Consider the following 270,925-nt stretch of genomic DNA (forward strand, 5'->3'; position numbering starts at 1 on the left):
ATAGCAGAGGTGCTGCAGCCCCCCCAGTCATCTTTGTGGCCCTCTGGACCTGCTCCATCAGGAGCACCATGGCAGCCTGGAGTAATTACCAGGGATGGACACTTTCCTTTTGCACTCCAAAAGATGGCAGGTGAGATGCATCCACCTACTTAGCAACGGGAAGGAAAGAGTCTAAAACTTCACAGGGGAGTAAACCTGGCACATAGAGATGAAAGACAGCCAAGGTATGGCTGAATGGAAACCTTAGACAACCAGTTTAATAGCAGTAGGGGTGTGCCCTCCTACTGACTTCTCCAGCTGTGAAATACCTGTCTTAATTTCTCATACAGAAACAAATGCAGAAGGTTCTCTGTTAGCATCCTTTCTTCAGGCCTGCTTTTACAGAAAGTGAACCCTGAGGTTCACCATGGCCAACCCAATCACTGTCACCCTGCAGAGCAGGTCCATCAGTTGGTTGCACAGGGATACATGACTCTTCTCCCAGCAGAACACATCCATCCTACTGTCTCACCCTGCTCCTTCTCCAAGGCCTCCTCTTGGTGCTACACATGCTCCTGTTGCCCCTTCCCATGCATAACTTGCACGACAAGATGGCCTTGTCTCCCTCTTGTTTGTAGGAAAATGCCTTATGACCTTCTGTGCTTTTTGGCACAGCATGCAGCAGAGCTAGTGGGTGTCTAAGATTCAGACCTGTGGTGCACAGACCATAGCAAACTGCAGCAGGGTGCAGCACTTTATCTCAGCACCCACAAGCAGATCTCTTGACTGGTTTTAACCTTCATCATTTCCAGTTGGCCTCTGATTGCATTCAGTCGTCCCTGTCACTCAGGGATTAATTCTGAGTAATTTCAGGGATGGAGAAGCAATGCCCCAAGAAAATGGTCCACCAAACCTACAGTTCACTGGCAAAAATATGCCTTGCAATAGAGAGCTGTCAGTGGTGGCTAAGGAGGCTTTTCCTATGAATAGAGGAGGAATATGGAGAGAGAGGCACGGATGGGGCACTTGGCAGATGATGCTCTTGTGGTTGTGAGGCAAACTCAAAGTAGTGTAGATCTCGGAGCAGAGAACTGGAGCTGTCTGTCCCTGCCTCCAGCCCTGAGCTTGGTGCACAGGACTTTGCTCTGTGCTCTAACCTGCCTGCTTGTCTTTTCCACGCTGGAGGATGAGGACAGTACCTTCACAAAGTCACATTCACAGTCCTGTGACAGTTCCAGATCCATGTGTGTGAAATAAAGGTGAATGCCATATCCCAAAGGGACCTGGATTTCCCAAGATTTCTGCACATCATTGGGATACACCTGAGGATAACTGGGTGACAAGATCTCACCATACATGGATGCTGCTTCAGCCCAGACAGGCAGACAGAAGAGAGGGTACCTGAGAAAAGAGGGAAGCAGGTGACACTGTAGTAGCCACATACACACAGAGTGCCTGGAGAACAAGCTCAGGTTTGGCTGCACACAACATGAAGCACAGCTCCTGGCTCTGGAGTCCTACTGACCAGAGCTCTGGCTGTGTGGGGCTTGTCTTTCTCCTGTAACCTTTCACATGGAAGGGAGTGTGACCTCAGTCATGCTCTCTGCTCCTCTTCATCTCTGTAAGGGCTGGCAGTGCTACAGGAGTGGAACACAAGGGGCTGTTCCCTACTTTACTGTCTTCTTCTGGAGGCCATTTGGGCTAGAGATGCATTCAGGTTTGAGAATCAGCACAGTACTAGAGAAAAAGCACTTGATTCAGAGAATTAAATGATTGATAAATCTGAGATCCCCTTGGGGAGCCAATAACTCACCACATCTGGGAAAAGCAGATCTTCCTTTCTGCAAACTTCCAGGAATTGGACTTTGGACTTATGGTCTGGGACAACAAACAGTGTGGTTGATTAGTGCTGCACTTCTGCGTGCCAGCTGGACAGGTCAAAGACCCTAAACCCCAGCTCCTGAGAACACATCAACGCTGTGCCTCAACACCAAGATTATATCTCTGTTCCTTCCTGCATACAGCAACTCCAAGTAACCAGAAGAGATTCTAGGCTCCACGCTGACAAAATGGAGCAATGATGTCTAGCTTGGTGCTCTCATTCTCCCCTTCTGAACGCCAGGGTCTCCGAGCACCATGCTGGTGCACAGCAAATTAAGAGAGAGAGCACCTCTGGCCCAGGGTACCAAATCCATCCTTCCCAGCACCTCCAGAATGAAGCTAAGACCCTGGGGCTGGGGAGCAGCTCATCCTGACTCTGCTAGTTGTCGGCAGCACTCAGGAGCATTTTCCTTCCTCATTCCTAAGGCACTATTTACCTTCTCTCCCTAGTACGCGCCTGGTAGCCTTCTCTCTTCTGCCTTCCCTTCTCTTTGGTACCTTCTCTGCCCTCCTCTAGGCTGCGGTCGCAGGCCGGGCTCCGGGGAGCGCTTCGGCGCGCAGTGCGCAGCGCCCTCTGCGGGCCGCACGCCGCCGCTGCCAGCTGCGGGGCACGGCAGCCTCGGGGCACGGCAGCCTCGGGACGCGGCAGCCTCCGGGACGCGTTGCGCAATGCCTTTGGCTCGGGCTGCGGGCGAGCAGCAAACCTGCTCGGTCTGAGGCGTTGCTGCAAAACCAGATGACTTTTGGGAAGAGGCAGGGAACAGAGGTTCAGCTGCCTTCCCCCTCCTCCTCTCCCTTAACAGAGAGGTGCAAAATCCAAGGGGGGCAGAAAAGGGAGGGTTGATGGGCGACAGGCTCAGAGCTTTGGCACGGGAAAACTGTTTGCTACCCTCTCCAGGGAGGCATAGAATTCGTGGATCCATAGAATGGTTTAGGTTGGAAGGGATCTTAAAGATCATCCAGTTCCAAGCCTTTGCCATGAGCAGGGACACCTTCCACTGGAACAGGTTGCTCAAGGCTTCATCCAACCTGGCTTTGGGGGCATCCACAACCTCCCTGGGCAACCTGTGCCAGTGTCTCACCACCCTCACTGCAAAGAATTCCTTCCTCATCTCCAATCTGCCCTCCTGAAGCCTCAATCCATTCCCTCTCATCCTGTCACTCCAAGCCCTTGTCAAAAGTCCCTTCCCAGCTTTCTTGTGGGCCCTTCAGGTACTGGAAGGCTGCTCTAAGGTCTCCCTGGTGCCTTCTCCTCTCTACAGTGAACAGCCCCAACTCATCCTGTCCCCACAGGGTGGTGTCTCCAGCCCTCTGATCATCTTGGTGCCCTATTCTGGGCTTGCTCCAACAGTTCCATTTCCCTCTTGTGCTGCGGGCACCAGAACTGGACACAGTGCTCCAGGCAATCCAGACTTTTTGCTAGAGATCACTTTGTGGCTACAACCTGTTGGCCACAAGACTGCTGCCACTGCTTCTCATCTGATGCTTCAGAGACCATCTTTATATAGAGAAAAAAAAAAAAAAAACGGGAGCTGGGGCTCTTGAGCTGGGAGCAGAGCAGCCTGAGGGGTGACCTCAGTCATGTTTGTCAAGATGTGCAGGGCAGTGTCAGGAGGACAGAGCCAGACTTTGCTCAGGGATGTGCAATGACAGGACAAGGAGCAGTGGGTGCCAGCTGGAGCAGAGGAGGTTCCACAGGAACAGAAGGAGAAACTTTTTTCACTGTGAGGGTGGCAGAGGCCTGGAGCAGGCTGCCCAGAGAGTTCATGGAGTCTCCTTCTCTGGAGACATTCCAAACATGCTTGGGTTCATTTCTGTGTGACCTGCTCTAGGTGATGCTGCTGTTGTGGGGAGTTGGACTGGATGATCTTTGGAGATCCCTCCTGACTCCTACCATTCTGTGATTCTGTGATGTGAGAGATGTCCATCATGCTCTGCCTTGGAGTTAGATCTAAGACCTATATGGAATGGACTTTCAACACTTCCTCCAGGTCAAACGCTTAATCCAGCCAGTGCTCTCAAGGTAAAGCCACAACACCACTGTGCAAGCTCCAAGACCTGTCACTGACGCTCTAAAAAACTCCTCCTCCTTACAAGTGAGCTACCTCGGGCCCAGACTATAAATGAAGATGTAAAACTCCATTACACCTCTACTTTACAATCAGCACAGCAGCTCCAGAGCTTGTTTTAGCCCTGAAAAAATGATTCAAGTTCCAGCAGGCCACAGGGAAAGCATGTCAGCAAAGCCCAGCTGAAAGTCTCCTTTAAGTTGACAAAGGAGAGAAACACCTACAGATGAATCACAAGTGACTTCATTGTAGTCAGGATAAAGGTTTGCTTGAAGAACATGCCTCGGCTGTTTCCTTTGTCAGCCTGAGAATGGATGGAGAAAGCAAGCAGCACGTCATCTTGTTTCTGCTCTCTCCTGGGAGCACAGCTTGATGTTGCTAACTGGAATTTGGAGAATCAGAAAAACAGTGATGAAAGATACACAACAAATCCTGGGGAGATGTTTTCTCCTCCAAACTGAGCACAGTGAAGAGCCTGCCAAGTGACTCTTCAAGTCACAATCGTATTTTTAAGTAGGCATGGCAGAAGTAAAATGAGTGTGGGCTGATGTATTGTGCATGTCAGTGCATCATAGGAGAAGTGTGTATGTGCTTGTAAACCTGACTCAAGTCATCTGCATCACTCTGTGAGAATCAATAACTTTTTAAGCAAACATATACCTGTTCATTAAGAAGAAGATTGCTGAAATTAGTCAAGTAAAAAGGTAGCTGCATTTTATCTGGGCACATATCTGCATAATGCTAATTGTGTCAAATTCTGGGCTGCTCAGTTCAAAAAGGACCTCAGGGATTTCAAGGAGTCCAGCACAGAGCCACAAAGATGCTGAAGGCAGTGGAACATCTCCCTGCTGAGGACAGGCTGAAGGCAGCTGGGAGCAGAGCAGCCTGAGGGGTGACCTCAGTCATGTTTATCAAGATGTGCAGGGCAGTGTCACGAGAACAGAGCCAGGCTCTGCTCAGGGATGTTCCATGACAAGGGGCAATGGGTGCCAGCTGGAGCAGAGCAGCTTCCATGTGAACATAAGGAGAAAGTTGTTCACTGTGAGGGTGGCAGAGACCTGGAGCAGGCTGCCCAGAGAGGTTGTGGAGTCTCCTTCTCCATTCCAAACCCACCTGGATGTGTTCCTGTGTGACCTGCCCTAGGTGATGCTGCTGTGGCAGGGGAGTGGACTGGATAATCTTTGGAGGTTTCTTCCAGCCCCTGACATTCTGTGATTCTGTAAACTATTTGAGCAGAAGACTGCTGACTTTGATGTACATATTTACACTGAATGCACATAAATATTTGACTGCATTTGCCTGGATCTGTTTCTACAGTTCAGAGGATGAAACAGCTAGGTAATAAATCTTACAAGTCACTGAAACTGTGTCAGAAGTTACATTGAAAGAATTTGTGCTAGTTTGAAGCCAGCTGGAATATTTTAATGAGAAAAATTAGATTCTAGGCTGTGAAAAGGAAACAATGGTGATGTCCACTTCACTGTCTCAGTTCTAATTTAAATTCCCAGAGACTCAGATAAAGTTGATAGAACCAACAACAATTTTATGAAGTGCCCTTCCCTCTTCCCCTTCTTTCCCAAAAGAAAGGGATTAGATGGGGAGAGAGAGAGAAGTAAGCACACCCAAATACATGAAATCTCACCCTTGATTTGGAAGTTAAAAAGTTTAACAATAACTTTAAAAAATAGGTATCTGAGGTAGGGAAGTTACAAAAGGTTAGGGAAGGGAAAAATAGCAAGTACAAAATGTATAAATACAACCCAATTGTGATGGTGATGGCCACGTGGTAGAACAAAGAGAACCCAGGAACTGATGGTAATGCTGGTATGCAGGGAGAAGAGAGAGGGGAGCAGAGAGAGGGGAGCAGAGAGAGAGAAACAGGCAGTCCCCCTGCTTTTATGGGACAGGAAGGGGGAGTGGGCTAACCATCACCTGGTGGTGTTCAGACCCACCCCTGGGGAGTGGTTAAGACCACCTAGGGTCAGGTTCAGGGTTACTCCCCCTGGAGTGTTAACCCTATGCATTCACTCATAGGCTTGCTGAGATGTATAAGAACAAGAACACAAACATAGATAAGACAGTCAGTATGGGTGTCTCTGTTGCAGTCAGTGCCTGTGCTTTTTTTCTCCCTGTGTAACCCAACTAATTCTGCTTCTAACCCTCCCTTGCCAACCCTCCAAACTCGCCTTGCACTCTGGGATAAGGTAGAGGAGCGGAAAGAAGGTGGAAGGGTGAGGGAGCTGGGATTGGTTAGCCTGGAGAAGAGGAGGCTCAGGGGTGACCTTATTGCTGTCTGCAACTACCTGAGGGGAGGTTGTGGCCAGGAGGAGGTTGTTCTCTTCTCTCAGGTGGCCAGCACCAGAACAAGAGGACACAGCCTCAGGCTGTGCCAGGGGAGATTTAGGCTGGAGGTGAGGAGAAAGTTCTTCACTGAGAGAGTCATTGGACACTGGAATGGGCTGCCCGGGGAGGTGGTGGAGTCGCTGTCCCTGGAGCTGTTCAAGGCAGGACTGGACGTGGCACTTGGTGCCATGGTCTGGCCTTGAGCTCTGTGCTAAAGGGTTGGACTTGATGATCTATGAGGTCTCTTCCAACCTTGGTGATACTGTGATACTGTAAATGTCTGCTTGTATGTTGTGCTAAGCTGTAAATACAAAGCTTCATTCCTTAACTTCCATCTGGTTGAGTCTTGTCTGGGTGATTTCCTAAGAGTGTGTGGGGGTGGATAACATCCAAACCATCACAGATCATTTAAAAGAGGCAAAATCATGCCACTGAGGTCAAGAAATGACAACATGGTGTTTGCCAGTGCAATCTATTTGAGCTCAGAGGCACACATACTTCCTTAACCTCTTCAGTGATGTAACCACACACACTACTTTTCCCAAATTGCACAAGACAAACCTTGTCTTAAGATGACTCTGAGCCACACAGCTGGAATCTTTCTGCCAGATGTTACAAAGAGTAGTAGTGTTCCAGTTTTCATCAAATGACCACCTAAATCAGGCTTAGGATAAAAGGAGGCTGCATCCTCCAGCAGTATGAGAGACCCCAGAGGGATGTACCCTATGGACTCTCCCTTAATTTGAACAAAATTCTCCAGAATCCCTCTGTCTCCTTGGTGAGCATCAATCCCTAGCGATCCGAGTTCCTTACAACCCCTGCATTCTTCTGCCAGGGGGATTTCCAGCAGAGTCTGTTCACCTCTTTTGCCCCCTCCAGCACAGAGTTTGAATGCGGAGCTCCCACAGCCTCCCAGTAAAAGCTCCAGGCCATTCTGCTCTGTGCACTGTGCAATACTCGTGTGGCTGCTGCCTTGTGGAGTCCCTTCCCCTACAGTCCTGGGTGTCGCTTCCAGCAGCGGTGAGAGTGAAGCACGGATAACGCCCGCACAGGAGGCGCACCACCCTTTCCACAAAGCAGGAGCCGTGTTCACACCAAAGCCTTTTCCCTCTGAGTGAGAGGATCTGACTCACAGCTGGAGGTGTCTCACCCTATGAAAACTGATGGGGGGCTTCTGCGACGACCTCCCTAAGGATGTCCACCCTCACTGCCCAACAGAACCTCAGAACCACACAACGGTGGAGGCTGGAAGCATCCAGGCGGCTTTTGAACGCCTGCAGCACAACCTCTCCGGGCAGTCTGTGCCATTCCCAGCTCCACCAGCAGTGAACCAGTGTCTCAGCAGGAACTGTTTAGAGTTTCATCTACTGGAATTACAACGTTCCTAAATATTTTAGCTTACTCGAAACCACAGGGCTGTAAACTGCAGCAGGAGAGCTGCGGTGAGAGGAAACAAAGCAGCTCTGAGGCAGGAGGAGTAACTTCCCGGACACAGCTAGCCGGGGCCAGCAGGAGGGAGAGAGTGCTCCAGCCTCATCGCATCGCGGAGTCGGCTTGGGCGGCAAAGACCTTGAAGATCATCGAGTCCACCCGTTACCTTAAGCCCGCCATGTCTGGAGCTCAGCCATGTCCCTCGGCACCACGTCTCTGAGTCTTTGAAACATCTGCAGGAGTGATGCCTCAGAGGCACCAGCTGCTCCCGACAGCCCGAGCGAAGCTGCAACACCGCAAACGGCAACCGCGGCTCGGCGCCGCAGGGACGGGCGGGGGGCTCCGGACAGTTCTCCCTCAGCCTGAAGCGAAGGGCGGAGGCTCGGCTACCGGTAGGCGGCAGCAGAGGTCGAGCGGCCCCGGCGAGCCCTGCCGTGCGGGCGGGTGGGTGCTGGCAGGATGCCCCTGTCCGGGCCGGCGTGGGGCTGGTGCGCTCCCGGGCTGCGGCGGCCAGCTCCTCGTGTCCGAGCCCGCTCACTACCACCGCGACGCGAACTGCAGCTCCCTCACGGCACGGAGGGGCAGCGAAGCCTTGATGCCTGAAACGCAGGCTCTGGCATCGCATGTGTACCACAGTATCACAGTATCACCAAGGTTGGAAGAGACCTCACAGATCATCAAGTCCAACCCTTTAGCACAGAGCTCAAGGCCAGACCATGGCACCAAGTGCCACGTCCAGTCCTGCCTTGAACAGCCCCAGGGACGGCGACTCCACCACCTCCCCGGGCAGCCCATTCCAGTGTCCAATGACTCTCTCAGTGAAGAACTTTCTCCTCACCTCAAGCCTAAATCTCCCCTGGCACAGCCTGAGGCTGTGTCCTCTTGTTCTGGTGCTGGCCACCTGAGAGAAGAGAGCAACCTCCTCCTGGCCACAACCACCCCTCAGGTAGTTGCAGACAGCAATAAGGTCACCCCTGAGCCTCCTCTTCTCCAGGCTAACCAATCCCAGCTCCCTCAGCCTCTCCTCGTAGGGCTGTGCTCAAGGCCTCTCCCCAGCCTCGTTGCCCTTCTCTGGACACGCTCAAGCATCTCAATGTCCCTCCTAAACTGGGGGGCCCAGAACTGAACACAGTACTCAAGGTGAGGTCTAACCAGTGCAGAGCACAGGGGCAGAATGACCTCCCTGCTGCTGCTGGCCACACCATTCCTGATGCAGGCCAGGATGCCACTGGCTCTCTTGGCCACCTGGGCACACTGCTGGCTCATGTTCAGGTGGGTATCAATCAGCACCCCCAGATCCCTCTCTGTCTGGCTGCTCTCCAGCCACTCCGACCCCAGCCTGTATCTCTGCATGGGGTTGTTGTGGCCAAAGTGCAGCACCCTGCACTTGGAGCTATTGAATGCCATCCCCTGGGACTCTGCCCATCTGTCCAGGCGGTCAAGGTCCTGCTGCAGAGCCCTTCTGCCCTCCAACCCAGCCACATCTGCCCCCAGCTTAGTGTCATCTGCAAACTTGATGACTGACTCCATGCCCTCATCCAGATCATCTATGAAGAGCTGTTCCCACCTTGAAGAGGTGGGTGTTTTCCAGCACAGCATTTCCTCCCCACTTAAATCCTCCAACGAGTCCCAGTTTTTCTGGCTTGTCATACACTCATCCCTGACTTTTTCTCCTACTGGATCCAAGGGCTCCTATTTTATCACTTTAATGCAAACTTTGGTGTACCCCTGCCCATTATTCCAAGCAGACACCTTTGCCCCTGTAGCATTTCTCATACTTCTGTTCTCTTAGTTCTTGCCAGTGATTATTTCCCCCCCAGCCCTCCTTGTGTGCACAGTGATTCCCAGGTGCAGGCTTCAGTCAGATTTAGTTTCATTCTGACTCCTGCTTTTCCAGTGTCTTCCTGCTCCCTGACAGTGTTTAATCCTAAACCACGGTTCCACCTGCTCTTTGGATAGTCACCTTGTTTGTCCCTTGTAGCCGCCTCCTCTCCTAAGGCCATTTCAATCAGGACAGGCTCCTGTTCCTGCTTGGGAGAAGAGGCACTGGCATGGCAAGATTCCAATCTCAGTTCCTCAATGCAGAAGAAAGGGAAGTCCCACAAGAGCTCTTCAAGGATCACCCGGGGTCTTGTGTGGCATCGTCTGCACCACTGGAAAACTATCAGTAAAAATGAAGTTGCAGAAGATTGAGCAGCTGCATTCTCATGTGGGCACACTGAGCTCATGTGAACCTCAGGTTTGACAGATGGTACTGATGCAATGTCATGAAACCACAGAACAGTAAATAAAGATTTTTGGTTACACCTTCTCCTCCTTCCAGACGTAGTGCTGATTATTTAAGAAATAATACTTAATAATACCCATAATAATGGGTGTTATCATGACCTGTGCCTCAAAACCTCTGATAGCCACTGCAGTGGCCATCTAGAATTTCATCTGAACAGATCAAATACAGCAACACTTCCAGCAACTGAAAGCAATCTCTCAATGGAAGCTGTTAGGCAGTCTCAGAGAGGTGCTGCTTGTGAAGCCTGACGCCTGTAAACGGCAGAGTGAAGTCTAAAAGTTCACCTGCACTCAGTTTCACTGTCCGTGTAGCTAGCTAACCACAAGCCTATTTAAGTACAGCAGTGTTCCCAACGCTGATTTTACAAAGAGTAGACATTTCCAAGAAGTTACTTGTTGCACAAGAGGAGTGTGTGTCACGGCTTTGTTTCCTGAGCTGTTCCAGAAACACAAAAGACCCAGAGCAGAATTTCATCCAACCCAGCATACAGCCTCTAACTCTTCCTTTTTCTGGAATCCCAGGTCAGTTGTGGATGGGCTGCTGGAGTTCAACAGGAGGATACCACTTGAGAGACTGTGGTCCAAAGCCATTTTTGCTGCTAAATGTGGCCTCCAAAACCAGATGGAGCACCTTGCCTTTTCAAAAGCAGAAGGCACCTGCATCTGCCAGAAGACACATGGATGGCAAGGCTCAGCAGTGTAAGGCCTCTTGGCAAGCCCAACAGAGTACCAGTGGTGAAAGTAACACTGACATGGTTGGTGCCAGGTTAGTCTGGTCTTTAAAGTAATGCCATTGCCCACACAATCCAAGTAATCCTCCAGGCACAGTCTAAATTTGTATAGAAAGAGCATAAGAAGGAAAGGGTGAGGGGAAGATGGTATTTCCCTGGTGTGACGGTTTGGGTATTACCTGCCCCCTCCACCCCCTTATGAAAATCACCCAGACTAGACTCAGCCAAGCTGGAAGTTAAGGAATGAAGCTTTATATTTACAGCTTAGCACAATATACAAGCAGATATTTACAGTATCTACAGCTGTATACAGAAATATACAAATTAAAAAAGTAATACAGAAACACAACAGCCCTCCCAGAAACCACAGTCCCCAGGAGGGGCTCCCAACCACCTTTCCACCTCCTTTCCACCCCTCTACCTTATCCCAGACTTTGCCCTATGTTCAAGGCAAGTTTGGAGAATCGTCCAGAGGGGGTAGGAAGCAGACAGATTAGTTACACAGACAACAAATTAGGGAGAGAAGTGCATGCAGCCAGAGCCAGAGAGCAACTCTGTTATCTCTATTTATATTCTTGTTTTTATACATCACAGCAAGCCTTTGAGTGAAGTAGCCATCACCATTGTATCATTATCACAGCCTATAATCTAATTATTCTCACCAAAATATTCCAGCTAGCTTCAAACTAGCACATTTGGTATGTTCTCCAGTGTTTGGCTCAGAGACTTCCTGAGCCAAAAGCTCTATGCCATCAGACTCTGGGAAACAATAGGCTAAGGAGCAATTCAGCAGAGAAGATCCCGGGGATCCTGGCACATCAGTCTGTGATGCAGGGGAAGCTAACAGCACAGTGAGTGGAACAAGTGACAGCATAGTCATCAGGTGGAGAGCAGTGATAGAGGAAAACAATCTGACACATGGAAGTTGTATTCAGTGTGCTGGGTTCAGTATGGGATCCCCAGCACAAGAGAGGTGTGAATAAACTGGAAAGAACCCAGTGGAAGACTGGAGTGCTGCTGGAGTGGTGACTAGAGCATTGGTACTGAGGAACGTGGATTTGTTTAGCCTGAAAAAGTGCAATGGAAGGCAAGGTTTTGGGGCAGGCCTCACAAGTATGTCCACATGTATGTGGACAAGTTGCCAGGCAGTTCGTCTCCCAGCTAGTTGTGACAAGGAATTGGATCTAATAGGTTCTACTGCCTGAAGAGAATGATGGAGTCAAACCCTCCCCAGGACAAGAGGCAGTAGGCTAACTTGCAAGAGAGGCAACTGAGTATAGGGTGCACAAAAACACCTCCTTCAAAGCATGATCCAGCATGGGCTCAGGTGCCCAGTTTAAGAGCTCTTTACCCTTGAAAACAGAAGCAATTGCCCAGGCAACGCCCTGAGCAATCTGATCCAGCTTTGGAGTTCTGCTTGTGAGGCTTGGATCAGAGATTGCTAGAGGTCCCTTTTCATAGTAACCTAGTATGAGTGTAGCTTTGCTTAACCAGATAAATTTGGGCAGTACTGCCCCCCTGAATGACACAGCACCGAAGGGGAATAGGATCACATCCATTGCACCTGGAGGATCTTTCAACAGGTGAGTTACTGCAGAATGGTGCGGGTTGGAAGGCACCTGCGGAAATCATGTAGCCGACCCACCCTGCTAAAGCAGGTATGAGGAGGCTGTGTAGGCAGAGCCGTGTAGTGACTGTACACAAAGAGCTGGATGCCACATGCACAGGGAGCAGGTGCCGCTGCAACACTTGCCATGGGAAGCAGGTCTTTCTGGGCCATAAGAGCCAAATACCTGTCAGCCAGCAGGCTGGCGGGACCAGCGGCACGCATTATCCCCAATCAACAAGACTGAGGCTCAGACCTAGACTCAGAGTCAAGGCCAAAGCTCGGGCCCGGCTAGCACGACCGTCAGCGGCGCGCCCCGCACCGCGGTCTGCTCTGCCCGCGAATAACCCCTGCCGCGCCCCGCCCCTACCCCTCCCTACTCGGCTCTCTCCTGTCCCGCCGCAGCCAATTAGGAGTCAGGCTCCGCCTCGCCCTGCCTCGGCCTGCGCCCGCCTCCCCGCTCAGCCCCGCCTTCGGAAGTGCTTTGTCCAATCAGCGGCTGGCGGGGCCGGCCCCCGCGGCACCGCCCCCTCGCGGGGTAACCTTTGCCTTAGTGAGCGCAGGGCCCTGCCCCGCTGCCACCGTCTGCCCAATCGGAGGCGGCGGGGGGCGTGGCCGGCCCGGCGCAGCCAATGGGCGCGGAGGGGGCCGCGAGCGGTGCGGGGGCTGCGGTGGCTGGTGCTGCTGCCGGGTTCGAGGAGCTACCGGCCGGCGGGGCGGCCGGGGGAGAAGATGGCGGTGACGGGGTCCGGCTGGGGCCTGGCCCAGTTGGCCGAGGCCCTGGGCTCGTCAGAACAGGCACTGCGCCTCATCGTGTCCATCCTGATGGGTAAGGGCGCGGCGGTCCGAGGTGACTGGTCTGACACCCCGGGCAAGACACAGTGCTCGCCGTGGGTTCGGGCGACCCCCCGCCGCCGTGCTGCGTTGCGTGAAGCCGGGGCCAGGCAGCGCCTTAACGGCGCGGAACCGCACCTGTATCAGCGCCGCCGTGCAAGGCCACGTGTGTGCGCGGAACCGGCGGGCGAACGCCCCACCACAACCGGCCTCGCCTCGGCCTGGGCCAGCCCGACCGACGGAGGGTGGGTCGGAGTGGGAGACTCCCGCTCTCCCGGTGGAGAGGGGGAGTCTGCTGTGAGGCGAGCCGCTGGGTTCCGCGGCCGCAGGAAGCCGGGGTGTGGTGCTGGCGGGCTGCCGGTGAGAGGGGTGCAGGCTCGCCTCGTCCCTCGGCTGAGGCGAGGGGCGGAGAGCGAGCCTGGCTCCGAGACCTGTGGAGCCGGTCCCCGTGGTGCTGGCGCTCGGCGTGTTTTGAAACAAGTGCGCTTTTGGGCTGTGCCGTGGAGCGGTGTTTTGGGCGCAAGAACTTTGTTTGGAGTTGTTTCGCTGTCTTTGCGTGAGCGGCAGGTGCTGCGTGTGCGCCCAGTTACCCGGGAGCGTGTGTCTGGAGGGGTGCAGCCTTAGGAAGCTCCGCAACCCCTACGAGATGTCGCCCTGCCCGAGTGCCAGGGAGGTCTGTGCCGGGAGACATCGTTGGTGTCTGCAGGAATCGCGGCAGTGTGCGGGAGTGGCCTGTCATCACAAGGGCTAGCAGGTGGCGTGAGCAAAGCCTGCGAGCTCAGTAGCCAGAACTGGGCTGTTGCGCTGTGCTCCCGCTGCAGTGTGAAGCGCGTTGCGAAACGCGCTGGTCCTGCTTATCTGAACGCGAGATAGTTAAATCACATGGCCAGTGGTTAAGGCAGGGCTAGAGTTGTGATGTGGGCTAACAGCTGAGGGGGAGGTTATAGCTCCCAAAACATTAATTCAGTTGTATCTATACGTGCTATCTAAATAAATCTCTGCAGATCACCAATGAAGCATTGGGTTCGGAAAGCTTTGGGTAGTGTAATGACCTAGCAGAAAGGCAGTACAAGCTTTTGTCTGGAGTTAAACCACTCTTCTGTAAACAAGAGAAAATGAAGTAATAGGAGACATAAACAGGACACACACACACGTAAGGCAGTGCTAACGAGTCTAGCAGCTCCTCACAGCTGAACAGGAAAAGTCCCACTTGCCTTGCTCTCACCTCTCCTTCTCTGGTACTTTGACTGCAGTCTGATTGAATTGGCTTGTCTGGCGGAGACCTAAACTGGAAAAAGCAGATAGTTTACTTCCAGGCTAGTCAGCTGAACCAGCCAAGGGACTAGTCTAACAAGGGTGGGTGCCGTCGAGGTGTTACAAAGCCTGTGGGGAAGCAAACACCTACAGCAGACAGATGCCTTTGCAGGATGTACTTTGACCATGCAGTCAGAGTTCCTTCTTGCTTCTAACCAGCACTAAGCTGGGACACAGCCTTGGCAAGCTGTTTTCTGCTCGATGTCTTGTGGGTGAGCCAGACCACTTCTTTGAAATGAACCACAGGTAGTGATGGTCTTAATGACAGGAAGATAATGCCCACTGCAGCCAATGGAGTCATCAAGTGTGAGAGTCGTGAGTGTTGTCACAAGTGTTCCACATGCAGTGGTGGCACTGAGCTGGTGCAGTGTCCCTTCCTGAGGAAGGCCACAGTCTAACTTATGTAAAGTCTTCAGGGGTCTTTTTAATGTGTGTTAAAAGCCCAGGGGTCAGGGACTAGGAACCTACTGGCACCTCTTCCCCTTGCATACCTAAAATGTCCACCACACCAGGGGACAGAGCTGCACGTTGCCCTGTGCTTTCTCAGCAGCTTGGGGTCTTTTCATTACATGCAACTGAAGGCATAACTTCAGGTGGAAGGGTGGAAGGTGTCAAGGCATGCAAAACAGCCTTACCTGTAGCTTGGCTTTCTTGCAGGTCATTTAGGTTGAGCCGCTCAGACAGAGGGGGTTAACTCCTGCTTTCCTGGCGACTCACCCAGTGTAGCTCTACATTAAAAGGAAGGACCAAGCAGTACTCCAAAGCTACCTGAGGGGAGAGAGAGAACCTTGCCCCAGCGCTAGCAGAGAAGTGTTCATTTAATTGCAGCTTAGCTCACAATCCTTTTAATGTGACCGAAAGCCTTAAGCCTGTTACTAATGCAGTTAGCACTGATGCCTGCTGCACAGGGTGGCATGGGGTGTAATGAAAGGCATTTCTAAAACCTGGCAGTGGCATTAGGATGGCCAACACAGGGCTTTTCCTTCACGTCCTCCCTTTCAGAGGTTTGCTGAGATTCAGGAGCAGAGTTATTTTGGTTGTCTGCAGCTAATATTGCTGCATTACTCCAGGACAGGACCCTGAGGGTGAAGGGCAGTCCACTACTCCAAAGATGAATTCAAAAATCATTGCCTCTTTCTCCCTCTGTGGTGCACTTTACCATCCACGCTGTGCAGTTCTGCTGCAACAGCTGTTTCCAGGGTTTCAGTGTTCAGGAGTTCACCAGAAACTGGTAAAAATAGCCCTCTGAAAAAAGAGAAAGATGCAAAGGACTTTGCAACTTCTTATACTGACTTCTGGAGAAAGCTGAATTATTGCTGAAGAACCAACCTGAATGGATTCTCTTGATTCAGAATAAGTGCACACATAGCCATGGTCTGAAATAACCCCAAGGAGTAATTTAAAACTGCTGAGAGTCTGCCACTACTGAAAAGAAAACAATGGAATGCAGGGGAGAATGAGGAGGAAGGAAGAGCAACCAAGAACAAAAATTGGACACTGAATTTCCTCAATGAACAAGTGAAGCCTGTGACAGCACGTTGCTGAGCAAATTCTGGGGGTTTTAGTCATGGCTTTGTGCTTAGATCAGAGGCACTTTCCATGGAGCCTGCAGCTTTGAAGCAAAAAGCAGAGCTGGAGTTGGGTCCATTACGCAGCCTGTACAAGATTAAAAACTTGCCTCCTGCTTCCCCTGGGTGAAAATCTGCATAAACAACCTTTGAGGAAACGAGGCTGTCATTTGGCAACACCAGCAGCAGGACTTGAAGCACAGTTCCTGGAGCCTGCCATTGGAGGATGTAGTCTGCCGATGTCTCCCAGCCGTAGGGAAATGTCTCTGGAGAGATGTGCTCTGCTTTGCATTCTTGACTAGGTGCAGGGCCCAGTGCTCCCCCAGGAGAAACCCTGTCTTTAGGTCAGCAGTGATCTCAGCTGTGTACTGCCAGGCTTCCTTCCTGGGTGCCAGGGTAAGTGATCTGAACCAGTGTGGTCCTGGCCTCTTGGTGGAGGAAAGGAAGGAGCCCCTCCAGCAATGTGAAGGCAAGAGGAGGATTGCTGTGCTGCTGCTCTTGTCCTCCCTTGCAAGGAGGCAGATTTCTCTCTTGTTCTTACCACTCCAAGTGTAAGCCAGGACACAGGAGGCCTCGTGGCACTGTGTATTTAGGACTTCATGTTGATCATGTTTTTTTGCATGACTCTGTGGTGCTGAAGAACTGAAGATCCTTATCTGGGCATACCACTACACAGTGGCCTGCAACCTACCTGGCACAGTCTGCTGCGTAATATGGAGGGTGGCCAACATTCTGTGTACAACCCTGAACCAGACCTGCCAGGAAGTGCACCGTGGAAGTGTTCCCTCATCTACAGACAGAGCAGTGACCTGCAGAAAGTGCCATGTTCCTGCTGAGTAGGTGCCAGAAACCATCTGCTTTGTTTGCAAGCAGTCCCACGTCCTCACCTACCTCACCATTTGTTTTAGATCCTGTGCACATTCTTGCTCTCTGCATCCTGCAGGCTTTTAAGCTCAGTGAAATTCTCCCTGTGGTCACCCATAGATGATGACTTATCCCAGTCAGGTTCCTGGCTGGTCAGCCAGGCAAGAACCTTACTGAAGGGGAGGAAATGACTTTTTAAATGGATAAGATGTGGGAGAAGCTGTAAGAGGCAGCACTGTCCCATCACAGGTGCTAAACCCAGCCCTGTGACAGAGCATTCATGTGCTGCTTTGTTTAAACTCTCAACTTCAAGCACATCTTGCTCCTGAAACAATAGAAGAGAGCACTGCCTGGTGCTGGACACTTACTTTGTCTGCAGGTAAAATGGTGCAGTAGGAGCAGATCTGCAGGGCAGAGCTGTTTGTGTGCAGTACTGATGGGGCTTGGGTGTTTGCTTTGGATCTGTTTCAGCCTGGTCCTAGGAGCTGAGCACTCATTGGAGAGTATTTCCATTTCAGCTTCTGCTGAGAAGAGCCCTGTTCACATGCTTTGGGACAGTCCTTCCTGGGCAGCCTGTTCCAGAGTCTCACCACCGTGTACTGGAGAACTTGTTCTTAAGACCCAGTGTGAACCCATTGTCCCTCAGCTTCAAACCATTCCCCCTTGTCCTGACTCTAGACAGCCTCATAAAAAGTCTCTCTGCAGCCTTCCTGTAGGATCCCTTCAGACACTAGAAGGCAGTTCTAAGGTTCCCCCAGAGTCTTCTCTTCTCCAGGCTGCACAACCCCAGCTCCCTCAGCCTGTCCTCATAGCAGAGATGCTCCAGCCCTTGGACCATGTCTGTGCCCTCCCCTGGACTCACTCCAGTAGCTCTGTGTCCTTATGCTGGAGACCCCAGAACTGGATGCAGTATTGAAGTTGGGGTCTCAGCAGAGCAGGGCAAAGGGGCAGAATCTGCTCTCTTGCCCTGCTGACCACACTCCTCTTGATGCAGCCCAGCACAAGAATGCCTTCTAGGCTGCAAGAGTTCACGGTGAGCTTCCTCTCAATCAGTCCACGTGGGTCTTGTCTTCAGAGCTGTCTATGCTGGACTTCATGATCTTAGTGGTGGGACTTAATGATCTTAAAGGTTTTTCCAACCTCAACAATTCTGTGATGGTGTGTCTGTGCATCCCATCCAGACTTACACAAGGTGTGGGACATTAGCAGCATTACAGACAGGTAGAGAGAATGCCTTTGACATCAAAACACCAGGTAAGGCTTCTCTCTGAACACCTCTTTTTCCTCTTCCCTTCCTTTTAGTTTTAGCATCTCATCAGAAAAAGGGGAGCACTGATCTGCTGGATGCTAACAGAGGTGCAGTTAACTGATAAGCAACAGGGAGAAATAGTCTGATCTGCTCTCTTGATGATGAAACAGAGCTGATGCAGATAAAGAGGAATAAAGAGAGCAGAGATGAAAAGAATGTTTCTGGTGTTCTTATTTGCAGCTTCATCTCTGGAAAAGGCAGGCACCTTCATCACCTGTTCCAGAAGATGGCAAACTTGACAGTGCTATTTTTGTGTGGAGTTCAGGGAGCTTCCCTCCTGCCTGATCCAGCCTCTTCCTCATTTACTACTACTGCTCAGGTTCTTGTACCTAAGCTCAGGTGTTGTGTCCATTGGTCTCCATAATGGCTATGGCCAAGAAGCTGATCTTGTCCTTTGCTTCCAGTGCTGGGGTTCCCTTAACCAATGATCATCCTCTTGTTCCTGTGAAGTTCTGAAAACACAAACCACAAAAGCAGGAGGAATTTGGCAGCAGCAGCAGATCTCTGCTGTTTTGTCCCTTTTATGTCAATTGCTAATACCCTTCTATAGAGGGAGGCAAAAGTTATCTCCATGGTGCACCGAGAAGGAGAATGCCTTTGGAGCAGAGGGTCACCTTCTGTTTTCACCTTCTGTTTTCACCAAGGCAGTCTCCAGCCTTGGTCTGCTCTGCCTGAGTGGGCTCTGAAAGAGGACTTTGGCAGACTGGGGGCTGCTCTGCAGTGTCCCTCAGCAGCAAGGAGCAGGGTCTTCAGTCCTGCTGCTTCCGAATGGCAAAAGCAAAGCAGCACAGCATCCTGCTGCTGACGTATCCAAGTGTGACAGCAAGCTTGCCAGGAGGCAGTGATAACTTTGCAACCTGCTTCTCTGCTTCTGCTGTGCTAATTCAGGCTGCTTCAAGAGCACTAGTGGGGTGAGAGTCCTCCTTTGCAGTCAGTAGCAATAGCTTGTTATTAATAGTTTATCAGTGTTCCAAAGCACACAGGCCACGGTGTGGCTGCTGATACTCGGTGCCCAACGCTGCTGGGAGTTAAAGTTCACACCTGCAATGTGCAACTGGCCCAGTTGTAAAGCTGAGAAGGTTACCTGGTGTGCAGCTAAAGTGTAACTAAATTGCAGCCTAGAGTCGCTGTGGCAATCAGAAGAATTTAGGCTGACATTGTGACTTTTGAACCGGAACAGCAGCCCTGTAAGTGCAGGACCAGGGGGGTTGGATCTGTGGCTTTCTGAAAACACCTCTGCTGTGTACATTAGCAGCTCTCTGTTTGCAAGGGCTTCTCATTCTCTTTCCTTCAGAGAAGTGCCCAATCCACCGTACGACTTCAGCGTGGTTGGGAGGGACCGCCAGAGATCATCCAGTGCAACCCACCTGCCAGAGCAGGGTCATAGAATCATCCAGGTTGGAAGACTTCTCCAAGTTCATCCAGTCCAACCTAGCACCCAGCCCTAGCCAGTCAACCAGACCATGGCACTGAGTGCCTCATCCAGTCTGTTCTTGAACACCTCCAGGGATGGTGACTCCACCACCTCCCTGGGCAGCCCATTCCAATGCCAATCACTCTCTCTGCCAACAACTTCCTCCTCCTCCTACCATCCAGCCTAGACCTCCCCCAGCACAACTTGAGACTGTGTCCCCTTGTTCTATTGCTGGTTGCCTGGCAGAAGAGACCAACCCCCACCTGGCTACAGCCTCCCTTCAGGTAGTTGTAGACAGCAATGAGGACCCCCCCGAGCCTTCTCCAGGCTGCACACCCCCAGCTCCCTCAGCCTCTCCTCATAGGGTTTGTGTTCCAGGCCCCTCACCAGCTTTGTTGCCCTTCTCTGGACACATTCCAGCACCTCAACATCTCTCCTGAATTGAGGAGCCCAGAACTGGACACAGCACTCAAGGTGTGGCCTGACCAGTGCTGAGTACAGGGGCAGAGTAACCTCCCTCATCCTACTGGCCACACTCCTCCTGATCCAGGCCAGGATGCCATTGGCTCTCTTGCCCACCTGGGCACACTGCTGCCTCATCTTCAGCTACTCTCTACCAGCACCCCCAGGTCCCTTTCTTTCTGGCTGCTCTCAGCCACTCTATTCCCAGTCTGTAGCACTGCTTGGGGTTGTTGTGGCCAAAGTGCAGAACCCTGCACTTGTCCTTGTTAAATCTCATCCCATTGGCCTCTGCCCACCCATCCAGCCTGTCCAGGTCCCTGTGCAGGGCTCTCCTACCCTGCAATGCAGGATCTCCTTTGTAGAGCTTAAAAGAAGCATGCCAGACAAGTGAGAGAGGAGGAGCATTTGGGGATGGGGGAAAAGAAATACATTTTCTGGGTTTCAGAGGTTTGAAATAGACTATTTAATTCTGTCTACACAAATGGCCAGAGGCAAAAAACAGGTTGGGGTTGTTTGTTTCTTTTCCCCCCCCCACCAATGACAATGGAATGTTTTGCAGAACTGTGCTAATTTTGGTGAGAGTGGGAAACCCTTGAAAATGCACTTTTAAAACTGTACAGATTGACAAACAGCAAGAAACTGAGCTTTTGGTATTGCTGATCTGATTTTTCTCTCTCTTGCTGAAAAGGGGGAGAAATACTATTTCACAGTAAAGCACAGGACTGTAACTTTTTGGATCTAAAATGATGGTTACTCTCCAGACTGTTTTTTGTAAAGCACTTAGAATCATGGAATCAGTCAGGATTGGAAGGGACCACAAAGATCATCCAGTTCCAACCCCTCTGCCATGGGCAGGGACATCCTACCCTAGATCAGGCTGGCCAGAGCCCCATCCAGCCTGGCCTTAAACACCTCCAGCCATGGGGCCTCAACCACCTCCCTGGGGAACCCATTCCAGCCTCTCACCACTCTCATGCTGAACAACTTCCTCCTCACCTCCACTCTGAACCTACCCATCTCCAGCTTCGCTCCACTCCCCCTAGTCCTGTCACTCCCTCTCATAGAATCATAGAATCATAGAATCAACCAGGTTGGAAGAGACCTCCAAGATCATCCAGGCCAACCTAGCACCCAGCCCTAACCAGTCAACCAGACCATGGCACTAAGTGCCTCAGCCAGGCTCTTCTTGAAGACCCCCAGGGACGGTGCCTCCTCCACCACCTCCCTGGGCAGCCCATTCCAATGCCAATCACTCTCTCTGGGAAGAACTTCTTCCTAACATCCAGCCTATACCTACCCTGGCACAACTTGAGACTGTGTCCCCTTGTTCTATTGCTGGTTACCTGGGAGAAGAGGCCACCCCCACCTGGCTACAATGTCCCTTCAGGTAGTTGTAGACAGTAATAAGATCACCCCTGAGCCTCCTCTTCTCCAGGCTAAACAGGCCCAGCTCCCTCAGCCTCTCCTTATAAGGTTTGTGTTCCAGGTCCCTCACCAGCTTTGTTGCCCTTCTCTGGACATGTTCCAGCACCTCAACATCTTTCTTGAATTGAGGGGCCCAGATTTCACCAAGCCAACTGTTAACGTTCCTTGGGTGTTTTTCCCCACGTGCCAATTTTCCTGGTGAAGTTTTTCATAAGCATTAAAACTCAGCAGGAAAACTGGCATGTGAGTAAGCAGCCCTCACCTGCATGTATTCCTGAGCAGAAGGCTGGGAGACAAAACTGCTGCTTTTGTTGTGGTGGTCTCATTCTGGGAGTTCCTCCTGCATCCCCGCAGAGCCTGTGCAAGGAACTGCCTTTGCCAGTTCCCTCTTTCCCTCCCAGCTGCTGCCCAGGGAAGCAGTGGAGGACTGGGGCAGAAGTGCACATCAGGCAACAAGAAGAACGCCGCGTAAAAAGCGTGGAGGTGCAGGAAGGGAAAGGGATGCTTTGGGGAAGGCATCTCCTGATGGAATTTGGAGCTGCTGCTGTGGCAGGGAAGAGCAGGCTGGATGAGCAGGAGTGAGGTTGCCAGGCTCTGTGGGTGAAGGGCTGTGGTATGCAGGACTGGCTGGCCACTTGGACCAGGGAAGCAGCCTGTGGCATGGAAACCAGCGAGGAACACCAGAGAAATGAAGGGGAACAAGGAGGTAGGGCGGACCAAAGGAGGGGTGACAAGGGGCCAAGGCAGTGGGGAGCAGCAGCTTGGTTTCAAGAAGCAGCAGGTACACCTCTGGGCTCAGCAGAATCTGCAGTTTGGGAAGTAGAAGGGAGCCCCAGAGTCCCAAATTCTGGGACTTCTTCCCAAGGGATTTGGTACCCTCAAAACGTCTCCAGTCACACCTCAGCCTGCTAGCACTGACAGACTGCAAACCATGTACTTGTTTAAGGAACCTGGGATTAAAGCTGGGCCACGCCATGGACACACCTCCTCTGCAGCAGGAGTGGGGAATGACTTTTTTAGGCCAATGTATTGGTGTTGGCCAGAAAATTTCCCCCCTCTCCTTTCTTTCTTTCTTTGTTTTGACTCCAGCACCTCGTCCTATTTCCTGTATGGTCTCAGGATTTGGGAATGAATCAGAGACTAAAGTGAGATTCCTGGAGTTCAGCATTATCCCTCTCGTGGACTGAATGAGGCCAGAAACTGTCACCTCCATGCCAACTTGGCTAGAATTATGTTCCTGTTACTTTCTTCAGTGTAATCTAAGAGTAATTCACCTGGCAGCTGTCTGCCAGGATGGAAATGCAGCGTCAGGAGTGCTCGCTGTGGTGCTGCTGCTGCTGCTGTGTCTCTGTCAAGGACATGTTCCTAGTAGCACATTCTAGAAAGCTCTAATCTGGCACTCCAAGGAGGACATGGAGAGGCTGGAGCAAGTGCAGAGAAGGGCAAGAGAGCTGGTGAAGGGTGTGGAGAACAGGTCTGGTGAGGAGCAGCTTAGGGAACTGGGGTTGTTTAGCCTTCGTAAGAGGAGGCTGAGGGCAGACCTCATCACCCTCTGTAAGTCCTTGAAAGGAGGTTGGAGATAGGTTGGGGGTTGGTCTCTTCCCACATGCAACAGTGTGTCAGGACAAGAGGAAACAGCCTCAGGTGGTGCCAAGGGAGGCTTAGGTTGGATATTAGGAAAAATACTGGAAGAGGCTGCCCAGGTGGAGTCACCATCCCTGGAGGTGTTTTAAAGATGCATGGATGTGGTGCTGAGTGATGTGGCTTAGCAGCCGTGGTGGGATTGTGAGCTCCAGGTGAGTGGTTGGACTTGATGACCTCAAAAGTCTCTTCCTACCTCCACAGTTCTGTGGTTCTGTGGGCTATTGGGAGTGCCTGTCCACCAATCTACAACTCCTTCATCTTTTTCCTCTATCTTTTTTCTCCTCAGGATATCCTTTTGCCTTGTTCCAGCGCTACTTCCTCTTCCAGAAGGAGACCTACCTCATCCACCTCTACAACATCTTCACAGGACTCTCAATTGCTTACTTCAATTTTGGTAAGAGGCATTTGGGAAGAGAAGAGCTGCCCAGCCTAGGATGTGCTGTGGTTTGGGAGGACCTGTTGTGGGGAAGGATACTGCTTCTGTTTAATCCCTCTCTCTCTTTCCTGTCCCACAGGGATGCAATTTTTTCATTCCCTGCTCTGTGTCCTAATCCAGTTCCTCATCCTGAGACTCATGGGTCGCACAGTCACTGCCATCTTCACCACCTTCTGCTTTCAGATGGTAAAGCTCTTTCTTGCTGCGTTGGTTTGTAGAAAGGAGCCCCCTGTTCAGTTTTGCATATCCCAGTGGCAACTATGGGTGGAAGAGCTGGAGACAGATGAAAAGCAGCTGGAGGAATGAGTTTGGATAACCCACACAATGATTTTTTTCAGACATACCTTATGGCTGGGTATTACTGCACAGCCACCGAGCGCTACGACATCAAGTGGACAATGCCACACTGTGTCTTAACACTCAAGTTGATTGGTGAGTGACACCTCCCTCCTATGGCAAGGCATGCCTCAGGGAAGGGAGGAGTGCTTGCTCAGCCCAAACAGCCCAGCACAGGGCCTCCAATAACTGTTTCTCACCTCTAGGTCTGGCCATTGATTACTACGATGGAGGAAAAGATCCGGTGAGTAGGACACCATTTCTCATTCCTTCCTCCTCCCCTCTTTCCTGCCATTCCAGTGAGCTGGAGGTCAGAAAAGCTCAAAGCGTGTCAGTTAGCCAGCAAAGCTCAAAGCACATGAGTTAGCCAGCTGCCTTCATTTCTTGGTAAAAGCCATAGCTGAGAAGGGAGCCTCCATGAGTGTCTGAGGGCACTAAATCCTGGGGTGGAAAGAAGTCATTTGGAACAGAGACAGCAGCGTTTACAGATGGACAAAAATGTATCCATTACACAGGAATATTTTTCTGCCCCCTTCCGAATCCTCACCATCTCCTTCCCCCAGACTTGTTGCTTTAGGTTCCCAGTGCTGTGTCTTGTCAGTGGTGTGCCTTTAAGCTGCAGACCATCAGCACTAGATCTCACTTTCCATGGATCTCCATTCCCACCTCTTTCCTTTGTTTAGCCTCACCACATCTCTGAGCATGGTTGCCCCTTAGCATTTGTTAGGGCCCTGTTGGTAGAGCAGATGAAACAGGGAGAGAAGTTGCACAACACAACACGTGGGAGAGGGCAGGACATTTGCTACAGTCTCTTAATCCTATTCCAAGCATGTGCATTCTTCACCTCCTGTTTGGAGGCTGAGTCTTTAAGCATCCACAGGGTCACTGGTGACTGCAAGAAATCTAGGAGGAGCTGAAAGTTCCTAGGCTGAAGTTTCTAGCATTTAAAAGAGAATGACTTCTTGCATCAAGAAGTAGGAACTGTAGGACAAAGGTCTTGTAGATGCAGTGCAGTCAAGGCTGGGATGGGTCAGAGTGCTTTGCAATGCCTGTTGTGGCAGGGCTGCGTGTCAGTAGATCACTTCCACCTCTGGAGCTCTGCAGGAGGCTTCAACCACTGGGTCTTGTTCAGAGAGGTTGGGGAGGGCTGGGGAGAGGAGTGGATGTGAAGGATGAAGTGGGAAATTCCATGTCCACGGAGAGCAAGAACTGAGAGCATTAAGGAGGGGGCCTGAGGAGGTCAGATCCAGAGCCAGGGTGAGATTCCCTGGGGTGATGTTAATGCCTCTGCCTTTGGTACAGGAGCTCCTGACCCCTGAGCAGCGGCGATTTGCTGTCCGGAGAGTTCCTACCTTGCTGGAGGTCTCAGGATTCTCCTATTTCTATGGTGCCTTCATGGTGGGGCCTCAGTTCTCCATGACAGACTACCAGAAGCTGGCAAGGGGTGAGATGACTGACGTCCAAGGCCAGAGACCCAACAGGTAATGAAAAGCCACTTAGCTCCTCACCTCCCTAAGCTCCCGCCACCCGTTCCCTGCAGCAGAAGGCCTTCCCTGCACACTAAAGTAGTGTGACCAGAAATGATTTCTGAGGTGAGGCTGTCCTTCAAAAGCTGCTCAGAGCTCTCTGAACAATGGCCTAGCATCGCTCCAGGGCATGAATAGCAACCATCTGACCGGGTCCCAACCTCGTGTTAGCACCGTGGCTTCCAAATGGAGCCGTCTGCTGCAGTGGAACGTGGTAGCTCCCTGTTGCTGTCTCCCCTGCCTCTTCTTCTCTACTTCTGTCTTTAAAATGATGAGTTTGATGTTGTCTTCTGAAGGCTTTTCTCTGACCTGCATGTTTTTCTTTGTCAGTTTTGTGCCTGCTCTCAAGCGCCTGAGTTTGGGCCTGGTGTTTCTAGTGACCTACACCTTGGCAAGCCTGTATGTCTCTGATGACTACCTCATCTCAGATGATTACATGGTATGGATTCATTTGCAGCTGTGGGGTGGGGAAGGATTCCATTGTCTAGTGGGCACTGGATCAGGAGAATTAATTCTGAAGAACTCGTCTAGTTGCTACCTTTTGTTCTTGGAACACCTCACACCTGTATTTCTGACCTTCCAGTGACCTTCCATGTCAGCCTCACACGCAGAGAACTTCACTTGAGTAACTTGCAATGTGCCCTGATGGCCAAGATAGCCAAGGGCATCCTGGGGTGCATTAGAAGAGCTGTGGTGAGTAGGTTGAGAGAGGTTCTCCTCCCTCTCTACTCCGCCCTAGTGAGGCCACATCTGGAACACTGAGTCCAGCACTGGGCCCCTTAGTTCAAGACTGACCTCAGGGAACTGCTTGAGATTGTCCAGCACAGAGCCGCAAAAGTGCTGAAGGCAGAGGAACATCTCCCTGCTGAGGACAGGCTGAGGGAGCTGGGGCTCTTGAGCTGGGAGCAGAGCAGCCTGAGGGGTGACCTCAGTCATGTTTATCAAGATGTGCAGGGCAGTGTGAGGAGGACAGAGCCAGGCTCTGCTCAGGGATGTGCAGTGATAGGAGAAGGGGCAGTGGGTGCAAGCTGGAGCAGAGGAGGCTCTGTGTGAACAAAAGGAGAAACTTTTTCACTGTGAGGGTGGCAGAGCCCTGGAGCAGGCTGCCCAGAGAGGTTGTGGAGTCTCCTCCTTTGGAGACATTCGAAACCCGCCTGGATGTGTTCCTGTGTGACCTGCTCTGGGTGATGCTGCTGTGGCAGGGGAGCTAGACTGGATGATCTTTGGAAGTTCCTTCCAACCCCTGACATTCTGTGGCCCTGTGAAATGAGGGTGTAAGTTCCACAGCGTGGCCCAGTGTCACTGAAGGCAGAAGGATGTGTTTGCAATGCAAAAGACTCAGCAGCAGTCCCAACACAGACATCAGGTTCAAGCAAAAAGTGATGAGATCTCATTCACCTCCTCTCATCATTGCCACTTGACTGCAGTTGTAGTTTTCATCCTGTTTCCCCCTTCTCTCTGCAGGAGAAGCCTCTCTGGTTCCGCTGTGGCTACATCATGATCTGGGGCAAAATTATCCTCTACAAATATGTCACTTGCTGGCTCGTTACGGTGAGTCCAGAGGTCACTCCTGGGAGGAGAAATGAGCAGAGGTTGCACCTTGGCAGCCACTTGGCATGCTCTTGGGCTTAGCACCCAGGGGAAGTAATTCGAACACCTGGAGAGCAGGGCAGGCCAGGGCAGTGTGCGCTGTGCTGGCCAAGGCCAACTCAAAAGCCAGCAGCCATTTGTTCCACCTGCAGTGCTGCTTTCACTCGGAGCTGCCCCAGCCCTGCTTCCTTCATCTTGCTTGTGACTCTTCTCCCGTAGGAAGGCGTTTGCATCCTGGTTGGTCTGGGGTACAATGGGAAGGATCAGAGTGGGAAGCCCTTGTGGGATGCCTGTGCCAACATGAAGGTCTGGCTGTATGAGACAACCCCTCTGTTCACAGGGACCATTGCTTCCTTCAACATCAACACCAACGCCTGGGTGGCCCGGTGAGCAGGACACGATTCCCCTTCTGCAACCTCTGACTAACATCTGGGTCAGCAGAGCCAAGCTTTTAGGTGCCAGGGAGCAGTAGAGGAAGCAGCAGGTTTCAGTTCCTACACTTTTTCTTCCACGTTGTGCTGCAGTGACATAGGAAAGGTTTCTGGGCTGGCTAGACCTTGTCCCTCAGTCTGAGAAGGCAGGTTGTTAAGAAAGGCAAGCAGCTGATGGCAGCAGAAGAGGCTACAACAGGACAGCCTTGTCAGCCAGCCACAGAACTGCCTCAACTGCTTCTGCTTCTTGCATCACATCTCTTGCTGCTCCATGCAGTGACTCAGCTGAGTTCTGGTTCAGTGCTTGCTGGGACATACAAAGGAACTGTAATATGTAACTCCTGTTGTGGCCAAGGGCATTTGGGGGTGGATTAGAAGGGCTGTCGTGAGTAGGTCCAGAGAAGTTCTCTTCCCCCCCCTCTACTCTGCCCTGGTGAGGCCACATCTGGAATATTGTGTCCAGCTCTGGGCCACTCAGTTCAAGAAGGACCTCAGGGAACTGCTTGAGATTGTCCAGCACAGAGCCACAAAAGTGCTGAAGGCAGAGGAACATCTCCCTGCTGAGGACAGGCTGAGGGAGCTGGGAGCAGAGCAGCCTGAGGGGTGACCTCAGTCATGTCTATCAAGATGTGCAGGGCAGTGTGAGGAGGACAGAGCCAGGCTCTGCTCAGGGATGTGCAGTGATAGGACAAGGGGCAGTGGCTGCAAGCTGGAGCAGAGGAGGCTCTGTGTGAACAAAAGGAGCGTTTTGGTTTTCTCTGTGAGGGTGGCAGAGCCCTGGAGCAGGCTGCCCAGAGAGGTTGTGGAGTCTCCTCCTTTGGAGACATTCCAAACCTGCCTGGATGTGTTCCTGTGTGACCTGCCCTAGGTGATGCTGCTCTGGCAGGGCGTTTAGACTGGATGATCTTTGGAAGTTCCTTCCAACCCCTGGCATTCTGTGGTGATTTGGGTGTGCATTGTTGGACAGAGCTCCTCTCCCCATTAGCATTTAAGACAAAGGCCAAGGTGATTTTTTGCTCTAGTGAGGGGAGCTCTCTGTAGCTGTCACCACAGGGTGCATCCCTTGGGCCCTGCACAACTGCCACGGAGAAGGAAGACACAAACTGTTAAGTGCTTTGTTTCTTCTCCGCTCTAGCTACATCTTCAAGCGTCTGAAGTTCCTGGGTAACAAACTGCTGTCACAGGCACTGGCCCTGTTCTTCCTGGCCATTTGGCACGGGCTGCACTCTGGCTACCTGGTGTGCTTTCAGATGGAGCTGCTCATAGTCATCGTTGAGAGACAGGTGAGCTTCTAGGGACTGACAGAGTGGAGAAGCCCTGTGTCAGCCTTTCCTCAGCTGCCACCCTCGAGGCTTTAGTGAGATGAAGCCTGATAAACAGCCACTCACTTTGGAAGGGATTTTCAAACACAACATGGTTTTGATCTCAGCAGTTTGGTGGGCTGCTGGCTTCTGCATAGGCAAGCCACACATGTACTGCAGAATTGGAGAACTTTGCAGAGGAGTAGTGGGCAACTGAGGTGCCTGGCAGCTGGAAAGACTGAAGGATAAGCACGAGCTGAATTCCCAGTCCTGAAGGCACAACATTTTCTCTTTAAACTGGGATTCTGTAAACTAAACTTTAAGCAGGAAGGGGTGCTTGTCTCAAAACCTGGCTAAACAGCTTCCTGAAATGATTGTGACACAGCTGGGTAGGTAACTTTGGTGCCAGAGCCTGCAGCTGTAGGAGGGGAATTTGTGTTTTTTAACTCAGGTGATCAATCTGGTTCGGGACAGCCCTCCTCTGAACGCCCTGGCCTCCATCACTGCCTTGCAGCCCCTCTTCTATGTGCTGCAGCAGGCTATCCACTGGATGTTCATGGGTTACTCTCTGGTGCCATTTTGCCTTTTCACTTGGGACAAATGGATGAAGGTATTCAGTAACTGCAACCACTCCCTTTCCCTCCATCCCCTCTCACTTGTGCTCACTGCTCCTTACCCCTGCCTTGCCCTTCACAGGTGTACAGGTCTGTTTATTTCTGTGGCCATGTGCTGTTCCTCACCTTGCTGCTGGTGCTGCCTTACATTCGCAAATCGATTGTGCCACGAAAAGAAAAGCTAAAGAGGGCAGAATAACAGCCCAGAGGTAAGGCTGCACTCAGAAAAACCCCTGCTTGGACTGGGGAAGTAAAGCAAGGCAGCAGTGTTCCACCCTCCCATGGCGAGAGGCAGCCATAAACCAAACCAGGCACCTTTTTTTCCAGATTGTATCACCTGTGCATTTGTAGGAGTCGATTCCAAACTCCGGAGCAGAGTCCCCTGCCAGCTCTGCCGTGCTGTGCGACTTTGATCCAACGCGAGGAGGGGGAAGGAGGAAGCCCAGGGTCGGAGACCCTGCAGGAGGCGCGGAGCGAGGCTCCCCGCTCGCCACCCTCCGCCTGTTGCCTTATCTCTCTGCCGCCCTCCCGTGGACACTCGTGGCTCTCCCGCTACCAGATGATTGCGAAGCCCTCCGAGGCGGATCGGGCTGCACTGGGCTTGGAGCCACCACCTGACTTTTCTACGTTTGTCATCCGAGATAAAAGTTGCTCCTGGTATTTTTCATATCGGCTTCAGCTCCTTTCCTCTTGAGCGCCTCGGTGTGAACTGTGGCACACCACCCAGCAAAGGGATTCTGCAGGAGTGAGCAACGTCAGCTGCAGGGTGAGAGTTTCAGTTCCGTGACAAACTTGGGCCGAGTCCCTGCTCTGAAGGGATGGAGGCTGCTCATGTATGAGACATGAAAGTAAAATACACAAGCACTCTTCACCAAAGTGACCTTTAATGGAAGAACAAGGTCGATGGGGCAGTCCTTTTGAAGTCTCACTGTGCCAGGAGCTCTGCAAGGTTGAAATTAAAGCCTTTTTCCCTTCAAGAGCCCAAGTTGCACCAGGTCAACACCCAAGTAAAAAGAGTCTTTCCAGAACATGGAGTCACTGTACAAAAGTCCACCCTGCCAGCAGTAGCAGCTCACACTACTCCCCAAGCTTCCTCAAAGGCAGTAGTAATTTTAGCACAGGTCAAGGCAGCAGAGAGGGGATAATTGCTGATAGAGACCATTTTTTCTGTGTAGTCAACACTGACCTAGGGGAAGACAGGGGAAAAAAAACAACAAAACACAACATTATTAAGCTCCAAGTTTTCCCTTAGCCCCATCTGTCTTAGGTGGAAAGACACAGTATTCTTCCAGCAGGAAAGCTGCCAGCCCTTCTCTAGTGCTCTCTCTTGGGAGGGAGAAAAGTCCCAAGTGTTGAAGGATTCAGTGGGCCATATTTTGACAAACCCATCTAGGGGGAGAAGAGAGGTGGGACAGAGAGGACCATGCTTACAAAATAAAGAAAAATGCCCCATGCTCCTAACAAGACCAAAATCAATGCTGACAACATTGTTACAACCCCAAATAAGGCATGGGTGCACTTACTGAACCATGGGCAAAAGCTCCCACAACAATGGCAACTGGGTCTGCTGCAGGAGCCAGCTGACGCAGATCTGACACCTTGGGAGCTGCAAAAGAGGTCCCTATCTTCATACAGCCCACAGGGAGGTGATCACTCACTGGGTTTTTAATGACCTGCAGAAAGTCAGTAGAGGTGCAGAGGTTAAAAACTTTGCCACCCAGGTAATGCCACTGCTTGTTCAGAAAGACCCAAACAAACCCCCCAAGATGAAAACAACCAGATTAATCACCCCATCGCCCCTAGCCGCAGCTCAGCAGCGCTGCAGCACACCTGTGAACAGTCAGTGTTTACCTTCAGCAGTTTCTGAGGCCCATCAGCTGCTCGGACACTGAGCTTGTGCAGCAACTGAACTGACAAGAGAAGAAATGAACCTGAGTTGGCTGTTCTTTTGCTGCTGGAATACTATTCCCTACCTGGTGGTCTGAGCTGAAGTAGATAAAAAGCCAATCTTCAGTGTCCCTAGCACCATCTACTTCAGCCCTAAGAACTATTCAGGCCACTCTGCTGCTAGCACAGCCTCATGCAGGTACTCCCTACTGTGTTAAGGACTGATTCTGGAACTTGGAGAAAGCCACTTCTGCTTCTCTTTCCTTTACTCACCCGCTCTGGGAAGTTGATGCAACTTCCTAACTCTTCCCTGAGCTCCCCTCCTAAGCACTGCAGTGTGCCACGTTGTGGCTGGTAGAAGTTTTGAATCACTTACCCATGAGACCACAGAACCGATCAAAAGTTCTTGGGATTCTTGTCTGGGGATTGACTTCGATTAGAACATTCTTCTGGGTGTGGATGTAAACCTGCAGGAGGCCAGCCCGGTTCAGCGGGCTGTCCATGAGCATCAGGAGGCTCTGGAATAGGGAAGCACAGCAGTAGCAACAGAAAAAGGCACAAGAGAGGAGAGACTCTCGGAAAAATTGAGCCTTAGCGCTCATGAACATAGAGGGGGCCGATGCTGAGGCAGGAAGGCGTTCACCGGGCTCCGGCAGCTGCACTGCAGTGCCAAGCGGCAGTAATCCCACACCTAGCCAGCGACTGACTGCAAGCCGGGACCACAGCGGGGAGGCCAAGCGCGAACACCTTCCAAGGGCGCAGGCAGACGCCCCGGCCCGAGGGAGCGCCGCTGCAGCCGCCGGGCGCCGCCCGCGTCCCGCCGTACCTGGTGGGCGATGTCGGGCCGCACCTCCGCGGGGTCCCGGCCGCTCCGCAGCAGCAGCGCCTTGTGCTTGTCGCAGTTGAGCAGCTCGAACGTCTTCCCCACCTGCGGCCAGAGCACACACGGGTGGGCAGAGGCTCCCGCGCCGCCGCTAGCGCAGCCGCAGCCCCTACCGCCCGCACCTTCACCGTCTCCAGGCTCGCCCCCTCCAGCACCACCAGCAGCCGCCGCTGCCCGCGGGGCCGCTTGAGCGCAGGCGAAGCCTCCTCCCGGGGCGACGCCATTTTGTCCCCGCCGCGAGGCGCCGGAGCAGCAGCGGCGCCGCCCCCGCGCCGCCCCCCGCCCAAAATGGCGCTGCAGCGCACCGCTCTCTGCTCCGGGCGGGCTCACTTCCGGAGCGCGGGGCGGGACGGGGCGGGGCGCGCCGCCCCCCCGCGGCTTCCCGACGGAGCACTTTGGCCGCGGCAGCTTCCGGTGTCCTTCCCGGCGGGGAGCGCGGCGCGGCCATGGCGCAGAACCTGAAGGACCTGGCGGGGCGGCTGCCCGCCGGGCCCCGCGGCGTGGGCACTGCCCTCAAGCTGCTGCTGGGCGCCGGCGCCCTGGCCTACGGCGTCCGCGAGTCTGTCTTCATCGGTGAGTCCCGCCCCGGCCGCCCTCCCGCCCCGCGCCCGCCGCCCTGGCTGCCCTGGCTGCCGCGCTGACCGCGCTGCTTCTCTCCGCAGTGGAGGGTGGCCAGAGAGCCATCTTCTTCAACCGCATCGGCGGCGTGCAGCAGGACACCATCCTCGCCGAGGGGCTCCACTTCAGGTAGGGCCGCGCCCCGTGCCCCGCGCCGCTGCGGGGCCAGCCCCGGGGCGCTGCGGGTCCCCGCGCGGTAACGCGCCCCTGCCCTCCCTAGGATCCCCTGGTTCCAGTACCCTATCATCTACGACATCCGGGCCAGGCCGCGCAAGATCTCCTCCCCCACGGGCTCCAAAGGTGAGAGGGGCCCCGCAGCCGAGCACGAGGCGCGGGCGGCTGCGCGGGGCAGGAGGGCAGCGGCGGTGCGGGCCCTGCCCATTCCTGTTCCCCTCTTCAGACCTGCAGATGGTGAACATTTCGCTGCGCGTCCTCACACGCCCCAACGCTGCAGAGCTGCCCAGCATGTACCAGCGCCTGGGCCTGGACTACGAGGAGCGTGTGCTGCCTTCCATCGTTAATGAGGTGCTCAAGAGCGTGGTGGCCAAGTTTAACGCGTCACAGCTCATCACCCAGAGAGCCCAGGTAGGCTGCTCCGGAGACTTGCGCTTACGTGGTGAAGAACAAGCGGAGTGTGGCGGTGGGGAATGTTGTAACAGGTGAAGAGTGAATATGTTAGGCTGCTGGATAATATGGCCAAATGGAAAGGATGAGAAACTCGATCTCTCTTGCTGTTTGAACGTAATGCAGGTCTGGCTGCTAAGATTATGTTGGTAGGTTCTGAGAGGAAAACTGGATTAGTTGCTCTGCTCAGTGATGTCCAGTGACAGGACAAGGGGCAATGGGCACGAGCTGGAGCAGAGGAGGTTCCGTGGGAACATAAGGAGAAACTTTGTGAGGTTCCCAGAGCCCCGGAGCAGGCTGCTCAGAGTGGTTGTGCAGTCTCCTCTGGAGACTTCCCAAACCCACCTGGATGCATTCCTGTATGACCTGCCCTAGGTGATGCTGCTGTGGCAGGGAGGTTGGACTGGATGATCTTTAGAGGTCTCTTCCAACCCCTGACATTCTGTGATGCTGTGTGTAGAGGGTGCAGAACTCCACCATGGAGTAGTGATGAGGGTATTGTAATTTGCACATACTGAAAGTGTTAGTAACGAGAAGAAAATGAAGTCCCCCCTTTCACAAAGCTACATGCTGCAGTTCACACAGGAAAGGTTCCTGGCATTGTGTGAGACTTATGCTTGGAAGCAGCTGCAGTCAAGTAAAGACAGGTGCTGGCTGGTCAGGTACGTGACAGACACGGTAGCTGGCATTGCTGTGTAAGTCAGCATTTACTGCAGGGCTTCTCAGCCTGGCTGCAAAAAGGTGCTGGTAGTGTAAAGGTGGAATAAAGCACATAGCACCAACAGCTGTCCAAAGAGAAGTGAAGGAGCCAGGCTCCACCAATAGCTGCAGTGATGAAGCGAGGTGAGATGTGAATTAAAAAGTTGAGGGCACCCAAAAGCGAATATGGTGCGACTGACAAAGTGCAAACAGTGATGACTGCAAGGTGCATAGAGCAACGCTGTCAAAATGTGTGGGGACTGCAGAAGTGGATGTGGTGGGATGGCAGAGAGAGGCTTCCAGAAGGACTTTTAGTTTCCTAACTTGAACTGTGTAGCAGCAACTCTTACGTGTGTTGTAGTATGGCTTTGAAAGCGTGAGGTGTAGGAGTGCAGCAGTTTGAGAGGCAGCAGGTTCACAGGAGCTGTTCACGTCTGTGCCTAGGGTTTGGTTTAGGTAATAATGCCTCTCTTAGGCTAGGGTGGAGAGTTGGGCAGGAAGAAGTTGAATGGCATTCAACAAGTCCAAGGGTACAGTCTGCATCTGGGAAAGGACAACCCCATGGACCAGTAGAGGTTAGGGACGGACCTGTTGGAGAGCAGCTCTGGGGAAAGGGACGTGGGACATCGTGGTCCAGAAGGATGCCCATGAGCCGGCATTGTGCCCTGGTGGACAAGAAGGCCAAGAGCATCTTGAGGTGCATTAAAAGGGCTGTGCTGAGCAGGTCAGGAGAGGTTCTCCTGCTCCTCTACTCTGGTGAGGCCACATCTGGAATATTGTGTCTGCCCCTCAGTTCAAGAAGGACCTCAGGGAACTACTTGAAAGTGTCCCATGCAAAGCCATAAAGATGGTGAAGACAGTGGAACACTTCCCTGCTAAGGACAGGCTGAGGGAGCTGGGGCTCTTGAGCTGGGAGCAGAGCAGCCTGAGTGGTGTCCTTAGTCATGTTTGTCAAGATGTGCAGGGCAGTGTGAGGAGGACAGAGCCAGGCTCTGCTCAGAGATGTCCAATGACAGGACAAGGGGCACTGGGTGCAAGCTGGAGCAGAGGAGCTTCCATGGGAACAGAAGGAAAAAAAATTTACTGTGAGGGTGACAGAGGCCTGGAGCAGGCTGCCCAGAGAGGTTGTGGAGTCTCCTCTGGAGACATTCCCAACCCACCTGGATGCATTCCTGTGTGACCTGCCCTAGGTGGTGCTAGTGGGGCTGGACGGGATGATCTCTAGAGGTCCCTTCTAGCCACTGGCGTTCTGTGATGCTGTGTGAATGAGCAGTGAGGAGCACTCCAGATTCACTTGTGCAGTGCACAACCAGTGAGAAGCAGCCTGTGGCTATCAGTCCCTTTGCTGTTTGTTTCAGGTGTCTCTGCTCATCAGGCGAGAGCTGACGGAGCGAGCCAAGGACTTCAGCCTCATCCTGGACGATGTGGCCATCACAGAGCTGAGCTTCAGTCGTGAATACACAGCAGCTGTGGAGGCCAAGCAAGTGGGTGAGTGCAACTGCTGCCTTTTCCCTGAGTTACTAAACAAGGGAGTGAAGTTGGGTTAGTGTGGCACTGCTGTCACACTGGTACAGAATAGAGTTCTGAGTCTCAGCCTCCTCAGCAGCAGAACAGAACGCCTTGTTTTACACTAGTATCTGACACTTGGGTTTGAGCTGATGGGGTAGACCTGCAGAGGAACTGAGTTTCCAAGGTTGGGGCTCCTCTTCAAGCTGGGGCACTGTCTGGGTCTGCATACTGTTGGTTTTAAGAGCAGGTAAAGTACCTTTAGGGATGTCTCACACCTGTCAATACAGCCCCAGAATACTGTCAGCTCTTCCAGAAGCAGAGTGCTCCCTCTCAGCTGGAGGGATCTGGTGGAAGGCTCTGAAGATCTGCTTCTAATGCTTTTGGTGTTCTGTCTGCAGCCCAGCAGGAAGCACAGCGTGCACAGTTTCTGGTGGAGAAGGCCAAGCAGGAACAGAAGCAGAAGATTGTTCAGGCTGAAGGGGAAGCCACAGCTGCCAAGATGATATCCTGCTTTGGGACCTTTTGTGGGACATAGTTAGACAGTCCTTGGATCTGATACATTGGGCTCATACTTAGGAGACTTAGCAGGTGACAACTGGAATTAGGTCACTGTCATCTGTCTTGGCTGGAGCGAGGTCTGCCTGAGGGTACAGGCCAGGAGCCTCCACTCCCTGTGCCAGGTTTGACTTGTGTTGGCTGCGTGTGTCTATAACCCAGGATGCCACTCTTGATGCGGGGAGGCTCAAGGGACAGAGATTGCTTTTCCCCTAAGATACTTGATGCCATGCACTGGGGAGATTACTTCTGACAGCAGGTTCTTCCTTAACTGCTGCCCCTCTGCACCTCGGTGAAGCTCTCAGCAGGAATCCAGGCTACATCAAGCTGCGCAAGATCCGAGCCGCTCAAAACATCTCCAAAACGGTGAGCCCTGGGCACGGGATGGCCTCTGTCCTGCTGCAGTCCCCTGCTGTCCTCCCAGCCCCACAGCCACATGATGAGGTTAAGGCGAATGTGACCCGCCCTGTCCTAGGACTTGCTCTTGCCCAGCCTTTCTCTGCTCAGATTGAGCTTCAGCTTTAGCGTGCGGTGATCAGCAGTTTGAGGTGAAGCTAGGAGTCTGTGCCCTCACTATGACACAGCTAGATCTACATCAGATTCCATCACCCACTCTCAGCTGCAGCCACCAAAAGCTCCTGGTTTCCTGCAGGCTGAGGAAGGGGAACAGGCAGGGGTGGAATGCAAGGTCTTTGACAGGGACAGAATGAGCACTTCTGTAAGGAAGTCTGATGGCTCTGGGCTGGGAGCTCAGGGAGGGGCAGGTTTGGTTTGGGGAACTGCATTGACTGAACCAAGACCTTAACTGAAAGATGTGCTGTGTCTGCCAGTGGAGAGGGGTTCTCAGTAGTGCTGTTCCTCCATGTGCACTGACTCCTCTGTGCTATTTTTGATGTCTCTTGCAGATTGCAGGCTCACAGAACCGTGTGTACCTCACAGCAGACAACTTGGTACTGAACCTGCAGGACGAGGGCTTCACCAGGTAAAGGGGCCAGGGAGCTGCATTCATCTGCACCCTATCTGTCAAGCTAGTCCACTTCCTGGAGCTGTCTCGGGATCTTTCCTCTTGAGAGGAGCCTGATTCCAGAGGACACAGCCTCGGGAGGGAGCAGTCTGACTGAAACAGACATTTTGGTTAACTCTGATCAATTTCTCTTGTTTTTCTCTTCCCCCTCAATGCATCTCCTGCCACACAGAGGAAGGTAAGGCATTGTTTGTTGTGATCCTTTTGGTAGCACTTGGAAGCAGGGTGGTGATGGCCGCCTAGTGCCTGGTGTGGTTCTGGCTTGGGCCTTTCTGGACATAGGAACTTTATTTCCTCTTTGTCTCAGTGCCTGGGGAAACTTAGGGCCTTCCTCACAAGGAGCACACAAATTTCAGCGTCCAGCAGGAGACAGGTGGTAGTTGGAGCACTGTGTCTGGCCATAAGAACCTTACATGAGAAAGGCAGGTGTAGTTAAGGAGCATGTTCTGGTCTGTTCTGCACAAGCAGGGCATCCTGTACCTAGGAATGTGCGTTGGCTTGGAGGAGCTTTGGGAAAAGTAGCTTTTGGTACTGCCCAAAAGCTTCTCCAGCCCATGCTAGCAAACCTCATTTCCTGCCTTCAGAGCTGGCAGGAGTGTGGTGGCTTTGCCTAATCTGTGCAGTGTTTACTGGACAAGGCAATGCCAGCTGAGCTCACAGTTGGCAGATAAGAGATGGGATTGTTTAGAAGCCAGAAGGAACCAGAGATGGTTTCTCTTCTGTGGAGTCTGACTATAAAATAAGGATTTCTGACCTCTGACCAGGTTCTGATTTATTCATCCCAGAAGGCTTTAAGGGGCTTTGGAAAAAAAAGTAAAGAGGAAGGATGTGGAAGTCCAGGTCCTCTGACTACCACCTCACAGCCACAAGTCTGTAGTGAGGATCTGGTCCAGCTTTGCTCCTGCCGTCTGGACTAATGGCTGTCTTTTGTCTCCTTGCAGTGACAGTCTCCTACTCAAACAAGGGAAGAAATGAACCAAGCTAAAGCTTCCTGGAACTGGCAGCGCTGCCCAGCAGAGGATCGGAGTGAGGAGCATTGACCTCCTTCCTTTACCATTGTTTGCCCTGATTCCAAGTTGCAGTAGCCTCTGCTCTGTGGTGACCCAGTTCTGGGGCTGGGCTCTTCCTCCTCCTTCACTCCCCCAGTTAAGTTTGTGGAGGTAGAGAGGGGGCTTACTGATACTACCCCCCTGGCTAGAGTAATGAATTCATTAATTTTAGGTTTCTCTAGGGTCAAATGAGAATTCTTTTTGGCCAACTGAGGGAGTTCTGCTGCCATCAGCACCAGCCTCTTTTTTTTTTCTAGTAAATTTTGTTTCTCTTTCAATCTTGCTCCCAAGAGAAGCTGGGACTGACTTCAGGGCAATGTCATTCAACAGGTGCCTGCTGCTGCTGGAACATCTTTGTGTCACTGTCTGTTCAGTGATTCTTTCAAACATTTGTAAAATTAAACCCCACCAACTTTACAGAGTGTCTGGGTCTGCCTGGTGCCTGAGGAGTCTGTACAGGGGGAGGTGTAGGGTGGGTGGGTGACAGCCCAGTGCCTGCCTCGCTCAGACCCCAGCACTTGAACTGCAGCTGCTTAGCAAAATGTATGGGGAGTAGGTTAAGACCAGGCTGGATCAGGCCTTGAGCAGCCAGGTCTAGTTGAGAGGTGTCCCTGCCCATGGTGCAGAGGTTGGAGTAGATGGTCTCAGGTCTAGGATTCTATGAATCGTTAAGATCGGAAAAGACCTCTTGAGATCATGAAGTCCAAGCACCAGCCCCACACCACCCTACCCAGTAACCCATGCATATATACTTTATGAACACCTCCAGGGATGATGGCTGCACCCCCTCCCTGGGGAGCCTGTTTCAACCCCTAGCCCCTCTTGCAGTGATGACATTTTTCCCAATGTCCAACCTAACCTCCCCTGGTGCAGCTTGAGGCCATTTACTCTAATCCTGTCTCTAGTACTAAAAGGATACCTACCCTCAGCCTCACGCCAGCCTCCTTGCAGGGAGCAATAAGGTCTCCCCTTCTCCAGGCTAACTAGCCCCAGTTCCTTCAGCCACATCTCACCAGACCTGCTCTACAGTACAGCTACACTCCAGAGAAATTGGAGGACAAAAACCTTGTGGGGCTGAGTCCTCAACCAGACCACAGTTTACAAAGGAGATGCCACAGCCATGACACCAACCTCTGGGGTATTTACAGCACCCATCTGCAGGCTGAGGTAGAGAAGGGGATGTAGTGCAGAGGGTTAGGATTAAGAGGATATTTCATGTTGACTTGCAGAGGAGCTGAATAAAGGAGCCAGAATGTCCCTATATGAAAAGCCAAAGTCTTGGGGAATGCTACCAGGCAGTGGGCAGAGCTCCTGTGGCTCTTCCTCAGCCCCTGAAGCTGACAGCAGAGTTGAGTTTAGGCGCCAGCTCTCAGTAAGGTAAAAGAAGGGGCATTGTTTGTTCTGTGATGAGTGAAGGGGCAGCAGGAGGCTTTGCTGGCCTGCACAAGCAAGGGACAAAGGGACAAAGTCAGTCACCAGAGCTGGACTGCAGCCTGGATCAGGGCACTGGAAGAAGGACTGGTTCATAGTCCTGCAAGGAATGAGTCCAACCAGCCAGCACATGAGCTCCAGCCTTGCCCCTCAGGTTCAAACCTCCACTGTGCTACCTGCAGCAAAGGTTTATTTCTTCTTCAGTGACCCTTTCAGCTTCTTCTCTGAGGAGCGCTGCTTCTGCACCTTCTCCTTCTTCTCCACATTCTCATAAATTGTTGCCTCTTTCTGCCTGGAAAAAAACAAGGCAGAGAAAATCAAGGGGAAATCAGCAAGGAGAAGCAGCTGGCAGGGAGCTTGCCAGAGGCAGGCCTCTGCTTCAGGGCAGTGCTTACTTGGAGGGCTTGCGTGAGGCCTTGGCGTGCCCACTGCGCGCAGCAGGGGGGTAGGTGATGTTCCCGTACTCTGACTCCCCTGGCTTGCCCTTCTGAGCCTGCAGGAGACAGAGGCAAGGCTGAGGAGAGCGTGGTCTGGGAGAAGCATGCGAGGGGTCATGCTTCATGCTAGGGTCTTCAGGCTCATGAGCCAGCAGTGCCTTCATGCAGCCCAGAGGCAGCCGTGTGCTGGGCTGAATCAAGAGGAGTGGCCAGTAGGGCAAGAGAGGGGATTCTGCCCCTTTGCTCTGCTGAGACCCCCACCTCCAATACTGCATCCAGTTCTGGGGTCCCCAGCATAAGGACACAGAGCTGTTGGAGCGAGTCCAGGGCAGGGCACAGACACGGTCCAAGGGCTGGAGCATCTCTGCTATGAGGACAGACTGAGAGAGCTAAGGTTGTTCAGCCTGGGGAAGATTCCAGAGGGACCTTAAAGGTGCCTTCCAGTACCTGAAAGGATCCTACAGGCATGCTGGAGAGGGACTTTGCATGAGGGCAGCTAGAGATGGGACAAGGGAGAATGGCTTGATGCTAAGGGAGAGGAAGGTTAGAGTGGATCTTAGGAAGAAGTTCTTCAGTACAAAGGTGGTGAGACTGGAACAAGTTGCCCAGGGAGGCTGTGGCTTCCTCCTACTGGGGGTGTTCAAGGCCAGGTCAGATGAGGCCTTGATTCTAGTTGAGAGGCATCTCTGCTCATGGCAGGAGGGTGCAGCAGATGATCTCTGCTGTCCCTTCCAATCTGGACCATTCTGTGATCAGCACACTCTGCCCACTGCTGTCGCAGAGGTGATCAGCAAGGATGCTGCTTGTAGGTGCAGTAAATCTCTGAAGGCACAGCAGTGCCTGGAAGTGCCACATGTTGGCTAAAGAACCTTAGGCAGAAAGCAGCAGCTACTGGCTACTGCCAGAGGCTACAGAAGGCAACAGAAAAGATGCCACTTAGCAGGAGAAAATCCTGCAACTGCAGAACCAGAAGGAGAAAGACAATGAAGAAACAATGGAGAAAGGAGATGGGAAAGTCTTTGCCTGTCCTAGATTCAGCTTGTAACAAAAGAGTTCCTGGTAGAGATGTTCTGCAGAACATGGCTAAAATAATTGCATCACTCACTGCTGGTTGGCAGCTCAGAAGGGGTTGGTTGGTAGTGGAACTGCTAAATTCCCCTGAATTTTAAGGAGTGGAAGAGAGACTCAGGTCCTGATGCTAGCTTAAAGCTTGAGAAACAGCACTGGGGCTCAGAGCACCACGCAGGGCCTAGACTCCCAGAACAGAAAAGTGAAGCTCCCCTTCTCACCTGGATAACTTCCAGCTTTCTCTTGGTGGTTTCTATGAACTGGCAGATGGCCATGTAGATGAACTTGTACTGGGCCTCCGTCTGCACCATCCCTGAGCGCTGGGCCCTCACCATCTGGATAGTCTTCTGGATGTCAATGTCACAGTCCAGCCCTAGCAAGGGGCACCAGAAAAGCTTATGGACATGCTCACTGCCTCCCTCTGCCAGTTCTGCACCAAAAGCAGTCACAGTGGAGGTCAGACAAGACATTTCCACCTCACTCTACACTCTTTACTCCTGTATGGACTTCTAGACTTCTTTCCTGCTCAGCCTCTTTCAATTCTGTCCCTGGATGAAGAGCCCAAGCTCAGGGAAGGCTGAAGCCATAGTGACTGGATGTGGTGCACAAAGATCCAGCAGGTGTCACACAGGAGAGCACAACCTCAGGGCTGTGGTGAGATTTCTACCTCCTATTTTTCATTTCTTTGCAGCTGAACTTAAGGGCACAGCCCTAGTGAGTAGGTCAGCTCACACTGAGATGCTTTGGGGTCCTCTTACCCTTGGTGGAGATGGTTTCCACTATCATATCAATGACAATGATCGTCCCAGTGCGGCCAATCCCAGCGCTGCAAGGAGAGGAGGACAATCAGAGCAACACAGATCCTGAACTGAAATGACTGCAGCTGCTTCTGAGAGGGATGTGCCACCTGCAGCAGCTCTTCAGCAATGCCATAAGGGAGTCACAGATTTGACAGAGTTTGGCTGGGGGGCATCCAAGAGGAAAAAAGCAAATACTGGGGATGGGCTCTGCATCACTCAAGTCCTGCTATAAGGCATAACTTCTATACCCCACCCTAGATAAGGAATGGAGGCAGCTTTCCAATGCCAGCCTCTGTACCAACCTGCAGTGCACGAGGATGGGCCCTGCGTCTGGAATGCTCTCTTGCTTTTGATTGATCTGGTCAAGGAAGCTGAGCACACCTCCTGGCTCACTGGGTACACCGTGGTCAGGCCAGCTCAGGTACTGGTAGTGCCAGATGTCACGCAGAGCCTTACCCTGATAAGCACAAAACAGCCCTGGTAAAGCTGCAGGCCTGGCCTGGCCCTGCGCCCTGTCCCAGGGAGAGCTGCGCCCGAAGCCAACGGGCATCTCTGTCTCCTACACACTCCTTGGTCATCCCACCAGTGTGATTTCTACCCAAACCAGGTGGGAAGAGCAAATCCAAGAATGCTACAGCAGCAGCAGCAGAGCCCCCAGCAGCAGCCAGCCCTGGGCACAGTGGCTGCTGGAGCCCCAGGCTGGCACACTCACGTTGTCCCTGGGGCACACGCAGAGGTGCCGCAGTTTGTACTCCAGCGCGTTGTGCTCCCCAGCATTCTCCACCAGGTAGGGGCCGTACTCTTTGGTGCTGCCCACCTCGGGCCAGTAAGGCACACACTTGTTCTGTGTGAGCAGAGAGGGTGGGGTGAGGACCAGGAGGCTGCAGGGAAGGGAGGAAAAGCAGAGCAGTAGTTGAAAGGGAGGAGGAGGCAGCTCCCAGATACCTACAACCGCTACTTACTCGACCCTTCTCCACCTCCCGCGTCGTCATCACGACAACCCGCGTGTTCTCCTGCCACACCATCTGCCAGAAGTCATTGACTGTGGCATCCAGGCAGCCCTGGCTAGCGATGTAGGTCTTGGTGCGCTCATCTGGACTGATCAGGTTGTTCTGAGTATCAACAGGGGCAAGTCAGGAGGCCTGCAGGAGCAGGAAGGCCTTCACCCTTTTTGGGCATGTGGCCACCTTTCAAGAGCCTTACCTTGACATAGTTGGCATTGATGTAGTCAGATCCAGGTATGTTTGGGTCCCTTCCTTGGAGGATGACCCTGGAGTGATCAACTGGAAATGCAATGAAAGAATAAACAGAGCAATGAGACTCTGTGCCCAGCCACGTGAAGCTCCTCCCCTGCCCCGTGCCACCTTACTCATGCTAGCCAGTGCAGGCATCAAGCTTCACATTGTCACCTCTCCTTCTCTGGGGTCAGATCAGTCTCACCTCATCCTCCCATCTCTGTACCACTACCATGGACCATCAGAAGTTAATGAGTCTAATGCAACCCTCCCTCCTTCCTTCAAGGACAGAGAAAGGCTACAGCTTCACTGGTCAGCTCTTACAAGCTCTGCAGCACTGAGGATTTAACCCGCCCTGGAGGACAGGGCAGGCTGAGGCAGGGTCAGGGGTGACTTGGACAGGGTCTTCACTGCCTGTTTGTGTCTACTTTTTTGTAATGGAGAAGTAAGACTCACAGGGCAAGATGTTCTTGTATCGGTTCTTGCTCTTGTTTTCAGGTCTCTGACCCTCATGACGATCAAAGAGCTGCTTGGCTTCCTGTTTCTGCAGACTCTGAGAGAAGAAGAAAGAACAGTCCTGGCAAGGTCACAGCATGTGACAGGGCAGGTGGGCACTCAGAGGAGCAGTGCTGACCCTGGGGACATGTGGGAGTGTTTGGGGGAGGGGAGAGCAGGAAAGCAAACTTAGACTTGAAAAGTCAAAGGTCCATGCCCTTACTGTGTTGGTGTCTCATTCCCCCCACCATGAGAAAGCACAGTTCCACCTCACTGAGCTCACTTCTCAGAGGAGCAGGTTCCAAACAGAGACTTCTTTCAGAGATAAAGTGACAAGAATTTACAAGGCACCTGGGAAGTCTGTGTCCAAGCAGAAATCAAGGATGGAGAACGAGGTGGTGTACAGGGACTTCCCAAGTGGGCAGAATAATGCCCCCCAGCAGTTTCTTACATCAAATTCCTCCCAGAATCCAGCCTTGGATGTCTCCTCAGATAAACTCTTCTTGTTCAGTTCCTGCACTCTATTCTCAATGTCAGCTGCATTCACCCTGGTGGCATAGTAGGGCTGGGGACAAGACAACACAACAGGTTGGTAGGAAAGAGACACACTGCTGGAGAGCAAAGACTCCTCTTTGTGCCATGCCGCAAAGGAGGAGCAGGACACAAGGCAGAAACAGTGAGTATCCCTACAAAGAATTCCCAAGAAACAGAGGCAGTGGGATTTACCTGCTTCAGGTACACAAAGGAGCCTGACAGCTCCTCGATGCCAGTCTTCTTGAAGTGCTCCACCAGGTCTGCCAAGCTGTCAAACACCTCAGCGCCTCCCACGGTGTAGCGTTCGTTCTGAGTGGGGAGGAAGGTGTCACATCTCACCTGTGACACGGCTAGAGACAGGGCTGACAGTGCTCAGGGACAAGGGCCTGCTGGCTGCAAAGGCAGAGGTATTGCTCTGTGCCACCCAGAAATGCACATCTGGCAGAGAGCTCCAGCATTCGTCTGCCCTGGCACCGATCTCATGACGTGGGGCACTGGCTCCTCAGAAGATGGAAGCCCACAGAAGGTATTTTGCCCTCAGCTCTCACGTAAGGCCAGTTGCTTTCTATGCTTGAGATATCCTTCTGCTCTCTGCATCATCCCAAGTGGAAGAAATGGGATAACTTGGAGTCACAGAATCACTTCAGTTGGGAAAGGTCATCAAGTCCACCATCCCCTAACTCTGCCAAGCCTGGTGCTAAACCATGTCCCTCAGCACCACATCTCTGCTGCTTTTAAACACCTCTGGGCTTGGGGATTCAACCAGTGCCCTGGGCAGCCTGTGCCACTGTTTGAGAGCCTTTTTGGTCCTGGAGTTTCTCCTAATATCCATCCCAAACCTCCCCTGGTGCAATTTGAGGCCATTTCCTCTCCTTCTATCACTTGTTCCTAGGGAGAAGAGGCCAAACCCCACCTCACTCCAACCTCCTTTCAGGGAGTTGTAGAGACTGATGTGGTCTCCCCTCAGCCTCCTCTTCTCCAGATTAAACAACCTCCAGTTCCTGATGGAAACATCTGTCAGACTCAGTGTGGAGGCCTTGCAGATGTCCCTCCTCTTCCTCCAAGAGCTCACAGTTAGATTGCAAGTCCTCCTCTCTCTGTCACTACAAACTCCCTTTACTGGAGTCCTTGGTCACACTGAGCCCCTGCTTCTGCCTGTGACGGCACCCAGCAGTGCCCATCATCACCCAGGTTGGAATCTGCAGGGTGGCAGCACTTTGACCCAAATTCAGAAAGCCTGTTGATAGTACTCCAGCTGACAGGGCCCCTGCTTTTTAGGACATGATCAGCAGACACCACTCCACCCCCTCTGCTCTCCCAGCTGCTCACCTCACACATGATCTTGATGTGTGTGACTTTGAGCGGGGCCCCAGCAGCATTGCTTGCCCCAGCTGGTGGAGCATCAGACCCAGGTTTCAGCTGGTCAGTGAGGATGGACAAGACAAAATCCCCAGGTTTGCTGAGGCTCTCCCGCACCAAGAAAGTCCAAGGGGTGGCTTTGGCCTGGAGAAGTGACTCAGCTGCAGGGCCTGAGAGATGCCCATGGTACCACCTACAGAAAAACAACAGAGTCAGAAGAGAGATGCAGGTGCAGGTAAGTGGATGGCCTTGAGCTGATGAGTGAAAGACAGCAACAGTAGGGAAGTGTGAGGGAGGAGAGGAAACCAAGGAAAGAGCAGGATCTTGGAAAAAGCATGAGATTGGGAAGAGGAGATTTGGCAAGAAAAGGAAAGAGCAAGGCATGGTGTGGTGAGCAGAATGCTGGTACCAGAGGACATGGTAGGAAAGCACCGAGCTTGATCCAGTTGTGTGATCCTCCATGTCTCCTCTCAGCACCCAGTGAGGAGCATCCCCATTTGACCCAAGTGTTCTCAGCCTTGCTGCAGGACTGGACCCAGGGTGCAGAGGGACACAAGCAAAGTGCAAATGGCACAGCTGCTGCCAAGCCCTTTCCAACCTACAAAGGCCCCTGTGTGTGTGTACTGATGCAAGTGATGGTCATCAGAAGCAGGATGAAGATGGGACAACCCTGGCCTCTTTTGGCCCTGCAGAAACTCCAGATGTGACCCAGGCTGTCTCTGTACAGACCTTCTAGTTCCTCATGCCTGTCCCAAGCTTTGCAGTCTCTTTGGACCACACCAGAAGGTTCTAGGAGGCACTGCTGAGCTGCCAAGTAGAGAAAGAGCTCAGCTGCATTCGCTGCAGCTCCATGTGGAACCAAGAGCTAGAGCTCCCACCTGCAGAACACTGAGAGCTGTGGGGTGCCCTGGGCATGGGGAAATGCTCATCCAAGGCTCATCTTCCAGCAGAGGCTTTACTGGGTCTGAACTCAGCTCAGGGGCCACTACAACACTGGTGTTCCTGCTCTGGGCTCTTTGCTCCTTCCTAGCTTGGTGTCAGGAAAGGACTTTGGGCCTCCCTAGCAATAACAGACCTGTTTCAAACAGGCACCTCTGGTCCTGGAGCATTCCCATCTCCAGATGGAGTTGTCTGCTGGTCTCTGTGTCTAGGAGCCTTTGCAGCACAGTTGCTGTGCCAGCTGAAGGCAGCATCCACTGCAGCTCCCACAAAGCTGCCTCAGCAGCTGGAGACAGTTGTTTGGAGCATCTCCCCTGGATAACAGAACTTCAGAAGCAGGGAGGTGTTGCATCAGACCTGCTTGCAATGCCCTTCCCTGTTCCCTTGCTCTGCACAGCACTCCAGACGCTGCCATCAAGGTCAGGGTGGTGCTCAGTAGCCAAGCCACCACAGTTAGAGCTGTGGGAGGTCTGCTGCCCACAGCTGCTGCCCAGCCAACAGAGGCCTGGGGTGGTGCTGGTATTTATGGTGAACTTGCCATTGCTAGGGCCATCTGCTCCCAACAACTGAAAGGGAGTCCAGGCCATGGCCCAGTCACAGGAGCAGCTGAGGTGTGCATTTGCCCCTGCATCTGGCCAGAGCAGTGCCTGGATACCCATCCCTAGAGGAGTTCAAAGGAGGCAGAGGTATGATGCTGAGTGACATAGTTTAGAACCAGCCTCGGTAGAGATGACCTTAAAGATCTTCTCCAACCAAAATAACACTTTCCAACACCTAGGAACCATCATGCCAGCAAAACATGGCAGACAGTCATCACACCTTGGTGATCAACCTCTGCTGATCCTCACCTTACACTCTGCAAGCAGCAGCTGGTGACTCTCGGTGCATTGCAGTTATCTGAACCTCCTCCCACAAAAGAGTTCAGACACCACTTCTCAGCTGCCCCCTGGGAATGGTTGGCCCCTCCTGCTCGTAAAAGGACTCTGGGCCTCTTCACTGGTAGGAAGGGGTTAATGGGTCTCATTTCCCCCTTCCCTTCCCCCTGTAGAGCCCAGCTCTACAAAGCCACGTGATGGAAAATCATTTGGGGAGGGAGTGAGAGGAGCTTTTGCAAGAGCCTGGGCTGGGGGGAAGAAGTTTCCAACCGCAGGGAGGAAGGGAGGAAACTGCAGGGCCACAACCCAACGGCCTCAAGTGGAAAGCACAGTGGGTGGGCAGACACTGGCCCCTCTGCAGCCCAACCCCAGAGTGAGCAGAGGGGTACCCAGACACTTTGCCCAGGACATCTTTGCTCCCTATGTCCAGATGCCCAAGGAGGCACTGTTCACCTCAAAGCAATGCACAGCTGCTCCCTGAGCTGCATCAAAGAGCCTGAGAGCACAACACAAAGGCAAACCCACCTGGTTTGATTTAGGAACTTGGTGGCAAGAGACTTATGCAAAGCAAGGACAGGAAGGAGACTAAGCAGGCTAGGAATAGCAGGGGAACCTGGTCCTGCTCTCAGCTCTGAGTCACACAGGCCCAGAATAACCAAGGAAGACTGGGGCAAGACTGAAGGTTTCACCATGTCACCCTATGGACCTCTGCATACACACATAACACCACATTTGCTTTTAGCAGCAGTTTATAAGCAGCAACAGGAAATCAGAAGTGAAAATTGAGCCCTAGTTGTAGGTCTGCTGGGATAGGTCAGGATAGGTCCAGTTACTCCTGGGGATGGAGGCATAGGAGGCTGCAGGAGGCAGGAGACACTTTTTGCAGGGTTTGCCCTGGGAATGCAAGTAGGGTGGAATGGAGGCCACAAAAGACAGGGGAGCTCTCCACACAGACACATCAGCTGCTTTGCTGCCTCTGTACCTCTCAGTAGTGGGGTCGGAACAGTTGAGTGGGTATCTCAAGTCAATGATGGTCCCATCTTTGTCCTGCAGTGAGCCCTGCTGCTGTGTGTAGTACTCCACCAGTTCTGACAGGGTGGCAAACTTCTCCCCTCCATACAGGTCATAGAAGTCCCCAGTGTTCTGGATGCGGATGTGGGTCACCTGGTCACCAACCCTGTGGGAGGATGCACAGAGCAGCCCGGTGAGGTGGTTGGGAAAAGGGCAGAACATGCTCTATGTTACCTATGTTACCTCCTGCCACTGCAGTGCAAGGAGGTGACCACAGAGACAAGCTCCTGGAGCAGCTTCAGGGAGGGTCTAGAAGATGCTGGAAAGCTCAAGTCCTTTTACAGCATGGGAGGGATTCAAAGGCATAACGCAGGATGAAGAGACACCACAGGGCATGTGAGGATCTAAGGTAACCTTGGGAAGACAGAAGGTGGGGCCCAGGTTACTGACCGGACTGAAAGGGAGAAGTCCCCCTGGTTCCTCTGGCTGGGTCTGGCCAGAAAGCTCCCGTGGACACCTCGCCCCTTCAGTAAAGCTTCAGCTTCCAGCCCACTCAGGCCACGGTGAAACCACCTAGCAGAGGAGATAAAAAGAAGACCAAGTGAATGAGAAAGGCCAGGCACAGTGGAGAATGGGCCCCAGTCAGCAGCCCAAGGAATACCACAGCACCACTATCCCTTGATGGAAAGCTATGGAAGGTTTGCAACCAGCTAAGCCTTCCAGGGTGACCCTCTCTCTTCTTTGTCCTACTTTCCTGGTCCCTCCTCTCTCTCTCTCTCTCACACACACACATATACACACACTTCTCAGTCTCTCTTACCTCACCATGGTGGAGGCTGAAAGAAGAGGGTACCAAGTGGCTACCACCAATGCACCTCAGCAAATGCAGAGGGCAGAGCAGTTTGCGCCGGCAGGAAAAGGGAAGTCTGAGATCTGTGCTGCAGCACCCAACGCCAAGCTGCTTCTGCACCTCTTGGGAGCTGGCCATGTATCTCCCCAGGCATTAACTGTCAGCCCATCCAGACCCTCTCCATCCCCCTGCTTCTGGACATGAGCCCCGAAGTCTGCACAGTGCAGTTGGGCACAGGCGAGCGCAAGGCACCACGGCTCCAGGAACAGGAAGTGCTCTGAGCCATCAACCCCACTGCCCCCAGCTGCTTTGCACACACTTCTGCTTCTCCTTTTGTGTCTGCCCTCCCCACCCCCCTTAGGTCTTGGTCTTTTTTTTCACATCAGGGCTGACCCCTCCTTAGGTCTTGGTCTTTTTGTCACACCGGGGATGACTTCACAAGCCATGGGTCCCAGCCACGCTCACAACATGCAGTCCTCTGTGTCCTCTGCTCCCCTTCTTCCCCAAAAGGCCGGTGAGAAACATGCTGCCCCCCTGGCACCATGGCAAGGGCTCAAGAGTGAGGAGCACTCAAGTGCCCAGGGTAACCCTCACACCTGCAAGGCTGCAGTAGGCAGCGCAAGTGAGCGTACACTGAGAACTGATGCAACCTACTGTGGTTTATGTCTTCCCAGCCACACAGCTTGACTCTGCCAGGCTGCCCCCAGCCACTCAGCTGAAACCTCCACACACAACTCCCTGGCTGGACCCTCTGGGAAGGGAAATGTCCCCTGTGCTCTGTACAGCCACAGGGGAAATCTCTGCAAATCCAGAGCTGCAGACTGGCACTCTGATGTGGTTGATACAGGCCATAGTAGCTCGAAAGGGATGAGTATGGAGGAGAGAGGTGGTGTTGGAGCTGCCTGACAAGGCAGGCAGAGAGCATGACAGACAACTGCTACCTACAGCAGGCACACACAGCACCAAGAGAGCTTATCTTAGGACCTTCAAGATTCCAGCAGAGCAAACTGAGGCCAAAGCTGTCAACCTGGACAACTAGATACCAAGGAGAAATAACCATGTCCAGTTACCCAGCCATCTCCAGCTGCAGCCCAGGACTGCCCTGTTCCACAACACTGGTTTCAGAGTCTGCAGGTCTCAGGAAAGAACACAAGCTAAGCCCTGGCCAAGGAGGTCAATCCAGCTGGCAAAGCAGCCTGACTTCCATGGGGCCATCTCAGCTACCATGTGTGATGGGGTGGGCAGCAGGAACAGCAAGAGACTTGCTCAAGTATCAGCAGCTGCAGACTTCTCTGCACACCCTGGACTGGAGCATCATGCCAAAAGCTGAACAGGCTGCTAGCAATGGCTATGACTTTTGGCCAGGACAGAAACCAACAGTAAAGGGAAGTAGAGCAGAGACATAGGAAGCTAAACTTCATTGCTAGAAAGGCAACGCACCTCACTCTGAAACACTTCTAGTTTCACAGGGGTGATGAGCTGGGATGTGGGAAGCTACAGGGGTTCAGCTGTACTGCCTGAAAACTGATGTTAATAAATGAGACATTAAAGGCACAAAGATATGGGGCTGTGGGAATATCTTAGACACAAAATTGTACAAGTTGGACCTCAAAGACTACACCTAAAAATTTCCCCAATCTAGCACTGGCGCAGAAAAGCAGCAGGGAAGAAGGACAGGCAGAGGTCCCAGAAGAGAATCCCTCATTTCAAAGTAAGATTGGCTTTGAGGAGGACGTCACCAGGTGGATGGATGATGGCAGTGCAACGGCTGTGGTTCACCTTGATCTCAGGAAAGCATCTGACACCATCTCCCACAGCATCCTCACGGCTAAACTGAGGGAGTGTGGTCTGGATGATCTGGTGGTGAGGTGGAACCTCCTGTGTACCTGCTTGTAACCATTGTTCCTTTTCCTATCACTAGACATCACTGAGAAGAGCTTGGCCCCTTCATCTTGACACCCACACCTCCTGTTTATAGACATTGATAAGGTACCCTCTCAGCCTTCTCTTCTCCAGACTAAACAGCCCCAGGGCGCTTAGATGTTCCAGTCACCCAATCATCCTCATAGCCTTTGTTGGACTCTCTCCAGCAGGTCCCTGTCTCTCTTGAACTAGTCAGCCCAAAACTGGACACACTATTCCAGGTATGGTCTCACTAGGGCAGAGTAGATGCTGGGGAAGAACCTCCCTAAACCTGCTGGACACACTTTTCCTGATGCACCCCAGGATGCCACTGGTGCTCTGCTACAAGGGCACACTGCTGTCCCATGGAGAACTTGCCATCCACCAGGTCTCCAAGATCTTTCTCCATGTAATGCTAGTGTGGATCCCATTGCCTTACACCATGCCACTGCAGTCTGCAGACCAGAGCACCTGCCCTGAATGATGGTAAAGGTTTTACAGTTCTACAAAGGGCTTGAAAGACTTTGGTGAGTGAACAAACAAACAGGATTTAAGAGCTCAGCCTCTGTACAAAGCCATTGAGAGCTGCTGCAGCTGCAGAGCAGCAGAGTCACTGCTGTGGACAGGGCACTGCAAACTCTGCTTTGCTCTTCATAGAATGCACTAGGTTGGAAGGGACCTCTAGAGCTCATCTAATCCAACACCCCTGCAGTCACAGCAGGGACATCCCCAACTAGATCAGCCTGCTCAGGGCCTCATCAAGCCTGACCATGAAGGTCTCCAGGGATGGGGCCTCTCACCGACAACCTGGGCAACCTCTTTCCACCAACCCCACACTAAGGAACTTCCTGAGGAGGAGCACTGGACACAATCCGAATGCCCTGAACTCCACTCCTCCAGCTGTCCTGTAACTCCTGTTACCAGGGGAGGTTTTCCCTTCTGTGCCCTGTTTCTACTGCCACTGTTTTTATTTTTCTCACCAACCCCTGTTTTCTTCCTCTGGCATTCAGAGCACTCACCCACAGGATGGCATCAGGATCTTCACTCTCAGATCCCCTGTGATGGGGGACTGACAGCAGCTGGTGGAGGAGGTACCACAGCCCTTTAAGCAGGGTGTCCTACTAAAGAAAGCAAAGCAGTATTGGGATTATCCAGACAGCATTGTCAGACATGCTTGGGATAGAGATCAAAGACCTTGTCAGAGGAGAGGTGGACTTGCACCTCTGGACGATTGTGGCAGCGAGTGCCAGGGCTCTGGAGCAGCAGTTGGCAGCACCTCCCTTAACTCACCTGCGTCTGATCCAAGCAAGCACAGTTCCAAACTCCACCTGTCCCCGAACAGACTAAGGAGAAGGTGGATCCAAATCAGGCAAACTCCAAGCCTCAGGTGGAAGGCTTCATTTTCACTACTTGCAAAGTATTTCCTGGGTTGTGGTTAATGAGTAATTAGAGGGGTGGGGGAATGCCAAGGCCAGGCTGGGAGAGGTAGAGCCGGAAGGGACTGATTGTTCTTCCTGCCTCCTATCCACTGAACTCAGGCTTTCACTGGCTGCATTCCTGCCTGTTTTGTAACCAAAAGGCATCGCCGGCAGACCCGGATGCACCTCTCTCACAGCTCTCTACTTTTGCAGGCCTGCCTTCTTCACCCCCAGCCCTGCCACCCTGGTCCCCACTGTCCTCCCCAAAGACCTCAACACACCCAAAGGCAGCAGGCACACAAAGCAAGAGGCTCCAAGCAGGCACACCTCACATACCTTGGTTTGAATGAAGACAGCACAAAACATCACCCTGCTCCACTAGATTTGTCCCTCCAGTTTCAAAAGACAGAGTTTTACGTTGTTCTAATTGGGGCTGCAGGCAAATGGGGCAAGCCCAACCCCCACAGGATCTCTCCACTGCCTTGCTCATTAGAGCTGATTGCACATTCAGCCAAAAACCAGCCACAGGTGGCAAGAGTAAGCTGCACTCAGCCTGCTGGGGACAGGCGTCTCAGTAGCCTCTAGGGCTCTAGCTGAGCAGCACCAGACTGTCTTCAGGGACACCTCACCCAGTATGTTTCAGATAGCACATCTGTAAATACTTGGTTTTAAGACAGGGCTTAACACCTCTGAAATGCTAAAAAGGGTTGCTCCAACACTCAGTCCTATGGCTTTACTGAACTCGGTGCATACTGAGCCACCCAAAACACCAGCACAGATCTACCAGGTGAGGCAGGCACTGCGCCACCTCTACACCAGGGACAAGCACCCACACCTGAGGAGCACAGCTGAGCTCACGATCATCAGCGGAACGAGGCCACTTTCAAGATGTTCTTTATTCACAAGCAGACACACAGGCAGGCGGAAAGCATCGCGTTCGAGTCCCTTGCTGAAGGGCTCCAGTTCCCGGGGCTGACGAGGCCCACACCTTGGCAGAACAGCAGCAGCCAGAACTGCATGATCTGGTGGGGCAGGCGAGCACCACGGGCTCAGGAGGTGGCTACTCCACCTGTGCCGGGCCCGTGCGAGGGCAGTGTCATGGGCGGCAGGAACAGGGCCTTCAGCTTGCCCGACATGCTGGCAATCTCCGGGTCCTGCGACTCATAGGATTTGATCAGCCGGGCGAACTTCAGCACCCCTGCGAACGAAACACGAAAGGTGGGAAGGCAGCACTGTCAGCACCGCCGCGCTCTCCGCGGGCTCGCAGCTGCCGTACCCTCGCCGTCGTTGCTGAAGCCATAGGCTTTGATCACATCCTGCTGGATCTGGGTGGCCACGGGCAGCAAGAACTGCAGCATCTTGCCCATATCGTTGCAGGCGTTATCCCGAGCCTCATCCATGCGCTGCGCATTCTCGGGCGACCCAAAGGCCTTGATCACTTCCGCCAACACGGCTGCAGGACGCCAGAGCCGAGACATTAGCCCGACTGCTCTGCCGGCCGCTGCCACCTCCCGCTGCCCGCCCGCACTCACCCTTAGCCTGCTCAGTACTCAGGGCTGCGGTCGCCGCTTGAGCGCACGCCGCCATGGTAGCCGCCGCGGCGTGCTAGAGGCCGCCCAGCACCGGTCCCATACCCAGGCCCACGGGCGCATGCGCCACAGCGCCGACTTCCCCCTGTCATTGCACCGCTCCGTGAGGCTTCCCGCAGCGCGGGAAACCTGCTGGACAAATACTAAAAGAGCTGAAATCACTACCGCAACCGCCCTCCCGCGCCGGGCTCCGCCCGAGCCTTCCTGCTCCGCGGTAAGGGCGAGACCTGCGCCACCAAAAGCCCTTTCCGCCTGCACCCCCAGCCCTCCGCCCCGACCGTCCCGCCCGGTTCCACCGCGCTGCGTGGCTAGCAACGGCGGAAGGCTCCGCCACGACAGCTGCGACGCCGCGGGGCCAGCGCTATGCAGATGAGCTGCTTCCCATTGGCGGCACCGTGCGCCCGCCCCGCCCCTCCCCCGGAGCTGCCGGCGGCGGACGGAGCCGGTCCGAGGCGTCGGTAGCTGCCGTGACCCTCGCAAGCTCCTTGTCTCGGCCGTGCGCTGCGCTCTCCTCGTGGCCTGTTCCGCAGCGTTTCCTGCGGGCGGTGCCCGTTGCCGGTGGCCCCGCGGTCGGGCCGGCTACCTGAGCCTTCTTGGCGGCGCCGCTTCGCAGCCATCCTGACCTGGAGGGTGCGCGTTTTCTGCCCGCTCCCAAAGCAAGCCCTCGCGGGTCCCCTTCTGGCCCCGCGTTAAAAAAAACCACAACGGAGTCTGGACTCTGGAAGGGTTGTTTTTAGTTTGTTTGGGTGTTGGGTTTGGTTTATGTTGGGCTTTTTTTTTCCTTTTTTCTTTTTTTTAAGAGCTTCATATATATATTTCTATATATAAATTATTAGAATGTGTGTTGGGGCTTGGGAGTGCAGGGGAAACTTGGTTTGAGGGAGGTTTTTTTCCATTGCTGGGTTGTTGTTGTTTGGATCGTGGTTTTCCTTTTTAATGATTAAGTAAATATATATATATGGGGACCAATCGAGAGATACAACTGAGAGGTCAGACACGCACGCAGGGCAAGGGTTAAAAGGGGGGGTCACAAGTTGCTACATAAAACTGCCACGTCTAATAGGATGTGCATGAGTTAAAAGTACATCAACTAGAATGGGTGAGGGGGGAAAGGGGCAGCCGCCAGCTGGAAAAGACAGTACCAGGACACAGAATCGCTCAGCCACATCAGCTCTCCCTCCGGGGCTCAAAGGGCTGCTGGTGGTGGTTTGCAGTCTTGAGAAGAGTCTCGTGGTGCTTTGCACCTCCTGCCCACTCCTGCCAGCCCCGGGAAAAGCACAGCCACCATCTCGCATCGCAGACAGTATCCAGGTGCTTTGCACCTCGGTGGCTGGGAGCAGTCCTGCTGCTTTTGAAGGGGTCCTGTGATGCCTTGTTCACATCTGAAGGGATGTTTTGGAGAATGAGAAGCCACTCAGGTTAATCACAAAAACTTCCATCTTGCTTTTCCGTATCTTACACCTACAGGGGGTGGGCTGTGAGGAGGCATCTTGAGAAAAGGCTTTCTTGGATTGAGTCACCTCTTGGCTGCATCTCCTCCTCCCAGAAGCAGAAGGGCAGCAGCAGGATGTGAAGTCCTGCAATGCTCTGCACTTTCCATTTAATACAGCTGTTCCCCCCCACCCCAAACAAAGGATGGAGCTACTGCCACCCCAAATTCACACCAGCCTTTGTCCTTCTGAGCTCAGTGCAATGCTGGTTCTGTTGGCTTCAGAGCTCTGCTGAGATCATGTACTGATCATTTGGTGTCCACTAGTTTTCAGTCCCTCCCCATTTTCTCTCCTCCGTTTTCTGCTCCCAGGATGCCAGCCTGTACTTTTTGACCCATCTTCACTCATGCTCTGCTGCATGGTTGGGTTGGGATATATCACTCTGCCGCTTCCCCTCCCCCAGGATTTGGTTGATTGATTGCTCCTCTTGAGAGAAAGCCATGATGATGTCATGTTGACAGCAGAAGCCCATTTAAAGGGGTTTGTCACTTTCTTTCTTCAGGTGACTAGGATCAATCAGAGGAACAAGGTGATTGTGAGAGAGTAAATGGTAATTTAGTATGTCCCAATGCCTTTCACTAATCAAGATCTGCACAACTCTGCTGGCTTAGCAAGTTCTGCCAGATCCTTGATGCAGGAGATGCTATCAAAAAGGTACAACATTGCCCCTCTCTATTTTCCAGTGTGCTTTCCCCATGCACATGGAGAAGCTTCATCCCGGCAAAAGCATCCAGCCCTTGCCACTGTTTGGTATTCTGGCTGGGGTCAGTCACAACAGTTAAGTTGCCACTGTACCAGCACATGAAAAAGGTGTTAAGTTTACCCCCTGCCCCAAAGAAGAAGACCCCACGTGACATCAGCTACTGAACAGCAACTTGCCAAGAACGACCTTCCCGGTAGCCACAGCCGTGCCCCAGGTACAGGCATCCCTGCTCCTGGGTGTGGGATCAGGCCAAGCCCCCCACCTCAGGGATGCTTCCCTGTCCCCAGTGCCTCTGCCATCGCAAAGCCGAGGCTGGTCTGGTGACGCACTGCTCAGGACAGCAGGGCCTGCTGCCCCCTCACCTGTAGTAGTCCTCCTGCGTGGGGAGCGGCACGCCGTGCAGCGGGTGGTGGGCGTGCAGCCACTGCTGCTGCTCCAGAGCCAGGCGCTGCAGCTCAGCCGACTGCGCGTGCATGGCCTGCAGCTGGTGTGCCGCTGACATGGGCGCCGAGAGGGAGCCTGGCAAGTCCCTGTAGGGTGCAGCTGCAGCCAAAGATGAAATGGAGAACAAACGAGTCACCGTAACAGCCCAATCCTCACCCATGGCCCCACAGCTCAGTCAAAACTGCACTGCCCTTCCTTTCCCAGCCCTGTCCATGTGCAGGAGTTGCTCGGTCCCTTATGCACCCTTTCAGGTGCTGCCAGTGCAAGAGGGACACGGAACTGCTGGAGAGGGTGCAGAAGAGGCCACCAAGATGATCAGAGGGCTGGAGAACCTCCCCTATGGGGATAGGCTGAGAGAGCTGGGGCTGTTCAGCCTGGAGAAGAGAAGGCTCCAGGGAGACCTTACAGCAGCCTTCCAGTACCTGAAGGAGGCTACAAGAAAGCTGGGAAGGGACTTTTGACAAGGGCTTGGAGTGACAGGATGAGAGGGAATGGATTGAAGCTTGAGGAGGGCAGATTGAGACTGGAGATTAGGAAGAAATTCTTTGCAGTGAGGGTGGTGAGACACTGGCACAGGTTGCCCAGGGAGGTCGTGGATGCCACCTGCCTGGAGGTGTTCAAGGTCAGCTTGGATGAGGCCTTGTGCGATCTGTTCTAGTGGGAGATATCCCTGCTCGTGGCAGGGTGTTGGAACTGGATGGTCTTTAAGGTCTCTTCCAACCTAAACCATTCTCTGGATCTCTGATAGCACAGGCCTCTCCTGCCCCATGCCAGAACTTCTCAGTTTGCTTCTGTGATCCTTCATGACTACTCTGCCTCTTGGAGCCCTGCTTGTGTTTTTTTGGAGACCTCGTGAGCATCCTTACCAAAAAGCTGGTGGCGCAGCACTTCGTTCTCATGTAGAGGGTGAGGCAAGAGAGGGTTGGGGATGGTTCCAGCTGGGTATGGTATCCGGGTGAGATGTGATCCCGAGGCAAGAGGGTCAATAAGAGGGTGAACAGAGGCCGAGGCTGGGAAGATAACACAAAAGAATTAAGTTGTGCTGTGGAAGAGGTAACAGGGAGAAAGGCACAAGGCACAGTGAATCCAGCATGGAGAGGGTGGCTGCTTGTGAGGGATGGGAGGGTTTCAAGGCCAGACAACGCAGTCCCATGTCCCTGTTACTGTTTTTGCCTGCAACAAATTTCATATTAAACAGGATGGCATGGTTCTATCTCTACACCCTTCAGGGAGAAGTACTGCTCCTTGAAGTCAATTCTGCAAGGACCTGCTCTGCATCCAATACCATGCCCATTTCCCACCCTGGCTGCCCTTCATCTGCTTCCCTTCTCCAGCAAACAAGAGATCAAACATTTCATCAATCCCAGGACCCTGTGAAAACTGTTCTTAGCAGGGCACCCACTCCCTTGCAGGCCACGGCATGTGGGATGCAGTGCCCAGTAGCACCACCCTAGCAGCCCTGACACTCATTTGGCCTCCCTGGAGATCCAGAACCACAGGTCATGGTGCCATCAGCTCTGCTCACCATTAAGCAGCAAATGCACAGACACCACAATACTTGAAACAGATGTCAGTGCCTTTGGTAGGATGGGAGTGAGGACAAGGCTAAATGATGATGATGATGATGTTGACCTCTTCTGCCTGAAAAGGTGGATCTGGGGCCTCAAAGTCTAGTCTAGGCAGCTTTTGGGTTTTCCCAGGGCCAGAGGGAGTGAGTGAAGAAGGGTGGAACAGGAGGGAAGGCAGCAGATTTGTGCAGGAAACCATCGCCATGGGGTCCTTACCTGCATGTATGGCATCCTGCTGGTGGAGATGGAGGTGGGAGTGGATGTGGGAATGCTGATGATGATGAGGTGTCACATTGAGCATTTGCAGCCGGGCCAGAGGGTCATTGCTGAGAGCAGCCACCCGCTCAGCGTGCTGGCGCTCAGCCGCCAAGCGCTCGGCGTAGGACATGTCAGGGCGCAGGGTCGGGCCGGCTGCCAGCGCCAGCCTCTCCCGCTCTAAGTGGCCCAGCCCTGGATGGAAGGGAAAAGCAGGATGCAGGCCAGGGGCTGTCTGCAGGCTCAGCCCGCCATGGCGTGGAAACGGATCCATGGCGGCGGCTGGCATGGCGTGGAGCTGCTCCAGCTCGGCCGGCTTGACTTCGAAGCCAGGCTTGAGACGTTCACGCAGGTCACGGTCCCTCAGGTCTCGCTCGCGGGCCTCCCGCTCCCTCAGCTCCCGCTCCCGCGTGGCCGGGTCACTGCTGTAGATGGCTGGCACGTTGTACCCCAGCAGCCCTGGGTCCACCGCGCCCAGCGGCATGTAGAAAGGGTGGTTGCGGTTGCTGGGGGACATGACATGGGGCCGCGCGTATTCGCTGAGGGTGCGCAGGGCCGGGGTGTCGGGGCCCAGGTACGGGGGCACGGTGGCGACAGCGCTGCCCTGCTCAAAGGAGGGGCGGTGGGGAACTGGCCCGAGGGATGAGCACTCAACTGGCCGGCCCTCCTGGGCCATCTTCTGCAAGAGAAGGAAAACGAGCGTCAGGGTCCCAGGACACAGCACCCGGGGGGGCCTCAACATAGCCTTGCAGCTGCACAGCAGCAGCAGCAACCCCAGACCTACCACGCTCCGCTCCAGCTCCCGCTCCTTCTCCCGCTCCCGCTCCTTCTCCCGCTCCCGCTCCCGTTCCCGCTCCTTCTCCTCCTGTGCCTTCTGCTCGGCCTCTCGACGCACTTTTTCCACCAAGTCTGCCCTTTTTTTGGCCAGCTTGGAGCCATCGAGAGGCACAAAGTACAGGTCTGTGCGGGAGCAGGAGTTGAAGCCACGATCCAGGTGTTTGTTGAATCTAGGGGTGAGGTAAAAGCCTGTCACTGCAGAAGTGGCTGGAAAGGCAGGGATGGAGACAGGGGTGGGGACAGGGGCAAGCAAAGCCAAGTCCAGCACTGCAGGACATGAAAAAGCATCACAGAAAAGGCCAAAGGGCACAGCTTCACCTCACACCCAGGATGACCTCCCACTCCCTGCCCCATGCATCCCTCCCAAGCCTGGGGACAGCCCCTAGATCCCTGCCCCCTCTAAAGCCATCCCTTACCTAGCTGACTGGCTGGCATGGCTTGGCACATCCACCACCTTGGGGGGTGGTGAGGGGCTGCGAGCAGGTGGCACAGGGCTCTCAGGAGGTTCATACTCCTCTGATGGCTCCTGCTTGATTTGTGTCGCGCTGAGGGGGAGTGGGGCAGGTGGTGGGGGAGCTGGAGCTGCCATGCTCCCCGGCAGGGGTGGCGGTGCAGAGGGAGCAGGTGAGGGGGCTTTGTAGCCCCCTGCCACAGGGGATGAGGCTACGCGATAGCCAGGAGGGGTGGCTGCCCGGAATGGGGCGGCCGAGGACGCAGGGGGTGAGCTGGGCTTGTAGGGGGCTGGGGGCTGGAAGGTGGGGATGGGGGAGGCTGCCCGCTTCCCGTAGGGAGCCACAACCGAGGCGGGCACCGGGGGTGAGACTGTCTTGTATGGGGCAGCAGACAGGGAGGCCATGGTGGCAATGACGGTGGAGAGAGTGGTAGCAGCGGAGGTGACTGGAGGGCCAGCCCCAGGGGCAGGGGAGGGAGGTAGTGGCGGGGGGAAGGTGTAGGTGGCAGGACTCTGACCCGGGGCGTGAGTGCACATGCCAGGGTAGCTTCCCTGGGAAGAGGTGGTGGTGGAGGAGGAGGAGGAAGAGGAAGAAGAGGGGGCGGCAGCAGTGGCAGCTGAGGGAGCCTGGCTGTAGGTGGCCTGGCTGTGGGGAGGGTAGAGACGCAGCCCATAGGTGCCATGGGAAGGGTGATGGCTGTTTGACTCCAGGCCGTGGGGGTAACCCCCAGGTGGTTGGGGGGGAACTGTAGCTGCTGGGGAGACCCCCCCGCTGCTTCCATGGCCATGGTGGTGCTGCTGGGGTGGTTGCTGGTGATGGAGGGGCTGGCCAGGGAAGGAAGTGGTGGGGTGGGAGCCAGCATTGCCCAGGGGGCGGCTGTAGGGGGGTGGTCCCTGGCTCCAAACTGGCTGGGAGGGCAGGGAGGGTTGAGTATACTTGGGGGGCTGGCTGGACACAGAGAGGCCACTGGGTGGGGGGAAGGAGTGCCCATAAGAGGCACTGTAACTGGGCAGAGGCTGTGCTGTGGAGGGCTGGGGGTACTGAGCTGAGGAGCTGGAGGGTGGCAATGGTGGTGGGGCATAGGGGTAACGCGAGGGGGCCAGGGCCGGTGCCTTGTCCTGCCCCATCCCATGTGGTGAGGGAAGGTGGCTGCTCAGGGCCTGCCCCACCATTCCAGGGGAGCTGGAGGCAGCTACCACATTGTTGAGTGGGCGCAGGGCTGGGGGGGGAGGTAGATTGGCAGAGACGTGGGGGAAGGAAGGGGCTGAAGCTGGAGGGGCCACTGGAGGGTTGGCTGGGGATGTCTTTTGAGGGGGAAGTCCCCCAACCACTGATGCCAGGGAGATGGGGGTGGTGGGTGGTGGATTGTGCTTGGCACTGAGGGTTTGCTCACGACCCCCTGGTGTTGGGAGCCCTCCGACTCCACTGGCAATTTTGGCCCCAACCTGGACCACATTGGCTGTAGGGTAAAGGGGAGTGTGGGTGGAGGAAGAGGAGGAAGAGGAAGAGGAGGAGGAGCAGGAAGAAGAGGAGGAGGATGAGGAGGAAGAAGAGGAAGAGGATGAGGAGGATGAGGAGGAAGGAGGAGCAGGAGGGGCAGCAACAGTAGAGGAGGAGGTGGGTGTCTGTGGGGCTTGAGCCTGGAAAATGCGTGCGGCCTGGCCCTCCAGCTGGGAATGGTAGCTCCCTGTGGGGGGCCCCTGGGAGTGCACCTCAGGAGGGAGCCCAAAGCTGGGCTCAGGTGGACGGGGCAGGTTGTCAGGAGGGGCAGCTACCGGTGGGCTCTGGGGGAAGAGAGGGGGGTGATGGTAGGAGTGAGAGGGCCCCTGGGACAGCACAGAAGAGGAGTCGGAGTCGTTCTCCACACTGCCAGGGCTGTAGACGCTGGGGGAGGTGCTCCTGTTATCCTGGTCAATGTCCCGTGGGTCACTGCTCATCTCATCGTTGAAGCTGTGGCCATCAAGGCTGTCAACATCAGATGGGGATGGAGGGCAGGGCAACTCCTGAAGTGGGAAGAGGAGAGAGATGTTGTGGCTTCCCAGCCCACCCACAGCACTTCTCCAGTTGCCAGAGAAGTGCTTTCTGACCACTGCCTGCCAGCCTTACAAAACCACACAGAGGGAAGCAAACGTTGCTTGCAGAAGTACAGACACCACCACTCCTCTGGTCTTCCCTTCAGTGTTCTTAGGTCATCCACGAGCACCACAGGCTCAAGGAGGAGGTAACTATGGGCACCTCCTGTGCAGAGGCGGTGAGGAAGGGCAGAGAACTGTTACAGGAGGCTGAGAGTGAACAAATCCAAAAGGTCCTGGCATCACCACCACTGGTGATGAGCCACAGGCCAGGGTATGGCACCATCAGGTGGCATGGGGCAGCCTGCACCATGCATAGCCCTGGGACCCAAAATTGCTCTTCTTGTCCCTACAGGGCTCTCCTGAACAGAAGAGACCTGCTCCTCTCTGGCTCCCCCTCAGTGCCCCTCTGCAGTTCCCAACCCCTGCTCCTCCCCACTTCAGGCAGTGAAGTGCTGCTGACCCAGACAGCAGCAGAACAGTTAACAACAGCCACTCTTGAGCCTCAGAGTTTACAAGAGACGCTAACCTGAAACATGATCACTGCTGAGCTGAAGGAGTGTCCAGGTGGAGGAATTACAGTGGTTTAATTACCACACCCTCATTAACACGAGCAAATATCCCTGTGCTTGAAGGGCTCTCTGAACAGGCCAGTGGGGAGCTGAGAAGCATCCAGTCTCTAACCATCTAACCTCCCATCCAGCTCAGTGCTGTTGGCACAAGCCCTGGCACAGCTCTGCAAGACAGGCACCTAGAACCCACCACAGCTGAAGCACTTTAATCACAGTGCTCTGGAAGGGAGCAAAAGAGGCTAAGTCCAACAGGACTGGCAGCTGCACATGGAGATAGGCTTCTGCTGCTGAGCTGGGAAGGGCACATGCACAGCTTGGAGTGTGTGGCAGTCCCCTGCAGATGAAGTAAAAAGGACAGAGAGCCTATGCTCAGCTGTCACACTCCCAGTGGCATTTTTGTAGCCAGGCAAACGCCACTTAAGTCAGAAGAGCTGCAGTGCAAAGCTTAAGGTGCCAGGGCTCCTGAGCATCAGAGTCAGCATAAGCAGCACAGGTAGAGAACAGGAGACTCCTCTGCCTGGAACCTGGGACACACCAGCAATGAGAAAAGGGAGAACAAACCTCGGTTTTGGTTTTTTTGGGAGCACTGGTGTCTTCCCCTTCACTCTCTGAGATCTCTTCTGTTCGGCCCTGCTTGCTGCTCTTGGGGGTGCAGGACTCCTCCATGCGGCCTTTCTGCAAGGGAGAGGAGCAGAGGGAGCTGGAAGCTCACAGAGGCATTTCCCACTCTGCCAGGTCTCCACAGACTGCAGTAGTGAGACAAAGCCACCACAGTGTGCGTGTGAAGACCCTAACAGAGCAGCTGTGAGCTGCAGCACATTTAGTGCTAAGAAGGGCTTGTGAGGCTGCAGCTCTTGGGAGACAGCAGGAAATGTAAGATGCTGAAGACAAGAGGCAAAAGGGATCTTGGCTGTTCCTGAGAGCCAAACGGCACGGGCTCCTCAGTGAACCCATCCTGGTCTGCATCCCTGGATGGCCAGATGAATGCTAACCAGCCTGGGCAGTCCCCAGGCACCCTCCACTCTGTGCTAGCTTACCCTACCTTTGTGGCTTGGCGAGACTTCTCGGCTTTGCCATCACTGCTGGAGGTGCTGACGCCACCAGGGGAAGCTCGACCTCGCGACCTGAGCTCCTCTCGGGGCCCTGGAGTCTCTTTCTTCCGTCCACTCCGCATTGACATCTAAGAGAGGGATGGCCAGATCAGTCCTGCTTTGCATTTCCCCCCACTCCTGCCCTGCTCCCAGACTCCCAAAGGCCCTGAACCCCTGGCACTCCGATGTGGCAAACTCAAGTCTGTGAGCTATGCTCTGAGTCTCAGTACCAACTCGGATGCCCAGCCTGGCTCCGGTACCCCACCCTGATCTCCCTCTCACGTACGGAGTCCTTGTTCTGTCGCGTCTTCATTCTTTTGAGTGTGGGACCCCCATTCTCCTTGGCCCGGTTTGATGAAAACATAAATTTTTGTCACTCTGCAGCCCCAACTCGGCTCTTCCTGGGGAGACAGAGGCAGGCAGGAGCAGCTCTGGGAGGGAGCTCACAGCAGCAATGCAACAGCAGCCAAATGAATCCTGAAGAAAGACAAGGAGAGATGAGAAGGGAGAGTGAGGGAACTGTGGGGCATCCTTTTGTGGTTTGCCACAGAAAGGTGACAAAATCATTAAGCTTCCTCAATTATTATTTGCAGACACGAGGATCTAAAGAATGCAATGAACTCCCCTGTCAGCAGGTGAAAAGATGTGGCCACTGTGACCTTCAGTATCCAACGTCTAGCAGGGACACCCACACGATGCTGGCAGCCAGGACTCAACAAGAATGTTACCAGCATGTCAGTTGTCCTCTGCAACCGTTTTGGTATTTCCATCTCCTTGTTCATTTAATCTCCAGAGAGGGGAATAAAATAAAGGCAAAGTGCTTTAAAATCTTCCTAAAGACAACCTCCCTGATTCCCTAAGCTCCTCTTTGCATTTAGTGCAGGAAGTCACACTTCATTCCTGCTGTGTCACTCAGCTGTGTCAGTGTACCGAGTCCTAGTGGCCTTGGCTGGAGGGGTGCTCCACACTGTGTCCTCTCTGGGGCACACACATGCATGCATACACCGGCATGCTATAGACAAGGTGTGTCAAGTCTTCTTAGGCTGCTCAATGCCCAAGGTGCATGGAAATGCATTTAGTATTGATTTTGCATGATGCACACAGAATCATCACTGTTTCATAGTCATGGAGTCACAGACCTGCCCTGGTTGGAAAAGAAATCATCCAGCCCAACCACTCTCTAACTCTGCCAAGCCTGGCACTAAATCATGTCCCTCAGCACCACATCTCTGCCTCTCTACAACAGCTCCAGGCATGGGGATTCAAGCACCTCCCTGGGCAGCCTGTGCCAGTCTTTGAGAACCCTTTCAGTCAAGTTTTTTCTAAATATCCAACCTCAACCTCCCCTGGTGCAACTTGAGGCCATTTCCTCTCCTCCTGTCAGCTGTTAACTGGAGAAGAGACCAACCGGTGCCTGGCTCCAGCCTCCTTTCAGGGAGTTGTAGAGTCAGAAGGTCTCCCTTCAGGCTCCTTTTCTCCAGGCAGAACAACCCCATTTCTCTCACAGACACTCCTCACCAGACCTGTTCTCCAGACCCTTCAGCAGCTTCCTTGCCCTTCTCTGGACCCACTCCAGCACCTCAATGTCATTCTTGTAGCAAGAGACCCAAAACCAAATCCAGTCCTCAAGGTGTGACCTCACCTTTGCTGAGTCCAGGGGGACAATCACTGCCCTGGCCCTGCTGCTCACACTATTGCTGATCCAGGCCAGAACACTTGGCCACCTGGGCACACCCTGGCTTCAGCTAGCTGCTGACCAGCACCCCCAGTTTTTCCTCTGCTGGGGAGCTTACTGAGTGTGCCTTGATCCTCTTATACAGATCACTGATAATGACATTAAAGAGAACTGGCCCCAGCACCTGACTTGGAAGTCCAGAGAAGTTTTGTGATTAAGAAGATTTGAGATCTAGGACTCCTGAAGGCCATTCCAGACCTGGAAAGAGCAGCTTCCAGATGGCTTGTGCAGGAGCAATCTGGATGCACTTTCTCTGAGGGAGGAGCTGAAACCAGGTATTAGAGCAAAGGCACCAGAGAGGAGAACTCAGACCTCCCTTGCAGTCAGCCCTGCTGCTGAACTGTGTGATCCTGGGATCCCTGCTGCTCATCTCCTCCATCTCCCTACCTGTGAAATGTCATTGACCTGTCTCTTCTGGGGCTCCACATGACCAATGCTTAGAGCAGCCCATCCAGAAGGGACTTGGTAAGAGCAGGGAACTGTCTGGTTTACTTCCATTAGTATTTTATTGGCCCCGACCACAAATGCCGCAGGGGACTCACCCAGCATGAATTCCCACACCCAACAATTACCAAGCCAGACCTCTTCTTTTAACAGAACAGCAGCTCATGATGCTTTGTAGTGACCTCGTGGAGCACAGCACTCTCCTCAGCCCTTCCAGCCTCACATTTCTGTCATGCTTTGGCCTTTGGTTGCTAACTCAGACAACTCCACTGATGCTCTTCCAGACAAGCATCTAATATCATCCTTCCTTATGTGGAACAAATGTCTGAAGTAAGACAAGCCTTAGTTTAATCCAACTTCCACAGATGTTGGCAGCCTTCAAGTATTAGCTCAGCCCTGCGCATGCAGAAGCAGCAACAGCACATCACTAACATCTCTCTTCTCTTTCTGTTCTACTGGCATGTCACCCACACCTCCCACACCAAACAGGTGACCATGACACAGGGCACAGGTCTTCAGCTTCCTGGGCATCCTGTAGGGACAACTGAGCTCTTCTGTACTCAGCACTGGGGAGACCACACCTTGAGGATTGGGTTCGGTAAGAAAGACACTGAGGTGTGGGAGCAGATCCAGAGAATGGCAAGGAAGCTGGTGAAGGGTCTGCAGAAGAGGTCTGGCGAGGAGCAGCTGGAGGTCAGAAGCCAGCTAAGGCCCAGCTAGCCCCCTCTCAACTCAGTAACAGGAGAAAAGAGAGCTGAAGGCCCCCAGTACCCTTGTCACAAAATAGCCAGCACTACCTGCACCTTAACTTCCTTTAGCTAGCCGAGCTCAGCTGCTAGTACTCATCTGTTCAGAGCTACCACGGTGTGCGAGTTTGAAGCAGGCTAGAATGTTTTGGTGAGAAAGAAGTAGATGATAGGCTGTGAAAGGAAAGCAATGGTGATGTCTCCTTCCCTCAGAGTCTTGCTGAAGAAGAATGTAAACGTTAGATAACACTCTGGCCATCTTTGTCACTCTCGGGCTGGGCTTTGACTGAGCTGCATCTCCCTAACCTCACCTGCCACTCACCTTTGCTTCTTAACCTCTTGGCTGAACCTCTGTTCTTCCTTAGGACTGGGGTAAGGTTGAGAGGGGCAGGGGGAAGGTGCAGGGGTGGTTGAGAGCCCCTCCTGGGGACTCAGGTTTCTGGGAGGGCTGTTGTGTTTCTGTATTACCTTTTACCTTGTCTATTTCTGTCTATAACTGCATATACTGTAAATATCTGCTTGTCTGTTGTGCTAGCTGTAAATAAAGAGCTTCATTTATATTCCCAGAGCCGACTGAGTCTAGTTGGGTATTTATAAAGTAGGGGGGGTGGGTAACACTCAAACCATCACACATGGTCTCTTCCCTTTCTTTTGTAGTACTGCTCTCTAGGGAGAAAAAAACACAAATCATCTGCTTGGTTTTATCATCTGCTACTCCTGATCTTCTCCAACTGCAGCATGCCAGGAATTTCAGGCAGATTCTGACCTGATCCAACTAGGAGGACAAATGTAGCAAGCAAAATGTGGCTATGGTACACAACACAAGAGCCCACCTTGAGCTAGGCAGTGATGATATGGTGGTTGAGACGACTGAGGTAGCCTTCTCTCTCCACTGAGACAGTGCTTAGGCACTGCCTAGTAGACCATGCACCAGCTGGAGGCACTGAGTGCAAAGATGTCAGGGTGTGAGACCAGATCATTCAATCTCAAAGCAGAAATGCATGGAAACCTGCCACCCATGAGGCCCACAAATGCTCTCTTGAACCTACTCACCACAGCCCTTCTAATCCACATCAGGATGCCCTTGGACTTCTTGGCCATCAGGGCACATTGCTGGCTCATGGACATCCTTCTGTCCACCAGGACCCCCAGGTCCCTCTCTCCAACGTGTCAGTCCCCAACCTATCGTGGTCCATGGGGCTGCTCTTTCCCAGATACCAGACTCTACACTTGGCCCTGCTGGATTTCACTGAGTTCTCCCCATCCAGCTTTCCAGCCTGTCCAGGTCTCACATGCTAACACACTAAATGGGACCCACCTAGGTTGCTACTGTAGAAGTAGCAACCACCAGATGCTAGTTCAGAGTGAAGTCCTCCTTCAGTCAAAGTAGAGATGTGCTGTGGTTCAGACATCTTTCTCTTTAGCTGCTGCCTGCTGAAAGTACACAGTGACTATTCCTCAAGGAAATTTTTTAATGTAGGCACCTCATCCCAAATCCTGTGTGAAATCCAAGGCTTTTGGCATGCAAAGGCAAGGACTCAGAAGCCAGATGTGAGAGTTAAACTGAGTCTGCTTCTCTGCAATTCATTATCTCTGTGTTCCCACCCTGGTTCGTCTCTTCCCCTTCTGCAGGCTTAGCACTTGAGGGAGGAACCAGGTTGGCAAAATGGACTCTGCTGCCTCCTAACACAATGCAGATGCTGGGAAGTGTCCTGAAAGTCACAGATGGGATGATGACCCATGGATCCCTCTTGACAGGTAAAGATTGCTCAGAAGGGAGTGTCCACTGGAGCACTACAGACAGGGGACAGAGGACACGGGTGGGAAGTCTGAAGCTGGCACATAGATCCAAATGGCCCAGAGAATGATGGCTCCAAGCATTTGTAATTCCCATCTCCACTTCCCTCATGTTATGAAGGGAAAATTACCAGCAATAGAACCAGGGTTAACAGCTGGGCAGGATCTTGAAAGCACGAAGCTTCATCTGAAACACTGCAATGGGACAGCCTGAAGTACATTTCCCACTGGCTAACTATCTGCCTTCGTGCCTGAACCCTGGCAGAGAATCACAGAATGGCTCAGGCTGGAAGGCACCTCAGAGCATATCTGCTCCAACCTCCCCATCATGAGCAGGGACTCCTCTCAACTAGACTCAACTGGCTCAATCATAGAATCAACCAGACTGGAAGAGACCTCCAAGATCATCCAGTCCAACCCATCACTCAGCCCCATCCAGTCCACTAGACCATGGCACTAAGTGCTTCATCCAGTCTTTAATAGTGGTAGAGCAGTGCCTTGAGAAAGGAGACATGGACATCCCAGCTTGCCCTTGAACACTTCCAGGGAGGAGATATCCACACCCTCCCTGGGCAGCCTGTTCCAGAGTCTCGCCACCCTCATACTGAAGAACAACTTCCTAAGACCCAGTCTAACCCTGCTCTCTCTCAGCTTCAAACCATTCCCTTGTCCTGTCTCCACACATCCTTATGGAAAGTCCCCTCCAGCCTTCCTGTAGGATCCCTTCAGGTATTGGAAAGCAGCTCTAAGGTCCCACTGGAGCCTTCTCTTCTCCATGCAGAACAACCCCAGCTACCTGAGCCTGTCCTCATAGCAGAGGTGCTTGAGCCCTTGGATCATCTTTGTGGCCTCCTGTGGATTTGCTCCAACAGCTCTGTAACACTCCTACTACAGGCATCTTGCTACAGAGCTGAGTGGAGAAAGGATCAGAAGGAAGCAGAAGCACAGTGTGCTGTGTCAAGCAGCAGTGGATCAAGGGGTCAGGGCTTGGGTTGCACATCACAGCCCTAGTGTCAGACTTCTGATAGCTTCAGGGGGTGTGACACTAACGTACAAAGGAAAATGATGGTCTGAGCAGAGGAGCTGAGATGCCAGAAATGGTTAAATGTCACAAAAGCAGTAGGCAGACTCTTCTGGCTAATGTTATCTTGGGTGGGAATATTCCCATGCCTGGCAAATTCATTCTGCTCAGTAAATTATGTTGAGAAGAAACATATGACACAAAATGGATGATGGTTGTGGAACATGGGCAGCTCTCTGTCTGCTACAGAATAACTGCAACCAGGAGAGTGTGTGCAGGAGCTGAGGACTGGATTCAAGGAGTAAGAATGAAGACCTGGTCAAATAACCAGGGAGTCACAGAATGGTGGGGGTTAGGTCATCCAGCCCTGCTACAGCAGGATCACTTAGGGCAGGCCACACAAGAACACATCCAGGCGGGGTGGGAATGTCTCCAGAGAATGAGGCTCCACAACCTCTCGGGGCAGTGTGAGGAGGACAGAGCCAGGCTCTGCTCAGGGATGTCCAATGATAAGCCAAGGGGCAATGTGTGAAAGCTGGAGCAGAGGAGGTTCCATGTGAACATAAGGAGAAGCTTTTTCACTGTGAGGGTGCCAGAGCACTGGAGCAGGCTGCCCAGAGGTTGTGGAGTCTCCTCTGCAGACAGTCCAAATCTGCCTGGCTGTGTTCCTGTGTGACCTGCCCTGAGTGATGCTGCTCTGGCAAGGAGACTGGACTTGATCTTTGAAGGTCCCTCCCATCCCCTAACATTCTGTGACCACCAGCAGCTGCCAGATGCGGCTGGGAAGGGTTGAGACGTGCTCTATTACTGAGGCTTGTTGTCCCAGGGTAAAGGTGGACTGAAAGGCCAGCATCACAGCTCAGAACTGCTCCTGCTGCTCAGAAGTCAAAATACAAACCCAGTATGAAAACAGTTTAGCATGAAAGCAGAGAGAGCTGTCAACTACTGTCATCTTCTCTAAAGAAACTGGTTTTGTATTGGCAACACACTGGAATTCCACTGCACCCTTCTGTCTTCATAGTATTGCATGAAATGGGTCACCAGGAAATGCTTCCACTCAATCAGTGTAAAACTGCTTTCATTAACTTCATCCTGCACAGCAGAGCAAATCTCACCTGCTCCAGCAGACAATAGCTGAATGGACTCACTGCAGTGAAGGACTGCAAGAGGGGAAACACCACCCACATTTTCAACAAGGGAAAAAAGCAAGACCCCCGAGACTCCAGGCCAGGCAGTCTGAGCTCTCTGCCTGGCAGGCTCACAGAGCACACCCTCCTAAAGGTGAGCAGAAGATGAAAAGGTGATTGGTGGTAACCAACTGCCTGACCACCTCCCTGACTTTCTATGATGGTACAGCATCAGCAGGTCAGTGGAGAACAACTGGAGCCATCCACCAGGCCTTGTGCAAGCATCTGACACTGGTCCTACATGACAGTCTGGTCACCAAACTGGAAAAGCATGGACTTTAGGAGTGGACAGCTGGCTGGATGAGGAACCGGCTGTTGGTTGCACTCACAGTCACAATCAATGGCTCAGAGTCCTAACAGAGACCAGTGGTGTCCCTCAGAGGTCAGTACTGGGACCAGTGCTGTTTAACGTCTCTGTCAGTGACATGGGCACTGGCACCAAGGCACTCTCAGCAAGTCTGCAGATGGCACCAAGCTGTGTGGTGTGGCTGACAGGCTGGAGGGACGAGATCCATCCAGAGGGACCTGGACAAGCTGGAGAGGTGAGCCCAAGCCAACCCCATCAAGCTCAAGGCCAAGTGCAAGGTCCAGCACCTGAGTCAGGGCAATCCCAAGCACAAAGCCAGGCTGGCCAAGGAGTGGCTCAAGAGCAGCCTTGTGGAGAAGGGCTTGGGGGTGACAGTTGGTGACAAACTCACCATGAGCCAGCAATGGTCACTGGCAGCCCAAAGGGCAGCTGTGTGCTGGGCTGCATCCAAAGCAGGGAGAGCAGCAGCACAGGGAGGGGATTCTGCCTCTCTGCTCTGCTCTGCTGAGACCCCACCTGCAGCACTGCCTCCAGTTCTGGTGCCCCCAGCATAAGAGGGACATGGAGCTGCTGGAGAAGGTCCAGAAGAAGCCACCAAAAATGATCAGAAGGCTGGAGAGCCTCCGCTATGGGGATAGGCTGAGTGAGTTGGGACTGTTCAGCCTGGAGAAGAGAAGGCTCCAGGGAGACCTTAGAGCAGCCTTCCAGTACCTGAAGGGGGCTACGAGAAAGCTGGGAAGGGACTTTTGACAAGGGCTTGGAGTGATAGGAGGAGGGGAAATGGATTGAATCTTGAAGAGGGCAGATTGAGACTGAAGATTAGGAAGAAACTGATTCCAATGAGAGCAGTGAAACACTGGCACAAGCTGCCCAGGGAGGTTGTGGATGCCACCTCCCTGCCAAGGTGTTCAAGGCCAGGCTGGATGAGGCCTTGAGCAACCTGTTCTAGTGGGAGATGTCCCTGCCCATGGCAGGATAGTTGAAACTGGATGATCTTCAAGGTCCTTCCCAGCCTAAACTGTTCTATGGTTCTTGCACAGGGCTCTGCCAGTCTGTGCTTCCAAGCAATCTGCAGGCCCTGCTCTGGGGAGAGTGGAGGATTCTGCAGAGGTTTTGAGTTACATCTGTTACATACTCAGAGTTGGTTTAGTGTTCCCTTGGGAATCATATTATGATGAATCTAACTTCCTCCAGCACAGCTAACCTTCATTTTCAGTTGCTCTGTAAAAGGTGATCTTCTGTGCTGTGAATTGAGCTACTGTTAAATGCCTGGATGTTTTTGCTATTGATTACCTCACTTTAGTTCTGATTGTTTTAATTTCACTCTGCTCATCAGAAAATTCTTTTGTTTCTCAGGGAGATTCTTCACCGAGTGGAGGTTCCAGGATTACAGCTTTCATGCTCAAAATCACATTCTTACTCCTAATGGTGCTGCAGAATTAAGGAAACAAAACATTCATACAGAATTAATAACATGTAAACTGGCTATGTCTCCCCAGCCTGCCAGCACTACGCTGGTTTGTGTTTAGTTCTGCTCTTTGGACCCTTTTCCTCAAACATCGACCATTTGTATGGTTTGTGTTCCCTTCCTGGGGAGAAGGAGCACCTGGGGAGTGTGACAAGTGTGCTTGTCACATGGAAAGATGTAAATCAAGAGACTGCATCAATTCACAGAATGGTTTAGGTTGGAAGGGACCTTAAAGATCATCTGGTTCCAACCACCCTGCCATGGGCTGGGACACCTTCCACTGGACCAGGGTGCTCAAGGCTCATCCAACCTGCTCCTGAATACACTGCAAAGATTTTATTCCTAATCTCCAGTCAAAATCTGTTCTCTTCCAGTTTCAATCTATTCTCCCTTGCCCTGTCACTACAAGCCCTTGTCAAAAGTCCCTTCCCAGCTTTCTCGTAGCCCACTTCATGTACTGGAAGGCTGCTCTAAGTCTTGCTGGAGCCTTCTCCAGGCTGAACAGCTTCAACTCTCTCAGCCTGTTCCCATAGAGGAGGTTCTCCAGCCCTCTGATCATCTTGGTGGCCTCTTTTGGATCCTCTCCAGCAGCTCCATGTCTCTCTTATGCAGGGGACACCAGAACTGGAGGCAGTGCTGCAGGTGGGGTCCCTGCAGAGCAGAGGGGCAGAATCCCCTTCCCTGTGCTGCTGCTCTCACTGCCTTGGATGCAGCCCAGCACTCAGTACATTCTGTGCCTCAATGTCCAGTACTAAGGAGCACAACTTACTCCAAAGCATCACAGGGTAGCTGCCCAGAGACTAAAAGGAAGATGTCAGCTAGCAGGGGCACCTGCAGGTTTCTGCTCCAAACTCCTCCTCACTAATGGGCTGACCCCAAATCCAGATGGGGTTGCTCAGGGCCTTGCCCACTAAGTCCTGACCATCTCAAAGAGCAAAGCTGCCCCAGCTGACCTGGGTCACCCACTCCACTGTGGACATACCCATCAGCAGGCACCGTTCCTTTGCTGCAAGTTGTGACTGGGACTCCAACATCACAGCTCCTTGTTGCTGCTACATGGAAGTCATCCACCTGTCAACCCATCATGGTTCCACACTCTGCTCCCAGGCCTTCCTGGGGAAGATTGCTGGCAACTCTACAGCTACAGGACATACACAACAGAGGAAACCAGAAGCTGACTCAGAAGTCAGTGGCCACACCATCTGTCCCTTCCTTAACAGACCACTGAACAGCAAGCACGGTCATCCCTCTCTGCCAATGCCTCTATCATTCAGAAGCTGGCAGAGGGAGGCCTGGGCAAGGATGAAACTGCTCAGAGCCCTCATCCCAGGCAAACCAGCCAGCATGTAGAGAACAGCTAGAGAAGCTCAGCAGCTAGAGGGATCAAACTGCAAATGGATCTGAAGGACTGAAGTGCTGAAAGCATCAGGCTAGGTGTAGGAAAGCCTGCTGGATGCTCCCAAGGATCAATGTCCTGCCTCCCAACGGCATTACATCTGGAGAGCACAACCTAAGAGATGATTCAGGAGAATAAAACACTAAAGAAGCAAATCCAGGATGGATATAGAGAATGCCAAAGAGAAGCCAATGCAGATGAAAGTCTAGGGAGGTTCTCCTCCCCCTCTGCTCTGCCCTGCAGAGACCACATCTGCAATACTGCCTCTGGTTTTGGGCTCACCAAGAGAGACAGGCACCTGCTGAGAGAGTCCAACAGACTGGGGGACTGGAATATCTCTGCTATGAAGGAGGACTGAGAGCCCTGGGAGTGTTTAGTCTGAAGAAGAGAAGGCTGAGAGGGGACCTTATCAATGTCTATAAATAGGAGGGGTGGGTGTCAAGATGAAGGGGCCAGGATCTATTTGGTGGTGTCCAGTGACAGGAAAAGGAACAATGGGTACAAGCAGGTACACAGGAGGCTCCACCCCAGCACAAGGAGACACTTCTGTGTGGTGAGGGTGACAGAGCCCTGGAGCAGGCTGCTCAAGGAGGTTGTGGAGTCTCCTCTGGAGACTTTCAAAATCCACTTGGATATGTTCCTGTGTGACCTGCCCTAGGTGATGCTCTGGCAGGGGGATTGGACTGGATAATCTCTGGAGGTCCCTTCCAACTCAGAACATTCTGTGATGCTGTAATGAGGCTAATAATGATGAAAAGCCCTGAGAACTGTGGAAGGCCTTTCCAGGAGGAATGCCTGAGTAAAGAAATGGCACGTGAACTTCCACCTAAAATGTAACCAATCTACAGAGGGGGAAAAACCTGTTCCATCTCCACACACAACAGAGCAGTGCCACTCAGAGTGGTACCAGTGGGATCAACAAAAATGTCACCTTGTCACTCAGCAGCCAAGACAGTGAGCCACATTCTAGGAACTTCTGAGAAAGGTACTGACAAGAAAACAGGGAATGCTCTTGTAAAAAGCCAAGACTTCCCCTCATCCTGAAGTAACTGTGCATTTCTGCTCCTTCCACAGGAACTAGAAAGAGCACTGAGGAGGCACAACTTGAGGGTTAGACATCTCCATCCACAGAAAAGGTGACTAAGTGAAGATGTGACTGAGGATTCTAAAACCATTTATGAAAAGCAGAGCTTGGGCAGGAAAGAATTCTCCACTGTTTTTGCACTATACTGAGAACCATCAAATAAAACTACAAAGAACCAAGTTCAAAGCAAACAAAAAAGAGAGAACTCTTCTTAAATGGGTGACTGCAGAATTTTGAAACAATGGACACCAGAGGTGCTAAGAGTTTGCATGGATTTAACAGCAGCCTGGAGAGTTTCCTGCAGGAGAGAAGAGGAGCTTTGGAATAGCCAGAAACCACACCCTGCTCCAGCAGTCACCCACCGAGCACTTGGAAGCTCTAGGAGTACTGTAAGGGATTGATTGGTTGGATGGCTGCACCCAGAGAGCTGCAGTCAATGTCTCAGCGTCCTAATGCAGACAAGCAGTGTCCCTCAGGGGTCAGTACTGGGACCAGTGCTGTTAAACGTCTCTGTCAGTGACATGGGCACTGGCACCAAGGCACCCTCGGCAAGCCTGCAGATGGCACCAAGCTGTGCAGTGTGGCTGTCAGGCTGGAGGGAGGGGACCCAGAGGGACTTGGACAGGTGAGCCAAGCCAACTTCATCAAGATCAAGGCCAAGTGCAAGGTCCTGTGCCTGAGTCAGGGCAATCTCAAGCACAAAGTCAGGCTGGCCAAGGAGTGGCTCAAGAGCAGCCTTGAGGAGAAGGGCTTGGGGGTGTCAGATGGTGACAAACTCACCATGAGCCAGCAATGGTCACTGGCAGCCCAAAGGGCAGCTCTGTGCTGGGCTGCATCCTAAGCAGGGAGAGCAGCAGCACAGGGAGGGGATTCTGCCTCTCTGCTCTGCTGAGCCCCCACCTGCAGCACTGCCTCCAGTTCTGGTGCCCCCAACATAAGAAGGACATGGAGCTGCTGGAGAAGGTCCAGAGGAGGCCACCAAAGATGAACAGAATGCTGAAGAACCTCCCCTATGGGGACAGGCTGAGAGAGCTGGGGCTGTTCAGCCTGGAGAAGAAAAGGCTCCAGGGAGACCTTACAGCAGCCTTCCAATTCCTGAAGGACCTACAAGAAAGCTGGGAAGGGACTTTTGACAAGGGCTTGTAGAGATAGGATGACAGGGAATGGATTGAAGCTTGAGGAGGGCAGATTGAGACTGGAGATTAGGAAGAAATTCTTTGCAGTGAGAGTGGTGAGACACTGGCACAGGTTGCCCAGGGAGGTAGTGGATGCCACTTGCTGAGGTGTTCAAGGCCAGATTAGATGAGATCTTGAGTAACCTGGTCTAGCAGGAGGTGTCCCTGACCACAGCAGGGGGTTGGAACTGATCTTTCAGGTCCCTTCCTACCCAAACCATTCTTGGAGAGCACTCGATCTTGCCTTCACTTCTTTCCTAGGCTGTAGTAGTGACAACCACCGGAGCAATAGACTCTGGCGTAGATGCACCCGGTAAGGTCACTGGCACGTTTTTGACAAGTTCAGTGGTACAATGTGCTAAATGATCCCGTGAAGAGCAGTGGCTAGCACATCTGCCATCTCTTTTAGCAACAGAAAGAGGGCTAAGGAGAATCTGCATCCTTTAGCAGATGCGGGAGGAGATAGTGACAAAGAATGAGGAAAGAGATGAGGATCACAGGATGTTAGGGGTTGGAAGGGACCCAAAGAGATCATCAAGTTCAACCCCCCTGCCAGAGCAGGACAATACTATCTAACAGAGATCACAGAGGAACACATCCAGACAGGCCCTGAAAGGCTCCAGAGAAGGAGACTCCACGACCTCCCTGGGGAGCCTGTGCCAGTGCTCTGTAACCCTTACAGTAAAGAGTTCCCCCTGAGGCTGCCTTTGCCTCAGTCTTTGATGGTAAGACTGGTTGGAAGACAGGGATTGGGAGCAGAAATAAGCCCCCAGAATCCGGGAGGAGATGGTTAGACCTGCTGCAGCACAAAGGCATGCACAAGACTATGGAGCCAGAGAGGACTCACCCAAGAGTCCCAAGAAAGCTGCCAGAAGTGCTCTCCAAGCCACTTTCAATTGTTCCCCAAGCAGTCCTGGCTCAGCACGTGGCTGAACTTGGCAAATGTGCCAAGAAGGAACAGGAGGATCTGGGGAACTACAAACCTGTTGCTCTAACCTTGGTGCTGGAGAAGTCTGGGGAGTAGATTGCCTTGAGTGCCATCACTTGGCACATAGAGTGATCAGGTAGGTGGTCAGGCCCCATCAGCACAGGTTTATGAGAAGCAAGCGCTGCCTGACCAACTTTATCTCCTCTATGACTAGGTGGCCTGTGTGGTGGATAGGCTATGGATGTTGACTACCTGATGTCTAGTAAAGCCTTTGACACTGCTACCAACAGCATCTTCCTGAAGAGACTGGCTGCTCAAGGCTTGGAAAAGTGTAGTGTTTGTTGGGTAAAAAATGGCTGGATGGCTGGTGGGGAATGGAGTTAAACACAGTTAGTGGCCAGTCACAAGTGGTGCTTCCCAGAGCTCAGTACTGGGGCTTGTCCTCTTGAATCTCTTTACCAATGATCTGGATGAGGGCACTTAGGGCAGCCTCAGTACACCTGAAGATGAGACTGAGATGGGCAGGAGTGTCAGTCTGGCTGAGGGTAAGAAAGCTCTGCTGACGCCAATGAGATGAGACTCAACAAGTGCCAGGTCCTGCACTTGGGTCACAACCACCCCATGAATGCTCCAGGCTTGGGGCAGAGTGGCTGGGAATTGCCCAAGAGAAAAAGGCCTGGGGGTGTTGATGGACACACTGAGCTAGTGTGTGCCCAGGTGGCCAAGAAGGCCACCAGCATCCCAGCCTGGATCAGCAGCCAGGCCAGAGAAGCAATTGTATCCCTGTACTCAACATCAGGGAGGTCACACCTTGAGGACGGGGTTCAGTTTTGGGGCCCTCACTAGAAGAAAGCCACTGAGGGGCTGGAGGAGGCCCAGAGAAAGGCTTCCTGTTCCCTTTTAAGGCAGGGGAAGTGCAAGACTATAATTCTGCAGCTAAACTGATCCATGATGAACAATGTTACCAGGGCAAGAGACACAAGGACGACAGAAAGCAACCAGCTCCCCTTCTTCAGGGAAGCCCAGACATGCTATCAGTGGCTGAGCTAGCTTGGAGAAGATTCTGTGGACACCCTTTGGTTTGGAGGTGAAAATCCTGCCAGGATAATCAATCCAACACTGAGGACAAGACAGCATTTGCCATCACAACAAGCACTCACAACAGACTGCCAGAGGTTGCTGCAGGAGCACTGCTGGATGTGGAAGCAAGGCAATGCTGCCTCACAAAGCTGACTTAAGACTTTGCACATGCACCTCCCCACCAAGCACTCAATGCCCAAATGAGCCAACCAGGCTCAAAACATTTCATCTGGAAACATCCTTTTCCATCTCATCATTCTCCACACACATCTCCCTGAGGACATGGGCTGTGGGCCCAATACTGCCCACCACATGGCTGGAAGGTTCTCTGCTGTTCAGCCCAGCATGGCACAAAGAGCAACAGTACCTGGCCAGTGGGGCAACAAGCCTCAGGCATCGCTGAAACTCAGGCAAGGCACTGAGATGGAGCACCTCATGTTCCAGCAGCCACTATGTCCAGACTCGGGCAGTGATCACATGAATGAGCGCTGCGGAGGACACATGGCCTAAGCATAGCTCACTTTAAGAGCATGACTTCTTCAGAGATGCCTCCACTTTTGAACACACACTCAGAGCTTGTGTTGCCTTCCCCTTCGGCCTTCAAGAGATTTATAAAGCATCATTATTCTGTATTTCACCAAGAACAGTCCTCAAGAAGTACAAAAGGAAGAGAAGTGATAACCACAGGAAAAACACTACTTCATGTTTCTGTAGCATCTCCTGCTGGAAGAAAAAAAGAGATCAGAAAGTCCACTGGAAGCAAGAAAGTAGCTTGTTGTCCAAACAAGAGTGGGAAAATGCAAAACCATCTGGGGCAGATACAGGCTGACCAACAATGCAAGCACATTATGCACAGAGAAGGGGCACACCTGTCTTGGGCGAGCACAGCCTGCTCTCACCAGGCTCCTGCCCCACACAGAGGGGAGGGAAAAGAAACACCAAATCCCCTGAGGACTGAGAGGAAAGGCTGCACAGGTACCTCAGCAAGAGCAGCAGAAGCCAGCCACAAAACGGCTCCATCAAGCCTACTGCCAGCGGAACAGCAAGCCTGCCGCTCTGTCCCACTCGGAACTACAAGCCCCACAATGCTCTGCTCCAGTCAGCACTTCCATTGTGAAGCTGGCATGACACTGGCATGGGATTGAATACGCAGCAGCAGCAGATTCAACTCAACCCAGGACAATACCCACACAGGGAAAACTGAGGGCTGGGAAACATTCAGGTAGATACTTAAGGCAAGGCACAGCTGAATCAATGCTTAGACCAATTACAGAGCCTGCACTTGCAAAGGTATTACACTTCAGAAGTGGTAAATAAATCATCCTTCTCCACACTGCTCTGTATGCCACAGCAGCTCCTCGCCCTGACTCCACCTCCACTCCACAGAACAACGCTGATGAACATGAGGCAGCTCCAAGAGGAATCAGGAACATAACACAAGCCGTGATAGAGGCGGCACTCCGGGAAGTGAAAACCTGTGTGATTCACTTCAGCTATAAATGAAAACAGAATGGAATACTTCTGTTGGAAGAAACCTGCAATGACCATCTAGTCCAACTGGACTGGATGCTCCTCTTCTTGAAGGAAAACACAGACCAGGTTGCTTTTAGAGTACTGATCCTGGTCTGGGTTAGCATCATAACTGCTTGCATATACATTGTTTTGGAACACAAACGTGCCCACAAGAAACCTTGTTGCAATTCCTTGTGCATGCAAAGCTAAAGGTGAGAAAGTCAGAACTTTTCAAGAGTTATCCAAAGGGTACAAAACCTTTGTACCCTTTGGGGTACAAAGAAGGGGGGAAGAAGGTGAATACATATAAAGAGAAGTGAAGAGAGGCCACCACAGCAGGCCAAACCTGTTCATCTTCTTCATTAGGATTCACTGCATGTTTAATTTTCACATGTTTGGATGGGGTATAAAAATAATTTCCAGCATAAACTGTGGTACTGTGTGTTCGCCCCTTAATGGTCACACTGGAAAAGCTCTATCATGAATCACAACTGGAAGTCTGATTTGAAAGACAGGATAATTCCCAAGGCATTGAGGAAAGACAGAAACGATTGGTTGTGCAGTCCCCAGTAACCAGTGTTAAAAAACCCAACCTGGGCAAGAAATGGAAAAAAGGCTGAAATTCATCCCAACAACACTCTGACCATTCACTTTTCCACGTGTCCCATCCATGGGCGATGACCTTGGTGTTCCAGCCCCTCAGGGATACACATATGCAGCACAGCAGTGACACACAATACCTTCAGGTCCAGCTTTCAACTCCAGCAAATGTGGGATCTGAGGTAACCGGGCACAGATTTGGCTGATGTGCTGACACTGACACAGTAGTTCTGGGGTAAGCCAAGGCTGAACTCTGAAGCTTTATGCACATGCATACCTGCAGGGTGTGTAAATCGCGCTCAACCATTCAGTTGGTCACAAAACAAACGGCATTTCCAACTGTTACTCTTCTGCTCTCCTGCTACACGCCTTAAGATAATGGCCCACTACTTTCTCCTCACTTTTTCAATGCTTGGAAGCACAGCAGCTCCCATAGATTCCACCCAGTACAACCAGAAATAACAAAACCTGCTTCGAATAGCTGTCTCGGTAAGGACGTACTCGTGAAGAACCACAGCACTGCAAACCAGACCCTGCAGACAAAAGCCATCGAAATTCTTACAGTGGCCATCCTCGGAGGCGCCCCGCACCCCTCAGGGCAGCCACAGCCCCGAGCCAAAGGCTGCCCATCTCGGAAGCAACTTCAAGAACGTACAACAGCCATCAGGGCAGAGCCCAACGGCAAGCAGAGGCAGCGTGGGAAGCAATGCCATGGTGACCAAATGGCTGCCACTTCAACAGCAGCACAGCCGCTCGGCAAAGCACGGCCGGCGATTCGCTGGGCAGCGGCCAAGGCAGGTCCAGGCCACCAGCCTGCAGAAGCCATCAGGGCAGAACTGCTACCAGCTCGACGGCACAGCACGGGAAACAGAGATGCCACTTCTCAAAAAACACCTCAGCCGGCACACGGACACCCAGCCCGAGGCATCGGGGGGTCCCCAGCTGGCTCGCAGCGCACACAGCAACGCCATCCCGAAGCCACCCATGCTGACGGGTCTTGTCTGCTCCCTGGTCACTAAGTAGCAACGTGGAGTTTCGGCGGAGGAGCAGCGGGCTACGTAGGCTGAGGGTGGCATCACAGGGGGCTGGGGGGGAGGGTGAATCCCACCCGTGTCTGCCATAGAAAGAGAGAGGCCCCGATTCCCCCGCTCAGCTCCCGATGGAAACGGTGTTTCTCGGTATTCCTGCTGGCTCCCCGGCCGCAGGGGACAATACGGGGCTCCTCGGGAGGAGGCGGCTGTGGGAGCCGGCAGGGCGGGCAGATGCCCCCTCCGGCATTGTTGTCCATTCCTCCCGGCACAGCACCCGGCTGCGAAGTCCCAACTCCCGCCTCGCACCGACCGCTACCCCACCCCCGGCCGCTCACCCCCCAGCCCCCACCGAACTTTCTGCTGCAGGGAAAGGGGGGCTCCGCGGGCTGTGACATCATGGGGGCAAGCAGCGCGGGCTGTCCTCGCCCCGGGACCCCCGCGGTGGGCGCAGAGCCCCTGACAACACCCCACCACCACCCCCTCACCCCCCAAGTGAAGGCGCTTCGTCACCATCCAAGGCAAACAAGTCCCGGTCGGGCGGCCTGGGGCGAGCAGCGCACCCCACGGTGGCTTAGGAGTGCTCCCCGCCGTGACCAGGACCCGCCGCGGGGAACGGGATGGGGTCCCCGCACCGACGAGCCCAGCCTCTGTGAACCGCGGCATCCCGACCCCTCGCTGCATCCATGCCGAGGCCGGGAACGGCTGCGGTGGTTAATCGCCATCCTGCCCTCGTCCTGTCCCGTGTCCCCCAAGCCCCCCAACTTTGCTCTCCCCCCTCCACCCCGCGCCGCCTCGCCCTCCTCCCGACAGACGGACCGGAGGGAAAAGAATTACACCCGTGGTAAAATGCAGCGAGTGGGCGAAAATGACAAGCGGGGCGGGAGCGGCTGTGAGCGGGCGAGGGACTCACCGACGGCTCCGGAGGGGAGGTCGAATGAAGGGAGGAATGGAGGCGACGAGGAGCAGGGGGAAGGGATTTAAACGCTGCCAACACCCCCCTCCCCTTCCCCCCTCCTTTTCGGCGCTCCCTCGTTTTCTCTCGCGTCTCCGGAATAACCGGTCGGTGGCGGGGACAGCGGCTCCCGGGAGGAAGGGGGGAGTGCAGCGAGCAGCGGGGCTCGCCCCACACAGCGGCTCTATCGTCTCGTCTCCCAGCGCGTACCCCGTGTCCAAGCGCCGTCGCCTCTGCCCCACCGCCCTCCTACCGCTGCCCGCCTTAGCCACCTCCCATTGCCGAAGAGCCCAGAACAAGCCCCCCCCCCCCCTCCTCCTCCACTCCTCCGCTCCAGCACCCCCAAGCCGCACCCCCCAGCCGCACTCTCCACCGCCCCTCCCCGCCACCCTTTCCCCGCAGGGGCCCCGCTAAACATATCATACACCCCCCAACCCACCCGAGCAGCAGGGGTGGGAGGGAGGCCGAAGGGATCGCAGGACGAGGGAGGAGACCTGGCCCCGGGGCGGGCAGCCGGCCCCGGCCGCGCCCCGCTGCCCCCTCCCCCCGGCTCTCGCCTTCCCCGTCCCGGCGCCGGCACAAAGGGCCGCGGAGGGGGGAGAAAGAGCCCGGAGGAGCCTTTTTTGGCAGGACGGACTCGGAGCAACCCGAGTCCCCCGGGCGGGGGAGGGAAAGACCACCGTTCGGGGCTGGGCCTCCCGCGGCTGCGGGAGGGGACTGCGCCGGAGGGGCGGGGAACGGGCCGGGCGGCGGCGCAGGGCCGGGGCCTGCGGCGAGGCCTCCTGGGGGGCGGGGGCCGCCTGCCTGGCGTTCATCAGCATGCAGCGCGCCGCCGCCTCCCATCCCCCGCCCCGTTACCAAGCAACGGCACAAAGGGAGAGCCTCGGGGCAGGCCGCGTCGCCGCGCCCGCACTGCGCCGGGCCACCGGGCAGGCTCGGAGCCTGGCACGGGGTATCCGGATGGCCCTACCCCGCAGCGGGCGCGGTGGCGGCAGCGGCGGGTCTGTGGGTCTGTGTCCATCCCAAACCACCGGCACAAAGGCGGCTGTGCAGGCCCGGGGAGGAGGTTCACCCGGACGTTAAAAAATGGGGAGCATCCCCCTAGGAAACCCTTCTGGCTCACCTTGACTTTGAGGGAAGGCTTCGGAAAGGGGGCAGCCCGCCGGGGCTGTGACTGGGCAAGTTCGTGAAGGGTCTAACCCAACTGCAGCCACCACCCCTGGCTTCTTAGGCGGCATGGCCAGGGGAGCGTCAGGCAGGGGAAGCTACCAGTGACCAAACAGTGCCCGTGCTGACTGTTGCGGATGGAGGAACTAAGGCGGATTGTGCCAGCAACACTCCCCACGTACCACACGGCCACGTCTGTCTGATGGCTGCGTACAGGTCTTGTATGTACACAGCCAAGGGTTTGTGTTGCTCTCTGAGAGTCTTCAAGTGTAATCACAAAACAGTGTGTCAACAGGACCTTTCAGAGAGCACACTGGACCACGGAATCCTTTTGATTGGAAAACTCCAACCTTTATTTAACTTGAGCAAGTGTGGTGCTAAACCATGTCCATCAGCACCACATCTCTGCAGCTTTTAAACACCTCCAGAGAATGAGGATTCAGCTACCTCCCTGGGGGTCCTGTTCCAGCGTCAGAGAACCTTCCCAGTCAAGAATTTTCTTCTGAGAGCTGATGTAAATCTTCCCTTGTGCAACTAGAGGCCATCACAAGGCACAGCCAGGACAAGTAGGTGATGCTCATGGGTTTACGAAAGGCAGGTCCTGCTTGATGAACCCAGTCTCCATTTGTGACAAAGTGACCTGCTTGGTGGGTGCAACTGTGGGTGTCCTGCACCTGGATTTCAGTGAAGCCTTCAACACAGTTTCCCCAGAGCATTCTCTTAGACAAACTGGCTGCTCTTTGTTTGGACAGGCAAACTGCTAGATCACAAACTGGCTTGCTGGCTGGCCCAAATGAGTGGTGGGGAATAGAGTTAAGCCCAGTTAGTGTCACCAGTGGTGTTCCCCAAGGCTTGGTACTAGGGCCAGTTCTATTGAACATCTTTATCAAAGACGGTGAGATGAGAGGTTCAAAGCACCCTCAGTAAGTTTGCAGATGACACTAAGCTGGGAGGGAATGTTGTTTGGCTGGAGGTGAGAAAGGCTCTGCAGAAGAGCCTGGACAGGCTGGATGGGTTAGGGTCAACTGTATGACATTTGACAAGGCCAAGTGCAAGGTCTTGCACTTGGGTCACAAAAACTGCAGCAATACTACAGACTTGGGGAAGAGTGTCTGGAAAGTTGCTTGGCAGAGAGGAACCTGGAAGTTCCTCTGGCAGCTGACTGGCAGCCGGCTGCATATGAGCCATCCGTGTGCTCAGGGTGGCCAAGAAGGCCACCAGCCTCCTTGGTATCACAGTAGTGTGCCCAGCAGGACCAGGGAAGTGGTTGTGCCCCTGTACTCAGACCTTGAGTACTAGGTTCAGTGTTGGGGTCCTCACTACAAGAAAGACATTGGGGTGCTGGAGTGAGTCCGGAGAAGGGCAATGACACTGGTGAAGGATCTTGAACAGAAGTCCGATGAGGAGTAGCTAAGGGAGCTGGGATTGTTCAGTCTGGAGATGAGAAGGCTGAGGGGAAACCTCATTGTCTATAACTCCCTGAAAGGAGGTTACTGAGAGATGGGGACTGGACATTCCTCCCAGGTAACAAGTGAGAGGATGAGAGGAAATGGACTGAAGTGGCAGTAGGGGAGGTTTGGATTGGATATTAGAAACTATTTCTTCACCATAAGAGTCATTGGGCAGTGGAGCAGGGTGCCCAGGGAGGTGGTGGATCACAGTCCACCGAGGTGTTTAGAAAACATCTGGATGAGGTACTTAGGGACATCATTGAACAGCTGTATACAGGAAGGAGTTAGGTTGTGCTTGCACTGGATGATCCTAAGGTCTTTTCCAACCATGCCATTCTGTGAATTTCTCTCCTGTCGCTTGCTACTAGGGAGCACAGTCCAACCTCAAAACCTGCCCTGCTCGCCCAATGCGCTGCTCACAGAAGCCCCAGAAGGCGGCATGCGTCTGAGACGAGCAGCGGGGAGGTGTGTGGCTGGGACAGGCGGCAGGATCCCTGCGCGGCGTCACAGGCGCCCACACTGCGCTTCCCTTGCCCGGAGCCAGCGCTGCCTGCCGTGCGCGGAGATGTGGCTGCTGCAGCGGCTGCGGGAGGCTGCGGGCGGCGCGGCAGGGCCTTCGGGACGGGAAAACGGAGCATTTCCAGAGCAGTGCCCAGACTACAGCTCCCAAAAGGCAGATGCAGGCTGGCCGCCGTGGCGGAGCCCTGGGCTCCTTTGTCTGGCCCTCAGTCCCAGCCCCTGGACTGGGCTGCCAGACCGGGCTGGTTCCCATGTGTGTAGCAGTGCCCTCCTCAGTTGCTGACCCTCGACATGGACAGCAGCAGCCTCCCACGTGCTGTGCAGCATCTCCAGGGTGTGCATGGATCCAGGCCTGGAGCTGGATGCCCTGCTGACTTTTTGGTGCAGCTTTGAGTTTGGGCTGAGACTGACACCGCAGCCACACTGCAGCTGCTGCTGTGAGAGGCTGAGCAGGAGGCTTCGCACAGAGCATGGGCGAGAGATGGACTGCAGCTAGGACACAAGCTCTTCATCACCACCCAGATTTGTTCTGTACTCACTTGTGAGCCCCTGCAAACCTGTCTCTGCCCTTGCATTCTCCCTCCCACTCTCTTCTCTGTTCTGGGCACATGTGCCAAGTCTTTGTCTTACTTTCTTGAGCTTCCCTGCTTTTTGTATGCTGTTTAGTAAAGAGATAGCAGTGAAGTGACCATGTTTTAATGTGCTGTCTTTTGATTTTCAGGTCTGCGCCAGGACACAGTCAAGGGAGTTTGGGAAACGCTGAGCAAATTCAGTCTTCATCCTTGTCCTTGCTTATCATGAAACACAGAAAGACCTGAGGGTGTTGATTGACAGCCACCTGAAGATGAGCCAGTGTATGCCCAGGTGGCCAAGGCCAACGGTATCCTGGCTGGAACCAGCAATGGTGTGACCAGCAGGGCCAGGGCTGTGATTGTCCCCCAGTATTCATCACTGATGAGGCCTCACCTTGATTACTAGGTTCAATTTTGGGGTCCTCACTCCAAGAAAGCAATTGAGGTGCTGGAGCAGGTACAGAGAAGGGCAGAGAAGCTGGTGAAGGGTCTGGAGAACAGGTCTGATTGGGAGCAGCTGAGGGAACTGGGGTTCAGCCTGGAGAAGAGGAGGCTGAGGAGAGACCTCATTGCTCTCTGCAACTCCCTGAAAGGAGGTTGGAGAAAAGTGGGTGTTGGTCTCTTGGTCCTAGTAACAAGTGGTAGGATGAGAGGACATGGCCTCAAGTTGCATCAGGGGAGGTTTAAGTTGGAGATCTGAAGAAAGTTCTTCCCTGAAAGGGTTCATCAAAGATTGGAACAAGCTCCCTAGGAAAGTTGAAACCCCATGCCTGGAGGTGTTTAAACAAGGCAGAGATGTGGTGCTGAGGGACATGGTTTAGCATCAGACTTCAGTGAGTTGGAGAATGGTTGAACTCTATGGTCTTAAAAATAATTTCCAGTTGAGAGTGATTCCATGACAGTGTGGCTCAAGCCAGAGTCTGAAAATCTGCTGTAGTGAATTGGTGCAGATTTGCAGAAATTGAGTGCACCCAAGAGGGGCTGCAGCCATGAACTATTGTTGTGTCCATCATAGCTTGGGTTGAATTACTGACAGTGACACGCCCTGGCCTCCCACATTCATTGGAGCCTATCCAGAATAAGGCTGCTGAAGAGCCTCTGGGGTGTGCTGGCACTCAGCCTGCTGGGACACAGGACACAGGCTGCTGTCCCCAAGTGATGCTCTGTGTTTCTGGGAAGCAAGATGGAGCTGAGAGAGACATCACAGCTACCCCTCTGTTCACTGCAAGCCCCTTTTGGGTGAGAAGGGTTAGATTTTTCTCTTACAAAAACTTGCAGTTCCAATGCAACATCTCTCGAGGCCTATGGCCCACCCTGAGGTCTTTACACCAGTGGAGGGTATGACTGAAAACCACACACAGAGTATTTTTATGTGCCAGGGTTTGGTGGCCAGGCTGGGGCCAGTTCCCACTTGCCTTACCCTTGACATTCCTCATTTGGGTGGCTGACTGAGGAACACAGCTGCAGGACAAGGCCATGAAAGGAGGTGGGGGCACCTGGGCCTTTTCTTTCTCTTGCCAGTCTCCTCTGCTTCTTGCAGTTTCCTTTCTGCTTGAGCTTCTCCTGCTTTGATGGCAAAATGTCTCCATTCCCTAAACACTGGCATGTGGAGAGAAACATCAGGCCAAGGCAGGCAGCTCAGGTGTGAAATACATTTTAATGGAGTTCAGGGATCTGTAGTTTGTCTGTTGGTCAGCTGAGCATGGGCTGTGCAGAAGGTGAAGCAGACATTATAGGTGGAGGAGAAGGTGAAGCAGTGTGAGAGGCAAGAGAACAGAGAGAAAAAGATCACTAGAAGCAAATGAAGAGCGTGGGTTGGTGTATGGATGTGTTTCAATACATTGCCCCACAGTCCTGTATGCTGACCTGGGGCCTGACAACACACAGCCCCCTCCCCAGCAAGGGGCAGTGGTGGGCTTGGACGCTAAGCTGCTGGCAAGCATGGCCCAACACAGTACAGCACTGGGAGTGCAGGAGGGGACAGTCAGGTCGCACCAGGGCTCAGTGCAAACACACGTCTAGGGGCAGAAGGATGCCACAGGCCAGTACACAGACACCTACACACATGCACGAGGAGGGTGAGCCACTGGCCACGCTCAGCTGGCCACGGCTGCAGGGCCAAACGCAGCGGCTGACACACACCCGGGCACTGCACCCAATGAGGGAAGCACCCTGGGCAGCAGGCTCCCCGTGGCTGAGGGGCAGACAGTGGCTCAGGTACGGCCTGGACAGGAACCAAAGAGACAGCAATGCCTAGATCCAGAAATGCTCAGGACTCCAAAGCAAGGGACAGGGTCTGGGCCTCGCTTTCATCCTTCCCCCGGGTACACCTAGCTGGGGATGCTTGTACTTAAGGGAGTTTGAGGTATGAGTGGGACTGGGTGATGGAGGAGGGAGAAAGAGCAAAAAAAGGAGCAGTGGAGGGAAGAGAGCTTCAGAGTCTGTGAGGTGGAAAAGAGCAGCAGGGTGGCTGTGCTTTGGGAACAACGTTCAAAGAACACTTGGGTTGCGGAAGTTGTGTCCCGCAAAGCGTGCTTCATCTCCAAGCTCTTCTTCAATCCTGCAGCATAGAGAGAGAGCACACTCAGGCCCTTTCTGCGAGGGAGCAGCGAAGACACCAGGGCACTGGCGAGGCAGTGTATCGGCAGGAAGTTGTCCTGGGCAGGAGGAACTCCTCCCAGCTGCCGCCCCTGTGCGGCTGCACCCTCACATGAAGGAGAAGGAAAGGAGACTGCTGCAGAGATCTCCCTAGGATTCTACTGTCATCTTTGTGCACTGTCTTCATAACATTTCCCCTGCAAGCACCACCTACTCTCGAGCTTTCAGCTTCTCCCACCCCAATGAGCCAGTCCCTCCTCTCATCCCATGAGCCCCTTACCTCATGAGCTGGTTGTACTTAGCCAGGCGTTCAGACCTGCAGGGAGCACCCGTCTTGATCTGCGAAGCATTTCCAAAACAGACACTGTGAGATGCTGCCCTGACTTGCACCGTGGCAGGACAGAGGACTCTGCCCTCACACTCCTTCATTTCCCTCCAGGCCTGTGCCTGGCCTGGGGCACACCTACCTGCCCAGTGCACAGTCCTACAACCAGATCAGCAATGAAGGTGTCTTCAGTCTCCCCAGACCGGTGGCTTACCATCACACCCCAGCCATTCTCCTGGGCCAACTTACAGCTGCAAGGAGTGAGAAACTCAGTCAGTAGCTCCCACTCCTACAGCCACCACCTGCACAGGCTGAGATCCAGACACCCTCTCCTCCCACCCTCAGCATTCTACACTCTGGTGGAGATGGAAGTCTCTTCATCCAGAGGGTAGCGTGACACCCTGCTGTAGTTCGTCACCAACCCCTTCACAGGTCAGTGAGGGCTGGACTTACGCTTGAATGGCTTCTGTGACAGATCCAATCTGGTTGACTTTGAGCAGGAGGCAGTTGCAGGCCTTCTCTTCAACAGCTCGCTCGATGCGCTTGGGGTTTGTCACCGTCAGGTCATCTCCCACTATCTGGATGCCCACATTGGCTGTGAACTTGGTCCAGGCCTCCCAGTCATCTTGATCAAAGGGATCCTCAATGGAGACCACTGAAAGGACAACAGAAGAGGCATGAGTCGGAGCTGCCTCCCTTCCCACCCCCAACCTCTGGAGGGGATGCCCGTTAAACCTGCCCCGCAGTGCTGGGCGCAGCAGCTCACCTGGGTAGTCACGTACAAAGCTTTGGTAGAGGTCCCCCAGCTCATCTGCAGAAATGTAGCGGCTTGGGTCATCTGGGGACTTGAAGTCCAGGTCGTATTTGCCGTCGCGGTAGAACTCGGAGGCTGCCACATCCATGCCGATGACAATCTTGTCTGTGTAGCCTGCCTTGTCAATGGCCTCCTTGAGGAGCTCCAGAGCTAGGAGGAGGAAAGTTGCAGTCAGGAGAGTCAGCTCAGGCAGAGTTCTGCCTTTTGGTGAGAACCTGCCCAGGGAGGCTCCTGAAGGTCACTGAGAGCCTGACAGTGCAGTAGGAGAGAGCTCAGAACACTGGAACTGTGCAGGCCACCTCCAAAGGGATGAGGAGAAATTAAAACGGAGACAGGTCCCAGGGAGGCCTTGGAAAGGTGTGCAAGCACATGAAGGGTTTACATGGAGATGCTGGGACATTTCCAGGAGCATAGAAACCACTTCCTAACGCAGGAGGTCAGTGACACTGAGGCATCATCTTTTGAACCAGTCCTTGGGGAATGCTGTGAGCTGGGTGTAGGAAGCCACAGCATTGCAGACAGGGACCCTCCTCTGCAGGGCTCTCACCTTCACTGTTTTCCAGTATGTTGGGGGCAAAGCCTCCCTCATCCCCCACATTGGTAGCATCTTTGCCGTACTTCTCCTTGATGACACTCTTGAGGTTGTGGTAGACTTCAGCCCCAATGCGCATGGCATCGCGGAAGCTTTCCGCCCCCACGGGCAGGATCATGAACTCCTGCATGGCCAGCTTGTTGCCCGCGTGGGAACCTCCGTTGATCACGTTGAAAGCCTGAAAGAGCCCAGAAGACAATCCTAGCTGAAGGAACAGGTCCTGGCACCACCTAGGGGAGGTTCTCAGATGAGTCACCACGCCACATCCCATCGGGTAATGGTAACACATCAGCTACAACACATCACACCAAGGGCACGTGAGCCCAGGGTCTGCCTTTCAATAGCAAAAGGTTGGAGAGGACCCTGCCACCCATTTTCCTCTCCGAGATCTCCCTAGCTGTTGGCATTTATCTGTACGTGTTTATCAGCAGTGCTCCGTCAGTCTTTCTTCCAGAACCTTCTTCCCTGATGCAGAAAAACTGATCATCCACAAGTGCCCTTGTGAAGCAGTTTCACAGGGCAGCTCCCTTGGGTATGCAGACCCCTAGGCCCTTGCTTTGTAATCGTGCCCCACAGGGTTCACATGATGACATCTGATCCTTCACCACATCCTCAGGCCCCTCTTTTCCATATTGAAAACTGGCACATCTTGGGCCTTGGTTTGCTTCCTCGATGAGTGCAGTGCCCTCAACTGATGTGTCAGCCCCATGTCTCTCCTTTCTCTACCTCCCAACACATCCTTTACAGTTTCTGAAGGGGGATGTCAAGGACAGGGGGGTCTTACTGGCACAGGAAGAATGAGGTCTGAGTTGCCAGCCAGGTCAGCAATGTGCCGGTACAGGGGGACCTCCTTCTCAGCAGCTCCTGCCTTGCACACAGCCAGCGACACTCCCAGGATGGCATTGGCACCAAACTTGGCTGTGGGGGAGACCAAAGAGGAGTCAAGGCTTCTCAAGCAGCAAGCTCCCACCCACAGGTGCCCTTGCCAGCACAGCCTTGAGCTCATCAGAGCTCTAACTGTCCCCTGCCCTAGCCTTGCGGCCTTCTACAGCCCTTCTGTCTCTCTTTATGCCCCAGGGCAAGGAAAGAGGAATGACTTACATTTGTTCTCTGTGCCATCCATCTCGAGCATCAGGTTGTCTATCTTCTCTTGATCCACGACAGAGAGGCCCTGCAAGAAAGGAAGAGCTCTGAGGAGGGGAGGCTGAGAAGAGCTGCTGGTTCTGATCTGCAGGAAAGGAGGCATTAAGGGAAAAGCTGGGGCTACAGGGACCTCTTTAGCTTGTGGAGGAGCACAGACACACAAAGCTCTGGCAGCTCGTGCCTTGCTGCATCGTCAACGTAGGTGGCAGTGATGATGCTGCTGCAGCCCAGTGCCAATGTGCCCACACTGGAGAGACCAGACAAGACCGCAAGACTGTCCTGGGGATTTACCCAGCCTTTTGGCAGCTTCTGGGGAGCTTTGTGGTGCTGTGGTCACACAGAAGCTAGGCAGAACATCAGGAGAAGCAAGCAAATGTAGACTGAATGGAGCCATCCCCAGGAGCAAGGTGAAGAACAGGACTGGGCCAAACACAGGCAGCCCTCCACTGGGCCAGGTATTTTTCAGAGCTGGAGGCAGCTGGGCCCCAGGCTGCACAGGGTTAATGTGTGGCTTCAGCTCAGTTTTTCTCCCAGCAGGCCCCAGGTCTTCAGGTGTAAACAAGTTGCAGACATGACACCACCGCTCCTCAGGGCTGTGCCGAAGGGCTGCCAGACCTCGCCTGGCATGGTCCTTGCTCATCACACCATGAATGCTGGGGGGGACAAACAAGCGTGAGGCCACAGACATGTGGGTGAGGTTCAGTGCTTGAGGAGGAGAGCATCTGAAAGAGGGAGAGAGCTCTACAGGGAGCTTCAGGAGCACTAATGAGGTGGTGCAGAAGCTGCGGTGCTAAATCCTTTCCACTCAGAGAAAAGATCGCTGTGGACACATCCAGGCATGGGGGGCAGGAGGGATGTGCCCGGATTCCCAGGAAGCATCACTGTGTCTGTTAACCAAATGGGATGAGGAAAGGCAGAAATGGAGATCTGAGGGCAGAGACGGACCAGAGAAAGCATTGGACAAGGGAGATCAAAGAGAAATCCTTACAGAGCCCACGAGAGCTGGGGCGACAGTGCTGTTGATGTGATCCACGGCCTGCAGGACCCCTAGAGAAGGAAAGAGACAAAGAAAAAGACAGAGAGAGAAGGAGGGAAAGAGTGAGGCAAAGAGGAGAGTGGAGAGAGGGAGGGAGAGGACCAACAGAGATTAAGAGAGTGAGAAAGGAAGGGAAGATCAAGGCCTGATCTTTCACTTTGTGCTAGGCCTGTGCCTCTGGTTTTCCTCAGGGCAGTGGGACACATCTCCATCACACCAGAAGATGAGTGGTACCCTCTGGCACAGCCCCACGCACAGGCAGCCCTAGGGATGGGGTACAGAGGAGGCATGTCCCCACCTTTTCCCAGGAAACGTGACTTGTCATTGTCTCGCAGCTCCAGGGCTTCGTAGATGCCAGTGGATGCGCCGCTGGGCACCGCCGCGCGAAACATGCCTGGGGAGCAACAAAACACAGCTGTGGGACATGCAGAAAGGGAAGAGGAGGTGAAGGCCTCCTGCTGCTGCTTCCATCCCACTGCTGAGAGAAATGATGTGACAACCACTTGTGCGAAGGGATGTCCACTCTTGGCTGGTCTCAGGTGGAGCAGCGCCTGGAGGTGGAGCAGCTCCTGGAGGTGGAGCATCAGGGCTGCAGAAATAAAGGCCCCCAGGGCTTTCAGACTGGGAAATCTGAATTTCAGGTACCCAGAGGTCCACAGCATTCCAAGAACTATGGGTGGCAGGTGGAAGTCTGGCTCCTCAGCCTTCCTTCTGGTTCAGAGGCAGCCTGACCCTTAGCCACCAGTGGCTTCCTTCCCTTCAGACTGGAGTTGGATTTCTGCCCCAGTGCGGAAGGAGACTGGCAGGTTGTCTGCTCTGCCCCCTCACTGCTGCTCACCCCTCAGTCCACCTAGCTGTGAGCCCAGTGCAGATGAAGCTCTGCCTACACAAAGATCCTGGTGGCAAACATTTCCCTGCCTCATCAGCATGGCTGTGGATGTGCTTCCAAACTTGTGCTGTGTCCCAGGAGCACACCTGCAGGAGGACACTGAGGGGATAGGACATCAAACTAAATAAATTTATGTTAAGGCAATTTTCCATCTCTGCTCCTGGCAGGCACACAACTCAAGTCAGGTACAGGCCAGCCAGCAGCCTCCTTGTGACCTGCCCATCACATGTGCACATTTGCTAAGTACACTCCCAGGCAGAGCTGTGAGCCAAGTTTTGGCCTCTGCCTCTTTCTCTGTCTCTCTGTCTGCTGAGGGTTTGCTGGAGAAGCCCCTCTGTGCTCTTGGCAGAGCATGCCACCATTTCTGGCAGGGTAGGGGAGACTTCCCTTCCACCTCTTGTCCTCATCTGCATACCTTTGTGTGTGTACAAGTCCACCTCAACAGTGGGGTTCCCACGAGAGTCCAGGATCTCACGGGCATGGATCCTTTCAACAGCCATGGTGAGCCTGTGAAGAGGGCAGGACAGGTTTAGTTCTGAGAAACACCAGGGTGTAGTGCTTGTCTGACCCATGTCTACACTAATGCTGGCAGGGAGAAGGGAGCTCAAGGAAGGGCAGCCTTAGGAGATGGAGATAAAACTGCTGTCCAAGGGCATTTAGAAACTGTCTATTAAACCCAGATTGTGGAGATCGACCCTCATTTTGTCCAGGAACTGTTTAGCTGATTGAGTTTTTCCTGTCCCTTTGCTGCAGATGGGGAACAAACTCGGATCAACAACTGCAGCTGAGCACTGCTGTTTCTCACGGCTCCCAGTATGAGGCCAGGTGGCAGACACGGGGAGGGTACCAACAGCATCCATGGGTAGTGGAATGTCAGAGATCAGCTGGCACAGGCAGGAGGTGCCTCTGTCCCTCCCTAGCATCAAGGACAGGGAAGCCAGCTCCCAGCATCTCACTTCCCCTTGCTGAGGGTGAGGATGATCCCCGGCAGGACTGGCAGTGAGAATTTGTTGTGTCCATACCCATCTGGCAGGGAGCCAGCTGAGTGGCGGCTGCCTGAGGCAGAGCCAAGCAGGGCAGGGGGTGATGAACCCTGAGCCAGTCTGGCTTCCCTGCACCCCCAGCCCATGGCTGAGCACCCAGCTCAGCTTTCCTTTCCCTGCAGTGAACCTTTGGGTCAGGCTGTGCAGTGGTGAGGGAAGCACAGAGACGGCAAGCAGCCAGAGGAGCCATCTTGCTGAAAGCTGCTGTGCCTTAGAGATGGCAGAACAGGCTCTGAGCAGGGTGGGGAGGGGGGCTGAGGGGGGCTGGCCATGGCTGAACACAGGGACTGGGCCCAGCTCCCCACCCTTTGCTCCCCTCCTGAGACAGGGAAGCAGATGAGACCAGGAAGCATCTCTGTTATCCAACAGAGGTAAGAGGAAGGTGAGGAAACCTGGCATTTGGGGGCATCTGATTAAACCTGAAGTGGAAAACAAGCTGGTGGGAGAGGATGGCTGTTTGAAAGAGCTTCTCTTGCTGGCTTGCTCCCTCAGAAGGGTACAAAGCAACTTATTCACACCCTCATCCTGTCTTCTTATTCCCCATTTCTGTGACTGTGAGTCTATGCAGAGAGAGAGCAGCAGGAGGCAGGAGGCACTGCCACCCTCCCCAGGATTCCCTCCTCCTGCTCCCATAGATCACTCACTCAACCCTGAGCAGGGCTGGACCCAGGCAGGGCTCAGTGCAGAGGCCAGGCCTGGGGGGAGCATGGGGAAACAGCCATTTCGGGCCAGGCCCTGGTGCCTGTGAGCGGCTGGCAGGGGTGTGGGCAGCGCAGAGGCTCAGCGCAGGCTGGGGGCGCTGCAGATGGCTGGCACGGCAGTGGGGGCAGCGCGGGGGCAAAGCGGCTTCCCTGGGGTGGGCAGGAGGCAGAGGGCAGGGGCGAGGGGAGCACACCGTGCCCAGCTGCAGCAGGAGCCTTTCCTGCCGGGAGGCCCCTGGCAGTGACACCAGGGCCCTCCGCCCTGTCCCCCCGGCCGGGATCCCCTTCCGCCGCCCTGGCAGCGCTCCTCAGCCCATCTGGCACTCGCCGCGGGAGCTTCCTCCGGAGCTGTGCCCGCGCAGCTGGGAGCTTCCTTTGCAGCACTGCCCTGGCCATGCCCCAGCAGCCTCCACGGGGAGGAGAAGAGCAGGACCCAGGAAAGCGATCTTGGACGCCAAGACCCATGCCAGGTGCATTGCCTATGTGGTCATGTCGTCAGTGGTCACATCCTTCTGTCAGCCTACGCCTGCCCCTGTCCAGGCCGGCTCCGAGGAAACCAAATGACAAGCCGAAATCCAGCCTTGCTTACCCCACCCCGTTGCTTACTTGATTTCCTCTCCCTTCCAGTCCATTGAACCCTTTCCCCCACTTGTGTTGCTACCCTGTGTCCCCCCTGCATTTGCCCTCCTTTGAACATGGCAAAGAACCACCCTGAAATGCCTGGCATCAGCTGCACTGTCCTGAAAGGAGGTCAGAGGCGGATAAGCTGGGATAAGGGATTGGGATGGAGCCATAGCTGGGAGCCTATACACTGTGGAGATGAGGAAAAGAGGAGCCAGGCTGGAGGCTGGGAAGCCTCCCTTGAACAGCAGCTGGGCAGGGCACCCCGGGACACTGGCACTGCTGCAGTGCCTTCCTGTGGGCACTGTTTTGTGGTATTGTGCGTTGCTAGGGCATCTTCGCTCTGGAGTTGGTGCTGCAGGCATTGCCCCTCCCTGCCAGGCAGGCCAGCATAGCAGAGACCTTTCCCCAGAGCCACCAGCACAGCACCATCCCTGTGTGTTGCTGTGTTGCTGCCATGCCCCCCGGGTGGCACTGCTCCCAGGAAGACCGCACTGCTGCAGTGTCGTGGTTGATGCAGCTACTGCTTGCCTGTCACCTCCTCTCCCTGCTGCCCTTCTTCCCTCCCGCTGTGTGATGTGGGGGAGGGAAGAGGGTTGCTCTCCTTGGGACCCGTCTAAGCGCCTGTGTTTATGTCAACACCTCGAGGAACTGGTGGGGACTGGTCTGTGCCGATCCCCAGCAGCCCAAAACTGAGCTTTACCTCCTCCCCACTGGCACCTCCCTCCCCCAGGTAAGGATCCCTCCCGCAGCACCTCCCGGTAATGCCTTTGGCAGCACCATCTATCCTTGCTGGCTGCCTCCCCTCCTGAAATTCCCCGAGTTCATCTGAAATGACGCCGGAGAGAGGGAGGGAGGCAGTGCCTGAAATTAAAATGGGAAGGAAAAGTGAGAAAGGTGGGAATGAGGAGAAAGCGGTGGGAGGAGCAGGGGGAGGAAGTGAGGGGAGTTCCGTTGTTGATGGCGCTCGTCGTGGTCCTTTCTCCGCAAGAGACCCCAAAGTGCGTGGGGGGGTTCTGGAGGGCACAGGGTGGGAAAAAGAAACACGCATGCTGCGAAGGGAGGTGCTGGCCGTGGGGGACACTTACCTTCCTGGGGCGGGGGTGAACGAGAGATTGAGAAAGTGCTGGTAGAGAGAAGAGAGGACGAAGCAGAAGAGGGATGCAGGACCTCAAGGGGAGATGATGTGTCCTCTAAGCCAACGGCGGCGGCAGCAGCAGGATGGAGACGCCCCTGATAGGGCCGGGACAGCAGCATGTGACCCAGAGCTGCGATGAGTCAGGATTCAGCAGCGCTTTGCAAACAGCACGTAGAGGATGGAGAGAGGATGGAGAGAGAAAGAGAGAGAGACAGACCGGGGACAGACACAGCAAAGGAGGGCGAGAGAGCCAAGCAACAGCAGTGGGAGTGCAGAATAAACAATTCCATTCGCTCCATGGTCATTAATAAATTTAATTCAAATCAGAAAATCCTGTCGGATTCTGGGGAGCCATAAATCAAAGCACAGCACCTGTAACTCTCCTCCCTTTCCCCCTCTTGGATCAGATGAGGATAGAGCATATCAGTGCTGTGACAGTAGAAGTACTGCAGTACGTCAGGTCAGTGTCCAGGATTGGGGTGGGTAGCCCTGCTCTTTTCTCCAGGGGTGAAATGAGGTGAAGGTAGCTCTGGTACCTACAGCTCTCACTTTCTCAGCTGCACAAGTGAGGGAAGGCACCTTCAAATCCTGACCAGCTGTGGGAGCAGGTATTAAATATAGAGGTGACTGGAGGTCCATCTCCTCGAGGTTACTTTCCTTCCATCTCCTGAAGAAGAGGGAGAAGTTAAGCGACTCCATGTCTGACTTTTCCTCTTTCACTGCTGACTTCTGCTGGTGGGCTGATGAATGGCAGTAAGGCAGGGGGGCTGGAACTAGATGGGTATCTTCCAACCCAAACCATCCTATGAATCCACAAATCTATAAGGTTGTGATGCTCACCATCACAATCAGGCTGCAAAGCCCAGCCCCGTTGAGATTCCTCTGCCCTCAGGACTGACCTCCTTCAGCCTTCTCCTTGTGCAAGCTAGAGGAGGAGAGGCTTGATCGGCAGGTTTGATACTTGCTTTCCCTCTTCACTTCTGTCTGCTCCCCCAGCCCAGCTGTTCTCACCTTTTCTTTCTCCTGCCTTTCCCAGCGGATCCTGTTTGCTTCCTCCTGTTCCTCTTGCTCAAACAACTCCTTGTCGAGCCGCTGCAGGTGTGGCAGCATGACCAGAACCTCCAGCCGGTAACTGGGTTCCTTACAGCATGGATTGTCCATCAGCACCAGTGCCTGCAGCATGGGCAGGACCCGCAGTTTTGCCACCTCCTGAAGGCTGCTGATCCTGTTATTCCTAACAAGAGGAAGCACAGAGAGCAGGGGAGACATGCAAGGGAGCAAGATCTCTTTGGAACAGTAAGTTCACAAGACAGATAAAGCAAAGCTTAGCAGTACAACATACTGCAGACCTTAGACCACAGACCTCTGGGATCTAAGATCCAGGCTGCACAAGGCCTCATCCAACCTGGCCTTGAACACCTCCAAGGAGGGGCATCCACAACCTCCCTGGGCAACCTATTCCAGTGTCTTACCAACCTCAATGTCAAGAATTTCTTCCCATTCTCCAGTCTCAATCTGCCCTCCATCCATTCCCTCTCATCCTATCACTCCAAGCCCTCATTAAAAGTCCCTTCTCGGCATTCTTGTAGGCCCCTTCAGGTACTGGAATGCTGCTCTGTGGTCTCCCTGGAGCCTTCTCTTCTCCAGGCTGAAGAGCCCAAACTCCCTCAACCTGTCCACATAGGGGAGGTTCTCCATCCCTCTGATCACCTTGGTGGCATCCTCTGGAGCCACTTCTGCAGCTCCATGCCCCTTTTACGCTGGGGACACCAGAGCTGGACACATCTGGATTTATAGGACTTATACTCCTAGATGGCTAAGTGATGAACACCAGCTAAGGATGCTGTTACAGATCAACACATTCCCATCCCACTTTCAAAAGACCCAGGAAATCCTAAAGATCTCAGTGGGAGTACAGCCTGATGAAGAGTCTCTGATCTCAACACAGAGCAGGGAGGACTCACCGTAGATTGAGGTACTGCAGGCACTTCATGCTGCTGCAGAACCCATCCAGGCTTTCCAGACTGTTGTCACGCAGGTGCAGAGTTGCAAGCTGCTCTAGTCCCTCAATGCCTTCAAGGCTCTGAATGACATTCTGGGCCTGAGCACCAGTGAGGCAGGAAGAGAGGAGGGAAGAGGGGGCACACAGGAATGGGAGCAACAGTTATTTCTGGCTTCTAAAGCTCTGTCAGACTTCCTGCTGCTTATAACCAGGCCTTCTCTGAAGCTAGATCAGGTTGCTCAGGTTGATTCTAAACATTCAGATTCAAGGACCAAGAGTCTGATGAGTGAGTGTTTCCTGTAGGATCCCTTGGGGACTGAGATGAACCTCCCCCAGGTAAATACTCCACTGCCAGCGCAGCACCTCCTGCCACAGCAGCACCAACTCAGAGTCCCCAAGGCCTCAGAGAGCAGCAGTACAAGGGTGAAAGCACAGACCTGAGCCTGAAACAAGATTATTTAAAGGATAAATAAGCAGCCCCTCTCAGTCACACAGCCCATGCATTCCAGGGACCTTCCAACGTCTGCTGCTTCTCTTGTGGGGGACATCTACAACCAAGAAGTCTCTTCTGCTCCTCTAGTAGAAGCAGCACACCGTGTGTTCCTGAGAGAGGTTGCAGGGAGGTGGGGGACCGTGGGCTGGTTTGAGCTTTTGCAGGTGTAACTGTTGTTATCCATCCACAGGTGCATCTTCCTGCAACAGTCTGACAATCACACCGCGGCAGAAATGTGTCCTACCAGCTTAGAAGTCCCAAACGCCGAATTTCATTCCCATCACTGCGTTGAGAACTGGGAGGGGCGCTAGGGAATTACGAAGCTCTGAATTCCAGTTTCGTAGCAGGATTCAGGCTGGAGAAGACCACTAGAGGTCTCCTGGCCATGCCCGGGCTCACTGCAGGTCGAGCAACATCTCCAATCAAGCCACTCCCGGTCTTAGGCAGCTAAGTCCTGCAACTTCCCTGGTAACTACCTCACCATCGCGTTCTGCAGCCTGGAGCTGGGCAGGGCTTCACTTGTGGTTGTGGCTTAGAGCTGCAGTCCCTAAGGACACGGATACCTGAACGGGAAACAGGGAGAGAGGTGCCACTGCTCCCTGTCCCTCGTAGGTACCCGGGCAGTAGCCAATGCCTGAAACCAATAAAAGGGGCACAGGATGAACTGGTGGGTGAGGAGGACAGTTTTGTAGCAAAGGAGGACTGTAATGGAAACTGGATAAGGACAAGTCTGGACCAGCTGGGCCAAGGAAAGAGGGTAACTCGAGGACAAAAGGAGGGAAGGCAGAGATTTAGCAAAGGCCACGTGAAGCGATTTAACAGTCAGGAAGGATTAGGACACAGTACCTCAGAGGACATCAGGAGCCGGTGGGGGATAGGGTGAAGGGGAGCTCACTGATCACTGCTTTGTAAAATAAAGTGATCTCCCATTACTCTCACTTTCTCCACGACTTCAGTGTGAGTGGTTTTTAGTGGCTCTGTTCTTGAAAGCATTAACAGGACAATGCAGGGTGGACTTTTTTCAGGGTTGCTTCCTGCCCCTGTCCCCCAATCAAATAATCTCCCATATGACCACCCTTTGTTAAATGGTATTCTTACCTTAGCTGCCAGTCCTTCACACAGATATGATGCCACCATTGCTGATGGAAACCTGCTATTTTCTGTTCTCCATGCTTTCCTCTACCCTTCCTGCACACCTGGCCTTGCCCTGGCTCGCCTTTATCACCACTGCTGCACAACAGCCAGGAACTAAGCCAGCCCCAGTGACATCAGTGGCCCTCAAACCCACACCCATGGCACACAGCTGGCAGCAGTCTTCCTGGTGTAACTTTGTTAATGCTCAGTTTCACCAGCAGCTCTGTCATGCATTAACCAAATTTGCTTCGGTTCCTTTAAACTGGACCCTTTGTCTTGAACCTTGTTCTTGAGGTGTCAGCTGCATCTGCCCACAGCCCAAGTCACACTAAAGTCTTTGTACTGCAAGGAAAGCACTGCTGGGAGAGACTCCCCCCCAGAATGAGCAGATGAACATGGCAGACAAATTCAGGTCCCAAAGACTCCCAAGAAACTAGTCAATTGTGCTAGTTTTAGTGATGAATTATGACAGCCATGAAGATGATCAGAGGGTTGGAGAACCTCCCCTGTGGGGATAGGCTGGGACAGTTGGGGCTGTTCACTCTGGAGAAGTGTGGAGACCTTAGAGCAGCCTTCCAGCACTTGGAGGACCTACAAGAAAGCTGAGAAGGAACTTCTGACAAGAGCTTGCAGAGACAAGACAAGAGGGAATGGATTGAAGCTTGTGGAGGGGAGATTTAGAGTGGAGAATGGCAACGAAATTCTTTACAGTGAGAGTGGAACAGGTTTCCCAGGGAAGTTGTGGAGGTGTTCAAGGCCAGGTTGGATGAGGCCTCAAGCAGCCTGGTCTGGTAGGAGGTGTCCCTGCCCATGGCAAGCAAGTTGGAACTGGATCATCTTCAAGGTCCCTTCCAATCTAAGCCATTTTGTGATTCTATAATGTCTTGCAATATTTGCCTATTTCACATGTGCAGCTCTGAAACCCCTCAGTCGTGCCAGGAACCTTCCTGACATGTAGATGCTCTGTTTGCTTCCCTCCAAATTATTCAAGCAAGGAGCTTTATGTTGAAGTTCTGTATTGTACCTAGTGACTTAAGTTACTTCATCCCTTCTTCCAGCACCTCTCACTCAAAAATCTGTTTATCCACCAGGAAATTGCAAGCAATCTCAGCAAGCAACCTCCTTGGTGTTTTCTGTCAGGGAGTCTTGATGAAAAGAAGCCTTACATCTTTTCAAAGCCTTTTTCTTCTTTAATTGTTTTTCAGAAGGTGGTGACTCAGGCCACCACTCCAGTCTCTGCAAGCTGCAGCATTGTGTGATGCATGGGACCGAGCCAGACATACTTTCTGTGTCTCTGGGAGTAAATGTTCCCTGAAGCAATTGGTTGTGGTACTAGGAAATTGCTTCTCCTATCTTACTTCCACTGAGGTGTTTAATCAGTTCCCCTGTTTTTGGCAGCTGAAGCTGTGAATCATCTAATTGTGCTGGTTTTAAACCTGTGTTTTACCAGGCTCATCAGGGAGGAGAAAGAAGCATTACCTCCTCCTGTCACACAGAGCAAACCTGTTGCTCTCCCCACCGACCTCCTGGGGACACACCAAATGTAAGTGCAATAATACTGATCCTGCAAGAGGCCAGGAGAAAAGAACCTGACCCACTGAACATTGCCAGCTCCTCCTCTGCAGAGTAATTGCTGGTCAATGGCTACTTCCTTCACATTCTCTAGACAGACAGCACAGAAGGAGATACCCCAAAGAAGTGATTTTGTCTCTTTAGGTCTTTGAAATCTGTGCCACTTCATCTGAGAAAATGGAACTGAACAGGCTAGCACAACAATTGTACTGCTTTGAAGGAGACTGCCTCCTCCCTCCTTGCACTGCCTGGAGGTGCCAGGCTCTGCAGCAGCTCAGTCCCACCCTCTAAGCTAGCTAGACCCTTTACCAGATAGAGGTTCTTCAGCTTGGGAAGATTGAGCCCCGCTGTGCTCTCTAGGGTGTTTCCTCGCAGCTCCAGGATTTGCAGATTGAACAACTGGCCATGACTCAAGCCCTGTGCTGACTGGATTCTATTTCCTGAGTGACAGAGGAGGAAGAGACAATAAGAGAGTTAGTCCCACCCAAAGGAAGCATCCTACTTGCACAAGGATGGAGAAAAGTGGTCTGCATCACCTTTCAGGATGAGGTTGGTTAGGCGCGGGTGAGTGATGCCTTCCACATCCTTGATGTGGTTCTGAGCCAAGCTGATGAACTGGAGGTAGGGCAGCTCCTTCAGGCAGGGACTGGTGAGCAGATTCCCATCCACTTTCAGCCAAAGCAGACTGGTTAGGCTGCACAGTGGAGACAAATCTTGCAGCTTGTTCTCTGACAAATCCACATACTGCAGGTGTACAAAGCATTCAAGGAGGCTGATGTCTGTCAAGTTCCTGTGGGAGGGAGAATGCTAACAAAACAACTTGCTTACTTCCCTCTGATACCAGCTTTCAGTTTGCTCCTCACCACTACTGGAGGGAGGCTATCCTCCTCTCCCACTTCCCTGCTGTTCTAGGAAGCATTGCTGGAGAGATGTAGGAAATGAGCAGGTGACAGGGAAAGCCTGAATAGTCTGTAAACAAGGCTGAATGTTAAGATGAGACCTGCTTTCCTGACACAGGCAGCACTTATTCCCATTTAACCCTGCCTGTCAGGAGGGGGAAGAACCAGAGTAGAAGAGAGGGTAAATCTGGAGGGTGGGTCCATTAGACAGTAGTGGCAACACCAAGGAAGGACTCTGGCAGTGGGGAAATGCTGCTGAAAGGCAGAGTCTGACTGAGGCCTCTTCATTAGATTTAGGGTTATGCAGGTTATGGGGCTGAGGCTCCCAACTGCTTCCAGGCCATTGTGGCACATCCCTTAAATGTTAGCACTTCAGAGGAGAGATATTTCATGGCTGTTTCTGCAGGTGACTGTGGGGAGGTCCCCTGCGGACACCACAGTCCATAGAGATGTATGGGCTCCTGTCAATTTAGGGGGACACTGATGTTCCCACCAGTGCATCTGGATGCAGCGGAGGCAGTCCTCTGCTCAGGGCTGAGGGTAGCAAAGCTGTGCTGAGGCACGGACTGAAAGCCAGACGGCAGAGCACACGGCCTGAGGCGTGCACCACGGCCGGCCACCAGTGGTCCTAAGGCACAGCTGTTCCGTGGCTGCCCCTCGGGGAGGAGCTGCCCTGCCGCCGGGGCAGGTTGGGCACACTCACTTCTGTGTGGCTTCAAACTTCACAAAGGCGTGAGCCAGGCCGGTGCGGGTCTTGCAGAGCAGAGAGAGGCCTTCCCTCAGGACCTCCTCTGTCAGGGGAGCTGGGGCCAGCACCTGGGAGAGAAAAGAGGCGGCGAGAGCACACAGCCAGTGCTGGCCTCACCACGGCCAGAGGGTACTGAGGCCCCTTCCCTCACCTGGGCTTCCTCCTCCTGCTCCCTCAGCGCCTCCTCCTCTTCTCCCTCCTCCTGAAGGCTGTTCTCATCCCACTCCAGCTCCTCGTCCTCCATCCTCACGGGCCACACTTTCCAGGGAGGGCAGCTGCAGCAGGGCCGGCGGCAGCCTGCCCAGGCGCGGTGAGCGGCGGCACTCGGCTGCCGTGGGAACCGGGAGAGGCGGGAGCCGGCCCCGCTGCTTCGGCTGCCGTGGGAAACGGGAGAGGCGGGAGCCGGCCCCGCCGCTTCGGCTGCCGTGGGAAACGGGAGAGGCGGGAGCCGGCCCCGCTGCCACGGCAATCGCGCGGCCCTCCCGCCGGCCTCCGCTCCGGGCGGACCCTCTCGGCAGCCTCGTCCTTGCCGCCTCTCGTCCGGCCCCTTTGCTGCCTCAGACAGGGCAAGCAGGAAACCCACAGCCTGCTCAGCCCTGAGGAAATCCCTCCCCGAAAGCCTCCTCATAGGCGTGGGGCCACAGCATTTGTGCCAGTGGAAAAGCCTTGGAGGCCAACCATGGACCCAGCGCCGCCACTCCTGCCAGACCGAGTCCTGCAGTCCCTGCCTGCAAGTCTTTTACACACCTCCCGGCATGGTGACTCCACCAGTTTGCCGGGCAGCCTGTTCCAACCCCTGACCACTCTCTCAGTAATGAATTTTTTCCTAATACCCAACCTAAACCTCCCCTGGTGCAACTTGAGGCCATTTCCTCTCCTGCTCTTGCTAGCTAGCAGGGAGAAGGCACCAACCTCCGCCTCGCTGCAGCCTCCTCTCAGAGCTGCCCTCAGCCTCCTCCAGGCCAAACGACCACAGTCCTCTCAGCTGCTCCTCTCCAGACCCTTCACCACCTTCCCTGCCCTTCTCTGGACACAAGCTCTGCTCTGGTTAGTGCAGCCATGCGGGCACTGCTGCTTTGCCTTTCCCTGGCTACCAAGCTCCCTGTGCTCTCTTTTTATATCATGCTGCTAGGAGCACTCCTCTCCTAGCTGACTACTTGTGCCATTTTGCTGCTTCAGCTGCAATCGCTTGTCGTCTTTGGGTGGGAGGCTCAGAGAATGCCTTGCCTTCATCTGCAGTTATCAGGGATGTATGCAGAGAACTGAAGGAACAATTCAGTAGGAAGGGACCAGCGGAGGTCGTCCTGCCCATCCCCCATCTCAGAACAGGGCTGGCTTTGAAGTCAGGCTGGGCTGCACGGGGTGGTGGCCACTCAAATGGTGTATCTCTGAGAAAAGAAGTTACCTCTGGTAAATGTTTAATTAACATTTTGAGCAGAATTAGGCACAAGGTTTGCATAAAACCTCCCAAGACATGACCTCTTAGAGGCCAGGAGGTGCCTGTGGGATACAGCGTCTGGACCTGCTCCAGATGACACTGCTTCAGCACTCTCCTCCAGACTGGAGAGCTGGCAGGCCTGAGGCTGCCAGTGCCCAGCTGGTGCCATTGGTGCCTGCCCAGTTTCAGCAACCCTAGGCGGGTGGATGGCTGTAACTCCAACAGTGGCTGGATGTTTACTGGCTGGGAATGCTGCATTTTGGGGTTAGAGTCCAAGGCCCTGCTCCCTTCCTTTCCGGTGCACTTTGCCTCTTTGCAGCCTCTGGACAACGTCAGCGTTAGATAAGCCAGTCCAAACTCGCTGGACACACAAATGTCAGCCACAAGTCTCTCGCAGTACCTGAGTCTGCAAAGCACCCCTCTGTGTTCAGGATTGCACAGTGAGCTGCCAACTGTGCCCACTGGGCTCCCCACCCCTGACCTCTTCTCCTGTGCTACACTTGCCTCATCTGAATTCCCTCTCTGCTCTTTCATATGCCCATAATCTGCTTCTCCACTACAATCCCTGCAACCCCTCCAGTCATCTACACATAAAGCACTCCAGCTCTTTTTGCCGTTGCTTTTTGGGGATTTAGGGAGCCCTTCAGCAAATCAGTGCCAGAGAAAAAGCAGTGACATGTTTTTCTTCCCATCCCTTGTCCCTTTATGCTGAAGAATGGACTGGCAGAAGTTGTGTGTGCCTCTCTGCAGCTATTCTATGTGGTCTCACCATAGCTCAAAACATGGCTCAATGACCTTGTTTCTAGATGACCAAAGAACTTAGAAGAAACAAGAGAAATTCTCCAAGGAAACCCAAATCATTAAAAGAGAGGAATTGTATTTAGATTATCAAAAAGATCCCAAACTTAACTTTATCCTGATCATTGAGGAGGTTATATGACAAAAGCTCATCTGCACACCCCTAAAGGACTCCGGGGAGAAGAAGGCAGGAGGATGGCAACCCTGCCAGGCTGCTCCCAGGCCATCCCAGGAGCTGGCAACCCACAAAAGGCCCATCTGGAGGAGTGCAGGAGCATGATGGCTCTTGGGACCTGAAATGATGGACTCAGAGGAAAGGACGCTCTTTGTAGGCCCTCGCAGGGAAGCCTCAACCCTAGAGTCCCTTTCTGGTTGGCAGTGGGGACGTGTCGCTGTGTTCATAGCTGTGAGACACGTGATGGCACACAGGGAAGGGGCTTTATTAGGGGATGCTTAGGGAGGAAATGAAGGCAGGAAAGGGAGAGATCTAAATGATTTGTGGAGGATCAGGTGTGGGAGAACAGAGGGATATGGAATTAGAAAGGGACTATCACAATTTGTGATGGACTGGCCATACCCCGTGCCTGATCCATGCAATCTGTCCCATCTTCTCATTGAACTCCTTTTGCACTTTGCCCTGGGCAAGGGACTCTCATCACTACATGCAGGGCCTGCGTGGGTGAATGGTGGTGTCTGGGTGCTGGACTAGGACTCTAACCCAGGCGCACGTAGGCAGATGTGTGAGCAGCAGAGAGCATACAGCTGGAACAGCAGGCAAGGAGATCTGTGGGGCCAGGAGGAGGCTGCCAGGGGAACTGTGGGGCTCTGGAGGGGCCACAACACCATGGAGGGGCTGGCTATCAGGAGACCAAGAGCACTGGAAGTGATGGGATGGAAGGGCAGCTATTAGGCTGATTGCCTGAGCCCAGCTGCTGAAGAGACTCACATTGTATATATGCAGGTATATATGTGCATACATGTCTTACACACACACACCTGGTCACCAGCACACAGCTCAATACATACTGACACACCCCTGGTCACCAGCACACAGCTGAATACATACTGACACACACACACACACACACCTGGTCACCAGCACACAGCTGAATACATACTGACACACACACACACATGCCTGGGCACCAGCACACAGCTGAATACATACTGACACACACACACACACCTGGTCACCAGCACACAGCTGAATACATACTGACACACACACACACCTGGTCACCAGCACACAGCTGAATACATACTGACACACACACACACATGCCTGGGCACCAGCACACAGCTGAATACATACTGACACACACACACACACACCTGGTCACCAGCACACAGCTCAATACATACTGACACACACACACACATGCCTGGGCACCAGCACACAGCTGAATACATACTGACACACACACACACACCTGGTCACCAGCACACAGCTCAATACATACTGACACACACACACACACCTGGTCACCAGCACACAGCTGAATACATACTGACACACACACACCTGGTCACCAGCACACAGCTGAATACATACTGACACACACACACACACCTGGTCACCAGCACACAGCTCAATACATACTGACACACACACACACACCTGGTCACCAGCACACAGCTGAATACATACTGACACACACACACCTGGTCACCAGCACACAGCTGAATACATACTGACACACCCCTGGTCACCAGCACACAGCTGAATACATACTGACACACACACACACACACACCTGGTCACCAGCACACAGCTGAATACATACTGACACACACATGCCTGGGCACCAGCACACAGCTGAATACATACTGACACACACACACACACCTGGTCACCAGCACACAGCTGAATACATACTGACACACACACACACATGTCTGGGCACCAGCACACAGCTGAATACATACTGACACACACACACACACACCTGGTCACCAGCACACAGCTCAATACATACTCACACACATGCCTGGGCACCAGCACACAGCTGAATACATACTGACACACACACACACACCTGGTCACCAGCACACAGCTGAATACATACTGACACACACACACACACCTGGTCACCAGCACACAGCTGAATACATACTGACACACACACACACACCTGGTCACCAGCACACAGCTCAATACATACTGACACACACACACACGCCTGGTCACCAGCACACAGCTCAATACATACTGACACACACACACACATGCCTGGGCACCAGCACACAGCTGAATACATACTGACACACACACACACGCCTGGTCACCAGCACACAGCTGAATACATACTGACACACACACACCTGGGCACCAGCACACAGCTGAATACATACTGACACACACACACCTGGTCACCAGCACACAGCTGAATACATACTGACACACACACACACACACCTGGGCACCAGCACACAGCTGAATACATACTGACACACACACACACGCCTGGTCACCAGCACACAGCTGAATACATACTGACACACACGCCTGGTCACCAGCACACAGCTGAATACATACTGACACACACACACACGCCTGGTCACCAGCACACAGCTCAATACATACTGACACACACACACCTGGTCACCAGCACACAGCTGAATACATACTGACACACACACACCTGGGCACCAGCACACAGCTGAATACATACTGACACACACACACACGCCTGGTCACCAGCACACAGCTCAATACATACTGACACACACACACCTGGTCACCAGCACACAGCTCAATACATACTGACACACACACACCTGGTCACCAGCACACAGCTGAATACATACTGACACACACACACACACCTGGTCACCAGCACACAGCTCAATACATACTGACACACACACACACACCTGGTCACCAGCACACAGCTGAATACATACTGACACACACACACACACCTGGTCACCAGCACACAGCTGAATACATACTGACACACACACACACCTAGTCACCAGCACACAACTGAATACATACTGACACACACACACACACCTGGTCACCAGCACACAGCTGAATACATACTGACACACACGCCTGGTCACCAGTACTCCGCCCTGCTGCTCAGAGGAGGAGTGGGACAAGGTTGCCTGCACTCTGCTGGTGTGAATGTGCTACATGGCTGCCTGTGTACCTACACACACATAGGGTGCGCATGCATGGTCCCTGCTGGTGGTGCAGACTCAGCCTGGCTGCTGGCTGGGGCTGAGGACATGGAGCAGCAGTCGCCTCTTGCAGGCGTTCGTATCTGGTATAACTAAGTTTCTGCAGAAGCGACTTGTTTAAGATCTAACTGCTACGGTTTGCAACAAGGATCTGGCAGTATTTCCTCTCCACGGGAGGCACAGCCCTGCCAGGAAGCCGGCAAGAAAACGAAGATCTGATGCTCCTGCTGCTGCAGGAATTGTTTTCCATGGGTTTATTCCTCAATAAATGAGTGCTTTCATGCTTCTGCATTCTCCTTAAATCAGCAACATCGAAGCTTGGCTCCCATCTGGTTTGGTCTATGTAGGTCACCCTTTTGGCCCAGCTCCGCTGGGCAGGATTGGGAATCAACAGAGGAGCTGCAGCCGCTGGCTGATGTCTGGGAGCTTCCTGGGAGCCGGAGGCACCGTCTGCATCCTGACCGAGCCACCGTCTGCATCCTGACCGAGCCACTGCTGCTCCGGTCTCGCTGACCCTCACCACCCCGAGGCACCCCACCGCAGTCGCGGCCACCCACCCCTCAGAGGCACACGCTGCGGCTGAAGGAACCGCAGGGGTCTCAGGGCTCGGCTTTTGTCGCCTTTGACGCATCTTCCTCGCAGGGTAACTGCACGCAACGAGAGCTGGTAGCTGTCCTCTCCGCACCGCAGCCCTGCCCTTGCTCCTCAGGCGCCCTCACGTCCTGCCCTGTGTGCCGGGCTTGCCCCATCACCGCAGGCTCGCAGCTGCCGCTCCCCTACGCCCGGGGCCCACCCGCTGTGCTTTCTATCGCCGGCTGTAACTCCCAAGGCCGCTTTTAGCGCCTTTCAGCGCTGCCCGCCCACCCAAGGTCCCGAGCAGACTCCGGCAGCCGAGGCCCTGCGGCCGCCCGGGGGAGCGCCAGCGCCGCCCGCCGCGCCCGGAGCGGCCCCAGGCTCCGCCCCGACAGGCTCCTGCCCAGGACGAGGCAGAGCGCGGGGCGCGATTGGGCTCCCGGCTGCGGGGGGATGCCCCTGAAGGAGCCTCTCTGGCCCTCTGCGTTCCAGCTGCGAGGAATCCCTCCAGCAGCATCTAGCGGAGTAGAGGACCCTTCCGAAGAGCAGCTGAGGGAACTGAAGTTATTTAGCCTGGAGAACAGGAAACTGAAGTGAGACCTTCTTGCCCTGTAATTCCCTTAAAGGAAGCTGGAACAAGATGGGTGTTGATCTCTCTGCCCTAGCAACAAGTGATAGGACAAGAAAAAATGGCCTCAGGCTGCACCAGGGCAGGTCTAGGTTAGATATTAAGCAAAACGCAAAACTTCTCGAGTGGAAGAGTTCCCAAACACTGGAACAGGCTGCCCAGTGAGCTGGTTGAATCCCCATACCTGGAGGTGTTTCAGAGAGGCAGAGATGCAGTGCCCAGGGGACATGGTTTAGCATCAGGCTTGGCAGAGTTTGAAGACAGTTAGATTTTATGATCTTAAAGGTTTTTCCCCAACAACAACATGATGATTCTTTGATCAGCAGCATTCATGTGTTCCCTAATGCTTTTCCCCTTGGTCCATTCCCATCTCTGTTACCCCTCAGGTGATGCTGGCAGGGCAATGCACTGGCAGCTGGAGTACAGTACCAGGGAACATGCTACAGCTGCAAAAACACTGCAGACCAGAAACACACAATAGCAGAGGGTCTGTCAGTTGTGCATTACCAGACTTGAGTGCTGCTCTGCATGCCATCTCCAGACCAGGCAGTGCTCCCAAGGCCATACTGTCTCACAGCTAAGCTTCTGAGTCACTTTCATTACCCTTAGTACTACCTAAAAGCCTCCTACCTGGTGCAGCACCTTGGAAATAACATCTAGAGCTGCTTTTTTACTTAGTACAGAGCTGAAACCAAGTAGCAAGCACAACCTCAGCACAAGGCCTAAAAGCCTTCTCTGGCTAGAAGGCCTCAGCACTCCAAATTTAATGACCAGCAAAGCCGATCACCAGTCCTCACAGACAACGAGTAGGGACAAGCACATTACCAAGGCTGCCTGAAAACACAAGCTCACTAGTGGGATAGCCACGGGGCCCAGTAGCTATGAAGTAGAGACACACAAATCACCATGGGCCCAAAGAGGAGCTCAGGACATCCTAGAAATGAAACCTAGGATGTAGCAAGATGCTTGTTGAACCTGTGCCATGCTCATTGGAGCAACAGTGATCCCTTAAAGAACAGAGTAGCCAAACTCCAAACTACCCTCTGTGAAGAGCTGCCTCCAGCAGTAAATTCCCAGCTGCTTCTGAAGATGATGGAGGACACAGCTTTGCTTTTCCTTTTTTTCATTTATTGTTCAGTATGGGACACAGGTGAGGCAAGACAAGGGTCTAAGCTGACAGGCTCCCTGCTGATAGAGCTGAAGGATGTGACACTGTAGTTCCTTCCTCCTTCTCCAGCACGTGTCCCCCTGTCCCTGCAGCACTGCAGAGAAAGGGGGAGGCATTGGCCAGGCTGACTGTGGACTGTTACAGGTCAACCGGCAGCAAAGGATTTTGATAACTCAGAGAGGAGGCTGTCAAGACTCTGCTGAGACAAGTTCCTACCAACAGGACTCCAACATGGCAGTGGGGGTTAGCAGCACAGCTATAACAATGACTGTGGAAGGGAAAGCCTCAGAGGAGGTCTCTGTACCGAGATGTGTGCAATGAAAGGTCCCTTCTTGCTTCTGTTTCTCGCTCTGAACCACAAGGAACTGCTCCTGACAGGCTTCTTCAGTGTTTGGCATTGATAATATCCACAAACTCTGGCTTGAGAGAAGCTCCACCAACAAGGAAGCCATCCACATCATGTTGAGAGGCCAGCTCCTTACAGTTGCTGCCAGTGACTGAACCTAAGGAGGGAGCAGTGTTTTAAGGTCAGGAGCAGTGTTTCAAGGTCAGATGTGACGAGCTCCAGAAAACAGAGTCAGGTAAAGTAAGACCTGGAGAGCAGTAGGCATTTCTTACTAGGCAGACAGTTAAGCCTGCCTTCCACCAACCCAAGTAAACTAGTGCATGGTTCTTCATGCTCTGAGAACCTCAAGTTTCCTCACTAGCAGAGCATGCTGGACAACTGCAGCAACAAGCACAGAAATGAAGCACTTCCTATGCAGGAAAGGGGCTCCAGGCACATTTACCTCCATAGATGATCCTAGTTGACTGAGCGACAGCATCAGACACGTGGCTTTTCAGCCACCCTCTCAGCTTCTCATGAACTTCCTGAGCCTGCAGTGGAATAGAAAGAAGGCTGAACCACTCCACATGCAGCCTCTTTCCAAAGAGGCGAAAGAATCTCTAGTCTCTAGAGAGCATCTTCAAGATCACCTCAGAATAATCAGCTGGCCATTTAGGCACCTTTCCCCTGCTCCTACCTGTTGAGGAGTTGCTGTTTTACCAGTTCCAATAGCCCAAACTGGCTCATAGGCAAGAACCACTTTACTCCAGTCCTTCACATTATCTGGAGAGAAGAAAAATATAAGCAGAGCACCTCACACTGGGAAGGAGAGAGGGAAAACTTTTTTGAACGTGCAGACCTTCTACTTATGTGATCATGTTTATACTGACTGTAAACATCTGCAGCAGACTATCTGTGAGCCTGACAAGGAAGGCAGAGCGGCCATTGTGGCCTCTCAGAGGTCAGGATGGCATTTTCCAAATGGCCAAAGCAGAACAGCCAGCATGCTCAGCATCCTTCCTTACCAGCAATGGCCTTGGTCTGTTCAAAAACCACCTTCTCTGTTATGCCAGCTTCTCTCTCATCCAGCTTCTCTCCAATGCAGGCAATGACACCAAGGCCCTCAGCTAGAGCATGAGCCACCTTCTGCCCAATCAACTGGGAATGGAAAGTAGTAAGACAATGAACAGATCAGACCTGATTTTGTAGTCATACTTGAATTGCTCCTCTCTCCAGCCTTTAGAAGCACACCTGAGTTGAAGCACCTCTCTGTCCCAGGGGCACTCACCTCATCAGACTCTCCAAACACATGCCTTCGTTCCGAGTGACCCAGGATCACCCATGCGGCTCCAATGTCTTTGATCATTGCAGGGCTGGGGAGAAAGGAAAGGATTTTCCACCAGAGGTGTAAGTCATGTCCCAGAGGCACTCTGGCTTTACTCTCCTCTGGGGGCTCACCTGATCTCTCCTGTGAAAGCACCCTTTGGTACCTTGTAACAGTTCTGGGCTGCAACTGCAATCTTTGCATCAAGCTTCTGACGGGCAAAGTCAAGGTAGATGGAAGGGGCTCCACAAACCACCTCTGGAAGGCAAGGAGAGTGTTTATGCTTGAGACAGGTGAAGGTCAAACTGTACCCAGGCACCGACCTCAAATTCTGGCCCTAAAAGCTCATCCCTCTCTCTCCCCCCCTGCACCTGGGAAGGCTCAGCCTGCCTGCGCTTGTGTTCGAAGGACCCTTGCAGCAGGACTCTGTCTGCTGCCTGATGACTCAACAGCAGGAAGGAAGCCCTTTCCCATGGCCCTGTAGGTCCCAGTAAGCCCAAGGCCAGGCCCCTCGGCCAGCTCACAGGTCCCTTAGAAAGGGCCCCGCTGAAAACCGGGGCGAGAATCCCGCCCTGCTGCCCAGGCCTGGCTGAGTCGGGAGGGGGAGAGGGATGCACCGGGTCACGCCACGGCGTGTAGCCAGGAACGGCGGCGAGGCAGGGTCCCGGTCCCGCAGCCTGCCGGGGCAGCGCAGCGCAGCGCAGCCTAGAGAGAGCTCCGGCAGCCTGCGGTCCCTGCCGACAGCCGGGACCAGGAGCCCGCAGGCGCCGGGTTGGGGAAGGCCTCGGGAGAGGCGCGGGGCCCAAGGTGGCTGGGGCGGGTGGGGTGGGAGCTCGGCAGCGGCGACCCGAGCCACCCGCTCCTGCCGGGGCCTGCCGCGGTGGGCAGGCTTCCTGCCGGGCCCTGCCGCCCGGGGTGCAGCCGGAGCGCCGGGGTGCGGCCGCACGTGTCGGCCGGGCCCGCAGCCCAGCGCCGCAGCTATTTCTGGCCCCGGCAGCAAAGTTTATATTTAGGCTCCCGCCGCCCTCTGACATTTTGCCGCTCCCCGGCCCGGGACCCGGCCCCCGGGCGCCACCGGGCGGGACGTGCGCTACGTGCGGCCGCTCTCCTCACCGGTGTCGGCGGAGAGCTTGGCGCCGTTCAGCGTCTGGATGAGCTCGCCCAGGCTCTTCTTGTCGCCGTTCATCTTCCAGTTACCCCCCACGAAGAACTTCCTGGGCGCCATGGCGGGAGAAGACAGGGACCGATAACCGAGGCAGAGGGCAAGGTCGCGGAGCGGCGGAGGGCGGCGGCAGCAAGGACGCGCAGCCCCCGCGCCTGCCTTTATAGCGCAGCCCGCCCGAAGCGCCGCCTCCTCCTCCGGCCCTGCCCGCCGCTCCCCGCCCGGGCCGCCGCTCCCCGCCCCGGCCGCCGCACCCCCGCTCTGCCCCGCCGAGGGCACCGGCCGCCGCTCCCCCGCTCTGCCCCGCCGAGGGCACCGGCCGCCGCTCCCCCGCTCTGCCCTGCCGAGAGCACCGGCCGCCCGGGCCAGGCAAGAGGCCCCACGTACTCGCGCGTTTCGGCTCGCCTAGGACCCATAGCGATGCAGAGGGCAGGCAGAAACTAGTGGGGCTATTTCGACCTTTATTTTGTTCCTCGTGTATTTTGGCATGTAAAGGGGAGGATGGGTGGGAGATGCTGCTCGTGGCCCACCTTGCTGCCCACGCTCCGTGCCTTCCAGGCTGGATCCCCCCCACCAGGCCATACATACACACACACAACCCCCCCTTCTCCTACTGCAGACAGCAAGGAGGTGGCGGCATCATCCCATCAAGCAGCAAAGCACAAGGGCTGTGTCACACGGGGGTGGAGACAGCGAGGTCACTCTATCGAAATAGATATTCCCATTCCCTCCCACCCCCCAACCCCCTTTGCTCATGTCCGCGGGGGCTCCAGCCTCCAGTTTATTAGTCAGAGAACTCTGGTCTTCTCCTGTGACTCCGTAGAGAGGCCATGAAGGGACAAGTGGAGAAAGAGGAGCTGGGAAGCAATGGCAGCTGCTCTCAGCCTCACTGTCCATACCTCTTTCCCCACCACGCCTTCAGCCTGCTCTCTCCCCCCACCACACACACCAAGAGGCTGTTCTAGCTGGGAATCCGCTGATAGAAGTAGATGTAGCCCAGGTCCTTGGGGGGCTTCTCAGAAGCACAGACTTTCTGGTCGTTGTAGATCACCCATCTGCAACAGGCAGAAGGAGCGTTCAGGGATGCCATTCTATGAGCAAGGCACAATCCTCGTTCCCCCTTGCCTGCTCTCATCCCTGAGGTCCCAAGGCTTTGATTTAAAGCTACACCTCAGAGACTCCCTTAGGCTTCCTACCTGCCATCCTTCTTGATGTGACAAACGTAGTGTCCACACATAGTCGAAGTGCCCATGTGACTGATGAAGGCAAACAGCTGATATTCTTGAGAGGAGGAAGGAAGAGGAGTGATCAGAGAAGGAAGGCATCCTACCCTGAAATACCCTGTGTGAGGCCCTCTAGAAAGGGAACCCTGAAGGAAGGACTGCTGGATGAAAATTTAGAAGTAGATCTCTGTCAGGTGTGACTGTGAGGATTTTGGTCTGAAGGCCAAACGTGTAGGGAAACAGGAGATGGTAACTGCCACCCTGCCACTCAGCCATCTCTCTTCTGGCTCTTTATTTGGCACCTGTGGGTGCCAGGTGGCTAACGGCAGAGATTCCCCCTCCCCAGAGCACCCAGCAACATAGCAGCACTGGCACCAATCCCAGAAACTGGACCCTGTTTTCTCAAGGGGAAACTGAAGAACAGAAGCCTCCCAGAAACACTTGGGAAAAGCAGCACAGCCCTTTCTGTCTTTCACCTGATGGTGCTTCTTACCTTTGCCCTTCTCTTACTGCCTCCCAGGTAATCTCCAGCCTGAAAGGTCTAGACCCTGCTTTGCAATCCTCCCTTTCCTCCCTGCTCCTCATCTCAACAACCAGAACAGCTCTGTGGCAGCTGCTGCTTACTGAAACCTGTGATACTGTGTGGATAAAGCCATGTTAAATTCGCACTCCCAAATCTACATTCCCACTGCTTGGAACTCACTTCCAGGTCCATCGCGCACTTTAGGGCCAACAGGGACAGATTCAGAGATGGACTCTGCTGCTGAGCGCCCTTCTGAGATATCCATGGCAGCTTCTGCATCGAGGTCATCAATGTGACTGAAGATCCAATCCACAGCACGCTCCAGACTGTTGTTCTGGAAGAAGAGAGGACTGTGGGGTTGGAAATGCCTGTTCCTGAGACTCTCCCTTCACTCTGTCATCACCCACGCCTCTCACCGTGGCCCTAAGTGCTTTCATAGCCTGGTCCCGGGAGAAGCCCATGGAGACAATGGTGGCCACACTGTCTTCTGAAGGAGGGTCTGGGCAGGCAATAGTTGACCCTGGTCCACTGGATCCAGGGAGAACTAATGGGTTAGCAAAGTCTGCAGCAGGAAACAGAATACAGCTCAGAGCAACAAAGGGATATTGCCTGAGGTCCCAACTACTTCAGTTTTCCAGTGCAGCAGCAGGACAGGAGGTAGAAAAGCCCAGATGCAACATGCTTCCCCACAGCCATGTGGCTTCATACCTGGATCATCCATGTGTGACATGACCCAGTTCATGGCAGCCTCAACCCCACTGTTCCCTGTGTAGTACACGGCTTTGCGGCAGGCGTCCATGGGAAAACCCATCTCCACCAGCTGGATAATCACTGACTCATCCAACATGGGTGCTGTGGGAAGACACAGATTAGAGCCACCCACTCCCACCCAGCCTTGCCTGCTCCTTTTTGATGCAGTGTCACCTAGTTCCCCTTAAGCCACCATATCCTGGCTTTGTGCTGTGTCCCTGATGCCTTTGCTACTTTCTTTCCTCACAAGCTGGTTTCACAGGCATGCTCCTCAGCAGAACAAAAGGACTCAGCTGGAGCTCAGGAGCACTGGCTCTTCCATACCCTCCAAACCCAGCCTCCTGCTGTGCTTGATGGAGACAAAACCTCAACCAGATAGAACTGGTATAAACCCCAGCTCAGCCCTCTCTCGGTGGACCAGTCGTGCCCCCTCCCTGTCTTCCACACAACAGCAAACCTCAGACTCCCTTGCATAACAGCCTTGCATAAGAGGCATGCAAGGGAGGCAGCCAGCATGCACTGACAGCAGGGACAGGGACAGCCTGTGCAGGTGGGAACGGCCAGCATAAGAGACAAGACAAGGAAAGCAAGGAGAGGAGTCAGGCACCAGGAAAAGAGGAGGAGAATCACTAACATGTCGGAGAGGAGAAGTGAGGGGAGCAGAAGGAGTCGTCGTCCTCGTTGCCATAGAACCCCAGGCTACCTTTGGGCTCGTCTGGTGTCACCAGTGGAGGTGCAATGTCTGGCATCTCTTCTTCCCCATCCTGCAGCCCTGTTCCCTGCAGCGCAGAGATATCCAGCTCCTCTGGCATCTCAATGGAGACATCTGCAAGACACCATCCTGCTCAGCCTGCCCACAGGGGCATAAAGCACTGCGCTGGGGGTGCAGGATGCTGCAGTCCGCAGCTTAGTCACAGACTGCACTGGGTTGGAAGGGACCCTCAAAGGCCATCTTGTCCAATCACTTCCACACTCAGCAGGGACACCTCCAACCAGATTAGGCTGCCCAGGGCCACATTCAATCTGAGCTTGAATGTCTCCAGGGACAGGGCCTCAACCACTATTCCAGTATTACACCACTCTCATTGTGCAGAACTTCCTCCTAATGTCCAACCTAAATCTGCCCTGCTCCAGTTTCAAGCAATTGCCCCTTTTACTATCACCACAGCCCTTCTACACAGTCCCTCCCCAGCCTTCCTGTAGGCCTCCTTCAGATATTGAAATACAGCCCTAAGGTCTCCCTGAAGCCTTCTTTTCTCCAGGCTGAACAGCCCCAACTCTCTCAGCCTTTCCCACAGGGGAGGTTCTCCAGCCCTCTGAGCATCTTGGTGGCCTCCTCTGAACCTGCTCCAGCAGGCCCACGTTTCTCTTGTGCTGGGGGCCCTAGAGCTGGACACAGCAGTTCCTTTTTGGGGTAGTTACTTTCCTCTTTGCAGTAATGACCACAACACCCCTGCAGAACCACCAGCACCTCTACGCTCTGCACTTCTCGTCCTGCTTACCAAGCTTTTTGGGCACCCAGTCCAGGCCGAACGTGAATTTCTTGATTTGGATGACGAGATAATCCGGGAAAGAGGCGAACCGTGTGGTTCTGAAAGACACAGAGGAGGCTTTGAATACTTGACTGAGGGCATCCAGTTGGCTCAAGAAGTCAGCGAGTAGGGTAGAACCACGTCCTTGGGACAGAGTGGGGGGGAATACACAGATGTGTGCAGCTTTCTTGTGCTGAGCTTTAATCTCTGCAAACACAACCATTTCCAAAGCAGATGTTCTGCTGAGATAAGACAGAATGCAACATCCACAAAATCTTGGGGGTAGAGGGAAAATAGAACACACTGGCTGTCTGCCAGGCTTCTATTTTCCAAGCCTTCTCAGATTTTAGTATGTAATTAGATGTCTGAACTTTGAGAATCACAAATTTCACTAGACTGACACATCCAGCTGCAGGAAGTAACAAGCTCTCAAGTGCAAAAGCACTTCTTTGGACCTTGCAGCAGCCTGCCAGTACCTGGAGGGGGCTACAAGAAGGCTGCAGAGGGACTGTTTGCAAAGACCTGCAGTGACAGGACAAGAGACAATGGTTTGAAATGAGAGAAGTGCAGATTTAGACTGGAAGTTAGGAACAAGTTCTGCACCATCAGGGTGCTGGAACATTGCAACAGGATGTCCAGGGAGACAGTTGAGGCCCCACCCTTGGAGATACTCAAGGTCAGACTGGCCAAGGCTGTGAGCAAGCTGCTGTAGTGGAGGATGTCTCTGCTGACTGCAGGGGGATTGGACTGGATGACCTTTGGAGGTGCCTTCCAAACCAAACCATTCTATGATTACAGAGAGCAGAACAGCAGTGCTAGTGAATCCTTCCCGACAGATTCCAATGGCTTTGGGACAAGGCAAATCCAATCATATTCCAGAAAGCTCTCAGCTTTTCACTCTAAACTCCAAACTTAGCTTTAAAGTCAGTGCTGACCTTGGATATCTCCAGGGGTGGGGCCTCAACTGTCCTTCCTGTGGAGGGTCCCAGAGCTGGATGCAGTACTCCAGGTGAGGGACAATTGCTCCAGCACTGATGAACTGGTTCTCCCTCTGCTTCAGTGTCCCCTGGGCCCAGGGTGTGCAGGACTGCAAAGCTTTGGTAACACTTCTTCCCCAAACAACAACCTAAGTCCCCAAAGGTGCAGCTATGGCCAGTTTGCTACAGCCCAGCTGGTAACTCCTACACACTCACTTGAGAGCCACAGACTTGGCCTGCAAGGCTGTGCTCCAGAAATCATCCACCTGCTCTGGAGCTCCATAGGCCTCTAGGCAGGAGCTGAAAGGCACCTTGGCTCGCACCAGCTCAGGCAGTGGCTGCTTCTCCTCCTCTGCCTGCCGCTTCTTCTCCTCATATTCCAGTAGTTCATCTAGAGAGCAAAGCACAATAGTCAAAGACCACATCCAGGTGTCTGCAAAGCAACTGGTGTCAGCTACACCCAGAGGTAAAACTCTGTCAGGAATGGAGCACAAAGCAGACCTATTCTGGAGCACTGCTCTGCTGCTGAGGTCCTGTTTTGCTGCTGTGGTGTCAGAGGGAAAGGGTCTAGAGAAATAGCACCGTGCCACACCATCTCTGAGGCAATCAGCCTGATCCCACAAAAGCAGGTGAAAGATCTGTCTGGCAGCAGGAAGCCCTTTCCTCATAGAGCTCTGTGCTCAAAGGATTCAAACGTTACATTTGCTGCTGTTGTGGCCTTGGCACACCACTGACCTTTGTTGAGGGCAGCATCCATGGGCACAGGCAGCTGCATGATGTAGTCCACACGCTGGGTGTATTTCACCTTTTCTGTGGCCAGGCACTTCAGCTTCTCCTCCACCAGGAAACGGAACACCTCGTTAGGGTTCTCCGAGCTGCGGCAGTTCCTCTGCAGGAGGAGAGATCGGCAGGACAGATGTGACATCAAAGCGGCAGAAAGAACTGCTGGCAGCAGCACATGGTTCTAATGGGTGTTCACTTCTGTACTCAGGCCACTGGAAAAGACAGCAGAGAGTAAACTACAGCCAACCTCTCTAGTCCAGAAACCCACCGCTCCTGACAGAGATCCCTCCAAGGAACCAGCCCCAAAAACATGGCCGAGCAGCTTTCCTTCCCTGCTTCCCCAGGGCTGGGTCGCTCCCTCTCTCTGCTCTCACCTTCTCTGCTCACCACCTGCTGTTGTGGGCAGAGAAACAAAGCTGTGCTTTGCCATCAGTTGACAGGTGAGACTCAACAATTACCTCCACCATGTTGATGAAGTGCAAAAAGAACTCCTGGGCATCCTGCTGTCGGTTAGTGGAAAACTCTGGGTGCCCCTTTCCAATAAGGGACTTAAACATGCGTGGAGCGATGCCATTTTGCACTCCCTGCAAATAATAAGGGAGAAGAAGGTGGTCAGGAGTTGTCATGCATGCAGCACTCTGCTTCTAGCACTGCTTTTCTTCAGGTGACAGGGCCCTGGAACCAGCCCCAGGATGTGTTTTCAAAAAGAGTTCTCCCTCCAGTACTGCAACACCTCATGCAACGCACTGCACAAGGATGCCACAGTCAAGTCTCACCTTCTGATCAGGCAGCTGTTCCCCATCTGCAGAAGCTGGCTTTGAATACTCCCCAGAAAGCAGTCCGTGGCCCAGTTTGGCTCTGGAATGATGAAGAAGCCAATGTTATCATGAAAATGTTTTCCTCAATCCCATATACTCCAGGAGCCACCATCAGCCCACCCAGCTCCAACACTGTCATGGACTGAATCTCAGAGATCAGCTTCTCTGCTGCTCAAGCAAGGATGCTCTTATCTTGGTCTGCTCTCTGGTCCCATGAGACTTGAAAGCTACTACGACTTCTGTGCACCAGTCTCAACCATTGCTTGCACATGAGTAGAACACAAAGGGAGAGCTTCCTTTTCCCCACAGAAGTGCAGCTGCTGCTGAGCCATGCAGCAGCCAAGTGACAGGCAAACGAAGCTGCAGCCTGCCATGGGTATAGCAGTGTCTGTGACTGCAGGAGACAACAGGGCAGAGTGGAGTTGTCTGAGCCAGAAATAGCACTGCTGTGAGCAGTCTGATCATGTTTTCCCAGGGGAAAGATCAAGAATGCCTGCATGAAGCATGTAAAGGACATCCAGTGATTTCCTCCTATGCTCAGACTTTCCTACTTCTCTACTTCAGTCCTTCTCCATTACTGCTGCCATTTGTCTGGAATCAAACCCTACCAATTCCAACCTTTGCCCAGGAAAAAAATCTTCCTGGCTTTTCAACTTAATCCCCTCCTCAAGTGAACACTTCACTCCAGGCTGTCCAAATTAAGAATCCTCCCTTACAGCTGAACTGCCTGCCATAAATGCCACCCTCCATTGCTCCCTGACACTGCTCTGCTGTTCCAGACAAGATATGGCAGAGAATTCACATATTCAAAATGCACTCTCCCAAATCTTGTGTTCCTTCTTCTCTGTATTCTCCTACTGCGGTTCACACAAACAGCCCCTGGAGGAAGCCTCTTTAAGTATAGAGGTAAAAAAACTGGCTGGATGTCCAGGCCCAAAGAGTGTTGGGGAATGGGGTTAAATCCAGTTGGTGGCCAGTCAGAAGTGGTCCCCACATGGGCTCAGTGCTGAGGACAGCTCTTTTTCATAAATGATCTGCACAAGGGGACTGAGGCACCCTCAGTAAATCTGCAGGTAACACAAAGCAGGGAGGGAGTGTGGGGGTAGGATGGCTCTGTGGAGAGACCTGGCCAGGCTGGATTGATGGGCTGAGGCCAGTGGGATGAGATTCAAAAAGGCCAAGCATTGGGTCCTGTGCTTGGATCACAACAACCCCATGAACGCTCCAGGTTTGGGGCAGAGTGACTGGAAACTGCCCAGCAGTGAAAGTCGTGGGGGGACTGGTCAACAGCTGGCTGAAGATGAGCCAGGGTGTGCCCAGGTGACCTGGACTAGTAGTGGTGTGCCCAGCAGGATCAGGGCAGGGATTGTGTCCCCAGCACTGATGAGAATTGGGTTCAGTTTTGGGGCCCTTACTCCAAGAAGGACATTTAGGTGCTGGAGCAGGTAAAGAGAAGGGCAAGGAAGATGGTGAAGGATCTGAAGAACAGGTCTGGTGAGGAGCAGGTGAGGGAGATGAAGTTGTTCAGCCTGGAGAAGAGGAAGCTGAGGGGAGACCTCATTGCTCTCTACAATTACCTGAAAGAAGGCTGGATCCAGGGGGGGAGGTTGGCCACTTTTCCCTAGTAACAACTGACAGGACAACAGGAAATGGCCTCAAGATGCAGCAGGAGAGGTTTAGTTTGGACATTAGAAAAAAAATCTTGACTGAAAGGGTTCTGAAAGACTGGCACAGGCTGCCCAGGGAGGTGGTTGAATCCCCATGCCTGGAGGTGTTTAAAAGAAGCAGAGATGTGGTGCTGAGGGACACGGTTTATGCCAGCCTCAGCACAGTCAGGTAGGGGTTGGACTGGATGTCCTTACAGGACTTTCCTGTAAGACTCTCTCTATGAGATATGCACTGACAGTAAAGTTGCCTAAGTCTGTTTCTTTGCCCCCAGCCAGCTCTCTCAGTTTTGCTGTTAGGCAGACTGAACATGCCTACAAGAAATGTCCCCTGGCACCAGCTGGCACTGCATTCCCACAGAATACACCAAAGGCCTCTCAGGAACACTGGGCTGCACTCTGTCTTCTCCATCTAGGGCACTCAGCTGAACTTTCTTGGCTTAGATCCATACTGACCACTGAGGATCAGTGTCTCTGGTGATGGACACAGAAACAAAGGGGCAAGGCCCGAGGGAGAAACCTGCAGCAGAGCACAGTGCAGCAGCTGGAGGGGATGCAGCCAGGCAGCCTTGGACCCCTCCTCTCGCCAAACTCTACGTACACTTGGGTGCTGAAGTCCTGTGTGGGGTCCGAAGGTGCACTTTGGAATATCTTCTCCAGCTTGTCCACATACCTGCAGAGCAAAGGGACAGGTGAGCTCAGCTGGCAGAACCACAGCTCCGAGCCAGCTTACTGTGACAGCAGCTCCCACCTCTGGGAGACCTCTGTACTCATCCCAGAGGATCCTAGGCTAATGGAAAGGATTCCTTAAGCTCACTTACTTTCTCTGGAAATCTGGGATACTGAACAGAACCTGCATCACGGAGTTGAGGTAGCAACTGTTGCCCAGGTTACGGATACCAGTGTAGCCAGGCCCATAGAGGGGCTTGAGCTGCACACCAGACTCCTGGATGAGCTCCCACTCCCCAATGCGCTGGTTCATGTCAATCTCCAGTTCTGTCATTGTCTTGTCTGTCTGTGGAGAGAACAGCAAAAACCCTCAAGGGAACATCAGAGAGATGAAAAGGGCAATCACAGAATAGTTTGGGTTGGAAGTGACCTCTGAAGGTCGTCCAGTCCAAACCCCCTGCAGTCAGCAGGGACAGCCTCCACTAGATCAGCTTGCTCACAGCCTTGGCCAGCCTGACCTTGAATATCTCCCTGGACAACCTGTTGCAGTGTTGCAGCACCCTGATGGTGCAGAATTTGTACCTCACATCCAATCTAAATCTGCTCTTTTCTCATTTCAAACCACTGTCTCTTGTCATAGAATCATAGAATCATAGAATCAACCAGGTTGGAAGAGACCTCCAAGATCATCCAGGCCAACCTAGCACCCAGCCCTGTCCAATCAACCAGACCATGGCACTAAGTGCCTCATCCAGGCTTTTCTTGAACACCTCCAGGGACAGTGACTCCACCACCTCCCTGGGCAGCCCATTCCAATGCCAATCACTCTCTCTGTGAAGAACTTCCTCCTAACATCCAGCCTAGACCTGCCCTGGCACAACTTGAGACTGTGTCCCCTTGTTCTATTGCTGGTTACCTGACAGAAGAGACCAACCCCCACCTGGCTACAATGCCCTTTCAGGTAGTTGTAGACAGTAATAAGATCACCCCTGAGCCTCCTCTTCTCCAGGCTAAACAGGCCCAGCTCCCTCAGCCTCTCCTCATAGGGTTTGTGTTCCAGGCCCCTCACCAGCTTTGTTGCCCTTCTCTGGACACCTACCAGCACCTCAACATCTCTCTTGAATTGAGGAGCCCAGAACTGGACACAGCACTTAAGGTGTGGCCTGAGCAGTGCTGAGTACAGGGGCAGAATAACCTCCCTTGTCCTGTTGGCCACACTGTTCCTGATGCAGGCCAGGATGCCATTGGCTCTCTTGGCCACCTGGGCACACTGCTGGCTCATCTTCAGCTACTATCTATCAGTACCCCCAGGTCCCTTTCCTCCTGGCTGCTCTCCAGCCACTCAGTCCCCAGCCTGTAGTGCTGCTTGGGGTTGTTGCGGCCAAAGTGCAGAACCCTGCACTTGTCCTTGTTAAATCTCATCCCATTGGCCTCTGCCCACCCATCCAGCCTGGCCAGGTCCCTCTGCAGTGCTCTCCTACCTTCCAACAGATCCACACCTGCTCCCAGCTTGGTGTCATCTGCAAACTTACTGATGCTGGACTCAATCCCCTCGTCCAGGTCATCAATAAAGATATTGAACAGGACTGGGCCCAGCACTGATCCTTGGGGAACACCACTTGTGACTGGCTGCCAACTGGATGTGGCACCATTCACCACCACTCTCTGGGCTCTGCCATCCAGCCAGTTCTTGGCCCAGCACAGAGTGAATCTGTCCAAACCATGAGCTGCCAGCTTGGCTAGGAGCTTCTTGTGGCAGACAGTGTCAAAGGCTTTGCTGCAGTCCAAGTAGACTACATCCACAGCCTGCCCCACATTCACCAGGCAGGTAACCTGATCATAAAAGGAGATCAGGTTGGTGAGGCAGGACCTGCCCTTCCTAAACCCATGCTGGCTGGGCCTGATCCCTTGGCCATCCTGTAGGTGCTTTGTGATGGCACCCAAGACTACCTGTTCCGTGACCTTGCCTGGCACTGAGGTCAGGCTCACAGGTCTGTAGTTTTCTGGCTCCTCCTGTCACTGCAGGCCTTTGCAAACAGTCCCATTTTGCAGCCCCCTTGAGGTACTGGAAGGCTGCTATGCTGTGCAGAATCATAAGGGCTTCAGCCCATTCTGCTTTATTAAATGAGAAGAGAAGGAAAACCCAAGAGTTGTTTTCAAATATCTGAATATCTGGGATGGAAGGAGGAACATTAAGAAATATAGGAGAAATTTGAACCATCCCCTCTGAAGTGGTATAGAAATCACAGAATCATAGAATGCCAGGGGCTGGAAGGGACCTTGAAAGATCATCTGGTCCAGCCCCCCTGCCAGAGCAGATCACACTGGAACACATCCAGACAGTTCTTCAATATCTCCAGAGAGGGAGACTCCACAACCTCCCTGGGCAGCCTGTTCCAGTGCTCTGTCACCCTCACAGTGAAAATCTATGACTGCAATATAAAGCAGTATAAACAGCTGCACGGTGAACTTTAAACACACACAGAGATATATGTAGTCACTACCAAGAGCTTCTGGAAAGCACTACCTATTTTGAATCTACTTTGCAGAAGGCCTCAGTCAGTTTCAGAACTTTTTTCCCTTGTTTCTTTCAGTTCTGTTCAGAAAATAAATGTCAAAACCACGTTTAGAAATGTAAGAGGAGCCTCTGATATTTGTTCTGGCTTCACTGTGAAAGGAACATCACTTTTTTCCTAGCAAAATAAAAGGAAAACAAAAGGAATAAGCCATAGGAATCCACTTCTGAAGCTCTTGCTAAAGCTTGTTCAAAGATTATCCAAAGCCAGAGCAGAGAGGAGAGGCACACATGGGTTCTTCAGCCCTCATCATCATTCATACTTTTGGTTATGCAAGGATTCATTCATGGCTTTTAGTTCTCACAAAAACCTGACTGGATAGGTCCCAGTTTAAATTGGTGTGGTGCTTTGGCCCTGACTGGGGTCCAAGCACCCACGAGTGCTGCACTACTGCGCTGTTGCTCCTCCTCTTAGCTAAACAGGGGAATGGGAGAACATAACAAAAGGTCCTTAAGTCAAGATAGGAGCAGTTCCATACAGCACACTACCAGGGAGGTAAGGGAGCAGAGTTGGGAGCTTGGGCACCTCCCTGCTCAAAGTACTTAACACAGGCATCCAAGGAAATAAACCACTGGAGACAGGACAGACAAGCACAAGAGGCAATGAAAGTAGAGAGGGAGATGAGACAAAAAACCCTCAGGGTTTCTTGACCAGGAATTGTTCTACACAGCCACAGAAAGCTGGGATCCAGTGAAGATGTTTCTCTCCCAAAGTGGACCTATGGAACACACTCCTACCCCACCAAAACTCACCTTCTGCATCTTCAGCATATCAATCCCAAAGTGAGCAAGGTGTTCTGCTAGGTTGGGGTCCAACACCATGTCATCCTCATCGTAGGAGTAGACATCTGTGCCAGAACACAGAGGAAGAGACTTACAACTGTGATCTAAGCTTCACTGCTGGATGAAAAGAGTGCTGAGAAGTGAGGGTTCTGACAAGCTGAGCAGCTGGGGTTCTCTCCTTTCTCTACAGAGTGGCACAACAGATGGAATATTGAGGTTCCTGCAGAACATGTGCCAAGGCAAACAAGCTTTTCACCAACCACGGTAGAGAGCTGCCTGTGTGTCTGGAGCAAGGAAGGGGAGCCACTGTGCCAGGTATCCTCTGCTCAGGCTTAGGATGCAAAACTATTTGATAAACATCCCACCAGAGAAAACAAACCATCAGCTGGAGACCTGCTCTGAAACCCTTCAAAGTACAAAGAGAGGGGAGGAAGAAGGCAGGGTTTTATCAGCTGATTCTCCGTCTGTTGTAAGAAGCATTTCAGAGTGGGAAGGTTCATGGCACTGAATGCTCCAGTCATAAGGTTTTCACACATTTCCAGACTGCACTGGGTTGGAAGGGACCCTCAAAGGTCACCTTGTCCAACCCCCTGCACTTAGCAGGGACACCTCCAATTAGATCAGGCTGCCCAGGGCCACATCCAGTCTGAGCTTGACTGTCTACAGGCACAGGGCCTCAACCACATGCCTGTGCAGCCTGTTCCAGTATTTCACCACTCACAGTGCAGAACTTTCTCCTGATGTCCAACCTGAATCTGCCCTGCTCTGGTTTCAAACCATTGCCCCTCCTCCTATCTCCACAGGCCCTTCTAAACGGTTCCTCTCCAGCCTTCCTGTAGGTCCCTTTCAGACACTGAAATGTCTCCACTAGGTCTCCCTGAAGCCTTCTCTGCTGAACAACCCTAATTCTTTCAGCCTCTCTTCATAGGAGAAGTGCTCCAGCCCTCCGATCATCTTGGTGGCCTTCTCTGGACCTGCTCCACCATGATGGACAACAACAGCCTGGAAACTCTTGCTGACTTTTGTTGTCAGACTCCAGTCAGCCTGAGCAGTGCCTGGGGTGCCCACAGCCCTCAGAGGGCTGCCCTTCTCACCAGCCCCATCGGGAGTGATGGTTCCCAGTTTGACAGCCAGTGGGTAGCCAGTCTCCCGGTAGTGCTCCACCGCGTGGTTGTTGCCACCACTGCCATCGAAATAGCGCCGGCCACAGAGGATGGCTCCATCCGTCATGTTCAGCCACAGGTTCTCCCTCATGTCACACTTGCTGCACTTCCAGCCACTACAGACAAGGAACACAGGAAAAGAGATCAGGTGAAAACGTGTGGGTCCTGGCTCTCCCCATGAGTGTGCCAACGCTACAAGCATTTCCTCTTTCACTTCAGAAGCCTGAGCACTCAAGGTCTTGTTGTGATAGGGTGAGAGGGAACGGATTGAGGCTTGAGGAAGGTGGATTGAGGCTGGAGATTGGGAAGAAACTCTTTCCAGTGAGGGTGGTGAGACACTGGAACAGGTTGCCCAGGGAGGTTGTGGCTGCTCCCTCTCTGGAGGTGTTCAAGGTCGGGTTGGATGAAACGTTGAGCAACCTGTTCTAGTGGGAGATATCCCTGCTCATGGCAGGGGGGTGGAACTGGATGGTCTTTAAGGTCCTTTCCAGCTCTAACTATTCTATGAATCTCAGTTTGTCATTTCTCCTGCATTTCTCATGCTCAGAGACTCACAAGAAGGTGAGCTGCTGCTGCAGTTCAGGACACGAGGTGATGGATATGGAACCATGGGATTGTTTTGATTGGAAAAGACCTTTAAGATCCTGGGGTCTAAGCAGTCTGAAATGCAGAGCAGCACAGCTGGCTCCAGCAGCACGCTCACCATGGGGGGATGCGGACATCGTTCTGGAGCTGGTGCAAGGAGGAAGCATGTTTGGAAACGCGGCGAACCTCCCCGTCCCAGGCCTGCACCTCCTGCTTCCGCGACGCAGAGTCTGCCGTCAGAATGGCCTCGACCGCGCTGGCAATCTGCACCCAGGGCAGCAGCAAAGAGACACGTTAGGGGCAGAAGGAAAGCAGCCTCCAGGAGGCTCAGTCCTACATCCTGCAAGCTGAGAGTCGCTGGCAGCTCTCGCAGGATCCCTGCGGCAGGGCTGCAGCCCTTTCTCCACCAAATGCTAACACAGCTGCCCTTGCAAACGCACCCGGTCTCTGACCACGTCTGGCAGCCCCTCCAGCCCATCGTGAGGAATGTCCAAATGCTCTGGGAAAATTACTATTTTTACATCTTCATCATATTCAAACTTTTCTTCTGTGATGTCAAATCCACCTTCTACACCTAGAGGACACGAAAACATCATGGGAACAGGTGAAAATCAGTCTGCAAAGCTTCTCCGCCCATGCTTACATGAAACAAGGCACCAAGACCAAGGCAAAGCTTCACATCAGTGACCCAGAGCTTTTCTTCCATTTCTGGATCCCAGTGTTTCTGCTGGTGGTGTGAACATGACAGGAGCAAAGACAAGCCTAGTGACAATAGGTTTGCTTTGCCCATCTCTTTCTAGTGCCTGAATACAGCCAGAGAAAAAAGACCTGCTCTGAGACGATGGCCAGAAGACAGCCATGACAAAGCACAGCAGGACTGTCCACCCTCCACAGTACATGGGCCAAGAAGGCCAAAGGCATCCTGGGGTGCACTGAAAGGGGTGAGTTAAGCAGATTGAGAGAGGTTCTACTCCCCCTCCGCTCTGCTCTGGTGAGGCCACAGCTGGAATACTGTGTCCAGCTCTGGGCCCCTCAGTTCAAGAAGGACCTCAGGGAACTGCTTGAGAGAGTCCAGCACAGAGCCACAAAGATGCTGAAGGCATCCGTGCTGAGGACAGGCTGATGGAGCTGGGGCTCTTGAGCTGGGAGCAGAGCAGCCTGAGGGGTGACCTCAGTCCTGTTTGTCAAGATGTGCAGGGCAGTGTGAGGAGGACAGAGCCAGGCTCTGCTCAGGGATGTGCAATGACAGGACAAGGGGTACTGGGTGCACGCTGGAGCAGTGGAGCTTCCATGGGAACAGAAGGAGAGTGTTTTTCACTGTGAGGGTGGCAGAGCCCTGGAGCAGGCTGCCCAGAGACGTTGTGGAGTCTCCATCTCTGGAGACATTCCAGAGAGACCTGGATGTGTTCCTGTGTGACCTGCCCTAGATGATGCTGCTGTGGCAGGAGGGTTGGACTGGATGATCTTTGGAGGTCCCTTCCAACCCCTGACATTCTGTGATCCAGTGAATGCTGCTGCTGCCAGCCAGGGCACTTCTAAAAATACTTAAAACCAGCGCCCAGCATCCTGCAAGAACACACCCAGATAATCCTCTTCTGTGCTTCTTCAGCACATCCCAGGGAGATCTCCTGGCACCACTTCACACAGTTAAGCAATGCACAATTCCTCAGGGTGTTACATGGCTTCTGAACATCAAACAAAGTAAAACAGACTGATGAGATTCTTCTGGGTGATTCTGTGAACCTTCTGAGGGAGGAGGTGGAAGAGGGTCTTCAACTAGCAGATGGCTTCCCAGATCTTTTGCCCCATCATGTAGTCAGGAGGTTGCCAGGAGGCACCACAAACTGTTCAATCAACACTTAAGAGGAAAGTACTAGAGACTTTTTTTTTTCCATGGAGTGGGAATCTGAGACACAAAGAGATCAAAGGGTCCAGAAAAAGACCATGAAGCTGGTGAAGGGTCTGAAGAACAGGTCTCATGAGAAGCAGCTGAGGGAACTGAGGTTGTTTAGTCTGGAGAAAAGGAGACCCAGGGGAGACCTCACTGCTCTCTACAACTCCCTTTTAAAGGAGGATGGAACAAGGTGGGTGTTAGTCTCCTTGTCCTAGTAACAAGTGACAAGATGAGAGGAAATGTCCTCAAGTTGCCCCAGGAGAGGTTCAGGTTGGATATTAGAAGAAACTTCTTGACTGAAAGGGCTCTCAAAGACTGGCACAGGCTGCCCAGGGAGGTGGTTGAAACCTCATGCCTGGAGGTGTTTTAGAGAGGCAGAGATGTGGCGCTGAGGGATGTGGTGTAGCAGTGGACTTGGCAGAGCTAGAGTATGGTTGGACTCTCTGGTCCTTCCCAAGCAAAACAATTCTATTCTGTGATTTTGCAACCAATGACATGTTTCTCCTCAATCTTTCTCTTCAAAAGTCCTTCCATGTCAGGATTAGCCAAATCACCACAGTCTGGCTAAAAGAAGAGCAGAGAAAAGAATCTTCTCCTAGAATTCTGATCACTTTCTGCCAAGGCAATTCTACTCTCCCACTCCATCCAGGTCACTAAGCTGTTATGGCAGGCAGCTGGTTCCTGACCCAGTGACAGCTCTTGTCTCAAGACCTTTGTAAGACTGAGGAAGCAGAAATAACTCAGACCAGGCCTCACTTCTCCAGCATAAGCATGTGGAGGGCACTATCTGCCTGCAGAGATACAGATTCTAGTCTCAGTTTTGCTACAAGAGACCTCTAGGACTCCATTCACCTCACCAGAAAAGCAAGGAGCAGTTGACAATCAATGCTGAGGCAGCAGGGTGGTCTCTGGGCGTCTGCTACACGAGGGCAGAGCCCGGCAGGAGCGAGCACAGAGCAGCCGTGCAGAGCCCAGGCTCTGACTTCCCTCTAGTGGTCAGCTCCCAGCAAGCGATGGGCTTCTGGCTGAGTCCTGCCTGGGGCTCGCAAGGAGTTGGCTCTCCTCAGGAGCTAGAACAGTGGCAGATGTTGAATTCAGCATGGAAAGAGGCACGAGAAGAACGCTGGTGATACACTGATGTTTTCAGCTGGTGCCAAGAAATCGAGGACTTCTACCTCCCACATCTTGCAAGTGTGCAGATGCAGCAGAAGCTGGGAGGGAGCATGACCAGAGCAATGGATCCAGGCTGACCAATGGAATAGTCACAGAATCACAGAATGGTAGGAGTTAGAAGTGACCTCTGAAGACCACCCAGTCCAGCCCCTCTGCTAAAGCAGGATCACCTAGAGTCAATCACACAGGAACACATTCAGATGGGATTGGAATGCCTCCAGAGAAGGACACTCCACAGCCTCTCCAAGCAGGCTGCTCCAGGGCTCTGGCAACCCTCAAATGGAATAAGTTTTTATTATGTGGAACCTCTTGGGTTCCAGTTTGTGTCCACTGCCCCTTGCCCTGTCACTGGACACCACTGAGAAGAGTCTGGCTCCATCCTCCTGACACTCACCCTTTAGAGATTGATCAGAATTGATGATATCCCCCTCAGGCTGCTCTTCTCCAGCCCAAACAGCCCCAGTTCTCTCAGCCTCTCCTCTTAAGGTGTCCCAGTTCCCTCAGCATCTCTGGCTCTCCACTGGACTCTCTCCAGCAGTTCCTTGTCCTTCTCGGGAGCCCAGAACTGGATGCAGCATTCCAGATGTGATCTCAACACCACAGAGTTGAGGAGAATCTCTCCCTGATCTACTCACCACAGCCCTTCTAATCCACCCCAGAATACCCTTGGCCTTCTTGGCCACCAGGGCACATTGCTGGCTCATGGGCATCCTTCTGTCCAGCAGGAAACCCAGCTCCTTTTCCTCAGAGCTGCTCTCCAACAGGTCAGCCCCCAGCCTATCCTGGTCCATGGGGTTGTTCTTTCCCAGATGCAAGACTCTACACTTGGCTTGTTGGATTTCATTAGGTTTCTCCACACTCAACTCTGCATCCCTGAGCAGAGCCTGACTCTGTCCTCCTCACACTGCCCTGCACGTCTTGATAAACATGACTGAGGTCACCCCTCAGGCTGCTCTGCTCCCAGCTCAAGAGCCCCAGCTCCCTCAGCCTGTCCTCAGCAGGGAGATGCTCCTCTGCCTTCAACATCTTTGTGGCTTTGCATGGGACACTTTCAAGCAGTTCCCCGAGGTCCTTCTTGAACTGGGGGGCCCAGAGCTGGACACAATGTACCAGATGTGGCCTCACCAGGGCAGAGTCAAGGGGCGGGAGAACCTCCCTCGACCTACTCACCACAGCCCTGCTAATGCACCCCAGGACACCCTTGGTTTTCTTGGCCACGAGGGCACATTGCTGGCTCATGGGCATCTTATTGTCCACTAGGATCCACAGGTTCCTTTCCCCAGAGCTGCTCTCCAACAGGTCACAAATACCCACACCAAGCTGAGTCAGGCAAAAGGAATTAGGAGAGGAAGACATGACACAACTTCGAACACAGAGCAGAACAAAACCATCACCTCAGTAAGGGCTTTCCAGACAATGCCCACCTGAGGCACACTACAGCTCATGACAGTGCTCAGTCTGAGATAGCAGCTTTGAGTTTGTCACAAAGCCAGGCACCTGCAGACAACTGGTTCAAACCTATGAGGAAAATACAGGACACAAATATTTTCTTACCAATAGCCAAGCGAGTTGGTTTCTTTCTTGGGGGGTCTCCAGCACTGGAGTTGGTGTCTTCTTCCTTCTATTTCATCAAGAAGAAACAGTTAGGGGAACAGAAAAGCTGTGACAAGTTCCTCCTCCCCCCTTCTGTGATTCTGTGGATGTGTGGTAGTTGCACCATGTTCTTGGGCTCCTGGTGTGTGTGATAAGAGACTGAGTTTCACCATGGCGCACCAGTTTCTGAGACATGGGAAGGAGCAGCTGAGGGACCTGGGGATGTTCATTCTGGGCAAGAGGAGACTGAGACCTCATTGCTCTCTGCAGCTTCCCGAAAGGAGGTTGGAGTGAGGTGGGTGTTGGTCTTCTCTTCCCCCTTGTGTCAGGTGATAGGATGAGAGGAAATGGCCTGAAATTGCGCCAGGGAAGGGTTAGGTTGGTGATTAGAAAAAAATTCTTTGCTGCAAGGCCAGGGATTGGAACAGGCTGCCCTGGGAGGTGGTGGAGTCCCTGGAAGTGTTCAAGAAACATGTGAAGATGGCACCTGGGGTCACATTTTAGTGACCACGATTGTCATTAAAACATGGATGGACTCAATGACCTTAAAGGTCTCCTCCAAAACAATGCTGCGATTCCATGATTGAAATGAAGCTACTCTGGAAAGAGAAAGAGGCCAGGCAGGAACAGTGGTGGCAGTCCACAAAACAAGCAGAGCTGAAGAACTGGTGGAGCTCAGCTCACCAAGGAGAACATCAGCTAGGCCTGGGGAGAGTAAAGCCTGTATCTGACTAAACACAGAGACACAACCCAGCTCTCAAGTTAAGGGCCAGGTGGCTGTGCGTGGCTTGGTTCCTTACCGGTTTGCGTGTCCTCTTGAGGTGCAGGTAGACTCGCTGGCCTGTCTTCTGGTAGTGCTTTTCTACATACTGCTTCCCAAAGCCCAAGAACGTGTTCATGCAGATGTACAAACCCCCATCTGACTCCTGGAAGGAAGGAGATGTACATAACTGAAGGGAGGTGGCAGAGAATGCCATTCCAGCTGCCAGGATAGGCACAGACTTACCTCTAGGAACACTGCTTGTTATTAATTAGCTCCTTCCTACATACCAGCCACTGAGCAGCTAGGCAGAAATAAGATGGCAAGCCTCAGCCAGCCTGGCTCCCCCAGAAGAACAGGTACTGCTGCCAAGATGATGCATTTAAAACCTCTTTGCCTGGTCCTTTATGGCAGGATGCTACCAAATCAGCAAAGCTTAAGGAGTCCTCTGAATCTCATCTCACAAAACATCCTCGCACACACAGTTTGCACCTTCAGAGCACGGTTCCATCATTACCACCCTCACTAAGAGTCATCCTCAGTGCCAAAGGGAATTTGGCCAGACTACAGGGAGGCAAGTTAGCAGGCCACTGCATATTTCTGCTGCTCCATTCAAAAGCTTGTGAGCAGCTCTGAAATGGACACATTATGAGCCCTCCTTATACTACAAGCACCTGGAAACACAACACTTACTGAGATTCACTGAGATTAAATTGAAGGAGCAAGGGACCCAAGTGCAGTGGTTGGAAATGAGAGAGAATACTAAGAAGCTCTTGGTCTGCTTCCCAACGTTAAGCAGCTGGGACAAGGATCTCCAGAGGTCCCTTTCAACCCCTTGCGTTCTGTGATTCTGCGAGTCAGAGCAGGGTGCACAGGGCCAGGTACCACAAGGCTCAGGAAGGCACAGAAAGCCACACTGCCGTGTGCTGCTGCCTCGAAGGATCCGGAGCTTCCAGCCCCTGCCCATTTCTCCTGCTGGCCTGGAGCACGATCCCAGGCGGTCGTCTGCGGAGAAGGCCAAGGGGGGCGACCTCACCCTCCCGCCGCCAGGGCCTCCACAGCTTCGCTTAGGCTAAGGAGAGGAAAGGAGGGAGGGAGAAAGGCTAACTGCGAGATGGAGACTGCTGCAGAAGAGACCACTGCCATCTTAATGACACAGCACCGATTCATCCTCCGCCTGCCGGCCCAGGCCCCGCGATAAGGCCAGAGGGGCAGCTCGGACCCAGGCAGGGCGGGACCACTGGCCCGCCCCACGCCGCCAAAGGCCGGGCCCGGGGCGCCGATCCCCCAGCAGGACTAAAAGTCCCGGTAAGACTGCCGGCGGAGAGAGGGCACTACGGGGCCATCCTGTGTCTAGCTCAGCGGGGCCGGGTCGCCGACTAACGACCTGCCCACGCCCACTCTAGGCCCCAGAACTACAGCCCCCAGCTCGCCGCGGCCGGGCGGGGCGCGTCGCGGGGCAGGCTGGGCGCTGTAGTCCCGGGGGACGCCGCACTCCGCCCGGCCACGGTCCGCTCCGGCCGCCAGGGAACCACAAGTCCCGTGGCGCTCCGCGCGGGCCGCGCCGCGCCGGGCGGCTGGGCTGGAGACGGGCCGGGGCTGGGGGGTGCAGCCCGGCGGGGCGGGCGGGCGGGCCGGCGGCAGCGGCGGGGAGCGCTTACCGGCGTGTCAAAGGAAAAGGCACACTCGTCCTTGTGGACCCGGTCGCCGGCCTTGGGCACCCGGATGGACGACAAGACCGAAAGCAGCGCCTCGCTCAGCTCCGCCATGACAGCGGCTCGGTGCAGCACCGCCCTCCGCCCCGCCCTGGCCAATCGCAGCCGGCGGCGTCAGGCAGGCTCCGGCCAGTGCCGGGGCTCGGGGGCGCGCCGGCAGCGGGGCTGTGGGGCCGGCTCGCCCAATCGCAGCCGCCTTCCATCGGCCCAGGAGGCGGCGCCGGGCTCCCTGAGAGGAGCGGAGCGGCTCAGGGGCAGGAGCTCTCCGGAGATGGACAGGCGGGCGGCGGCTGGGCCGGGCCCTTACGTGTCGGGCGGGGGCTGCGGGAACCGAGCGGGAGGGGCGGGGCAAGGCCTCTGCGTGAGCAGGACCAATGGGGAGGCGCCGCGCATCTCGCGGGAGATTTGAACGGTGGCGGCGGGCGGGGCAGAGGGGAGAGCGGTTCGGCGCCCGCCGCCATGGGGGTCTCCGGCAGCGCCCCGGCGACTCCTCTCGCCCTCCGCAACAAGCACCTGGCCCATGTTAGCGATCCTCGCTCCCCGAGTGCCGGCATTCCGCGCACCCCCATTGAGGTAGGCGCCTTTTCGCCCGCAATTGCTGTTTTCCGTCCCTGGTTCTCATACCTGCTCTCTCTGCAGGTAGTGAGCTCCCCGATAGGCAGCCCTCAGCCTAGCCCTGCCGAGCCGGCGGTGAATATCAGTCAGGACTGCGACCCGCGTTCGCCAACGCCTGGTATCTTCCGCACGCCCATGAGAGCCACGTGGAGTGGTAAGTGAAACCTTGTCGTTCGTCCCCCTCCGTCCCGAGAAGGCAACCGGCTAGAGCTGGACGGCCCTTCCTGCCCTCCACCCCTCCCTTCTTCCCCCCCTTTCTCCTTCCCCGTCAGACAGTGTGGATCACCTAGTGAAGCAGCTCGGCGAGACCTTCGGTGCTGAGGCCGCGGCGCAGGAGCCAGTGCCGTCCGGCGCAGCCTGCCCCGCCGCGGGTTCGGCTCGGCGGAGCTCTCTGCCCGCTGAAGGCCCAGAAGCGGCCGCTGTCGTCTCGGAGGAGAAGGTGGAGGCGCCGCCTTCTCCCAGCGCAGGCCCGGTTTGGCCAGCCCGCCTTGCCGGGCATGGCTTCTTCTCGGGTGAGTGCTGGATGGGAGGGGAAGCGCGGCGGAGGCTCCGTGTGCCTGGGGAGATGCACGGTCCGCGTACAAGCCTGTCAGCACCCTCCCGTGCCCGTTTCCGGGCTCGTTTGCTTCCACAGACCATGTATGTGCCCTACCAACCCACTTCAGCTGTCTCCCACCACCTGGGATGGCTTGGCTTTGTGACTTTCCCTTTTGGGAACTGTTCTTTTAGGCGACTGATTTCTGTCAGGAAATCTTTCAGTTGGTATTTTAAAGAGGTAAGGGAGGGACAGCTCTTCACCCTTCTGACAACACCGGCTTGGAATCGTGGAGGCCTCTTCTGCGTCGTCTTGGAGTGTCTGGGATGAGCTGAGGGAGTGTGGGTGGAGGAGGTGCTGCGAGTCTGTAGACTGCTTCAGAAAGCTCTCTTGGATCATTGCTCCTATGAGGAGGGACTGGAAACTAGGACTCTTCAGTGTGGAGAAGAGAAGGCTCACAGGGATCTGAAGGGAGAGTATGTGAAGGGGAGAGGCAGGTGCCCACCAGAGACAGTGGGCACAAACTGCAGCACAGGAGGCTCTATCTGAATATCAGGGAATGCTTTTTCACTGTGAGGCTGACCATATACTGGAGCAAGTTGCTCAGAACAGTTAGATTCTCTGTTCTTGGATATACTCAAAAGCTATCTTGTCACAGTCCTGGGCTTCTACCTGGGCCCTGTTGGAGCATGATGAGCCCAACAGCTGTCTTCCAGAGTTCCCTCCCAACAGCTGTCTTCCAGAGTTCCCTCCCAACAGCTGTCTTCCAGAGTTCCCTCCCAACAGCTGTCTTCCAGAGTTCCCTCCCAACAGCTGTCTTCCAGAGTTCCCTCCCAACAGCTGTCTTCCAGAGTTCCCTCCCAACTTCAACCTTTCCATGAGCAATTTACCTGGAAGTCCTTGAATGGCAGTCTCCACTGTACAGACAAGCAAGCGAGATCACAAAAGGCAGGAGGTATTCAAAATCCAGGTCTCTTCTTGTGACATGTGTTTCCTTCTGTCACTAGGGAGCAAGCCCATGAAACGCAAAACCACCACCAAAGTCATGGCAGCAGCTGGTGGAGCTGGGCGCTCTCCCCTCAGCATCCTGCAAGATGACAATTCCCCCAGTGCTCCTGCCCCTCGCCAGGTAAATCTTGATGAGTTGTACCCTGGGAGGGAGAATGAGCTGAAGGAAATCCATTTCTTCAGTTTCTGTGTCTTGTAGGGCCTTGGTTTGTGGAACTGTGGCCTCCTAGGCCTGTAGAGCCTGGTGGCTTCTGTGGGTTAGTCTTGTTCCTGCATGCCTCCCAAGTCTTGCTCAATGTCTGTATTTTTGGCCTTGTGGTATTGCCCATTTCTGTGCATCTTTTCTCTTTTGGCTGTAGAAAGAAATCCATCATGCTTTGATATTGTCACAGGAGAGCCAAAGATGAATGGGCTGCATGTTCCACTGAAGAACTAACCCTCAGTTAATCAGAGTTTTTTCTTTTTTCTAGGGCAAGAGGCATGTGCTGGGAGAGAGCCTTGGGGAGAAGGAAGTGATGGTGGACCCAAGCAGGAGCCTCAAATCTGGGAACTATGCTTGGAGTGATTTGAACAAAGAGAACCAACAGTGCCTGTTTGTGGAGAACTAGGGCTTTCCTCTTCTGGGATCTTGCTGAACTTTGCTTTTATGTTTTGAGAAACATCTGGGACGAGAAATCCTGCAACAGACTGAAACTCCAGACTTGTGGTCACTCTTCTCACCTTTACCTGCTGGAGCAAGGGCAGAGCACAGTCTCTCCCTCAGCTTCACCTGTTCTATGTGAAGTACAGACTTTGGCTCTTCTGTTGTGCCTAGTCTGTATTGACTTACTGTAGATTTCTGACCTCTAGCAATTTTTTATTAAACTTTTGACTATCTACACCATGCTAGGACAATAGGAGGCTCCTGCTTGTCCAGTGCAATGTTTTCTTTTTACTTCATCTGCATCCAGTACTGGGGCCCCCAACACAACTACATGCATCTGTTTGAGATAGAGCCTGCTGATCTTTGTGGCCCTCCTCTGCACTCTAAGGGAGCTGGGTCTCTTCAGCTTTGAGGAAAGAAGGGTCCTTGGAGACCTTAGAGCAGCCTTCCAGTACCTGAAAGGAGCTATAAGAAAACTGGAGGGTGTGGACTCTGGGTATGTGGTGCAAGGAGTAGGGGCAGTGGTTTTAAACTAGAGCAGCAGGGTAGATTTAGACTGGACAGTAGGAAGAACTTTACTATGAGGGTGCTGGAACACTGGATGGTGTTGCCCAGAGAAACTGTGGACACCTCATTCCTGGAAGTGCTTAAGACCAGGTTGGATGAGGCCTTAAGTGATGTAGTCTAGTGAGAGGTGTCCCTGCCCATGTTCCCTTCCAACTTCAAGCCAGTCTTTGAAGACAAGGGTTTAGGAACACATAGGCAGAGCAAGGCTGGTGGATGAGATGTTCTCTGGCTGGGGTCAGCAGGCACTGTTAACAGGAAAGTTGTGTTTGCAATAGCTCATTGCAATGCTAGAAAGAACACAGCCTGCAGTGCTTATGTGAGCTTGCTTTATTTGTCAGGGCTATGAAGAGCTAGAGCAGACTTGAAAACGGGTTGATGACTAATGGGTAGACAGGGTCACCACACAATGCAGGAGTGAGGCAAAAAGAAGGAACAGCAAGAAGCATACAATACATAAGAATAGAACATTCCCTGGTACTTTGCAGGTCTGAGGGCTTCCTTTCCCCCATCTATGCATAGATAGACTTGAACTAAGTCGAGCCTGGTGTTATGCTAGCTTTTGGTTTGAGGTTGCTTGATAGACATCTCAGATCCAGGATGTCTCTCAGGCTGTCTGGATAGCTTTCCAGGGAAGCTAGGTAGAGTTAAGTCAGGGACGGAGTTGTTGGATGAGAGGTCTTCTGAGGGATGGATTTCAATGTGGGTAGAGGTGTTTGAGGGAAGATGCAGGGTGTCTGAAGTGTGCTGTAAACTCCTGAGTCATAATGAACTGTATTTTGCAGGTCTTTGAGCCTGCACGAGGCTGGAACCCGCTGGGCCTGTTTAGAGGTGGAGAGAAGGGCCAGTGCACGTGCTCCTGCTCCTCAGCTCCTGCTCCCCCTGCTCCCCATCCCCAACCTATCTTTTCCACTCTGGAGACCCCTACAGTGACCTGTGTCTAGAGACAAGTGGGAGTGGTAGGTGGGCGTTTCGTTTGCGCTCAGCTGGCTGTGCTGTTCACTTGGGCTCGGGCTGCGGCCGTGCTCCTGCTGTGCTTCCCCTCTCTGCTGCTGTCCTCAATTCCAGATCTTGAGGAAGCTGTCCCAGGAGCCAGTGGCAACAGCCATACCGTCTGCTGTCACCCCGAGGCAGCTCACTCTGTTGTCATGGCCAGAAAGGATTCCTATGAGGGTAGAAAGAAGAGAGGTCAGGAAGAGAAGCAGGGCCTGGGAGAGATGAAGTTGTTGAGCGTGCTGAGGACATGCATTGTAGACTGTGTGCCTGCACCCCTCTGTGCTGTCTGCTCCTGCACAACGTTTTGGAATCAGTCTATGGCTAACAATAAGAGCATTTATGCATGGCATATAAAGCCACCACCCATGGGCAGGCCACAGAATATTCATGGAAAGGTCTGGCTAGCTGCATCCCTGTGCGACTGCTTTTACATGGGAGCAATGGTAGGACTAAGAAATGAGGGCATCACTGGCAAGGCTGAGGAATAGCAATGCTGCTGGAGGGCTGCACTCTACATTTTTGAGAGCCAGGGCCTCCATCTGGAAGAAAAATGGCACTTGGGTGGATTCTTTGTATCAGCAGAATCACAGATTATCCAAAGATGCTGGATACAAGCCCAGGTCCCTGCTCAGGCTGGAGTCTGGCCAACAAGGTGGCCTGGTGAGTAGCTGGAACTGGCAATTGGCAAAGGCTAGGAGAAAGCAGGAAATACTACTGGTGCTTATGAGGAGTTGTAGCTAACAGGAACCTGAATGGCCTTTTCCTCCTTGAGACTGTCTCGGCTTCCTTACGTTACCAACTCTAGCTCTGCACAAGAGTTGTACTGGCTGCGCTGTGCTGCTTAAGTGCAAAGAGGCTTCACTGGGTTTCAGTCGGTACAGGATGTGTCCCTTTCAGCAGACAGTGAGTGCTCTTCCTTGCCTTGCTAGGGGACAGAAGACCTTGTAGGGAGTGAAAGAGACCTCCAGGAGCCACTCACCCACACGCTCCGCTTTCAGAGCGTCCCAGATGTTGCAGTTGAAGTCGTCGTAGCCGGCGAGCATCAGGCGCCCGCTGCGGGAGAAGGCGACGGAGGTGATCCCGCAGATGATGCTCTCGTGCGAGTACACAATGAGCTCCTGGTCCGCCCGCAGGTCGAACAAGCGGCAGGTGGCATCATCCGAGCCCGTGCAGATGGCCTCGCCGTTGGGGAAGAACTAAGGAGGCCACACACCAGACTGTGAGCAGCCTGTGCCTTTCAGACTGCCTCGGCTCTTTTGCTTCCCTGCTCACCATCAGGAAACCACAGAGGTGGGAAAACCCAGTGGGGCACGGTACTGGATTGTAAAAGTTGAGTCTGCTGAAGGAGACAACTGATGCTTCCCCTAAGACCTAGGAGACCCCATCCACCTCAGGAAAGCAAATGACTTAGGGCTATTTCAAGACATCCTGGTGCTTGAGGAAGGATTGTGTCTTTAACTTCAGCTGTGAGTTTAGGGCTTGACAAGCATCCGTCATCCCTCAAAGAGGGTCTGGCATAATTCAGAGCCATGAGAGGCTTTGTCTAATTCTCATGCCCAGTCTTTGCTGTGTCCTTGCTCTGAGGTGCTAACAAGAGCTCCTCAGGGGTGAGTGTGGCAGAGTATTGTGGCTGGTAGGGCAGCTATAGGACAGGTGAGAACAGCTGCACTGGTTGAAGCCAGTGGAGGGTGGTTGAAGTAACAGATACTGGAGGAAGCTGGCACACATTTAGTTAGCCACTTGGACATATTTCTTGTCCTGCCATCTCTAGGGCTCTGTTTTGCACTCATGACTGAGGGGCATAGTTGCCCTGAATGTCTGTGCTGTCTTCTGTGAACCTTTCATTTCAGAACATCTTCCTGCTATCCCCATTTCCCACCTCTGCTCTCTGGAGCTGACTGAGACCCCTAGCTAAGTATTCCTGCCTGGTCTTGGGCCAGGGCTCCTGGAGCATGTCTGACCCATGGTTCCCAAAAGCTGCTATGAGCAAAGCTGAACCAACACTTGCATTAGGCTGCTGAGCTCCACAGACCAGAGTGTGATGGCTGAGTCCAAGCAGTGCTTGGAGTTAGATCCAGATGCTTTGGTGCCCCAAGGTCTGGAAAGATCCAGCTGTGAATTTCGGTGAACTCCCTGCTTCATGGGGCCACAGTCTCCTGAAACTCTCATTCCTCACTTGACCGTGACAGCTTCTTTCAATCTTGTCCCAAGACCCTGTTTCAGACCTGTTCCCTTTGCCCTGCCTCCCCCCCGCCGTTGCTGCAGCATACGTACGCAGATGGCATTGATGTCGGACTCGTGCCCGGAGAAGGTCTGGCGGCAGGAGCCCTCCCGCACGTCCCACAGTTTGGCAGTAGCATCGCAAGCCCCAGAGATGAAGAGTTTGAAGTCTGGGGAGACAGCCAAGCTCATACAGTCTCCAGTGTGACCGATGAACACTGTCTTCTGCTGCCCTGTCTCGATGTCCCAGAGCGCGCTGTGGGAGAGGAGAGGACTTCTCAGAGACAAGCCAAGCAGACAGGAGCTGCAGCACTGAGGAGCTGTCCCACTCACAAAGCCAAGGAAGGAAGCCATGGGCCTGGCTACAGCATGGGACAATATGTGGAGGGTGTCACTGGAACCAGCTGCACACAGCAGGATGCCTCCTCACAGTGTGCTGCTCAAACTTTTGCCAAAGTAGAAGAAAACTAAGCCTGGCAGGGTATGCGGTTGGATTCCTTGTTCCCATCACTGCAACAGCTGAAGGGAATACTGACAGGAGGTGACCCTGGGTATCCATCCAGGCTGGGGGTGATGACACTGAGAACAGCCCTGCAGAAAAGGACTTGGAAGTGCTGGTGGATGAGGAGCAGGTCATGAGCCAGCAATGGGCACCTGAAGCCCAGAAGGCCAATGGCAGCCTGGGCTGCATCTAAAGCAGCATGGCCAGAGATGGAGAGAGCTGATTCTGCCTCTCTGCTCTGCTCTGGGGAGACCTCACCTGCAGTGCTATGTCCAGCTCTGGAGCCCTTAACACAGGAAGGACATGGACATGATGAATAGCATGTGGAGGAAGCCACAAGGATGATCAGAGGGGTAGAGTAGCTCTGCTATGAGGACAGGCAGAGGGAGCTGGGGTCGTTCAGCCTGGAGAAGGCTGTAGTGACACCTTCCAGGACCTGAATGAGTCTACAAGAAGGCTGCAGAGGGACTGTTTGCAAAGGCCTGCAGGGATAGGAGGAGGGACAATGGTTTGAAATGAGAGCAGATTTAGATTGGATGTTAGGAACAAGTTCTGCACCATGAAGGTGCTGGAATGCTGCAACAGGTTGTCCAGGGAAGTAGTTGAGGCTCCATCTTTGAAGACATTGAAGCTGAGGCTGGCTAAGGCTGTGAGCAAGCTGCTCTAGCAGAGGATGTCCCTACTGACTGCAGTGGGGTTGGCCTGGATAAGCTTTGGAGGCCTCTTCCAAACCATTCCAAGATTCTATGAGATAAAAGGGACTCAGAGTCAGACCTATCTGCTGTGTCCACATGCTGGTGGGCTGCACAGATCATGTTCACAGGGACCCCACATTACAGCCAGGCAAATCAATCTGGTGGGAATCATAGGATCGGTTTTGGTTGGAAAAGAGGTTGGAGATCATCAAGTTCAATGAAATGGAACATTCTGTCTTGCCCTCATTCAGGAGGCTTTTCCAAAGGAGGTATCAGGATAGGTGATGGTGAATAAAGGCTCAGCAGTACTCACAGTCCTAGAACAGTGAGACCTGAGTGCTGGGGACCACAAGATTCTGGCACTGGCTTTTCAGGTGTCCCTTGCAGTGGGCAAGACTTGAGAAGTGGAGCACCTATATGGATGCTACATACAGTTATGAGGTTTTCTATCCTGGGATAAAAGACATTGTGAGAACTGACTGCATGGCTGCCACAGCCTCACCAAGAGACTTGCATCTTGACCTGACCTCAGCCAGGAAAAGAACACCTGCTCCTCCACAGGAGGAAGAGTAGAGCTGGCTTCCTAAAGTGCTCTGCATGGCCTCTCCGTGCAGGAGCAATTCCTGCTTAGTGGATATCCCTGGGATGCAGAAGGTAACTCACCATGTGGTATCTCCAGAGCTAGTCACAATATTGTTGTCGTCAAGAAATCGGCAGCAGGACAGGTAACCTGGGAAGCAGGGACAAGCATGTGTGAGCAACAGGCCAGGGCTGGAAGAGTGGGGTTTGGAGGCAGAGGGCACCCAGGCTGCAGGTAGGCAGCACACACACACACCTGTATGGGCTGAGAGCTCTCTGCTCACTTTGACGTTGCCTTCACGAGTCTTGAGGTTGTAGATGGAGCACATATTGTCGAGGCCCCCACAGGCCACAAAATTGCCTGAGGGGGCATAGGCACAGGTCATGACCCAGGAAGAACGCAAAGGAATGGCATGAACCTGGAAGGGCAAGAACCAACGCTGAGACTGCAGCAGCAGAGGCAAGAGAGCGAGGGCACCCACCCCAACCCCCGGCGTGCTGCAGCCAGGAGACTTCTACCTTGTTGGTTGTGTATGTGTCCCACACAATCAGTTTCCCATCTTGTGAGGCACTGACCAGAAGTCTGTGGGAGAGGAAGAAGATCATGTTAATAGCTCTCTTCCCAGTAGAGCCTCTTGCCCTCCACACCTGTGTGCTGCCCTGTGCCCAGCAGATCAGCATTTCTCACTTGGAGTCTGTGGACCAGTGCATGGCGTAGATCTTGGCCAGGTGCCCACGCAGGGTCCTTCGGGTCCGCATCTGGATGCGGCCAACAACCTCCATTCCAGACACAATCTGAGGAGACCATGAGGGGAGAGAAAGAATTAGTCTTGGACTGGTAAGAGCTCTACTACTCCCCACATCTCTGCCTCCTAACTCTGCTTCCCAGCTGGAGAGCACTCCCCAGCACTCCCCTTGGAGTGTTGCTGGCTGATTCCCCCCCCACAGACTCCCCTGCCCAGCCAGCCCTGTTCCTTACCTGAGCAAGCGTTGTGTCTGCACAGGCTTTCCGGGCATCCTGGGCAAGAGAGGAGCAAATGAGACAGAGCAAAGCTGTGTGATGAAGGCAGTGGCAGGAGAAACTCAAGAACTATGGCTGTGCTGTTGTTGGCTTGTGGCCACCACAGTGGGATCCCAGCCTGTGACTAGGGCACCTCAGTGCCAGTCAAACCTCAGGAAGCTGATACAAAAGCTGCTCAGCATCCAGTTCCCCATGCTACCCACTTTCTATGCAGAACACCAGCTGCCTCCCAGGCAGAAGAGGTTCTGGGGACACACTATGGTCTTTGCCCTCCCCCCCCCCCAATAACAGTGCCTGGGGCTATTTCTCATGTTCTCCTCTCTTTTCTCCCTTCCCCTCTCACTTTTCCCCCCACCATACTCTGAAGATCTCCATTAGCTGTGCAGGACTTCAGAAGTCTCAAAGGATGAAGGTGGAGAAAGCTCAACACTCAGGTTGTGGCAGGAGGGGAAGTGGGAGGCAGGGGGGCAGAGGCTCACTCAGCAATGTCATGGCTGTTGCCAGCATTACCGCAATCTGCTTCTTCAGCTGCTCAGCTTCCTGCTTCATCTGTTCCATTTCCCCCATCTTTGTGACCTAGGGGTGGCTTCTCCACCGGAGGCAGCCTTGATTCTGGGGAGATAAATGCAGGGAGAGAGATGTGAGGTAGAAAGGGCACTGATAGAACTGCTCAGTTGTGCAGATGTAGGCACCCCTCTTAAAGGCTTAGCAATCATTTCTTGGCCAAATCTGCCCTCTCACTTCTTTATTTTTACACTTTCCATTTGAAGCCCTACCAGGACCCGGGTCCTTCTCATCAGCTGATCCCTGCCCATGACCAAGCTGCACAACTCAGCTCTAGCAGGAGGAAATTTGATGGGGGCAAGAAGCCCAGGGGGGTTTCCTACTTGCTTCAGGCACAGCATCACCAGGCAATGCCCACCAGCTCTGTGACCACTAAGGAAACCTGGGGGCTGTTGAGGTGCCCTCTCAGGGTTCCTTTCTGGTTTCTCTTACCCAGAAAAATGAAAAGGTGGATGCCTAGGAAAGGATCTTGAAGTAACATGAGCAGATAAAAGTATTTCTCCTACTTTCCTAGGTCAAACTTTTCCCTGGTGTCTGCAGATAGAGGCAGCATGTGGGTCCTTGCTGCACTTCTCTCCTGTGCATCTGCCCCCACGTTATTTCTGCCCGTGTCAAGATTTGGCGTCCTCAGTATGCCACAGTGATGAGTTGTGCAGCTTAGTGGGAAGCTCTGCAAATAAGTACAAGTCCCACTGGTGGGCCCTAATTTTTGAGCTGGAAGTATCAGAAAATAACTGATTTATGTTCACCTAGGCATCATTCAGTGTTTTGTAGATCTTTGTCATGTCCACCTTTGTCCATCTCTGTCCATCTCTTTTGCAGACTACAGAGAACACTTAGTCACAGAATCACACCGTGGTTCAGGTTGGGACTCCCAAAGCTCATCCAGTCCAACCCCACAGCAGTCAGAAGGGACATCCTCCACTGGAGCAGCTTGCTCACAGCCTTGTCGAATCTGACTGTGACTATCTTTGGGGTTGGGGCTTCAACCACTTCCCTGGGCAACCTGTTGCAATGTTGCAGCACCCTCATGGTGCAGAATTTGTTCCTAACATCCAATCTAAGTCTGCTCTTCTCTCATTTCAAACCATTGTCCCTCATCCTGTCCATGCAGGCCTTTGCAAACAGTCCCTCTGCAGCCTTTTTGTAGCCCACTTCAGGTACTGGCAGGCTGCTATTAGGTCTGCCTGGAGCCTTCTCTTTTGCAGGCTGAACAACCCCAGCTCCCTCAGCCTGTCCTCATAGCAGAGATGTTCCAGCCCCCTGATTATCTTTGTGGCCTCCTTCAGATGGTCTCCATCAGGTCCATGTCTTTCCTGTGATGAGGGCTCCAGAGCTGGACACAGCACTGCAGGTGAGGTCTCCTCAGAGCAGTGCAGTCATCCTGCTCTAACAAACAGGTTGGACTAGATGATCTTCAGAGGTCCCTTCCAACCCCCACCATTCTGTGACTCCTCCCCTGTAAGGTGTCACACATCCTTTCACCTCTGTTGTTGGTCTCCAAGCCCTTGTCAGTTATTTCCAGCTTTTAGATGAGAGAATTTCACAGTGAGAGCAGTGAAGCAGTCCAGGTACAGATGCCCCATACAAGCACACAGCATCTCTGGTTTATTCTCGTTACCTGCACTGCAGACTTCAGCAGTGGCTCTAGAATTTCCCACTCTTGTGGACAAATCTGGTCTGTGATTATTTCAGTATTTCACCTGGGTAGATGAGTGTCCACATGTGCTCCAGCTGCTGTTCATTATCAGAACCAGTGCTTTGCCCCGAGGGCAACGAATGCTTCAGTAGGAGCTGCAGATTTTCTTCTAGTCCTTGTGGGTCACATCACCTCCATCTCCCTCTGGCCTGCTGCCTGCAGGCTTTTCTCTTCCAGCCACTGGGGCTTTGTTTTTTGCCATGCCAGGCTGCTCCCTTGCTTGTGGGCAAGCACATGGAAATAGCTCCCAAGTACTTTTGCTTGCTGCTTCTGGGAGCTCTTTGCAAAGCTCTTTGGCTTGCCCTCCAGATGTCCTTACCCTCAATGTCTCATTGGCTTCCCTTTGGTCCTCCAGACGGAATGAGGTTCTGCTTGGTTAAGGACTCCTACAGCACAGCTTTCAGCGTAGCAAAGACAGGCAGACAGAAGTCTCTTGTAGCTCCTGGGAGGCATGAGCTTGTCCCAGAGGGAAGCTATTTCAGGCTCTACCTTGCAGAGAGAGACTTGCACTTGCTACCTGCAGACATGAACAGAACCACAGCCCTGCTGTCTCTTCCCTTGCCTGCTCATGCACTGGACACAGTTGCTGATGTGGTGTGCTGGCCCCAGCACCCAGTGAGCGAGCAGGAGAGGAGCCTGGGCCAGCACTGCTGGAGCTGAGAGGCACCTGCCACAACAGTGGCCTGGGGCTGCTGGCTTTGGCTACACCAAGGGTGGGGATAGGCTATCAGCTCAGCTGGGCCTTTCCCACTGCCTTTTTCTTCCCCCAGGTGGACAGAAGAAGGGCAACGAGGCTGGTGAGAGACCTTGAGCACAGCCCTATGAGGAGAGGCTGAGGGAGCTGGGATTGGTTAGCCTGGAGAAGAGGAGGCTCAGGGGAGACCTTATTGCTGTCTGCAACTACCTGAGGGGTGGTTGTGGCCAGGAGGAGGTTGCTCTCTTCTCTCAGGTGGCCAGCACCAGAACAAGAGGACACAGCCTTAGGCTGCACCAGGGGATGTTTAGGCTGGAGGTGAGGAGAAAGTTCTTCCCTGAGAGAGTCATTGGACACTGGAATGGGCTGCCCGGGGAGGTGGTGGAGTCGCCACCCCTGGGGCACTTTAAGGCAAGGTTGGACGTGGCACTTGGTGCCATGGTCTAGCCTTGAGCTCTGTGGTAAAGGGTTGGACTCGATGATCTGTGAGGTCTCTTCCAGCCCTGATGATACTGTGAGACTATACTATGATACTATGATAGAACAGTGGGGAGAGGATTCCTACAGCAAGAACACAGAGCTGCAGCTCTGTTGAATGATGTTGGCCATGACACAAAATGATGGAATGGTAGGGGTTGGATCCAGTCCAACCCTCTTGCTGAAGCAACTTCACCCAGAGCAGGCTGCACAGGAACAGGTCCTGGTGGGTTTTTAGTCTCCAGAGAAGGAGACTCCACAGTGTCTCTGGCCAGCCTGGGTCAGGGCTGTGGCACCTTCAAAACGAAGTTTTTTCCTTTATGCTCAGGTGAAACCTCCTGTGTTCCAGCTTGTGCTCATTGCTCCTTCTTCTACCACTGGACACCACTGAAAAGAGCCTGGCCCCATCCTCTTGCTCACACCCTGTAGATTTTGACAAGCATTGAGAAGATTTATTCTTGGTCTTCTCTTCTGCAGATTAAACAGCTCCAGGTCTCCCAGGCTCTCCTCCTCAGAGAGAAGCTGCAGTCCCCTCAGCATCTTTGTGGCTTTTGTCTGAAACTCCACCTGCATGCATTTCTTACTTCTCCTTTGGGAAGAGGCTGGGGAAAGCCTTGCAACTTCCATCAGGAGGCTGCAGGTCCATCTGATTTTGTGGCATTTGCTCCCCAGCTTTAGTGAGGAGCTGCAGAGACTGTGTCTGGCTCTGGATGCTGCCTGCCAGCACACCAAGTAGCAGATCTGACTTTCCAGCCACCCTGCAGCAACCAGCCCTGCAGTTTCAGTCTACACCACCACCTTTCCCTGTTCTCCCTAGAACTGCTCCTGTCATCCCTCCATCCATCCGTAGTGTTGGATTGCCTTTTCCTGCGGGGCTACCTCTTTGCTCTGACTGCTTCCAATCTCCTGGGCTTGGCCCCCAAGCTGTGCAGACTGTCAGACCTTTGGCCATCTGAGATTGCCTTCCATTCACCTACCCTAATCTGTCTTTGTGGACTTGTGATTTTGCCCACCCTGACCTGCATGGAGTTGAGAACCTTGTTCTGCCTCCCAACTGCTGCCTCAGGTGGGGATGTCTGCACCTGTGCTCCTCATTATCCAGCGGGTCTGCAGTTTTCCATGCATCTCTCCTGCTTTTTCCCTGTTCTCTTCCCTGCCCTGGGCATTGCTTTCCCCACTGTTGCACTGGCACAGGAGTGCCAGCTCGCAGGTGCCCACCCTTTGACGTTGTGCTGGCAGCTGAGGGGCTTTCCAAGGAGATCAAAGGGCAGAGGACGGATAAAAAGGGCTAAATATAGAGAAGGTGCAGCTCAGGTTCAGGCCTCTGTCCAAACCCTTAAATCCTTTTGAGGGAGCACTAAATGAAGTTGGGAATTGTTCTCAGCCTCAGAGGACAAGGATCCATAGATCAGTGATAATAATAGCTCCAGCTTTGCCTGTCCCCTCCTCCCATGGCCCCAGTGCAGTCTGTGCACAGTGAGTTACCTGATCCCCGGGGGAGTGCAGCTGCCTCCCCGGAGGCCCAGGGGCAGGTGTGCAAAGAGTCACAGTCATGTAAATCTAGGGCAGGAAACGGGGACCAGAACGGGGCAAGAACACAGGAAAGGGGAAAGGAGGTTGAAGGCTGGCGAGGGCAGCCGTGGCTGTGGGCAATGAGACCTCAGGGCTACCTATTTCTTGTGGATCCAAGGATCACTCCTGGCTGCTCCTGGCCGCAGCCCAGCCTGGCTTTAGTGGGAAAGGCTTCTCCCAGAGCACACTCGGTGCTGTCCAGAAGGGCTCTTTCAGGTGGGTGCCAGGCCATAGGGGAAACCAAGTCCTGAGACACCCTGGAAAAATCAAGGCACCCACTGCCAGCCCAGCACTGTGAAGAGGATGTTGGCACCAGCACTGGCCCAGAGCTGTGCCTCCTACAGGCGTCACTGAGGAGCCTGTCACTGCCACACACAACTTTGCTTTGGTTCACACAGCACTCTCCTGAGCTCTACCTTGGCTGCGTTCATCCTGTTCACAGTTCTTGGGTTTAACTTCTTTGCTCTCCAACATGTCTGTTCCTTCCCCTTCTGCTTTTTCTGGCAAATCTGGAGGCACCTGCAGCAGTGCTCCTGTTTGTGGGCAACCACGCTCAGCCTGAGCCCCTGCTCATAGCAGACCAAGTGCCTCTCCTGTGAGGCTGAGGGGGGGAGTGGAATCATCTAAGACTTTTCAAGGTGGTGGCTGTGTCCCTTGAACCATGCCACAGCAGGGGCCCAGCCTGCACCCCAGGGGCTGTCCTGCTGAGCCACCTGCATCGCTCCTTTCTGGGGCTCAGAGCACCAGAGACAGGTGAAAACAAAGAGGAGGTGGCCCCCGCTGGGGAGGGAGAGGTCCCTCTGAGGGCTACTGGGGGAGGGCAGTAGACAAGGGAAAGGTGCAGGAGGGGCTGAGTATTAAGAGGCAGCATCTCTGGGTCTCTGTGTAATCCCCGGCTGGCCTGGCATGCTCGCCCTGGTGACCCTGGGCTCCTTGCAGAGCCGGATACAGAGATGATCCTCCCTCTCCTGTGCGGGAGATCAAAGGCCAGGGTACAATTACCCTACTCTGCCCCTTGCTTCCTGAGGGCTGCTTCTCCGTTTGGAAAAGCAGCCAGCGGCACAGAGGTGTGCACAGGGGAGCAGCAGGGATGCAGGGCGGTGTACGGGTAGCAAGTGCCAGGCTCTTCGGCAGAGGCATTACCCTCCTGTCCCAGTCTGGAAACCGGTGAGAGTTACCTGCCAAAGGGAGAGCGACCAACCCTACCCCAGCCCCTCAGCATCACAAAGACAGCTCGGCCCCAGCCCACATTCCTTCCCCACCATGATCTTCCCTCCCACGTCCTCTGATGGAAAGCTCTTGTAAAAAGAGTCCTCACAGAACCACTCCAAGAACCTCGGCGTCGCAAGTGCCACTCACCAAGGTGACCTCGAGCATCACAAGGCAGTATCCTTACCGGGAGCTGTAGAGCGAGGTGGGTTGCAGTCCCCCCGGGCTGGGAGCCTCACGGCACTGCCTGCCCTGCTGCCAGCGGCTCCCCCGTTGCTCAGGAGCCCCTTGTCCTCTGCAGCTGCCAGTCGGTTCTGCTGGGCCACCCAGCAAGTCCCTCGTTCCCTCTCTGCTCCTCAGCCTCTCCCCGGACTGATCTCCCCATGGGTTGCTGGAAGGCTGTGGCCGGGAGGGGTTGTGGGAGGGCTGATTCCAGGAGCAGCGTCAGGCAAATTAAATCAGACACCAGCGACTTGGGGAAATCGGATTGGGATGTAATGCAAAGCAGGTGGACGGGGAGGGCTGCGAAGGGAGAGTAGCAGGCAGCTCCTGAGGGAAAGGGACCCCGGCAGGCGGGTTGGGCTTCCACCCTCCATATCAGCAACCAACTAATAAAGCGAAGATTAGCCAGAACAGGCTGGGATTATCAGCTGCTGGGGCTGGGGCAGGTCCACAGCAATTCCCGTTTTCCTGGGGACAACGGACCGCTCCTGTCCTGGGGAAGGGCGGGAGGAGGGATGGTGCCACCCACGCTGGCCCTGCCAGCCGAAAAGAGGGGGCAGGGCTGGAGCCACCCCCTGCCTGGGCAGCACGCTGGGCTCTGCATGGGGAAACCAGAACCGGGCAGAGGGGCCAGGGGCGGTGGAAGATTTGGTGGTGTGCCTTTTGGCAGCCACTTTGGTGGGATGCTGCAAGGAGATTATCTTGGCCTCAATCTCTTTTAATCTCTCCCGCAGCTTTGGCCCAAGCCCGAGATAAATACCTTTTAACGGATCTGAGCTGACGTCAGGAGGCCATCAGTCTAATCACCCCAGCCACCTTTGGGCAAAGCAACCCAGGGATGTGGCCACTGGCCCTCATCCCTCCACACGTCCTCATCGCACAGGAGCCGTCCGGGTCCCCCGCAGGAGTCCCTGGAAGGGACCGAGGAGCGTGGAGAGGTGATGGACGCCTCGGCAGGGAGAGGGAATCGTCTCTCTTCCGTGACCCTGGGGAGGACAGGAGGCATGGAGTGCTCCGAGGCAGGCTTCCCACGTTTGTGTCAAGGAAGTGCCAGGTTTCAGCCTAAGGAGAGACTTCCCTTTCCACGAAGCAGGGGCCCTGTGCCAACAGTCATGGTGTGACCACGCTCCCACCTCTGACACTGCCAGCTCTGGCCCTATGGAATCACACAGAACAGATCTGCCTGCGAGAGACCTCCAAGATCATCTGGCTAAGAAGGGTCATCACTAAACCACGTCCCTAAGCACCAGGTCCACACACTGCTTGAATGCCTCCAGGGGTGGTGACTCCAGCACTGCCCTGGGCAGACCATTCCAATGTTTGAGAACCCTTTCAGTGAAGAAATATTTCCTAACATCCAGCCTGAACCTCCCCTAGTGCAGCTTGGAACCATTTCCTCTGGTCCTGTTGCTTGACACCGAGGAGAAGAGGCTGCCCCCTCCTCACTCCAGCCTCCCTTCAGGCAGCTGTTGAGAGCAGTGAGGTTTCCTCTCAGCCTCCTCTGCTCCAGACTGAACAACCTCAGCTCCCTCAGATGCTCCTCACAGGCCATGTGCTCCAGGCCCTTCACCAGCCTCGTTGCCTTCTCTGGACACACTCCAGCCTCTCAATGTCCTTTCTGTGGTGAAGGGCCCAGAACTGAACACAGCACTCGAGGTGTGGCCTCACCAGTGCTGAGCACAGGGGGTGATCCCCTCCCTGTCCCTGCTGCCCACCTTGTTTCTAATACAAACCAGGATGCCCTTGGCCTTCTTGGCCACCTGGGCACTGCTGACTCATGTGCAGTCAACTGGCAACCAATACCCCCAGGTGCCTCTCCAAGCTGCAGCTTTCCAACCACACACCCCCAGGTCTGTAGCTTACCACAGGGTTGTTGTGACCCAAGTGCAGGACCTGGCACTTGGCCTTGTAGAACTTCATACCATAAGCCTTGGCCCATTGGTCTCACCTGCCCAGATCCCACTGTAGAGCTATCTGCAAACTCACTCAGGGTGCCTCAATCTCCTCATCCAGATCACTGATAAAGACGTTAAAGAGGACAGCCCCCAGCACTGAGCCCTGGGAGACACCACTGCTGACTGGGTGCCAGCCAGACTTAACTCCCTTCCCCACCACTCTTTGGTCCCAGCCATCAGCCACTTTTTTATGCAGTGCACAGGGCACTGATCCAAGCCTTGTGCCAGGAGTTTCTGAAGGAGGATGCTGTGGGAGACAGTGTCAAAGGCTTTACTGAAGTTCAGGTAGACAGTGCCCACTGGGTGGGTCCCTTTGTTGTAGAAGCTCAGATCAGGCAGGCAGGACCTGCCTTCCATAAACCTGTGGTGACTGGGCCTGATCTCCTGGTTTCTTGTGTGTGCTGTGTGATGGCACTCAGCTCCATGACCTTCCCTGGCACCCAGGTCAGGCTGACAGGCCTGTAGTTCCCTGATCATCCTTCCAGCCTTTCTTGTTGAAAGGTGTCACAGTTGCTGGCCTCCAGTCAACTGGGACCTCCCCCCTTAGCCAGGACTGTTGAGCAGTAACAGAGGGTGGCTCGGTGAGCACAGCTGCCAGCTCCTGAAGTGCCCTTGAGTGGGTACTTCCCTCCCTTTCAACTGCAACTGGGGCCTCCATGCACGACTCCCACTGAGGCTTGAGTATGTCATGATAACAGATTGATCTCTGGCTCCCAGGCTCCCCAGGAAAAGGGCCACTGCTCTTTTTGATGCCCCACATCCACCCCATCCAATTTCTCTTTGGCTACAATATAATCCCATCTCGGGACACTAATCCCCTGGGCAGTGGCAGCAGATTGTCTTTGTACCAGGGTGGAAAATGATAAACAAAGCAACCCCTCTGCTTTCGCAGGCGATGTGGGGCCTGGAGAGGAAAGCTAAAATACAGAAAGGCAAGGCCCTGCTGCAGGCAAAGGTGAGCACAGAGCATGCTTTCCTTAGAGGCACTTCCCACCCTCCCCAGGATTTGGTCAGGGAGAGCTGTGTTGCTCTCCTGCTCCCCCTCAGAGGAACTTCCTGGCATCTGGGCTAATGCTTTGTTTTCTTTCCCTGAGGGATCAATCTCCTTCCCTCTTGCATTAAATTTCCGTCAGCAGCAAGCACCTTCACCTCCCTCCTGCTGTGCAAACTCACACTCACAGCAACGCCTGTGTCCAGCATCTTCCCTTTATTCCATATATTCCCAGTTCCTCACCTTCCCTCCCCCAGAGCAGCCGAGACGTAGTGGAGTCTGCAGGCACTCAGGAAATTCAGAGGCTTCTGTTTTGAGTTCCTGAATGTAAGACAGCCCTTGCTGAAAGCTCCTCCTCTTCAGATGTGACTCTGGATGACCAAGAAGCTGGCACCTGCAGGAGCAGGGTGAGGAGACCCTGCCTTCTTCTTAGTGACACAAACGTGCTGGTGAGGCAGTGAAGATTATTCCTGGTATCACTGCTCTGGATCCTCTGCCCTGCTCTCCTTTTTCAGCTGCTGGGATGTCACAGAGAAAGCTGCATCCCTCCCCATAACTACGGCTCTAGCATGCTAAGACACTGCTCCAGGCCTCTGGTCTTGGTGCTACCATGACCTACCAGGCCATGGTACGTGGCAGTCCTGCTCCTGGGGCCCTGTGTACTCAGAACTCATCTCTGGTCCGCAGCTTCTTGGGGTGCTGTGTCCTTTCTGAGCCAGGCTTGTGTCTCCAGCTCGACGACCTGGCTCCACTGTTGGCAACAGGAGGAGGATCTGAGCAGGATCTGCTGCCGTCATTGGTCCTCTGACATTCTTCTTTGTCAGTCTGGTCCTGCTTCACATTCCTCTGCTCTATCAGCTCCTCTGCCTTCAGCTGTTCCTGCAGCCAGAGAGAGGATGTGAACTGCTTCCTTCTGGGGTCCTGGCTGTGCTTGCAGGGGCCAACAAGACACATCTTGTCTTGGCCACAGCTACCCAAGCCTCCCACAGCCTATTCTCTCCTGGACACATTACAGGCTGACCCCTCCGCCATGTGCCCAAGCAGAAGAAACCTCCCAGCTGCCCACTAGGCCCTGCCCCACAGGAAAGCCCACAGTGGGGATGTGATCTGGGTGGGCACAGTCAGAGCTGCTCCTCCGACAGGGGCTTTACCTGCTCGGCGTGCTGCCGGGAGTGCGTGTACCAGAGAGCCAGGGCGCAGCGCCTGCCGCGCCGCACCGCCCGCACGCCGTGCGGGTTCTCCTTGCCAGAGCTGAAGGCCACCAACCTCCCACACTTGGGATGCACCTCAGCCTGCCACAAGAGAAGAGACAGTGAAGCCAGAAACCCCCTGGGGGCATGACCCTTCTACAGAGGTCACGCTGCCTCTGGCAGTGTGCAAGAGCAGAGCACCACTAAGCCTCCACTTGCCAGTCTATGAGCAAGGTCTCCTTGAGAAAGGACAGAGGGACAGCACAGGTCACAGACACCCACAGAATGGAAGAGCCTGGAACACCTCAGCTAGGAAGGAGTTAACCTCTCCCCTGTCTGGTATTTGCCTCAATTTGCGTTTAGCTGCTCCCATTTGAATCTGTCACAACTACAGAGTGGTTTTGGAGCGGTGGGATCCAATAACCAATCACTTCCCTCCCACACAGAGTAAGTCTCACCCTCACTCCTCTCTCCTTGTGGTCAGTCCCAGACTTACTGTGACAGTCACAGTGTCCATTTCAGTGAAGAAGAGGCCCCCACCTTGGAAGTCATCGTTGAGGTAGAGAATGCCGCTGTGAACAAACAGAGAGGGCTTGTTCCTCGCTGCTGCCTCCCCACACTCCCTGGCACAGGAGGCTGTGGACAGCAGGTGTTCAAAAACCAAACCAGACCACTTAAAGGAGAATCCATCCAGGGGTGCTAAAGGCAGCAGTGCCTGGTCATAGAAGTCCCTGAGCTGCAGGCCACAAGAGGCTATGGGAGGATGCCAGGGAGTTGGCTCTACACACTTGTCCTGTTCTGGTTTTAATCCTCTGCAGCATTCATCTGTGGCAACACTGTGACAATATGCTGGGCTAGACAGACCTGGGTGCTGACCAGGCATGACACTGTGGAGGTTTTAAGATTGGGAATAATCCAAAGCCTGGAAAAGCAGACTGATGACCAAAGACAGCCATGCCTTAAGAGTCCAGGAATTTCAGGGTAACCTCAGAATGGTTAAGGTCAGGAGGAGATTTGGTGCATGTGGAAAAGAAAATTAAAACCGATTTCTTCACTAATGTCAGACAAATGTAGTGAGGCCATTGTGCAGTGCAAGTGAGAGCATGGTCAACTACGTGGAAGAATGGACCATAACCTACTTCAGTTCCCCTTGGGGTTCAATTACTTGCAGCCCAGAAGGCCAATGGCAACCTGGGTTTCATCAGAAGCAGCATGGCCAGAGATGGAGAGAGTTGATTATGCCTCTCTGCTCTGCTCTGGGGAGACTTCACCTGCACTGCTGCGTCCAGCTCTGGAGCCCTCAGCACAGGAAGGACATGGACCTGGTGGAGCAGGTCCAGAGGAGGGCCACAAAGATGATCAGAGGCGGGTGCACCTCTGCTGTGAGGACAGGCTGAGGGAGCTGGGGTTGCTCAGCCTAGAGAAGGCTCCAGGCAGACCTAGTAGCAGCCTGAAGGGGGCTGCAAGAAGGCTGCAGAGGGATTGTTTGCAAAGGCCAGCAGGGATAGGAGGAGGGACAATGGTTTGAAATGAGAGAAGAGCAGATTTAGATTGGATGTTAGGAACAAGTCCTGCACCATCAAGGTACTGCAACAGGTTACCCAGGGAGGTAGCTGAAGCCACATTCCTGGAGATATTGAATGAAGGTGAGGCTAGCCAAGGCTGTGAGCAAGCTCCTCTAGTGGAGGATGTCCCTGCTGACTGCAGCAGGGTTGGACTGGATGACCTTTGGAGGTCTCTTCCAGCCCAAACCATTCTGTGTGGTGCAAAAATTGTCATCATATTTAAAAATAGATTCCAGGTTCTTCTACAGTAGTGTAACAGAGCCTGCCACAGGCTGGAAAAAGTCTCCCATATGGAATGAAGAAACCTGACACAAAGCACTGGCAATGAATCTGCAGAGAGGTAAATGGAGAGATACCAAAGCACAATGACTATTTAAACCAAGGAAATCCAAGGAGTTTGGTTTTCCCTCACCTGTACTGCACAAGATGGAACTTAATGACAAGAAACAGCCTGCAAGAAGGGCTAGAGGTGGACCAGAGTACTGTGGTAGACCCACGAGACATCAACTTGATATTGTAGTTCTAGGACCTGTAGCCTCCCAGCCTCTTCTGCTCTCTGTTAATGGTGGCTGGGAGGAGGGAGGAAGGAGAAAGGACAGATCTTCTTTCCAGCCTAGGGAAAGTGTTTCACACCTAATTTTGAAGCCACTGATGGAATCTTCTGCCTGATGCTAGACACGGGTGGCTTTGAGCCAGCAACCCACTGCCTACTCTCTGTCAGCTAAGCTCATGCCCTGATGGGGCTGGGGAGACATTGTGATCTCTGCTTGATCTTCCTCTCTTACCTGTAGTCCCTGTAGACATAGGCAGGTGGTTCTCTCCAGCACTCCTGCCCCTCAGGATCCAAGAGACAATTGTCAGCATGGACAGGATGACTCAGATCCATGCGACCTTCCTGTTCCTCTGCAAAGAGAAGTTACAAGAAGGGACATGGGAGTCTCCAGATTCCAGAAAGAGTAAGGCAAAGAGAAACTGGCACAGTGAGGACGAAGGGAAAAGCATCTCCTAAGAGCTGAGACTGAGACCCCAGGAGACAGGGACTAACAGAGGGAGAGCTCCTTTACCCTCCACAGCTGTGCGGCACACCAGGTGTGTGAATGAGACATGGAGCTTCCTTCCAGGGCTGAAATAGGACTCGATGATTTTCTGTGCCTTCTCGCTGGCCTGCAGAAGCAACCTGGCATCTCTCCAGTCCACATCCCCACTCTGGGCCAGCTGCAAGTGACAAACGAGCCTGTTAGAACGCTTACAGACACAGAGGCTCTAAGAAACGCTACACGTATGCAGGGCAGAAGAGGCCTGTGTGGAGTGCTGCAGGCACACGTTAGAAACGAACTGGTTTGTGAGGAGGGCACCTGCACCACCCAGCAATTCTGTGCTTCTGCTCAGTGCATGAAGCCATGCCTAGAATGCAGCATTGCTTTGGGCCACAGAGTCACAGAATGTTAGGGGTTGGAAGTGACCTCCAATCACCCAGCCCAACCCTCCTTGCCACAGTCGGTCACACAGGAATGCATCCAGGTAGGTTTGGAATGTCTCCAGAGAAAGTGAGTCCAAAATCTCTCTGGGCATCTTGCTCTAGGGCTCTGCCACCCTCACAGTGAAAAACACTCTCCTTCTGTTCCCATGGAACCTCCTCTGCTCCAGCTTGCACCCAGTGCCCCTTGTCCTGTCATTGGACATGCCTGAGCAGAGCCTGGCTCTGTCCTTCTCACACTGCCCTGCACATCTTGATAACCATGACTGAGGTCATCCCTCAGGCTGCTCTGCTCCCAGTTCAAGAGCCCCAGCTCCCTCAGCCTGTCCTCAGCAGGGAGATGTTCTACTGCCTTCAGAATCTACCCTTGGCTCTGTGCTGAACACCCTCGAGCATTTCCTTGAGGTCCTTCTTGAACTGAGGAGTTCAGAATGGACACAATATTCCAGATGTGGCCTCACCAGGGCAGAGTCAAGGGGCAGAAGAACCATTCTCAACCTACTCACCACAGCCCTTCTAACGCACCCCAGGATGCCCTTGGCCTTCTTGGCCACAAGAGCACATTGCTGACTCTGGGCATGCTGCTGTCTAACAGGAACTCCAGCTTCCTTTCCCCAGTGCTGCTCTCCAACAGGTCAGTCCCCAGTCTATATTGGTCCATTGGTCCCCCAGTACACAAATGGCTCTACAAGCCTGGAGTGAGAGTTCAGTGAAAGCTCTTCAGATGGCAGGGTGCTGGAGCACAGGACTTAGAAAAAATGGCTGAATGAGTTGGATTTCCTCAGCCTACAGGAGAGGACAGCAAGTTCAGCACCTCCTGTCACCTAAAAGGGCGTTATAGAGGGGATGGAGCCAGACTTCTCAGAGAGACACATTAGAAAGACAAGAAGCAACCTGTGAAAGCAGCAGCAAGGAAAACTTTGTCTAGATACTGAGAGTGATGCAGCACTGAAACAGGTGCCCAGAGATGCTGGAGTATTTCCACCCTTGGACTTCCCTATGCAAGGCACTGAGGCATCTCATCTAGCTTTGGAGTCAGTAAGCAGTGGGTCGGACTAGACATCCTCAGAGGCTCCTCACATCTTAATTTGTTCTCCAACTCTCAGCTGAGTACATCTGTAAGCTTACTGCAGAGGGACAAGCAGCAGCCCTGACAGCTCACCTCACAGCAGAGAGCCCTTGTCAGACCCTCCATGTCCTCCGTGCCTCAGCATGACTGGAGGAAGAGGGTGACTATCGCACACTCACGGACTCATTCAGAGTGCACCTCACAGAGAGAAACACTCAGGTGCAGACACTGCTTCTAGACAGAAGGCAGCAGACTCCAGAGCCACTTACCTGCATGGCCTTCCCAATGGTTAACCCTTCAAATCTCTCGTGGGGGGTGTGAGGTGACCGTCTTGCCCGGATGCCATCTCCTGCTTCTCCTGCTGCCTGGGATAGAATGATACAGATGACAACACCCATTAGGCTGCCATCTTCTCCTCCATGGAAACACTACAACCCTGCCTGCTGTGGAGGAAAGTACACACATGGGAGCTCCTACCAGAGCCAGGCCTCACCTTTGTCAGCTGGAGAAGGTCCTTACACTCAGACTCTGTCAGCACTCTGTCGAAAACAACCCTGTGCGTTCCGTTCATCTGCTGTGAATCCATCGTGACAGCGACACCCTCAAAAGGCACAGAACCTGGTGAGAAGCAAGCAGACACAGGTCATAAGGAAGCTTGGCAGAAGAAGCCCTCAGACACCAACCTCCAGCCTGAGTAAGGAAGTGGAGAGACACTACACATTCTCTAAGACAGGACAGTTCCCATTGCCCAGACAGCATTGCCCATTCCTTGCAGACCTGTGCCATTTGCACCCCTCGCATGCTTCAGGGAAACCAGAGCATCAGCTGGAGAAGCTGGCCTACAGCGAGTGCTTCAGGACACCAGCAGAAACTTGGGGCTTGCTGGGAGAGCAGCAGGGAGCTGGGGAAAGTTGAGTGCACTGTGGACTGCAGCAGCAGAACAGGTCCAGCCTACTGGAGTGAGGCTCTGGAGAAGAGAAGCAAGTAGACACCTCTATCAACCCTCCTTTCAATCACACATCATAGTCCAGAATCATGTCCAGTGAATCCTTCTACTTTCTTTAGCCCCAGAGAGCAGCAATGTGTGCTAGCTGGTGACTTTGACCTTTTCCCCTCTGCTCCAAACTCTGGATGGTCACAACTGCCAAGGCACTCATGCCCTCAGAATGCTCTGCTGTCCCACGTGTCACAGCAGAGAACCAATTTCAAAGCAAAGACTGCAGAGCAAAGCCCTGCAAGAGGCTTTGAGAACAGAAGACCACCAAGTATGCAGGACTCTGCACTGCAGCCTACAGCATTCAGCCACGAACCATTTGGACTTGTGTTCATCAGGGAAAGGCTTGCCCAAGCCAAACAGTCTGGTTCCAGTTCCTCCCCCTCTCTCCTCATCCTCTTAGAAAAATGTTGTATGAAGTTGGGCTGGTGGAGCTGAAGCTTGGTGGAGACAGCTCTGCCACACTGCACAGGGGACTGCACGCCCACAGGCTTGCCATGTATTCAGGCGCCACTGCTCTCCCCTTGTCCTGCCACAGCGCTCTTTGAGATCACATCCCGGGGACGTATGCAGTGGTTTGCAAGACTACACAAGCATCCAAGAGGGAGAAGAGAAACAGAGAGCAGAACTGCTGAGCCATTCCAGCCAGCATGCAAACGTCTGAGAACAGAAGACAACACTTAGCCTGGTTAAACCTGGCTGATTACATTCAAGTCCTCTCCAAGCTCTTTTACTCACCTCTCTTCACTCTCTCATCCGCACTCAGAGTCTTCTGCTTTTGCTTCTCCTGATCCTCTCTCAGGAGCAAGGGGAAAAAAAAGACACCAATGCTGTCAGTACACAAAGGTATGCTTAACCCTCCTCTGTAGGAGCATTTCACCCTTCCTCTTCATGCTGTGCCCATTCCTCTGCAGTTACTACTCTTCCTTGCCAGTTTCCTGCCCCATCCCTACTTGTATTCCAGTCCTGGTCAACCTGGCCAACCTTACCTGTGCTTCTCCTTTAGATTTTCAGGAATCAACTCATCAGGAGTACAAAGGTCCTGTAGGAACAAATGCAGGTGGTTCAGTATGCAGCAAACCACATTGGATCATGTCAAACAGCCAATTCCTTGTCCTGTTTCTTCATGATTTGGGTCTGTGTCTGATGACAGCCAGTCTGCAGTGGCAGCTACGCTTACAGCAGCACTTCAAACTGACTTCAGTCCTGGAGCAGAGGAAAGGCCTTAAAGACCCACCTCATGAAGGTCTCAGGGTCCTTTTCATCAACATCTATCTTTCCTGGATCGTGTGTTACTGAAGCAAACTGTGGCAGCAGTCTGGGCAAAATCAGGGCAGGAAGATCAAGATGATACCATTACTTACGGGGTCGTTAAAAGTTCCTCCGAGATGCTCCACTGCATAGTAAATCAGCTTCTTCTCCATCAAAGACCTCTGCACATACTGCTGAATATTCTAAGGAAGCAAAGAGATTATCAAAAAAGAACCCCACAAAAGACAAACCTATCCCTGTCCAGGGCAGACACCTGCCCCAAAACACTTCTGTGCACCCAGTTCTGTTCTGAAGAGACCCTGCCTGGTATAGGCTGTAAGTAAACCCAGGCACCAGTTTCTCTGGGCTTGGTCTCAGCACACATCTGCAGTGAAACACATCTCTGTTTTCATCTCCCAGACTGCGATCCTGCTGTAGGGGTCAAGGGAGGGCCAAGGAGCACAGGTAGGATGTAGGTACCTCTCTGGCTGTGACAGCTGCGTCCTCTCCCAGTTCTGCACGGTACTGCTTCATTTTCTCCAGCATTGGCTCATCCGTGGGATAGAAGACCAAGTAGGAAGCAGCACATTCAGCAGCTAGTGCCTGGTTCCCAACTTGGGGAATAACAGCAGAGAACCAACAGTCATGTCTCTGAAAGATCTGACATTTGCAGTGGCTGTGCAGGAGCCAGCAGCACCTCAAGCCTTGGTCAGGATCCAGCCTTACACTGAGCACACACCAATCCCTGCCTAGCTGGGCCTTTATGTGATGAAGGGCAGAGAACAGAGGTAGTGAGCTCAGTTGAAAAGTGGACCCACTCTCAACATTTATTTGGGGCTCATTCAGAGGAGACCAAGGAAACAAAAAAGTCTGTATCTACAAGTGTTCCTCTTCAGTCCCACCTCCCTCACAGCACAGCCGTGGTGAGGGCAGACCCATCAGAGGCTTCTCTGAGACACGAAATTTTACCAGTGGTCTGCAAGCGGAGATAAGAGACAGCTGAATCAGTGTAGGAATGAGCTAAAGTATCCAGGAGCTGAGAGATGTGTGAAAAGTGACAAGGTGACAGGATGACCAATGTCATGACAGGCCATCAGTTCAGCGAGGGCAGGCTGGGCTGGCTCAGAAGAAACACCACTGCTGAGAGGGAGATGCACCTGCATCTGCTAGATAGAAGTGGGGACCTGGTCTGGAACAACACACTGAAAAGGACAGAATCAAACACACAGCAGAGAGCTGGAGCAAGGACTTGAAACGAAGAGACAGGGGAAAGAAGTGGGCACAGCCACGCGTCACACAAACTGCACAAGGAGACTGAAGTGGACCACAAGGGACCTCTCCTAAGGTGGTCATGGGCTTGAGCAAGAAGCTGGGGGAGGACAGGAAAAGAGGCAGAGACAGAGATCAGCTCAGTGTGCCACTTCTCCCTGGGACATGCTGCCCTCGGGGTCCAGAGGCAAAGAGCGAGTTCAGGGCTGCAACAGCATAACCTGCTGCTCTGTGGCTCTGCTCACCTTGGTCATAAGCGAAGTGCAGTAGATCAAGGTGGGAGGGTATGAAATCTTCCGTGGCAGAGATGCGCCCTGGCTTCGTGGCGATTTCGAGGACACACTGCTGCCTGCACTTCAAAACCTGAACGTACTGGGCTGCGAGAGAGGGGCAGAAGGCCACAAGCTCACACTGCTTCCAGGCAGCACTGCTGGCAAATGGGGCATGGCCTTCCCACCCAACCCTCTGTGCCTTCAGTGCTACCTGAAATGGCTTCATACAGGCCAGGCTGCATCTCCTCTTCCTCGCCCTCATCTTCCCAAGGTCCTTCACACAGTGCACGACACTCTTCCAGTGCTGACAGGGCGTCTTTGAGGGACTCTTCCAGCCTGACCACAGCCTGCAGGTACTCATCTGCATTGTAGTGCTGCACCCCAGCCTCATAGGCTTCCTGCCAAGGACAGAGCCGGGTGCCTTATCAGTGTGGGTGACACGGAGTGACGCCTGGAGCCTTCCTACTGGCTCACAAGGCAGTGCTGACATCTAGGGGCCTGCCTCATCAGGCACAGCCCGTGACACACAGACAGCCAGGATGCCCCAGGGCCCTGCACCCTGTCGTAACTGCCACCAGAAAGTCTCCATCACAACTGCAATCTTTTGTCTTTGCCCTGAAGAAAAGACTTCATGGAGACCTTCTTGCAGCCTTTCAAAGATAAGACAGAACTGAATGAGCCTTTTGCCCAAGGCCTGTAAGCACAGGACAAGGGGCAACTGTTTAAAACTGAGAGAAGGTAGATTTGGATTGGAGAGAAAGAAGACAATGGTTATGATGAGGGACAAGGTTTCCCAGAGAAGTTGGGGACACTCTGTCATTGGAAGTGTTCAAGGCCAGCTTGGATGGGGCATTGCACAAACTCAAGCACTGGGTTCAGTTTTGGGGCTCTCACTACAAGAAGGACATTGAGGTGCTAGAGCGGGTCCAGAGAAGGGCAAAGAAGCTGCTGAAGGCTCTGGAAAACAGGTCTGGTGAGGAGCAGCTGAGGGAACTGGGATTGTTCTGCCTGGAGAAGAGAAAGCTGAGGGGAGACCTTCTTGCTCTCTACAGCTCCCTGAAAGGAAGTTGGAGCCAGGTGGGGGTCACTTCACCCTAATAACAACTGACAGGTACAAGTTGCACCAGGGGAGGTTTAGTTTGCACATTAGAAGAAACTTCTTGACTGAAATTGTTCTCAAAGACTGGCACAGGCTGCCCAGGGAGGTGGCTGAACCGCCTGTGCCTGGAGGTGTTTAAAAGAGGCAAGTATGTGGTGCTGAGGTCTAGCACCAGACTTGGTTTAGGTTTGAGAATGGTTGGACTGGATGACTTTAAAGGTCATTTCCAACCCAAACAATTCTGTGATTCTATAATTCTGTCAAGTGAAAGATGTCCCTGCCCACGTAGGGGGGGTGGGGTTAGGTTTTAAAAGGTCCCTTCTCATTCAAACCATTCTGGGATTCTACATACGGGAACCCTGTCTCAAGCCATTGCCCTTGAGTAGGGACAGACTGGGGGCTCACACTGATCCCTCGGATGAGAAAAGAGCTGCTGACACTTGGCTCTGCATCAGACCCTCACCCAGTGTGGTGTAGCCTCCAGGTCGCGGAAGTTGTCCGACTTCACCCCTGACATGCGCTGGTACTTCTTGATGTCGTCCCGCATTTGGAGGTGCTGAGGGTTAGCGACAAAGAAGGTGTGCGCGGCAGACACAGCCTGATCCAGCTTCTTCAGCTGCGGAGAAAAGGGAGCAGCGCTCATCATGCTCCTGCAGACCCCCTTCCCTGCAATGCCCACCCCGAGGTGGCAGTGCTCCTCATGCTCCTGCAGACCTCCTTCCCTGCAAAGCCCACCCCGAGGTGGCAGTGCTCCTCATGCTCCTGCAGACCCCCTTCTCTGCAAAGCCCACCCCGAGGTGGCAGTGCTCCTCATGCTCCTGCAGACCCCCTTCCCTGCAAAGCCCACCCCGAGGTGGCAGTGCTCCTCATGCTCCTGCAGACCCCCTTCTCTGCCTAGCCCGCCCCGCGCCCCGGATTCACCCACTAGCTGACTGCGTCCCAGGCTCGGGAGCCTTTGTCCGCCACTCGGGGTCAGATAAGGGTTGGTCTCGATGCTCTTAAAGGTCCTACCCAACCACAACGAGTCTACGATTTCATCTCCTCAGCCGACTGCTGCCCCTCCTTCCTCGGCTGACTGAGGCTGCCGAGGTGACCACTCCCAGCCCCCTTGGAGAGACCCCATCCTGGGGGAGGAATGCCCCTGGCTGTGCCCGGGGCCAGTCCCCACCTGGAAGAAGGCCACCTGGAGGTAGTTGTAGGGCTCCCTGCGCTCGAAGTCGCGGCGGCTGGCGCGGCTGGCGCGGTGCGCGGAGGGCGGGGAGCCCAGGCGCTGCCCCAGGCAGTGCTGCAGGCAGTCGGCGCGCCGCAGCACCGGGCCGAAGAGGGCAGCCTCCCAGGGCCCGGCCGCCCCCGGCTCGCCGAGGAAAGCCGCCTCCCGCCCGCAGGCAGCGCCGCAGTCCCGGCGGGCAGCCCGCAGCCCCGCGTAGCTGTGCAGGGCCCGCTGCAGCAGCTCGGCCGCCCGCTCATAGTCCCGAGCGAAGTACGCCCGCACCCCGTCGGCGTACAGCAGATCGTAGGGGACCAGGCGGCCTGGCGACGTGGCGGCCGTGGCGGCGAGGAGGAGAAGGCAGAGCAGGGAGGCCATGGCCGAGCCGTCGGGGGGCAGAGCAGAAAGCGGCCCCAGGGCTAGGTCCACCCAGGGGGCCGGGCCGGCGGGCGGTGCCGGCGGTGGGCGGGCATAGGGCGGCCCGGTGCGGGGAGGGGGCTCCTGCGGGCAGCGCTGGACCCGTGTGCCCCGCGGCTCTGGAACGTGTCCTCTAGAGGCACTGCAAATCCGCCTGGACGTGGTCCCGAGTGGCTGAGTCTCGGTGACGCTGCTCTAGCAGACCCTGGCACCTCGCTTTCTGACAGGGTCCTTAGAATCCTCTTGGTTCAGTGTCGGAGTGGACACCTGTGACAAGTGGTGTCCCTCGAGTCAGTACGGGAGCGGTGCTGTCGAACACCTTTGTCAGCAACGTGGGCAGTGGCACCGAGGCACCCTCAGAGAGTCTGCAGATGGCACCAAGCTGTGTGGTGTGACTGACACTCTGGAGGGAAGGGATCCATCCGGAGGCACTTGGGCAGGATGGAGAGATGAGCCCAAGCCAACCTCATCAAGCTCAACAAGGCCAAGTGCAAGGTCCTGCATCTAAATCAGGGCAATCCCAAGCACAAATCCAGGCTGGGAAAGAGTAGCCTTGAGGAGAAGGACTTGGAGGTGAGTTTGTCACCAACTGACCATGAGCCAGCAATGGTCACTGGCAGCCCAGAAGGCAGCTGTGTGCTGGGCTGCAGCCAAAGCAGGGAGAGGACTCTGCCTCATTGCTCTGCTCTGCTCTGCTCTGCTCTGACCCCACCTGCACCACTGCCTCCAGTTCTGGTGCCCTCAGCATAAGAGGAACATGAAGCTGCTAGAGAGGGTCCAGAAGAGGTCACCAAGATGATCAGAGGGCTGAAGAACCTCCCCTATGGAGAGACTGAGAAAGTTTGGTCTGTTCAGCCTGGAGAAGAGAAGGCTTTAGGGGGACCTTAGAGCAGCCTTCCAATACCTGAAGGCATCTGCAAGAAAGCTGGGGAGGGACTTTGCACAAAGGCTTGGGGTGACAGGATGAAGGGCAATAGATTAAAGTTTGAGGAGAGTGCATTGAGACTGGAAATTGCAAAGACATTCTTTCTAGTGATGGTGGTGAGACACTGGAACAGGTTGCCCAGGGAGGTTGTGGATGCCCCCTCCCTGGAGGTGTTCAAGGCCTGGTTAGATGAGGCCTTGAGCAACCTATTCTAGTGGGAGGTGTCCCTACCCATGGCAGGGTGGTTGGAACTGGATGATCTTCAAGGTCCCTTCCAAACTAAACCATTCTATTAATCTATGAATGAAAATCTTTTCATCCAGAGCTCTGCTGAGCATCCCCCAGCACTCACCCTCCATTTTGACTGTTACTAAAGAAGCTGCATGTTCAGGGTTAAAATTAGAGGACATATTGGAACATTGAAGAAAGGGACTTCTAATGGGGATGTCCTTGAGAGTTGAAATGTGCTAGACAAGTACTTAAAAAGTGGCACTACTAGCATAACCAGATTTTGTCTTGAACACACTACCCTAAACTAACTTCATTAATGTTGGAAATCATAGCTCCTATTTGCAAGAACCCTGCCCAGTATAAACCCTTCACCCTCTGAGCATGATCCAGTGAATTTAAGAGAAGCTGGACCTTTAATATGGAGTAAGAGACTGCCCAATGGATGGTTAGCAGGTGTCACCATGGTGTGTAGCTACTGCATCTCACTGTACAAATACCTGCCAGGAATGCAGGCTGGTGTGTGCTGGATTTGTGGGAATGGCCCCAGCATCCAAACTTGGACAGCTCTGTAATAAAGCAACGGCTGCTCCTTAGTGCCAAACCCAGCAGGGAGGAGCTTGAGTCCTGATTTTGGTGGCAGGTTTGGTGAGCCACATGGGACACTGCTTCAGAACTTGGACAGATCTGCGGGAGCACAGGACCTCCAGCCAGCACCAAGGGATTCTCAAGGAGAACCTCTGATCCCTGGATTGAAGAGCTCTGAGCAAAAGCCCTGGGAAAGGTAAGGCATTTCTTTTCTTAAAGACACAGCCTTCCCATAAGGAGCAGTGAAAGCCATACAGGGATGAGGATGAGATGTGTAGCTTACAGTGCAAAGCCTGTCTGTGAGCCACGGTGAAAGCTTCACATGGTTGGAGTTAGGACAGCCTGCAAGTCATGGGTGAAAGCTTTGCATGGCTGGAGCTAGGACAGCCTGCAGGTCATGGTGAAAGCTTTGCATGGTTGCAGCTAGGACAGCCTGCAGGTCATGGTGAAAGATTTGCATGGTTGCAGCTAGGACAGCCTGCAGGTCATGGTGAAAGCTTTGCACGGTTGGAGCTAGGACAGCCTGCAGGTCATGGTGAAAGCTTTGCATGGTTGCAGCTAGGACAGCCTGCAGGTCAAGGTGAAAGCTTTGCATGGTTGCAGCTAGGACAGCCTGCAGGTCAAGGTGAAAGCTTTGCATGGTTGCAGCTAGGACAGCCTGCATAACAATCTGCAGGACACCTGGGCTTAAAGGTTTGAAGGCTGTGGGCTACAGTACCTCTTGAAAAGGGTCTTGAGTCCTCTTTCTGGCTTAAGTGGGTTTGAGTCCCACAGGTGGGTTTGCAAATCAGTGACCATGGTATAGGGGTCAGAGTCCCCTTTTGGTTTGCCTGGGTATGTAGGCTCGATTGCACAGTGTCACAGGTGTACCCTGAAGTGGCAGCTGGGTATTGGGTGCTGCGTTTGGAGCTGTAATTTGTGTGCTTTGTTTTCTCTAGACATTGCAGTGTGTGTGTAATTTGTTTAGTTTTGTTTCACTATGGGGCCCATTTCTCTAAGGGGTATCTTAAAGAAGTCACCTCTGGGATGTCTTTAAGGCAGTGTTAACGTGTTAATAATGTAAATAATGTGAGGATTTGATTAATGTGAACTGTTAACATCAGACTGAAACGTGTTAATAATGAGAATGAGCTCAAGCTGGTAACTCCTGGGTAACACCTGACAGAGTCAAGGACACAAATTTGGCAGTGGTGCTAATCTATGGCAGTAAGAGTGATGCTAATTGAGGAGGGGAGGAACACAGTCCTTCTGTTGTCCTAATTTTCGCTGTGTTGGAAGCCTTCTGTGGGTTTTGGTTTGTGTTGGTTTTTTTTTTTGGTATTCTGTCCCAGCTGTCTCTGCTTTCTTGGTGATGTTTCTGGGTGGAGGATTAAGTAACATATTCATAGGCGTTTAATGAGTTCTTCATTAAGACTCGTTATCTTACTAAGAGGTGCAAACTTCAGCATTCATTTTGCAGTTAATTAAGTAAAGGTCTTCACTTGGGCATTACAGCCTGAAAAGTCTGTTTTGAAGCTGCATGTTTGTTGTTTTAGCCTGGCTTCAGCAGTTTTAACCAAAACAGGGCTACCTTTGGCTGCTGGCAGCTCCCCACCCTGAGACAGACAGAATCAGAGTCCTCTAGAGAGGAAGAAACTGACACTGCCAGTCCACTGTCTAGAACAACTCAGTGACAGAGAACTGTGATTCTGGCCCCTCTCAGCCAGGCCGTGGGACCTGCAGGAAAACAGTTTGTATGCAAGATCCACAGTGCTAACTGGGGAGACACACAAACTCTGCTGGAACTTGTTTACATCTGAGCAAAAATGGGCAGTCTGGGATGAAGCAGGAGAGAAAATGGCTCAGAAGTATGTACCCAACTTTGTATCTCCTCAAGGAGGATATGAAATGGAATCCTGATAAGGGTGATGAATTGGAGAGTCTAAAGGACTATTAAGACTTAATTCTGTATGGAATTTTAAATGGACTAGAGAACCCTAAAAAAAATGTCTAAATGTTATGAAATAAGGCAAGGAGAATATATGAGGTAGCCTGGAAGTGGACAGATTTGAATGAAAAGGATGCTGGCATGAGATATTATAGGTCAGTGGTTTTTTTGAGAGAATTGTTTTCAGGCCTGGGAATGCCTTAAAGTGGAGCCTTTGACTGAGCAACGTTAAAAGGCACAGACTGCTCACTGAGCTGTAGGCAGACTAAGCCTCCCGTGAAATGGACGGGAAAACTTTTCACCTCCCATGAAAACTCCTCCGTGAGCTTTGCTCCTTTCCCTGAGCTGCTAAGCATCTGCTGCTTTCCAGGTGCGCTCCCAAGAAGGGGTGGAGGGAGGAAAAGAGCCTTGCGCATTCCCGTGTTTCCCTTCCAGCAGCCTGCGAAGCTTCATTAAACACTGGGCCAGTCGCTCTGTTTCTATGGCGACAAAATTATTACTAATCTATTATTTTAAAAACAGACACACGATTGACACTCCAAAGATAGAAGTTTAATACCATTCTGCGCCTGCACTGTCTCAGAGCAGAGTGGATGCGCGGGTGGAGCTCACAAAGGGACGGGACTGGCGAGGGTGCCGAGTAGCGGTGGCAGCGGAGGGTGTTTGTAACCTGAGAGCAGGCACAGGCTGTCAGTCCTTCCCACGCCCCTCAGCGGGTCTGTCCCGCTTCTTTACCCCCCTCCCCCCCGCGGTTTCCTTCCTGCTGGTAAGAGATGAGAACGCGAAGTAGTGATCGGGTCCCGGGACAAAAGGGAACGCTTGGAAGTGTTCGTTAAAAATCGTGATGGCACTGAACGTTTTTGGTGCTGTGTCTCATAGCCTGGGATCCTGGAAGGTCTGTGCCTCACAGGCCTCAAGGGTCCTTTCGTGCGGTGCCTGCTCTCCGTCCTGCAGGTGCCAGGCTTCGCCGGCAGCCAAGGAGCAGCGCCGTGGCCAGTCAGCATTCTCCTCCTCCCTGCTGCCGAGGGAGAGGCGCCGGTCTCGGTGCGCTGCGAGCGGCAGCCGGGAGTGCCGCGGGCTGCAGGCCGGGCTGGGCTGCGGCGTCTCATCGATGAAGGTGGTGATCTCATCTCGGAAGAAGCAGGCGCTGGAGCTGGCGGCCCGCGGTATCAGCCCCGCCTCCAAGAACTGCCGTAGGGTGGTCAGCTCATCTTCGGGGGGCCGCCGGCGCTGCTGATAGTCATGCAGCTGAGGAGGCAAGAAGCCGGGGCCTCCAGGCTTGCGGGGACTGGCAATGCGGATGTCATCAGATGAAGACCACTTGTGTAGGAAGGATGGCGCAGAGCGGTGGGTGGCAAAGATGTTAGTCTCATCGTGTGACATTCTCCGGGAGAGAGGGACCTAGAAAACAGAGGAGGCAGGTGATGGAAGTCTTGAGGAGCTAGAACAGGAAGGGAGTAGCTGGAGCTTTCTCGGAGAAGAGAGTCAAGACGACACAAAGGTGCTGGGAGACCTGCAGAGAAGAAAGTGGGTTGAGACTGCTTCTGCTCGATCTCAGCTCACCTGGAGGTAATGCACCTTGTCTTGGGGCAACAGCATGTGGTGCATGGGTAGTAGCTTGATGTCCCGGGAGTCCCGCTTCACGGCTGCAGCACCATTCGATTCAAATCTCACCTTGCAGATCCTGCCATCGCCGTAATCATCACACACACCATCTGTCGTGAAAGAGCAGAACGGCAGTCAGCGCCTGCCAGTCACAAGAGAAGCATTATCAGGGCACCTGGATGCCATCCTAACGCTTGTCTGATATCTGCCACCCTACTTGCAGCCCTCAGGACCTACCTCTGAACAAGGACCTTGTCTTTCTGCTTGCAGCAGATTGCCCTCTTTCTTTGTCTTGCTTTTGAACTGCTCCCTGCCAGAACTTGGACCTCTGGATCAGTGAGTTGGGCTGAAGCCCAGCATGCTACTTTCACCGTGGTTTGGCAGCTGTTCATATTGTCTCTACTCCTGCATCTACGGTGAAGGCTGTTGCACTAATTTTTCCTGGATGCTGAGAGTCCTAAGGCAGCTAATGAGCAGCAAAGCCTTCTCCAGAATAAATTCTCTCATGCTTTCTGACTTCCAACTATAAAATGAATCCTACCTAGCCATTCACAACACCATTCCTTGTGTTGTAAGATCCCTTTCCCAAGGCAGGCTCTTCTTTCTTCTGTAGGTTCTTGGGGAGGGGGCTTAGTGAAGAAAGGTGTTTGCAGGGTGGTGAGGAGCTTACCATCATCCCCATCTTCCTCAGACATGATAGCCACACATTGCTCCCACACGGTGCGGAGATCTGCTCGGTAGCGCTCACACGACCAGATGAAGGAGGGGAGCAGCAGAGTCTGCACCATGGAGCACCACAGCACAGCCAGGACCATCCAGGTGGGGGCTGTATCGTAGCGCAGGCTGAAAAAGCTCACAACCTTCAGAGGAAGAGAGAGAAATTAGGCTGAGAAAGAAGACAGAAGTGAGATCAAGGATTCTGTAGGGAATCTGTCTGCGAAGCATTTGCCAAGCAATTACACCATGTCCCTTTGAAAAACCCTTCCTGGGGTGTTGCCCCAGGTTTGCTGGCTCTGTCTCCAGCATGAGACCTCCTTCTCAGTGCTCATTATAAGCTGGAGCTAAATAGGTGCTAACAAAGGACACAGCCACTGGGAAAGAAAAAAAAAAAACAACCCACTGTGACTAAGCCTCTATTCACTTAATGGTTCCATTTGAGAACCTCCCCAGGTCTCCAGTTTTGCAGAGAATCAAGCAGCCAGCCAAAATCCAAATGCTGACTACAATCACACAGGCAGAAGGAAAAACTGTCTGCAGGAGCTTTTAAAGCTGGTGTATCGGTTCTCCAGAAGCAGGCTGGAGAAGCAGGAACCTGATTGTTTTTACAGGGCTAGATCCCTCTGCAACTTTGCAGAGTGATTTCCTCTCCACTGGAGAGGCAGAAATCTGATTGTTTTATCAGGAGTAGATCCCTCTGTGACTTTGGAGAGCGATTTCCTCTCCTCTTAGCCACTTTAAACTTCTGCAGTGGCTCTGGCTGTGTGGTGTGGAATGCCCCAGCTTAGGCTTGTCTCAAGAAGGCGCTGCTGTGATGAGACAACTGCAATCTTTATAAAACCAGCCCTCAGAAGAACAGACTCAGAGCCAGCAGCTCTGTGGCTGACAGACAGAAGACAGAGTTTCTTCTCTGTAAAACTTCAGCAGACTGTTAGTCTAGGTTTAACTGTGGGCTCTGAAGGGAAAGAGAGAACTCGCTGCTTACCAAGATGGGTACCCCTGTGAGTGTGTCGTACAGAAAGACAATCGCGCTGATAAGGTTGGTCATCTGTAGGGAGGTCTTGGCTGACTCTGAGCCATCCAGGGAAGACCTTCTTTTGCCTCGAACATCCTCCACCACGATGGCTGGCACATTGAAAGTGGCATGTGCTGATGAAGATGCTTCTTCTGCTCTCTGATGGCGACAGCGCTGGAGTCTTCTGTGTGCCCAGAGAGTCTGGTAGAAAGTGATACCCACACACACCAAGCCCATGACGATTCCTCCGAGCAGCAGGAGGCTGAAGCAGACCCCAAAGCCCAGCCCTATCTTGCTGACAATGAACTGGCAGCCACGGGCGTAGTAGCGCTCACCGTTGTTGTGCCAGCCGATGGAGGGCAGTGTGGACAGGATGAAGGACACCATCCAGATACCCATGACTGCATGCAGAGCCTGCTTCTTGGCATTGCTCAGCCGGTAGTTGACCGGCCACCTCACCATCCACATCCGGTGGTAGGAGAGGGAGGCCACTGTAAAGCAGGTGGCCAGTGCCAAGGTGTAGTATGTGGAGACAAAGACCTTGCAGATGCTTTCATTCCAGTCGTAGTCGGAGGACTCCCGCCGCAGCTGCACCACGGCATAGGTGGTGAGTGGCACTGCTGCCATGAGGATGTGTGTCCCGGCAAGGAAGCACAGCAGCAGCTCCAGGGGCTTGTGTTTCTGTTGTTTGGCTGTGATGCTGAGGATAATCCAAGAGTTGGCCAACAGCGCTAACATCCCACATGCCAGCCACCACAGCGAGTTGTTGTGCAAGGTGGACTCTGATTCAGAGTCCCCCATGCTGCCACCCCTACTAGGCTGTGCCTTGTCTCTGCTGCTTGGGATCTCTGAGTGTGGCTCCACGCTGGGGAAGCCACGTCTCTCCTCATCTGCTGCTGCACCACGAGGTGTAGGCAGGCCAGATTTCCTCAAGGCATGGCCACCAGGTGCTAGGTGGAACAGCTGTCAACTGTCTCAGTCCTCCCTTTCCCTTCTGTTTGCTTATATTTCTTCCCCTTGTTTTAACTTTTTCACCTGTTTTTTCCCTTGTTCTCTTTTTTTTTCTTTCTTCCACCTTCTTTCTGTCTCATCAACACTTGCCAGAGCTTCTTCCCCTACTCGCTTAGCCTCACTTTTTTTTTCTCTCCCCATCTATTTCATCCCCCTTGCCCACTCTTCCCCCAAGGAAAAGGCTCTCCTTACTTCAAGTGTGCACCAGGCACCCTCTCTCTCAGGGACTACCTTCTGCTGGGACTGGTGAAGGCCATACACAAATGGGGATTGCTGGGGACTCCAAATGGTTTGGTAGGAGCAGATGCCTGTTGCCTGGTGTCCTAGTGACTCAGGAGATAGCCAAAGGTTTCTGAGAAGATGGGGCAGAGGACAAAGGTCCTGCAGGAATAGTGAAGGTGGTGCACGCTGTGTGTAATCCCCCTCTCACCAAACGCCACGCTTCTGGCCAGGCAGAGGTTCCAGCCAAGGCTGTCAGAGACTGAAGTGTGATAAAAAATTCAGAGGGTTCCCTGTGTAAGACCTCACAGTACCCTCACTGTGTTGTCCTTTCTGTTGTCCTTCAGGGCTCAGCTTTCCTGCACAGCACAGGGCAGACCTGGCAAACGACAAGGAGACGGCAGGGTGGGGAAGATCCTTTTCAAAGGTTCCTTTGGAAATTCAGGGCATGAGCTTCACTGTAGAAGACAGAAAAAGTGATTTCAGATCATTCTAAATCCCCAGATCTCTCCCTCTCCTTGCCCACACAAACACCTTGTCATGATTTAGGCTTTGCAGAGGACTCCCTGTGTTTTTCAGCCAACAGAAGAGACCGATTTGCACCTGTCCCTGTGTACCACAGGTCAGACTCTAGCTCCCAGGAGCTCCTTCTGGTGCTGCTGAGATACCCTGTGCTCCCTTGTCCTTCCAGTCACAGGGAGCTTTGAGTGCTCCCCACCCAAAGTGTTACTATTGCCATTTCTGTCCTGGGAGTCCTGATTTGCATCGCTCTCTGCCACATAGGCCCTGCTGTCCCCACGCAGCCGCTCTGACTCTTCTCACTCCTGCTGTGACAGCTCTGACAGTCTTTGGACTCAGCTTTTCTCCACTGGCGCTCTCAGTTACAACCTGCTGCTGCCCTCCTGCCCCATCCACACACGTGTGCCACTCCGGCTCGCACACAGGCTTGTGGCACAAGTCTTTGGGCCATCTGCCTCGCTTACCTGGCTGGCACCTTTCTTCTAGAGCAGCTCTGGTCTCCAGACACCCCCCAGTTACAAACCCAGCAAATGAGACCGCTTATCTAGTTGTGGGACTGCTCACCTTTGGCATCAACCCCTGGTCCTAGCAGCTCAGATGCCCTCTCCTCTCTTCATCTAGAAGGGGACACTCCAACCAGTATATTCCAGGAAGGTACAGGCCTGCTCCACACCTTTACTGGAGCAGATGTAAACTTAATCTATCAGTGTCCCCCTAGGCTGAGCTTGTGGCTGAGCTCCTACCCCTCCCCTTCCGCTTTTTCGTATCTTCTCACCTTCTCTGTAGCCACCTGAAGCTTTTCTTCCTCTCCTCCTTGATTGTGGCACTTTGCTCTGCCCTGGTTGGTGTTTTTGTGCCACCCCGGTGTCATCATTCTCACAGTTAGGCCTGTGGCCTCTGGAAACAGTTACCAAGCTAGCCAGCCCTGCCGATCCCACGGGAACGATTTTCCTTGTATCATCTCCTTCTGCTGCCCTTCCCACCCAGCTTGTTCTGGTGGCCCACGCTGCTCGCTGGATGAGGCAAGAATCCTCCCGCCTCTGCTGGCTGTGGGGACCAGTTCTGCTCCAAGCTGGGGTCTTCCCGCGCCCGCGGATGGGAGAGACCCAACGCTGATGCAGAACAGCCACTTTGGGGAAACCCATCCTCACCTGGCCCTGCTCCTCGGCCACAGCCCTCCGCTCCATCCCACCGCCCGCCCCACCTGCGGCCAGACTCCTGGGGTTGATGCCTCAGGGGACGGCAAGGGCGGGGGGGTCTGAGGGGACGATGACCTAGAATCATTGCAAGCAAGAGTGGATAAAATCGGGGTGCCGGGGGATGCGGCTGGCCGCCTCGGGAATGAGGTCCCGCCGCCTCTCCGGGCAAGGCTGCGGCTCCCGCGGCGGGCGGTGTGGCGGCGGCGGGCCGGGCCGGGTCGCCCCTCGTCTCCCCCGGCGGAGCGGAGGGGAGCGCTTGGGCGGCCCGGGGCAGGGCGGCGTTGGGTGGGGGCCGCGGCACCCGCGGGGCTTCCCGGGGCGCGACCTGTGGCCGGCGGCGGCGGGGGCCGGCCGCGTCGCAGCGGTGGCGGCGGGGGCCCGGAGGGACCCATCTTACCTCTCGCCGGAGCTGGCGCTGCCATGGCGACGGGCGCCCCGCGCGGCTGTGCGCGCCTCTGCCCCGCTCCTGCCCGCGCCCCCGCGGCCGCCGCGCCGCAGCCCACGCCGCAGGCAGCCGCCCCGGCCCCGCGCTCCGGCCATCCGTCAGGCGGGGCGACGGCGAGGGGCGAGGGGCGGGGAGCGGCGGCGGGAGACGGCGGCGGCGGCGGGAGCACCACCGGGCCGAGCAGCCAGGGGGCGGGACGGACGGACGGACGCAGCAGCCGCCGCCGCACCGGCCCCGTCCGCGGTCCCGACCCCGGCCCTAGCTCCGACCCCAGCCTCAGCACCCGGGATGCGCGCGGCTCCCGGACGTGGTCCAGCTGCGGCCGCTGGGCCCCGGCCGGTGCCCCTCGGTGTGCATCCCCTCTTGTCGCACGGCGAGTACGAGTTGCAGAACGAAGATGGTGCTGAGCTCTCCGTTCCCAAAGGACGCGGATTATGAGCGGGCACCCAGGCCCTAGGGGTGCTGGGAATGTGGGTGCTGCCGTGAGGGGAAAGGCAAAGAGCCGGCGGGCAGAGGGGACGTGTGGAGAGTGGGGTGTGCCGCCCAGCGGAGCCGGCTGCGTGTCCTCGGCCGCTGTGATGGCCTCTCCCATCACCAGCCGGCAGCTCGGTCCCACAAGCATGGAAAGCAGTAAGAAGGAGACAGAACAGGAGTAGTGCCCAGAGGAAAGGCTTGGTCACGTCAGAGGGATAAAGCTACACCTCCAGCTGTGTCACCTCTGTGGGGCAATCCTGGCTAAATGTCTTCACGTTTTGCTGGCGCTGTCTTGCTACTGAAATGAAGGTACCAACACCTTCCTTGTCCTCGTTCCTTTCAGGAGCTGATGACTACCACAACCTCTGCTCAGACAAGATGTGCAGAGCACAAGGACGGAGAATTCAGCTTGCTTTGGGCCAGAGTTAGTCTGAAGTAAGCCCCCAGATTTGCACAGTGTGGCTGTTCTCGGCATCAGCTGTTTTCCTCTACAGGTCTGCTCCTGCTGCAATGCTGCTTGATAAAGCAGACCTGCTGCTGTGCATCCAGGGTCTGCTCAGCCTTATCAACCCTGCTGACATGGCAGATTTCATGCAGCATTCTACAGACTGAGGTGATCCCAAAGTGCCTTGGCTACCAAGGAATTTCATCAGAGGTTTCTATGGTCAGCAGAAGGAGAGACCTCCAAGTAAGAAAGCTGGAAGTACTGTTGCTTCTCAGGCTCAAAGGCAGCAGGAAAGGCAAGTTCCAGAAGTACAGAAGATAATCTCTAAGACAAGACCTGTTTGCAATGCACTAGTCATTGTGGAGCCTGTTTTAGAGACAGTGAGTGGAGCCAGGAAGCCCCGGAATAGATGCAGCTCTCTGTCAAACAGGTGATAAGAGGTGTTTCTAGGGAAGGCAGGTGGTGATGCTTCTGCCATGCTCTGGCTATTCACAGTGGAACAGCCCCAAGGTTGCTGTGGTCAGTCCAGCAACAGCAGGACCCAAAGAGGTGAGGAAGGGATAATTACAACATCTCTCAGTCATTTCTTTTCAACTCCTGTCACTTTTGGGAGGTTTATGCCTTGAAGTGAGAAGGTCTGCATCCACAAATGTAAGCTCCTGTACAGTTCCAATTGTGTCAACTGTATGAATTAACTTGATGTGATAACTTCCACATTGCCAACCTCTTCTGATTCAGAAGTTGAGTCTCCTTAGTGTGAGCTTAACAGCCTGCCTGCGTGGGTGAATAAATCCTCTTTGTTATCTCAGAGAAACAGCACACCGAGCTTCCTGCGCTTGCCACGCTGCCTGCCTGAGCTCTGCTCAGGTAGGGGCATGCTGCATCCCAGCACCCCTTCATGGCTTGGGCCATACCTGACAGAGACTGGTGAGCAGATGTGGATGGAGACAGGTCCTCCTGTCTGGAGGAGGCTTCTTGTTTTTGCAGATGTGGCTGGGTTCTTAGTTTGAATGAAAGTGGAACGAGCTTTTTCCTTAGGGCTCGTGCTCCCGTCCATCCATCTCATCTAAATGGGTTTCACAGACTCCCTTTGTTTGCCTATCATTTCTAGACACCCAGTTTCACTGGTTTTGATGAGAACTGGGTCACAACTATGCATGTGCTGCATATTGGCAGTGCAAATGCAGAGGAGTGCCAGTGCTTGGATTTGGGGATCCTGAAGCTCCATGGTGCAGCATTCCCTGTGTATCTAGGAAGTCCGGATTAGATGTGAGACCCCCCCCCACAGGTCATCTCTTGGAAGGCTTGAAGGAACTGGGAGTGATTTTTGACCCCTACAAAGATGGGCTGGGCTCTGACCAATCTTCCAAAGGATCAGTAGCTCACTAAAATATCCTGAGGCATCTAGGCCCAAAGGAACACCACTGTTACACTGCCAGAGTAAGAAGTGTTTCCTGGAAAAGCTCATTGCATAAAGGTCAGTCATTTCTGGACAGCAGCTCTGCAGGTCCAGGGAAATGCTCTTCCCAGAGGTGCCCTGGATTCTTAAAGGAACACAGCTCATTGATCGGGAAACAAACACCAGTATCCTAAAAGCCAAACATTAATAGAATCAGTAGCCAAATTCACTTCACAGGGGGCTGGAGCACCTCCAGAGTGCAGGCTGAGGGGGCTGGGGGGCTGGGCTCCAGGCAGACCTAATAGCATCCTGCTAGTACTTGAAGGGAGGCTACAAGAAGGTTGCAGAGGGACTGTTTGCAAAGGCCTGCAGGGACAGGACAAGGGACAATGGTTTGAAATGAGAGAAGAGCAGATTTAGACTGGATGTTAGGAACAAGTTCTGCACCATGAGGATGCTGCAACACTGCAAGAGGTTGCCCAGGGAGGTAGCTGAGGCCCCATTGCTGGAAATACTCAAGGTCAGGTTCAACAGGGCTGTGAGCAAGCTGCTCCAGTGGAGGATGTCCCTGCTGACTACGGTGGATTTGGACTGGATGACCTTTGGAGGTCCCTTCCAACCCAAACCATTCTATGATGGTTTGCAACTTGTGCCCAGAAGTTTGTAGTGACTGTGAGGGGTTTCACACATTTCTCACAGGTCATGGATGCAATTAAATCCATCCTCAGAGCCCCAGCATGACTCTACACAGCCTCTTGTGAGGCTATAGTGATGTGCTTGCAAGCAGGTTTCCTGGCATCCTTCCCTAGCTCTCTGAGCAGGGTATAGTTAATGGCTGAGAAGAACTCAGCCAAGCAGATATGTTAGCACATTCCTTCATCAGAGGCAGTGACTGCAGTGAGGATTTGTCATAGCCAAACCTTGGGTTCTATTTCTAGCAGCAGACGGAAAGATTTAGTGAGATTCCTTAGATAACTCATCTGCAGAATGGGCAAGTGGCAATGGCCTACATCAGGGGACAAAGGACCACTGCTGGTCATGAGCTCTGCAGAAATATAAAGGGCCTGAATGTGAGACCTAGGATTTGAGCTTGTGGATGTTTGTTTCTAGCTGGATATTTTTCCTCACACAGCTGGGCACCTTCTGAACGATTTTTTCTCCTCTGTCACATACATAAATATTTGTGTATGAGATTTTCCTCGAGGAAATTAAGCGAGTTTGCAGATGGCTCCAAACTAGGAGGAGTGGCTGACACCCCCTCAGGCTGTGCTGCCATTCAGGCAGACCTGGACAGGCTGGAGAGTCAGGCAGGGAGAAATGGAATGAAATCCAACAAGGCCAAGGGTAGAGTCTGCATCTGGGAAAGAACAACCCCAGGGATCAGCATGGGTTTGGGACTGCCCTGTTGAAGAGCAGCTCTAGGGAAAAGAACTGGAGGTCCTAGTCAACAGAAGGATGCCCATGAGCCAGCACTGTGCCCTTGTGACCAAGAAGGCCAAGGGCATCCTGGGGTGCATTAGAAGGGCTGTGGTGAGTAGGTTGAGAGAGGTTCTCCTGCCCCTCGACTCTGTCCTAGTGAGGCCACATCTGGAATATTGTGTCCAGCTCTGGGCCCCTTAGTTCAAGAACGACCCCAGGGAACTGCTTGAAAGTGTCCCATGCAAAGCTGAAGGCAGAGGAGCATCTCCCTGCTGAGGACAGGCTGAGGGAGCTGGGGCTCTTGAGCTGGGAGCAGAGCATCCTGAGGGCTCAGATGTGCAGGGCAGCGTGAGGAGGACAGAGCCAGGCTCTGCTCAGGGATGTGCAATGACAGGACAAGGGGCAGTGGGTGCAAACTGGAGCAGAGGAGGTTCCATGGGAACAAAAGGAGAGTGTTTTTCACTGTGAGGGTGGCAGAGCCCTGGAGCAGGCTGCCCGGAGAGGTTGTGGACTCTCTTTCTCTGGAAGAGAAACACCTGGATGTGTTCCTGTGTGACCTACCCTAGATCATGGTGCTCCAGCAGGGGGTTTGGACTGGATGAGCTTCGAGGGCCTTCCAATCCCTAACATTCTGTGATTCTATGGTACTGGGCATGCTTGTCAAGCACCTGGTTGTTAGGACACTCCATGCAGTTCAGCAGAGCTGTGTGTATCCTCCTGCTTCCCCATGCCATCCAATGTAATGCTTTGTGTGCTCTCCTCTGACTCCTTTTTCTTCCCTCCTGCCCTTCTGGCCTCACTGATATCCCAGCACAGTGAGTTGCAGTCAGTAAGGGATGTAAAAATGTCATTTCAGAATTTAATGATGCTACTTCCCAGAATTACTGAACACCTACTTGTTTGCTCTCATACACAGGCAGGGTAATAATTAGGAGCTCTTGAATCATTAATCTGGGCCCTGACAGGTACCTGGAAGGAGCTGAAATGATCTCTTTTCTTGGGATTTGTAACACAGAGTTGCAATTTTCATTTTGCCACCTGTTCCTCAAGCTTGTCAAGGTATGTCTGAAGTTTCTGGAGACCAGAACAACCTTTTCTTAATTCACAAATGAGCTGGGATTTCAGGAGTGCTACTGGATGCAGCTGGAAAGCTTTGTGGCTTCCCTTTGTCACTCCAGCTGTTGAGGTAGCCCCTCCAGAGCCATGGTCTTGACAGAGCCAGCATCAGTTATTGTTGTTTATCTCCAGGACCTCGCCTCCACATAGCAAAAAGACAAGCTTGAAAGAGGGACCTCCCAGCACTGGAGCCTGAAACAGGCACTTTGACACCAGCCAGCTGGTGCTGAAGCACCGAGGAGCAGGGGTTTCTCCTCTCTTTCCTTCTGGTGCCTTGCCAGCAAAGCAGTCTCTGCCACCCCCTCTTATTCTGCTGTTCTCTGATTCTCCAGATCTGGAAGCACCTCTGAGGCTTGGCCAAGCTGGCTTGAAAATGACCGGGAGGAGAGCCAAAGACTTCTTCAGGGCAGGTGCTGGGAAAAGATGCTGACACACACGAGGCAAAGGCAGACCCCTTGGTTTGGAGAGTTGGAGGTGAAGCTTGGGGGCCCTTCCAGTAAACATGCTTGGCAATACCATCAGGAAGTAACCAGTGCAGAGCTGAGCACCTGAAGGACCTACTCCTACTCCACCCTTGTCTCCAAGAAGGGTGGATGGAAGCTACTATCTCTCTGCAGCTGTATTAGGCTGATGAGCCACTCATGTGGATGCTGAAAAGTGCTTTCCTTTTTCCTCTCTGAGAATAAAGAAATGAGGAGGCACTGAGTGCACAGCTTCCTTTCCAGACCTTGGGAATGTGAAGGAGCAGGCAGGGTCACTGGGCTCTAAAGGCTAAAGTCTGTGAGTGCTTTGCTGCAGAGCCTGCAGGGAGTGTGACTCACATGGGCTGCTGTGGCAGATCAGGCTGACAGCATCGACTGCATCCCGTCTGGAGTTGGTTTCAGAGGGCAGGAATAAACTGGGAGCAGGAAGGGTTTCAGGAGGTAGGGCTGTGGCATGGAGTTGTCTCATCCCACGGGTTATTAGTTCAGCAGAACTGGACAGGATAATGCTAAATACCAACACAGCCTGAGGGGCGTTGAGATGGAGAGCAGCCCTGCAGAAAATGACTTGGGAGTGCTGGTGGATGAGGAGCTGGATGTGAGCCAGGACTTGCAGCCCAGAAGGCCAATGGCAGCCTGGGCTGCATCAAAAGCAGCATGGCCAGAGATGGGGAGAGCTGATTCTGCCTCTCTGCTCTGCTCTGGGGAGACCTCCCCTGCAGTGCTGTGTCCAGCTCTGGAGCCCTCAGCACAGGCAGGACATGGACCTGATGGAGAGCATCTGGAGGCGGCCACAAAGGTGACCAAGGGGGTAGAGCAGCTCTGCTATAAGGACAGGCTGAGGGAGCTGGGATTTTTCAGCCTGGAGAAGAGAAGGCTTCAGGCAGACCTAATAGCAGCCTGCCAGGAGCTGAAGGGGGCTGCAAGAAGGTTGCAGAGGCACTGTTTGCAAAGGCCTGCAGGGACAGGACAAGGGAGAATGGTTTGAAATGAGAGAAGAGCAGATTTAGGTTGGATGTTAGGAACAAGTTCTGCACCATCAGGGTGCTGCAACACTGCAGCAGGTGGGCCAGAAAGATGGTTGAGGCCCCATGCCTGAAAATGTTGAAGGTGAGGCTGGCCAAGGCTGTGAGCAAGCTGCTCTAGTGGAGGGTGTCCCTGCTGGGACAGGGAGGTTGGACTGGTTGACCTCTAGGGGTCCTTTTCAATCTAAACCATTTTATGATTCTATCTCCAGTTGGATCTGAGCTCCTTCCTCTGCTGGAGCAAGCAGTTCTATGAGTCCTGACACTCATCAGATGTGAGTCCAAAGGACTTGGAGATTTTTCCTTCTGGAGCTTGCAAACATGGGGAGCAGCAGGACTGCAGAGACCAACGCACCTCAGTGCTTCTCAGCTTCTAGCCTCTTGCTGTCCATGACGTTTCCTCCTCACTGCACGGAGCTCTTGCTGCCCTTGTCATTTAGCTATTGCCATGGATGCCTTTCTGAGCCCTGCCATCATCTGAGGGCTGCCCTGATGAGCTGTCACCCTGTAATATGTGTCTGTCATGCTTGCTGCTCTGTAGAGTTGTGTGTCCCTGTGGTTTGTGTAATGCAGAGCTGTTACTTCACTGCAAGCTGTAGACACACCCTGGTCACACCGAGCAAAGGCACAAGTCACAGAATCACACAGCATCACCGAATGGTGGGGGCTGGGAGGGACCTCTGAAGACCACCCAGTCCAGCCCCCCTGCTAATGCAGGATCACCCAGAGTAAATCACATAGGAGCTCATGCAGGTGGGTTTGGAATGCCTCCAGAAATGGAGACTGCATGACCTCTCTGGGCAGCCTGCTCCAGCACCTGACACCTTCAAAGGGAAGAATTTTTTCCTTGTGCTTAGGTGGAAGCTCCTGGATTCCAGTTTGTGTCCACTGCCCCTTGTTCAGTCACTGGGCACCACTGAGAAGAGTCTGGCTCCATCCTCTTGACACTCACCCTTTAGAGATTGATCAGAATTGATGAGGTCCCCCTCAGGCTGCTCCGCTGCAGCCCAAACAGCCCCAGTTCTCTCAGCCTCTCCTTCTAAGGTTCCAGTCCCCTCAGCATCCCTGTGGCTGTTCTCTGGGCTCTCTCCAGTTGTTCAAGTCCTCAGTGTCTCCTGAGAAGGAGGACTATGACAGCCTGTAAAGCCCTGAATTGTCAGAAGGAAGGGACCCCACAGAAGTGCTCCCAGAAGGACTCCTGGCTTTCTCCTCTGCCTTCAGTGCTGCGGGGCAGCGCTGGTGCTGTGCAGTGAGCTGCTGCAGAGGCTGTGAAGACACCATGCTGGGTCAGAAGTGAGCCTGCTCTTGTATGGCTACAGACTAGGCCTGGGCAAAATGTTACTGCAGGCCACTGCCACCTCAGCTGTAGACTTATCAGACACATCTATCTCGATACTTCAGCTTTGCACAAGCTTCTTCTCATCAGGTTTGAACTTCCACCTCCATCTTTCCTTGAAGCCCACGCTGAAGCTTTCAGTATTGCACTCAGCTGGGAAGCAAAAGCCATCTGGGACTTGCTCTGTGGATGATTTTTTTCTCAGTTAGGGCAATCTGTGCACCTAGGGACCAAAGAAGGTTCTTCTGGGGAAAGATACAGCAGACAGGACTGCTGCCAAACAAAAGAGATTAATGAGATTGGAGCCTAGAGTGGTTTGTGCTTGCAGGGGACTTCTGAGTAGGGCAGGGTCACAACTGCTGAGCTCCAGAGCTGCTGAGAAAATGTGCAGTGCTGGGGAAGCCTTTTTAGTTCTTGTCACACCCATCCAGATGGGAGAACTGAAAGCTGTGCACTTACAGGCATCACATCTTCTGTAACACCCAGCCAGGCCAGCTGAAAATGGGTGCAGGGACTTGTGATGAAGGCCACCAGCATCCTGGCCTGGATCAGTGATAGTGTGGCCAGCAGGAGCAGGGAGTAGTTGTCCCCCTGTACTCAGTGCTGGCAAGGCCACACCTTGAGGATTGGGGTCAGTTTTGGGGCCCTCACTCCAGGAAGGACATTGAGAGTCTGGAGTGGTGCAGAGAAGGGCAAGAAAGCTGATGAAAGCTCTGAAGAACAGGTCTGGTGAGGAGCTGCTGGGGGGCCTGGGGTAGTTTAGTGTGGAGAAAAGGAAGCTGAGGGGGGGCCCTCATTGCTCTCTGCAACTATCACAGTATCACACAGTATCACACAGTATCATCAGGGTTGGAAGAGACCTCACAGATCACCAAGTCCAACCCTTTAGCACAGAGCTCAAGGCCAGACCATGGCACCAAGTGCCACGTCCAGTCCTGCCTTGAACAGCCCCAGGGACGGCGACTCCACCACCTCCCCGGGCAGCCCATTCCAGTGTCCAATGACTCTCTCAGGGAAGAACTTTCTCCTCACCTCCAGCCTAAATCTCCCCTGGCACAGCCTGAGGCTGTGTCCTCTTGTTCTGGTGCTGGGCACCTGAGAGAAGAGAGCAACCTCCTCCTGGCCACAACCTCCCCTCAGGTAGTTGTAGACAGCAATAAGGTCTGCCCTGAGCCTCCTCTTCTCCAGGCTAACCAATCCCAGCTCCCTCAGCCTCTCCTCGTAGGGCTGTGCTCGAGGCCTCTCCCCAGCCTTGTCGCCCTTCTCTGGACACGAAACTCTCTGAAAGCAAACTACAGCTCTGTGGGGGGGTGGTGGGGGGTGGTGGGGGTGTGTGTTGGTCTCTCAGTAACAAGTGATGGGATGAGAGGAAATGGCCTCAAATTGCCCCAGGGGAGGTTCAGGTATTAGAAGAAACTTCTCGAGTGAAAGGGTTCTCAAAGACTGGCACAGGCTGCCCAGGGAGCTGGTTGGATCCCCATGCCTGGAGGTGTTGAAAAGAGGCAGAGATGTGGTGCTGAAGGACAGGGTTTAGCAGCAGCCTCAGTCAAGTTAGAAGATGGTTAGGCTTGAGCCTAGAGCTCTTTGCCAAGCAGAGCAATTTGGTAATTCTATAGTTCTGTGCTTCTGCCATCCTCTCAGTGGAAGTGTCCAAGCTTGTGCTTTGAGGCACTCAGGGGCTTGGTTCAGCTGCCAAAGCCTCAGGTGAGCTTCTGAACTGCTGGGGATGGCTGCAGTGCCAGATGAGCTCAGGATGGACACTCACCCTGCATGGTGTTCCCCTGTCCAGAGACAGTCCTGGACAGAGCTCAGGATGGATGCTCACCCTGCATGGTGTTCCCCTGTCCAGAGACAGTCCTGGGCAGAGCTCAGGATGGATGCTCACCCTGTATGGTGTTCCCCTGTCCAGAGACAGTCCTGGGCAGAGCTCAGGATGGATGCTCACCCTGTATGGTGTTCCCCTGTCCAGAGACAGTCCTGGACAGAGCTCAGGATGGATGCTCACCCTGTATGGTGTTCCCCTGTCCAGAGACAGTCCTGGACAGAGCTCAGGATGGATGCTCACCCTGTATGGTGTTCCCCTGTCCAGAGGCAGTCCTGGGCAGAGCTCAGGATGGATGCTCACCCTGTATGGTGTTCCCCTGTCCAGTGACAGTCCTGGGCAGAGCTCATGATGGATGCTCACCCTGCATGGTGTTCCCCTGTCCAGAGACAGTCCTGGGCAGAGCTCATGATGGACACTCACCCTGCATGGTGTTCCCCTGTCCAGAGACAGTCCTGGACTCTCGTGTGGGTGGAAGGAGGTGCAGACCTGGGTGCTTTAGCAGTTATCTGAGGAGAAAGTTCTGCCTGCAGGCGCAGGAACTGGCTTTGGTTATGGGAACTGTGCCAAGCACTTTGTCATGATCATTATATTGACCACCAGTGACCCTGTGCTCATTTTCCATTGTACAGCTCCCAGAGCTGACCTGTCCTTAGGCCCTGGTGATGCTTTGTGTAGCAGACTGATGCCCTTCAGCTGGCTCCCAATGTGTGCTGGCTGTGCTGGGCAGGACAAGAGCAGGACTGTCCAGGATATGAATAAAGGCTTTGTCAAGTGTTGTGTGAGTTTGTGTGCACAAGCACAAGGTGTGGGAAGTGAAACAGCATTTGGGCCAACCTTCATCACTCCTGGCTTGGTGAGGATGATGGTGCAGGAGCAGGCATGACACTGGTGGTGCCCCACACCTGCTGCCACAGCTGCCTGGGGCTACATCCTCACTTGAGGGGAGAGATGGGAGGGGGGGAAGTGCAAGATGCCCCTCTCAGCTCACAGGTGTTGTCTCTGCCGTTGTTGCCAGCTGTCAGTGACTGTGCTGCTGGTGTGACTGCTACAGAGGTGCCCCTCCTCCAGCAATGGGCATCCTGCACTACAGAGAGCATTTCCCACAGCCCAGAGCACCTTTCTGCCTCTCCCCAGCAAGCCCAGTGCAGATGAACAAACCTGGAGCCCAGCCAGACAGTGGAAGGACTTCTCTGAACACCAGGCTTCTGTGCACACCTGTTAGCACTCTTTGGCTTCCAGGACAGTTAGGACTTTCTGCAACATGCTTTTGCTTCCATGGTAAATTCCCTGGGCTTTTCATTCCCTCTTCCCATCTCCTTGAGCCGACAAAGAGTGATTTTGGTGAGAAGAGTTGTCAGTGACTTTCTGTTCTCTGCACTCTGTGGGCTTGTTCAGTCCAAGGCTGCTTTGTTCTCCTCAGCAGTTCCTTTTGTCACTTCCCAACACAGCCTAGCTGGAGGCCTGTATCTAGTGGAGTCACTCAGGGGTCCATACTGGGACCAGGACTATTCAATATATTCATCAGCAACCTGAATGAGGGTATGGAGGGCACTGTCAGCAAGTTCGCTGTTGGCACCAAACTGGTGGCAGTGGCTGACACCTCCTCAGGCTGTGCTGCCATTCAGGCAGACCTGGACAGGCTGGAGAACTGCTTTGAGGCACTTAGTGCCATGGTCTAATTGATTGGACAGGGCTGGGTGCTAGGTTGGACTGAATGATCTTGGAGGTCTCTTCCAACCTGGTCAGTTCTATGATTCTGTGATTCTATGAGAGCTGCATGGGGAGAGATTGAATTAAATCCAACAAGGTCAAGGGTAGATGCTGAAGGCAGTGGAACATTTCCCTGCTGAGGACAGGCTGAGGGAGCTGGGGCTCTTGAGCTGGGAGCAGAGCAGCCTGAGGGGTGACCTCAGTCATGTTTGTCAAGATGTGCAGGGCAGTGTCAGGAGGACAGAGCCAGGCTCTGCTCAGGGATGTGCAATGACAGGACAAGGGGCAGTGGGTGCAAGGTGGAGCAGGGGAGGTTCCACGGGAACAGAAGGAGAGTGTTTTTCACTGTGAGGGTGGCAGAGCCCTGGAGCAGGCTGCCCAGAGAGGTTGTGGAGTCTCCTTCTTTGGAGACATTCCAGGCAGACCTGGATGTGTTCCTGTATGACCTGCCCTCGGTGACGTTGCTCTGGCAGAGAGGTTGGACTTGATGATCTTTGGAGGTCTCTTGCAACCCCTAACATTGTGTGTGATTCCCAAAGTTAAGTTCTAGATGAAGTTTCACTACTCCTTCAGGCTCTGATTTCCAAAGGCTGTTGGTATCCTGAGCTGCCATCCCAACAAAACCAATCCTGAATTGTCCCACTGCTTGCAGTGTTTTCACCTGAGCATTGGTTTGTTGTGGGAGAGGTGAGGATTGCAGGTGGAGGGCTGGGTCAGGAGGGTACTGTAGGGCACAAACTGCTCAGGAAACCCAAATTGGAATGGTCAGATTTCATGGAAAGCAGAGGGGTGGTGTGTTAAGGAAGGCTCCTGGCAGTCAGAGAGGCAGGAGATAGAATCAGAATTCCACATCCTAGTGGGAAAGGGAGAAAGATGAATTTGGAGTTCAGAAAGAAATAAATTCATATGGGGGGGGGAAGTGAACCCCCCCAACCCCAATGCAATTTATTGTAGCTCAGGCAGGTAAAAGAAGTGCATCAAGCTGGTTCCACAAGGAGGTCACAAGAAGGACATGAGCGAAGTGGCAGCATGTCTCTATGTGTGTACACATAGCTGTATCTTAGTGCCCCTCCTTGCACAACTGCAGAGCAACCAGAACCCCTGAGGGTTTCTTGTCTTGTCTCTCAGCTCCCAGCCAGACAACATCCCTCCATGCCACCAGGCTGGGGGAATGCTGAAGGAACGAAGAGTTACACCAGAACAAGAGCTAGGGAGATGGACTCTAGGAGCACTGTGGACTGGCAGGTGCTCAGGTACGGCAGAGGCTCCATCAGCCCTTCTGAGTCCAGGGCTGCAATACTATTTCTTCAGCTGGCTGCAAGGGAAAGGTGGTGTGTGAGTAGCAGCAGTGCAGAGGTGAAAAGCTTCCCCTGGATACCTTGAAGCCAACCACCCCCCCGCTCATTTTTTTGCATAGTGTAGAGAGTGACAACCTGCTCCTGTAGCTGGGGATGGCAAACCTGCTCCTGTAGCTGAGGATGGCAAACCCTGCTCCTGTAGCTGAGGATGGCAAACCTGCTCCTGTAGCTGAGGATGGCAAACCCTGCTTGTGCATCCACATGGCTGCACAAATTGAGGTTTCAGTTACAGCCAGCTGCTTCCTTGGCAAAGACAGCTAAAGAACAACTGTATCAGTGCTTGTGCTGCACGAATTTGATGTGGCTTTGAGGGCTTTGTCCTCTCCTTATGGGGAACTTTTTGTTAACCTTGATAGGAAGTAGGTGAAAATGAGGTTTGACAGCTCATGTTAGCCAACCAGAGACACATCACAGCTCTGAAGTTGGCATTCCAGTCCCTGAAGGGGTCTGCAAGAAGGCTGCAGAGGCACTGTTTGCAAAGGCCTGCAGGGACAGGGTGAGAGACAATGGTCTGGAATGAGAGAAGAGCAGATTTAGACTGGATGTTAGGAACAAGCTCTGCACCATCAGGGTGCTGCAATACCATAACAGGTTGCCCAGGGAGGTGGTTGAGGCCCCATCCCTGGAGATATTGAAGGTGAGGCTGGCCAAGGCTGTGAGCAAGCTGCTCTAGTGGAGGATGGCCCTGCTGACTGCAGGGGGGTTGGACTGGATGACCTTTGGAGGTGCCTTCCAATCCAATCATTCTCTGATTCCATGATTTCTTATCAACCAAGGCCTTTAGCAGAGTGCATGGCCCACAGTGCTCTGTGATTTTCTCTGCTCTTTCCTTGCTTCCAGGAGGTTATCACCGATTCTCACAGTTCAGCAGAGCTGGAATTACATCATGCACAGATGGATTTAGTTTTAATTTGTGTTTCCTCTTTGGGCTTGGTTTTGTGCCCTCTCACCTCCGCAACCTCAGTATCCAGGTCCTAGATCCTCTGTAGAACATCTCAAAGGACTCTGGAGATTGGGTTTGGTTAAGATCTCTGACTACCAGGGCAATTCAGGTGAAACCTCTCTGCAGAAGCATGTTCCCCAGCACAGTGTTACTGTGGGTTTGGGGCAGAACAGGACATTCATCATGCATTGCTCTTTGCTCTCAATCATGGGTTGCCATGAGCTGCCAATGCTGCAGTGCAGCTGTGCTGTTTCACCAGTGGGCTCAAGCTCTGTTTCTCCCCACTTGACCACACTCAGCTTCCCTATCTTGAAAGCAAAGCCTTTGCCTACTCTGGATGCTCTTTTTGCCACTTACTGGTGACACTGGCATGTCTTGTTTTCCAGCAAGTATTGCCTTGCTAGTGCCATCCTCCTTGCCCGTTGCTGCCAGGAGAGAAGGAATAAACAATTGGTTATTGTTATGCTTCCTAGGGGGCAAGTGGAGGACTGTCTGATGACTGCAGACTGTCCATCTCTGTCCAGTTGCTTGGAGTCTGTTCTACCCCACATCCAGGCAGAAAACCAGACTCCTCCTGAGGTTTGGGGAGCCTTTCCTCTCTTTACCCTGCACAGAGGTACTCACCCTTCTCTGCTGCCATCTTACACCACTGATGATGCACAGGCATGCAAGGCCAAGCATCAAAACACTGCCTCCAACACTTGCTCCAATCACCACATATCTGGTCCAAGCAGGAGCTTCCTCTGTGGAAGGAGAGAGGCATTCAAACATAGAAACAAAAGAGAAGATGTGAGGGACATCACTTTGTACTTGGGAGTGAGGAGCAGGCTGTAATTATGTCTTCATTAAAGCTAAACTTCATTTCAGGATGTTTGAACCCTTGTGACAACTTTTGCAACAGCACAGGAAAGAAAGGGAAATTTGTATTTGACACTCTTTACTGAATACAGTTTTTTATTCAAGGTCAGGCTTGATGGGGCTCTGAGCAACCTGATCTCATTGGGGGTGTCCCTGCTGACTGCAGGGGGGCTGGACTAGATACCTTTGGAGGCCCCTTCCAACCCAATCCATGCTGTGATCCTATGTTAGGGCTTTTGAGTGGGTGAGATGCTAATTTCCATACCCACGGTGTAATTAAGGCTGATCTTGCTGTAGTTGTCTTCTATGAGGTGACAGTTCCAGAGCCCTGCAGCACTGACGTTCACCTCCACCCTTGCTTCGTTCTGCTTTGACTGCTTGGTGTCCCTCTGAGTGCCGTTGGCCCGTTCCCAGCGCAGGTGGGCGTTGGCTGGCAGAAGACTGGAGACCAGGCAGGTCAGGGTCGTCTTGGTCCCTCTGACGAGTGGCCCGACAGGGCTAGCAGAGACTGCGAAGGCAAGGAAAGGATTTGTGAGTGAGGGGATGGGGAGATGGGTCAACACAGGCTCGTGTCTTCTGCATTTCTGCAGCTCCTCAGCTCTTAACCCACTTCTTTTTCTCTCACCTTTCATCACCACCAGCTCTATCTTGCTCTCTGTGTGTTTTCCCTTGTACATCAGCTGGCACAGGTACTGCCCAGAGTGGTTAAAGTGGACTTTGGGGAGTTTCACCTTTACAGTACTTTTAGGTTTGCTTTCAGGGATCTCCAGCTGAAAGCTGCTGCTTTTTTTTGTCTCATGCTGCAGTCCTTGTGCTGTGACGTTGAAATCGAGTAGCTTATGAGCAGTTGCACTTGCATGTTGTGCCCAGTTCAACTGTCCTGTGAAGCCTTTGTTCCACTTTATCTTAAGGAAATTCAGGTGCCACGACATGGTGGCTGTGCTACCAACAGCTGCATACTTTCGTTCCAACTCTGCATTCTGGAAACCTGAATTGAGGAGAAACAAGGAAGAGAGAGGCAGGGAAAGTCATGGCTGCACTTCCCCGTGTCTGCTTTTGATCTGGAGAGATGCACTCTGTGCTCAGTGGAAAAAGGACATAGATAAAAGCTACCAGGAAGGGTAAACAGGACAGGTTTAAAGAGAGAAAGCTCCCAAGCTCACTGGGTCTGAGAAGAAGAGACTCCCAAGGAGAGGTGAATCCTCTCCTCACCAAGCCTGGAGAGGAAAACGAGAGCAAGCCTGGAGCAGAGTTCAGGCAGCAGAGCAATCCCCAGGCTGCTATGTCAGAAGCCCTGGGAAACTGACCCTGGAACACCTTTGCTTGGGATACTGGACAGCAAAAGCTCAGCTCATGAGCTGGAGGGAGCACAGGTTCCCAAGCCAATGTGTGAGCTGCATTTGGTTGTTGCATACCTAATACCTTGACATCAAAGAAGATGTTGTGATTGACGGCTGGGGAGTCTGAATGGATGTGACACATCCAGGTGCCGCTGTCTGTAGCCTCCAGTCGCTTTAACTTCAGAGTGTACTTTTGAGGGGTGCTGTTTGGCAAGAGTTGTGGTCTGACTGTGTTATTGTTACTGTCAAACAACTCGATGGTGAGGTCAGGCAGAGGGTGGGCTGAGCTCTGCGTTAAAGTCAGCTCAGGGACTTCATTTGGCAGAAAGTGCCCATCAAAAGGGATTATCACTGTAAGAAAAAGCACAGGCACTAAGTCAGCTCCTCTTCCTGCAAGAGAGGGACAAGTGTCACAGCAAAGAGGAAACATAGATTTCGTGCCCTGGAGATGAAGGAGAAATGGGCTGGGATAGCTCGGGCCAGAAGAAATGGAAGCTGGATAAAAGAAGGCCAAGGTCATCCTGGGGTGCATTAGAAGGGCTGTGGTAAGTAGATCAAGAGAGGTTCCCCTGCCCCTCAACTCTGTCCTGGTGGGCCCACATCTGGAATATTGTGTCCAGCTCTGGGCCTCTCAGTTCAAGAAGGACCTCAGGGAACTGCTTGAGAAAGTCCAGCACAGAGCCACAAAGATGCTGAAGGCAGAGGAACATCTCCCTACTGAGGACAGGCTGAGGGAGCTGGGGCTCTTGAGCTGGGAGCAGAGCAGCCTGAGAGGTGACCTCAGTCATGGTTATCAAGATGTGCAGGGCAGTGTCAGGAGGACAGAGCCAGGCTCTGCTCAGGGATGTGCAATGACAGGACAAGGGGCAGTGGGTGCAAGCTGGAGCAGAGGAGGTTCCATGGGAACAGAAGGAGAGTGTTTTTCACTGTGAGGGTGGCAGAGCTCTGGAGCAGGCTGCCCAGAGAGGTTGTGGAGTCTCCTTCTCTGGAGACATTCCAAACACAGCTGAATGTGTTCCTGTGTGACCTGCCCTAGGTGATGCTGCTGTGGCAGGGGTTTTGGACTGGATGATCTTTGGAGGTCCCTTCCAACCCCTGACACTCTGTGAGTCTGTGAAAGATGTTCACTCTGTGCTCCCCTCCCTGTTCCCTCCCCATGGATAAGAGCTCTCTAATCACTCACAGTTAAAGACATGCAGTGAGATGGTGACTCTGTGAGAGTCATATACACAGGTGTAGATGCCAGCATCAGACATCCTTAAGTCCTTCAGCTTCAGGTGCTTGCTCCGGGAGTCAATGGAGGAGCGATCAGCCATCGGGGCCCTGCCTTCCAGGAACACAAGTTTGCTTATGAGGGCAGAGCTGTCTCAGCCATGTGTTGGAGAGAGGGGACGATGGGTTGGGAGCCTTACCTTTCAAAGAAGAGGTTGTGAACACCCTTACAACAGTGTTATAGTACTTCCATGTCACACTCCTGTCAGAAGGAATGCCCCTGCAGTTCAGGATCACCTCTTGGCCTGCAACTCCAACCTGTAGTTCATTCTGCTGAGCCTTAGTGGGGACCAGACCTGAAAGCCAATACCCACCAAAAAAGGCACATGTTCACTTTCACAGGGGTGGCTCAGAAAATACTCCCCATGCCTCCAGAAAGATGCAGATAATTCTTCTCCCTCCCTAGATACCAGGAAAATGATCCTTAAATTCTGAATTATCCACTCCTTCATCTCATCTCTTCATCCATCCCTCCATTCCTCCATCCATCCCTTTCTCTCTCCCTCCATCCCTCCCTTCTCTTTTCAGCTCTGGACAAGGTTTAGCTGACCCACTGGTAGCAAAGGCAGAACAGCAAATGCCAGCCCTCCTTCACCACCCAGTCAAGCCCTGAGGCAGCACTGCCAGATCTACCCACCCTTGCTTCCAGTTTTTGACATGGAAGAAGACTAAAAGCTTAGGGAAACAAAAGGATAAAGTAAAAAAGGAAGCAAAAGGCCTGCTCCAGTGTTAGCTTCTTGCTCTTGGGGTGAGGACTATGTGACAGTAAAAGAAGCAGGATGTGTAATACTGAAGAATTGGGAGAAGTGGTTTCTTGGAAGAAGCACTTCCTTTCCTTCCCTCTAAAGTGGATTTCTGCAGAGCATAAGAAGGAGCTGGAGTGTCAGAAGTACAGCTGGGATAAGGGGGTTGTGCTCCACGTTGGACCAAAGAGAATCATGATTTTTATCTCAGACTGTGCAGTGAGAACTGCTGTTAATGTTGGTAGCTTTCACTTTGCTTTTAGTTCTAAGGTGCACAAAAGATTTCCAATCTTTCTTCTGTAACCAGAAGAATCAAAGCTGGTTAACTGAGAAATGCAGTTTGGCCTTACTCAATCACCTTTCTTTGCTGAAAAATGAGTGCTAAAAAGTCCACCAAACACCAGCAGCCAAGCCAAGGCAGTGGCATCCCATTTGTCAGGGCAGATCTGTGATGAGAAACAGAGGCTCTCTGCCCAGGCAGCTGGAGGCAGGGTGGAAGATGTGCTTGGTGTGCACCCTGGCTCTCAGGGGAACCTCACTCCTGCATCTCTCTGGGGCAGCACTCCTGATGATGCTCCAGACACTCTGGTTTCAGCTGGCAGGCCCAGCAGGCAGACTGGGAACAACCTGAATCCCAAAGCCTGAACTATCCATGCTGCCTCTGTAATAGCAGATGGACGTAGGGAGCCTCTCAGCTTTGAGCTCTCTGTCCTCATCTTCACTGCATGGCCCACAAAATGCTGTAGGGCACTGCAGGGATGGACCAGAGGAGGTAAGCAGGCAGCTGTCACATCTTCATAGCTGGAATGAGCCTGTCCTAAGCCAGGTGAGGCTTGTTATAGGGCAGACTGTGAGGAGACTGAAGACACCCTTCGTGTTGTGAGGCTTGTGGAAAGGCTGTAAGAGGCAGGAGAGTTTGCTGAAGCATGACTCACCCAGATGTAGAACCAGGAGGATGGCAGGCAGGATGATTACCACCGCATGGCTTGGCTCCATCACTGCAGCAATGCCCCTCCCTGCCGAGGACTGTCACTGCCAAGGAATGCTGTTCTGGAAGGCCCAAATGCTCTGTTAATCATGGACTCATGGAGTGGCTCAGGTTGGAAGAGACCTCAGAGATCATCTGCTCCTACCTCCCTGCCATGGGTAGGGACTCCTCTCAACTAGACTCAGCTGCTCATGGCCTGTTCCAGCCTGGCCTTAGACACCCCCAGGGAGGAGGCAGCCACAGCCTTCCTGGGCAGCCTGTTCCTGAGTCTCACCACCCTTGTGCTGAAGAACGTCTTTCTAAGAGTCAGCCTAACCCTGCTCTCCCTCAGCTTCAAACCATTCCCCCTTAACCCTAGACACTGAAAAATCCCTCTGCAGCCTTCCCATAGGATCCCTTCAGCTCCTGGCAGGCTGCTATTAGGTCTTCCTGGAGCCTTCTCTTCTCCAGCTGCTTCAGCCTGTCCTTATAGCAGAGCTGCTCTACCCCCTTGGTCACCTTTGTGGCCTCCTCCAGATGCTCTCCATCAGGTCCATGTCCTGCCTGTGCTGAGGGCTCCAGAGCTGGACACAGCACTGCAGGTGAGGTCTCCCCAGAGCAGAGCAGAGAGGCAGAATCATCTCTGGCCATGCTGCTTTTGATGCAGCCCAGGCTGCCATTGGCCTTCTGGGCTGCAAGTGCCCATTGCTGGCTCATGTCCAGCTTCTCATCCACCAGCACTCCTAAGGCCTTTTCTGCAGGGCTGTTTTCTGTCACCTCATCCCCCAGCCTGGTCTGATAATGAGGATTGCCTCGGCCTAGCAACAAGACCTTGCACTTGGCCTTGTTAAACCTCATGAGGTTCACCTGAATCCACTTCTCCAGCTTGTCCAAGTCATTCTGGATGACATCCCATCCTTCTGGCATATTGACAGCACCACTCAGCTTGGTGTTGTCTGCACACTTGCTAATAGTGCACTTGATACCACTTTCTATATGAAGACAAAGATATTAAACAGCACTGGTCCTGATACACACCCCTGAGGGACACCACTTGGCACCTATTTCCATCTGGATGTTGAGCTGTCAGCCACTACCCTTTGGATGCCACCATCCAACCAAGTCCTTATCCACTGAACACACCACCCATCCATTCCTTATCTCTCCAGCTTAGAGACACCAAGTGCTGGGGTAAGGTCCAGCTAGGTGAGCTGACAAGGTGAAGGGGCCCATGGCTGTTGGGGTGAGGGCACTTCTGAGTTCTCTGTCCCTAAACCAAAGCATGTATCAGAAAAAGGAAGCCAAGCAGGTTAACTCTCTAAGGAGCAGGCAAAACCCCTGTGTGACAGCAGGCACTGCCCAAGCCCAGAGTGCCTCTGTGCCATGGGCAGTGTAAAGGCCAACATCTCCTACTGGAGGATAATTTGATATTGAAATCAATTTAAATGATCAGAGTGATGAAACAATCAAAGCATAGAGAATATCAACACTGCATTTACATGGGGATCAGGGCTGCAGGAACAGATATTGTCTGCCTTGGCTTCAGTGGGGCTTTTGACACCATCTCCCTTAACAACCTCATAGGTAAGCTGAGGAAGCATGGGTCAGAGGAGTGGACAATGAGGTGCATTGAGAACTGGCTGAGGGACAGAGCCCAGGGGGCTGTGATCAGTTGGTCTGGGTTCTCCTGAGCTGGAGTGTTCACCAAGAGGGCCTCTGTCAGACATCCTGACTGCTGTGTGCCCAGAGCCAAAGCAAATGCAGTGAGCAACAAGAGGTTACTCACCAGGAAGAGATAAGGAAGAACTTCATGCCAGGAGGTCGCCAGCAGAAAGTGGCCACACCTGAGCAGACAGCAGGGGAGGTCTGGCAGGGGCTGCAGAAGGAGCAAAAGCTGCTGAGCAGGTTGGCAGCTGACAGGCACCTGGACAAGCAGCAGGGTTTCCAGAGGTCAGACTGGGATTCACTGTGAGACTTCTGGCACTGACTGGGAAACTCAAGGGGCTAAAAGGGACTTAAGCACAGCTCAGGAGCACAGGGAGTGAAGCTGCTCTTCTCTGGGTGCTCAGAACAGGGGCTGCTTCCTGAACCAGCTCCCTGCCTGTGTCCTGGCAGGCTGCCTGACATGCACAATGTGGACATCAGCATCCTCACAGCCAAGCTTCAGAAGCAGGGCTTGGATGATTAGGTGGTGAAGTGGGTTGGGAACTGGCTGAAGTACAGAGCTCAGAGGGTTGTGGTCAGTGTGACAGAGCCTAGCTGAAGGCCTGTGGCCAGTGATGTTCCCCAAGGATCAGTACTGGGTCCAGCCTTGTTCATCTTCAACAACCTGGCTGAAGGCACAGAGTGGGCCCTCAGCCAGTTTGTGATGGTACCAAACTGGGAGGAGTGGCTGACACCCTGCCAGCTGTGCATTCAGTGAGACCTGGACAGGCTGGGAGCTGGGCAGAAGGGAATCTTTTGAAGTGCAACAAGGGCAACTGCAGGGTCCTGCACCTGGGGAGGAACAACCTCATGGACCAGGACGGGTGAGGAGTTGACCTGCTAGGAAGTAGCTTTGTGGAGGCGACCTAGGAGTGCTGGTGGACTACAAGTTCACCATAAATCAACAATGTCCCCTTGTGGGCTAGGAAGACCAATGATATTTTGGGGCCCATTAAGAAGAATGTGGCCAGCAGGTTGAAAGAGGTTCTCCTCCCCCTCTATTCTGCCCTGGCGAGGCCTCCTTTGGGATACTGCATGCAGTACAGGGCTCCCCAGTTAAAGAGAGACAGGGACCTACTGGGGAGAATCCAATGGAGGGCCACAGAGATGCTGAAGGGATGATAACGTCCATGTTATGAGGAGAGTCTGAGAGACCTGAGGCTGTTTAGCCTGGAGGGGAGCAGGCTGAGGGGAGATCTTTTCTATGCTGATCAACACCTAAAGGGCGGAGATGAAGAGGAAGAGGCTGGGCTCTTTTCAGTGGTGCCCAGTGATGGGACAAGGGGTGACAGGCACAAACAGGAACACAGGAGGTTGCACTTGAACTTAAGGGGAAACTTCTTTCCTTTGAGAGTGACAGAGCAGTGGCCCAGGCTGCCCAGACAGGTGGAGCAGTCTCCACTGGAGACCTTCAAAATGCTCCTGGTTGTGTTCCTGTGCAGCCTGATCTAGACGAACCTCCTCTAGCAGAGAGGTTGTTCTGGATGATCTCAGAGGTCCCTTCCAAGCCCTAACGTTCTGTGCCCCTATGGTTCTGTGACCAACGCCCTGGCAGCCAAGCAGATGCTCACAAGTGCACTTATGAAAAGTACAGGTGCAAGAGTGAGCTGCAGCCCTGTGCAGCATCAGAAGGGAAGCAGGTGGCAAAGGCAGATTTGTGGGTCACCTCTTGCAAAGCGAAGCCACCACCCCAGCCCCACAGAACATTTGCATGAGCTGGTTTACAGCAAAACAGACGAGGCAGCAGTGTGCCCAGGTGGCCAAGAGAGCCAATGGCATCCTGGCCTGCATCAGGAACAGTGTGGCCAGCAGGACAAGGGAGGTTATTCTTCCCCTGTACTCGCCATTGATCAGACCACACCTTGAGTGCTGTGTCCAGTTCTGGGCTACTCAATTCAAGAGAGATGTTGAGATACTGGAACATGTCCAGAGAAGGGCAACAAAGCTGGTGAGGGGCCTGGGACACAAACCCTATGAGGAGAGGCTGAGGGAGCTGGGGGTGTTTAGCCTGGAGAGGAGGAGGCTTAGGGGTGACCTCATTGCTGTCTACAGCTACCTGAAGGGAGGCTGTAGCCAGGTGGGGTTGGTCTCTTCTGCCAGGCAACCAGTAACAGAACAAGGGGACACAGTCTCAAGTTGTGCCAGGGTAGGTCTAGGCTGGATGTTAGGAGGAAGTTGTTGGCAGAGAGAGTGATTGGCATTGGAATGGGCTGCCCAGGAAGGTGGTGGAGTCACCGTCCCTGGAGGTGTTGAAGCAAAGCCTGGCTGAGGCACTTAGTGCCATGGTCTGGTTGATTGGCTAGGGCTGGGTGCTAGGTTGGACTGGATGATCTTGGTGGTCTCTTCCAACCTGGTTGATTCTATGACTCTATGATGTGGTTGGAGATTGCTTCTGCCTGATGCAGTGGCAGTGATCAAGCAAATTGCTTGACTGTGCCACAGAATAAAGGGTGGCCAGAAGGCATCTGCATTCAGCTGGCTCAGAGCAAGCGCTGGCGTAGGGCCCTGTGGGTAGGATCCATTCCTGAGACGACAGAAGAAACCTCACCCCCCCTCTGAGCACTGGTGTCACCTGTCCCAGCAGGAAAAGTCAGCCCCCACTGTAAACCTACAGTGGGTTTGAAACAGTTAAAACCATTAAGCATCCTACAAAACGTGAAGGCAAGGGACGGCTGCAGCGCAGTCCCCGCGGCTTGGCTGCCACCTCTCCTCTGCCTGCCGTCTCATGGCTTCCATTTCCCCTTTGCCTTCCTGCTGCTTGGCTATCGACCAACCCCCCCAGGCAGAGCGCCCTGGGACTGCTGACCTGCCGACCCCCCGCAGGTGGGCAGATGCAGGTTGCCGTATCTTTGCTTTCCTGGTTCTCCCCTTGCTTTCGTGTGCTCTGCATCCCTGCTTCGTTCATCTTTCTACTCGTGGGAGATGCCGGCGGGAGGATGTTTGCCCACACGCAGCGGGGGCTTGGGGCGCCTTCAGCGAGGCTTTCTTTCCCACACAGCCTCTCTCTCCCCGTTTTCTTCCCATTCCCCCCCCGTCTCTGCCTCCCCCTGTGCCCCTGCAGGCTGGATGGCAGGCGGTGCAGCGCTGGAGCGTACACATCTCAGTGGGCAGGGCCCTGCTGTGTTAGCTGAGCAAGCTGCTCTCGTTAGCAGATGCCCGTAGCAGACCCGCAGCCTCCTTACAGGCAGCCCAGCTCCGTCTGATGGTGCTTCTCCTGAATTCAGCGGTGTCAGGGAGTGTCCCCAGGCACTGGAACACACTCATCAGCCCTGGAACATTTCCTGACACATTTTTGGCCCAGGACAACTCTCCCTCTCCTGAGCGACTCCCAGGATGCTTTTAGGTGTTAGCACAGGCCAGGGACCGCTCCCATTAGACAACTGGCATGGACCCAGCTCATTCTGGAGGTTAGGAGCACTTAACAGCCCAGACCATCTCATGCTGGTTGGCCTCTGTGCCAGGAGCAGTTCAGACACACTTAATTTATCAGCACATCCAGCAACAGAGGAGCAGGGCTCCCTCCCAGCCAAGCACCCATTGGCATTTCATTTTAACTCCCCCCCTTACTGAACTGGTTTAATTACCTCTTGGCTTATTTTAGTAATCCCTGCCTCCCCAGGAGAGGAGAAACGGAGAGCTGAGCTAGAGAGTGGTCTCACTCCAGGGAACGATGCTTGCAGGGCAGAGTCAGTCCCAGAGAACATCTACTTGGGAGAGGACCTCTCAGTCCCTCCAGCACCGAGCCCCAGCGGGTGAAGGCTGCAGAGAGCTGTGCCCCGGGGCTGGCATCAGCATGACACAGGAGGAAACCGAAATGAACAAAGGAACACCCAAACCTCAGCAGCCACTCCTGGCGCAGAGGAGTCCATCTCCCCCTTGGTGCACTCTTGTGTCTCTTTCATGCAGTGTGGTTTTCTTGTTTTCTCCTCTTGCTCTGGCTTGTGGCTGAGCTTTTGATCTCACAGCAGCTCACTCTGCTGGGGCAGGGGGTGGGGAGGCCTTGCCAGGCAGCCATCCACACAGGGGGTCCACACCTCGGCCCTTGCTGCCATGCTTGCATTTCCCCTTGCTGGGGGTGCCAGGCGAGAGCTGCGGGACGCAGTGGCCTCTGGCCTCTGCATATGGAGTGGGCTTGGCTCAGTCTCACAGAGGATGATCACCCCTCTTTCAGCTTCAACATCTACAGCAGAGCTGACCTGGCTCTTCTACTGAGTAGCAGCATCCTTGGAATTACTAATGCTAAAGCAAACGTGTGTGAGCAGCCCGCGGGGCGAGAGAGCAAACAGCAGCAAGAGGAAAGGTCCTTCCCTGGGCACAGTGCCACCCCTCTGGCCGTCCTGAGCTGCTGTGGCAGGAGGGCACTGAGCAGGGTGCAGCTGGAGAGAGGTGCTGCTGCCAGGATGAGGCATGGCAGCCAGGCCCCATGTGAATGCCAGCTGATCTCTCCTCAGCCATAAAGACCCCCTAGCCTGGCTGCTTTCCTGGACACAGGTGAAGGCCATGAGAAGTGGCTCCACCTCTGCAGCCCAGGCTGCTCCCTGTGGATTCTAACCCCTTCTGCAGCCTAAGGGGAAGCCAAGACCTTTCTTTACTGCATAGGCATTTCAGCACTTCCTTTCTGAGTTTCCCCCTCCACCTAGCCCCTTTTCTTTCCCACTAACCCTCTTATTTTGGCTGCACAAACCATTTTTTGTCTTACAGTTCACAACTGCAGCCCAGAGGAGAATTTTTAAAGCCCCTGGGGGTTGTGAAAACACCAAGAGGCACTCCAAAGGCAGGCCTGCAGCACCCTCCCAAGCCATCCACGTGGCAGGGAAGACATTCAGGTATTGTGGATGCAGCTGTCAAAAGAGGAACAGCAAGATCTTCTCCTGCAGTTCACTTGATGTGCAGCCCGGGCAGGAAAAGGTCAGGTCAGCACAGCTAACTGGCATGCTTCAGAGCAACAGTGCATCCCTCTGGATTTGTCCCTGGTGAACACAGGGGCTCTGCCTGAAGCTGAAGCAGAGCAGGAGGGCACTGACCCTGAGCACCCAAGAATCACAGACTCACAGAATGTCAGGGGTTGAAAGGGACCTCCAAAGATCATCCAATCCAAAACCCCTGTCAGAGCACCTAGGGCAGGTCACACAAGAACACATCCAGGCAGGTTTGGAATGTCTCCAAAGAAGGAGACTCCACAACCTCTCTGGGCAGCCTGCTCCAGGGCTCTGCCACCCTCACAGTGAAAAACACTCTCCTTTTGTTCCCATGGAACCTCCTCTGCTCCAGCTTGCACCCACTGCCCCTTGTCCTGTCATTGCACATCCCTGAGCAGAGCCTGGCTCTGTCCTCCTGACACTGCCCTGCACATCTTGACAAACATGACTGAGGTCACCCCTCAGGCTGCTCTGCTCCCAGCTCAAGAGCCCCAGCTCCCTCGGCCTGTCCTCAGCAGGGAGATGTTCCCCTGCCTTCAGCATCTTTGTGGCTCTGTGCTGGACTCTCTCAAGCAGTCCCCTGAGGTCCTTCTGAAGCTGAGTGGCCTCATGAGTGGAAAGGGACAGATGCTCAGTTCAGATGGGGCAAGCCCTGACCTGCTGCGGGCAGCTTTGGCAGCCATCTTTGTGAAACTCTGGGGAGGAAAAGCCTGCAAATGGATCTGAGGCTAAGATGCACCAAGGACATCTGAGAACTGTGCAGGTTCTAGTGGAGAGCATTCATCAGTGACCCAAACTCATAAAGGACCACGTGCCACTGAGGTGCCTGGCAAAGGCTGAGCAGGACACAGCATCTGAAAGCTGAACAATTCAACTGGAAATGGAACTCCCATTTTGAACGGGGCACTAATGCACAGAAAGGGAAGGGAAACCTCTTCTCTGGTGTCTTTAACCTGACAGGGTCCCTCCTTCTCCAAGAAGTTGTGCTCGCTCAGCCCTCAGCTCGTGGATCAGGCTGCATTGGCAGGCAGTGGCAGGCAGTGAGGCAGTCAGCCTGGATTAGCAGCAGAGACCCCTGGGGTCTCAGCGCGCACAGATGCAAGCAGACATCCCTAGTTAGCCAGGGTTGCCATCTCCTTGTTTTCCAGGCTTTTGTTGTAGAACAAAGTTCCACTTCCTGAAGGGCACATGGAGAAAATGATAGCAAGTGGCAGCTGGTGTAGGGCTGCTCCTCAGCGCACGCCTTGGGCAGGCGAGCTCACCAGTGACTGGCCTGCACGTAGGGCATGGGTTTAGAATATCTGTGAGAGCTCCTGGCTCCAAGGCAGGTTCAGCTTCCCATAGCTCCCCTTTTTTTTTAACCCCTTGCAGGGAAAGATCCAGGGAAGCAAACACTTTTTAGTTAAACCCAAAAGGCATTGGAGAATTGCACAGGCACAGAAGCGTTATCAAGTCAAAGGTTCAGGATGGTTTTACATAAGACCTTTAAGTGGGGCAAGACCAATCCATGCTTGCTGAAACAGCAACTTGTGTGGAAGAGTAAAGTTCATAACATTAAAAAAACCGAAAGAGATTGGCCTCTGTTCTGAGAGAAAGAAAGCAAGCAAGAAACAGAGATTGGCATCTGTTCTGAGAGAAAGCAAGCAAGAAACAGTTACCTTACCTCTGTTCCTCCCCTCTGCCTCTGTGCTTCTGTCTCCTTGAGTTTGTCACCTGCTGTGACTGATCTCCCCCAGCTACAGCAGAAACAAAAGAACGAAGCTGCTCTTCAGAAAGCAGCTGAAGAGACGTTGGCCTCGATGTCTCCACCTCTGCAGCCAGAACGTCAGCAAGGTCTTGCTGCCGGCCCAGGCTGCGCTGACATCCGCCAGCGATGCTGCTCCTCCAGGCGCAGCGGAGCTCAGCTCTGCGAGCCAGCAGAAGTGGAGACCATCGCAGGAGGCAATGGGGAGGATGAGTGTGCACGACAGAGAGAGCTCATTGGCCGTGTGGCCGCTGATGGGAGGCCATGGCGGAGCCCAGACGTACGAGTGAGTGGTGGGAAGCAGGTTCTGCTCTGCCGGCAAAGCAAGCAAATGGACATCTTAGCTGAGCAGACGCAGACCCGACCTGGACCTCTGATGCCCTGCAAGACCAAGCTGCCCTCCATTTCTGCCCATTTTCTCCTGCATCGTCACTAAGAGGAGGCATGTCTGAGAAGCAGCCCATGGACCTGGCACCAGGGGTTGCACAGGGCTGGTAACAGAGGAACAGGGGAGCACAGAATCACACTGAATCCCAGAATGTTTAGGGGCTGGAGGGGACCCCAAAAACCTGCCCTGCCAGAGCAGGACCCCTGGTGATATGTTAGGGCCACCTGTCCATGCAACGTGACTGAGATTTGGGGTGAGATGAGAGAAGGGACCTGGGGGTGCTGATTGATACCCACCTGAACATGAGCCAGCAGTGTGCCCAGGTGGCCAAGAGAGCCAGTGGCATCCTGGCCTGCATCAGGAATGGTGTGGTCAGCAGGAGCAGGGAGGTCATTCTGCCCCTGTACTCTGCACTGGTTAGACCACACCTTGAGTGCTGTGTTCAGTTCTGGGCCCCCCAGTTTAGGAGGGACATTGAGATGCTTGAGCGTGTCCAGAGAAGGGCAACGAGGCTGGGGAGAGGCCTTGAGCACAGCCCTACGAGGAGAGGCTGAGGGAGCTGGGATTGGTTAGCCTGGAGAAGAGGAGGCTCAGGGGTGACCTTATTGCTGTCTACAGCTACCTGAGGGGAGGTTGTGGCCAGGAGGAGGTTGCTCTCTTCTCTCAGGTGGCCAGCACCAGAATGAGAGGACACAGCCTCAGGCTGTGCCAGGGGAGATTTAGGCTGGAGTTGAGGAGAAAGTTCTTCCCTGAGAGAGTCATTGGACACTGGAATGGGCTGCCCGGGGAGGTGGTGGAGTCGCCGTCCCTGGAGCTGTTCAAGGCAGGACTGGACGTGGCACTTGGTGCCATGGTCTGGCCTTGAGCTCTGTGGTAAAGGGTTGGACTTGATGATCTGTGAGGTCTCTTCCAACCTTGGTGATACTGTGATACTGTGGTAATATTTTCCTTCTAGAAGTGGTAGGTTGATCTTGGCTGGCCATCAGCTGCCACCCAGCTATTCTCAGCAAGGCAGAGGGAGAAAATAGGATAGAGAGATCTCATAGGTCAAGATAAGAGCAGGGACATTGCTCACCAGTTACCACCATGGGCAAAGCAAGCTCAGCTTGGGGAAAGATTAATTTAGTTTACAACAAATTAAACCCAGAGTTGGATAGTAAGAAATGAAAACAAAACTAAAACCAGCTCTCACCAGCCCTCTTTTCTTCCCAGGCTAAGCTTCACACCTGACTCTTCTGTCCCTCCTTCCTTCCCCAAAGTGTTGCAGGGGGACAGGGTCTGGGGACTATGGTCAGTTCATAGCACTTCTTCCTGCTCATGCTGTTCTCCTGCTCCACCATGGGATCCTTCAGCAAGTGCTCCAGTGAGGGTCCTTCCCATGGGCTGCAGTTCTTTGTGCTCACCTCAACATAAGGCACCTTTTGCAGTGAGAGCAGTCACTGGAACAGCCTCCCCAGGAAGGTGGTGGAGTCCTCATCACTGGAGGTTTTCAAGGTGTGATTGATTGGATAGGGTGCTGGATAAACTCATTTAGAGCTCCTGTCCCAGGAAAGGCTGGATCAGATGAGTCATGAGGTCTTGCCCAACCTGGGCTGTTCTATTGTTTGATGATTCAAACTGCTCCAGTATGGGGCCTCTGCACAGGGTTCCATCCTTGAGGAATGGGCTGCAGGAGCACATCCTGCTTCACCATGGTCTTCTGCAGGGGCTACAGGAGAATCTCCATTCCACTGCTTGGATGGAGCACCTTCTCTGCACCTTCTTCACTGGTCTTGCTGTCTGCAGAGCTGTTGCTCTCACATGTTCTCCCTTCTCTCTCACAGCTGCTGTGCAGTGCATCTCACCCTCTCTTAAAACAGTTGCCACAGAAGCACCACCAGCATCTCTGACCTGAGGTGGGTCAGGATTGGGGCTGGCTTGCTGATCACAGAAGTCATCCATGCAGCCTCTCTGCTACCCAAGCCTTGCCATGCAAGCCCAAGGCAAGGTTACTCGCAGGTAACCTGTGCCACTGCTGAACCTCAGCTGTTTCCCTTCTCTGAAGGGTGGAGGAGGGGGCTCTTGTGGTTTTGCACCCACATTTGGTGTCTCTCTCTGAATCCCAGCCTCAGTCAAGACGGCGGAAACCCACTGAGCCCCAGACATGGCTGAGATTTCATCTCCCCGCCACCCACTCTTCTCCTCTTGGCACTGACTTGCCCCTTTCTGGGCAGGATGGGGGTGCAAGATGCAACCAGGCTTTGGAATAGCAGGGACAGACACAGCACTGAGGTTCATGACAGAATCATAGATTCACAGAATCATTTCAGTTGGAAAAGACCTTTAAGATCAAGTCCAACCACTCTCTAAGTGTATCAAGTGTCCTTCAGCACCACATCTCTGCCTCTTTAGAACACCTCCAGGCATGGGGATTCAACTATCTCCCTGGGAGCCTGTTCCAGTGTTTGAGAACTCCTTCAGCCAAGAATTTTCTTCTAATTTTCTTCTAATATTCAACCTAAATTTGCCACCAGATGTGAAAGGAAGAGCACTGATGAGACCTCAAATGCAACAGGTGGTCTGCTGGCTGTGTCTGTGGAGAAAGATGAAATTGTCTCATCAGAGAGCAAGAGACAGAAGTGTCCCAGTGTGAGATGCAAGGTATGGGGCAGGACAGGATGAGATGTAAGTGTTTGGAGCCTGTGAAAGCCCTGTGCTGAGACTCAGTGCTGCCATGAGAGCCTGCCACATCACAGCAGCATCTTCAAGATGCTCTCACATGTCTGCAAATAGAAATGTCCCTGTTGATTTCTAGCTGACAGAGGGGGGCTTTCCTGGGAAAGTCAGAGCTGAGAAAAGACAGGTTGGGATTGCAAGACCTTGGAATGCCAAGGCTTGGGACTCGGGGGCATTGAGCTGATGCTTCAGTTCTTACAGGTCCCAGCTTGTCTTTCATCTGCTGAGCACACTGTAACTTAGAAACACTGGCTTGGTGTAAAGGGTTCATCCATGCAAACACCTCCCAAAGAAGTAAAACTTCAGAGTGCACTTGAGCCTGATGCAGACTTTCAAGGAGGAGCAGAGATGTGTGTCTGAGGTGACAAAGCTGCAGGTTTGCCCCCCCCAGGGACCCATTCTCACTCCAGGGAAGGGACTCAGGAGGTATCTTGGTCTCTCAGAGCTGCTACAGCTGCATGGCGACCAGGCAGTGCTGGGACCAAGGGGCACAGCAAGCAGTGATGCATTTGTGTCACTTCCACCCAAGCATCTCAAAGGGCACTGCAAGCATTAATTAAACATCAGCATCCAGGAGGAATGAATGATAATAGCCAGCTGTCCTCTGCTTTGAATTGAATAGTTCTGACAACTATGTAACCACTTTTATACTTCCATGTGAGTCTGGTTCTCACCCTGCTGGGACAGTGCCCATAGGGCACCCACAAGACCAAGTGTAGAGTCTGGCATCTGGAAAAGGACAACCCCATAGACCAGTGTATGCTGGGGACTGAGCTGCTGGAGAGCAGCAAAGGGAAAAGGGATCTGCTGGACAGAAGGATGCCCATGAGCCAGCAATGTGGCCAAGAAGGCCAAGGACATCTGGGGGTGCATTAGAAGGGCTCTGGGGAATATGTCAAGAGAGGTTCTCCTGTCCCTCTACTCTGCCCCGTTCAGGCCACATCTGGAATAGTGTGTCCAGCTCTGCCCCCCTCAGTTCAAGAGGGACCTCAGGGAACTGCTTGAGAGAGTCCAGCACAGAGCCACAAAGGTGCTGAAGGCAGGGGAACATCTCCCTGCTGAGCACAGGCTGAGGGAGCTGGGGCTCTTGAGCTGGGAGCAGAGCAGCCTGAGGGGTGACCTCAGTCATGGTTATCAAGATGTGCAGGGCAGTGTGAGGAGGACAGAGCCAGGCTCTGCTCAGGGATGTGCAATGACAGGACAAGGGGCACTGGATGCAAGCTGGAGCAGAGGAGGTTCCATGGGAACAGAAGGAGAGTGTTTTTCACTGTGAGGGTGGCAGAGCCCTGGAGCAGGCTGCCCAGAGAGGTTGTGGAGTCTCCTTCTTTGGAGACATTCCAGGCAGACCTGGATGTGTTCCTGTGTGACCTGCCCTAGGTGAAGCTGTTCTGACAGGGGTTTTGGACTGGATGATCTTTGGAGGTCCCTTCCAACCCTGACATTGTGTGACTGTGAAAAGTGGAGCTTATGTGGCAGAGTCAGTAGAAGAGACCCTCAACCAAATTTGTGGCTGTCATCTTTCCCTGTTTTCTTCCCTTCAGAGACACTCCCCTCCCACCCTGCTCTGTCTCTCTGCTCTAATCCCATCCAGCAGTACTTTTGAAAAGTGGGGTTGGTGAATAACAGATTCTCTCAGACCTCCACGGAGAGAGGAAGCTTCCAGGCATGCCAAGTGGCGACAGAGGTTGTGCTGGGGGATATCTGTCTGCAGGCACTTGGGAGTCTCTCTGCAGATACTTTCAGTGTGAAGAGAAGACTCTAAGCACATACCATGAAGGTTAATTTGCTGATCAGAGTGGAAAACCAGGAAATCTCCAGAGATGCTCTTCATGAGCCAGAGGTCCCCTGTATTTTGGCAGGAGGTGTGAAGTCTTATGGAGAAAGATTAGCCAGATGTGCTGGGATGTTGGAGACTAGTCGAGGGCACTGGAGAGAGACATAGTCCAAGAATCACTGCAAAAGCATGTCACCAGAAAGTTAGAGGGGCTAAAGTGAGCCTAAGCAAACCCAGGCTGATGTTTAAAAGGTGCCATCAATGCAACGGGCGTGAGGCGTGGCTGGAGTGGCTGGGGACCTCCACCAGACGGATCTTACTGCCTTACCATTTATGACCTTGGCAAAAGGGACGGAAGGAGCTGGTGACCGCGTTTGTTAGATGCACAGCTGCAGGTTTCACTGGTAGAGAGAGCCCGCAGCGCGCCACTGGAAGGAGCTGGGCGCTCGGAGCGTTAAAGCGGGCTGCAGCCCAACGCCCAGCACGGCAGGTTGGGTTTCTGAGTAGCAGCTGTACCGCTTTTTTGTCTTAACTTGCTCAGCTGAAAGCCAAGGGAGAGAAGGGCCCGGGCTGGCTCCGGAGCAGCGAGGCGCCGCTGCGCGTCCCCGGTGGGCGAGTGGCCGCTAGATGGCGGCACGGACCCGGCTGCCGCTGCCGCTGCGCCCTCGCCCGCCCGGCGCCAGCGGGACGCGGCCGGTTACACCGTCCCGGACCCCTGGAGGCTGGAGGTCATCCAGTCCAGCCCCCTACTAAAGCAGGGAGACCCAAAGCGGATTGCCCGGGGTCGCGATGTCCAGGCGCGTTTGAAAGCTTGCGGAGAAGGAGACCCCGCAGCCTCGCTGGGCAGCCCGGGCCAGGGAGCCGGCGCCTTACGTGCGAGTGAAAGCTCTATTGCAGTTCCTGGCCGTTGCCCCCTGTCCACCGCCGAAACGAGCCCAGCCCCATGCTCTGGAGCCCCACTCTTCGGATTTCACAGAATCATGCAATCGCAAAATCCTTCGGTGCGAGCGACGTCCGCTTCAGAGTGCGGCTCCCGGCAGCTGCAGGAGTGATTCCCTCTGACCTGGCACTCCAGCAGGGTGGAAGCTCTTGAGCAGGATGGAGATGAAAAGCAACACAGCAACTACCCCAAACGCCTTGGATCTCAGTAGGCAGCACAAGATGCAGCAGCATTCTCACCAGGAGCTCGGTTTGAGGCAACTTCAAAACCTCAAAATGAGACCCCAGATGTTTTGGGCTTATTCATTGGTGCATCCCAGCACTGACTGCAGCCTTAGGAAGGCAGAGACTCCCACAAGCAGCTCTTTATGCTTTGGTCGTGGCTGCCTTTGGAACATTTTCCCTTGAGGTCTGTCAAACAAAGCCACTCAGTGGCTGCGGTTGTCACCTTTTTTCAGTGCCTACGTTTTGTCAGTGATGGGCATTTGGGTGAAGTGCTCTGCTGGTTACAAAGGCAAGACAGCAACACCGATGAAGCTTCAGATTTCATTCTCAGGACTTCAGGGGTGCTAGAATTTGTGCTTATGTTAATTTGTATTCGTAGAAGTATTTGTATTTCAATTTATACACAATCTTGTCTGAGGCCTCCTAGCCTGAAGCACAGCAAAAAGAGACTGAATCTGTGATTGTTTCTTTTCCAGTGGAATTTAATTTCCCCTTCCCCACCATGAAAATGTCTGCAATGAACAGGTAACTTCAGTAAAAACAGAAGAGAGAGAGCAAGAGAGAGAGAGAGAGAGAGCAAGAGGGAGAGAGAGAGAGCAAGAGAGAGAGAGAGGAAGAGAGAGAGAGAGAGAGAGCGCAAGAGAGAGAGAGAGAGAGAGAACAAGAGAGAGAGAGAGGAAGAGAGAGAGAGAGAGAGAGAGAGAGAGAGAGAGAGAGAGAGAGAGAGAGAGCAAGAGAGAGAGAGCAAGAGAGAGAGCAAGAGAGCAAGAGAGAGAGAGAGAGCAAGAGAGAGAGAGCAAGAGAGAGAGAGCAAGAGAGAGAGCAAGAGAGAGAGAGAAAGACAGAGAGAGAGAGAGAGAGAGAGAGAGAGCAAGAGAGAGAGAGCAAGAGAGAGAGCAAGAGAGAGAGAGAGAGAGAAAGACAGAGAGAGAGAGAGAGAAGGCGAAGGAGAAAGAAGACAGCAGAGTCTTTAGAAGCTGCCTCACACATGCACAGGTGGACCCAGCACCATGAGTAGTTGTGATCCTCCACAAGCACATACAGGGCCCAGTGTCTGGGTTTCTTTTTTTACAGGTTTATTGTAGGTTCTAATGAAATAAAATGCTCTAAATGTGCAACATGTGCAGTCCTCTGTGGAGTGCCCTCTGCCATGGAAATCAGTGCAAGGGCAGGGCAGTGTGTGGAAAAGGAGAAGAGAGTGGGCAGTGGGGAGGAAACACCATGGGGCTGCAGAGAAACTGAGTTGCAGCTATCTCCCACATCCCAGTGTCCCACTGGTGAAAGCCTGTGAGAGGCTGTGAAGGAGGGGCAAAAGGCAGGAGAAAGAAGTGGCAGTGAAGCAGGCAGTAACTACTGGCTCAAATATTCACAGTAGCTCCAAAGCATCTGTGCTGCCTGTCGCCTTACTGCAGGGGTCTTATCTTGCCTAGGCTGTATCTTCCAGCTCCTCTGCAGCTACAGGGCTCCCACAGACTTCTGGTTTGTTCATGCCAGCCCCAGACCATCCTGAAGAGTCTGCATGGAGCTCCTTTCTCCACAGAGAGTTTCATCCTCCCATGCAGACTAGGTTTAGTGTCCCTGCTCCCATCAGCACTCAGTTTGCTGGATCTTCTCTTCCTGGTTTTCCTCCATCACCTTCTTCCTTGGCACAGCGACTGCAACCATCCCTTCCAGGGCTGGGAAAGCAGGAGTGCGTGCCTGAAAGGGGAGAATCAAGACAACATCAGGAATGGGAGTAAGACTAAATGGCATAAGTCTGGCCTCCTGCCTGCTATGGAAGATAGCCTGCAGGAAGGCTGCAGAGGGGTTGTTTCTAAAGGTCTGCAGTGGCAGGACATGGGGAAAGGGTTTGAAATGAGAGAAGAGCAGATTTAGATTGAATGTTAGGAACAAGTTCTGCACCATGAGGGTGCTGCAACACTGCAACAGGTTGCCCAGGGAGGAGATTGAGACCCCATCCCTGGAGATATTCAAGATCAGTTTGCACAAGGCTCTGAGCAGCCTGATCTAGTGGAGGATATTCCTGCTGACTGCAAGGGGATTGGACTGGGTGACCTTTGGAGGTCCTTTCCAACCCAAACCATTCCATGATTCTATGACTTCTTTGCATAATGTTTTCAAGTTGCCTGCTGGGGAGGGATAAGCCAGGGACTGGTGTTTGGGATCACAAAGACAAAGCAGACTTCTCAAGAAGCTGAGATACTGAAACAAGCTGAGCAGGTGAAGGACATTAAGCTGCTGGAAGCAGAGAGTCAAGGTATGGGGGCTGAGTCAGCAACAATAGTTCTGCACTAAGATCGGCATCTGGGACCAGTGGATGTTTGTATGGAACAGGAGACTCTGTTGCACCAAATCATCCAGATAAGGAATGAGAGGGAGGATGTCTACAGAAGTCTGGAAATTAAACCTCTTCTGTTACAACACGGCTTGATCCCTAGGGGTATAAACAAGAAGCTTTGCAAGGCTGGGCTGCGGTTGTCTTCTGGGAGGTTTTACTCCTCCTGTGAAGTGTCTGACCTGCTCCAAAATGAATACCACATTTAGTCAGACCTGACAGTGCCCAGGATCCAGCTTCACTAAATGTCCATGACATCCTCAGCCGTCTGCCTGAGCCCCACTTCTCCTCTGGCTGCACTGTCCTTGAGGCTGTCTCCAGGGTACCCAGGAGAAGGTCAAAAAAGGCTGATGTGCAAGGAAGCTATCAGAAATGGCTTGGAGGACACTTACCCTTTTTTGTAGGGCCAGAGCCAGAACACAGACCATGAGCAGGAAGAAGAGGGTGAGCGTCAACCCAAAAGTAACCTGCCCACTGAAGATGGTGGGAGGGCTGGAGACTTGGGCACCTGTGAGGAGGAACCACAGTTAGGAAGAAGGGAAGACTGGTTTTGCACTGAGGCAGGGCTGGGGCTGCATAAAGATAGACAAACTGGGAAAGAGTGCAGAAAACTGGAAGGAGCAACATGAACTGGTGAGAGCTAAGACAGAATGGCAACAAGATGAGATCCAGGTGGTCTAAGGGGAGAAGGATAGGACAAGGCTGAGAAAGGACACCAAAGAATTGAATAGGGTGAGAAGGAGCCACTTAGATATCCATGGGGAACAGTACCTGTGATCTGCAGCCCATACTCCACTGCTCCCAGCCTGCCTTCTGGCCCATACACACTGCATTCCCATGTGCCCGTGTCCTTTTGTGACACCTGAGGTATTTCCAAGGTAGGACCCATGTGGGGTCTGTGGCCTTCCAGGTTATGGGAGGTGGCCACAGTCAGCTGCCTGCCAGTGGGGGCTGACTCCAGGTGCTGCCACTGGAAACGTTCATGTCCCTGGCGGTGTGTGAGGCTGCAGATGAGCAGCAGTCGAGACCCCTCGGAAACCGGTCCTTGGATGCTCGGAGTGACTGCAGCAAAGGAAAGAGAACATACCCTCAGGGAGGACTACAGGCAAGCCCACACCTCCTCCTTGTCCTTCCTTTTTCTATTACACCCCTCCTTTATTACTTCCTCTCATTTATTGTCTTTGTCTTCCTCAACTTTAAGAAGAATAGTCAAGTAACCCAGGAAACCCTCTGCTCTCAGCAGAATCCAGTGCTGTTCAGTGCCCTGAGAAGAGACTTCCTGCCCGGGGGTGGGAACCTATGAGCAGAAGTAACCCATGGTCCCTGCACTGACATGTGGGGAGGTTTATCTGCAAGCAGTGGGGAGCTCCACACGTCTTTGTTTCTCTTCTCACCTGTAACTACTGCCAAGGTCACGTCCCTGCTGATTGTCCTTCTGCCCAGATTGACAGCACAGCGGTACTGCCCTGCATCACCTGGCCCCACTGCCGCCAGATGAAGGGGGAAGCTTCTGCTGCTCAGATTCTGGGAGATCTCCCATTCTTGCAAGTGTCCTTGTGCCAGGTGGCTCCAGCGAGCTGTCACCGTGTTGGTCCCAGAGGCACTGGGAAGGTCGCTCAGGGTGCACTGCAGGTCAGCTGCAGAGCCAGCTGCAGCGTAGACTATGGAGTTGCTTGGGCCACTAAAACCTGTGCCAGAGAGAATGAAGACAATGTGGGGTGGTGGATGGAAAAGGCTCCACAGGGAGGTGACTGCCCTGGGAAGTGAGAACAGGGTGGGATTCAGGGAGCCAGAGCCACTGTGGTTGTTCAGTCACATCAAAAGGAGCAATTTTGGGGTGCCAGAGTAGCAAGGCAGGGGCTGAACTTGCCTAGGATCCGCAGGTAGTAGGTGGCAGAAACGATCTCGTTGTCAGAGTATCTGAGCTGGCAGCGCCAGTAGCCAGCATCACTCATGGCTGGCCGGAGCATGAAGTGTGCCCCGTGCAAGAAGCAGAAGGTCCTGGAGGTGGGGAGCAGGTGCCTGTTGTGGAACCAGCAGGTCTCCACGAGGCTGGCCCGGTGGCTGGAGCTGCAGCTCAGCAGAAGTGGCTCGTTTTCTACCACAGGGCTGGGCTGGCTCAGAGTTACTGCAAGGCAAAGGAACGTGCATCGGGATGAGGCTAAGATCACAGGGCAGCTACCAGCCCATCCCTTTGTGCCCAGCCTGGTCTAGTTTCGTCCTTCAGGCAGCCTCCTCTCCGGAGCAGACAGCAGGAAGATCCATAGAACACCAGGTCAGGAGGGACCTTCGGGACCATCCAGCCCAGCCTTTCAGGGTGTGCGCTGCCTCTCACCTGCCCCGGCCGAACACAGCATCCCCTCCCCACCCTTAAACCTCCTCAGAATCCATCTCCTTCAGGCTTGCCGTCTGCGGTCACCTGTGACTACCTCCAGCTGCACCCGGCAGCTCAGCACCTCCGCGTCGTACGCCACCCGCGCCTCGTAGAGCGCGGCGTCGCCGCTCCGCACCGGGCTGATCCGCAGGGAGAAGTTGCCGCCGCGCAGGGCAGAGTCCTGGACGGACAGCCGGGCCCTCATGGGCAGTGCCACCTTCCGCAGGCCTGAGGACCCCACCTCCAGCACCACCTGTGGCTCCTGCGGGGCGCTGGGAACGGGACAGGCGAGCAGCTCGTGACAAAGGCAAAGGGGATCGAGGGCTGGGGACGGGGAGGACGGAATGTGGGGTAGGAAAATGCAGGATCAGAGTCTCCCTGGTTCCTCCACACGGACACAGGGTGGGCCCTGGCGTACCTTCCCCCATGCCGGAGCCACAGCACGGATGTCTTTGCAGCCAGCCCACTCTGCCTCCTGCCAGCGCTCAGGTAGCAAGGCAGCACGGCTGAACCCCCTGCTCTGGCCCACACCTTCTGCTCCCTGCTTTCCACCTCTGCTACTCCTGGCAGGATGTGGTCAGCTGTAACGAGATGGAAGGTTGAACAGAAGGTGTGAATCATGTAGCAGAGAGCAGGATCTGGCTGTCTTTAGTGTGGTTGGAAGGGCACAGATTCTCCCTTCCAGACCTAGAAAGGCCCAGACTCAGCTTCTTCAGCTACTCTGCCCCCCGCGCCCCCACCCCAATATCTGCAGTCCCTCTTACCATTGAAAGCCAGCAGAGTGGAGGCGAGGAACTGCACCATGGAGCTGAGCCTCATAGTGGCATCCAGGAGAGGCAACAGGCTGTGTCTTCCCACTCCAACCTGTGCTTGGTCAGGTCCGAAGCTTGCAGAGATCAACAAAAACCAGGCATGGGCAAAGAAGATGCTTGTGGGAACCAAGGAGGGTCAGCTGCCAGTGCAGCTCATGCTGCCTCTGCTCTCTGGTCAAAGCCTTGCCCTAGACACCCTTATATTGCAGGCAGGTAGCTGATTTCCTCCCAGCGTCACCACCAAGTGCCCGGTCTGAGTGTGAGGCACGCGAAGGCCGAGCTGCAGGCAGCGAAAGAGAGGAGGGACAGAGCAGAGGCACTGCTCCGAGCAGCTCCAGTGGAAATTCTTTGGGTTGCTGTTGTTTTTCTGACAAGTTTCACTTCTACAGAGAGGGTGGAAAAAGTGTAGAAGCCACTTCCCAGAAAGCGCCCTGCCTCCAGCTCTGTCTTTCATCTCTTACCTCGTTTGGTTTGATCTTTCCGCCTCTCACGGCTTCTTTCTAATTGTTTCAGGGCTTTTGAGAGCTCTTGTGTGAAGTGGGGGTAAAGGCAGTCAAAGATGAATCCCCTTGCGTCCTCAGAGCTGAGTCTTCAGGGCAGAGAGGGGCTGGGGGCAGCTGGGTTTATCTCTTGGCAGGGGGCAGTGGGGGGGTGCCGCAGGTCCGACACCAGACGCGCTAAGAGCCCAGGTCTGCTGTAGCTCCAGTTCGGTTTCACAGGTTGGGTTGGGTTGGAAGGGACCCTCAGAGGCTGTTTCGTCCAAACCCCCTGCACTCAGCAGGGACACCTCCTGCCCTGACCCAGGTCCAGGACCTTGCACTTTGCCTTATTGAAGCTCATGAGGTTCTCCTCAGCCCACCACTCCAGCCTGTCCAGGTCTCTCTGCATGGCACCCATCCCATCCTTCATTCTTGTCAACCACACCACTCAGCTTGGTGTCATCTTCCAACTTGTTGAGGGTGCCTTGATCCCTCCGTCTGTATCGATGAAGACATTGAACAGCACTGGTCCCAGTACAGAACACTGAGGGACACCACTTGTCACCCATCTCCATCTGGACATTGAGCTGCTGACCACTGGATGTGATCGTCCAACCAGTCCCTTATCCACTGCACAGCCCACCCATCCAATCCCTATCTCTGCAGCCTAGAGAGAAGGATGCTGGGGGGGCTGCATCAAGCACTTTACAAAAGTCCAACTGAGTGACATCTGTTGGGCTTCCCTTGTCCACTGAAGTGGTTAGACCATGGCAGAAAGCCACCAGGTTGGTCGGGAAGGACTTGCCCTTGGTGAGGCCGTGCACTTGGTTCTCTTCAAAAGGAAGCAGTCAGATGCACAAATAATAACACAATTTTGCCATGATTGTAGGTCTGACACAAACAGCCCAGTTCTGCTGCAGGCCTGGTTGCACTCCAGCAGTCAGATGCGACAGTCACAGCCTGCATCTACATTTGGAAGAGCCTTTGCAGTTGCCAGTGGTGAGGACTGAGCTGCAGCAACCACTCTGAAGCTTTGAGAATAGACAACTGGGATTACTGCTGTAATTAGAGAAATTTAGAATCAGAGGCTCATAGAATGGTTTAGGTTGGAAGAGACAGTGAAGATCATCCAGCTCCAACCCCCTGCCATAGGCAGGGATACATCCCACCAGCCCAGGTTGCTCAAGACGTCATCCAGCCTGTCTTTAAACACCTCCAGGGAGGGGGCATCCACAACCTCCCTAGGCAACCTTTTCCAGTGTCTCACTGGAAAGAATTTCTTCCTCACTGGAAGGAATTTCTTCCTAGTCTCCAGTCTAACTCTCACCTCTTGCAGCTCAAAGCCATTCCCTCTCATCCTACTACACTACAAGCCCTTGTAAAAAGTCCCTCCCCAGCTTTCTTGTAGCCCCCTGTTCCTCCTTTCTTGTAGCCCCCTGTTCCTCCAGGCTGCTCTCAAGACTCCTAGACCAGTCCACAGGCAGCATAGGGAAAGGGTCTGTGGTGAGCTCCAAGCAGAGCACTTGTGACCCATCAATCCAGAGTCCAGGGGCAATATGGGACAAAGTGGAGGTGTTCTGAAGAGGAAAAGCAACCAGCTTCGAGGAGAGGGTCTGCATACTGCAGCAATGTGAGGGGTGCAAGGAAGGCTTCCTCCTCCTCCTCCAGCTGTGCTAGGAAAACCTTCTCTGAGCTCATGTGCTGAGGGGACTTGTCCTAGCTCTGTGTCAGCTGCCCAGCTTTGCACAGGGCGATACATTTCCATCTCTGTGCCTCTCCCTGGGGCCCTTTTGCCTCAGGGAACCCCCACGGTTGTGGCTCACACTTTCCAGCAACCCACTGGCTCTGACTCTTTTGCGTTTAATGAGCCCTTCATTAACAGGTGTCAGACACCCAATCCCCTCAGCAGCTCATCCCTTGAGGGCTGAGGTGGGGCTTTTCCTGCAGGGTGAGGGAAAGTAGGCTGCTTCCTCATCACAGAAGGACCCTTGCTCACTCTCTAGTCTTCCTCAGCTGGGTGGTGAAGGATAAAAGAGAGCAAGTGGTGTGCCTTGCTTCAGCAGCTCCCTGTTGTGGTGGCAGCTCCTGTCTCTTCTATCACATCTGGCTTTTTCAGCCTCCTGAGGAGTGGGACAGGAACCTGATGGAAGCCTTCTGCACCTCGATGTTCCCAGGGGACTGCTTTGTAATGGTTCTTCAGGCCCTCTCTGCTACACAGGATCATACAAGAGGGGAAGAGAGAAGAGGACATGTGGCAAAATTGTGACAGTTGACAGATGTTTTTTCCTCCCGTTCAAGAAAAATAGCTTGTGGTGCCCAGTCCAAGCAGAAAACATCAACTTCTCTTTCCCCTGAGTCAGCAGTGTGGGAATGGTGTGAGTGTGTGGGTGAAGGCAAGAAGAGAGATAGAAGTGTGGTGGGGAGACACGTACAGCTCTGCAGCCTGGCATCATCTGCTCACCCTCCCCTGCCTTCACCCAGGGCACACATCAAGATTGCTCCTCTCCCCCTCCACCCTGACCTGCTCAGCATGATTAGTCTCAGCACCCTGAGACCCTCTCTAGTCCCCCAAACCACCCCTAACATGCTCTAGGAAATGCTTCTTCCTTCTAAGAATCAGCAATGGAGAGAGCTGCATCCCCATCCTGCTGCTGCTTCCTGGGGGGTGAGCACGAGGAACGGATGGGGAGCCCAGGGAGGTGTCAAGGGGTGCTTGGTGCCAAGGAGTTGTCATGCTGAGTGAGCATGTTGAGAAATGAAGGCTCTGGAGGCACTGTTTTACTCAGCACCAGACACCTGTGACGTTCCTTTCTGCTGACCCATTTTAAATGCTGACTCCCTTGGGTGGCATTTTCGTCATCTCCCAGAACAGGACCCGCTGCAGAGGTTATGGTGACCAGAGCAAAAGCATCATGGAGAGAGCTTCTCAGGGCCATCTGCGTGAGTGCCCTGGGTGAGAGGGGCCAACAGAACATCTGAGCCATGGGCAATGAGCAGCTGGTTATGACAAGAGTGTCCCAGGGTGGAGATGCAGGAGCACAGCTCTCCAGGTGCTCCCTTGTCCATGTTAGGCACTAGGTGGCTTCAGCAGGCTCCAGCCTTACCCGCAGCAGTCACCATGCGCACAGCTGTAAGCCATTGCTTCTCGTGTCTCTCTTGCTGTGGCTTAGAGGTGCAAGCCACCCTCACCAAGGCAAACAGGAATAGAAAAGCCTCTTCTGCAGCACCGTGGAGTGAGTTCTGCTGAAGGAATGTTCCGCTGCATTTCCAAACCCCTGTGATGTGATGTTTTCGTCTGAGTGGCTCTGCTTAGATGTTTTGGTCCTTGCAGCTTCAAGTTTGAAGCTACTCATAGTCTTCTGCTTTATGCTGGATCTTTGAGGTGCTCTGCAGTTTATTTACAGGCTTTAACTGGCCTGGGAAACCACAGTGTGATTTGAGGACTGAGCTCTCAGCTGTGCAACTTGGAATCAGCTGGTCTGGGTGCTCCTGAGGTGGAAAAGGGCCTCGTGTCAAGCATCCTGACTGCTGTGTGCCCAGAGCCAGAGCAAACACAGTGAGCAACAAGAGGTTACTCACCAGGAAGAGATAAGGAAGAACTTCGTGCCAGGAGGCCGCCAGCAGAAAGTGGCCACACCTGGGCAGACAGCAGGGGAGGTCTGGCAGGGGCTGCAGAAGGAGCAAAAGCTGCTGAGCAGGTTGGCAGCTGACAGGCACCTGGACAAGAAGCAGAGTTTCCAGAGGTCAGACTGGGATTCACTGTGAGACTTCTGGCACTGACTGGGAAACTGTGCTGGCATTCAGCCAGACCTGGACAGGCTGGGAGCTGGGCAGAGAGGAACCTTATGAAGTTCAATAAGGGCAAGTGTAGGGTCCTGCACCTGAGGAGGAACAATGGACCAGAACAGGTGAGAGGCTGACCTGCTGGGAAGCAGCTTTGTGGAGAAGGACCTGAAACTGCTGGTGGATTACAAATTCACCATGAGTCAACAATGTGCCCTCATGGCCAAGAAGGACAACAATATTAAGTGTGGCCTGCAGTGACAGGATGAGGGACAATGGTTTGAGAAGAGATTTAGATTGGATGTTAGGAACAAGTTCCGCACCATGAGGGTGCTGCAACACTGCAACAGGTTGCCCAGGGAGGTAGCTGAGGCCCTATCCCTGGAGATATTCAATGTCAGGCTGGCCAAGGCTGTGAGCAAGCTGCTCTAGTGCAGGATGTCTCTGCTGACTGCAGGGGGTTGGACTGGACGATCTTTGGAGGCCCCTTCCAACTGAAACCATTCTGTGATTCTGTGCTGGGTACATGGGATCTCAAAGCATGCAGAGATGATGTCACCTCTGCTTACAGCACAGGGCTCTGGAATGGTTCCATGATTTGACAAAAGGTGAGGAAAAATGGAAAAGACTTTAAGAGTGTACAAAGCCTGGACTTGAGACCTGGAGATCTTCCTTCCAAGTACACAGAACTTGAGGGGTTTGATCTATTTTACCTAATCTGAGGGAAACAGTGGTGAGCTCAGGCAGCAATTTCACTGCAAGCAAAAGAAAATTCCTTTCACATGTCACAAATTGTTGCTGGGGGATGTTGGTGAACCTAGAACTGTAAATGAGTCCAAACAGGCATGGAGGATGAATTCCTCACTGCCTTTGCAGTATGCTGGTCTGAACACCAGGTCAGGATGTCCTGGACTTCTGTTTGCAAGAAGCATCTGTATAGAGCAGAATGGTAAGAAAAGGCCTTGAAGTCCAACCACTCTGTATCTCTACCAAGTCTCCTTCTCAACCATGTCCCTCAGCACCACATCTCTGCTTCTTTTAAACACCTCCAAGCATGGGGATCCAACCACGTCCCCAGGCAGCCTGTGCCAGTCTTGGAGAACCCTTTCAGTCAAGAAGTTTCTTCTCACATTCAGCTTAAACCTCCCCTGGTGCAGCTCTGATGTTCCAACTTTCAGTGCCTTCCCTTAGGGATTTTGTGCTGGCCATAGCAGAGCTCTGGGCTGGAGACCACCAGCACAACTATTCACAACTCTTTTTGCACTCTTACATTCACAATCTACCTTTGATGTCTTCTCCCCATGAGGAGAAGCTGTGAAATAGGGGCAGATTCTGTGCTCCAGCAGAGGGACATAAAGATGACTGGTGGCTCAAAATGAACCCCCAAATCTGTCTGTAAAAGATGTGTATGGTTTTCACAGCAAGGTTCTGACGTGGGAGGAACTCTTGTGGTGGCCATTTCACCTGCAGGCTGTTGCCATGAAAAACGATGGCATCCTCTTGGTGTGCCCTAGGATATGGAACTCTCTGCATGAAAGAGGAAGCCAAGTGAGCTGATCACCATCATGTCAATGAAGTGCTGTCTCTTCAGATTTCTCCAGGCTTTGCCCCTGCTCACAGCCCTGACTGGAGAAGGGCTTGCCTAAAAGTGCTTGTGGGCTCTTTTCAAGACACACAGAAAAAGCCTTGTGGACTTGCTCTGCAAGAAACCTCCATCCAGCCTGGCCTTGAACACCTTCAGGAAGGGGCATTCACAGCCTCCCTGGGCAACCTGTGCCAGTGTCTCACTACCCTCATTGTCAAGAATTTCTTCCTAATCTCCAGTCCCAATTTGCCCTTTTCAAGCTTCAATCCATTCCCTCTCATCCTGTCACTCCAAGCCCTTGTCAAAAGTCCCTCCCCAGCTTTCTTGTAGCCCCCTTCAGGTACTGGAAGGCTGCTCTAAGGTCTCCCTAAGAGCCTTCTCTTCTCCAGATTGAACAGCCTGTCCCCACAGGGGAGGCTCTTCAGCCCTCTGATCATCTTGGTAGATTCCTTTGGACCCACTCCAGCAGCTCCATGTCTCTGTTATGCTGGGGACACCAGAACTGGAGGCAGTGCTGCAGGTGGGGTCTCAGCAGAGCAGAGGGGCAGAATCCCCTCCCTGTGCTGCTGCTCTCCCTGCTTTGGATGCAGCCCAGCACACAGCTGCCTTCTGGGCTGCCAGTGACCATTGCTGGCTCCTGGTGAGTTTGTCACCAGCTGACACTCCCAAGCCCTTCTCCACCAGACTGCTTCACTAACTCAGCTTCACTGTTTTTTGAAAGCTGATGGGGCAGTGTGATCAGACTTTCCTGGAGCAAGAAGGGTTTTTCCTCCCAGAGCAGCAGTGCCTGGAGGTCTCACTTTTTCCATCTCTGAAGGAGGTGTCACAGTTGTGCCCCCACTGTGGTGTTCATTAAGCTGGACTTGTTTCAGTTTTTGGCCTAAAGCTGTTGTGAAAGCCCAAAGAGGCTGAGCAAAGTGGATCATTTGCCTAAGGGGGAAACATGGTGACAGCTTTAAGATGCAAAGAACATTTGTGTCTGTGGCTTCAGACTCAGATCAGACTTTCCATAACAGAGAGAGCAGGAGATGGGATGGGACCTCTGAAGATCTCTATCACAACTCCCTTGGTTGCAGCAAAGCTGACTTCAAAGCTAGGTCAAGTTGCTTTGCTTAGCCAGAAGATTCATTTAATGGATGTGGAGTTCAGCTGCCTCCTCTCATGCTTGCCCTCAGCAGCTCACCACTGCAGCCAGAGCTGTCCTCTTATTCATAGAATCAACCAGGTTGGAAGAGACCTCCAAGCTCATCCAGTCCAACCTAGCACCCAGCCCTAGCCAGTCAACCAGACCATGGCACTAAGTGCCTCAGCCAGGCTTTGCTTCAACACCTCCAGGAATGGCAACTCCACCACCTCCCTGGGCAGCCCATTCCAATGCAAATCACTCTCTCTGCCAACAACTTCCTCCTAGACCTCCCCAGCTCAACTTGAGACTGTGCCCCCTTGTTCTGTTGCTGGTTGCCTGGCAGAAGAGACCAACCCCACCTGGCTGCAGCCTCCCTTCAGGTAGTTGTAGACAGCAATGAGGTCCCCCCTGAGCCTCCTCTTCTCCAGGCTAAACACCCCCAGCTCCCTCAGGCTCTCCTCATAGGGTTTGTGTTCCAGGCCCTTCACCAGCTTCGTTGCCCTTCTCTGGACACATTCCAGCACCTCAGCAGCAGCCTTCAGCAGGCTGCACCTGCAGAGTCACCCAAGGAGGAGCAGCTTGTATCCCGCCAGCACTATTCTGGCAGGCTTACCACCCTCCACCTTCAGGAGGTGAGCTTGCCACCCTGGGGCAAGTCCTAGCTGTCCAGTGATCCCTGCTGGGAAGTCAGAGGTCACAAACCCAGCCAAGCCCTGGTGGGTGGCTCTCTCTGCTCCTTGCACTGGCAGATGTGTTTGCCTCTCTAAACTGCACAGAACTGAGGGAACTCTGCCCATGGTCCCAGGAATGAAATGAAAGGAGTGGAGAATTAGCAGAGAGCCCAGAACAGTGCACAAGGCCCCTGAGCCATATTGTTGCCTCTGAGGAGTCACTGCTGAAGGTGGACCTTCTTCTTGCCTTGGTGACATCAGCACACCACAGGTCCCCCTGTGGAAGGGGAATTAGACCAGGGTATAAAGAGCATCTTCAGGTAGGGGTGCAGGTGAAGCACACAGGCAGGCCTGGGCTGAACTGCAGTGCAGCACGCTGCCTCCTCAGCTTATCCTGGGAATGCATGCAGCTTCTTCTTGTGGTCACCTGTCAGCTGAAACACCACCAGGTACAGCAGGGATCTTTGCAGAGCCAGGGAAAGGGAAGGCACTCTGCAGTTTCCCGTTGGACTGTCTGCAGCACTCACCTTGGGTCCTTAGTGGGTCCTGCAGGTCACTGAGGTTAAACAAAGAGGCAGATTTCTTGAAATTGTTTCTGGTTCTGTGGGTGTAGCTTAGGTCTCATGGAATTGTTTGAGTTGGAAAAGCCCAAAGGTTCTGTAACTCTGCCAAGTCTGGTGCTAAACCCTGTCCCTCAGCACCACATCTCTGCCTGTTTGAAACACCTCCAGGTATGGGGGGTTCAACCACCTTCCTGGGCAGCCTCTGCCAGTCTTTGATGAATCCTTTCAATCAAGAAGTTAGTTCTAACATCCAACCTAAACCTCCTCTGGTGCAACTTGAGGCCATTTCCTCTGCTTCTACCACTTGTTACTAGGAAGAAGAGGCCAACCTCCACCTGAGTCCAGCCTCCTTTCAGGGAGTTGTAGAGAGCAGTGAGGTCTCCCCTCAGCCTCCTTATCTTCAGGCTTAACAACCCCAGTCCCTCAGCTGCTCCTCACCAGACCTGTTCTCCAGACTCTTCCCCAGCTTTGTTGTTCTTTTCTGGGCCTGCTCCAGCCCCTCAATATCCTTTTTGGAGGGCCCCACAACTCATCCCTCAAAGTGTGGCCTCCCCAGTGCTGAATACAGGGTGGCAATCACTGTCCTGGTCCTGCTGGCCATACCATTGCTAATCCAGGCCAGGATGTAATGGGTGCTGGGTGAAGTGGGGCACCCACACCATGCAGTGCAGTGAGATTGCCCTGGGAAGGCAGGGGCCACTGGAGATGTTGATAGGTGGGAAGGGACTTGGCAGCAGCTGTGCCCTTTGCACTACATCTTGTGTCCCTCTGCATCCTGGGGCCAGGCCTGCAGGAGAAAGGATGAGAAGAAACCGCCTCAAGTTGCACCAGGGTGGCATAGGTTAGACATTAGAAGAAACTTCTTCACTGAAAGGGTTCTCAAACGTTGGAACAGGCTGTCTAGGGAGGTGGTTGAGCCTGGAGGCGTATAAAAGACAGAGATGTGTTTCTGAGGAACATGGTTCAGCACCAGAGATAGAAAATGGTTGGACTGGATGAGTCTTTTCCAACCACAATGATTCTGTGATTCTCTGATGATGTCAGCTCGTGCTTCATCTCTCCAGAGACAAGCACCTCTCTGCACTCTGGTACCTGACCTGCTGTTGCAGTTGGCCACACACAAAGCCACTGCTGCCCAAACAAAAGTTGGCGTCATTTGCAGCTCCCAGAGTGACTGCCAAAGTGTGAGTTAAACCAGCAGGAAACACTACCAGCAGCTAAAGGTCTGCAAAGGTAGGAAGGCCAGTGCTTGGCAGGTCTCTCCTAGCTGGCTGGCAGGACAGAGACCCAAAGGTCTTGCCTCCTGAAGTACTTCCCTGCTGCTGCAGTTGCAACTGCACAGGTCACATCTGATGCAGCGAGAGCAGGGAGCCCGTAAGACAGCACAGTGAGAGAAGTCCTCTTACAGGTCCAGCAGCTGCAGCTTGGGTTCCCTTTCTGGGCTTCTGCCACCTAGGCCTTGTAGTGGCCAGCCAGTACCTGAAGGGGCCACAAGAAGGCTGCAGAGAGACTGTTTGCAGAGGCCTGCAGGAATAGGATGAAGGACAATGGTTTGAAATGAGGGGAGATTTAGATTGGATGTTAGGGACAAGTTCTACACCATGAGGGTGCTGGAACACTGCAGGAGGTTGCCCGGGGAGATGGTTGAGGCCCCATCCCTGGAGATACTCCAGGTCAGGCTGGACGAGTCTGTGAGCAAGCTGATCTAGTGGAAGATGTCCCTGTTGACTGCAGGGAGGCTTGACTGAATGCACCTTTGGAGGTCCTTCCCAAACCTAACCATAGTGTTCAGGCACAAGAGCGTACACCAAGCTCTCTGAACTCTTTTTAAACACTTTTATTTACAGTGCCAGTTGCAAACAATATATATATTTATATCCATGGTCCTCGTGGTGGCTGTGCCATAGAAAATGCTGCGGCTGGACTGCCTTTCATCTATAAAAAATGGCCACAAGAAAATCTGAAGGGAATAAAGAATGGAAATCAAAGTTTGGTCCCCAATTGTTTCCTCTTGATTTGTTTTTAAAAAGCCTCCAAATTAAAGGGGAAGAAAACAATCAACCGAGAACTATGCAGTTCAGATAAAATTCACACATACAAACACCATTATCTTCTGAAAAATGCACGAGGGCCAGCTTGCTGTCATAGAAATGTGAAAAAAACCCCACAGAGCTGAAAATAAATTCTGTCTCCATGTGGAACAGAACCAGCATTTGCTTGGAAGATTCTTTTGTCTCTCAGGGCTCAGTGGAAAAGCAGCCGAGGGGAAGCTCAGGGCTAGAAAGCACACTAGGAAATCAGTGTCTGCAACCTGCTGAGCTCCAGGAGGGTATCTGACAACAGGTCTGGGGAGCAGAAGCTGTCAAGAATCTGTTATATTGGTGACAAAAACAAAAGAAACAACAACAGGGAAAAAAAAAAAAAAAGAGGGTGAGCAGAAAGGGCAGGAGAGGTGCTGGCCACACGAGAGGCCTGGTACAGGGAGCTGGCACAGTGCCCTTCCAGGCCCCAGGAAACAAGGAAATTTGAGGGAAGAGTGGGGCACAGCTGAAGGGATGTGGGGAACTGGAATAACTGCAGCTGGGGATTGTCACAGACGGACTCAGTCTTCAGTCGAGAAGCAAATGCTGTCTTCCCTGTTGGAGAGCAGGTCTAATCTTCCCTCATCTGAGACTGTGTGAAGCCAGAGACTAAGGGACAGTGCAAGCAGAGGCTGGAATGAAGGAGAGATGGACGGAACAGAAGAGATGGTGGGGGGGGGGGGTCACTCAAGCTGAAGATCCATTTTCTGTCTTCTGCCTCTTTGGATCCACTTCATCCTGCATAGGGCACAGACACGAAGAGGTTGTTATCAGCCACTACATCAAGACACAGAAATGCTTCAAAAGATGCCTACTGCTGTGCTTTCCTTCACCCTGGTACCTGACCCAACTGTTCTGTTTACAGTTCCCATTCAGATGGGGACAGTCCCACCTGCAGGGATACCCACGCTGTCTCTTTCAGGAAGAGAAGCCCAGGTTTACATCCCTTCAGAGCCTGACAGCCACCCTCTCAACTCCCATTCTGGCCTAAAGCCCAGGAACTGCAAGGGTTTCAGGGTTCATGGCCCAGCACAATCTCAGACACCTTTGCTCTCACTCAGCACTGTGACCATCAGTGGAAGGACCTGGACCCCAGAAGGAATCTACAGAGCTGTATTATCCCCTTGCCACGACAGATCTGTTTACCTAGCTGCTGCTGAAGCAGAGACCCAAAGCCAATCTGAGATGCTCCAGCAGCAGCATCCATATGGATTTGATCAGCACATGGCAGGTAACCTAGACCCCTCTCCCTGTCATTACTCTTGCACTCCAGCTCACCTCTTCCTTCTCTGCAGATCGTTTTTCTGCATGACCATCCTGCTCTTGCCCATTCTCATCTCCTTCTAAGCACAAGGAAGAAAAAAAATTACATGTTAGTTGAAGCAGCATTTAAGAGAATGTCACCTCACAGAGGACTTGGAGAAGGAATTCCACTCCATGACCAGCCCAATTCCTCCCACTCTCCATATACTATTCCTACCTTCTTCATCACCACCTTCTTCATCCACATCATCAGGACTGTCTTCCTCAGCCTCTTCAGCTCCATTTTCATCATCCTGAATGAAACAAATTTGCCACAGGAAAAACTGACATCAGGATGTCATTTTCATGTGCAAATACAAAAACTATCTCTATAGCTCCAGCTGCTTCAGGGTCCTGTCTCAGATGTGACTTGTGACCTCTGCACTGTTACTCAGGCACCGTAATTCCCACCATCCCATCTAAAACCCTCCTCCCAACAAGCCTTCTTTACTAAACCAGCCCTTCCAGTCTCTCCATACCACTATGAATCACCCTTATTTCCACAAGCTTATGTCCAAGCTGCTGCCATCTATCAGAACATCTCTCTGGTTACAGGCTGGTGACGGTCTATGCTTTTAACACATCTGCTTCCCAGTCCCTTCTGACCTTCATCAATCTCTTGTGTATTTCCTCACTGTTCCTTCTCCCTCCTTTCTATTTTATTTGCCTTACACAATCATAAAATTGTTTTGGTTGGAAAAGACCAAGCCCAACTCTAATTAACTCCATCACACCTGATGCTAAATCATGTCCCTCAGCACCACATCTGTACATCTTTTAAGCACTCCGGGGATGAGGATTCAACCACCTGTTTGGGGAGCCTGTTGTCGTCTCTGAGAACCCTTTCAGTAAAGAAGTTTCTTCTGATAGCCAACATAAACCTCTCCTGCTGCAACTTAAGGCCATTTTTTTATCCTATTACCAATCTCCACCTCACTCCAGCCTCCTTTCAGGGAGTTGTAAAGAGCCAGAAGACCTCACCTCAGCCTCCTTATCTCCAGGCTCAACGATCCCAGTTCTCTCAGATGCTCGTCACTAGCCTTCTTCTCCAAACCCTTCACTGTTGCCCTTCTCTGGACCTGCTCCAGTACCTCAAGATACTTCAGTGGATGCAGAATCGCATCTCCCGTGCCACATTCCTCCTAACTCCTACTTGCCCTTGTCTCCAATCCCTTCCTTGACCTTTTTTCCCCCCCCCTCTGAATGTCCCTCAGAAGGTTCTCACCTCTACTATCTCCTTCTTCTTTTCTTTGAGGACTGTTTTCTCCTCGACTTTTACCTTCTTTTCTTTCATTTCCTGTATACATGATTAGAAAGGCAAACAAACACAAAACCGTAACAAAACATTCCAGCGATCGGCGGCGAGACAAGACGCTGATGCTAAACAAAGAGGGTTTAGCGGAGACGCGGGTAGCAGGGAGAAGACATGTCGGGCATTAAACCTGCCTGCCCTGACAAAGACAAAGCGCCGAAAACGCGCCGGAGCTACTTTTACACCGCACACACGTGGAAACCAGAAGTACCGGAGAGTTTAAAGAACCTCGTCGGTAGGATCGAGGCGTTTCCGGCCCCCCTCCCCCCGCCACCACCCGAGGGACCGTGGCTTAAGTGCCCACACAACTCTCCGCCCTCCCCGGGGCCCCGCCGCGTTAAACCGCCGTTCTCATAACGGCTCGGCCGCCTCCCGTCCTAACGCGCTCCGCTCGAGTCGAGCGGAACCCGAACGAGCCCAGCCGGCCCCAGCGCGCCCCGGCCTACGGCGCCCCCCACCGGCCCGGGCAAACCCCAGCCGCCGTCGTGCCGAGCGCCGCCGCGAAGCGAGCAGGCCCGGTGCCCTCCTCCCCCCTCCCGCCGGCCTTATCGGGAGCGGACGGGCTGCGAGGTTTTGGCGGGGACACGCGGGGGTGTCTCACCTTAGCGCTCAGCTCAGCCGGCGCCTCCTCGGCGCATTTTTCCGACATCCTGGCGCTGCTAGCGGAGGGGCCGGTGGCAAGCGTGCGGAGTGGCAGGCAGCGAGAGAGGCGGGAGGCCCGGGCGGGGGGGGGGGCTGTGTACAAAGGGGGGAGCGGTCAGCAGGGGAGCGCCAAGTCCCGGCGAGCCAGGGCTCCCGCTCCGCGGTCTAAAGCACCAGGGTCTCCCGCGGTGGGTGGGGGTAGGCGCCGGGAGAAGGGGATTTATAGACCGCCCGGTGACGAGGGAAGGCGGGACCTGGGGAGGGAGGGGAGAGGGCCGCGCCGCCAGGAGCGCGGCGGCTGGAACAATGTGCGCTCGGCAGGAGCCGCCGACAGCGGCGTTTCGCTGCAGCTCCCGCCCCCTCCGTCGAGGCCCGCCGGGGGCGCGAAGCGCGAAATGCCCACCCCGCTCTTCGCGCCGGGCCGCGGGGAAGCCAAAAGCCTCTGCCCACTGCCCCTGTAGGCGCGGGGGAGGCGTGTTGTAACGACCAGACACTGGTTTGGCCGGGATCGTGCGGTCTTCCCGCCTGGAATTTTCCACTCCTGCTGGAAGGGCGGCCCAGGCTGGGTCTGCTCCCGCCCCTGGGCGCTGGGCGTGCTGCGCGGGAAGGCGCCGGGCGGGGCGACAGCAGGGCTGGGGCTGCTTTTTCCCGCGCTCTGCTCGCAGTTGAGGGGGAAGCGGGGGGGGGAAGTGCGCGTCCCAGTTCCCCATATTAGGAGGGACTAATGAGTGGGCGCCTGATTGGGTTATTCAAATGAGCTCTCTGCCTGGCAACAGGTTTTCCATTGGCTGCCCGGGGGGGTGGGGTTGCTGGCGGAGTGAAGGGGGGGCGGAAGGAGGTATGGGAGGCGCCGTCTCTGACACGTGGGGTGGTGGGGAAGGCGTGCGAGGGACCGAGGCTGTTAGGTGGTCAGGGTGATCAGCCCTCGGGCTTGTGCTTGCGGGTTGCTGTAAGGCTCGGCTCGGCTTGGCTTGGCTTGTCTTGGCTTCTGCCCCTGGCCAGCATCCACTCCTGTGGGGGCTCCCTGGGCGGTGTGTGGGTCCTGGCTGGCTGCCGGGACCTGTTTGGAAGGAGGGGGTGTTGTGTGCATTCGCCCCTTAAAGCGAGGGAGGCTGCGGTGTAGTGAGCGGCGCCGCGCCTCAGCGCTGGTATTACTCCGTGGTAGGTGTTAGGGAGCTTTCCTCCCGCCCTCCCCTCCCCCAGTCTCCTAATCTCCGGGAGTCTCAGGCCGAAGCCGCCCATTGCCAGCCGAGGTTCTGAAAGCGAGGTGGGGCTGAAGGAAGCTGCGGCTCGACCGGGCACCGCATGGGGAGCAACACTGACCCCTATTGCCTACCGCCGAACGGAACTTTTTACTGGAGCCACGCTGACCGCCGGTACCTTGGTGGTGCCTCCGGCCCTCTGAAGGACTCTCCATGTGGTTCGGAGCTTGCTTCTCAGTAAAAGCCCTTTCTGCGGGCTGTGTACTGCAGCTACAGCGATTTGTTGCTCACTAAGCACATGCCCCTGTTGCCGTGCTTCACAGAGTCACAAGAGTGGGGGGGTTAGAAGGCACCTCTGAAGATCAGCTAGTCCAAACCCGTGCTAAAGCACGATTGTCTATAGTAAATCACACAGGAACACATCCATGGGAGTTTGGAACGCCTCCACAGATGGAGGTGAGGAGGATTTCTCTTGTCCCACTCTTGGTCACAGCACACATACAATCTCTGTGCACTTGCAAGCCTAGATACAAACTTGAGTGTGCATGGGAGTAGGGATGAATGTACACAGCCACTCTCAGGTACAAGGAAAGCTTATTAAACGTCTGCTTGGAAAATGTCTTCAGGCATGCAAGCCCTTCTTGTTCTGATACAACAAACTCAGCCTCTGTGCAAAGTGGGGATTTAGAAGTGGTGCTCTGAGTTGCATGCAGAGTGCTTCAGTCTGAGCTTTTAACAGAAAAAGTGATTTGTAGTGTAGTAGAGGAAGGGCAGTCAGTATGTATCTCCTAAAGGAAAGTATGGAAGAGACTGGGGAAACTTCATTATGTGACAGGGAGCTAAAAGGTCTCTGCTTTGTCATCTTGTCTCCTCTGCAGCCACAGTTGATTCTCTCATGATTTGACTGATCTACATTCTTAGCTACATTCAGTGCACAGTGCCTGAAATTGAATTTCTGGAACTACAGCCAAAATCAGGAACCAAAACTATAAAGTGGCCAGATACTGTGCCTCGCTGCTTCTGCTTATCAGCAGACGATGTGGCTCATAGCTATTCCGTTCCCTCCACCAGTCCAGGTTTTTTATCCTTCACATGCTCAACTACTGAAAACGTAAAACTACACCGACGTGCATCCCTTGGCAGAGGCATTGTCATATTAAGGCACAATCAGGCCTTGGCACAACATCTTTTCAGGGAGAAAGCAGAGATGACACTGGGTGATGTTCTGCAGCTGGAGCACCTTGCTGACACGCGTGGCACACCCACAGATGCACACAAGCAAGCACTGGTCTGTGCACGGGAAGCACGTGTCCAGCAGCCTGGAGGCTGGGCTGCTGGGTCACCTCTGCAAGCTGTTCTCTTGTCTGTCACCTCTCTCTTACAGTTCTTCCAGCATGCAGCCTCAGATCTTCCTTTCCATGTTCCCCACTGTGTCCCCTTTGCAGGTTTTACCTCATCTGTTGCTTCTCAACTTTTGCTTCCTGCCTGTATTCTGGGCACCATTCCTTACGTGGCTTTCACCCTGGCCTCTCTATGTGACATCCTTTATCCCATGTACATCTCACATCCCCTCTTTTCCATGTGTCCCATTATGCTCTACTTGTCTCCATGTATGTTTTTTCCATTAAATACAGTGTGAAACTGTTTATCCCAGCTCTTCTTGCCCTTCAGATCCTGATGCTGAGGTTCCCTTAACTTCCAGTGTGCAGCTGCTTTGCTCAAGACTTGAGGGCATGCCTTAGCAGTCTCACTTAACTCTTCCTTGTGTCTTCTGCTCCTGCATCTGATTTGTGCCACCCCACATTTCATCTGCTGGGTCGATTTGCACGTTTTCTCTTCTCTCCCATCTGTGTTTTTCCCTATGTGGCAAATGTTGAGTATAGTCTTTGCAGATGTGAGTCCCTTTTCAGTATCTTCTGCAGTCTTTGCCTCGAGATGCTTTGCCAAGTCAGCAGAATATGTTCTGTCATTTTCAGACTCTTACGTCCTTGGGCAAAATGAGGGACGTGCAGAATCTGAATCATTGTGGTTAGAAAAGACCTTAAAGATCACTGAGTCCAACCATACTCTAACTCTACCAGTCCTGGTGCTAAACCATGTCCTTCAGCATCATATCTCTGCCTCTTTTAAACACCTCTAGAGATAGGGGAACTCAACCATCTTCAGTGCTGAGAACACTTTTAGTCAAGTTTCTTCTAATAGCCAAACAAAACCTCTCCTGGTGTAATTGAAGGTCATTTCCTCTCACCCTGTCACTTGTTAGTAGGTAGGAGAGATCAGTCTCCACCTCGCTCCAGCCTCCTTTCAGGGAGTTGCGGAGAACAAGGAGGTTTCCCCTCAGCCCTGTGTCCTGCAGAAGTTAGGTGGTACAGCACTGCTGAGGAGCACAGGCACTGTGTGTCTGCCTGCAGCCCAGACAACCGCACAAATGTCACATTCTCCCTACAGTAAGTTGCTGTGCTGCGCTTTGTGTTCATGCAGGTGTGTTTGGGCACAGGATGCGTGGATTTCTGTAGGGTGGTGTTATCTCTGTTAATGCATTTAGTTCTGTATAGAAGGTATGGCACTTCTCTGCTGAGGTAAGCTGCCAGATGTGGGCATGTGCTTCATATATATCTGAGTTTTCATGCATGATGCATGTTTCTCTGCCTCCTGCATATGCAGCATGCCCCTAGAAGCAAGCACTTAGGCATTTTGTTTTCATACCTTCATAGTCTTGTCACTGTCTTCTGTTGGGGGAGGGAGGAGTGGCCCATGCATTTGACTCCCCTTACCCAAACCAGCAGCAGTTTGGTGCTGAGTTCAAAAGAGGTAAAAGCCCGAGCTGTAGCTGGGCCAAGAACTCACAGAGTCACAGAATGTTAGGAGTTGGAAGGGACCTCCAAAGATCATCCAGTCCAACCACCCTGCCAGAGCAGGATCACCTAGAGTAGTCACACAGGAACACATGCAGGAGGTTTGGAATGTCTCCAGAGAAGAAACAAAGGAGCAAGGTAAACAAAGGCAGTTATAGGTACAAGGAGCCTTGTGCATGTCTCCCATCGCATGCACTGTGAACCAGACACTTTCTGTCGTCAATCCAATGTGACAGCCCAAGTCTGAGCAAGCCTTTGAGCAATCCTTGCCAGGCAGTGTGACTGCTCAGTGGTGATCTCCAGCAGCAAGATCTTTTACCACTGGCAGATGGCTTGATGAGCCAAGTTTGAGTTCTCCCTGAAGAGAGCTGGGCTGCCCATCAAGCAGCTCCCCCCTGGAGCAGGGAGGCTGCTCAGTGTTCACAGATGTTAGGCATTTAGCTTAAGTAAGTGAAGTTCTAACTAGAATGAATCACTTGGAGTTGTAATGTGGAGTGCTGTAGAGTAGTGTTTGCTTAGCTGTACTTGGCATGTGGAGCTGGACTTGCTGCAGCCTAAGGCCTCAAAGCTGTGAACTTCCACTTACATTTACTGCACATGAACCTGGCCTGGGCAAAACAGGGCCTCCAGAACCTGCTGCCTAAAGCAGAAAGTAAGGAGGATTCAAGGCTCCACCATTAACAACAGGTGCAACCAGACAGTGCCCTGGCCAGAGACAGTGAAGTAGTTAAATGAGGAGTCAGAAGTTGTCAAACCAAACTAACTTTCTGGCCCCAGTGAGGAACAAGAAGACCTCAGTCCCAAATATTATTATAGAACCCAGATGTCATGTGAGGGGCAAGTGAGTGACCAGGGTAGCATTGCCCAGGGATTTCTTTGTTCAGCTGGGAACCCTTTCCAGAGGCTCTCTGTGTGAGGTGACCCTGCTGCTGTAGCACTCTGCCACAACTCATTCTCCATGCAAACCAGTCCAAATCACTTCTAACTTGGTGTTTCCCTCATCTCATTCCTCCATGCAGTCAGCAATAGTGACCCTTGTCATCCACCTCTACTCCACACTTCTACAAATTCTCTAAGGCATCTGAAAAACTCATCCTCAGCACAGGAGGGTCTGGGGTTTCTTTTTCTGTGGAAGGCTGAACAGTCTGAGCCATTTTCTGAACAAAAACAGAGAACAAGACTGTGTATTTTAAAAGAGTAATCATTAAATGACTCCTAACTAACTACAAGAAAGACTTTGAAGTGTCAGAGCTTTGTCCAGAAAAAGGCAATAGAGCTGATGAAGGGTCTGGAGAACAGGCCTGGTGAGAAGTGTGTGAGGGAACTGGGGTTCAGCTTGGAGAAAAAGGAGGTTCATAGAATCAACCAGGTTGGAAGAGACCTCCAAGATCATCCAGTCCAACCTAGCACCCAGCCCTGTCCAGTCAACTAGACCATGGCACTAAGTGCCTCAGCCAGGCTGTTCTTGAACACCTCCAGGGACAGCCCATTCCAATGCCAATCACTCTCTCTGGCAAGAACTTCCTCCTAACATCCAGCCTAGACCTCCCCCAGCACAACTTGAGACTGTGTCCCCTTGCTCTGTTGCTGGTCACCTGGGAGAAAAGACCAACCCCCACCTGGCTACAGCCTCCCTTCAGGTAGTTGTAGACAGCAATGAGATCACCCCAGAGCCTCCTCTTCTGCAGGCTGCACACCCCCAGCTCCCTCAGCCTCTCCTCATAGGGCTGTGCTCCAGGCCTCTCACCAGTTTTGTCACCCTTCTCTGAGAAGGTTGAAGGGAGAATTCTCCCTCTACAACTCCCTGAAAGCAGGTTGTAGGGAGGTGGATGTTGGACAGCTCTCTAGTAAACAAGTGAGAGAGGAAATGGCCTCAAATTGCACAAGAAATTTAGGTTGGTTATTTGAAGAAACTCTGACTGCAGGGGGTTGTCAAACACTGGAACAGGCTTCCCAAACAGGCGGTTGAATCCCCATGGATTCGCATGGAGGTGTTTAAAGAGGCAGAGATGTGGTGCTGAGGGACATGGTTTAGCACCAGACTTGGTAGGGATAGAGAATGGTTGGGATCAATGACCTTAAAGGGCTTTTCCAACCAAAATTATTCTATTCTGTAAGTGGTTCCAAAACTCTTCCAAACTGTTTGCTGAACAACAGAAAAGCAGAATGCTGTGAATTTGCAATAACCTTCTTAGATTTCCATAAATACAGACAAGAATTGAGTTCCTGTCTTTACAGTGAAACTAGCCAAATCTCAGAGTGCAGAGAGGTGTCTGAATTCCTTTAGGTATTTTTATTCAAGCTGCTCATCTTTCTGTCTTGTGGCAGTGAAAAGTCCTGGCACATAATCAATGTTTTGTTCTTTCATGATGCTGTATGCTGAGGTCAAGAAGAAAGAATGCCCATGCAGTCTGGAGAAGAAGGACTTGGGGGTGTCAGTTGGTGACAAACTCACCAGGAGCCAGCAGTGGTCACTGGCAGCCCAGAAGGCAGCTGTGTGCTGGGCTGCATCCAAAGCAGGGAGAGCAGCAGCACAGGGAGGGGATTCTGCCCCTCTGCTCTGCTCTGCTGCCTCCAGTTGTGGTGCCCCCAGCATAAGAGGGACATGGAGCTGCTGGAGAGGGTCTAGAGGAAGCTACCAAGATGATCAGAGTTCTGGAGAACCTCCCCTGTGTAGACAGGATGAAAGAGTTGAAGCTTGAGGAGTGCAGACTTAGACTGGAGATTAGGGAAAAATTCTTTGGCGTGAGGGTGGAGAGACACTGCAACAGGTTGCCCAGGGACATCATAGGTGCCCTCTCCCTGGAGGTGTTCAAGGCCAGGCTGGATGAGGCCTTGAGTGACCTGGTCTAGTGGAAGGTGTCCCTGTCAATGGCTGGGGGTTGGAACTAGATGATCTTCAATGTCCCTTCCAACCCAAACAATTCTATGAATCTATGAATTGAACCCCTCTCAGCTTTGCACTGGGAGATGGCTTCCTGAGAGGCAACACTTAAATAAGCATGTGGAGGGCTGGGAACAGGATAAGTAACACCAGGAGAGGAAGCAAGAAGAGTAAAGGCAGTGATGAGTGGTAACACAGCCTGTCAGAAGACTGGAGAGAGGAGGGATGTTTTCAGTCCCGATTTCTGTGAGCCTCTCTTTGCCAGCATGGCACAGCTGGAGGTGGTTCCCGCTCAGTGTGGCTGACATTGCTGCTGGCAGGAGCAAAAAATACTCTGCAACTAATTGTGGCTGTGCAATGCAAGCTGCAGCCACCACGAGCTGACTCCAGCATCCCAAAGGTGATTTGCCACCTCTGAGGATCACATCAGAACTGGCCTTCGCTCGGGGTGAGCAGAGTTACTTGGTGGGTGATAGTTACACAAGAGGCACAGATGAAGGGAACCAATGTGGACAATGGCTGTGGGTAGCTCTGACTTCTGTTAATGATGATTTCTTTGTCTTTGCAGGCATCCACAGGGGCCCTGGAACATTTCAAGGCGTTCAGAAGCAGTTTCTGTTCTCTGGCCAAAACAATTGGTTCCTGGTGATGCCATAATATTTAGTTATATAAGGAAACCCTCTAAGACTCCAGTTTAAGTTTTAGAAGACAGGGATTTTTTTTAATACAAAGTTATGCAAGTTTGGGTGCAAGGAGACTCATGACTTAGGTCTTGCACACCAACAGGACAATGTTTCAGCTTTTTAATGCCTAAACACATGCAGATTAGTCATGTATAGGACCCAGCGCTCCATCAGCAAGTGTGCAGATGACACCAAGCTGAATGCTGTTCATATGCCAGAGGGATGGGATGTCATTCAGAAGGACCTCAACAAGCTGGACAGGTGGGCCCAGGTGACCCTCAACAAGACCAAGTCCTGCACCTCGCTTGGAACAATCCTCATTATCAGACCAGGCTGGGGGATGAGGTGATAGAGCAGAAAAGGACTTGGGGGTGCTGCTGGATGAGGAGCTGGACGTGAGCCAGCAATGGGCACTTGCAGCCCAGAAGGCCAATGGCAGCCTGGGCTGCATCAAAAGCAGCATGGCCAGAGATGGGGAGAGGTGATTCTGCCTCTCTGCTCTGCTCTGGGGAGACCTCACCTGTAGTGCTGTGTCCAGCTCTGAAGCCCTCAACACAGGAAGGACATGGACCTGATGGAACAGGTCCAGAGGAGAGCCACAAAGATGATCAAGGCACTGGAGCACCCAAGCCATTCTATCATTCTATATTCCTGTAATTTCCTGGGGTCTTACATCACTTTCTTTAGTTAAAGCTCAGTACTGAGTTTATACAGTTTGCTGGAAATTCACAACTTGTTTTCATCCTTTATGATATAAGGATGGCCTGACCCAGGCTGGCCTGCTTCCTCTTCAAGGTAGCAAAGCAGCCCCCATCCACTGTGCATGGCCAGAACATCAGCATCCTGTTCCTGCCCAGTCCCTCCCTGTCAGCAAGTCTTCCCCACCACTAAGGTGAAACCTTCTGCATCCCTGGAAGCAGTGTCTAGCAAGGCATCATTTCTTTCAGCACACCATTTACCTTCACCATGTGGTGCTCAGTTTGCTTTTCAAATTCGAGGCAAGGTTGGACGTGGCACTTGGTGCCATGGTCTAGCCTTGAGCTCTGTGGTAAAGGGTTGGACTTGATGATCTGTGAGGTCTCTTCCAACCTTAGTGATACTGTGATACAGTGGCTGCCCCTTTGGCTGTCCACACCTCTAAAGGCATTGGGCATGCTTGGGGTAGGCTGCCTGGCAGCAGCCAGCAGTAGATAGGAGAAAGTGGAGCTGAGCCATTTATCCTGCTTCCATTTTGCCTTTCGCTCATCTCCTGGCTGGCTACTGAGCTTCTTTTTCCTTCCCTTCCCCCTCCAGCACAACCTGGGCAACTTAAAAAAAAAGAAAAGAAACTGAGAGAGAGAGTCAATGGCTTTTACTCATAATGAAAAGAGAAGCAGCTTAGAGAATGTGGCAGGAGCAAGATGGGACTCTGGCTTGTCATCCACATGTGTGTGTGCTTTGTTTCTCTAACCTAGCAAAGGGCCATCCCCTTGGTGCACATCAGACATGTGGTGAGTTCTATACAGAAACCTCTTCTCCACACAGTGCAGTGACAGAGCTTCTGCACTCCTCAGAACTGTGGACTTGTCCATGTCCCAGTAAAAGGTTGCATTTTCAACTGCCTCTTCCAGGGTTTTCACCCTGCATTTGCCACCAACACAATGCTTTGGAAGCTAGAGTCCCCCAAGATTTGCTGAACTGGTAGTGTAGTCTGAGGTGAGAGGGCTGCCTGTATGGCTATGGAAATAGCCAGTGTAAGATTCACAGCCTCAGCCCCCAGTCTCTTTAAATTCCACCTTTTGGGTCGTAGGCCACTTGCAGAGGAGCAGTACTGAGGACAGTTGTTCCAAACACCATTTTACTCCTTCCCTAGCTCTGTGTTTGGAAGGCAGCAATGCCTGGCTTAGCATTTGGAAAACACTGAGGGGGAATCCTACCATCTCCAGGGTATTCCAGGAGCTGAAGGATCACTGCTATCTGGGGGACAACAAGTAATTTCATTATAGATCTGGGGATAAAATGAGAAAGGCAACATAAACTCCACCAAGAGATGCTTATGTTCTTGCTCAGGAAGCTCTCTAGCTGCCTTTGAGCCCTGCCACTCGAGGTCAACTCCAGAGACTCCAGTCAAATGCCAGAAGAGCCTCAGTGCAAATGAAAACACCTCGAAGAGGAAAGGCTTTCCAGACTGGAGGTCTCTCAAGGATCATTAAAGGTTGCAAAACAAGCAGCAGAGAAGCTGAGGCAGTGTTAGTGGAGGCTCTGCTCACAGATGAGCTCTGAGCTGGTGATGGGAACATGCTTCAGCAGCTCACCCATGAATGGCCTCTGTGAGGAACGCTGCTCAAGAGCTTTGTCACTGCTTAGCACATGCCCTGCCCATAGGACCTCACCATCCTGCACCTTTCTGCTAACACACAGCTTCCATGTTGTGGACAGCCTCTGTGTTTCAGCCTCTGAAAAATGCACATAGTGGATGGAGTGAGGGACATCTGAACAATCTTCTGCACAGGCACAAGCATGGGCCTCCAGTGAGAGGTCTTTCTGAACACCAAGCAGTTCTGAGACCTGCTGTAGCAGGAAGTACTGCCAAGTTTGCTATGCATTCCACCACCTAAAACATGCTGTCAGGTCATTTTCTTCTGTCAGCCTCTCAAATCCAAGGACATGGCTCCTGCCGCACCCCAGGAGTTCAATTTCTCAACCACATCTTGCAATCTGCTATTTTCAGTCCTCTGGCAGGGGTTTAGCCTGGCTCCCACACAGAGCTGGCAGGATGCAACAGTCAACAGAAACACCATTAAGGAAGCGTGGCCTTGGTTTCAAGCTGGAACAAGTCTGTCCACTCTCTTAGTCCAGAGGAGCCGGCGGTAGCTGAAGGCAACCATAATTCTCCAAGGATGGGGACACAGGCTGTCCCCTCATGGATTTGTGGAGGTTCCCCAGTACTGCTGTAGATGTACACACCAAGTATCTGTGCTTTGCAAGTGGTTCCCAGCAGCTGCCATGGGGCAGTGAGGACCAACAGCTAGCTTACAGCTCACCCCCCCTCTTCTGCCCAGCAGAGCACTGGTCTGAGCATGCCACCCCTGCACTTACAGGGCAGGCAAGCAGGTCCATCTGTGTCCTCCGCACACCTAGGGCAAGGAGCCTCATCCTGGGGTCCATTAAGGAAAGCGTTGCCAGCAGGTTGAGGGAGGTTCTCCTCCCCCTCTACTCTGGGATACTGTGTTCAGTTTTGGGCTCCCCAGTTTGAGAGGAAACTACTGGAGAGAGTCCAATGGAGGGCCACAGAGTTGCTGAGGGGGATGGTAACAACCACTGTATGAGAGGAGGCTGAGAGACCCGAGGCTGTTTAGCCTGGAGGGGAGCAGGCTGAGGGGAGATCGCAATGATGATCAACATCTAAAGGGTCTGGAGGCCAAGAGGAGGAGCTGGGCTCTTTTCAGTGGTGCCCAGTGATGGGACAGGGGGCAGCAGGCACAAACAGGAACGCAGGAGCTTCCACTTGAACTTAAGGGGAAACTTCTTTCCTTTGAGAGTGACAGAGCGGTGGCCCAGGCTGCCCAGACAGGTGGAGCAGTCTCTTTCTCTGGAGGCTTTCAAAACCTACCTAGTCATGGCAGCCTGCTCTAGGTGGCCCTGCTTTAGCAGGAGGGTTGTACTCGATGGTTTCTGGAGGTGCCGTCCCACTCCTAGCACTGTGATTCCCTGAGTCCACTGAAGCCGTTCATTTATGCTAGCATGGAAGCCATGGTCTGAAGCATGTCATAGTCTCCTTTTTTTCCTGTCATGTGAGTGGAAAGGGGGATCCTGTATTTTAAGTTCCGTGGGAAAACCAAGAGCTGCAAAAGGTCAGCATGAAACTAACGTGTTTGAGGAAAAGCCTGGACGAAAGGGATGACCTCTGGAGGTCCTCTGCTCCCCCTGCCAGCCGGCGCTGCTGTGCTTGTGCTCAAGCTTTCCAGCAAGGCTGGGAGAGCATCCCCCCTTTTGGCACAGCCGGTTACGGCTGCGGGGCAGAGGCAGAAGAGGAAAGCCACCGCTCAGTGCGATGTGACCGCATGAAAGAAGTGGGGGACTGGCGGAGGTGGGAGCCGATGCCCTGTGTCGCCCCCACGCCCGCTGTTAGCTGTCGGTGCAGAAGGCTGTGAGGGCTGACCCCGTACTAATGGCTCCTTTGGGAGCAGATTTTCTGCTCCGAGGGACAATGGCCCCTTGTGACAGGGGCTCGTTTGCACTTGCTGCCAGCTGCAGCCGGCTCCCGGGGCTGGAGCCTGGCCGAGCCCGGGGCTCCCATGCCGGTAAGGCGGGCTCAGGCAGCCGCCGCACCGGCGTTCGGCCTACGATCCCCTCGGGCCCGGGGCGCCTTCCTCCCGCTGACGCTGCCGAGCCCGGAGCGGGGGCGCGGGCGCAGTTTCTGGGGCGCCTCTTGCCGGGTCGAGGCACGGACGTCGCTGCGGGGCAGGACCCCTCGGCTCCCTCCCCGGGAGGCGCCTGGCCGGGCGGAGCGGCGCTCGCCGCGCATGCGCGGAGCGGCAGGGCCCGAGCGCAGTGCCCAGGCCGCCATGGGCGCGGAGGCGTAGAGCGGTCCCGCAAGCACAGCCTGCTCCTTCGGCCGCCGTTCTGCAGCCACCGGCAGGCAGGAGAAAGGGGTGCGGAGGACAGGGTCGGGCCCCGGGGCCTGGAGCTGGGAGGGCGGCGGCGGGCGGGAGGGTGGCGGCCTAGGGCGCTGCCGCCAGTTGCCCGGGATGGGGGTGGGGATGCCGGTTCTGCCGCCCCTGTCCCCGCCTTCCGCCTCGGCCGTGCTCATCCCCGCGCTTCTCCCCTCCGCAGAGGGAGCGCCGAACCGAGGGAAGCATGTTCCGGCTGATGAGGGATGGCGAGCCGGAGGACCCCATGTTTGCCATGTGAGTGGGGCTGGGCGTCCTCCCGGGGCGGCGGGAGGCGGAGGAGGGGGCTGCCCGCGGGTCCTCCCGGGCTGAGGGAGTAGCGATGGGGGCAGGCGGCTCTTGCGTGCGGATCGCCGGGCCGCGGGCCTGTGGGAGACAGCGCAGCGCGGCAGCAGGCGGGAGGAAGGACGCCGGCAGTCTCTTCGGGGAATGACCTGCGCTGCCTTGCGCTGGTGGCGGTGGTGATGGAGCGCGGCCTTGGGCAAGAGCATCTTTTTCAGAGGTCCCTTCCAACCCTCTGCCGCTCCGTGCAGGTCTGTGGTAATTAGATAAAGTAGGCCAAAAGGCAGTGCAGCCGGCCGGGGGAGGGGAGCGCTGGGACGCCCAGCCTTTCTTCCTAGCATGAGAATTTTTCCTCTGCAAACTAGGACTGCAGGTGGCTAAGAGATGGTGTTCGGTGTTTGTTGCTGTTCTGCACGGGAAAACATGAAGGGACATGAAGAAGGCTGCTGAAGTAGTTGTCAGATTGTGAGGACCTGAGTGAAGAGAAGACATGCAGTTGTGAAATAGGAGCCTCAGAGTCTAAAGAAGGGCCGAAAAACTCTTCCTGGGATTCCTTTTGCCTATCCATAGCCTGTTGATGAAGTCTGAGAGTGCAACCTAAGTTGGCAGGCCTTGCCTAAGTGGGAATAGATTGTGATAGAGTAAGATTTGAGTATTTTAAGCATGGCACTACTAGAAGTGGGGTGGAATTTATTTCTGTGGAAGAATCAACTTTGGGTTTTGCTTATGAAATTGTTAGCAAGCAAGAATTTCATCATCAGTAAACAAACCAGCCAGAGAGAAGACCTTGATGTCCCAGTTAGTCACAGAGTGACTGTGTGTGCTTGTTGATGTGGTAGGTATGAGTCTAACTTTTGTTATGGGAAGCATTTCCAGTAGAGACAGAAAGGTGCTGCTTTGCAGTGAGTGCTTTTTTCATCTCAGGAGTTGTCTGTGCTCTTGAGGTTACTCACGCTCCAAAGGGATGAGTGCAGACTGTAAGATGTGCAGAGAAATGCTGTCGTATTTCCTAGAGGTTTTATTACAGACTGTGGCCTCTCTATTCTGTGACCATTTTGTCCTTATTCTTCTGTTTCTCTCCTTGCTGCTTTAGCGTGTGAATGCCTGTAGACCTCAAAATGGAGGCTGCTAAAGAAAGAAAGGAAGGAAAGTCAGTTAGGCACCCAAGGGGTTGTTCCCTTTCCCTCTTAAAAGCTTCAGAAGCTGTTGTGTTCTCTCACACAGCATGAGTGCCCACGTAGCATTGTAGGAGAAGAGCAGAGGAAGACGGCTTGGGTGTCACAGAGAGCAGTCACACAGTGTCATGCCACCCAGTCCATTCTGGAGGTTTCAGTCTTGCAGCTGAGTGTGTTTGTGTGTGTGTGTGTGTATGTGGAGGGCTGAGAGGGCAAGCTCCAGGACTGCATGCTTGCTGGTCCCATTCAGTGTAGTCTCTGCAGCCAGGAGGGCCTTTGTGCACCTCGCTGTACAGTAGAGTGGTGCTCTTGTGGAAGGATTTGGTCTTTTGACAAAACTGTTACTGGTGGCCCAGGGAATGAGTAGGAAATCGTGGCTGTACTTGGGCTGCAGATCCACAGCTTTCATTTGTTAGAGCAGGCAAATTCTGAAATAGCCTGGGTCATGCTTGGCCCTAACGTGTTAGTGGGAGCAGAACATCAAATTACTTCTGGACAGACATCAGAGGGACTCTGTGATGTAATGCATTCCATTAGATGAAATCAGATGAGATCCAGAGGTGCCTTTCAGCCCCAGAAATCACCATAAGCAATGCTGAGTTCTTCAGATGCTGGATTTTCAGATGAATGCCAAGGCACAATGGGTAGCTTATGGGAGACTTTTCCTTCTGCCACCCCTTCCTTCACCACTGTTCCCTCCTGTTTTCCCCAAGGGACCCTTTTGCCATCCACCGGCAGCACATGCAGCGGATGCTGTCTGGCAGCTTTGGCTTCGGCCCGCTCCTCAGCATCACCGATGGCACCACACCAGCTCGCCAGACTGGACGCAGGGTGCAGGTAAGAGAGCGGCCGAGCACAGGATGGGCTTTCTTGAACGGCCCTTTAGGTCCTGGCTTCCACTGCTGCAGGGTTGAGCATGCCCTTTGCCTTCACACAGATGGTGGATGCATGATCTCTAAACCACTGCTGTTCATAGAATGGTTCAGGTTGGAAGGGACCTCTAAAGGCCACCCACTCCAACCCCCTGCAGTCGGCAGGGACATCCTCCACTACAGCAGCTTGCTCACAACCTTGGCCAGCCCAACCTTCAGTATCTCCAGGGATGGGGCCTCAACTGCCTCCTCAGCCAACCTGTTGCAGTGTTGCAGCACCCTGATGGTGCAGAACTTGTTCCTAACATCCAGTCTAAATCTGCTCTTCTCTCATTTCAAACCATTGTCCCTCATCCTGTCCCTGCAGGCCTTTGCAAACAGTCCCTCTGCAGCCTTCTTGTAGCCCCTAGCCCCCTTCAGGTACTTTAAGGCTGCTGTTATGTCTACCTGGAGCCTTCTCTTTTGCAGGCTGAACAACCCCAGCTCCCTCAGCTTGTCTTCACAGCAGAAATGCTCCAGCCCCCTGATTGTTTTCTTGTCCTTGTCTTTACTCTGGATGCATGAATGCATGGAGCACAAGTGCATTCTCGGTTGAGTGGGAGGAAGATAACATTCTTTCTCAAGGACATACATCAATGTAAATAGGAGAAATTCAGGAGCATCACCTTGTGTGTTTGTTAGCAGTGATATGATTTGGTCTGCTATGAATCTGTGGGGATTTTATATGTTGTTTTGGTCTGCACATTTCCAGTTCTCATTCTGAGAAGGATGGGGGTGTTCTTAAAAGGCTGTAATGTGGAGATGTTCCAAGGTCTGTACTGTTTTTCTGTTGTTCTGGCAGGCAGGAGCTGTTTCACCCTTTGGGATGCTCGGCATGGTAAGTTACCTGCTTTTCTGGAGCAAATTGGAGGCTTTTCAAGTATTGGCTTCATGCTGAGATTCCTCAGCACTCCGTGCAACTGGTCCTAAAATGGAGCTATCTGTGAGCAAGAACATCTATGCTGATGTGTGGTGAGGGTGGGAAAGTGTAAGGGGACCAGAACGTGCTCCAGATATATAGAAAACAGCTGATGGGAGAGGGTACTGAGCTGTCACTGGGGCAGCTGAGTTCTCTTGGACCTAGCTTGCTGCGCTGCTGTATGACTGAAGGCCTTTCCCTGTGTTTGCCTTCTGATGTTTTCAGCCAGTCTGCAAGCTGCTTTGGAGGAGAGGATTCTGCTTCTGTGGGGAGGGTTTATTTGCACCTGGGCTAGAAAAAAGCCCTAAAGCTGTTATAGCACAGTATTTCACAGGAACTGGGACAGCTAATAGCTGGGAAGAGTACACAGTCTCTTAATAACCTCATCTGTCTGAAGAGAAGCTGCAGTTCTCTTCAGAGGTAATGGAGGAGCTGTGACAAGGAAGAGACCTGGCCATCAGCAGGCAGAGGTGATTATTGAACCTCCTGTGCCAGTGCTTGCAGATGGAAAAGCCACCAGAATACTTCACGTGAACAGGACTGGAATGAGAATGGCTTTGTGGATATGAGTTTGCCGTGCTTGGAGCATGCTGATCTTCATCATCTACTGAAGTAATGCAGTGGAAATAGGTTAGCCCAGATCCAGCAGCTGCAGCTGCCTTGCTCTGCAGGATTGTCTCTGGAAGAGACAAAGCACCCTGGAGGTGTAGCTCAGGAAGGATTGATAAGAGTGCAAACAGATAGACTTTAAGGAATAGAATCATAGAAAGGTTTGGGTTGGAGGGGACGTCCAAAGATCATCCAATCCAACCCCCCTGCAGTCAGCAGGGACATCCTCCACTAGATCAGCTTGCTCACAGCCTTGGCCAGCCTGACCTTCAATATCTCTAGGGATGGGGCCTCAACTACCTCCCTGGGCAACCTGTTGCAGTGTTGCAGCACCCTGATGGTGCAGAATTTATTCCTAACATCCAGTCTAAATCTGCTCTTCTCTCATTTCAAACCATTGTCCTGTCCCTGCAGGCTTTTGCAAACAATCCCTCTGCAGCCTTCTTGTAGCCTCCTTCAGGTACTGGCAGGCTGCTCTAAGGTCTGCTTGGAGCCTTCTCTTTTGCAGGCTGAACAACCGCAGCTCCCTCAGTCTGTCCTTATATCAGAGCTGCTCCATCCCCTGATCATCTTTGTGGCACTCTGGACCTGCTCCATCAGGTCCATATCCTTCTTGTGCTGAGGACTCCAGAGCTGGACACAGCAGTGCAAGTGCCCCAGAGCAGAGAGGCAAAATCACCTCTTTCCATCTCTGGCTGTGCTGCTTTTGATGCAGCCTAAGCTGCTATTTGCCTTCTGGGCTGCAAGTGCCTATTGCTGCTTCATGTCAGACTTCTCACCCAGCAGCACCCCCATGTCCTTTCCTGAGGGCTGCTCTCAATCTCATCATCCCCCAGCCTGGATTGATATCTAGGATTGCTCCAGCCTAGCTGCAGGACCTTGCACTTTGCCTTACTTAACCTCATGAGATTCTCCTCAGCCCACCTCTGCAGCCTGTCCAGATCCCTCTGGATGCCATCCCATCCTTTCAGTCTTGTCAACCACACCACTCATCTTGATATCATCTACAAACTTGCTGAGGGTGTCCTCAGTCTTGATGTTGATGTCACTGATAATACTGTGTGTGAGTCCTGCTCTGCTGGAAGCAGGAATGAGAGGCCACTGGAGGAAATGTAAAAAGCCCTGCAAGTTTCAACTGCCTCAGTAATTCTGTTTACATATTGCACAATTAACCTGTGAGACCTGCTGGCCTGGTGAATTACTGCAGCCTTTGGGTTTGTGAGATTCAAATGTCAGATGTCTATAAGGAAAGTAAGGACATTTGTTACTGTGCTAAAAAATAGGATTGGTGGAAAATTCATTGTGGTTTAGATGGAGAGTGAAATTAAGGTGAAGACAGAATCATAGAAGGATTTGGGCTGGAAAGGATCTGCGAAGGTCACTCAGTCCAACACCCCTCCAGTCAGCAGGGACATCCTCCACTAGATCAGGCTGCTCAGAGCTTTGTGCAGCGTGATCTTGAGTATCTCCAGGGATAGGGTCTCAATCACCTCCCTGGGCAACCTGTTGCAGTGTTGCAGCACTCTGATGGTGCAAAACTTGTTCCTAACATCCAGTCTAAATCTGCTCTTCTCTCATTTCAAACCATCATCCCTCCTGTCCCTGCAGGCCTTTGCAAACAGTCCCTCTGCAGCCCTCTTGTAGCCCACTTCAGGTACTGGCAGCCTGCTCTAAGGTCTGCCTGGAGCCTTCTCTTCTGCAGGCTGAACAGGGGTGCTCCACCCCTGATCATCCTTGTGGCCTCCTCTGGACTCACTCCATCAGGTCCATGTCCTTCCTGTGTTGAGGGCTCCAGAGCTGGACACAGCACTGCAGGTGAGGTCTCCCCAGAGCAAAACAGAGAGGCAGAATCAGCTCTCTCCATCTCTGGCCATGCTGCTTTTGATGCAGCCCAGGCTGCTGTTTGCCTTCTGGGCTGCAAGTGCACACTGTTGGGTAATGGAAGATTGTCTTATGGTTAGTACATCTCCTGAGGTTTCATCTCTTAGCTTTGCTGAGTGCCCACATCTCAAACTCTGTGGCACTGGGAGTCAGACAAACACAGCACCTACCTTTGCTGTATCCAGAGCTCTGGAGATTCAGAGCACATAGGTGGTGCAACTGAAGGAATGGAGAGAACATCAGCCCCAAATCCTGGTTTTTTTCCTGCCCTGCTGAAATAAAGGGAAAAGAAGAAAGTTTTTCTTCTTAGGCAGCAGGTTTTTGCCCCGTTCAGGTAGTGTGTGTTCTTTCCTCTTGTGCCTTTCCAAACTGACCATTCTTATGTTTTCTTCTCCTTCTTATCAGGCAGGTGGCTTTATAGATATGTTTGGGATGATGAACGACATGATTGGAAACATGGTAAGAACCTTCCATCAACCAGTCTGTATTGAGAGGAGTCCTGAGGTTGCTCCTGCTGTACTCTCTAATGTTTCCCACCTTATTGGTGCCATTTTGGTGTCTGCTGTATTCAAGCTGCCAAGGTGGCAGAGGCTGCAGGCCTTGCTACATGACCACCGTTCAGTGATGGAGAGCTTGGTCCTGAGTGCAAGGAGGGGAGATGAGTGAGGAGGGAAGTGTGGGGGTAGACCTGTTTATCAAGAAAAAAGCCTGAGCTTCACAGGAGGATGGACCCATGGGATTATGTTTTTCCTGCTGTAGTTTCTGCTCACCTTGTTGTAGCGAGACACCGCTGCCATCTCTTCTTCCTTCCCATTCCTTCCTTACAGTGATCCCATTTCTTCTTGCAGGAGCATATGACAAGCGGTGCTAACTGCCAGACGTTCACCTCCTCGACTGTCATCTCCTATTCCAACCTGGGTGATGGGCCCAAAGTCTACCAAGAGACATCAGAGATGCGTTCAGCACCTGGTGGGGTAAGGAGGAAGCTGCAGTATCTGCCCAGCAGGAGGCTGCTGGGTTTGCTGTGGGTGGATGGACTTCATCTGGTGGCTCGGTGCTGGCCACCCACAGCACTTCTGCTCTGCAGTCAGGTGTAGTTGGAGGAGTGGGTTGTGACTCACTGAACTGTGCTTGGAGGTCACCAGGAGGAGATGAGAATCCATTTGTCCCTCTCTGCAATGTTGTATCTGGCAGCAAGGGGGTGGTGGCAGTGTGAGGTGACTGCAGTGGGGCAGGGAAGAGTCAGAGGGTCTTATGGGGCAGGGAGAAGGAATTAAAGTGTCGGTCCTGTGTTGGAATCTGCCCTCAGATCCGTGAGACCAGGCGGACCGTGAGGGACTCGGACAGCGGCTTGGAGCAGATGTCGATCGGGCACCACATCCGGGAGCGGGCACACATCATGCAGCGCTCCCGCAACCACCGCACGGGCGACCAGGAGGAGCGGCAGGACTACATCAACATGGATGAGAGTGAGTACTGCCCCCGTCCCCCTGCCGGCGAGCACAGGCTGCCCTGCCTGCTCCCGCCCTGAGCTGTTCTCTGCTCCCTGAGCACAGGTGACGCCGCCGCCTTCGATGACGAGTGGCGGCGAGAGACGTCGCGCTTCCGGCCGCAGCGGGGGCTGGAGTACCGGCGGCACGACGGCGGCGCCCGCCGGGCCGATGGGGGTCGTCTGGCCATCCAGGGCCCTGAGGACTCCCCCTCCAGACAGTCCCGTCGGTACGACTGGTGAAGCCAGAGCAGGCCTTGTTGGGGGGTGCGGTACAGTCACCCCCAAAGCTGCTGATGCGCTCCTGTAAGTCCTTCTGAGTTCCTTCCTCACCCTCACTGCGCGGTCACCTCTCAGCCACAGGATGGTTTTTGTCCTTGCCCCAATCTTCTGTTGTTTTCAAGTGGTGGTCGTAAAGAGGTCTTCCTGCTTAATCCAGGGAGCAGTGGAAGGTGAGAGTTTGTCTCTTCTTCCTAGTAACAAGTGATAGGAGGAGAGGAAATAGCCTCAAGTTGCACCAGGAGAGGTTCAGGTTGGATATCAGAAGAAACTTCTCAACTGAAAGGGTTCTCAAAGACTGGCAGAGGCTGCCCAGGAGGGTGGTTGAATCCCCATGCCTGGAGGTGTTGAAAAGAGGCAGAGATGTGGTGCTGAGGGACAGGGTTTACCACCAGCCTTAGTAGAGATTGGACTCAGTACAAAGATCTTTTCTGGCCGAAAGGATTCTCTGATGGTGAATTTTGAGAAAACACTTCTCAGAGAGGGAAGGTGGCAACTGTTTAAGGTAGCTTTGGCATCAGCAAGAAGGTGTGGTGGCACCTTAGCTGACAGTTGAAACAATGGCAAATGATGGTTTCAGGCCTGTCTTTGTCTGTTTCCTGTGCTGCTTCCCTAGTTATCACTTAATCTCCTTATGTTCTTTGGTTTTCCTTCTTGCCAGGTACAGACAGTGAAACTCTGAAGCCTCTTCAAAGCACCACCTGGACCCTCCTCAAATTTAGTATTAACCTCTCTCTCACTTAAGAATTGAAACAAAGCAACTAATATTTTGCACTGCTCTCTTTTGCCCCATTTGGGTGCTGCAGTGGAGGGTGAGGAATCACACTGATGTGCAAGGACCACACGAATTGCCCATTCCCTTTCTGCTCTCCCATGGTTCCATTCTTTCTGGCAGTAGCTGTGGGCTTGTCCATCCTTTCTACTCTTTCTGTGCTGGGTGGAGCTGATTCTGAAGGGTCACGGTTGAGGCCTGCCCTGCTGGCACCTAAACACCAGATGGTAATTGGCTGACTTTTTGGGGAGGAGAAAAACAGAAGAAAAGGCTCCAGGGTCGAGAAGAAGCCAGGAGAGGAGAGCTTAATTTGCAGACTCAGCTTGGGGAAACATCAATTGAACTTAAACAACAAAACCACCCCCAATTTACCAACCAAACCGTGGGAGGATAATTAGAGATACAACCAAATCTTAGACACCTTTCCTCTACGCTTCTCTCCCGGGATCAGGTCTGCTCCTGATTTCCCCAACTGTTCCCCCTCAGTGGCACAGAGGGATGGGGAATGGAGGATTGCAGTCAGCTCATCACAGAGTGTTTCTGTTGCTTGTTCTTCCTTGGAGTCTTGGGAGGACTCCTTGCACTCTGCCCCCTGCTGTGGTGAGGCAGCCCTCCAGCCATTTCTTCAGCGTGAATCCTTCCCCTGAGCTGCAGCTTTTCATCACCTGCTCCGGCATGGAGCTCTCTTGCGGGGTGTAGTCTCCCCACTGATGGACTGTTCCTGTGTGGGTGTCTCTCAGAATCGTGGCCTCTTCAAGGCACCGCCACCTGCTCCAGTCTCGGGTTCTGCACAGGCTGCAGGAGGACATCTACCACACTGGTAACCTCCATGGGCTGCAGGGGAGGTGCTGCTCCAGGGCACTTCCCCTCTTTCTTCCTTGCTGACCTTGGTATCCACAGAAATGTTCCACTCACATCCCTTTCCTCGCTTCTAAGCATACCCAAAAGGGTTTTTCTTCTCTTAAATGTGTTACTGCAGCGGTGCTGATGGGCTCAGCCCTGGTCAGAGGCGAGTCTGACACTTGGAGCCAGGGAAGCTCCCAGAGAGCCACCCCTGCAGTCTGTTGGCTGCTGCCAGTGCACGAAGCCAGCAGGTGCAGTTTGTGTTCGGTCCCCTGTGAAAGGCAGATCAGGGAGTTCTGCTTGTGCCCCGTGTCACTCCCTCACCCGGACACAGGCTTTGATTCCCCTCCTGCTCCTTGGTGCAACGGTGGAGAAGCAGAAGGATGAGTGTGCTAAGGAAAGGAGGAGCAGATCAAAAGCTGGAGCAGCCTGTGGGCCCCCTCCTGCCCCCTCTTCGGTCAGCTCCCCCACTTTTTTAAGTTGTGAAACTTGTAACTAGATGTTTACTGAATAAAGAAACTGTAAAGAGCTCTTGCCTCCCTCTTTGCCTTCAGCTGAACTCTGCCCGTTGTGGAATGCAGAAACCTGCAGTGAAAGGAGTTGCTGAGGAGAAACTTGGTGGGCAAGGTTTTGTTTCCTTACAAAAGCAGACTTAGAGCCTTGCCTTAGAGTTACCAAGTGAGGATGCTCAGCATAAAAACAGTGGAAGCAGCCCCAAGCCTCCACTGTTTAATTGCTATCACTGCTCTCAAGAGAGGAGCTGGTTTCCCTCCCCTGGTCAGCTGTGCAACCCTGAATTAGGCCTTTGGAGCTCTGCAGAGCCAGGAAATATTTCATGCAATCAGAATGGTAGGGGTTGAAGGGAATCTCAAGATCATCTATTGCAACTCCTCTGCTCACAGTACACCTAGAGCAGGCTGCTGCGGAATGCATCCTGGCAGGTTGTTGAAAGTCTCACTGCCCTGGCCCTGCTGGCCACACCATTGCTGGGCCAGGCCAGGATGCTGTTGGTCTTGGACACCTGGGCACATGCTGGCTCACCTTCAGCAGGCTGGCACTCGATGCCCCCAGGTCTTGGCCTGTTGGGCAGCTTCCAGCCACTCTGCAACAAAATGTGAAGAGTCTGGAGCCTAGGTAGGGTGGGAACTTGGGTTGTTTAGCCTGGAGAAGAGCACAACTCCCTGAAAGGATGGTGGAGGTGGCTGTTTGGTCTTTTCTCCCTGCTAACAAGTGATAGGAGAGAAAATATTCCACTCAGAAACAGGTTACAGGCTCTGACTTACGTTGGAAACCCAGAATGAGACCAATAGATATGACCACAGTGGCACAAATCTGCACAGCTCTGTCCATAGATCTCTATTTTTATTGTTTTATATATATTTATAATATATTTATATATATTTTAAAAGAATCCCTTCAAAAACTACCCTCCCACCTAGCAAAACAAATATTAAACAATCAAAGATGGCAGCTGCAGCCTGGAGCAAAGAATCCCAGGGGTCTCATTGAACCAAAGTGATTGCTGAGCACCAACCACACTCTTTCCAAGCTTCTCTGATGCCCTGTGGGTGCAAAGGTGACTGACAAGTTTTATGGCTCTTGAAATTGACCTGTCAAAAGGCATGGAGAGAGAAAGAGAAAAGGAGAGGGCCATGGTGATGGAGGCTTGAGGGGAAATAGCAGTGCACACACCTGGAAGCTTTGAGTGTGAAGTGCTGTGATGAAAAAGAGGGAGACAGTGCCTGGGGAGTCAGTAAAGAGGATAAGCAAGAGAACAAACATGCAAGAAAATTAGCTGGCAAGATGGTTCTCTGAAAGAGCTCAGAAACATCACACTTAAGACCCTTGCTACTCCTTCATCCCCTGGGATCTCTTTTCTCTCACCCTCCCAGTTGTGAAAGGAGACCAAACTAGTTCGATTTAGACCAAATTTTCGCACTGCCTCGGAGCCTGTGGAAAGAGGGAAAAAAAATAAAGTTAATCCAGAGTGGACACCCTGAGTCCCCCCCAGACTTCCTCCCCTAAGTGTACCCAGAGCAGCTGATGTTCCTCATAACACAGCACAAGCAAGGCTTATGAACCCTGCTTCACATCAAAGACTGCAGGGATTTCCCCTCAAGTTAGCAGGGCAAAAGCTCAACTAAGACTTCAGCTCTGACAATCCCTTGCTGCCCTCAGTGCACCTCCTGAACACAGAGACTGGCTCTGTTTGTCTGCCCCCACTCCTCACCCTTTGGCTTTAGAAGTTTTCTTGCTCGTCTGGCGCTGGTTGGTGCCAGGGGCTGGCTCCCTGAGCTCCGTTAGGTGCTGTTCTGGATCTTGGGATGTGGCTGCTGCGGCGGCTGCTGTTGTCACTTTGATGGTCTTCTTCAGGTTTGCCACCTGCAACAGCAGAGAGGCAAGAACAAGGAATTTCCAAGGGCGTTAGTTAGACTGGTTGGATTGTTTTAGATTGGCAAGTTTCATTGCTGTCTTTTAAAGCAAGCCCTGCAGTTAAGGTCTGCAAGCTCATGTCAAACAAGAGCTAACAGCCACCCAGAGGCTCTGCACTGCAGAGCGCTGCCAATTTAGGACTTCTCTTCAGGCACAATTCCCTTGGGGGTGTCTGACCCAGACGACAGGGGATGCCTTACTTAAGCAAATTAAGCAAAGCCCCTAACAACCACAGGGTGCTGCTTCTGGGAATTCTAAAGCAAGGGGCACTGGCCACTCGACCCTCAGCCCACTCACCTCGCTCTCTATCTGCTGCTTCAGTGCTAGCTGCTGCTCTTTGTGTTGGTTGGCCCGGCTCACTTGCTCTTCAATGCCTGACAAGACAACCTCGCAGCCCTGGCACCTGCAGAGGAGACCGAGAACTGAACAGGCCTTGTAATTTACACAGCACTAGAAGAGACATGAGCAACAAGAAAGACTGGAAGGCGACAGCCACAGGCGGCAGGGAAGACACAGGAGCACTACTCCCTGCAAAGGGGACAAGTAACAAAGCAACACTAGGTTAGGAATTTCAGAGATGCACTCAGAAAGCCTCCTGCCAGCAGCCAGGGCAAATGCTGCTGTGGCCTCAGCATCCTCTAGCAAAAAAAGAGAGGAACTTGGAAAATTGTTTTTTGAAAACTACTTTCTGTTGGGAGTAAGGGAAAGGATCACGTACAGCACATCACAAAACTACCCCCAGCAACACAGAGGATGTGGGGAAGCCACCAGCCACTTCTGCAACCTTTGGAGGTTTCTGGATGTCAGAAGCAGGGGACCCCTCCTCACCACTCCTGCAGCGTGCGGGTGATGGTGCTGAGCTCCTCCCGCCGGATGTCCCTCCCGATGCTGTAATCCACCTCCAGGCGCTGGTTGCGCTGGTCCAGGCTGCCCCGCAGCACGTCTGCGTACACGGCTTCGATCACCAGGTCCTCCAGCTGCCGCACGTTCTTCAGCTGCAGCTGCTCCAGCAGCACCGAGTAGGGGATGCACTGTGGAACCACGGCAGTTAACTAGCATAAGGTAATCCCAGCGGAAGGAGAATTTGGGGAAAAAGAGGACCACTACCTTGATTTTGGCAGCCAAAGTGACAACTGACAGGTGCCTCAGTTTGTTCTTCTGAGCCTCTGTCAAGGGAGGGAGGTTTGCTGCTTCAGCTATTGTCAGGAAAAAGAAGAAGGCAGAAGAATTTATGCCACATTTGCCATTTCCCAGCCCTGCACAGAAGCATCTACACCATACCCCTTTCTTAAAGCATCTGCACACCAACCCTCCACGCAATGCTTTGTCTCACCAAGCCACTCCTATTAAGGCCTCTTCTGGGCAACCTTTCCTCCCCTCAGCCTCAAGACATCTTCTCCATCTGTCCCAGTGACTTATTTATGCTGGGCTGCACGTTTCAGTGGGTACCCAATTCTTTCCCCTCGCTCCTCAAAAATGACTGTCAAGATGTTCTCGGCAATCTCCCCCGCTGCCGGCAAACGGTAGCACCAATCACTGTCAGCTACTCCCGGGGATACCTCCCTAAATCACCACATCTGTCGGGCCGGTCTCTCGGTGCGAAGCGGAGGGCGTTTTGGGCGAGGCTTTACAAAGGCTCGCGGCTCCGGCACGCTTTCCACGCCGAGGGACCACACCACCGGGAAGGGAACGGCCCCTCGAACCGCGCTGTGCCCCCGCCGCCCCGGGGTCCCGCCTCACCCAGGTAGTCCGCGTAGGTGCCGTAAGCGAAGATGGTCAGGAGGCGGAACACAGGGGAGAACTCGCTGTCGGCCAGCTGCAGGGACAGAGGGTCAGGCTCGGCGCTGCCCTCCGGCGTGGCCTCGGGCAGGCCCCAGCAGGCCCGCAGCCCGGGCCGCAGCGCGGGGAGCGGGCTGAGCCGGGCCGGTCTCACCTCCCGAACGGCGGGCATGTCCAGCAGCTCCCCGAAGACGTAGATGCCGGGGGCCTCCAGCACTTGGTGGATGAGGCTGGCGAGGGCGGCGCCACGGGCCGCCTTGGCCAGCAGCAGGAACTGCTCCTGGCTCTGCCCCGTCACCTTCCCTTCGGCCGCCATGGCGCTGCCGCTGCCGCCACCGCCCCCCGCGGGGCTCGGGCCCCACCGCGCTCGTCCCTGCGCAAGGCCCCGGGCCCCGCCGCGCTTCTCTATGACACGGCCGCGGCAAGAGCGCCCGCTTCCGGGTGATGACGTTTCCGGCCTCGCGGCCCTCTGCCCGCATCCCACTGGAGAAGCCTGCCGCGCGGCCCGCCCTCCCCGGCTTCTCATTGGCCGACCGACAGCCCGGGGGGCGGGGCGGTCTCGCCGCCAGGACGCCCCCTGCTGGCCGGGGTGGGTGCCACCGGCCGGAGCGGCGCTGGTCGGCTCGCTGCGGCGCCGCTTTCCTTGGCCGCTGCTCCCTGCTGGCGTGGAGGGCGCAGGGGCGGGCTGCCCGCTGACGCTTCAGCCTGGGCAGCCTCTGGGGCTTGCCTGGCCGGGGCACTTGGTCTCCTGGGGCGGGTAGCCATCCCTTAGGGCATCTCCCCCTCCCCTCCTTTCCCCAGGGCCCGGGGAGGAGGGCTGTGTCCCCATGACCCTGGCGTCGCAGGATCGGGATCCCGGGCTTAGAGCAGAGGCTGGGCATGCCCAGGCTGAGGGGAGCCGCCCGGAGTGCAGCCTCCCGCCGGGCTGCCGGTGGCCCCTGGTTCGTCAGCAGCTCTGGCCGTGCTGGGCACGGGCACCAGCCAGCTGTCATCTCTCGTTTCCAGCACTGTTTCCATGCCGTGCCCAGCTCCCCTCCAGCACCTACTCGCGGTTCTCTACCACCCATCTTCAGTCACAAACCTCCCCCGAGCCACCCAGCCGTGCTAAAACGTGTCCGAGAAGCGGCAGCTCTTAGCCGGTCGCAGATGCCATGTGACCCACATGTTTCTGGGTCTTTCCACGCATTTTGGCCAACATCTGCTCTTTATCCGTGCAGCATATCCAAACAACCGGCGAGAAAACGTCCAGGCACCCTATCTGCCCCTGCTTCAACCGCATCCACACCAGGATTAAAGGAGATGCACAGAATACCTCCTCTGTGCCTACACATCACTCTGCTGTCACACTGCTAAGATCCCACTATTTTGGGCAGTGTTTTAGGAATATGGAGATGTAAAATATCTTATGTTGCAAGCACCATACTTAAGTATTTAAGCTGTGCATGTCTTAAATCCCTGCATGCTTTTGCTCTCCTACTGAACCCATTTTTCATGAAAAAAATTGCTTTACTATCTGCTGAATCATTAACCATCACACTTGTCAAGAAATGCATCCCGGATGCAGGCAGGGTATGGCCATAAAAAGACAGTTTAAACACTCCTCGAGGATAGAAATGTTTATGGTATACGTTAAGTAGCTCTTCATGGCCAAATGAGTTAGTGTAATGTGATCAGGAGGCATCACCGAGGGCACACTGCCTGATGCTAGGTGAGAAAGCTGCTTTTATGGTGGTAGGACTGAAAAGTGAGGGTCGTTTTGTTAGATAAAACAAAACACCTTCACAGCTCTCCTTGTGTTGTATAAATCAGGTGGTAGGCAGAGGTGAGTTGAGAGGGGGACTGGCAGGAGTGCAGTCAGCAAACATTTGTTTCAGTAAGCACCATCAAGCTTTTGGGCCAAGGGTTTCCAGCCTAGTACCAACTTCCTCACAGATGGCTTCTTCAGAAACCAGGGCTGGTTTTCCAGGACAGCAAAGGAGGCAATGAATTGATGTAGCCCAATACAGCGTGTGCAGGCAACATGGTTTTAGCATGTTAAAGTCCTAGTGCTGTCAGAGCAAGTTTGCACTCCCAACTCGTGGCTGCCAGCAAGAGAACTGCTCTTCAGCTTGATCACTTCAGCACACATTAAAGAGCAGTTGGCTTGTGCTTGGCCACCATTCTGCAAGTGTAATGTACTGAAATAAGCACAGCATCCTGAAGTCTTCATCTGGGTAAGAGTCTATGTTGGTTAAGGTTTTCATTGCCAATATCAATAACTTTCTTCTTGTCACTTGCTTTGCCTCTAGTTCTCAGGCCACTGCTGTGGCTGAGTTGTAGAGAAGGCTCTTTTGGATGGCTCCAAGCACAGTTTTAGAGCTAGAAAACACAACCCCTGGCTGCCTTGAGGAGTTAGGTCGTTGTGTCTCCCAGTGAGAAGATGTTCTGAGCTCTTCTGAAAAGCCCCTGAGGCTCCTTCAGTGCTTGGTCTCCATGCTGAGGCTACTAACAGAAGAAGGAAGCAGTATGGACAGCAATGGTCAGCGTGGAAAACCAAGTTTCTGATGTTAATGGTCGTGCCACAAGAGTTAGGTGGAGGTCACTCAAAACTAATTCCAGGCAGGTGAAACAAAGTGTTTCTGAGTGCCTGGGCCAGGGAGGCAAACAGGTGCCCTGACAAGAGGAGCCTTGGCCCTGTTTGGTAGCACTGATATACAGATGCTCTACTGTCCCCTTTCCTTTGAGATGTCTGAGTTTCATTTGCCTCAAAAATCTTGAGCTGAACAAAAAGGCTTCCCTGGTCAGCTTGTGCTGGAGGCCCAAAGCTGTGGTGAAAGGCTATCAGTCTGTATTCTTAGAGCTAGCAAGGAGGACTCAAGGAGACACAGTGCTTACAAGGCTGAGTCAGAGCTGTGAAGGCAGGCTGCAGGGCAGCAGGAGCAGGAGGACTGTCTCCATCTTACTTTTCTCTCTCTGTTTCTGCATGTAGGTCTGATTCACCACAGCCCTACACCTGCTCTCTTCGCTTAGGCCAGCACAGGGTGCATTCAAATCAGGTTCAAACGTAGCCCGACTGATTTGTGGTGGTTTGTTACTCCACTCCCCACCCCCTCACCAGCTCTTCCCATCTCAGTTTTATCTCTCTATTGATCTGTTTCTCTCACACTCCCTGACACACTTGCTGCCTTTCATTATTAGTCAGATAAAGCCAGGCAGCCCGAGCATCCTGCCTACATGATGCTCTCTCTGTCCTCTTTCCCCAGTCCAACTTGTGTTCGTGCTGGCTCCCCACATATTTGTCTGCTCCTTCTTTACCCTGAATACAGCTAATACGAGGGCAGAGACCAATAAAGTGCCCTGACTGAACGAGATGCTGAGCACTCCAAAGGGGAAGGCTGTTGTTTTGCTGGACTACGTCATCCCTCCTGAGAGCGCGGCGTTACATTCCCTTAACTTAACAAAGTCTTTGCCTTGTCCCCCGACCAGGGAGCTGGGGGTTGAGATGAAATTGCAGGCTCCTGGAGGCATTAATTCCCATCCTTCCAATGTGTTCACAAAGCAAACGCCTGCCTTTACGGTCACAGGGAAACTGTGAAATGTGATTTTCATGTAAACTACAGAGCGGAAAGTAGGAGGCGAGAAGTGCAGCTGAGAGCTGTCTTTACAGCATTTCATCATCCTCAGATGGATCTGGTGACACAGGGACTTCTGCAGTGGTGGTGTTGAATGGTTGGGATTTCTGATCTCCCTGTAACAACCTCTAGCATCATCCCTCTCTTCTGATCTTGCTCTGATCTTCCCAGAAAGAAGCTTCCATCCTCCTCGTGATGTGGATCCACCTTCTTTTCTATGCGCTCTCTGTCCCACTTTGAAGCCTGGAGCTCTACTGCCTCGTCCTAGGTTTCTCTCTTCACCACCACAGGATCCAAGCAGCTTGTCAAAACACTGCTGACACCTTTCCCCCAGCCCTTCTCCAAATGTGTCTGAGGTCACATCTTCTGAGGCGGTTTTTCACAACTGTGTGCAGCATGGGCTCCGAGACAGGAACACTGCAGGGACAAAGGAGGCTGGGCTGAGACACTTGGATACAAACACACTCCAGAAGCCTTTTGACCCTAGAACCTACGCTGGGCTAACGCACACAGGTCATGAGACCTGTACCTAAGTGACATGCAAAGGCAGCCCACCAGCCCCTGCCTACAGAGGAGCTTACAAAGACGGTAACTGCACGCTGACCTTTCCACTCTGCTCTCACAGCCCTCAGGATTTTGCTGACCATGAATTGTCTTCCAGACAGGCCTCCAGCCGCGATTCAAAGGCTTCAGAAGACAGAAGATCTTGCACTTCACTCGGTAGTTTGTTGCTGTGATTAATCACTCTCCAGTGACTGGCTCTTGTTATTCTTTGCCAGAGTGCCTGTCGGATTTTCTCCAGGAAGGAAGTGCTGCTGCAAGCAAGTCATGGCTCATTCTGCTTTTTGATACCTCCAACAGGTTGACCTCTTTAAACTACTGAGCTCTCCAGCCTCCGGATCACCTTTGATTCAAAGTTATTTTTACAATATGGAGCATGGAGTAGCACACAGGCTTCCAGCACTGGACTCAACCCCGACACAGAGAGAGGTTTAATCATCTCCTTTCCTTCCTCACTTCTGCCTTAGCACTGCCAGGAATCACTCCAGACCCATTGCTGCAGCCTGGCTCACTGGCTTGCTGTTGGGTTTTCAGCCTGTCCAGATCACAAATTCCTTTTCAGATCACCTGTTTGCAGGACTGGAAGTTCCTCTCTGCAGCTATTGACAGCTTTTTTCCCCTGTCCATGGCTGCACAATTTGCTCCCAACTGTCCTGCAGGAAGTTTTGTGAGAATGACAGCCTTACCAAGTGCACTAGGTCAGTCTGTGCTGCTGCTAGCCTCATCATTTTTAACCCTGTAACAACATTAGTGTCCTCAGTAAACTGTGTCACAATGAGCTGTATCTGCTCACTGAGCACCGAATACAACAGTGAGTCATACCTGACCCAGGGCTTGTTCCTGGGCATCCAGGGAAGGAACACTGTCACTCACCGGGGGGCTTCCAAGGACGACCTCGTTTGCATTCGCAGGTGAGCTAAGCAGCTCACTTCACTTCCTGCTCAGTGGGGTTTTCTCACTGGCATGCTTTGGGATATTAATGCTTCCAGAAGCCTGGATAGATCTAAGCCATCACTTATTCCAAACAAACTTGTAGTCACATCAAAGGCTGACAAGAACAAAATAAGTTTATGCAGCAGGATTGGCTTCCTCCAAATCAGGCTCTTTGGCATTAACTGGAGAATCTCATATGAGCTCCCTCTTGCTTTGCCCAGAAACTTCCAGGTCTTCTGTTTGCTCTTTACAAATACTGGCATGGCACAGCTCCCTGCCAGTCTTCTGGGATGTCTCTGATATTTCAGAGCTTATTAACCACTTGTTCATTGAACAATAGGGCCAAGGAAACTGGATTCTCTATGGATTTATTTCCTGTGCTTCTCACTGCTGTGCCTTCAGCTGGGGCATCTTACTGACACTTGCCACATCTTCAAGTCCTTTCCCCTTGGTCTGCAGTCTATGTCACAAGGTTCTTCCTCCACTACCTTCTAACCTACACAGCTTTCCCTGTATTACAGAATCACAGAATGTTAGGGATTGGAATGGCCCTCCAGAGTTCATCCAGTCCAACCTCTCTGCCAGAACAGCATCACCTAGGGGAGGTCACACAGGAACACATCAAGGTAGGTTTGGAAAGTCTCCAGAGGAGACTCTACAGCCTCTCTGGGCAGCCTGCTCCAGGTCTACAGCACCCTCACAATGAAGAAATTTCTCCTTACGTTCACGTGGAACCTCCTCCTCTCCAGCTTGCACCCATTGCCCCCTTGTCCCATCATCAGACATCACTGAGCAGAGCCTGGTTCCATTCTCCTGACACTGCCCTTCATATCATTACAAACACAAATGAGGTCACCCCCAGGCTCCTCTGCTCAAAGCTAGTTCCTTGGCCTGCTGGCTGGATTGCTCTGATCTGTGGGGTTATGCCCAGCAGCATGGCTGTAGGCTCCCTTACAGCACAGGCAATGACAGCATCTCTCTCCTGTCAGGCTGCCTGTTCTGATACAACTTACTGGAGTTTATTTGTCTTTTAGACTCTGGGCCTTTTGTCAAACCCATGGCAGCTAAGAGTCAGATGGACAGACAAACCTCTGCAGATAGCAGGGCAACCACATGGGTCTCTCTGCCCTTAGGAAACAATGCTAAATCGAGCAGCAATGGGCCATGTGGCCTCGGGACTCCTGAGTGTAAATGATCTGTACACAGTGAGTTAAAAGTGGTTCTGCCAGAGGGCAGTAACAGTCTCATATCCTGCCCAGGAGGGGAGATCACTGTCCTCACACTACATACACTGATCCTAGTCCAAATCCTGGCCAAACAGAGATATTTTTTAACATTTATATCCTCTCTCCCCTTGCTTTAACTCCTTCACAGTAACCCTTTATACTTAGTGTCACTCTGGTATCCTTGTCCCACAGCTACCCAACTGCTCCTCCATCAGCCCACCTGATTCCACTTCTTTCATCAGATTCCCCTGAGATTCCACATCAGCTTTCCCTGCCCAGAGCGCCTCTGCTTGTCTTAACCTGAGCTCCAAACCAAACAAACCATTCCTTTTATATCATGTTGGTGATGCAAGAGTGGCATCAGTCCTCGCTCTCACAGTTCTTGTCACCTCAAAGGCTTTCCTGACTGGCCCCCACACATTCCAGGATTTTCTTGGTCCCTACCACATGCTCCTCCCTGTTCTCTCTCCTGTCACTGACTCCTTTTGCTTGCTTCCATAGTTGTGCTCTTCAGGGGGATTTTCAGTGTTTGCGTCAGTTTGATTTTTGCCCTTTAACTGACCTTTCCCCAGTTGAAATTTCTCATCTGTTTTGTGCTTCCCAATTATACTAAACACATTTGTCAGAACTTGAAAAGGTCAGAAAGAGCCCATGTGGCTGATGTAGCCCCTTCCAGAGCTTTCTGCCTCCCGCTCACTCCAGGTGAGAAGGCAGGAGGAGCAGCTCAGGGCGCAAGGCAGGCTGAATGCTGACCGCGTCCCCAGCCGGTGCCTGCGCAGGTGGTTTCTGGAGTGAGTGTGCAAGGGCTCATCGAGCAGGCTTCGCAGACATCCTTTGTGCAAGTCCCCGGAGGGCTAGGCATGAAAAGGCTGGAAAATGCGACCAAAGCCTGGGTAAGCTGAGCTATAAAGCCCTGTGTACACGAGGGAGACAAAAGGCAGGGGCTCAGGCATGTGCATGCCTGTTGGCACACAATGACGCTGCGCCTCGCACACACCCAGGCTGTGACAGCAGCGCTGCCCTCCCGTGTCCCGACCTCCCACGGACCGCGACCCTCAGCGCAACCACCTCCCTGCGCCACTGCATGTCAGCACACCCCGGCACTGCTCCTAAACACAGGAAAAACCTGTTGACTTTCCCAAACGTGCTTACAAAAACACTGCCCAGACTCAAGCTCAGCTCAGCCTGGTTCATTAGCGCAGGAGCTGGCTCACGGCAGGCCTGATGCAGAACAGTGGCCCCAGCCCCCTCAGGTGTCTGTCCGAAGTTGGCACGATCTGTTCCAGGCGTCCTGCTGTGCTCAGGTTTGGTACTGTCTGTCCATTCGTCACCTACGCCCATTCCATTCCTGATGCAGTGGCAGGCTGCTTTACAACTCAGTGCTATCTCTCCTGTTTGTTGCTAGGGTTTTGTTTGGGTGGTTTGGTTGGGTTTTTTTTCCCAGGGTCAGGCACAGTTTTTCCTCATCGCTTTATGATGAAAAGTTTGATTGTTTCTGAGGATCAGAGGAAATTACTTTCTTGCTCCCTCATATTTCAGACCCTGGAGTGGAAACTGTCTTTCTGTCATTGACTTTCTTCTCTTGCCCGCTGGTTGCTCAGCTGCTCCCTTCTGATTTGGACTCTGCTTTCTGGTTGGTGCTTGATGGTGGAGGGAGATCTTCCCCGTGAAACACACGGCCTCTCAGGGGCACATCGGCTCCTGTCTTCAGTTCCACTGCCACATCCCTACCGCTTCCAGAGGCATCCCATTGATCCCTGGGCAGAGACACGCTTGGGGAACTACCCCAAACGACCTGAGCGATCTCTTGCTGGGGAAACTCACCTTGGGCAAATCTCCCCCATTGCGCCCACAGTACCGTGTGCTCCCACCGGGGCCACGCGTGGGCGGCTCGGCTCTGGCCATGAGCCCCGACTGCACCCGGCTGCCCTCCCGCCCAGGCCGTGCCCCCACGGGAGTGTCCCCTTGTTCCTTCCCACTCCCCCACACCCCTGCGGTACCGCGGCTCACAGGGGTACCCGGGAGCCCGGGATGATGGATGCGGGGATGCAGGGACCGGGAGGCGGGACCGGCGTGGCGGCGAGGGGCGGCCGTGGGGGTGACATCTCCCCGAGGGGACTGCGGCGGGGGTAAGCCCTAGGGAAGCGGATTCCGGGGGGGCAGCGGGGGCCTCCGTTCCTAAGGACAGACCCGTCCGGGGGTGGCATTCGCCGGAGCGAGCTGGAGCGACGGGTCCCTTGGAGACACCCTCTCTCCATGGCAACCTAAATCGCTTCCTGTGAAGAGCCCGAAATAACCGAGGAGTCGGGGGAGAGGAGCGGAGCCGAGCGGAGCCGAGCCGAGCGGGCAGCGGCGGTGCGGGGGGGGCAGGTCCGGCGGACGGCGGACGCGGGGCTGCGGGAGCTCAGCGCGGGCGGGCAGGGAGCGGGAGGAGCCTTCGCACCCGGCTGCCGGGGCAAGGGGGGCTCCCGGGCCGGGGGTGGGGAGCGCGGCCGCTGCCCCCCACCCGACTCCCCCGGTGCTTCCTCCGGGTTGCAGCGGGGGCCACGGTGCCGGACGCGCCTGTGCCAGCAGTCATGGGGTTAACGGGAGGCAGCGAGCGAGAGAGACAGAGACGGAGAGAGAGAAAGAGGGGCTGGACCAGTGCTCGGCAGCTGTTTATTTCAAGGCATCTCTCGCTTCCTCTCCCTCAGCCAGAGCTCAGCCTCATCAAACCTTCCTCCTCCTCCTCCTCCTCTTCTTCCTTCGTCCTGGCCATGAGAGGCACGGGTAGCAGCAGCTGTGCTCCTCCAGCCCCCTGCTTCGCCGCCCCGGCTGCGCCCCACTCGTCTCCCAGCAAGGTAAGTTCATCCTCTCAGACCGGGCTTGGGGGACGGGGTGGGGATAGGGCTGCAGGCGAGAGGGGTAAGGAAGGATTCGTGCCCGTCTCCAAGTCACCTCTCTCTGTCTCCTTCCCTGTGTCCTTTCTCTCCCTTCTTTTTTTCTCCTCTTCCATCTAGGTGCTCTATCTCCTTCTAGATGGTTGCCTCTTTCCCCTCAACCTTTCTTCTTTCAGTCTGGGGCAGGGGATGCCCAAGAGGGCAGAGAGCGGGGGGGCAGAGCCGAGGCATCGCTGCCTTTTGCCCTCCAGTTCTGGGCTCCATCACAGACCTGTTGTGCTGGAGCACTAGAGCCTGCGCTGAGGAAAGGCGACTTCAGCCAAATTGGCGCAGCTGGAGAAAGGAAACGGAGGGGTCAGTACCTCCTCCTGCCTTGGCCAAGGGTGCACGGTGCAAGAGAGAGCGATTCATATGTGGAGACTCAGCAGCTGAAGCACTTAGATGCCCAGGAACAGTAGGAAACTGGGAGTCAGAAGATTGGCAGACTCATGACATGTATTGCAGGCAGGCACTAGATGTCAGGGGACTGGCATCCTAGAGAGCTGCTGCTTGGAATGGGGCCACACTTACAGTTCCCAAATGCAGGAAGACTTAAGCTCAGAGGACTATTGATGGGCTTCACATATTCATTTCTTAACTAACAGAATGTTCAAATACACCATTGCCCTTCCAGCCTTGGATTCTGCCTCTGTTTAGGATTTCCATACTCATCCCATAAAGGCTCATTCTGGCACCCTATAATAGGAATTCCCACCAGTGCTCACCAAACGCTGCAAGACCTTCACTGACACAGGGCAAGCAGTGTCAGCCTCTCCCAGCTGCTGCCACCAACCCTCTCAGCTTCAGGCACCAAGTAGAGCAGCCTTGACATGCGCTACTGCGTTCAGACTGCAAACCCCCAGATTCAGTCCTCTGTGTAAGCTGTGGGCCCTGGCCCCATGCACAGTGAGGACTCCTTCCCCAGATGAGCTTGGCTTCGCTCACCGCAGGGTACCAGCATTCACACTCTGAGCTGCTGAAACTCCTCCAAGTGCAGCAGAATTAACTCCCTGGGGCAACTGCCCTGGGAGTCCTCCCTTTACCCATCTCCACCTAGCCAAATGCAGCAGGACAGACACGTAACCCCTTTTCACCAGCACTGGGATTCATGCTTTCTGCTACTAAACCAGTAAGGACTGCATCTCTGCCTCTTGGACCATGAACTCTGAGATCTTCATGGCCACTGAGAAAAATACAGGCGTGGTGTGTCTGGGGCAACAGACAGCATGTGGGGGGCTCACCACTGGCATCTAAACTTGCTCTGCCTGATTTTTGGAGATAGCTGCTAGGTTTCACAGTCCCACACCACAGTCTTGCATCAGTAGTCATCACCATCACCCTTAATTCTGACTGGGAGTTAAAAAATGATGGCCAGGCTGGTGTTCTTTCTCTGCCAGGAGGGCTGGCTCCTCCTCAGGTTTGTTTTGGTTATTTTTTGTGACTGTTTCGAGCGGGCTCGTTGCGGAGGGGGAGCTGGGCGAAGGATTTGCATGAAGCTCTTGGCACTGCGGGGTTGCTTAATGGCAAGCAGTATTTCAGCCAGCAGTAAGTTTCATAATCTTGGCCCAGCTCCTGTAAATGTTTTGTTCCTCAGGGTCATAAGCCTCTTTCCCCTTCTTCCATCCTTTCCCTCTCTTCCCAAATCGGTTGGCAGTTTCATTGTTCCAGCGGAATGTGAGGTCATCACTGCATAAGGAGAGGTGATTGATTGCTTAGGTCACTGGGTCCTGTCCCTTACTGGGCTTTGAATGCTGGCTTGCAGACCTTGAACTGGACTCTGTGCTCAAAGGTGAGGCAATGTGGGGTACAGGGGGGCACGGTGGTGCATTCCCAGCAGCTTGAGTCACTGAGCAAACAGAGTGCTGCATTCTGAACTAGCTGGAGCGCTCAGAGAGCAGACAGCTTCAATCCTAGAGGCACAGTATCACAGCAGTCAAGCTCGAGATGTTACAAAAATACAGATAGATCATCATCTGCCAGCTGAGCCAGACAGCATCAGATGCAACCCTTTTCCTATCCCCAGATAGAAGGAGACTCTACCCGCTCCTCACTGACATGGCTCGTGTGTGCTCGGCTTCATTCAGTTGCTCTCCTGTCAGAGCTGATGTCAGGCATTGAGAAAGCTGCGAGACTCTCAAATTTTAAGGCCAGAGAGACCATTTTGATCATTGAGACTGACCTACAGCAGAGCACAGGACAGAGAATTCCACCAATTTCCTTTCCTGCTTCAAGCCCATAACTTCTGATTGAGCTGAAGCCTCCCTGTCAGAAGCAGGGCCAGACGAAGTCTCCAGGCAGTTGGGAACAGGTCACTGCCTAGGTGACTTCTGCTGGCGTGTGCCCCTCCTCATTCGCAGTCTTGTTTCTCATCAGGATTTGTTCAAACTTCAGCATTCTGCAACAGCAGGTTACAGCTTGCGTTTGATGTGAGGGAGCTGCAATGTGGGCATTGCCTGTGCACGGCTTGCACCTTGGCTCTGTTATATTCCAATAGGATATATTTTTGGGACCACGGTGTACAAGAGACCCAGACGCAGAGAAGGAGCTACCAGCAGTGAATCCTAGAGCTTCCTAGGGGCATGGTAGCAGCCAAACTGTGGAGCTCAGGGTGGCACATTCGGGGCGTAGCCTGTGTTTCCTGGTCTGAGGAGTGCAGCAGGCTTTGCTCCTAGCCAGTAGTTAGGATGTAAATCTCCAACCCCCCTTGGTGAAGTGGGTTACCTGCTTTGGGGCATGGCTACCGAGATCTTCTCTCTCCCGTCCCAGCAGTGGTGGGTCTGTGCTGCGGGAGACTTACAAAGAGGGAGGAAGCTGGGGAACAGCGGCAGGATTCGTGCTTCCATCCTGAAAATGTGATGAGAGCAGCTCTGAATAGATTAACCCTCAGGGATCTCTGGTCTGGATCAGTACTGAGGTCCATATGCAGCAGCAAAAAGTGGTGTCATTCTTACTTGCAGCTTTCAGGCACCAAGATTCACAAACGGAGCTCAATGAAGTGCCCTAGGGGAAACAGCTTTGTCATTCACACTCTTGTCATCTGTGCTTCAAAGGGCTGGAATGCTGCGATGAAGGCTCTCTACCTACAGTGAGAATACACAGGTCCATCTTTGGATGCTGGGAGTAGTCCCGGCTGGTTTTCTCACAATTAGACCTGGGAAACAGATCTGAAAGCAAGAGCCATGCCATGTGGTACCAGTGCAGATGTGCAGTCTCTCTGCTCCGGCACACAAAGGCCTCTTGAACGGTGTAAGGTGTGTGGAAACTGTGATCTGTAAGTTCAGGTAGTAGGAGCCTTGGTGTCCCCTCCTCCTTTCCGAAGACCTAATTGTTTATTCAGCATCCACACCAGGAGCTGTGTACAAAGCTGAATGAAGGGCATTTTATACACTTGCCCTCCCACACAGCAGCATCTGTGCCCAGGACACAATCTCCACCACCAGTGGCTAGCTACAGATGCCCCAGACATACTTTAGCTACTGCTTTGTCAGTAAGCCACAGGGACACCCATGCTTTGAGCTCCATGCAGAGTGGACACCAGCCCTCATCAGCCAGCATGTCCACCTGAAACCTTCCTTTGCTCTCATGTGTTTGTGCTGTGGGAGACATCTCTCTGCTTCTCCCAACCCCTCCACAACCTCACCTGTGCATGCTAACGCAGGACGCGCTCTCAGGCTCTGGCCACAAGAGGATTAGTAAACCAGAATGTGTGGGAGAAACTGCTTGACTGAAAGGGTTCTCAAATGATGTGGTTGAATCCCTATTCCTGGAAGCATTTAAAAGATGCTGAGACGTGATGCTGAGGGACATGGTTTTGCTTCAGCGTTGGAGAATAGTTGGACCAATTCTAGGGTTCCATGAGTCTGTAACTGAGATTACTGACATTGCCTCCTTGGTGCACTCACCACCTTTAGGGTAGGGGCACTCCTAGTCACCTCCTCTTCACCATTGGCAGCTGAACCTGTGCATAGCAGTGTCTGACGCTGACACTTGATGTCCACGTTTTCACCTCCACAGCATTATGTGCTCATGAGCAGGCCAGTGCTGGGACTTGCTCCTTCACTCAGCTCCTGTAACAGTGTTACCTGTGTCAAAGGGCTGAAATTCAGACAGCTTGGAGTGAAAGCAATTCAGGATTTGGCTCTGTAGGGTTTCTTATTCCCAGGCTTCAGATCCTGGGAATCCACCATCCGAGGGTGCTGTTGCTGGAGCTCACAATCTCAGCTGAGAAGTGCAGCAAGATCTCCACCGTCAGACATCCCGAGAAGCAAAGAGGAGCACAGTGAGACAAGCGATCTAGCACACTTACCCACCTACACCCAAGCATGTTTGTGCTGCTAGAGCCATCTGCGTTAGGAGGAGTGCTGCTAGTTACATGTGCTCTGAGGTCTACCTGCACCTGCAGAAGATCTCCACTCACAAGGTGGATCCACACCTCCTGTTGCCTGATGCAAAACAGCCCCTGAAGAGCAGAGCTGTAGCAGAATGTCGTGCCACAAGCAGAACAGGCTCTTCACCCCAGGGAACTGCTGTCCCTTGGTAAATCCCAGGCACTCCACACCACCTGGAAAGCACTCAAGCACTCACACGAGGAGGTCCCTGACGCTTAAAATTCCCTCCCTTTTCAAAGCCCAAAAGAAATTCTGCCACAGATTTGTGTTGCCAGACATGATCTTCCACAGCATCGTGATCATAATCCAGATGGCCAAGATCTCACCAGCCTCTGGCTTCAGAAGAAACTTGCTCCGTTCTGCTGCCTCCCTGCAGAGATGCATTTTAATATTGAGTCCCCTCCAAAGCTTAGGGGTTCGAGAGCAAAGTACAAAGAAATGCTGAGAATAGCTGCTCTGTTCTCCTTATCTTCATCTCAGGATCACTCCAGAGATCCCTGTTGCCCCGAAGGGAAGGGCAGGGCACTAGCCGACAATTCCTTTTCTTCTTGCCTTTTTTTTTTCCTGTGAACATTGTTTAAATATTTAACAGAAGGAAACTAAAAATATCCCCAGTTAATGCAGCAGGAGCTAGACAGCTCTTCACTCTTGGTGCCCTTTCTTCCAGCGCCTCTCCTCAGGTGCACAATGGGGGCATGACTCCCCTTATCACAGCATGCAGTGGGCTCTTCACTCAGCAAGAAGAAGCCTTCTGAGGAGGGGTTGCAGTTTTAGTCCGGGGCATGGGCTGAGCTGGAAAGGGCAGCAAGAACTCCTTAGGAGCCAGGAGGTGCAGTGCTACTGCCTGGGGGCTGGAGGTGCAGAGTTGGCTTCTGTGTTGACTCCCTCTCTCAGCATCACCACATTATCCTGGCAGGTGCAGAAGTGCATGACCATGGAGTTGTCAGCATTTGTCCTTTCCCCCTCTAGGATGACGGAGGAAGCCGAGTGTCTTGACTATGTGCCTGTGCATGCAAAGGCAAGCACGGGTCAGGACCATAACAGCTCACAGGGCAAAGCTGGCACTGCGCAGTGCCCAACCAAGGGAAGGGGCAGAGGTATGAAGGGCAGCTCTGCCACTGCCAGACTGATGCCAGAGGGTAACATGTCCAGTGCAAAACTCCAGCAAGGGGACCAGCCCTTACTCTCTGTTACGGCTGCTGCCTACTGCTTGGCCAGGGGAAGTGGGAGAGAAATGGGAGGAATAGAGGAAAAAGGAAGGGATGGGACAGAGCAGAGAACATTAGGACAAGGGGTGTGGGAAGATAATTCCATGCTAGCCAAGAGGAAAGCAAATACTAAATATTTGATAGGCATACTTCTGCTCTTAAATGCTTTTGTAAGGCAGGACTTTTCTCCCTGATCCACTCTTTCTTGGTTTCTCACTCTCATGCTTCCCCTCTTGCTCCCTCACCCTGGCACACAATAAGTAGCCTCCTTTATTAATAAATGGTTTGCACACTCTGCACTACAAATAAGCACAGGAATTAAGAGTCCAACTTGTTCCAGCGATAAGCAAACAAAGATGCCAAATTCTCCTCTTGGACCCCAGACAGGGGAGTCCGCGGGGAAGCTGTGCTTCTACCTCTGCAGGTGTGCTCCAGAGACTGCTCCTTGCTTTTGTGTACGTGTGCTGAGGTTCATGTTTCCTCGTGGCACCGGGGCCAGGGGGATGATGCACCTCTGTGCAGGACAGCTTAGAGGCACGGGGTGCAGGAGTGGGTGCCCACTGGGGCTGGGAGGTCACCCGCGGTGGCGCACACTGCTTCCAGGGACAGAGCGGTCGCTGTCGGGTGAGGGGGCACTGACACCTCTCCTTTTTGGTTCCCAGTGAAGAAGATGAGACAGGATCCCCACTGAGCAGACACTGCTGCATCTGAGATGGAGCCCAGTGCCTGGTAGGTTCACAGCTTCCCGCATTCGCTGGCAACACGGGAAGGCGACAGGAACGCAGGTGGCAGGCTGCTCCCGGCGGCTGCGGGCTTGGCCTTTCAACGGGAGGGACACTGCAGACAAGACTCTCTCCTTCCTCCCCCCCTGCCTGCAGCAGGATGCCTCTACGCCTCTCCTGCATCCACTCCCTGCAGCTTTGGCATCTCCTCCTGCTGGTCTCCGCCGTCCCTCCTCCTGGTGTCTGCTCTCTTCGCTCTCGGGGCCCGGCGGCTGCTCGACCTCTCTGCACCCGTCGGAGTCCCTCAGCTCCGCGGCCCATTTGCATCTGGGACAGGACCTCAGTGCCAGAGAGGGATTCTCGCTTTGCCCTGCCCCGCCAGCGAGCCCTGGCGCTGCAGGCAGGGGAGCTGCGGCACGTCCTGAGGCTGAGGCGCCAGGCGCCGGGCACCCGCCCCGCCACCCCCTCGGGCTTCGAGGACGGAATGCCTTCCTCCCAGTACCCCTGGGCCATTGTGTGGGGCCCCACGGTGTCAGACGAGGACGGAGGAGACACTAACTCGGCCAACCCAGGCTTGCCGCCGCTGGGATACACCTTCGTGTCGCCACACGGGATGGCAACGGCGCAGCCCAACTCCCACTCGCTCCTGCACAACGCGGGGCTCAACCTGCGGGAGACTCCAGCCACTCTGCGGCCCTTCCTGTTCGGGCCCCGAGGGGAAGGTAAATCTGCCCTCTGCTCCTTTCACCCCTCCCTGTCCTCGCAGGAGCAGCTGCTTCTGCGAAACAGGCGAGGGCCCCAGCAGGAGCCGCCCCTTGCACTGCTGCTCACCGGGCACTGGCGGGGATGGCCATCGCACCCCCTCGTGTCGCCATCTGTCTTGCAGGTGTGGACCCCCAGCTGTACATCACCATCACCATCTCCATCATCATTGTCCTGGTTGCCACTGGGATCATATTCAAGTTCTGGTGAGTAGAGTTTGGGGCCGATGGAGGCTGTCACCATGCCAGTATCTGCAGGTGGGTGGGCAGGAGGACTGTGGGCTTGGGAATCCTTTGTCCCAGGAGAGCAGATCTCATTCTGTAAACCCTGGCTGGGCTCTAACACTGAACACTGCAAGACCCCAAGAACCTCTGTCTGGGGTGTGTCTGAGAGGCTGCTCTTCACCCTACCCCTTGTCTC

At 53.4% G+C, this 270,925-nt stretch overlaps 20 protein-coding genes, 1 long non-coding RNA gene and 1 other non-coding gene across 31 annotated transcripts in view; 6 read left to right on the plus strand and 16 right to left on the minus strand.

Moving 5' to 3' along the window:
• Positions 1 to 12,961: 12,961 nt before the first annotated feature.
• LPCAT3 (lysophosphatidylcholine acyltransferase 3) lies at positions 12,962 to 30,064 on the plus strand. Its single transcript, XM_064155853.1, is given in 14 exon segments — positions 12,962 to 13,003; positions 13,005 to 13,158; positions 23,450 to 23,557; positions 23,679 to 23,785; positions 23,938 to 24,031; positions 24,142 to 24,179; positions 25,238 to 25,416; positions 25,792 to 25,900; positions 26,926 to 27,012; positions 27,271 to 27,437; positions 28,618 to 28,765; positions 29,235 to 29,393; positions 29,480 to 29,606; positions 29,725 to 30,064. Coding segments are annotated over 13 exon segments (1,509 nt in total). The 3' UTR covers positions 29,597 to 29,606; positions 29,725 to 30,064.
• Positions 30,065 to 30,264: 200 nt separating this feature from the next.
• Positions 30,265 to 32,428, minus strand: EMG1 (EMG1 N1-specific pseudouridine methyltransferase). Its single transcript, XM_064155855.1, has 6 exons — positions 32,290 to 32,428; positions 32,111 to 32,212; positions 31,661 to 31,802; positions 31,249 to 31,307; positions 30,921 to 31,070; positions 30,265 to 30,583 (listed from the first exon to the last, which is right to left on the minus strand). Exons 1-6 carry the CDS (start codon positions 32,389 to 32,391, stop codon positions 30,470 to 30,472), a joined length of 669 nt encoding a protein of 222 aa, XP_064011925.1. The 5' UTR covers positions 32,392 to 32,428; the 3' UTR covers positions 30,265 to 30,469.
• A 141-nt stretch (positions 32,429 to 32,569) lies between these two features.
• PHB2 (prohibitin 2) lies at positions 32,570 to 38,662 on the plus strand. The gene is made up of 8 exons (XM_064155854.1): positions 32,570 to 32,740; positions 32,830 to 32,914; positions 33,006 to 33,085; positions 33,186 to 33,370; positions 35,467 to 35,596; positions 36,016 to 36,119; positions 36,461 to 36,538; positions 37,078 to 38,662. Exons 1-8 carry the CDS (start codon positions 32,614 to 32,616, stop codon positions 37,156 to 37,158), a joined length of 870 nt encoding a protein of 289 aa, XP_064011924.1. The 5' UTR covers positions 32,570 to 32,613; the 3' UTR covers positions 37,159 to 38,662.
• A 943-nt stretch (positions 38,663 to 39,605) lies between these two features.
• On the minus strand, positions 39,606 to 53,487 carry PTPN6 (protein tyrosine phosphatase non-receptor type 6). 3 transcript variants are annotated; one of them, XM_064155850.1, is made up of 17 exons: positions 52,936 to 53,377; positions 52,472 to 52,605; positions 52,201 to 52,302; positions 48,880 to 49,002; positions 48,401 to 48,595; positions 45,575 to 45,797; positions 44,438 to 44,554; positions 44,163 to 44,276; positions 43,673 to 43,769; positions 43,185 to 43,264; positions 42,944 to 43,093; positions 42,694 to 42,825; positions 42,284 to 42,438; positions 41,940 to 42,007; positions 41,403 to 41,554; positions 40,072 to 40,169; positions 39,606 to 39,968 (listed from the first exon to the last, which is right to left on the minus strand). In XM_064155850.1, exons 3-17 carry the CDS (start codon positions 52,212 to 52,214, stop codon positions 39,866 to 39,868), a joined length of 1,821 nt encoding a protein of 606 aa, XP_064011920.1. In that variant the 5' UTR covers positions 52,215 to 52,302; positions 52,472 to 52,605; positions 52,936 to 53,377; the 3' UTR covers positions 39,606 to 39,865. The 3 variants fall into 3 exon arrangements, with proteins under 3 accessions (XP_064011920.1, XP_064011919.1, XP_064011921.1); XM_064155849.1 differs by lacking the exons at positions 52,472 to 52,605; positions 52,936 to 53,377 and adding an exon at positions 53,435 to 53,487 and having other exon boundaries at positions 52,201 to 52,299; XM_064155851.1 differs by lacking the exons at positions 52,201 to 52,302; positions 52,472 to 52,605; positions 52,936 to 53,377 and adding an exon at positions 49,250 to 49,488.
• On the minus strand, positions 53,478 to 54,194 carry C15H12orf57 (chromosome 15 C12orf57 homolog). Its single transcript, XM_064155856.1, has 3 exons — positions 54,132 to 54,194; positions 53,876 to 54,052; positions 53,478 to 53,797 (listed from the first exon to the last, which is right to left on the minus strand). Exons 1-3 carry the CDS (start codon positions 54,184 to 54,186, stop codon positions 53,649 to 53,651), a joined length of 381 nt encoding a protein of 126 aa, XP_064011926.1. The 5' UTR covers positions 54,187 to 54,194; the 3' UTR covers positions 53,478 to 53,648.
• A 98-nt stretch (positions 54,195 to 54,292) lies between these two features.
• LOC135182151 (U7 small nuclear RNA) lies at positions 54,293 to 54,352 on the minus strand. Its single transcript, XR_010305064.1, has one exon. It is a non-coding gene; the product is annotated as a U7 small nuclear RNA (small nuclear RNA).
• Positions 54,353 to 54,905: 553 nt separating this feature from the next.
• Positions 54,906 to 82,658, minus strand: ATN1 (atrophin 1). 3 transcript variants are annotated; one of them, XM_064155847.1, is made up of 10 exons: positions 82,575 to 82,658; positions 63,959 to 64,149; positions 63,624 to 63,761; positions 63,143 to 63,256; positions 59,902 to 61,940; positions 59,433 to 59,655; positions 58,610 to 59,327; positions 57,692 to 57,835; positions 56,744 to 56,924; positions 54,906 to 56,184 (listed from the first exon to the last, which is right to left on the minus strand). In XM_064155847.1, the coding sequence occupies exons 2-10, from the start codon at positions 64,034 to 64,036 to the stop codon at positions 56,151 to 56,153; spliced, it is 3,669 nt and encodes a 1,222-aa protein (XP_064011917.1). In that variant the 5' UTR covers positions 64,037 to 64,149; positions 82,575 to 82,658; the 3' UTR covers positions 54,906 to 56,150. The 3 variants fall into 3 exon arrangements, with proteins under 3 accessions (XP_064011917.1, XP_064011916.1, XP_064011918.1); XM_064155846.1 differs by lacking the exon at positions 82,575 to 82,658 and adding an exon at positions 82,094 to 82,403; XM_064155848.1 differs by lacking the exon at positions 82,575 to 82,658 and adding an exon at positions 72,203 to 72,317.
• A 4,824-nt stretch (positions 82,659 to 87,482) lies between these two features.
• On the minus strand, positions 87,483 to 96,832 carry ENO2 (enolase 2). Its single transcript, XM_064155858.1, has 12 exons — positions 96,695 to 96,832; positions 93,657 to 93,748; positions 92,651 to 92,746; positions 92,305 to 92,363; positions 91,275 to 91,344; positions 90,958 to 91,091; positions 90,129 to 90,351; positions 89,534 to 89,731; positions 89,221 to 89,422; positions 88,910 to 89,018; positions 88,723 to 88,781; positions 87,483 to 88,404 (listed from the first exon to the last, which is right to left on the minus strand). Exons 2-12 carry the CDS (start codon positions 93,739 to 93,741, stop codon positions 88,335 to 88,337), a joined length of 1,305 nt encoding a protein of 434 aa, XP_064011928.1. The 5' UTR covers positions 93,742 to 93,748; positions 96,695 to 96,832; the 3' UTR covers positions 87,483 to 88,334.
• Positions 96,131 to 100,635, plus strand: LOC135182088 (uncharacterized). The gene is made up of 3 exons (XR_010305050.1): positions 96,131 to 96,339; positions 97,781 to 98,040; positions 99,430 to 100,635. It is a non-coding gene; the product is annotated as an uncharacterized LOC135182088 (long non-coding RNA).
• LRRC23 (leucine rich repeat containing 23) lies at positions 97,039 to 104,493 on the minus strand. Its single transcript, XM_064155857.1, has 7 exons — positions 103,744 to 104,493; positions 103,548 to 103,660; positions 102,482 to 102,735; positions 102,255 to 102,385; positions 98,709 to 98,845; positions 97,756 to 97,978; positions 97,039 to 97,411 (listed from the first exon to the last, which is right to left on the minus strand). The coding sequence occupies exons 1-7, from the start codon at positions 104,218 to 104,220 to the stop codon at positions 97,394 to 97,396; spliced, it is 1,353 nt and encodes a 450-aa protein (XP_064011927.1). The 5' UTR covers positions 104,221 to 104,493; the 3' UTR covers positions 97,039 to 97,393.
• Positions 104,494 to 111,321: 6,828 nt separating this feature from the next.
• On the minus strand, positions 111,322 to 114,370 carry TPI1 (triosephosphate isomerase 1). The gene is made up of 7 exons (XM_064155859.1): positions 114,146 to 114,370; positions 113,167 to 113,290; positions 112,997 to 113,081; positions 112,734 to 112,866; positions 112,406 to 112,491; positions 112,172 to 112,259; positions 111,322 to 111,886 (listed from the first exon to the last, which is right to left on the minus strand). Exons 1-7 carry the CDS (start codon positions 114,255 to 114,257, stop codon positions 111,768 to 111,770), a joined length of 747 nt encoding a protein of 248 aa, XP_064011929.1. The 5' UTR covers positions 114,258 to 114,370; the 3' UTR covers positions 111,322 to 111,767.
• Positions 114,371 to 114,635: 265 nt separating this feature from the next.
• USP5 (ubiquitin specific peptidase 5) lies at positions 114,636 to 135,460 on the minus strand. Of its 2 annotated transcripts, none has more exons than XM_064155861.1 (20): positions 135,321 to 135,460; positions 133,700 to 133,825; positions 132,861 to 132,927; positions 128,680 to 128,813; positions 128,358 to 128,503; positions 127,586 to 127,770; positions 126,462 to 126,556; positions 123,286 to 123,479; positions 123,066 to 123,137; positions 120,759 to 120,840; positions 120,441 to 120,566; positions 119,935 to 120,088; positions 119,416 to 119,590; positions 118,193 to 118,281; positions 117,394 to 117,516; positions 116,649 to 116,792; positions 116,357 to 116,502; positions 116,121 to 116,274; positions 115,391 to 115,475; positions 114,636 to 115,249 (listed from the first exon to the last, which is right to left on the minus strand). In XM_064155861.1, exons 1-20 carry the CDS (start codon positions 135,426 to 135,428, stop codon positions 115,156 to 115,158), a joined length of 2,499 nt encoding a protein of 832 aa, XP_064011931.1. In that variant the 5' UTR covers positions 135,429 to 135,460; the 3' UTR covers positions 114,636 to 115,155. The 2 variants fall into 2 exon arrangements, with proteins under 2 accessions (XP_064011931.1, XP_064011930.1); XM_064155860.1 differs by having other exon boundaries at positions 117,325 to 117,516.
• Positions 135,461 to 135,775: 315 nt separating this feature from the next.
• CDCA3 (cell division cycle associated 3) lies at positions 135,776 to 138,415 on the plus strand. Its single transcript, XM_064155864.1, has 5 exons — positions 135,776 to 135,947; positions 136,014 to 136,143; positions 136,262 to 136,501; positions 137,532 to 137,653; positions 138,003 to 138,415. Exons 1-5 carry the CDS (start codon positions 135,834 to 135,836, stop codon positions 138,138 to 138,140), a joined length of 744 nt encoding a protein of 247 aa, XP_064011934.1. The 5' UTR covers positions 135,776 to 135,833; the 3' UTR covers positions 138,141 to 138,415.
• A 651-nt stretch (positions 138,416 to 139,066) lies between these two features.
• On the minus strand, positions 139,067 to 145,340 carry GNB3 (G protein subunit beta 3). The gene is made up of 9 exons (XM_064155862.1): positions 145,263 to 145,340; positions 144,711 to 144,749; positions 144,420 to 144,526; positions 144,251 to 144,314; positions 143,988 to 144,150; positions 143,816 to 143,882; positions 142,010 to 142,211; positions 140,715 to 140,931; positions 139,067 to 139,904 (listed from the first exon to the last, which is right to left on the minus strand). Exons 1-9 carry the CDS (start codon positions 145,317 to 145,319, stop codon positions 139,798 to 139,800), a joined length of 1,023 nt encoding a protein of 340 aa, XP_064011932.1. The 5' UTR covers positions 145,320 to 145,340; the 3' UTR covers positions 139,067 to 139,797.
• Positions 145,341 to 154,329: 8,989 nt separating this feature from the next.
• Positions 154,330 to 165,946, minus strand: P3H3 (prolyl 3-hydroxylase 3). Its single transcript, XM_064155865.1, has 15 exons — positions 165,490 to 165,946; positions 164,785 to 164,937; positions 163,434 to 163,620; positions 163,196 to 163,327; positions 162,162 to 162,295; positions 161,795 to 161,884; positions 161,420 to 161,472; positions 161,169 to 161,227; positions 159,930 to 160,054; positions 159,706 to 159,801; positions 157,955 to 158,105; positions 157,676 to 157,793; positions 155,822 to 155,897; positions 155,287 to 155,427; positions 154,330 to 155,014 (listed from the first exon to the last, which is right to left on the minus strand). Exons 1-15 carry the CDS (start codon positions 165,904 to 165,906, stop codon positions 154,799 to 154,801), a joined length of 2,148 nt encoding a protein of 715 aa, XP_064011935.1. The 5' UTR covers positions 165,907 to 165,946; the 3' UTR covers positions 154,330 to 154,798.
• Positions 165,947 to 170,143: 4,197 nt separating this feature from the next.
• On the minus strand, positions 170,144 to 176,398 carry GPR162 (G protein-coupled receptor 162). 2 transcript variants are annotated; one of them, XM_064155866.1, is made up of 5 exons: positions 176,296 to 176,398; positions 172,921 to 174,638; positions 171,889 to 172,078; positions 171,177 to 171,328; positions 170,144 to 171,014 (listed from the first exon to the last, which is right to left on the minus strand). In XM_064155866.1, the coding sequence occupies exons 2-5, from the start codon at positions 173,749 to 173,751 to the stop codon at positions 170,487 to 170,489; spliced, it is 1,701 nt and encodes a 566-aa protein (XP_064011936.1). In that variant the 5' UTR covers positions 173,752 to 174,638; positions 176,296 to 176,398; the 3' UTR covers positions 170,144 to 170,486. The 2 variants fall into 2 exon arrangements, with proteins under 2 accessions (XP_064011936.1, XP_064011937.1); XM_064155867.1 differs by lacking the exon at positions 176,296 to 176,398 and adding an exon at positions 175,475 to 175,790.
• Positions 176,399 to 188,800: 12,402 nt separating this feature from the next.
• Positions 188,801 to 195,084, minus strand: LOC135181594 (T-cell surface glycoprotein CD4-like). Its single transcript, XM_064154830.1, has 9 exons — positions 195,024 to 195,084; positions 193,486 to 193,641; positions 193,257 to 193,400; positions 192,149 to 192,424; positions 191,359 to 191,721; positions 190,999 to 191,241; positions 190,500 to 190,618; positions 190,233 to 190,300; positions 188,801 to 188,889 (listed from the first exon to the last, which is right to left on the minus strand). Exons 1-9 carry the CDS (start codon positions 195,082 to 195,084, stop codon positions 188,874 to 188,876), a joined length of 1,446 nt encoding a protein of 481 aa, XP_064010900.1. The 3' UTR covers positions 188,801 to 188,873.
• Positions 195,085 to 210,393: 15,309 nt separating this feature from the next.
• On the minus strand, positions 210,394 to 214,991 carry LAG3 (lymphocyte activating 3). The gene is made up of 8 exons (XM_064154831.1): positions 214,937 to 214,991; positions 214,591 to 214,753; positions 214,218 to 214,444; positions 213,669 to 213,926; positions 213,193 to 213,486; positions 212,570 to 212,860; positions 212,191 to 212,306; positions 210,394 to 211,161 (listed from the first exon to the last, which is right to left on the minus strand). The coding sequence occupies exons 1-8, from the start codon at positions 214,989 to 214,991 to the stop codon at positions 211,051 to 211,053; spliced, it is 1,515 nt and encodes a 504-aa protein (XP_064010901.1). The 3' UTR covers positions 210,394 to 211,050.
• Positions 214,992 to 225,013: 10,022 nt separating this feature from the next.
• Positions 225,014 to 228,872, minus strand: PTMS (parathymosin). Its single transcript, XM_064155868.1, has 5 exons — positions 228,488 to 228,872; positions 227,800 to 227,871; positions 226,753 to 226,828; positions 226,551 to 226,615; positions 225,014 to 226,010 (listed from the first exon to the last, which is right to left on the minus strand). Exons 1-5 carry the CDS (start codon positions 228,533 to 228,535, stop codon positions 225,960 to 225,962), a joined length of 312 nt encoding a protein of 103 aa, XP_064011938.1. The 5' UTR covers positions 228,536 to 228,872; the 3' UTR covers positions 225,014 to 225,959.
• An 11,771-nt stretch (positions 228,873 to 240,643) lies between these two features.
• MLF2 (myeloid leukemia factor 2) lies at positions 240,644 to 250,492 on the plus strand. Its single transcript, XM_064155870.1, has 9 exons — positions 240,644 to 240,786; positions 240,968 to 241,041; positions 242,975 to 243,098; positions 243,975 to 244,010; positions 246,987 to 247,040; positions 247,430 to 247,555; positions 247,891 to 248,050; positions 248,138 to 248,376; positions 249,011 to 250,492. Exons 2-8 carry the CDS (start codon positions 240,992 to 240,994, stop codon positions 248,311 to 248,313), a joined length of 726 nt encoding a protein of 241 aa, XP_064011940.1. The 5' UTR covers positions 240,644 to 240,786; positions 240,968 to 240,991; the 3' UTR covers positions 248,314 to 248,376; positions 249,011 to 250,492.
• Positions 250,493 to 251,307: 815 nt separating this feature from the next.
• Positions 251,308 to 254,633, minus strand: COPS7A (COP9 signalosome subunit 7A). Its single transcript, XM_064155869.1, has 7 exons — positions 254,331 to 254,633; positions 254,138 to 254,213; positions 253,505 to 253,593; positions 253,226 to 253,428; positions 252,695 to 252,800; positions 252,195 to 252,346; positions 251,308 to 251,914 (listed from the first exon to the last, which is right to left on the minus strand). The coding sequence occupies exons 1-7, from the start codon at positions 254,490 to 254,492 to the stop codon at positions 251,875 to 251,877; spliced, it is 828 nt and encodes a 275-aa protein (XP_064011939.1). The 5' UTR covers positions 254,493 to 254,633; the 3' UTR covers positions 251,308 to 251,874.
• Positions 254,634 to 262,775: 8,142 nt separating this feature from the next.
• PIANP (PILR alpha associated neural protein) overlaps positions 262,776 to 270,925 on the plus strand; it is a 12,755-nt gene continuing 4,605 nt past the window's right edge. The window contains exons 1-5 of one of the 4 annotated variants that reach the window (XM_064155872.1): positions 262,776 to 262,877; positions 263,201 to 263,347; positions 269,684 to 269,750; positions 269,900 to 270,465; positions 270,630 to 270,711. In XM_064155872.1, the coding sequence (XP_064011942.1) occupies positions 269,734 to 269,750; positions 269,900 to 270,465; positions 270,630 to 270,711 (665 nt within the window). In that variant the 5' untranslated portion in view covers positions 262,776 to 262,877; positions 263,201 to 263,347; positions 269,684 to 269,733. Of the gene's footprint in view, positions 262,878 to 262,928; positions 263,348 to 269,683; positions 269,751 to 269,899; positions 270,466 to 270,629; positions 270,712 to 270,925 lie in introns of those variants that run through there. The other 3 variants (XM_064155875.1, XM_064155874.1, XM_064155873.1) reach the window with 3 other exon arrangements.

This window comes from Pogoniulus pusillus, chromosome 15, assembly GCF_015220805.1.
Source record: "Pogoniulus pusillus isolate bPogPus1 chromosome 15, bPogPus1.pri, whole genome shotgun sequence".
NCBI classification, from domain to species: Eukaryota; Metazoa; Chordata; class Aves; order Piciformes; family Lybiidae; genus Pogoniulus; species Pogoniulus pusillus.

Bases quoted from the DNA above. Each gene is read 5' to 3' on its own strand.
- EMG1 (XM_064155855.1), bottom strand. From the start codon at position 32,391: ATGGCGTCGCCCCGGGAGGAGGCTTCGCCTGCGCTCAAGCGGCCCCGC. The intron at 31,803-32,110 runs GTACGGCGGGAC...TCCCTATTCCAG, and splicing joins GGCCCGACATCGCCCACCAG to AGCCTCCTGATGCTCATGGA. The intron at 31,308-31,660 runs GTAAGTGATTCA...TTCTCTTGTCAG, and splicing joins TCGGTTCTGTGGTCTCATGG to TTCAGTTGCTGCACAAGCTC.
- PHB2 (XM_064155854.1), top strand. From the start codon at position 32,614: ATGGCGCAGAACCTGAAGGACCTGGCGGGGCGGCTGCCCGCCGGGCCC. The intron at 36,120-36,460 runs ATATCCTGCTTT...GCCCCTCTGCAC, and splicing joins AAGCCACAGCTGCCAAGATG to CTCGGTGAAGCTCTCAGCAG. The intron at 36,539-37,077 runs GTGAGCCCTGGG...TGTCTCTTGCAG, and splicing joins CTCAAAACATCTCCAAAACG to ATTGCAGGCTCACAGAACCG.
- PTPN6 (XM_064155849.1), bottom strand. From the start codon at position 53,463: ATGATCGTGAGCTCAGCTGTGCTCCTCAG. The intron at 43,094-43,184 runs GTAAGGCTCTTG...GTTGATACTCAG, and splicing joins TCAATGCCAACTATGTCAAG to AACAACCTGATCAGTCCAGA. The intron at 42,826-42,943 runs GTAAGTAGCGGT...CTGCTCACACAG, and splicing joins GGGAGGTGGAGAAGGGTCGA to AACAAGTGTGTGCCTTACTG.
- C15H12orf57 (XM_064155856.1), bottom strand. From the start codon at position 54,186: ATGGCGGCGTGCGCTCAAGCGGCGACCGCAGCCCTGAGTACTGAGCAG. The intron at 54,053-54,131 runs GTGAGTGCGGGC...GGCGTCCTGCAG, and splicing joins GAGTACTGAGCAGGCTAAGG to CCGTGTTGGCGGAAGTGATC. The intron at 53,798-53,875 runs GTACGGCAGCTG...TTTCGTTCGCAG, and splicing joins CTTCAGCAACGACGGCGAGG to GGGTGCTGAAGTTCGCCCGG.
- ATN1 (XM_064155847.1), bottom strand. From the start codon at position 64,036: ATGTTTTCATCAAACCGGGCCAAGGAGAATGGGGGTCCCACACTCAAA. The intron at 63,257-63,623 runs GTAGGGTAAGCT...TCTCCCTTGCAG, and splicing joins AGTCTCGCCAAGCCACAAAG to AAAGGCCGCATGGAGGAGTC. The intron at 59,328-59,432 runs GTAGGTCTGGGG...CTTCTCTTGCAG, and splicing joins GGGAGCTGGAGCGGAGCGTG to AAGATGGCCCAGGAGGGCCG.
- ENO2 (XM_064155858.1), bottom strand. From the start codon at position 93,741: ATGGCTGTTGAAAGGATCCATGCCCGTGAGATCCTGGACTCTCGTGGG. The intron at 91,092-91,274 runs GTAAGTCATTCC...TCTCCCCCACAG, and splicing joins GGATGGCACAGAGAACAAAT to CCAAGTTTGGTGCCAATGCC. The intron at 89,423-89,533 runs GTGAGCTGCTGC...TTGTCCTTTCAG, and splicing joins CTTTGTACGTGACTACCCAG to TGGTCTCCATTGAGGATCCC.
- LRRC23 (XM_064155857.1), bottom strand. From the start codon at position 104,220: ATGAGGAGGCTTTCGGGGAGGGATTTCCTCAGGGCTGAGCAGGCTGTG. The intron at 102,386-102,481 runs GTGATGCAGACC...TCTGTCACTCAG, and splicing joins AACCAACCTCATCCTGAAAG to GAAATAGAATCCAGTCAGCA. The intron at 97,979-98,708 runs GTGAGTCCTCCC...TCCTCTTGTTAG, and splicing joins CTGCAGTACCTCAATCTACG to GAATAACAGGATCAGCAGCC.
- TPI1 (XM_064155859.1), bottom strand. From the start codon at position 114,257: ATGGCGCCCAGGAAGTTCTTCGTGGGGGGTAACTGGAAGATGAACGGC. The intron at 113,082-113,166 runs GTGAGCCCCCAG...CTTTCTCCCCAG, and splicing joins GCTTTCACAGGAGAGATCAG to CCCTGCAATGATCAAAGACA. The intron at 112,492-112,733 runs GTAAGGAAGGAT...TCTTCTCTCCAG, and splicing joins ACAGACCAAGGCCATTGCTG to ATAATGTGAAGGACTGGAGT.
- USP5 (XM_064155860.1), bottom strand. From the start codon at position 135,428: ATGGCGGAGCTGAGCGAGGCGCTGCTTTCGGTCTTGTCGTCCATCCGG. The intron at 132,928-133,699 runs GTAAGGAACCAA...TTGATGAAATAG, and splicing joins TCAAGAGGACACGCAAACCG to AAGGAAGAAGACACCAACTC. The intron at 120,841-123,065 runs GTACGTAGAGTT...TCATCATTCCAG, and splicing joins CAGGACTTCAGCACCCAAGT to AGCCAAACTGGGCCACGGAC.
- CDCA3 (XM_064155864.1), top strand. From the start codon at position 135,834: ATGGGGGTCTCCGGCAGCGCCCCGGCGACTCCTCTCGCCCTCCGCAAC. The intron at 136,144-136,261 runs GTAAGTGAAACC...CTTCCCCGTCAG, and splicing joins CATGAGAGCCACGTGGAGTG to ACAGTGTGGATCACCTAGTG. The intron at 137,654-138,002 runs GTAAATCTTGAT...TCTTTTTTCTAG, and splicing joins GTGCTCCTGCCCCTCGCCAG to GGCAAGAGGCATGTGCTGGG.
- GNB3 (XM_064155862.1), bottom strand. From the start codon at position 145,319: ATGGGGGAAATGGAACAGATGAAGCAGGAAGCTGAGCAGCTGAAGAAG. The intron at 144,151-144,250 runs GTAGAAGTCTCC...TTGCCCTTCCAG, and splicing joins ACACATACACAACCAACAAG to GTTCATGCCATTCCTTTGCG. The intron at 143,883-143,987 runs GTGTGTGTGTGT...CCTGCTTCCCAG, and splicing joins AGAGCTCTCAGCCCATACAG to GTTACCTGTCCTGCTGCCGA.
- P3H3 (XM_064155865.1), bottom strand. From the start codon at position 165,906: ATGGCCTCCCTGCTCTGCCTTCTCCTCCTCGCCGCCACGGCCGCCACG. The intron at 162,296-163,195 runs GTGAGCAGAGCC...TTATTCCCCAAG, and splicing joins GCACTTCGCTTATGACCAAG to TTGGGAACCAGGCACTAGCT. The intron at 157,794-157,954 runs GTAAAGGAGCTC...TTCTCTTTGCAG, and splicing joins GTGCCGCACAGCTGTGGAGG to AGGAACAGGAAGGTCGCATG.
- GPR162 (XM_064155866.1), bottom strand. From the start codon at position 173,751: ATGGGGGACTCTGAATCAGAGTCCACCTTGCACAACAACTCGCTGTGG. The intron at 172,079-172,920 runs GTAAGCAGCGAG...CTTCCTCTGAAG, and splicing joins TCACAGGGGTACCCATCTTG to GTTGTGAGCTTTTTCAGCCT. The intron at 171,015-171,176 runs GTGAGCTGAGAT...TCTGTTTTCTAG, and splicing joins ACAAGGTGCATTACCTCCAG to GTCCCTCTCTCCCGGAGAAT.
- LOC135181594 (XM_064154830.1), bottom strand. From the start codon at position 195,084: ATGGAGCCAAGCCATGCGGTGGTAATCATCCTGCCTGCCATCCTCCTG. The intron at 193,401-193,485 runs GTAAGGCTCCCA...TGTTCCTGGAAG, and splicing joins CACAACCTCTTCTTTGAAAG to GCAGGGCCCCGATGGCTGAT. The intron at 192,425-193,256 runs GTGAGTGATTAG...TTTTTCTTACAG, and splicing joins CTCACTGCATGTCTTTAACT to TGATAATCCCTTTTGATGGG.
- LAG3 (XM_064154831.1), bottom strand. From the start codon at position 214,991: ATGAGGCTCAGCTCCATGGTGCAGTTCCTCGCCTCCACTCTGCTGGCT. The intron at 213,927-214,217 runs GTGACCGCAGAC...TTTGCCTTGCAG, and splicing joins GCAGCTGGAGGTAGTCACAG to TAACTCTGAGCCAGCCCAGC. The intron at 212,307-212,569 runs GTACTGTTCCCC...TCCTCCTCACAG, and splicing joins GTATGGGCTGCAGATCACAG to GTGCCCAAGTCTCCAGCCCT.
- PTMS (XM_064155868.1), bottom strand. From the start codon at position 228,535: ATGTCGGAAAAATGCGCCGAGGAGGCGCCGGCTGAGCTGAGCGCTAAG. The intron at 226,829-227,799 runs GTGAGAACCTTC...TGTTTCATTCAG, and splicing joins AGAAGAAGGAGATAGTAGAG to GATGATGAAAATGGAGCTGA. The intron at 226,616-226,752 runs GTAGGAATAGTA...CCTTGTGCTTAG, and splicing joins AGAAGGTGGTGATGAAGAAG to AAGGAGATGAGAATGGGCAA.
- MLF2 (XM_064155870.1), top strand. From the start codon at position 240,992: ATGTTCCGGCTGATGAGGGATGGCGAGCCGGAGGACCCCATGTTTGCC. The intron at 241,042-242,974 runs GTGAGTGGGGCT...GTTTTCCCCAAG, and splicing joins GAGGACCCCATGTTTGCCAT to GGACCCTTTTGCCATCCACC. The intron at 243,099-243,974 runs GTAAGAGAGCGG...TTGTTCTGGCAG, and splicing joins AGACTGGACGCAGGGTGCAG to GCAGGAGCTGTTTCACCCTT.
- COPS7A (XM_064155869.1), bottom strand. From the start codon at position 254,492: ATGGCGGCCGAAGGGAAGGTGACGGGGCAGAGCCAGGAGCAGTTCCTG. The intron at 254,214-254,330 runs GTGAGACCGGCC...CTGTCCCTGCAG, and splicing joins ACATGCCCGCCGTTCGGGAG to CTGGCCGACAGCGAGTTCTC. The intron at 252,347-252,694 runs GTGAGTGGGCTG...CTGCTGTTGCAG, and splicing joins AGCAGCAGATAGAGAGCGAG to GTGGCAAACCTGAAGAAGAC.